Source organism: Rana temporaria, chromosome 7, assembly GCF_905171775.1.
Source record: "Rana temporaria chromosome 7, aRanTem1.1, whole genome shotgun sequence".
Classification (NCBI taxonomy): Eukaryota; Metazoa; Chordata; class Amphibia; order Anura; family Ranidae; genus Rana; species Rana temporaria.
This window is the reverse complement of record NC_053495.1, coordinates 102,309,995-102,549,663: the sequence shown is the minus strand read 5'-3', so window position 1 is coordinate 102,549,663 and position 239,669 is coordinate 102,309,995. Positions and strand designations below refer to the sequence as shown.

Here is a 239,669-nt window from a genome sequence, read left to right as displayed (position 1 = left end):
ATCATGCAGCTCAGTTCGTCAAAAAGCAGTACAAACATAAAAAGGAGGGGTGTGTGCTGTGTCCGTCCATGAACTCAGAGAAAAGGATTTTACGGTGAGTACAAAAATCCTATTTTCTCTTTCGTTCATGGACAGACACAGCAGCAATCTTGACAAAGTGGTACGTCCCAAAGCAGTGTAAAAAAAAAAACGAGGGGTGGGAACAGCATTAACCACTTGCTTACTGGGCACATATACCCCCCTCCTGCCCAGGCGAAATTTCAGCTTCCGGCACTGCATCGCTTTAATTTTTATTAATTTTTTTACTAGTAATGGCGGCGATCTGAGAATTTTTTATTGGGACTGCGACATTATGGCACCTTTGACACATTTTTGGGACCATTCACATTTATACAGCGATTAATGCTATAAATACGGACTAATTACTGTATAAATGTGACTGGCAGGGAAGGGGTTAACACTAGGGGGCGAGGAAGGAGTTAAATGTGTACCCTAGGTAAATAATGGAGAACCTGCGCTTAGGAGTGGCTTATTGTAAGACTGCAGCCCCCTATACTATGTTCCCCCTAAGAAGAGCATATAAGTAAAATAATGAAAAGAAAGGGTAGTGGCGCTGTCTCATCTTTCCCCTATCGCTAGGGTGTATTATCTGAGCTGACCACTTGCATGAGAAATACCAATATATACTACTAAGAGAGCTACTTCCAAGCTAGGGTCATGCAATAAGTGTAGCTGGTAGTTGTACCCGTAATATTATACACAAGGATAAGTGAATTATATATATATATATATATATATATATATATATATATATATATATATATATATATATATATATATATAAATATATATATAAATAAAACGCATAGATGTGCGTTTATTACAGTGTAAATGTGTGCAGAATTAGAAAATGCCCCAGGGGCTATTAATTAGCCAAATAATATATATAAGAACTATACATAGTAATCTTAAAATGTGAATGTGACTGCACAAACTATGCGCTGTTGAACTTTGATAGTAGGTGTAATACTTGTGTGTGTGTGTGAATCAGTGGCGGCTGGTGCTCAAAATTTTTGGGGGGGCGCAAACGAAAAAAAAAAAATTGCAGCCTCACTGTGCCCATCACATGCATCCACTGTGCCATCAAACGCAGCCACTGTGCCATGCCACCAAATGCAGCCACTGTGCCATGCAACACAGCAACTGTGCCATCAATTGCAGTCACTGTGCCATCAATTGTCACCACTGTGCCATGTCATCAAACAGCAACTGTGCCATCAATTGTCACCACTGTGCCATGCCATCAAACGGTGCCACTGTGCCATCAATTGTCACCACTGTGCCATGCAACACAGCAACTGTGCCATCAATTGTCACCACTGTGCCATGCCACCAAATGCAGCCACTGTGCCATCAATTGTCACCACTGTGCCATGCCATCAAACGCAGCCACTGTGCCATCAATTGTCACCACTGTGCCATGCAACACAGCAACTGTGCCATCAATTGTCACCACTGTGCCATGCCACCAAATGCAGCCACTGTGCCATCAATTGTCACCACTGTGCCATGCCATCAAACACAGCAACTGTGCCATCTATTGTAACCACTGTGCCATGCCATCAAATGCAGTCACTGTGCCATCAATTGTCACCACTGTGCCATGCAACACAGCAACTGTGCCATCAATTGTCACCACTGTGCCATGCCATCAAATGCAGTCACTGTGCCATCAATTGTCACCACTGTGCCATGCCATCAAACAGCAACTGTGCCATCAATTGTCACCACTGTGCCACGCAACACAGCAACTGTGCCATCAATTGTCACCACTGTGCCATGCCATCAAACGCAGCTACTGTGCCATCAATTGTCACCACTGTGCCATGCCATCAAATGCAGTCACTGTGCCATCAATTGTCACCACTGTGCCATGCCATCAAACGCAGCCACTGTGCCCCTCAATTGTTGCCACTGTGCCAATTGTCACCACTGTGCCACTGTGCCATCAATTGTGCCATCAATTGTGCCATCAATTGTAACCACTGTGCCATGCCATCAAATGCAGTCACTGTGCCATCAATTGTCACCACTGTGCCATGCAACACAGCAACTGTGCCATCAATTGTCACCACTGTGCCATGCCATCAAATGCAGTCACTGTGCCATCAATTGTCACCACTGTGCCATGCCATCAAACAGCAACTGTGCCATCAATTGTCACCACTGTGCCACGCAACACAGCAACTGTGCCATCAATTGTCACCACTGTGCCATGCCATCAAACGCAGCTACTGTGCCATCAATTGTCACCACTGTGCCATGCCATCAAATGCAGTCACTGTGCCATCAATTGTCACCACTGTGCCATGCCATCAAACGCAGCCACTGTGCCCCTCAATTGTTGCCACTGTGCCAATTGTCACCACTGTGTCCTTTAATTGTCACCACTGTGCCCCATGATGCCACTGTGCCCTATGATGCCACTGTGCCCATTGTCACCACTGTGCCCCATGATGCCACTGTGCCCATTGTCACTCACCACTGTGCCCCATGATGCCACTGTGCCAATTGTCACCTCTGTGCCCTTTGTCACCACTGTGCCCCATGATGCCACTGTGCCAATTGTCACCTCTGTGCCCTTTGTCACCACTGTGCCCCATGATGCCACTGTGCCCATTGTCACTCACCACTGTGCCCCATGATGCCACTGTGCCAATTGTCACCTCTGTGCCCTTTGTCACCACTGTGCCCCATGATGCCACTGTGCCAATTGTCACCTCTGTGCCAATTGTCACCTCTGTGCCAATTGTCACCACTGTGCCCCATGATGCCACTGTGCCCATTGTCACTCACCACTGTGCCCCATGATGCCACTGTGCCAATTGTCACCTCTGTGCCCTTTGTCACCACTGTGCCCCATGATGCCACTGTGCCAATTGTCACCTCTGTGCCCCATGATGTCACTGTGCCCCTTTCCCTGTAAAAAGCACTTACCTGAGGATTCCATGTCCTCCCTCGATGTCTTCTGCCGCTGTGGTGAAGCTTCAGCCAATCAGGTTCCTGATAACCAGAATCCAGGAACCTGATTGGCTGAAACGGCCGTTTGTCTTATGCAAGGAGCGCAGATTGCCTGCGCTCCGAGTATAGACATCTGAGAGCCGGAGAAAAGCCTATCAGAGCCGCTGGCTTTGATAGGCAGTTCCCCTCAGCCAACCAGCTGCCGCTATTCAGGTAACCCGCGTCCGGTTATATGAATAGACAAGGCAGCTGGCAACCAACCAATAACATACATTTGTGCATTTATGCACGAATGTGTGTTATTTGCGAGAGGGGGTGGCGCTGCAGCGCCCTCTATAGACGGCCGCCAGAACTGCGGTTAAAATGTCAAAATGACATTTTAGCCGAATAAAAGTTCTTAAAGGGCCCGCTTTTTTTTTGTTTGTTTTTTGTGACTGTGGGAGGGGGGGGGGGGGCGGCGCCTGTGCATCCCTATGGACGGGCCGCCACTGGTGTGAATACACAAAATACATAAAAAATATAATAAAATATAGATGTATCAACACAAGGTGTATCAATTACAAGTGTACCACCAATATAGAACAGGTAAACCTGTGAAATTATAAACATAGAATTCTAATCAAATTAAATAAACAAATAAAATTGCATATAGAATAGCATATATTAGCAACAGCATTGGGAATATAACAGTCCAAAGCCGCATATTTACTTATATGCTCTGGTCTGAAAGAGTGACTCCTCCCCAGGGCGAGAACTGAGCTCCAGTAGTAATCGGCGTGCGAATCCTAGCAGTAGGACGTACGGCTCCTGGAGTCAGACAGGCAGGGCTTCCACCCCCAGCCTTCAGCCTCTGTTCACCCCCTGTCACCGCTGTCTACTCTCCAGCTCTCCACCGCAGACTGACTACCTGGCTTCCCCCAGGCCTACCCTGATGCCCTCTGGCTCCCTCCTTCGTCCCCTCTCCAGGGCAGCCAACAGGTAAGCCTGTTCTCAGGGCCATCTACTGGATTCGCTGGCGGCAGTCCTTTTCAGGATAAGCCGCCGCAGAAGCCCGACTAGTACGGCTCTCCCCTTCTCTTCATTTTACAATACGATTTAGACTGTCTATTTATTACAGAAAGCTGGCTCACAGCCGACTGTAACACCATTCTCGGAGAACTGGTGCCTGAAAACTATCGTATAATAACCGAAAACAGAATAGGGCAAAGAGGAGGAGGCCTGGCAGTGATCCATAAGACTCACCTTGCAATCACTAAACCAGTCCTTCAAAACCCTCTTCCATTTATGGAAACCCTTACTCTTCAACTGCAAACAAATTCCCAGGAGACCGTCCGTATTCTACTCTGCTACAGACCACCTGGCCCAAAATCACAGCTTCTGTCATCATTAACGGAGTTTATCTCCACTTACACCCTTAACAGCAAACACCTTTTGCTGCTCGGGGATTTCAACCTTTGGGCCAACTCCGCACAGGATCCCGTTGCCGACGCCTGCATTGACCACCTGGAAGGATTAGGGCTACAGCAACTAGTATGTGGGCCCACACATGCTTCAGGTCACACACTCGATCTTATTTTCAGACAAGATCTGGAAATAAACGTCTTGGAAAATGAACCGTTGCCATGGACAGATCACCATGCAATTAAATTCATAATTTCCAAAATCCCCCCTTAACAAAAACATCAAAACCAGTGACAGCACACTGGACTAGATGTCAGAAGAAGCTCCACTCGGAACTCTTCAAAACCACATTAAGGGAAAAAATAAAAACAATCCAACCACACCAAACGGCCTCAGAAACACTGGATGCCATAAACACAGCCCTATTACAGTCAGCCGACTAAATAGCGCCGAAACATAAAACCTGCATCCGGAAAAACACCTCTAGCTGGTTTAACAACCAGCTATCGTTATTGAAGCAAGAGCGCAGAAGGGCGGAAGCCGCCTGGAAAAGAAGCGCTTCAGAAGAAAACCTCACTATCTACAAGGCAACAACAAGAAAATACCACAAAGAAATTTTCAAAGCCAAGAGAAATTATTTTTCCAAGGCTATCAACAGTTCCCTAAACCGCCCCCGCAAACTCTTCAAGATGGTCACCCAGACCATGAATCCCGTCTGTCTTGAAGCCCCCAATTCAGACACTCAAGAGTTCTGCAATGAATTGTCGGATTACTTCATTAATAAAATTGAGGGAAGGCATTTAACAAAACAATACCCCCCTCAACCCCCCCCGCAATTATTCACACAACACCCACAGAAATTCACCAGAATTAGGAAAGTTCACTCTAGAATACATCTCTATCGATGTCACTAAAAATATCATTGGTACTTTGCGAAACAGCACAGCGCCCAATGATATCATTCCCACTAAACTGCTGAAGGAATGCGCCGACATCATGGCACCTCCCATCACGCAGCTTATAAACCAGTCTTTCAAGGAAGGTATAGTGCCCTCCCAGTTGAAGGAGGGCATAATTCAACCCATCTTGAAGAAACCCACCCTAGACCCCAAGGACCCACTTAACCGCCGTCCCATAACAGGCCTAAATGTCCTCTCCAAGGTAATGGAGAAAGTAGTGGTAAAACAGCTGCAACAGCATCTAGATACCCATAACCTACTTGATCCATTTCAATCGGATTTCCGCCCCGGACACGGTACGGAAACAGCATTGCTCAAAATATGGGACGACGCTCTCGAGGCCGCAGACGAAGGAGAATCTTGTCTCCTGGTTCTGCTGGACCTAAGTGCTGCCTTCGACACTGTAGACCACAAACTGTTACTGACTCGGCTAGCTGACGTATCCAAAGTCACAGAAGGTGATTTACCTTGGTTCTCCTCTTTTTTGGAAAACCGATCACAAACAGTGAAATTGGGACCTTTTACTTCTGAGAAACGCACGGTATCATACGGAGTCCCTCAAGGATCGCCTCTGTCGCCGGTGCTGTTCAACATCTATCTTCGTCCTCTTTTTGAAATCATTAGCAGCCAAAAACTGCTTTATCACTCATATGCAGACGACACGCAACTGTATTTCCGCATTTGCAACAAAAAGGATCACCATCTCAATCTAGAGACATGCCTCTCTTCGATAGAGAACTGGATGACAAATAGTTATCTTAAACTCAATGGAGCGAAAACAGAACTTCTCCTGTTTCACGCCAACCAGCAACATTGTGGACACCCCCGCCCATTCTGGGCAAAATCATCGCCCCTAGCGCCAAAGTCAAAAGTCTCGGGGTCATCTTCGACTCCTACATGACAATGGACGCACAAATAGGGTCAGTGGTCAGCGGATCTCACCATCTGCTGCGCCTACTATGAAAACTCACTCCTTTTATTCCAAAAGAAGACAAAGCGGCCGTGGTGGGAGCGATTGTAAACTCCAGATTGGACTATGCAAACGCCCTTTACCTCGGTCTGCCAAAGTACCAAATCGCCCGTCTGCAAGTCGTTCAAAACACGGCCGCCAGACTAGTGACTGGGAAAAAACCATGGGAATCAATCTCACCTTCATTGAGATCCCTTCATTGGTTGCCAGTTAAAGACAGAATTGATTTTAAAGCAATCTGTCTAACGCATAGATGTATCCATGGGAATGCTCTCCATTATCTATGCGAAAAAATAAAAGCCCATAATCCCAATCGCATTCTGCGATCCACCAACCAAAATCTGCTCCAAATCTCAAAAGCCAATTTCAAGTCCAAAGGAGAAAGAAGATTTGCGGTCCAGGGTCCCAGACTATGAAACGCTTTACCAACCAGCATTCGGTTGGAGGAAAATCATCTAACGTTCAGGAGAAAGATCAAGACCCATCTCTTTTGATATCAAAGGAGACAGGAACAACAAGCGCCCAGAGGCGATTTGGTTCGCATGTGCCGCGCTATATAATTTTTTTTCATTCATTCATATACGATCCATCCAAACGGTTATCTTGGTGCAAAATATATCACAATATCCGTGACTGATGAGTGCTCAAAAAACGATCAATGGTGCTTCCACGCGTGATTCCAGTGCTCCCTCACCTAGGTCCCCACTCACCAGATATCACAACCCCTGCAGGGGTAGATAGTGTAGTATAATTTTTACTCTGGAGTCTGGGTGTCCTTTATCTCTCCTTCCAATCTCCTGAGATGTGCTGTTCAGGTCAGGTTATCCACAGCTGCCAGTAATCCGCACTCCTCAAATAAGACAAAAAGAGACAGGCTTCCATGGTATAGTAAAAAATATAAAAAGTTTTTATTTGCAATACCCCTGCTGCTCAGGGAAATGCAAGACAGAGTTGGCTTAACAAAAAATAGCCAGATAACACAATACTTAAAACAAATAAAATAAAATGAAATAAAATAAGGCTAGCATCCAACTTCCAGCTGACTTCCAGCACAGGCGTCTCAGCTGACTTCCTGGAAAGGATGCAGTAGCAAGTGTGAGTGCTACCCGCCTGACGTACGTTTTGGTTGACGTTTTCAAAGGCGGTAGCATGCACACCACAATACAATTCTTAAATACAGCAGCCAGCACGGGGTGCCTCCCATTTCTATGGCTTAATCCAATCGAGTGTAAGGATTAGAATTACATATCCCCAATTCGTGCGGTATATTTTGAGAGACCCTTGGCCCGCCTACCCACTACGTGGTGGTATATCTGTATTTAATAATATCTTTCAACAATAAAACCGTGACAAATCCTATAATCATATTTTACATATAGATGTATATCCCCGCGGATGCACAGCACCCGAACGGGCCACGTACATGATAGAAAACATTTGGTCAAGAATAATATTAATACTTATAAATAAAATCCATTGAATGAGAGTGGCCATTCATTTGAAAGTGTAGAATATATATAAACTAGATATAAGTATAATAAGTGTATTATGTGAAAGTCAGCAAACTAATAGTTAGCTCCTCGTAAGTTTATTAAAGGGAAGAGGGCATACATATAAGATAATTTTAAACTAAATGGGTATAATAAATATATTATGTGATTGGTCAGCGAACTATTAATTAACCCCTCGTAGGTTTATTAAAGGAGGAGATGCATACATGCATCCAAATTATGCATGAGTGCAATATATATATGTTTATGTTGGAGACCGGGAAAATGTAAAAATAGCCCCTCGTCTATTTATTATGATGAGATGCGCAAGAAAGCAACTGGTATGTAACCACATCAGTGAGTGGTATCTGTTAACCCGCTGGGACTGCCAATGCGCGACAATCGTAAGCAGGAGATAAGCCTATTAAGACTTATGGTAAAAGGAGAGGAATTATTACATTAGAAGTGATATACAGAGCATCAAAACAGATAATAACATGGCATAAGTTTGCACCACGTCTATCTGATGGTAAAGGAAAAACTGGTATGTAACCCTGTCAATGAGTGGTATCTGTTATCCTGCAGAGTCTGTCACTGTGCGGTGATCATATGCAGGAGGTGTACCTATTATTATATATAGCATAAAGGGGGGGGGATTATTACCTTGGGAGTGATAAAAGAGCATCAAACCAGGTAGCAATGTAACATTGGTTTGCACCTCATCTATCTGATGATAAAGGATGAGTCCTTATAAGAATGACCTGACATGTAACTAGGTAATAGAAGCCACCCATATCTATGTGCTAGCATCCAGCAAATAACATACACATAATCTAGGTTCCATACCCGCCAAGGGCATGCTGTGACCCCAACATTGTGCCGGCATAGAAAAATAGTGGAGGGCAGGATTACTAACAAATGATGTAGTAGCTCCTAATCATACAGATAGAATGAAAATATATCCCAGATAGGGTGGTTAAATGTGTAGGGAACGCTCCCTTACATTTAAAATAATATAGTTCCCCATCATGCCTGTCACTGAATAGTTCTCTAGACTGATGCGACCTATACAAAAACGAGTACAGAAACTAGTACATTAGGGGTTGGATAGGAAACAGTTGAGATCTATATCTACATTGAGTCCGTAAGGCTTAAAGGACTCCAGCCGGTATATCCAACTGGTCTCATTCTGGGAGATGGCTATGGTTTTATTACCCCCCCTCCAACTGTCTTTCACCATATCTATACCGAAAAAGATTAACCCCCTGGGGTCACGTTGATAGAATTCTTTAAAATGGCGGGACAGATTATGTTTGGGGAATCCTTTTCTGATGTTGTCAATATGTTCCCGGATACGGACATGGAGTGGTCTGGTAGTTCTACCCACATATTGCAGATGACACGGGCATTCGATTATGTAGGTGACATGGGTGGTCTGGCACGTGATAAGTTCTCTAATGTTGTACTCTCTATGGTCTGTTCTTGTCTTAAAGCTGTTTTTTCTCCTAGGTTGTTTCTTGCTAACTCTGCACGCTAAACATCTCTGGCATTTATAGAATCCCTTTAGCTCCGGGCAGAGGCTGATAGCTTTCGGTGGGTCTATAACATTGTGTACCAGATGATGTCGCAGTGATGGTGCACGCTTGTAGACAAAGATTGTTTCTTTTTGGCAATATGCTATTAAGGGCGGAGTCCTCTTTAAGAATAGGCCAGTATTTTTTAACTATATGTTCAAACTCCTTGAACTAGGTGTTAAAGCCAGTGACGAAGACCAATCCTTGTTTCTTCCTATTGGTTTTATCTTTCTGTTGTAGCAGAGTATTTCTATCCGTGTTACGTACTTCTGCTTTCATTTTGGCCAAGACTTCATCCTTATATCCCTTGTCTTTGAACCTGTTTATAATTACGTCAGCTTGGGTGTCAAAGTCCTCAGTTGTGTTACAATTTCTGCGCAGCCGCAGGAGTTTTCCTTTGGGTATGTTGGATTTCCATCTAGGATGATGGAAACTTGAGGTTGGAATATACCCATTCCTATCTGTGACTTTGAAAAATGTTTTAGTATGTAAGGATGAGCCATGTTTGAAAATCTCCAAATCTAGATTCTATATGTGTTGTATCACATTTTCCCGTAAATGTGAGTCCATATCTGTTACTATTTAGTTGTTGTAGAAACTGTTGGAATGTTGGAATGTATCGGCTGTACCGTCCCAAAGTATGAATAAGTCATCGATGTACCTACGGTACATTTTGATCTGGGGTACATTTCTGCTGTAGATGTACTCTTCCTCCCAGCAATCCATATGTCAGGAACGTTACTTACCGAGGCCGAGATGCCAAGGGCGGCTCACCTTTGCGACTAGATGCGATCCACCCGCTGGAGTTTGAGACAGAGGGAAGGACGCACCAAAAGGCACCGGGTCCAGTGGCAGGAGGGAATCCAAGGTGGACCGGGAACTGGATAGCCGAAGCTCACTGGAGGCTGTTCAGAAGCACACAGGAAATAGTCTAAACAGAAGGTGCCCACGGGAAACAAGGTTGAAGATAATACCAGGAACGAGCCGGGGTCAGGGGCTGAAGCAAGCAGAATATCCAAAGTCCAAAGCCAAAGGTCAGGGAATAAAGAGATCAGGTAGTCCAAGTCCGAGCCGGGGTCAAAGGGTTACAGAAAGCGACAATCCAAAAGCAGGCCAAGGGTCAGGTAAACAAGATATCCAAACAAGGTTTTCAGCAGCAAGGTAAATCCAGAAGCTGTAACGAACCAGCAATTTGCAAAGAGGAAGGGGCTGGCTTAAATAGGCCGCTCAGGCCACCGATTGGTCCAAAGTAGCACAAGTTCAGAACCAGGCTCCGACGGACAGCAAGAAGAATAACACTGAGCAGTGGCTCAGAGGCAAAGACCTGGACCAGCAATGGAGAGGTCCTGGGTTCAATTCCACCCAGAGCCAACTGGGGGACGACCACGCCTCGCTGTCTGTTTGGCACGGTAGAGATCCTGACACCATAAGGAGATTTGCAACACTGGGGGCATACCGAGCCCCCATGGCAACGCCTTTTGTTTGCACATAGTATGATTTATTGTACCAAAAATAATTACACTGCATCGCCATTTCTAATCCTTCTAGGATGAATTGAATCTGTTGCTGTTTTAGCCTGTTTTTTTTTCATGTAGTGCTTTTTCTACTCCTATTAGGCCATCTTGTTGGGCTATGCTGGTGTATAATGAGTTAACATCTCCTGTCGCCAACAGAAGATTTTCTGCTCCATCAACTAGTTGTAACTCATTGATGAGTTGTAAACTATCTCGAAGATAGGACTTCCCCTCTTTTACTATAGGTTTGAGAAATGTGTCCAGATATTCACCCAGCCGGGAAAAGATAGAATTAATTCCGCTGACGATCGGTCTGCCTGGAGGATTTTCCATCCTTTTATGTATTTTCGGGGTATAATAGATAACTGGTGTATTTGTCGAGTTTGCCTCTTTGGCATTCAAGATGCCCCGTTTCTTGAGTACCCTGCATAGTGTTTCTAACTGTGGGGGGAGGGGACTGACTGGGGGAGGTGACCGATCTGTGTCCCTATGTTAAGGTGACCAGATTTTTTAAATGAAATCCGGGGACATATTTTTTCTTTACTAGTAATTGCAACAATCAGCAACTCTCTGCCTATCGCCGCCTGCCTCACAGCCTGTCAAAACTTACTCTTCGGGCCCCGGCTACTACTGGATGGGGAGCAGAGGAAGATCACTCTGCCAGGGAAGGCAAGGAGATAGGCAGGTGGGTGGCCAGGATTTGAGCCAAGAAGAACATGCGAGCGAAGCTAAATGAGCATGCGCCCGAAACTGAAGAAATATTCCCTCCGTTCCGACCAGCACATGATCATCAGAAAGGGGCACAGATAATGGGAAAAATACAACCCCCCTATGCTAGTAGGCAAGGCGGAGCGGGGGTGTGTAATTCAAATGTTTTTATTTTAATTCTGCACTGACTTTCTTTGAAATTGCCCCTGCCCCCTATTAAATCCAATCTGGGGACAAAACCAGGGACAGATTTGGTCTGGGGACATTGTCCTCAATCAGGGGACTGTCCCCTGAAACTGGGGATGTCTGGTCACCCTACCCTATGTACAAGGGACACAGCATCAGTCTCCTCTCTCCCTGACAGGACGTGGATCTGTGTGTTTACACGCATCGGCATCTCAGTGATGCGACGGGCACATGCGCACACCGCCGGCGGCGCTCGCGCGCCCCCCAGTGGCCGGAGGAGCCGAGGACGTCTAAAGACGTCCTCCCGGCAATTGAGAGCCACCTTGTGGCTGTCATTTGTTAATAGACAGGATGCCAGGTGGTAAAAAAAAACTTCCCCCCAAAACAAAACAGAGCGCCTTAACAGAGGAGTTGCAAGTTTTAAACAGCCGCCCGCAAAAACCCTGCGGCCGAAGGAAGCATCCAAAGAAGCACTCACATCAATCATGTACAATTTCGAGAAAGAGAGAGCGGACGACCAGGTCACCGCCTAACACACCAGGGAAACAGACACTAGGTGTCGGAAAACCCAAAAGGCACCTATGGCCCTGGTTGACTGCGCCGTGATCGGAAAAGGGAGGCGCCCGCCCCTTATGGGCATAAGCCTGGATCATGACCTGCCTGATCCACCTAGAAATGGTAGCCGAAGGGGCGGACTGACAACTCATGTGGCCCCCGGGCAACAGGAGATCATGGGGCCCCCTGTATCCCTGCCCACACTTAAGCCACACCCACACACATCATGGGGGCACACAGCAGGGCATGGGGGCACGGAGCAGGGCATGGGGCAGACATTAGGGCAAGGGGGGCACGGAGCAGGGCATGGGGCAGACATCAGGGCATGAGGGCACAGAGCAGGGCATGGGGCAGACAGCAGGGCATGGGGAAGACAGCAGGGCATGGGGGCACACATCAGAGCATGGGGCAGAAAGCTGGGCATGGGGCACAGAGCAGGGTGTGGGGCACATATCAGGGCATGGGGGCACAGAGAAGGGCATGGGGCAGACATCAGGGCATGGGGCACACAGCAGGGCATGGGGGCACAGCAGGGCATAGGGTAGACGGCAGAGCAAGGGGGCACAGAGCATGGCATGGGGTAGACATCAGAGCATGGGGCAGACATCAGGGCATACAGCAGGGCATGGGGGCACACAGCAGGGAATAGGGTAGATAGCAGTGCATGGTGGCACAGAGCAGGGCAGGGGGGCACAGAATATGGCATGGGGTAGACATCAGAGCATGGGGAAGACATCAGGGCATGGGGCATAGAGCGGGGCATGAAGCAGACAGCAGGGCATGGGGGCACACATCAGAGCATGGGGGCAGACATTAGGGCATGAGGGCACAGAGCAGGGCATAGGGTAGACAGCAGGGCATGGGGGTAAAGAGCAGGGCATTGGGCAGACAGCAGAGCGTGGGGCAGACAGCAGGGCATGGGGGTTAAGAAAATATCACAGGGCCAAAAGGAGGGAATGGGGCACACAGTAGAGCACATCATAGGGCACACAGTAGGGCACATCACAGGGCACACAGTAGGTCATGGGACACATCACAGGGAACATCATGGGAACAGAAGAGCATGGGGGCAGGCAGCAGGGAATGGGGCACGGAGCAGGGCATGGGGGGCACACATCGGGGCATGGGGGCACAGAGCAGGGCAAGGGGGCAGACAGCAGGGCAAGGGGGCAGACAGCAGGGCATAGGGGCACATATCAGAGCATGAGCTCATACCAGAACATACCTCTCGTGATGCGCTCCTCCTCGCCGGCCCCTCCTCTCTTCTCGTCCATCCGAGGTGATAACAAATACAAGCACCTGGGGTGGACGGAAGGGAAGGAGGGGCCGGCGGGAGGCGCGCATCACGAGAGGTCTGTTTACACGGCAGTCTCTTAACAGGAAGCAGTGATTTGGGACCTGATCTACCCATCAGCTAGCTGTGATTGACGGTTAGATCGAAGGGGAAGCTGTCATGGGGCCCTCTACTGGTCACGGGCCCTCGGTCCGTGCCCGAAGTGCCCAATGGTCAGTCCGCCCCTGGCTGGCCGACGAGACCGCCAGGCCCTTCTTAGGACCAGCTACCGAGACAAAAAGTGAGTCTGACCTCCGGAACGGAGCAGTAGCAAACAAGTACACCCGCAGAGCCCGGACAACGTCCAAGGAATGCAACGTCGCGTCCTTATGACGCGACAGACGAGGACACCAGGATGGAAGTACAACGTCCTCATTAAGATGAAAAGCCAAAACGACCTTAGGAAGAAAAGAAGGCTGCGGACGCAGCACCACCGTATCTCCGTGGAAGACCAGATATAGAGCCTTGCAAGACAAGGCTGCCAGCTCAGAAACACTTCTAACTGACGTGAGAACCACCAGGAAGACCGCTTCCTGAGAAAGTGTCAGTGAGGGAATCCCCCTAAAGTTCTCAAAACGGTGGATTCTGAAGCAACGAGAGGACCAGGGTCAAGTCCCATGGATGAAGTGGAAGACGGACCGGAGGGGACACATGTTGAACCCCGGTACAAACATACTCACAAGCGAATGAGCCACCAAGGGTCTATGAAGGAAGACAGCCAAAGCAGAAATCTGCCCCTTAAACGTACTTAAGGCAAGCTTTTGGTCCACCCCACGCCGTAAGCACAGCAGGACCCTGGAAACCAAATTAGTACGCGGATGCCACTTCATCTCTTCACACATAGAGATGTGAGCCTTCCAGGTGCGATGGTAAATCTTTCCGAGAAGACGACATTCGTGCCCTTAGCATGGTAGAAATCACCGAAACCGACAAGTCACGGTCCCGGAACACCTGCCTTGCACCAGCCATGCTGTTAAAAACCAGCGACTGCAAAGCAGGATGAAGCATGGGACCTTGCGACAGAAGGTCCTCCCACAGTGGAAGACACCAGGGAACGTCTGCCACCAGACGCACTAAGTCAGCGCACCAGAGACGCCAAGGCCAATCCGGAGCAATCAGGATCATTGGGATCCCTTCGACCTCTGCTCTACGAAGCAGATGTGGAAAAAGTTTTAGAAGAGAAAGCCGATACCGACCCCCACGGTGCCACCAATGCATCTGTCGCGTCTGCCCAGGGGTCCTTGACCTGGCCACAAACCGCAATACCTTCCGATTGAGACGAGAAGCCATGATGTCCACGTCTGGTGTGCCCCATCTCTGGTGAATGAGATGAAAACAAATACGGGTGTAGAGACCATCCTCCTTGGTCCAGCATCTAGCGATTCAGGTACTCCACTTGCCAGTTTTCCAAGCTCGCTACGATTCTGGCCCTGCTGAAGCAACGTGGCTTCGCTATTGGGGACTAGTTGGACTATCTTCTTCGAAGGGCCACTCCAAACTCGGAGTCAGAGGGGGGTGTCTATAACCTGCCAGACCCTCCGAGACTATGGTTGGGTGTTGCACACCCTGAAGTCGGTTTTGGTACCGACTCAACGTCTGGGATTCCTGGGGGTAATTCTGGACTCCTTAGTGGTGAGGGTGTTTTCTCCTGGTGACTAAGCTACAGACTCTTCGGCCTGCGGTGCAGCAGTTGACAATCCAGGGACGATGGTCACTTGTCCCATCTGGACAGAGATTCCTTCTGCAACACTCGCGTGTGAAACTGAGCATATGATACTGCCTCAAAGGAGGCAACCATGAGGCCCAGAACCGCATGCAAAAACGGAGTGACAACCAACTCTGGGATGCCAACCGCCGCACCGCAGGCCGAAAAGTCTGTAGCTTAGTCACCAGGGGAAAACACCCTCGCCACTAAGGAGTCCAGAATCACCCCCAGGAATCCCAGACGTTGAGTCGGTACCAAAACCGACTTCAGGGTGTGCAACACCCAACCAGAGTCTCGGAGGGTCTGGCAGGTTATAGATACCCCCCTCTGACTCCGAGCTCGGAGCGGCCCTCCGAAGAAGATCCTCCAAGTAGTCCCCAATAGCGAAGCAACAGATTTTGGGAGCCATTGAGAGAGCAAAGCCACTGAATGTTCCAAAACTAAATTCCATTATTCACCTTCACCATCAGCTACCGACCTGGTAAGCAAGATGGCAATGCTGATGGGTTAGTTCCGGACATCCCCAAGTTGACCCGAAAAGGATCAAGCCGGGTCTGCCGGAGTGTCCCACAAGGAGAGAGCCATGTAACGGGAGTCCCTTTTTGGGCATAGGGTGACTGAGAACTGATATCTCGGATTACATGAGATGGGACATTAATGATAATTCATATATTGCAGGATATCTTGAGATGTTACAAGTTGGTTATTCTGACCCCACCAGGTCAGTGGAGTGTTTGTCTGAAGGGTCAGATGTCTCCTTTCAGGGGTAGGGAATTAGCATGTCAATTATGTTTAGTAAAGGAATGTGACTTGTCAAGCTGTAGTAATTACCTCCTCTAATTGCGGAGACGGGACGTCTGGGGGATGACTAATGATTAGCTCAACTGGATGTCATTATCTAAAAGAATGTGATTGAAGCCCCATTGTGTGATGTGTGGGTGGAGAGTTCATTGTCCCTGTAACTGCATAAAAAGCTGAGAGTGTACCATTAAAGTGCGTTCATACATTTTGAAACCAGTACCAGAGCTGTGTGAGTCTCGGTTATTCTGGGGAATGGAATGGATCGTGTCTGTTGGATGGTTGGAGTGTCAGATAATCTGTCGTGGCTGATGGAATGGGAATATCGTAAACGGTGGTGACCGTTACAGTACTCAATTCATGAGTTATCTTACTTTCAAAGTCTATTTCCCCTTCATCAGTCAAAGTTTCCTGGAAAACCTCTGCTCAGCAGAGTGCAGATTGATTCATGAGAAGTATAAGACGCAACGGAAAAACTTTATTTGTCTTTATTTGGATTGTGAAATTTTCTAAGCCTTTTTCATAGCGCAGTAAAGCGAAAGATAAAAAAAACGTTTTCACGGGTTATACTGTATCCTCTAGCTGACTATATAAACACAGCTTTGTTATTTCCTTGCCATCGGTGGACGTTTCTACCAATAAGCTAGCAAGGAGTACGACGCTGCCTTCAGAAAGGCAGCTTTGTTTAAAACGTTACCGGTTAAGATTGAGGCTGGTCCTTAAAACTGTGATCAGGCACATAATGAAGCACGTATTCCGGCAGCTGCCTTGGCGTCGCTTCCGATACGGCAGAGACATGGGCTAATGATTTCGGCCCAGAAACAGGGCGTCAAGTCAATCAAAGTTATTAACACCCTGGAGGAACTGAAATTGACTTCAGACTTTATGCTTGATACGTTAAGATATTCCACACGGGCACTACAGTATGCAGTTACCACCATGAAATATAGAAAAAGCCGGGGGACTTCCAGGTTGCCCTCTTAAACATGGGAAAACAGAAGGCCACATCTACTTCTCCAGTAAGTTAAAAGTCCTTTTAACGTCCCTTCCACCCGAAACGGTCCAGGAGAGCCCCATCTACTGGGTGGTACCTATGGTGGGGTGTTCACTCTGGTTTGGGTGAGGATCCTATGCAGTTCAATGGGTGACTTCTAAAATCCTCCACAGCCACTCCTGGAGTTTCAAGCACAGTTTACCCTATATTTTGTTTCTAACCCACCAAAATCCAGAGGAAAGACAGAAATTTATTATCCGGATTATACAAGAGTTGAAACATCAGAGGAAGGTATCATCGGCTTCAGAATCAAAAGGGATTTGGTGGCTTTGTTGCCCAATCCCTTGGAGTACCTTTTTAAAAGTAAACAGGTAGTTGAATTAGAGTTGAGTGCAGTTGGTTCTGGATCTAAGGCATTTGATTCATATCCATCGGGCCGGAACCTTGCAGGATGGAATTTCCAAAATACAGTAATCCTACCAATTCATCCAGAGGATTAGATCCTCCACCAAGGTTACAAAGGGCCTCTTACCGGATGGAATTGATCTCCAGATAATAAGAGATCACACACAGCATGATAAGAGGTACTGGGATGGTATCACATAGGCAGCCACAACAATGGAATCCTTATCAGAATATATCCTCATTTAGCCAGGAACTCCCATTAGAACATCCACAGGTATGCAAAAAACAGAAGGGCTCACATAGTGTAAAATCCTTTTTTAATCGTTCAAAGTAAATGAAATTGCACTTACATGAATTGTATTAAAAACGAGCACATAAAAGCCGGCCAGCTTAGGAAAACAGTCCGTATCCGGGTAGAAGGTACGCGGTGACGTCAGCACGCCGCCTCCCAACGTTTCGTCGCGATAGGACTTGATCACGGGATACGGGCGGCGCTCTGAGTCACCGCGTATATACAGAAACAGACGGATGCAGCCTCGATGTGGAAAGGCACCCAAGATCGAATCCGCCATCTTAGTTGCTGGAAAAAATCCTTACTGCTGCCAAAAGCACACACATTGTAAGGGCAACCAGACAGACATACATAACTACGCTGACGCGAAGGATGCAATTACCTGGTTCAAAATCACGTTGCAGGGACATCTGAACACATGCAATATATGTTAAATATATAAAAACCAAGTCGCTGACAGATGTCAAACCACTGCAGGACAACTGCCCGCAACGGCGCACTAACACTGCCAGACGACTGCCCTCAACGGCACACTAATGCACTGGGCTGTAAACAATATTTATAAAAGGTTGCATCAATCAAATCAAAAATTATTAATTATTCCACAGCCATATAGACTATGTAATATCTTACAATGTCTTTTAATTCATAGAGTGAATGTAAGAACCATAATAATTGATTATATAAGTAGCTTTAAAAAAACGGACAAAAACCTTTGTACCCGAAAGGTACTGCACCATAATGGTTGGGCATCAAACACATAAAGTTATTTCAAAAATTACTGGAAGGGGGCCATAAATTAAAAATGATGAATCCACTGTTCACTCATAAGCCACCTCATCGAGCTCACAACCATCTGTGTATTAATACAAACTAATTATAAAGGTTAAAAACATTTAACCTCCCTGGCGGTATGATTCTGTCTGGAATTACGTACCAAAAGCGGTACATTTTTTTTCATGGAAATTTGGTGATATGTATTATAGGCCTGCAATTCTTAGTAATTACTTACTTAAACCTGACCAAAACAAGACTCTAGTAGACATTCCAGATGTGATAAATTTGAAACACAAAACACATGAATTATAATTAATCAATAATATAATTTTATTCAACAAAGCAATGAAAAATAAAGAAATTAGTCAAAGAAAGAAATTCAATACACATCCATAGTGTGAAACACTTTGAAGCAAGGAAATAGACAAAGTCCGACATTGCAATCTGGACAATAGTACCTTGATTCTTTTCGGACTTTTTTCCCATTTTCATCCCTCTTGGCGCAGCAAACGACGCACATCCTGGTAGGCGCTAACTTTCGTGCGGTTGGCGGTACAGGTTCCAAAAAATGACGACCTGTCAGGCGCTCTGGATTCCCAACGTCAACAGAGCGTCGTCCGTGTCTGTTAGCAGACACTGATGCCGTCGGGTGATTGATAAAGATCTGCTCAGCCAACTTCCATATAAAGTCCGAATGAACAAGAGGTATGTTCGTGTTTTCTTTGTAAAGGATATAGGCGTTCCAAAGACATTGTTCAAGGAGATGCCTAAAAATCTTTTTATAGTACTTCTTTTGTTGTTTTCGCATCGCCGGGTAAAAAGTCATCGCCTGATCGGCTCGGTCGACACCTCCCATTGTGTGGTTATAGTCGATCACGACTTGTGGTTTCAGCACTTCGTTTCCGTATTTTGTGCGGACCATGGCAGTGGAGGTGCTGTGCACGGTGCTCATGAGACACACGTCCTTTTTGTCTCGCCAGCACATTGCCATCATTTTGCCCTTTTGAAAGGCAACCATCTCTCCTTTTTTTATTTTTTTATTGCCAAACGTAGATGGCATGTCACGCCGGTTTGGCCTCACGGTACCATACCCGTCCGTTTTATTGAGGAGCAAAACCTCATAAAGTTCTGGTGACGTGTAAAAATTGTCTGTTGTCACGCAGTATCCCTGGTTCAGCAATGGGTCCAGCAGTGACAGGACAGAAGACGTGGCCATCCCATAGCGGCTGTACCTGGGATTGAATTTGGTACCTTTCCCGGTGTAAATTACCGAATTCCATATATAGCCGGTGGATGATTCACATAGCATGTAAAATTTTATCCCAAAGCGCGCTCTTTTGGACGCAATATATTGGATCCAACTCAGGCGTCCCTTGTAGGCCATCAGACTTTCGTCCACACTTAAGTCCCTTTCTGGCACATAGGTCCGCTGAAAGTTGGCAACAATCATCTGGCACACCTCCCAGATTTTTTTCAGCTTTGGCGCAGGATGTGTGGCCTCGTCAAATTCTTCGTTGTTGGCGAAGTGCAGGTTTTTCATTATTAGTGAAAAGCGATACTCAGACATCACAGTGCCAAAAAACGGAGTGGCCAGCATCTTATTGGTGGTCCAGTACCACTTCTGGAGCGGTTTGCCCACCACCCCCTGAAGGATGATGAGTCCCAAAAAATTCCAAATGTCCTCCTCGGTGACCGGTTCCCATTTTCTGGACCTGGAAAATCTGCCACGCAGCGTAGCAGATTGCTGATCGTGGTAGCGATTGGTCTCCGTCACAATTTGTAAAATGACCTCCTCAGATAAAAAGAGTTTCAAATACGCCATAGGGTTGTCGGCCTCCACATTTACCTTCATCCCAGGAGATCCAGTAAATCGGAACCTCGGGGGCGCTGTCTGGTCCGCATCACTGTCTATAGGGCACCAAGTGCGCACATCACTCAGGTCAGGTGCGGGATCATCTGCGGCGTCACTTTCTATATCAGTGTCAGTGTCAGATCCAGATGATAAATCTCCATATGATTCACTGTCGCTCTGATCTGCGAGCAACTCCATGTCGCTGCCGCTATCGCTGTCGCTCAGCTGGTCCAAAAGCGCATTTGGAGGACAGCGCTTTTTTGATGCCATTTTTTATATGGTTTATAAGGTTTTATATGTCAGCAATGACAATGGCAAGGGGCAATGAAAGGGCACTGTGTCAGTTTTCAAAGTGATACAGTGTAATCCTCTCAGATTACATTGTATCACCACCTTTTTATGTGTTTGTGTTGGTGCAACATTTGAATTTCCCTCCCAGTTCCGTTCCCATGCACCATTGCGGTGCAGGGAACGGAACCAGGAAGTCAGATGACTGATGGACGGCGCGGTGTGTGTCTCGGCGGCGATCACAGCAATGATAGATCATCGCTGGATCGCCTGGACAAGGTAAGGAACACCGCTGCGCTCTCTGCACATTCACCCCGAGCGCGACTCGGACTAACCGATAGTAACATAAAAAAACAGCCCCGAGTTGCGCTCGGGTTTACCGTCAGGGGGGTTAATATACATTTTAAAATAATGCAAAAAAAGGAAGATGTGAGGAATAAACACTAATAAAAAAGTCAATCATGAGTTAGCTATAAAACAATTGACATCTACTTCGATGTTTAGGCCGAAAGGTGTATAGCATTTCAACCTATTAACCCACGACATCTCTAATTGAGAGATGGTTCTCACCAAATGGCTACCTCTCCAGTGGGGGCTAAATTTATCAATTCCCAGAAAGATGGTATTATTTGGGTTTCCATTGTGGGCTGTTAAATAATGTTTGGACACAGAGTGTTTAGTGTAACCTAATCGGATGTTATTGATATGTTCGTTAAGACGAACCTGTAGGGGTCTCTTGGTCCTGCCCACATACTGTAGCCCACATGGGCACTGGAGTAAATAGACTACCCCCGTTGTGGAGCATGTAATAAACAGCTTGATATCATGGCTGTTAGACAAACACGTGGAAGTAAAGGTTGTAGTTCTTCTAGAGTGACAGCCATACAAAGAACAGACCTGGCATTTGCCACATTTATAGTATCCCGTGAGGCCCGAAAAGAATTTTGATTCCATATTGGGGGGATTTAGGATGTTGGGAGCCAGTTTGTCTTTTAGGGAGGGCGCCCCTCTGAAGACCACCTGTGGCCTGTCTGGTAGTAGGCCCCCCAAGATTTTATCATTTTTTAAGATGTGCCAATGTTTACCCATTAAATGCTTCACATTTGCATGTTGGCATGAATAGTTGGTAATAAAGGGGTTACGAAACGTATTGTCTTGTTCTTTACTTTTAACGGTCAGCAGATCAAATCTATTTACATTTTGGACCAAAGACATAGTGTTGGACAAGAACTCTTTTGAATAGCCTTTTTCCAAGAAGCGTTGAGTAAGAACATCCTCTTGTTCAACAAATGTAGCATCCTCTGTACAGTTTCGCTTCAATCTTAAATATTGGCTTTTGGGTACCGACTTTAACCATGATGCATGGTGGCAACTATTCTTAGGAATAAAAGCATTCCTGTCGGTGGCCTTAAAGTAAGTTGATGTGACAAAAACGCCATCAACGACAGAAATGGTCAGGTCCAAGAAGTTAACCTTCTCTTGACTCACCTCATGGCTTAAATGAATGCCTCTGTCATTCATATTCAGAGAATCCAAAAATAACATTAAGTCAGACCTGGTTCCATCCCAAAGGAGGAGGATGTCGTCTATGTACCTAGCCCACAGAACAATCTGTGGCATGGCATCCACACAGACGACATCCTCCTCCCACTTGGCCATGAATAGGTTCGCCAGACTGGGGGCATATTTGGCCCCCATGGCGACACCCCTATCTTGTCTGAAAAACTGGCCATTGAACCAAAAAAAGTTGTGGGATGCTGCATATTCCAACAACTCCATGATGAATAAAACCTGCTTATTTGGCAACTCAGAGTCCCTTTTTAAAAAATGTAGGATTGCCTCCAAGCCTAATTCGTGTGGGATCACTGTATATAATGAGGTGACGTCAGCCGTAACCATCCACAGATTGGCAGAAGGAGTGAGGTCGTTAAGCAGGTTAATGACATGTCTGGTGTCTTTGACAAACGATGGCATATTCCGTACCAGGGGTTGTAAATAAAAATCAATGTACTTGCCCACCCGGGAGGTGATAGAATCTATCCCACTGACTATGGGCCTTCCCGGGGGGCAAGTAGGATTTTTATGAACCTTCGGGAGATAGTATATAATTGGAGTCCGAGGGGACTCGGGAATCAAAAAGGCCTTTTCTTTTTTATTTAAAATTTTAAGACCGAAACCCTTAGAGACAAGTTTAACCAGCCTCTTTTTGTATTTTTCACCTGGATCCAATGGTAGGGGGGTATAGGTGTTAGTATCCGCCAAGATACGACCCATCTCTTTCATGTAGTCCTCCTTGTTGAGGACCACAATCCCTCCTCCCTTATCCGCCGGGCGGATAACCACTTGCTTGTTAGCACACAGGTTTTTGATTGTGACGGTATTGGTATGATATCCCCGTCAAAGATTCCCTTCTTCCATAAGAACGTCACCCAATATTCCACTAGGAGGAATATTCCTGAGATCGCCCATTAAGCCACACATTAGTCCAGGCTTACTGCTAGAACAAGACAGACTTTAATGTTATAACACACAGCTTATATGTAATCTCCAAAACTGTTACAATGACAAATCTCCGCCCCCCTCACACTGGGGCTTCCATACAGATGATTAGGCAGACACGACGGAGCCGAGCCTGAAAACACATTTTCTTTAGATAATGACATCAGTGGAGTTAAATACTAGTTGTAACAGCCTGACCACAATGAAGCAATCAGAATAATTAACATACCACTTATCTAATCATTGTAAACAGTAAGGCCGGTCTCCTTCACACACACAATAAATCAATTACCATTTGAACTAGGGAGCTGGCTGGAGAAGGGTCATTAACATATCAATCAGCCTGTAACACATGAACCCTTTTTACCTCTAATACACACAATATAACTAAAACAAGCAGGGAGAATTACACTGAAGCATATGCTTCACAATGGCCCCCCTTTTTCTCCCTGCTCCGGCAAACCCGGTTGGACCTTCCCTGGTCCAGTAGGGTTGACGGGTTCAGAGCTTTTAGTCCGAGGTTAACTCCGTTTGGCGTGACTGACCTCCCTTGGCAACTGCTTCAGACTCAGGTATGTCACCGGGTCGTCAGATCACACGCCGGTCAGTCCCCAAGTCTCTGTGCGATCTACAGAGTCACCAGCAGTCAGTGTGAAGACGGCGAATGGGTCTGCGCGCCGCCGTCCAGGCGCCCCGCCACGGGAGGGGGCAGGTTATGGCTCTGAAGTGACAATCACAGGAGATTCACAAAAAGAAAAAGTTATATCTGCCGAAACGCTGCAGCACTGGTGCTCAGAGTCCGGGGGGGGGATCAGTGCCCCATAGGGTCAGCCACTCTCTGCTCCCTCCGCAGCCGCCGGTTCTCCTCTTTGAGCTTCTCCAGCTCCATCTCCAGTTCATGGAGCCTGGGGGGGTCAGCCTGCTGTGACCTCAGGTGGTTGTTCTCCTCCTCCATGCGGCTTATGCACTCCTCGAGCTCTATGTACTCACGGATCAGATCCTGCTTGCTCATGTCCTGCAGGCTCTCCACGTGGTCCTTCATCATCAGGAACTGGGTGGTGGTTTAAGGGACCACCGGTGGGCCCTTGGCGAACATCTCGGCCCGTATCTGGGACGCCCGCTGCGACTCCCTCTCCTCCAGTCGCTTCTTCTCCTCCCAGGTCAGCTTGTTATACGGCTTCCAGGACCTCTTCTTCTTGGAGGGTAGCTGGCGGTGCCTCTTTCTGCCCAGCTCCCTCCAGGGCCCCTCCGGCTCATGGCTGTCACTCATGACCAGCTGACAATGGTGTTCCCTGTTGTCCGTAATAACAGATTGTACCGTGAGGACTTCGTAAAGGGTGTCCAATGGTTCTTCCTGACCCAGCTCCTGGAGATCCCAAGCCGAGTCTACACAATGGGCTGCTGCTGGTGGGCGGTACCCAGGTTGAGACCAATTTGACCTGGTGTTGTCATTCATGTGGCAATTCTGCTTGAGGTGACCCAGCTGTTTGCACCGGAAGCAGCGTTGTTCGTTATCCTCCTGGCGTGGATAGCGAGGGCTAGATGTCATCGGTCTGTTAGGAGGTTGGTATCTATCGGCTGGTGGGTGTGAGGGCGCCGTTGGTCGTGGAGGTTGTACCCGTGGTGTGACCTGGTTTGTCTTGCGAGTATCCGCATATTCATCCGCCAACTTCGCGGCCTCTGGTAGAGTCATGGGCCTGCGATCTCTCACCCAATCTTTGACATCTGTCTGGATGTGATTGTAAAATTGCTCCAGGAGCATTAGTTGCAAAATGTCCTCTGCGGTGGTGGCCTGGCTGCTGTTAACCCAGTTAGAGGCCGACAGGGATAACTGGCATGCCCATTCCGCGTAAGAGTCTTTCGTGGTTTTGCGTGAGTCCCTGAACTTCTGTCGGTGGGACTCTGGGGTTACTGCATAACGAGCCAGGAGCACTTCTTTAACCCGAGTGTAGCTATGGATATCCTGATCTGGCACGGTCCGGAAAGCATCAGAAGCTTTGCCTGACAGTTTGCCTGACAATATTGCAACCCACTCTCCTCTAGCTATTCGGTGCAGGTTACATTGTCGCTCAAAGTCTGCCAGGTAGTTATCAATCTCACAGTCCTTTTCATCAAAAGCTTTAAAAGCGCTAAACCGAATCTTCCTTGCGTCTGCTGTGCTGTACTCACTGTTTGGAGAATGTGCGGCTGCTTGTTGGACTGCTGCCAGTTTTAACTGTAGTTCTGCGTCTCTTATTTGTTTATCCTTCTGTAGTTCTGCATCTCTTATTTCTTTAGCCTTCTGTAGTTCTGCGTCTCTTATTTCTTTAGCCTTCTGTAGTTCTGCGTCTCTTATTTCTTTAGCCTTCTGTAGCTCTGCGTTTACCAACAGGTCCATCACTTTCAGCACCACATCCGGCGTTGGGTTCGGGCCGAACCATGCTAGCTTCTCTCTCATTAGCTTGTTGGCTGGCGATTCCTCTTCCTGAATCACTGGTCTCTCCATCTCTTGTACTGCTGGCGTTGCTGCAATCCCGTCCTCCTGGTCTAGCTCCATTAATTCTACTATGATGACCCGCTTGGTTTTGTTGCTAGCAATCCTTCCACGAACTTCCAGTAGTTCTTCCAGTGTCTGCTTGGAATCCGGGTGTAAAGGAGAGTAGAAGGGAAAATCCCGCTGCTGCCAACCAATTGTGACGGTATTGGTATGATATCCCCGTCAAAGATTCCCTTCTTCCAAAAGAACGTCACCCAATATTCCACTAGGAGGAATATTCCTGAGATCGCCCATTAAGCCACACATTAGTCCAGGCTTACTGCTAGAACAAGACAGACTTTAATGTTATAACACACAGCTTATATGTAATCTCCAAAACTGTTACAATGACAAATCTCCGCCCCCCTCACACTGGGGCTTCCATACAGATGATTAGGCAGACACGACGGAGCCGAGTCTGAAAACACATTTTCTTTAGATAATGACATCAGTGGAGTTAAATACTAGTTGTAACAGCCTGACCACAATGAAGCAATCAGAATAATTAACATACCACTTATCTAATCATTGTAAACAGTAAGGCCGGTCTCCTTCACACACACAATAAATCAATTACCATTTGAACTAGGGAGCTGGCTGGAGAAGGGTCATTAACATATCAATCAGCCTGTAACACGTGAACCCTTTTTACCTCTAATACACACAATATAACTAAAACAAGCAGGGAGAATTACACTGAAGCATATGCTTCACAGATACCCAACTCTATATTTTGTTTATTCCTCACATTTTTTACCTGGATGTCATCAAGGTCCTTTAAAGTAAGATCTCTGAACACCTTAAGTGCAGGTGCTAGATGACTGGGGGGATTGTAGGTAGAGGCATTAGATAGGCCTGAATGGACATAGTTTTGAAGGACAGTTTGAGAGGGATTAAAAGGGTTAGAAGCTATGTAACGTTGGACATTCAACTTCCGGACATATTTATGTATGTCCATGTACGTAGCAAATTTGTTTAGATTTTTGGGAGGGGCGTACTTTAGACCTTTATCCAAAACTGCTAGTTCCGGGCCAGAAAGGGGATGGGCACTAAGATTGAAAATGCCCCCACCCACTATATTCTCGCTCTTTTGGGACTGAATACGCCACCCCCCTCTGGTCCCTCTTTTAGTTCTCCTAGCCTTTTTAGGCCTTGTCCCACACGGGGAAAACCCCATTGTGGTTGTCCCTGTCCATCTAACTGAATATCATCGAAAGAATAATGTCCTCCACTAGCACCATTGTCACCATAGGCTGCTACTGGATTTTGATAGACAGTTCCTTCCGAATCTGCAATATTTCCCAACGGTAGGAAACTATTGTGCGTTAACACATTATAGCTGGTGTCATAGTCTCCTGTATAATGGACAACGCCATTATCTCCATAGGGAGGTATTGCATGGTGTGAAGATGCTCTACTTTGTGCCTGACCTTGGTAATCTTGGCAATGATTACCCAGCTGGTTACCAGCTATATAATTGGTAGGCATTGGTGGACGAAACTGACCTCCTCTTCCACGAGCACCCGTACCTCCTGGACGCGGATAGGTCCCACCACGGGGCCTAAAACCGGGAGGAGGGTAGGGAATACCTCTTTGTCCCCCTCCAATATTGGCCACACTATTGGGATAGGCGACAAAAGGTCTTTTGCCTTTCTTCTGAGAACCACTTGGAGTGCCCCCTATTTTGGGTCGCCCCTGTGTCCCACTATTTACAGCCAGAGTACCTATCAGACAAGATAGGGGTGTCGCCATGGGGGCCAAATATGCCCCCAGTCTGGCGAACCTATTCATGGCCAAGTGGGAGGAGGATGTCGTCTGTGTGGATGCCATGCCACAGATTGTTCTGTGGGCTAGGTACATAGACGACATCCTCCTCCTTTGGGATGGCACCAGGTCTGACTTAATGTTATTTTTGGATTCTCTGAATATGAATGACAGAGGCATTCATTTAAGCCATGAGGTGAGTCAAGAGAAGGTTAACTTCTTGGACCTGACCATTTCTGTCGTTGATGGCGTTTTTGTCACATCAACTTACTTTAAGGCCACCGACAGGAATGCTTTTATTCCTAAGAATAGTTGCCACCATGCATCATGGTTAAAGTCGGTACCCAAAAGCCAATATTTAAGATTGAAGCGAAACTGTACAGAGGATGCTACATTTGTTGAACAAGCGGATGTTCTTACTCAACGCTTCTTGGAAAAAGGCTATTCAAAAGAGTTCTTGTCCAACACTATGTCTTTGGTCCAAAATGTAAATAGATTTGATCTGCTGACCGTTAAAAGTAAAGAACAAGACAATACGTTTCGTAACCCCTTTATTACCAACTATTCATGCCAACATGCAAATGTGAAGCATTTAATGGGTAAACATTGGCACATCTTAAAAAATGATAAAATCTTGGGGGGCCTACTACCAGACAGGCCACAGGTGGTCTTCAGAGGGGCGCCCTCCCTAAAAGACAAACTGGCTCCCAACATCCTAAATCCCCCCAATATGGAATCAAAATTCTTTTCGGGCCTCACGGGATACTATAAATGTGGCAAATGCCAGGTCTGTTCTTTGAATGGCTGTCACTCTAGAAGAACTACAACCTTTACTTCCACGTGTTTGTCTAACAGCCATGATATCAAGCCGTTTATTACATGCTCCACAACGGGGGTAGTCTATTTACTCCAGTGCCCATGTGGGCTACAGTATGTGGGCAGGACCAAGAGACCCCTACAGGTTCGTCTTAACAAACATATCAATAACATCCGATTAGGTTACACTAAACACTCTGTGTCCAAACATTATTTAACAGCCCACAATAGAAACCCAAATAATACCATCTTTCTGGGAATTGATAAATTTAGCCCCCACTGGAGAGGTAGCCTACACTAACAAGACGGTACACTATTCTTGCCTCATCACAATGAAGCATCCCAAACTCGCCTACAAAGGGTGGTGTACACTTTAGCATCTACAGATAGTCAGTAAACTACCCCAAAAAAAAGGGGGGGGGTCAGTTTTGCTAGTGCGGATTTTTTTTTTTCCTCTGAGCCTTGTTCGGTACCCCTAAGAGAGTGACGTCTCCCTCTACGGAGAAAATCCCTCTAATCATGGCTTAAATACAGTGACAAGCAGAATCATGTCAGCAGCAGAATGTCTGAATCTCCTGGGGTTATTCTCCTCCTGCATCTCAATAGTGCAGTGGGCACGGCAGCATCTCCGCATTTTTCAACAGGGACTTTCTCTTTATGAGAAAGAGAAAAATTCTTATCTCAGAAAACTCTGATTATGATGGAAGACAAGTCCTCACAACCTGTGGAGTCACTGCCAGCTTGGTTCCATCTTTTGGTTCACTCTTGCATCAGAGGACAAGATGGAGGTGTCCACTTCGGTATATTGGTTGTTCCAGGACAGGTGACAGTTCTGTACGGAGAGCTAGAAGTCCCAACATTGTGCAGTTAGGTGCAGCTTACATAGCAATGTCTCGCCTAGGCGTCTTCTTTGACAGGCGAATTCATCCCACTACAAATAATCAACAAGCCAGCCTTAACCTGTGTACAGAGCCAAGAAAAGGACACACATAACGGGTGATCGTCCAATGGATTAACCCTGTTAATACTCAGAGGTGGAAGGGGTTGCCCCAGCCTCAGAGCATCTTATAGTCCAATTCTCCAGAATTACCTGGCAGATCACCTTTCAAGGATTCAGCAACCCCAAAGCTACACAAGCTGGATATGACAAGGACTCTCAGACATTGCAGTAGTCCGACACAAGACTTCTCGTAAGATCATCAGGCTTCCTCTTGGATCCCTAAACAATATAAAAATATATAAACACGAAGGACAACTTTGGCATGTTGGATCAGTTATCTCATTCGGTGAACATATCAGGCTAGTGGTCCTTCTGGTCCAAAATCAATGAGTATTCACTCTACGCAGTGAATAGCTTTTTCCTGGGCAACTGTAGCGCATTTTTCCCCAGAAACTCTCTGTCAGGCGGCAAAATGGTTGTCTTTTACCTCATTCATGTTCTACTATGGTCTAATCCTGGGTACACTTGCTCCCCACGATATAAAAAAAAGAAAAAAAAAAGAGAAGCAGAGGGGCTTCATAAGCTATCTGATCTATAATCGAAAGTAAAAATATTTTGGCAGCTACCCTCCCTGTGAGCGAGTTATTAACCATATGTATGCTGCCATGGAAGGCACCAGGAAAACGGAAAATTGAATACTTACCTTTCCGTCATTTTCCTTTTCTGGTGCCTGACCATGGCAGCATACACCCTCCCTTGCCATAATCCTTAAATGTTTAAATCTAGTTACAAGAATAGTGTATGGGGGAGGCCGACACTCTTTTAAAGAGTTGTAATTGGTCCTGTGGGTTGGTTGGGGGCGGAGTAACCAACCATATGCATGCTGCCATGGTCAGGCACCAGGAAAGGAAAATTACGAAAAATTACATTTTGGCAAGATTGCTGCTGTGTCCCCTGTCCATCCATGAATGAAAGAGAAAACAAATTTACAAATCGCTGCCATTCATTAGTAATCTCGCACTACAAAAAATTGTTTTACTGATAAATTAATAGTGCACTTGTTCTCAACCTTCTGTGAATGAACCAACCAATTATGACACACCAAAAACAATCAAATGAGGGATAGCGATCATACACCACTCAACATCCATATCTTAATACCTGCCAGGATACAGTGTGGCAAGATAACACAGCAAATTGATATATAAAACAAATATATAAAATATATATATATATATATATATATATATATATATCCCAAATTGATTAAAAGTTAGAATTCATAAAAAATAAAGAGTGATAGTCCTATAATTAAAGAAGGTATTTTTTCCAGCCCCAAACTAACTTCTGCCCCAGTGTGTGCTCACAAAGTGCTTATTCCGTGATGGATAAACCTTCACCATCCACCCCAAGTGAACTGGCCGTTAACATTCAGGGTATGACCAGCTTAGGTCAAACAAATACTTTAGTTGGTTGCAGCTGTTCGTAAAACTCATTTTTTTTTCTAGTAAGTGTTTACTATACACATAGCAGTGCACAAGTACTTCATACACATACTTTATTTAATTTCTCTATTCCCACTTGAGCTGTAGCTATGGATATTTTTAAAGCAGAGTTCCACCCAAAAGTGGAAGCTCCACTTATCTGCTTCCTCCCCCCCTCTGGTGCCACATTTGGCACCCTTTACAGGGGGAGCAGATACCTGTCAGGTACCCACTTTCATGTAAGGGCTCCGAGATTACCTACGTCATTTTCGGCACCTCCTCCTTCCCCCCGCTGCCTTCTGGGAGACACACACAGGTCCCAGAAGACAGCGAGAACATTCAGAAAGCGCAACGCGACTCATGCATGCTCAGTAGAAAACAGGCTGTGAACCTGCAAGGCTTCACTTCCTGTTTCCCTTAGTAAGGATGTCGGCGCCTGTACCCAAAGCCGCTGGACAGATTGGCTTTAGGTGCCAACATCGCAGGCTCCCTGGACAGGTAAGTGTCCTTATATTAAAAGTCAGCAGCTACAGTATTTGTAGCTGCTGGCTTTTAATTTTCTTTAACACAGGCTGGACCTCCTTTTTAAGTTTATGGAGAATGGCACTGTAACGGTCACCACCGTTTACGACCTTCCATCAACCCACGACAGCTTATCCGACACACAGACAAACCAGCAGGCACGATCCATATCCATTCCCCAGAAAATGAGACTGACCACTCTATTTTCTGCTTCAAAATGTATGAACACTTTTAATGGTTAGCTCTCAAGTTTATATACAGTTTTCAAGGCATGTTTCAGTGATCACAGGAACAATCAAACTCTCCGCCCACCCATCACACCCTGGGGGGGCTTCAATACACCTTCAGATGGCTAATTGCTAAACATTCCAGACTTTTCGGTCTATAATTGACATGACCTAATCACTGCACCAGAGAAGTCACATTCCTTCATTAACAGAATTCAACAAAACACCATCACACAATGAATTCCCCTCAATCCACATCTTTAGACAGATGGTCTGTCTCTGCATACAGCTTGACAAGTTCCATTCCCCACACAAAAAAGTATTTAGCATACATAATGAGAGATCCTGGACCAGACTCAATTAGCATGTCAACAGTCTACACAGAGAGATGAGTCATAGAATATTCGTTGCAGACATTAAGGAATATATTGTAGATTACTGTCCATGCTAAAACAATCCAACATATGTCCCTTATCTCCTGGCTCAATCTGTGCCCAAAAGTCACTCCTGTTACAGGCACTATTAATTAAAATTATGTTTTCACTCAGAAAGATAATACTGATATAGAAGACAACACGTTTAGAAAATTCAGGCACCTGATGGAGAAAAATGTCAGCTTATGGTGGGACCTTGCCGTACATGAACAATATATTAAAGAAAATTTTGTACCGAGGAGACTGAGATGGGATGTTCCCATTAATGATGATCTGCTTGACAAAGATTCTATAGAAGAATGGTACAAGTTTTTAATAAAAAAAAGTCCTTCAGGTTCTGATTAAAAGAACAAATTGCAGAATGTAAGAAAAAATTAGACCCACACAAGGATTACACACAATTCACAACACTAACTAATCAATTGAATAGTATTCTTAATCGGCTGCAAAGGCTATGAATGTGGTTTTCAGTAGCACATGGCGCTCAATTCCCTGAAGAGATTATCCATACCAAATCACCTTTCAGATAGCTTACTCAGTCACAACTCACATGAAAGAAGATCTGGCGATGTTTATTCATCGTATGATCCGTAGAGTGTAAAGTTACAACAGGTAAAGGAACTAGGGCTGTTACTGATCAAAATTTTTGTGTTCGATTAATCTATTTTTTTTTAATCGATTAATCGACTAATTTCGATTAGTTATAATGCACATACAGATTCAACTACTTTTAGCTGATCTCCTCCTTGCAGGCTGATTCCCAATGCAGCTACCAACCACTGGAAAAATGGATAGCAGGATACAAAAAACACACAAAGGCAGCGCTCGATGGGAATAGCATTACAACTTTTATAGTCTATAAGTAGGTAACATAATAAATATTGCACTGGAGATAAAATCGATGTAGCTACATAAACTGTAAATATGGTGCGAGTAATACCAAACGGTAACAAAAGCAGTCATAAAAACATGTAGCTAAGTATGATACTGGTATAAAAATGTGTACAACGATGCCACTGCTGAATCCAGATGAGGAGAAGTTAACATCAGTCCGTCGGCATGTAGATGTCCCATGAAGGGAACAATCACAACTCCCAGTGGATGGTTGTAGAATCCCAGATTGATAGAGGGAAGTGTAACAGCCCTTGTGTGTGGCAGATAGTAAGGTCCCGCCGACATGCAGATATGAAGGCACAGCAAAGGAGCCCTTCAGATGGACACGGCAAGCCCTGCCGGTGGCCGTGACGTTACCGGATCTCCGACGGAACTCCCTGAAGCCGGCGGAGAGGTGAGTACAAATCAAAATAATTTTGATCGATCAAAAATTTTTTGATCGATCAAAAAAATTTTGGATCGATCAAAAAAATTAAAGATTAATCGATGAATTAAAAGTTAATTTCCACAGCCCTAAAAAGAACGATTCTACCATGCAGGTTTAGAAGATGCAACAGGTCACATAGAAAGTACAGCATAAAATGGCTGATACAGAGAAGAGGGGGAGGAGAAAACTCAGCAGCATGCAAACTACGGAGTGGCACAAGAGACAAACTAAGATGGACATTAAAGAGACAGTACATTATAATAAAACAATATCATGTAACATGACACTCCCCGCCTGAAATCTTTAGATTTCAAAGTCTATTACATATATAAAGATAAGTCCCAATGTCAAGAAGTCCAACTTAAACCTGTAGGGGAAGAAACATTGAAAGTAAAACTGGTGTGTAAACCATAGCTACGAGATACCCACAAACACAAGAAGGTATGCAGTAAATGAACAACGAAACATGAAGTCCAAAAATAGATGACTTAAGTCCTGTAGTCTACAGTTTATAGTCGTGGAACTTCAACAACAGCACAGTCAATAGTTATAGTGATATTCTCCCCTCCATAGCACGTACAGCCGATACTCCTGCATAAGTCACTCACTTGGGAAAAGAAGCACCAATTCCGTGATTGGTCGTGAGAAAGTCCGAGCAGAACCTCCTTTGGTTATCTTAATCTCAACCTTTCGAACCTTTCCGTCATCGCTGGGCATTACGCTTGTTACAAGACCCATAGGCCACTCATTGCGACAGACTTCTCTATCTTTCAGAAGAACAAGGGCACCTACTTTGAGGTTAGGCTTGGGAGTAAGGAGTGTGGTTGGGGTAAGAATCACTGGAGCATCAGAATCAGAAGATACTGGTACTAGAGGCCTTGCATTAATGATGGCGGATACTTCAGAGAGAAAGGTACTCAAAGTCTCATGAGTCTATAGTGAAGACTTGTGGTCCTGTAACATTGTAACACCTCTGCTGTTACTATGTGCAGAACGAGCGCAGCTGTACCTTATTCAAGCAGCTGCGCTCCGTTCTGTAAGACGTCTGCGTCACTTCCGGTTCTGGAACGCGGAAGCGCGACCCAGCGTTCTCCTCCTCTTTCCCCGCGAATTCGGGGCTATTTAAATCCCCCAGAGATGACGGCAGGGTGTTCCGTTATTTTGTCGGATGCCTGCCGTCACCTGGGAACCCTGACTGTGCACCCTGGAATCCACCAGCCACTGGAGATCTCGTTCCCCTGATCCTCCATCTGCCTCCGGACATCTCGTCCCCCTGATCCTCCATTCTGCAACCCTCCAGCTCTCTGCACCCTGTCAGACTCCAGGAAGGATCCACAGACACTGATTAACTGAGCCATACACGGAATCTCCAGAGTCCAGGACCCTGGGACTCTCCCACATGTTCCCTGCATCATCCAGACAGTGCACCACTGCACCCAGCAGAACCGCAAGTATCATGTTCTGATATATTACTAGCATTGATTACCTATACCCTGTCTGCATGCCAAAAGGGGAGATTGGAAGTCTGAGTCACCTCTCTCACTGAAAGGGTATCCCATACTCTTATGGACTGTGCCTAATAGTGTGAAGTAACATTATATAACTGCCATATACTAAGTACTCAGCCACATATAAACGTACCTCCTAAATACTGCCTAGCAAGTTTGCATACTTACGTCTCAACGTCTGAGAGAAATTATCAAGTAGTAATGAAAGTACACTTACCAAGGCCAAGATGCTGAGGGTGGCTCCCTTTGCGACCCGGCGCGGTCCGCCCCCTGGAGTGGGGACAGGGGAACAGACGCACCAGGAGGCACCGGTACCGATAGGAAGGTGAAGGTCAGGTGCGTGGAACAGGACCAACCAGGCAGAAGTCCGCTTTAAGCGCGGCGGGGAATTCCAGGAGGTCCGGGAAGCAGGATCAGTTGAAACAGAGGATAATCCAGGAAACAGACTGCGGTCAAGGAAGCACGGATAAACAGGGTAGTCCAAAGTTCAAGCCAAAAGGTCAATAAGTCCAATAAGTCCAATAAGCAAGCCAAGGTCAAGGTAGGAGAAAGCAGCAATCCGGTGGGTAGAGCCAAGGTCAGTTAAACAGGAACAAGACAGGATAAGTTTTTCCAAGATCCAGGAAACACTCCAAACGCTGTGACAAGCCAGCAACTAGCCACAGGAAGGGGGAGGTTTAAATAGCCCGCTTCAGGGCTCTGATTGGCCGGACGAACTACAGGTCTGTGTGCGCCCGCCCGCGCGCGCCAACACCACGCACGCGTGCGCGGCGCAAACAGCCGCAATTGCACCGTTCGGGGGGACAGGTAAGAATTGGTGCCCTGACAGTGCCCCCCCCCCTAGGGGCGGACTCCGGACGCCCAAACTGTCCATCAGTTCCGGATGGTCCCGGTGAAAAATTCGGATCAGGCGGGGAGCATGTAAATTTCTGGAAGGTTCCCATGAACTGTCTTCAGGCGGGTAACCCTTCCACTTGACAAGGTACTGGAGTTGCCTCCCTCTCTTCCAGCAACCTAAAATAGATTCGACCTCGAATTCTTTTTCACCTTCAATTTCCACTGGAGGAGGTGGAAGTTCCTCCCTTCCTGGAAAAGAGTCTGGGATAACGGGTTTGAGCAGAGATGCGTGGAATACAGGGTGGATCTTGTATGAATCTGGTAATGTTAGTTCAAAAGCCACAGGATTGATCACTCTTTTCATTTCGAATGGGCCTATGAACCTGGGACCTAGTTTCCGAGAAGGAATGGGTAACCTAAGGTTCGTGGCCGATAGCCATACCTTCTCCCCGACTTTAAAAGCTCGACACTCCTTCTTCCCCTTATCGTAGGACCTTTTGTAATTTTCCTGGGCTTGTCGCATGCCTTTTTGAAGTCTTTGAAAATTTTGTTGTAAAGAGACAGTGGGCCTGATTTACCAAGCCTTTACTCCATGACTCATGGAGTAAAAGCAGGAGTAGCAGCCGTTTGGCCATTTACTAAAGAAATACGCTGCTAGTGCAGTGTATTTCCCTAGTTACTAATGTGCTCCGTGCGCCCAGGAGAGGGTGCATTGTGCACCAGTACAGACCTGGCGCACGGCACATTGAAGTGTAAATTGCGGGGGTTTGGGCGGGAGTTTATTAGGGGGGGAGGTGGGGGGATGCAGGGGAAGTGAAGTGACATGTGTTTTAAAGTGTTTGGCAGGCCGAATTGAAAGGGAAAGTGTTTTTTGAAAACAGATCCCCGTACGCTTGCACAGTGCGCCTGAACCTCGGGAGGTTCATTTGCATACTGGGCATGCGCAGAGAGAAAAGTCAGGGATTCCCGTGCGCCTTGTCAGTACGCCGTGAAAATCTTGGTAAATACCAAGCGGCGTACCCGTGATTGCGCTGCGTGACGCGGCGCACGGGAATCTCCGAGCTGTTTTCAGCCCTGAAGGGGAACTCGGCGCCAAATTTCAAACTTGAAATCGGCGCGGGTCCCCCTTCAGGGCTACATTAGGCTCTTGGGCTTGGTCCGGAACGTGAGGGGTTAAACCCGCGCCGATTCGGCGCGGGGGTCCCCCCCAGATCCAAACCAAGCCCTCATCCCAAGCATGCAGTCTGGCCCGGACAGGAATGGGGGAGGGGACGAGCGAGCGCCCCCCCCCTCCTGAGCCGTACCAGACCGCATGCCCTCAACATGGGGGAGTGTGTGCTGTGGGGGAGGGGGGCACTGCCCCCCCACCCCACAGCACTCTTGCCCCCATGTCGATAGGGACAAGAGCCTCTTCCCGACAACCCTTGCCATTGGTTGTCGGGGTATGCGGGCGGGGCTAATCGGAATCTGCGAGCTCCCTTTAATAAGGGGGCCCCCAGATGCCGGCCCCCCACCCTATGTGAATGAGTATGGGGTACATCGTACCTCTACCCATTCACATGGGGGAAATGTAAAGTAAAAAAAACACACCACACAGAATAAAATATTTTATTAATCTGCTCCGGAGCCCCCCCTTTCTTCTTTAGCTCTCTTAGAAGGGGGGGTTTCTTCTCTCCCGATCTTCTGCCGTGACCCTGGGCTTCGGTGATTGCTGCCGGGGGAGGGCGCCATCCCTCGGTCCTCTCCGGAGCCTTCCGCCGGATGCCCCCACCCCATTTAAGCTCTTTTTCATTAGGGAGGGGCATCCGGACTTCGGGGTCTTCTGCCGGGGGATGGCGCCTATCCCCCGGTCTTTCCGGTGCCTTCCGCCAGGGTTCCGGTCTTCCTGGTCTTCTGCCGGGGGTGCGCCAACTCCCCGGTCTTTTCTCTTCTGTCTTCTCTGCTCCCTCTTCTGCCTGGCTCCACCGCGGAGCCAGGGCTTTCTTCCGTCTTCTTTCTTCTCTCTTCCTTCTTCTGCCTGTCTCCTCCGGGAGCACAGGGCTTGTCTCCGCTGTCTTCTTCCTTCTCTTCCATTGGATGTTGACACGACGAGGTCCGGCGCTGGAATGCCGTCTGAGCAGTGGGCATGGACTTATATAGGGCAATGCCACCATGTGACCTCAACCCATGTGACATCACATTCCCATCATGCCCAGGGAATGTGATGTCACATGGGTTGAGGTCACATGGTGGCATTACCCTATATAAGTCCATGCCCGCCGCTGACACGGCATGTCAGCGCGGAACCTCGTCGTGTCAACATCGAATGGAAGAGAAGGAAGAAGACAGCGGAGACAAGCCCTGGGCTCCCGGAGGAGACAGGCAGAAGAAGGAAGAGAGAAGAAAGAAGACGGAAGAAAGCCCTGGCTCCGCGGGGGAGCCAGGCAGAAGAGGGAGCAGAGAAGACAGAAGAGAAAAGACCGGGGAGTTGGCGCACCCCCGGCAGAAGACCAGGAAGACCGGAACCCTGGCGGAAGGCACCGGAAAGACCGGGGGATAGGCGCCATCCCCCGGCAGAAGACCCCGAAGTCCGGATGCCCCTCCCTAATGAAAAAGAGCTTAAATGGGGTGGGGGCATCCGGCGGAAGGCTCCGGAGAGGACCGAGGGATGGCGCCCTCCCCCGGCAGAAATCACCGAAGCCCAGGGTCCCGGCGGAAGATCGGGAGAGAAGAAACCCCCCCTTCTAAGAGAGCTAAAGAAGAAAGGGGGGGCTCCGGAGCAGATTAATAAAATATTTTATTCTGTGTGGTGTTTTTTTTTTACTTTACATTTCCCCCATGTGAATGGGTAGAGGTACGATGTACCCCATACTCATTCACATAGGGTGGGGGGCCGGAATCTGGGGACCCCTTTATTAAAGGGGTCTCTCAGATTCTGATAAGCTCTCCGCCCGCATACCCCGACAACCAACGGCCAGGGTTGTCGGGAAGAGGCTCTTGTCCCTATCGACATGGGGGCAAGAGTGCTTTGGGGTGGGGGGGCAGTGCCCCCCTCCCCCACAGCACACACTCCCCCATGTTGAGGGCATGTGGTCTGGTATGGCTCAGGAGGGAGGGGGGCGCTCGCTCGTCCCCACCCCCATTCCTGTCTGACCAGACTGCGTGCCTGGGATAAGGGCTTGGTTTGGATCTTGGGGGGGACCCCACGCTATTTTTTTGGGCCCCGGTTTAACCCCTTATGTTCCAGACCAAGCCTAAGAGCCTGGTATGCACCTGGAGGGAACCCACCTTATTTTTTTTTGGGGGGGTCTGGAGTTCCCCTTCATGAACAGCGATCTGTCATTTACACATGTCAGTCCCACCCCCCCTACAGTTAGAACACACCCAGGGAACATATTTAACCCCTCCCTCGCACCTAGTGTTAACCCCTTCCCTGCCAGTGGCATTTTTTGAGTAAGCAATGCATTTTTTACAGCACTGATCGCTAGAAAAATGCCAATGGTTCCAAAAAAGTGTTCGATGTGTCCACCATAATGTCGCAGTACCGATAAAAATCGCTGATCGCCCCAATAACTAGTTAAAACAACAAAAAAAAAAAATTTGTAGACGCTATAACTTTTGCAAAAACCAAACACTAAACGCTATTTGCGATTTTTTGGAACCAAAAAGATGTAGAATACGTATCGGCCTAAACTGAGGGTTTTTTTAGTTTTTTGAATATATATTTTTGGGGATATTTATTATAGCAAAAAGTAAAAATAATTTTTACATATGTGGGCGGGACTTACGCAAGTCCCGCCCACATATATAAACATCGTTCAAACCACACATGTGAGGTATTGACGCGTGCATTAGAGCGAGAGCAATACTTTTACCACTAGACCTTCTTTGTAACTATAAACTGGTAACCTGGAAAAAAAAGAAAAAGGTCGCCTATGGGGATATTCACGGAATTCATTTTGGCCCCATTGCAGGAGTGTTTCCAATAGTAAAGCGTGACATGTAAGGTATCTATTTACTCAGTGTAACATCATCTTTCACATTATCCCCAAAAATTGGGCTCACTTTTGTGTTTTGTTAATTTTTAACCACTTGAGCCCGGACCATATTTCTGGTCAATGACCGGGCAAGTTTTTGTGATTCGGCGCGGCGTCGCTTTAACTGACAATTGCGCAGTCGTGCGACGTGGCTCCCAAACAAAATTGGCAACCTTTTTTTTCCCACAAATAGATTATTAAATGTGCGTGTTTACTTCTGTCTTTAACACCTCCCCTTCAGGCTGGAAAGCATCAGATCAGGGGAAACCAAAAAAAAAAAGCTCTCATTCCATTGCAGCTTGGTTCCTACATGTGTGATGAACTGAGCATGCTCAAACACTTAGAAAAAAAATATCCTTTCTTTTTAAAAGGTGAAAAACACTCATTGGATGCTCATAGAGCGTGGTTTGGATTAATTGCAGGTGTGCCCAATTACAAGCTCACCCAAACTAGAGACTGCAATTTGTTCATGTGATTTTAATTGCTTCATTACTAGCACTGTTATAAAAAGCTTGGATCGATCAGTCCTCAGCTGCCCTCAGAAGGGGCAGGCTGGCAGAAATGCTGTTGCTAAACACAAATGTTGTTTGTTGCATGGGTTTTGTTTTATTTTGCCAATGGTTTTGGTTTATTTTTAAATGATGTTCACTTTGATGTATTTGTCTATGTGGCCTTATTTTATGAAAAATGTGTAAAGCTATGGTTAATTAGAATTTTGAAATGTATTTTTGTTTGTCTTTTTTTGCTTTCCTTGTTTTGTTGACCAATAAAAATTACTTTAAAATTGTTAAGTTTGTCTTTTGTTACTTTTTCATGCTACATATGTTGACAGCTGCAGCTGAACTAGGTTTGGGCCTAACAAATTATGTGTGATTTTTGTCTAAGCTTCTTTCCTGGTGTGTAATCATGAAATGTTTGCCATGTTTATTCTCCCTGACTTTAAAGACAAAAACTGGTAAGTATTTTATTTATTCTGCAGTGGTCCTCAGCCCTCAAGTACCCCCGACAGGACATGTTTTGGGGATTTCTCTTATCAAGAATTGCTGTCCAGACTATTTTAAAGCACATGTGCAAGATGAAGGAAAACCTGCAAACATGGCCTGTGGGGGGGGGGGTTTGCTATTGGTGGACAGGCTTGACGTGCTGATTTACAGCACTGTGCTTAAATCTAGCGCAAGGCAATCCTATTCAATTTTTGGGTGTTTGAGGGAAGCCAAGTGAGTGTTAGAACCCCTGCTTTGTGTTTTTTTATTTTTGTGTTGAGCTTTGTGTCCCTTTTCTTAAAATTGGCTTCACTTCCTGTCACACAGCTGAACAGGAAGTGAGGTTAAAACCCTACCAGTGTCATTTCTTGGGGACACCGGTCAATCTAACTAGTGTCCCCATTAAGCAAATTGCACTCCAGCACTGCTGTGTACACCCCAAATCATGGGTCTTCAAACTACGGCCCTCCAGTTGTTCAGGAACTACAATTCCCATCATGCCTAGTCATGTCTGTGAATGTCAGTGCATTACAAGGCCTCATGGGATGTGTAGTTCTACAACAGCTGGAGGGCCGTAGTTTGAGGATCCCTGCCCCAAATGATTATTTAGTTTGGGGTTTAGTAAAGGCAAAGCCACTCTGCAGTACAAGCATAGTTGCTGAAAATCAGAGAGGAAGCACTGATGGTTTTAACATCCAATCCTGTAGAAGCAAAGTTGTTTTGTTTTCTTCCTTGCTTTGCACTTGTAGGAGTGGATTTGCCTTTAGTAAATGGACCCCAAAGTCCAAGATCCCTAATAATTTGGGGTGTACACAGCAAAATGCTAGAGTGCAATTTACATAATGGGAAACTATTTAGATTGATCTCTGTGTCCACAAGAAAATATATTAGTAAGGTTTTACCCTCACTTCCTGTTTGGCTATGTGACAGGAAGTGAATGAATTAGAAAGGGTGAAGACACCTCACAAATGTTGTCACTATCAGGGGTGCAGACATCCCCAAAAAAATGAGCAGATAATACTTATTTGCAAATTAATAATTTTTTAGTTAACATTGGGTGGGGTGCTCTAACACACACATTCCTACATATTAGCAACGCTCTATCCTGGCCTATTGGCATGGTTATATTTTCTTAGGGCTCTCAATAAAACTCTATGAAATTTGTGCTTAAACTAGAACCAGGGGCGGACTGACAACTCATGGGGCCCCTGGGCAATAGAAGATTATGGGGCCCCTCTGGCTTACAGATGACCACCACGCCAGGAGGTAGTGCAGAGGCGGGCAGCTAAAATCTTGGGATATTCACATTAAAAGCATGTCATTTTCGGACATATCAGGGACAGATCTAAAAAAAACACAGATTTTTACATACTGTCCCTGGTTTTACTGAGCCTGGCAACCCGGATGGGGCCCCCTAGTGGCATGGGGCCCTCGGGCAGTGCCCGAGTGACTCAATGGTCAGTCCGCCCCTGACAAGAACTATAATCAACAAGTTTTATTTTCTTTCATTTTGGATAGAGTGAGGGAGGGTTATAGGCCCTGTCAGTTTATTTTGTATTATCTGTGTCCAATTGGGGAGATTTGCCTTCACTTCCTGCCCCATAGCCAAACAGGAAGTGAGAGAAAAACTATGCAAATTAACCACTTCCCGCCCAGCCTATGGCCGATTTACGTCCGGGAAGTGGTTACACAATCCTGACAGGACGTCCTGCAGGATTTCATGCCGCACGCGCCTGTGGGGGCACGCAGCGCGGCGATCGGTGATGCGGGGTGTCAGTCTGACACCCTGCATCTCCGATCTCGGTAAAGAGTCTCTCACGGAGACGGAGACTCTTTACCACGTGATCAGCCGTGTCCAATCACGGCTGATCACGATGTAAACAGGAAGAGCCATCGATGGCTCTTCCTCACTCGCGTCTTACAGACGCGAGTATAGGAGAGCCGATCGGCGGCTCTCCTGACAGGGGGCGTTCGCGCTGATTGTTTATCAGCGCAGCCCCCCCTCGGATCACCACACTGGACCACCAGGGATGCCCACCCTGGACCACCAGGGTGTGCAAAAACAAAAAAAATATAGAACAAAAAAACAAAAAGCATTAAAAAATAAGAAAAAATATGCCAATCAGTGCCCACAAATGGGCACTGACTGGGAAAATCAGTGCCACCCCACAGTGCCCATCCATGCACAGTGCCCACCTATCAGTGCCCACCTGTGCCACCCATAAGTATCCATCAGTGCCACCCATAAGTGCCGCCCATAAGTATCCATCAGTGCCACCCATAAGTGCCGCCCATCTGTGCCGCCCATGAGTGCCCATCAGTGCCGCCTATGAGTGCCCATCAGTGCCGCATAGCAGCGCCGCCAATCAATGCCACCTCATCTGTGCCGTCAGTACTACCTCATCGATGTCCATCAGTGCCATCTCATCGGGGCCCATCAGTGCCGCCATATCAGTGCCCGTAATTGAAAGAGAAAAACTTATTTACAAAAAAATTAACCTAAAAAAAGAAAAAGTTTTTTTTGTTTCAAAATTTGCAGTCTTTTTTTAGTTGTTGCGCAAAAAAAAAAACGCAGAGGTGATCAAATAACAACAAAAGAAAGCTCTATTTGTGGGGAAAAAAGGACGCCAATTTTGTTTGGGTACAGTGTTGTATGACCGCGCAATTGCCATTCAAAGTGCGACAGTGTTGAAAGCTGAAAATTGGCTTGGGCGGGAAGGTGCGTAAGTGCCTGGTATGGAAGTGGTTAAGGGAATCCAGTGCCCCCCCAGAACTAGTGTGTGGGTCCCCTGAAAATTACTGGGCGGGGTTATACAAAAACAGGTTGTGACCTTGACAGGAAGGGGTGGGTCATTTTTCTATTAGGAGGTGCAGATATGTAGTCAGGCCTAGGGCAGAACCAAACCTTAATATACTACTGCATATTAGGGCTTATTTAGACCGGAACCGATTTACAGCGTGTTTTTATATTGTGGGAGGAAACCCACGCAGGCACAGGGAGAACATGCAAACTCCATGCAGATGCTGTCACGGGCGGGATTCGAACCAACGACTCTTTTGCTGCTAGGTCAAAGTGCTATACACTACACCACTGTGGTGAACGAACATGATTGCAGCTGAAAGCATGAGATCTTTTTTTTTTTTTTTCAATACCATGCTTTCCAGCCTTATTGACCCCGCCTCTCTCCATAAAGAGGACCTGTCACACACTAGTCCTATTACAAGGGATGTTTACATTCCTTGTAATAGGAAGAAAACTGATCATTTTTTTTTTATTTTTTTATTTCAGTGTAAAACATTATAAAACTAAATAAAAATAAATAAGAAAACCCCAAAAAAATTTTTTAAAGCGCCCCGTCGCGACGAGCTCGCGCACAGAAGCAAACGCATACGCGAGTAGCGCCCGCATATGAAAACAGTATTCAAACCACACAAGTGAGGTATCGCCGCGATCGTTAGAGTGAGAGCAATAATTCTAGCCCTAGACCTACTCTGCAACTCAAAAAATGCAACCTGTAGAATTTTTTAAACGTCGCCTATCGAGTTTTTTAAAGGGTAAAAGTTTGACGCCATGCCACGAGCGGGCGCAATTTTTAAGCGTGACATGTTGGGTATCATTTTACTCGGCGTAACATTATCTTTCACAATATAGAAAAAAATTGGGCAAAATGTATTGTTGTCTTATTTTTTAATTCAAAAAAGTGATTTTTATCCAAAAAAAGTGCGCTTGTAAGACCGCTGCGCAAATACGGTGTGACAAAAAGTATTGCAATGACTGCCATTTTATTCCCTAGGATGTCTGCTAAAAAAAAATATATAATGTTTGGGGGTTCTGATTAATTTTCTAGCCAAAAAATTGTGATTTTCACATGAAGGAGAGAAGTGCCAGAATTAACCCGGTGGGCAAGTGGTTAAAGTACTCATGGCTATAAAGAATAGAGTCATTGCTCATTAAAAAAAAAAAAAAAAAAAAGGGGGTCCCTCCAAATTAAATTACCAGGCCCTTCAGGTCTGGAATGGATATTAAGGGGAACCCCGCCGTAAAAACCCAAAAAAAAAAAGACGTGCGGTTCCCGGCAAATATCCATTCCAGACCCTTCAGGTCTGGTGTGGATTTTAAGGGGAACTCCACCCCAAATTGAAAAAAAAAATGGCGTGGAGTCCCCCTAAAAATCCACACCAGACCCTTATCCGAGCACGTTGACCTGGCCGGCCGCAGAAAAGAGGGGGGGACAGAGTGCGGCCCCCCCCCTCTCCTGAACCGCACCAGGCCACATGCCCTCAACATGGGGAGGATGTCCCCATGTTGATGGGGACAAGGGTCTCATCCCCACAACCCTTGCCCGGTGGTTGTGGGGGTATGCGGGCGGGAGGTTTATCAGAATCTGGAAGACCCCTTTAACAAAGGGGACCCCCAGATCCTGACCCCCCCCCTGTGTGAAATGGTAATGGGGTACATTGTACCTCTACCATTTCACCCCAAAAAAAATGTCAAAGTGATAAAAATGACAGTAGCCGGTTTTTGACAAATCTTTTAATAAAATCTTCTTTTCTTCTTTCCTTCGGGTTTCTTCCGCTGCTTCTTTCTTCTAGTCCACATCTTGCCCGACGTCTTCTTCTATCTTCTCCGTCCGTCCTTCCGCCTTCTGGTCCCGCATCTTGCCCGTTGTCTTCTCCGTCCGCCTCCTCGTCCGCATCTTGGGTCTTCTGCGGTCTTCTTCTCGGTCCGCCGCCTTCTCGTCCCCTGCGTTTGAATTTGATTTGGCCGCCGTTTTCCCGCTCCTGGGACCCGCCCCCCTCTGACGCCACAAGTAAACTCCTTAGAAGGTCATGTGCGTCAGAGGGGGGCGGGGTCGCAGAGCGTCACACAGCGGGGGAATTCAATTTCAATCGCGCCGCCCGGAGAAGAAGTTCCCGCCGTGTCACACTCATGTGACCCCGCCCCCCTCTGACGCCACAAGTAAACTCCTTAGAAGGTCATGTGCGTCAGAGGGGGGCGGGGTCACATGAGTGTGACACGGCGGGAACTTCTTCTCCGGGCGGCGCGATTGAAATTGAATTCCCCCGCTGTGTGACGCTCTGCGACCCCGCCCCCCTCTGACGCACATGACCTTCTAAGGAGTTTACTTGTGGCGTCAGAGGGGGGCGGGTCCCAGGAGCGGGAAAACGGCGGCCAAATCAAATTCAAACGCAGGGGACGAGAAGGCGGCGGACCGAGAAGAAGACCGCAGAAGACCCAAGATGCGGACGAGGAGGCGGACGGAGAAGACAACGGGCAAGATGCGGGACCAGAAGGCGGAAGGACGGACGGAGAAGATAGAAGAAGACGTCGGGCAAGATGTGGACTAGAAGAAAGAAGCAGCGGAAGAAACCCGAAGGAAAGAAGAAAAGAAGATTTTATTAAAAGATTTGTCAAAAACCGGCTACTGTCATTTTTATCACTTTGACATTTTTTTTGGGGTGAAATGGTAGAGGTACAATGTACCCCATTACCATTTCACACAGGGGGGGGGTCAGGATCTGGGGGTCCCCTTTGTTAAAGGGGTCTTCCAGATTCTGATAAACCTCCCGCCCGCATACCCCCACAACCACCGGGCAAGGGTTGTGGGGATGAGACCCTTGTCCCCATCAACATGGGGACATCCTCCCCATGTTGAGGGCATGTGGCCTGGTGCGGTTCAGGAGAGGGGGGGGGCCGCACTCTGTCCCCCCCTCTTTTCTGCGGCCGGCCAGGTCAACGTGCTCGGATAAGGGTCTGGTGTGGATTTTTAGGGGGACTCCACGCCATTTTTTTTTTCAATTTGGGGTGGAGTTCCCCTTAAAATCCACACCAGACCTGAAGGGTCTGGAATGGATATTTGCCGGGAACCGCACGTCTTTTTTTTTTTTGGTTTTTACGGCGGGGTTCCCCTTAATATCCATTCCCGACCTGAAGGGCCTGGTAATTTAATTTGGGGGAACCCCTACACATTTTTTTGTTTGTTTTATGAATGAATCCCTTTAGAATTGTCAGAGCCGACAATTCATTATAGCCGCGTGTGAATTTTTAAATGACTTTTTTCCTTCAGAATGTCACTTTGTGCAGGGGGAGTTCTAAGTGCGGGAAAAATGCGCTATTTCACATGCTGACATTACACCCCCCCTAGGTACGAAATTTAAAGGAATATTTCACTTTTATTGTTTCACTTTAAGAATTATTAATTTCACTGCTCCCGAAAAAACGGCCGTTTTAAAAAATAAAAAAAGCATTGATACATGTTCCCTGGGGCAGGACTGAGGTCCCCAAACACTTTTTAGGACAAAACTTGCAGATTAGCCTTTAAAATGAACACTTTTGATTTCTCCCATAGACTTCTATAGGGAGTTCGGCGCGGCTTTACATATTAGTTTCAATGCGCCGGCTGCTACGCTGGTTCATGCGCCCAATTAAGCCTCCACCCGGAGTACTAATTAACGCATGAACCAGCGCAGCGCACAGAGCATAGTAAATCAGGCCCTATGTGTTCTTGAACAGCAGGTACAGGAATCTCGGGAATTGAACTTGGAAGGAAAGTAGGATGGTAACCATAGTTAGCCCAAAATGGAGTCTGGTTGGTGAATGAATGTAGAGAATTGTTATACGCAAATTCTGCGGATGGTAACAGGGACGACCAGTCATCTTGCAACGAGGAGCAGAAGCAACGGAGATACTGTTCCAACGTTTGGTTGGTCCTCTCCGTCTGGCCGTTGGACTGCGGGTGGTAAGCTGATGAAAGGCATGTTTTAATCTCCAGAGACTTACAAAGTTCTTTCCAGAATTTAGATGTAAATTGCACACCTCTATCCGAAACGATGCTCTTGGGTGTCCCATGGAGCTTCACGATCTCTTTGAAGAAAACTTTGGCGGTTTCTGCTGCAGAGGGTGTGCCAATCATGGGTACAAAGTGTGCGAATTTGGACAGCCGGTCGACCACTACTAGGATTGTGGTAAAGCCTCCGGAAGATGGTAAGTCTACAATAAAATCCATAGAAATGTCCGCCCAGGGGCGTTCACGAACAGGAAGGGGTCTAAGTAAACCCCAGGATTTGGTGTTTGGGCCTTTGTAACGCTGACACCGAGAACACGAAGTTACATAGTCCTTACAGTCCGACCTCCATTTTGGCCACCAGAAGGAGCGGCTAACTAACTCCGCGGTTTTCCGAGCTCCAAAGTGGCCTGCTAGTTTGTGGTCATGGAATATGCTCAATACTAGTTGTCTCGTTTGTTCAGGTACAAAAATTTTGCCTCGAGACCATAGCAAACCGTCTCGTTTTTCGAGAGAGAGTGAGGGTATGTTAGTGATTTGGCTGGAGGCCGTCTTCAAAGAGGAGAGTAGATCCAACTGAGAAATCAGAAAGAAATTTTGGGGCGTCAAGATGGTACTGGGTTCTGACTGGTCAGGGGTTTCGGTGAACATTCTGGATATGGCGTCAGCTTTTCCATTCTTAGATCCTGGTCTGAAGGTTATGTGAAAGTTGAAGCGGGCAAAGAACAAGGCCCAACGGGCTTGCCTAGGTCTCAGACGTTTGGCAGAGCGCAGGTATTCCAAGTTTTTATGATCTGTGAAGATCAAAATGTGGTGAAGAGCACCCTCTAGGAGGTACCTCCACTCCTCTAGGGCGAACTTAATGGCCAACAGTTCCCGGTCCCCAACATCATAGTTTTTTTCTGAGAGATTTAGTTTTCGTGAAGCGTAGGCTATGGGGTGCAGCAAGGATTTGGGTCCTTGCCTTTGTGACAGGATAGCACCGATGGCAGTTTCCGAAGCGTCGACCTCCAGAAAAAAAAGGGCAAGCTTGGATCTGGATGCCTAAGGATAGGGGCTGAAGAAAACAAGATTTTTAACTTTTTGAATGCTTCTTGAGCTTCCTGGGACCAATGGAAGCGATGACCTTGGTGAGTAAGACTGTTGATAGGAGCCACAATAGTTGAGAAGCCAACAATGAATCTTCGGTAAAAGTTGGCAAAGCCAATAAAACGCTGTACCCCTTTTTTGTCAACTGGCGCTGGCCAATCCTGAACTGCTTTGACCTTTTGCGGATCCATGGATATTCCGTCGGTCGAAATGATGAACCCCAAAAACTGAATTGTAGTCTTCTCAAATTCGCATTTTTCCGCTTTAAGATAAAGCTTGTGTTCTCTGAGGATAGTCAGGACCTTCTTAACATGGGTACGATGTAGTTCGAGTGATACTGAAAAAATGAGGATGTCGTCCAAGTAGACGACTAGAAAGTCATCCAGATATTGGCGAAAGATGTCATTTACCAGATGTTGGAAAGTGGCAGGGGCGTTGCAGAGGCCGAATGGCATTACTAGGTATTCGAAGTGCCCGAACCTTGATCTAAAAGCGGTCTTCCATTCGTCCCCGTGTCTGATCCGGATGAGGTTGTAGGCCCCGCAGAGATCGAGCTTAGAGAAAATCCGGGCTGATCGGAAGCGTTGAAAAAGTTCCGGAATGAGAGGCAGTGGATACCTATTTTTAACAGTGATTTTATTTAGCTCCCTGTAGTCAATACAGGGCCTGAGGGAACCATCTTTTTTTTCAACAAAAAAGATTCCAGCCCCGGCTGGGGAAGACGAAGGGCGGATGAATCTTTTTCCTAGATTTTCATCGATATAGGCCTTTAGGGCCACCAGTTCAGTCTCTGAGAGCGGGAAGATCCGACCAAAAGGGATTTTAGAACTGGGAAGTAAGTCAATGGGGCAATCGTATGGCCGATGTGGGGGAAGGCGGTCAGCTTGTTGCTTATCGAACACATCCTTAAAGTCTCAGTATGCAGCAGGAACGTGTTGAAGATCCGATGGTGCAGATATCAAGGTGGAGCAGGAGACTTTAAAGGGTGGAAGACAATGCTGAGAACAGAAAGCAGAAGGGAATGTGATGTCTTTTTTGAGCCAGTCTATAGAAGGCTGATGCGCTTGTAGCCAGGGTAAACCCAAAATAATAGGGAATAAAGGAGAAGGAATAAGGTCCAGGCACAGATACTCTCGATGGCCGGTGTCAGAGATGGCGTGAATAGGCAGAGTTTCCATGGTAACTAATCCAGAGCGGGGTAATGAGCCGTCTGCCAGATGGATCTGTAACTGAAAGTTCTTAGGCCGGTATGGGACATGCAGCTTCTGGGCCAGGGCAGAATCAAGGAAGCAGCTGCAAGCCCTGGAATCAACGATGGCTGGCAGCCGGATCGCCCCCTGCGGGAGCTGTAAAGAAAGAAAAAGTACAACATAAGTCTGTGGTAAGTTGGAAATATGGCAACTAAAAGAAGATGGTGGTCTTGACTTACTGGGTCTTATGGGACAGGTGCGAAGAAAATGTCCTGCAGCGCCACAATACAGGCAGAGGTTGGACTGCCGTCTACGTTGTCTCTCTTCAGTGGTGAGAAGTGCCCGGAGTAGACCGAGCTGCATTGGTTCTGGATCTGAAGGCGAAGCAACAGGTGGAACCGGGACAGGTGGAGGAGCTGGAGAGAATCTAGGCGGAATCCAATTAGGACGGGATGCCTGGAAGCGTCCCTGCCGACGTTCTCGAAGGCGTCGATCAAGCTGGGTGGCCGATTGGATTAGAGCTTCCAGAGTGGCAGGTGGGTCACCTCTAGCTAGCTCGTCCTTGAGGGATTCTGACAACCCTTGGCGAAACTGGTATTTCAGGGCAGTTTCATTCCACCCTGTATCAGCAGACCACTTACGGAAGTCAGCAACGTAGTCCTCTACGGGTCTCCTCCCCTGAGTTAGTTGATGAAGGGTAAGTTCCGCGGTGGCTGAACGGAGAGGGTCATCGTATAACTTAGATAAATGTTCAAAGAAAGTGTCAATAGTATCTAATATTGGGCTCCCTTGTTCCAACAAACTGTGGGCCAAAGCTTGTGGTTCGTCTGCAAAGAGGGAGATCACGAAACCAACCTTCACAGCTTCTGAACAGAAAGTCCTGGGTTGAAGAGTCAGATACAGGGAGCAAGCGTTTTTAAACGCCCGGAATTTCTTTCGGTCGCCAGCGAATCGCTCCGGAGTTGGCACACGTGGTTCAGAGTGAGTTACCAGCACTGGAGAAGCAGAAGAGGGTTGAGAAGTGGCAGGACCTGTAGCTAATGCCGCGGAGGCGGCCGAGGGTCCGGACGCGACATTCATCTGTGGCAAGCGACCGTCCATATGCAGATAGCCTTCCTGTAGCTTTTGTACCGCTTCGGTCAGGGCTGAGACCTATTGGCATAGCGTCTCAAAAGGCGAGCGCACCCTGTCGGCCTCGGACATCTGGCTGGCTTGTACTATCAAGTAGTAACGAAAGTACACTTACCAAGGCCAAGATGCTGAGGGTGGCTCCCTTTGCGACCCGGCGCGGTCCGCCCCCTGGAGTGGGGACAGGGGAACAGACGCACCAGGAGGCACCGGTACCGATAGGAAGGTGAAGGTCAGGTGCGTGGAACAGGACCAACCAGGCAGAAGTCCGCTTGAAGCGCGGCGGGGAATTCCAGGAGGTCCGGGAAGCAGGATCGGTTGAAACAGAGGATAATCCAGGAAACAGACTGCGGTCAAGGAAGCACGGATAAACAGGGTAGTCCAAAGTTCAAGCCAAAAGGTCAAGGGCAGGTGAGATCAGATAAGTCCAATAAGCAAGCCGAGGTCAAGGTAGGAGAAAGCAGCAATCCGGTGGGTAGAGCCAAGGTCAGGTAAACAGGAACAAGACAGGATAAGTTTTTCCAAGATCCAGGAAACACTCCAAACAAACGCTGTGACAAGCCAGCAACTAGCCACAGGAAGGGGGAGGTTTAAATAGCCCGCTTCAGGGCTCTGATTGGCCGGACGAACTACAGGTCTGTGCGCGCCCGTGCGCGCGCCCATGCACGCGCCCGTGCACGCCAACACCACGCACGCGCGCGCCAACACCACGCACACGCGCGCGGCGCAAACAGCCGCGATTGCACCGTTCGGGGGGACAGGTAAGAATTGGTGCCCTGACAGAAACTTTTATATTGTTTCCTTCAGTGGCCTCGCTTATGATGGAATAAGCTACCCCAAGCTTTATGTTGGTTATCAAATAGAGGTTGTGATGAGTTAACCCCAAAACTTTCTGATTGCATAGAGAGTGAACTGGTGGTTAGACCTGAGAAGCCTCTGCAGCTGAGATCCAACCATATTAATATATATTCACATAGCAGTGTCGTAACATAATAACGGAACCCATAACTAATGAAATGGATCCAGCAGAGCTTGCCAACCACCTAGTTGGACTATCACAAAGAGTGGATACCCTCACCGCCACTATCAACAATCTTCGTTTAGAAAATGACGCCCTACGCAACCAAAATTTTGCACAACCCAGGGAGAGACCTGAACCTAAGGTATGCCCCCCAGAACCCTTTTCAGGGGACCGAAAGCTTTTCCGCCAATTCATTAGTTCTTGCCGCCTCATGTTTGAATTGCGCCCCCGCACCTATTACTCTGACAGGGTCAGAATTCTCACCCTGATATTCTATCTTAAGGGAGAGTCTAGAGTCTGGGCTGATGCATACGTGGAAGAACATGGTGACTTACTGGGCGCATTTAATACTTTTCTGGATGAGATGTCACATCTCTATGAGGACCCTAATAAACAGCTTACAGCAGAGAACACCATTAGGAACCTCAAACAAGGGAAAAGACCTGTAGAGGACTATATTTCGGAATTTAAGTGTTGGAGCCGAGAGACCCAGTGGACGGATATTGCACTGCGTAATCAATTTCGACTAGGCCTATCAGAACCTATGAAGGATGAGATTGCTCGTGTAGAACTTCCTCCATCTCTAGAGGATCTTATGCACTTATCTCTCACCATTGACCAACGTCTCCGAGAAAGGAAGGCTGAACACTTACCTTCCTCCACCTTTCAGGAGGTCCAAGTCACCTCCTAAGGATGTTCCCATGGAACTCGGAGCTGTCGAAGGTCCTTTATCACCGGTCGAGAAACAACATCGCAGAGCTCATAACCTCTGTCTATACTGTTCCGCTCCAGACCACATTGTCTCCAGTTGTCCACTCCTCAAGAGGAACTCCAAAGGTAACATTTCTAACATATTTAAGACCAATCCACCTGGAACTACCACTAATCGCTTTGTCTTTATCACTCTTACCTTACAGTGGGATCAAGATAGAACTACCATTGTTGCGATGGTTGATACCGGTGCCTGCGGCAACTTTATTGATTTAGGAATTGTGAAATCTAATAAAATTCCATGTGTGGTTAAGCAAAATCCTCTGTCTGTCACTTCTATTGATGGCTCTAGTTTCACTTCTGGCCCAGTTTCCTCTCAAACCTCTCCCCTACTGGTCACTTGCGGGAACAGCCATACTAAGACCCTTGTCTTTGACATCATTCCTTCAAACCGTTTCATTGGGGTTACCACCTCCTTTAGGCAGTTACTCTCTCAGACTCTTTCCAGAGATCTCTCTTGCTTACCGAAAGATCTCATTAGGCAACCTGATGGCGTTTATACCTTCAACAACAGAATTTACGTTCCCCCCAATTTACAACTTTTACTTCTCAGACATCTTCATGACTCTCCCTTAGCCGGCCACCCTGGTATCAGCAAAACTATTCATCTTGTTAAAAGAGACTATTGGTGGCCCCATCTGGCTAAGACGATTCATGAGTACGTTAGTTCATGTGAAATTTGCGCCTGTAACAAGCATTCAAGGAAACCCCCTTTCGGTCTACTAGCCTCCATCCCAGTACCTAATAGACCCTGGGAGGTTGTCTCAATGGATTTTATAGTTGACCTCCCTAGGTCAAATACCATCATGGTCACGGTAGATCTCTTAACAAAAATGGCACACTTCATTCCCTTAAAGAAGTTGCCAACTTCTCTCGAGACAGCGAAGGCTTTCATTAACAACGTTCTCAAACTTCATGGAGTACCCTCCCAAATCATTTCGGATCGCGGATCTCAATTGATTTCTAGGTTTTGGAAAGCCCTATGTAATGCTTTACAAATTGACCACCGCATGTCCACTGCCTACCACCCTCAGATAAATGGACAGATAGAACGTGTCAACCAAATTCTCGAACAGTACCTACGGTGTTACTGCACACATCTTCAAGATGATTGGTTTCAATTGTTTCCCCCTGCTGAATTTGCCTATAACAACTCTACCAGTTCTTCATCCCGATTCACACCATTCTATGCCAACTATGGTTTCCACCCCAACAGTTTACCATCCACCTTCCTCCCAAAGAGTGTCCCAGCAGTTGATCATTATCTCTCTAATTTAAAAAACACACTGGGCATATTACGGTCCAACCTAGAAGTTGCTCAGCAAAGACAAAAACAATACTATGATGCTCACAGATCGGTACCTCCTGTATATAAGGTCGGGGACTTAGTTTGGCTTTCCACCCGAAATCTTCACCTTAAGATACCATCGAAAAAACTTGGCAGCCAATTCACTGGACCTTTCCCAATCTCGCATGTGATCAATCCTAACGCTGTTAAATTGCTTTTACCCCCAGATTGGAAAATACATCCCTCATTTCATTGTTTCACTCATTAAACCTTTCATTTCTAACCCATTTCCTAACAGGAAGCCATGCCCCCCTCCTCCTGTGGAGGTGCTTGGTGAAACTGAATACGAGGTTGAAAAGATCCTAGATTCCAGGAAGCGTGGTTCTACCCTTCAATACTTGATACGCTGGCAAGGTTATGATCAACTCGATGACTCCTGGGAAGATTCCTCAGACATACATGCCCCCCGCCTGATCAGACAATTTCATCGAAGGTACCCTAATCGGCCCTTTCTTACTGGGAGCACTGGAGGTGACCCCTTGAAGAGGGGAGTATGTAACACCTCTGCTGTTACTATGTGCAGAACGAGCGCAGCTGTACCTTATTCAAGCAGCTGCGCTCCGTTCTGTAAGACGTCCGCGTCACTTCCGGTGTGCGGACGTCTGCGCTCCACGCTGGAACGCGGAAGCGCGACCCAGCTTTCTCCTCCTCTTTCCCTGCGAATTCGGGGCTATTTAAATCCCCCAGAGATGACGGCAGGGTGTTCCGTTATTTTGTCGGATGCCTGCCGTCACCTGGGAACCCTGACTGTGCACCCTGGAATCCACCAGCCACTGGAGATCTCGTTCCCCTGATCCTCCATCTGCCTCCGGACATCTCGTCCCCTTGATCCTCCATGCTGCAACCCTCCAGCTCTCTGCAACCTGTCAGACTCCAGGAAGGATCCACAGACACTGATTAACTGATCCATACACGGAATCTCCAGCGTCCAGGACCCTGGGACTCTCCCACATGTTCCCTGCATCATCCAGACAGTGCACCACTGCACCCAGCAGAACCGCAAGTATCATGTTCTGATATATTACTAGCATTGATTATCTATACCCTGTCTGCATGCCAAAAGGGGAGATTGGAAGTCTGAGTCACCTCTCTCACTGAAAGGGTATCCCATACTCTTATGGACTGTGCCTGTATTACTATAGTGCCTAATAGTGTGAAGTAACATTATATAACTGCCATATACTAAGTACTCAGCCACATATAAACGTACCTCCTAAATACTGCCTAGTAAGTTTGCATACTTACGTTTCCACGTATCAGAGAGACTTTTATATTGTTTCCTTCAGTGGCCTCGCTTATGATGGAATAAGCTACCCCAAGCTTTATGTTGGTTATCAAATATAGGTTGTGATGAGTTAACCTCAAAACTTTCTGATTGCATAGAGAGTGAACTGGTGGTTAGACCTGAGAAGCCTCTGCAGCTGAGATCCAACCGTATTAATATATATTCACATAGCAGTGTCGTAACAAACATGGAATCGAGAATTCTTCTAGCGAATCCAATCATTGGCTCCCAGGATCCTCCCATATGTGAAGAATCAATTTTAATGTCCATTTCACTCTTTATGACTTTGGCTATTTCCACTGCTAGCACAGCTACACAAAGTTCAAGTCTGGGTATGGTGGGCCAGATTCACGTAGAGCGGGCGCAAGTTTACGTAACCGGTTTACGTTACACCGCAGCAATTTTTCCGATTTAGTGCCCGATCCACAGAGCACTTACCTGGAAATTTGCGGCGGTGTATCGTAAACAGGTCCGGCGCAAGGCAGCCCAATTCAAATGGGGCGGGTACCGGACATCCTGCGCATGCTCCCGTCGCAAATTTCCCGACGTGCTTTGTGCGAAATTACGACGTGCTGACGTTTTGTGAATCGCGACGTGAAAAAAGAGTTACGCCGGGAAAAGTAAAAAATTTAAAAATAATTCAAAAGCGACGCGGGAAAGACAGGCATACTTTAACATGGTGGAGTACTTTTACACAATGTTAAAGGTGCCCTATCTTTGCGACGAAAATCTAACACTCGCGACGACGTAACGACGGGAAAAAGCTTTGTGGATCGCCGTAACTCCTAATTTGCATACCCGACGCTGGTTTACGACACAAACTCCCCCCCAGCGGCGGCCGCGGTACTGCATCCTAAGATCCGACAGTGTAAGTCCATTACACCTGTCGGATCTTCTGCCTATCTATGCGTAACTGATTCTATGAATCAGTCGCATAGTTAGAAACAGAGATACGAGGGCGTATCAGGAGATACGCCGTCGTATCTCTTTTGTGAATCTGGCCCGGTATGTGCCATTTTTGGTGTTAGCTTTGTCTTGCCTAGAACAAAGTTGCAGTGTATGTCTCCGTTAACCCCTGAGGTCTTCAAATAGGCCACTGCAGCTATAGCTTCAACTGACCATCTGAGAAAATATGGATTTTCCTCTGGAGAGCGGCTGAGATGGAGACTGGGGCATAGCAACATGGAATTTTGAGCTGTTCTAGTGTCTTTAGAGAACCTCTCCATTTCTACCATCTTTGTTGTTTCTCAATAGGTAACAGAGTGTCCCAATCTATGTCATCAGTAGTAAGCTGTCTTAAAAGCATCTTACCTTGGGTGGTGCCTGGGGCTATAAATCCCAGTGGGTCGTAGATGCTGTTCACTATGGACAATACTCCTCTCTTGGTGAAGGGTTTGTCACAGGTTGACACTTGAAAGGTGAATGTGTCTTCTTTGATGTTCCACAGCAGACCTAGACTTCTCTGCATAGGGGGCGTGTCTGACCCAAGGTCAAGGTCTTTCACACTGGCAGCATAGTCCTCAGGGTGAAATACATTCATTAGCTCTTGGCTGTTAGATATAATTTTGTGAAGTCTCAAGTTTGCTACAGATAGGATCTCTTTTGTTTTTGTTCTGGTAAGAAGATCAATTGCTTCTTTAGCAGTAGGAAAGGATTTGAGCCCGTCGTCTACGTAAAAGTTCCTTTCAACAAATTGACGAGCGTCGGATCCATACTCAGCTTCTCCAAGCTGAGCTGTCTTTTTTAGTCCATAGATTGCTACAGCTGGGGAAGGGCTGTTCCCAAAGACATGCACCCTCATTCAGTAATCACCTTTATGTTGATGTCGTTGTCCATGTGCCATAGAAACCTGAGGTAGTTCCTGTTGTCTTCCTTGACGATGAAGCAGTGGAACGTTTGTTGAATGTCGGCCATCACTGCTACAGGTTCTTGTCTAAAGCGAATTAGGACTCCAATGAGGCTGTTGTTCAAGTTGGGCCCTGTGAGGAGCATGTTGTTAAGTGAGAAGCCTTCATGTTGGGCACTGGAGTCAAAGACAACTCTGATTTGGTCTGGCTTTCGTGGGTGATACACACCGAAGGAAGGGAGGTACCAGCATTCTTCTCCTTCTTTCAATGGGGGTGCGGGTTCTGCATGACCCCTATCAAAGATATTCTGTAAGTCCACAAAATGTCTTTCCATCTCTGGCTTCCTGCTTAAAGTGGTTGTAAACCCACTTTTTTGACTTTTACCTACAGGTAAGCCTATAACAAGGCTTACCTGTAGGTAGGGAGAATATCTCCTAAACCTGAACAGTTTAGGAGATATTCCCTTCGCAATGCACCACGGCGCATGCGCAGGGGGGATCTACGGCGAAAGGACCGGCAGCCGCCAGATCTTGCCAAGTTTTAAATCTCCCGCGCGCACGCGCGGGAGTGACGTCATCGCCGCTCCAGCCAATGACAGCGCTGGAGCTGCGATACCTGGAAGACACACCGAGGCAAGATGAAATCTCGCTCGGCGTGGACCTCGGCGTTTACTGCTACACACCTTGTTCCGAGGTAAGTATTTCATAATGAGCTAATATGCGGTGCATATTAGCTCATTATGACTTTTGCCTTACAGGAGAAAAAAAAATAAAAAATTTGATGCGGGTTTACAACCGCTTTAAGGTACACTTTAAGGAGAAGAATCTTTTAACGGCTTGATGTAGATTGTTCGGTAGCTTCTCTCTCGGGAGGCGAAAGGGTAGGGGTGCTACCCAGCTATTGGAATCTTCCTGAAAGAACTCATTGTCCATTACTTTAAGGAATTCTTTGGCTTCTGCTGAAGGAGCTAACATGTTGTCTTCACTGCTTACATTGAAAACTGTCGAACCAAAGCTGTTATCGTAGGTGCGGGAAAGGATTGTGTTGCAATGTTGCAGCTAGTTACCTTCTCTTTTACCCAGTAGTGATGTGGGCATGGCTCAAAGTGAGTATTGCGACCATTTGGCAATACATTTGTCTTGAATGAAGAAATGTTAGTAGGCCTTTTTATTTTGCCTATACTGACCCAGCCTAAGTCCAGGTACTGGGCGAATGGAGCCTCTGGAGGTCCGCTGACCTGCCTGTGCACCTTGTGGACCCTTAGAATATCTCTTCCCAGCAGAAGAAGGATTTTAGCATCTTTGTCAAGTGGTGGGATTTCACTTGCTATTGACTTTAGGTGAGGGTGGTAGAAGGCAACTTCTGGTGTAGGTATTTCTTCTTTGTTGGCTGGTATCTGGTTGCACTCTACAAGTGTAGGTAAGGATAATTGTTGGTGGAATTAGGTACCTGATCTGTGATCTTCCCGCTGTGATTCTGCCCAGGAGAAAGGTTTGCAGGTTGTGAAGGATTGGACTCAAGGGGATGGAGTGCTTGCATGTGGTCCTGGGAACCGCACTCTATGCACTTGATAGGGATTTTACATTCTTTGGCAAGGTGATCGGTGGAAGCACAGCATCTATAACATACCAAAAGTCTTTAGGAGTTCCTTTCGTTCTTGTAGGCGCTTTTTCCTGAAGCCGATAAATTTTTTGAGGGGATGAGGCTTCGTGTGGATAGGACATAATCGGTTTGGGTTTCCGATCTTGCCGCTCTTGTTTGAGGCAGGAGCTAAGGTGGGAGTGGGAATAATGTCTGTCTTCTTAACAGACACGGGACCTCTGCCGTTCCTGTAGCTAGTATGTAGGTTGTCACCTTTAGGTGAGGGAGTATTGAACTCACTGAATGCAAAACTAGGATCGTTCTTGGTGTCAGCAATGTTCCTGCCAAAATCGCAGAAGTAGGAGAACGGGGGAAAGGAAACCTTGTTTTCCCGTTTGTATGATGACCCAATTTGGATCCACTTTTCTCGTAGGCCATGCGGAAGCTTGTAAATGATAGGGTTAACTCCTCGAGCAGTGTCCAGGTAACTGAGGCCAGGTAGTTTAGGGTCGGTTTTGGCAAGCTGGACTTCGAGAAGAAGGTCACTGAGTCTCTGGAGCTCTTTATTGTCCTTACCGGATATCGATGGGAAATTTTCCAATTGTTTGAGCAATGCATTCTCTATGGCTTCAGCACTACCGTAACTCTGTTCTAGACGCTCCCATGCTGCGGTGAGACCTGCAGTTGGATTGTCGATGTAGACTGACCCGAGGCTCTTGACACATTCTGTAGATTGTGGGCCAAGCCATCTGATCAGCAGATCCAGCTCCTCAGTGGCAGTAATACAGAGACCGCCTATTGTAGTTTGAAAGCGGCTTTCCAGCTTCTGTAGTTTTCAGGATGGTTGTCGAAGCTTACTAGGCCTGACTTGGTGAGCTCACGTCAAAGTATGTACTTTACAAACTCTGCTGTATCGGTTGCCTCTGACTTTACATAGGAGGTTGCTGGTTGAATGTTGTGGATTGCGTTGTTTATGGTATTGTTGTAAAAAGACGTGGGAAGATATAGTGCAGCAAGGGCATTCAGATGAATTGTTGGGTTAAGGTCTGGAACGGTACTGTTAGCAGGAGGTTGATGACTTGCTTGCAGATTAGTGTGCCGTTCTGTGACATATGCAGGATCAGCATGACAGTCGGGAGATGCACTGGGGTGGTTTTGCATGTAGGAAGTGGCTGTATGTAAGGGCTTACCTTGAGTGGAGTCCATTTTGCAGATTTGTAAGCTCACCCTTGCAGGTACACACAGCCCACGGTAATACAGGTAAGACACTACCTGGGCTGTGAGTCTGTGCACGGGGGCTAGATAGAGATTAGCCCAGGATAGTCAAGTATAGCCGTGGCCCAGGATTCCAGAGAGAGTCAGGTAAGTACCGACGGAAAGTTCAGGGTTTGCAGACAGGAACCAAAGACAAGTCCGGAGCACAAGCCGTGGGTCAAGGGATGGAGAAGGCAGGGAAAGTCCAAAAGTACAAGCCGGGGTCAGAGGGCAGGAGACAGCAGCAATCCAGGGTACGTAGTGAGGCAGGGCTTTAAACCCTGGTTGATTAGGAAACCTGCCTCAGCTGGACCAGGATAAACAGGTGCAGATTGCAGGGAGATTCAAAGACAGGCAATCAGCACATAGTTCAGAACCAGGCTTTGATGGACAGCAAGCAGAATATGAAGTTGAGAAGTGGCTCAGAGGCAAAGACCTGGAGCAGCAATGGAGAAGTCCTGGGTTCAATCCCACCCAGAGCCACTTGGGGCGTGACCACGCCTCGCTGTCTGTTTGGCACGGTAGCGATCGTGACAGTTCCCCCCCCTTAAAAACACCCTCCGGGCGTTGGAAGGAGCTTCCTCATAGACACAGTCTGTAAAGTCCAAACCACCCTCTTCACTAGAGTAGTCAAACACATCGTCCGACAGGAGAGATATGTTGCCATAGGCATCCATGCCATCCAAACAGTTCTCGTCCAAACCATGGGGAAACAAAGCACCAACGAGAGAGTCCGAAGACTTTTTCTTTTTCTTTTTGGACTTCGTTGCTTTTGAAGTTCTGGTAGGGGGTGCACTCACTGCTTGTAAAGCTTGTTCAAACACTGCTAGATCCTGCTTACGGACCATAGTACCATTCGAGGCATATGTGCAGTCAGGTGGAAGAACTTCACTTGGGGACACCGGAGCTGGAACTTCAACCGGAGACACAGGAACTGGGGACACTGGAGACACAGGAACTGGAGACACTGAAACTGGAGACACTGAAACTGGAGACACTGGAGACACTGGAGCCGGAACTGGGGACACTGGAGCCGGAATTGGGGACGCTGGAACTGCAACTGGGAAGGTAGGTACAGCAAGCTGAAGAACAGGTGCATCGGACAGGACAGTAGTCACCGGAATGTCAGACTGGGGCAAAGGAACTTCAAGCTGCAAAGCAGGCAAAGATTCTGGGGTAGAGAAAAAACTCCCAATAGTACCCACCTGAAGAACCCTTGGCCGAGGTGGGCGAGTTGGGCAGAGAGATATAAGGTGCCCGCTAACACCACAATAAAAACAAAGTCCATAGCCTCTCCTCCGCTCTCTTTCTACCTTAGATAGGCTGGACCGGATGGTCCCGATCTGCATGGGTTCCTCATCCTCCAAGGTAGGCGTGTGTGCATCCACAGGAGCGTCAAGGCTATGTGGTGTTGGAGCTTCATGGCTGGGCACATACAGAGCTTCATACCTTGGCACATGCTGGGCTGGCTTGGTGTCATATCTGTACTGGGAATTCCTGTCCCTGGATACTCGTAGGCCACGTGAACCGAGAGCAGACTTGGGAACACTGGTTCTCTTGGAGACAGGAATGTATGAGTCCAGAGCAAACATGAAAGTTTCCCAGCTGTCCAAGACTGGACTCTTTTCCTGCAACAACTGATGAGCCCATGATTTGATTTGCCCTGTGAGCAGGTTGATGGAAGCGCGAACCTTAACAAAGTCTGTGGCATAGGTCTTAGGTTTAAGAGTAAACAACAGCTCACAATCCATCTTAAAGCATGAGAAGGATGCACGGCTACCGTCAAACCTCTCTGGCATCACAACAAATGGCTCAGGATATGCTGGTTCCGGGGGGCTGGGCGTACTGTCTCTTTAAGCAATAGAACTTCTTGCTGTAGTTCAAAAATGGTATGGCCCAGGCTGGAGACTTGCAAAGCCAGGGAGGTGAGCATTTTGTACAACTCTGCGGACTCCATGTTATTGGTCAGTTCATTATGTAAGGGCTTACCTTGAGTGGAGTCCATTTTGCAGATTTGTAAGCTCACCCTTGCAGGTACACACAGCCCACGGTAATACAGGTAAGACACTACCTGGGCTGTGAGTCTGTGCACGGGGGCTAGATAGAGATTAGCCCAGGATAGTCAAGTATAGCCGTGGCCCAGGATTCCAGAGAGAGTCAGGTAAGTACCGACGGAAAGTTCAGGGTTTGCAGACAGGAACCAAAGACAAGTCCGGAGCACAAGCCGTGGGTCAAGGGATGGAGAAGGCAGGGAAAGTCCAAAAGTACAAGCCGGGGTCAGAGGGCAGGAGACAGCAGCAATCCAGGGTACGTAAGCCAAAAGGGTCAGAAGCCGGGGTCAGTCTTGTAGGCTGAAGACAACTACAGGATCACAGGAACCGTTGGCTCAGACAGGACTATCAGAGAACAATGAACTGACACCTGCCTCATAGTGAGGCAGGGCTTTATACCCTGGTTGATTAGGAAACCTGCCTCAGCTGGACCAGGATAAACAGGTGCAGATTGCAGGGAGATTCAAAGACAGGCAATCAGCACATAGTTCAGAACCAGGCTTTGATGGACAGCAAGCAGAATATGAAGTTGAGAAGTGGCTCAGAGGCAAAGACCTGGAGCAGCAATGGAGAAGTCCTGGGTTCAATCCCACCCAGAGCCACTTGGGGCGTGACCACGCCTCGCTGTCTGTTTGGCACGGTAGCGATCGTGACACTGTAACAGCTTTTACCTGGTGGTGTGGTGAAGAGTGTTGTTCATCTTCCTTTAAAAAAGTAATTAGTTACAATTACAAGTTACTTGTCCGAAAAAGTAATTGAGTTAGTGACTCAGTTACTTTATTGGCAAAGTAACTAGTTACTCGGCAAAGTAACTGACTTTTTTTTTTCAGTACTGTATTGTAGCACTAGATGTCAGAATTGCTCAACTATCTGTACTGTACATGTGCAGGCGCACCTCCCAATATTCTTCTCCTTGGTACCCTATACTGACCTCTGATGTAAAATGATGAACAATCTCTGTATTGCAACTTTTGTACGATCCATTGTGAAATGTTCTACTTCTTTGTTCATTGTACAACTACATTTCTAAAACTTTAATAAAAAATGATTAAAACTGAAAACTGCTGTGTGTTGTCCCTAGGCTAGCATTCATATTGAAATCTGCACACAGCAGGCAGTTTGGATGTGAAGCTGCATAGAACATTTCTTAATAAAAGTGAAGCCAGCTTGTATGTTAACCCCCTTGCGCTTTGTGCTGGTTGCTCAGTTTGTGGACCAGGAGCTGCAGTTGAGTTGGAAAGTTTGTAGATCACACGCAGAACAGGTTAGACAAGACTTAAAGCAGACCTAGACTTTTCACATTCAGGGCAAACAGATTTTCTTTATCCCCCTCATTCTCAGCAGCATATACTTACCTTTCCTTCACTCCCCTACTAATCTGTTCCATGCCAGGAACTGAAGGAAATGCCCAGTACTTCCATGTATGGAGGGAGAGGTGACTCACTACATGTGACAGCTCTGGGCCAATCAGCGCTGTCCCCTGGGGAGGACATAGCTCTGTATGGTGTTTTAACTTATAGTTACCATTGCACAAAGCAAATAAGTAAAAACCAGTTTGTTATTTAAAAAGAAAAAAAGGGGCAGAGTGCTGCAGAGACGTAGCTGTCTCCCCAGCACAGGGTGACAAGCTGAGGCACGCCTGGAGTCGGTAAGCCTGTGTACAGCACACTTCACACTGGCATTCCTCTCAGCTGAGTGTAATACACCGCACTCCAACTTCACACAACTCTCCTCTCCAGCCATCCCCGCTCCCCTGAGGTAACGGAACACAGTGTGACAAATCTACACACTAATTATCAGGGAACTGAGAGTGAGTGCTTACCTTAGGTGTATCCCCGCTCACAGCAGCGCACTATAGTCCGGTGGAGTTGAGACTAGTCGACGGGGCAGAGTGCTGCAGTCGAGGGAACTTCCCCATCTCGTCTTCCCGGCTCCATACATCCACTCAGCCCTAGCAGCTGCCAGCTCTGTGTGTGACACGAGGAGGGAGGGAGGGGAGCAGTCTGACATGCTGGCGCTGTCCCTCGGTCGGCCGCCTCCCTCTGCTCCCAGTCTCTGCGTGTGACGTCACTGGTTGCTACACGCCAAGCGGGGCGGCCATAGCAACCAGTGAATTCCGAATTCATTCAGCTCCACATGACATGACCCCCTCTGCCCCCCCCGCACGCAGTAAAAGTAATTACGGTAACGCCGCCCAAGTAATGGGAACGGCGTTGCCGAGAGGGGAATAGTAATCTGGTAGATTACTAGTTACCCTCAAAAGGGGCTGCGTTAGGTAACAGCGTTTATTTAAACGCCGTTACTTACAACACTGGTGGTGAAGTCCTTGCCTTGCCGTGAAACGTGGAGGTAATTGAGTGTTCACTGCCGTGGTTTAGAACATAGTTCTTAGTGCGTTCGAAATTATCTTCCCTATCTGCCTTGACGCTGACCCTTTCGCTAGCGTTTTTATCTGCACCGATAGCTTGTTCCAAAACCCTTTGTCTTGCTGCAGCTGCCTCGTAGTTGCTCTGTTCCTTTAAAGCTTCAATTGCTGCCCTTTGACGTGCTGCCTCGGCTTCCATTTCTGCTCTCTTTTTTGCATATGCGGCCTGTACTTTGATAGCCTCTGCTTCGGCACAGGCATTTATAAGCTGTTCACTAAGCGTTGAGTGCCTTGAACTTCGGGATCTAGAGGAACTTTTAGAACGTCTGGTGGATACAGATCTGTGAGATACAGTGTCCTGTGGTAGCATTATTTTGCTTCTGCCTTTGCTTTAGTTCGCTGGATGAAGCTTTCTCTTTCCTCATTAAAGCGGGAGTTCACCCGTATAGAGCCGCACCGACGTTCGGCTTCTTTCGGCTACTCGTGACGCGCTGTATGCGACCGTCGGAAGCCTGTCAATCAAATAGGAACGCCCAGTCCTGCAGCCCATACCCGGATCGGCGGAGAACATCGCTCTCTAAAACGGTAAGTACTGCTTCGATTTAAAAAAAAACACCCGATTCTGCTTCCAAAACTGAGCCTCAATCTAATGTTAAAAATTGAGTTTTTGGGTGAACCTCTACTTTAAGAAGCTGGACATTGTTAAGTTGCTCTAAAGACTCCTCAGTGTTAATGTTTTGCAGAATAGTTATATATGTATTGCTTGTAGTCTGGTACAGTTCATATGAAGCGGAGAGATGCTTTATGGCGCCCTCTAGTTGCAGTACCTTATGGCTGGGACATGAAATCACATCAGTGTGAGTGAGGATTTTATCCCAAATCTGCTTCACTGGTTGCTAGTTCAGTTCTCATGGATTCATAGTTCTCTTTAACCTTACAAGTGGGTTTCACAGAGCGTTGGGTCAATGCAGTGGACTTTGGGTCCTCATCCTGGCTTTCTCTGTGTGGTGCATGCTGTGGTGTTTCATCACACACTGAGCCCTTTCCACTCATGATGGCCTGCAGTGCACAGGCTTGGCTGTAGCAGTGAAGAGTGTCTGTATACTGTGAGGAGCTGTAACAAGCTGTGCTGGGGTTGTGTGCAGAATTCTCATGCAATACACACAGTTACACTGCACTATGATCTGTCTTGTGACGCAGTTATCTCTGTGCAGGCTGCTGGATACGTTATTTTACTATTCTGAATCGGCTGCAAAGGCTATGAATGTGGTTTTCAGTAGCACATGGCGCTCAATGCCCTGAAGAGATTATCCATACCAAATCACGTTTCAGATAGCTTACTCAGTCACAACTCACATGAAAAAAGATCTGTCAATGTTTATTCATCGTATGATCCGTAGAATGTAAAGTTACAACAGGTAAAAGAACGATTCTTCCATGCAGGTTTAGAAGATGCAACAGGTCACATAGAAAGTACAGCATAAAATGGCTGATACAGAGAAGAGGGGGAGGAGAAAACTCAGCAGCATGCAAACTACGGAGAGGCACAAGAGACAAACTAAGATGGACATTAAAGAGACAGTACATTATAATAAAACAATATCATGTAACATGAAAAATAGGGTCTCAGAACAAAAGGACCTAGAAGTTAAACTGAAGAAAAATAAAAAAATATTTGAGAAACACCAATGATTATAAACAGGTCTGGGTTTTCAAATGGCAGCTAAAACTGATAGAAGGAAACCTCTCTTCTACTGAGACCCACACCAGAGAGGGAGGTACGTAAGTACATTGCCATATTAAAAGCCCCTGGTTTTACCATACTGCACTATGGTGGTCCCTTCTTGCTTACATAGGATCATACCTAGATGGAGTGGTGTGTCTGAATATTTTGTGCTGTGGGACAGCAAGGTGCTTCATGATCTCTGTGGGATCAGTGTCTCTGGTAAGGGGTTTACCTTACATGTGGTTGGTGTGATTTCCTGGCAACCTCTATTCCTTCTGCACTGAATGCTCTCCGTCTCACACTTTGAAGTGTGTCTTCTTTTTCTTTGGGATTTTCCATCTCAATTTTGGACTGTTTAACAGCATATTTATCCATCTGTATGGACATTTTGCAATTATTTTTACTTTAATCATCTTAATTATCTTTGTTTGCAATACTGAATAACATTTTTATTTATTTATAATTGCCCATCTGTATGTATATACACTGCTTTTTTTTCTAATTTTGAATGTTGAGTACTGGGTTATATCACATTCATCTTAAAGTTTAAGTATTTTTGACATTTAAGCATCTAGCTCAGGGGTCCTCAAACTACGGCCCGCGGGCCACATGCGGCCCTGCAGAGGACTCTAAACCGGCCCGCCCGACCCTGACAGGCAATGGCGGTTACACAGTGATCCCCGCTGTGTCACTGAGATCAGTTTGGGCGCGCTGTGATAAATGTCCCGCCCTCCTCCACCTAGACTAGCTTGTGTGATAGAGCCAGTGTGCTGTCTGTCACACAAGCTGGTCTAGGAGGAGGAGGGCGGGACATTTATCATAGCGTACCCAAACTGTTACCAACAACAGCGTGAGCACAGCGTGACAGAGCCAGACCATGACACAGCCCAACAGCACAGTAAGGAGAAGGCTGTGAGGGGGTTACAATGGTGAGTGAGGGAGGGGGGGGGGGTCTTGGCTTGCGATGGCGATTTTGTGATGATGGGGGGGGGTCTTGGCTTGCGATGGCGATTTTGTGATGATGGGGGGGGGGGTCTTGGCTTGCGATGGCGATTTTGTGATGATGGGGGGGGGTGATGATGGCTTGCGATGGCGATTTTGTGATGATGGGATGGGGGGGGGGTGATGATGGCTTGCGATGGCAATTTTGTGATGATGGGGGGGGGGTGATGATGGCTTGCGATGGCGATTTTGTGATGATGGGATGGGGGGGGGTGATGATGGCTTGCAATGGCAATTTTGTGATGATGGGGGGGGGGTGATGATGGCTTGCGATGGCGATTTTGTGATGATGATGATGACTTGCGATTTTGTGATGATGGAGATGATGATGATGGCTTGCGATTTTGTGATGATGGAGATGATGATGATGGCTTGCGATTTTGTGATGATGGAGATGATGATGATGGCTTGCGATTTGATGATGATGATGACTTGCGATATGATGATGATAATGACTTGCGATATGATGATGATGACGATGATGGCTTGCGATTTGATCATGGCTTGCGATTTGATGATGATGATGAATCATCATCATCATCAAATCGCAAGCCATCATCAACATCAAATCGCAAGCCATCATCATCATTGATGATGATGGCTTGCGATTTGATGATGATGGCTTGCGATTTGATGATGATGAATCATCATCATCAAATTGCAAGCCATCATCATCATCATCATTGATGATGATGATGATGGCTTGCGATTTGATGATGATGTTGGCTTGCGATTTGATGATGATGATGGCTTGCGATTTGATGATGGCTTGCGATTTGATGATGATGATGATGTTGGCTTGCGATTTGATGATGATGATGGCTTGCGATTTGATGATGGCTTGCGATTTGATGATGATGATGGCTTGCGATTTGATGATGGCTTGCGATTTGATGATGATGATGATGATGTTGGCTTGCGATTGATGATGGCTTGCGATTTGATGATGATGATGGCTTGCGATTCGATGATGGCTTGCGATTTGATGAGGATGATGGCTTGCGATTTGATGATGGCTTGCGATTTGATGATGGCTTGCGATTATTTTTTTTTTTTTTTTTTTTTTTCACCTCAGCTTTCACCAAATTCTAGAGACCAGCTCATGATTCGATGCATCTTACGTCTCTTATTTGTGGTTTGCATCATGCGTGGTATTTTTATATAGCCAAAATAGGGCACAGGTAGCCGTAACTTCCAATAAGCTTCAAAAAAAAGGTTTGTTTTTTTTTTTTTTTTTCCCTGTACAATATTTTCACATACAATAAGTATAAGTGTCGGCGTCCGGCAAGGGGCCAGGATCTTATCCATGCTCTTTTATTATTTTACATACCCTCTAGGGTATCGACACTTCACTGCCATATAAAGCGAACCCCCCCCCCCCCCCCCCCCCCCCCCCTCGTGGCGCCCAGGGATCTTTCCTTTTTCCATCGCTAAAATGTCTATGAAATTTTCCAAGAAAAGAAGAAAAAAGAGAAAAACAAATGCGTAAGATTTGAAAATAACAGTCACCACGGTCGGGCTTTGTTTCGGGGCCCATTATCCCCATATTCTCAGAATTCAAAGAATTAGCGTACTCTTAAACTCTCTACATAACTCCCTGTTTTTTTGTACTCCTTCCATTTTTCCCATTTTTTTTTAAAGTCGTTGTTTGTCTCTGATAGACTTTCCTTAAGCTCTTCTAGCCTATAAGTTTCCTCCACTGCGTCTATCCAATTCCACAGGAGTGGACTTTCCTTTTCCTGCCACCTTTTTGGTATGATTCTCTTCGCAGCATTTAACAGGTGTGGTAATAAGGATTGCTTATATTTTTTTATGCCCTCTTGACTCCCATGAAAGAGCACTACCCAGGGATCTTTCTTTATTTCTTTACCCGTAATCTCTTTTATTTGACTTATTATTGTGTCCCAATAAGTTTGGATTTTCGGGCATGTCCACCAAATATGTGCCATCGTTCCTCTCTCCGGGCATCCCCGCCAACACTCGGCGGACTGGTCAGATCTAACATTGTTAGCTTTATCAGGGGTAATGTACCAACCCGCAATGCACTTATAATTTGCCTCGGCGGTTCGTGTATCTATTGCGGAGGAATGTGTTAATTGCATGATTCTCTGAAAAGTGTTTGTCCCTCTCGTGATTTCTAGCTCCCTTTCCCATTTGTGTACGAATGGTGCTTCATCCCGTGCACCTATCTTGACCAGCATCCCATATAATTTAGTAATTGTGCCCTTAGAATTTTCTGATTGACATAGCTTCTCGAGTGGTGTCAACTCCGCCCCCGTCCGTAGAGGACGGGGGAGATGCCGCACAAAATGATGCAGCTGGGAGTAGTGCCACCTATCGAGATTCCAGTATTCTGTTCTAGCTTTCAATTCTTCATATGTCATTATCTCTCCATCTTTTGTGATGTCCCCTAAGTGTACCGTGTTATTCCTAATCCAGTTACCACCTATTTTTTTTTCACCAGGTGCAAAGTAAGCATTATCTTTTAATATCATTAGTGGCGAATTAAATTCCCTGTTCAGTAGTGTCTGAGTTCTATCCCACATTCGTAAAGTGTCCCGTGTTATGTCAAATGATTTGTGGCCTAGTGCTCTGTATTGTGCAGGAATCCAAATAATATTACTCAATTGTGACCTAGCTTGTGCCTTCTCAATTTGCACCCATCTTTTACCTTTTCTGTCCCGCGCCCATTCCACCGCACGAGATAGAACCGCCGCTTTGTAATAGCTTTTAATGTCAGGTACTGCCAGACCGCCCAGTAGCTTCCCCTGTTTTAGGATGGAGAGTGATATTCTATGCTTTTTGTTTTTCCAAACATAATTCATTAAAAGGGTATTAAGGATTCTTAGAAATTGCTGAGGTAGAGCAATAGGGATTAGTAAGAATTTATATAGTATTTTAGGGACCACCACCATCTTCAGCATATTAATGCGCCCAATCCACGATATAGGTTTGTTTACCGTTCTTTTTAATTCCTTTTTGATCTCGTTTAATAAAGGGATATAATTTATTTTATACATCTTCTGAACCGTGTTAGCCAATTTGATACCGAGATATTTTATTTCTTTACTCCATGGAAAGGCACAGATCTCTTTCACACGGCCTTGCTCACTTTTATTTAGATTTATGTTTAATATTTCAGATTTAGTTACGTTGATTTTGAAATTTGAAATATTACCATATTGTTGCAGGATCTTAGAAAGCTCGGGGATGGATTTACTCGGGTTAGTTAAATAGAATAAAATATCGTCGGCGAAGGCCGACAATTTATGTTCCTCCTCTTCGACTCTGACCCCGCTGATATCTGGGTCATTTCGAATCATGGACAGTAGAGGCTCCAGGGATAGGATGAATAGCAGGGGAGACAGAGGACACCCCTGTCTTGTCCCATTTTTCATCTCAAAAGACTCCGAAAGCGTACCGTTAATTTTGATTCTTGCAGTGGGATGGTAGTAGAGTGTGTTAATCCATCGGGATAACCTGTTGCCTATACCCATGGCTGTAAGTGTCTCCATCATAAGCCCCCAGTCTACCCTGTTGAATGCTTTTTCGGCATCCACCGACAGGAATAGACCTGGGGGCGCATTCAACCTTATGTTCTGAAGTAGGAGAATTGCTCTTATACTATTGTCTTTGCCCTCTCTATTGGGGACAAATCCAACCTGGTCGGGGTGCACCAAATAGTGCATGACCCCTTTCAGACGCTCAGCCAAAACTTTAGCAAAGAGCTTGATGTCTGTATTTAGCAAAGATATTGGTCTGTATCCCGAACAGAGTGAGCAATCTTTTCCTTCTTTCAAAATTAATGTAACCGATGCCGCTAACGCTTCCCTGCTAGTTTCGTATTCTAATCCTAGGCCGTTGAAGTATTTACATATCCTCGGTATTAAAACCTTACTGAATCTTTTATAATACCAGACAGAAAACCCGTCGGGGCCAGGGCTTTTTCCCACTGTCGTATTTTTCAAAGCATTTTTAATTTCTTCCTCAGTTATGGGACGGTCCATATTAACTCGATCAAACTCCTCTAATCTGGGAAGTCCCGCTTTTGCAAGGAAATCACGTATTTTAACCTTCTTTTCTCCTGTTTGCCACCCTACCTGCTTTATTGTGTATAATTCCTCATAATAATTTTTAAAGGTATCTGCGATTTCTCTAGTCGTATAGACCAGATTCCCATCTTTCCTTTTGATTTTTCCGATATTATTTCTGGTTTTCTTTTTTTGGGCCATTTTGGCCAAATGCTTACTGGGTTTATTACCCCATAGATACCTCTCTCTAGCTATGCAGTTAAGTTTTTTCCTCGCTTCTAAATCCATGATCTCCTTGAGCGCATCTCTTTTTAGAATTAAGTTGTGATAAGTCTCTTTTAGTCCCTGTTCTTTATGTTTACGTTCTAAAATTGCTATATCTTTGGTCAGGGTCTCAGCCTTTCTTTTCCTCTCTTTTTTTTCCCTGGCATTCTCAGCAATTAACATCCCTCTAATGTACGCTTTATGTGTCTCCCAAAGAGTTGCGCTTGATATCCCCTCTGTGTCATTTATGGTGAAAAATTGGTTGAGATCCGCTTCCACCCTACTAGCCACCTCTTCGTCTCGGATCAGATTATCATTTAATAGCCACCTCGGCCGTTCACTCTTTTGTAAGGATGATTTAATCTTCATGGTAATTGGAGCATGGTCTGAAATAGTCATAATTCCAATGTCCGTCTCAGTAATCAAGTCCAATAGCCTATGATCTACCAGTATGTGATCTATTCTGGTATACGTTCCGTGTGGAGGAGAGAAAAACGTGTAATCATGTGTGTTTGGGTGGAGTACCCTCCAGGCGTCCACTAGATGACTATCGTGGATCTTGTGTTTTATTTTTTGTAGTTGCACGTTCGTTGTCTCCTTCACCCGGGACGTACTGTCTTCTCTCGGATTCATGACGAAATTAAGGTCCCCCATCAGAATTATATACCCCTCGGCAAAATTTTTCAATTTGCCCAGGATTCTACTTAAATATTGGGTTGGATGTACATTCGGGGCGTAAATATTTGCAAGGGTATAGACAGTATTTCCCAGTTTTCCTTTTAAAAATAAATATCTGCCTTCCGGATCTGTCAGCCTTGCCTCCAAAATGAACCCGATCCCTCTCGCGAAACCTATAGCTACACCCCTAGCGCGTTTAGAAATGGCGTCCCCGTAGAACCAGGTAGGATACATGGGTGAGTACAACTTTACATTAGAATCTAGAGTCAAATGGGATTCCTGTATAAAAACTACGTCAGCTCTGTATTGTTAAAAATTGAGTTTTTGGGTGAACCTCTACTTTAAGAAGCTGGACATTGTTAAGTTGCTCTAAAGACTCCTCAGTGTTAATGTTTTGCAGAATAGTTATATATGTATTGCTTGTAGTCTGGTACAGTTCATATGAAGCGGAGAGATGCTTTATGGCGCCCTCTAGTTGCAGTACCTTATGGCTGGGACATGAAATCACATCAGTGTGAGTGAGGATTTTATCCCAAATCTGCTTCACTGGTTGCTAGTTCAGTTCTCATGGATTCATAGTTCTCTTTAACCTTACAAGTGGGTTTCACAGAGCGTTGGGTCAATGCAGTGGACTTTGGGTCCTCATCCTGGCTTTCTCCGTGTGGTGCATGCTGTGGTGTTTCATCACACACTGAGCCCTTTCCACTCATGATGGCCTGCAGTGCACAGGCTTGGCTGTAGCAGTGAAGAGTGTCTGTATACTGTGAGGAGCTGTAACAAGCTGTGCTGGGGTTGTGTGCAGAATTCTCATGCAATACACACAGTTACACTGCACTATGATCTGTCTTGTGACGCAGTTATCTCTGTGCAGGCTGCTGGATACGTTATTTTACTATTCTGAATCGGCTGCAAAGGCTATGAATGTGGTTTTCAGTAGCACATGGCGCTCAATGCCCTGAAGAGATTATCCATACCAAATCACGTTTCAGATAGCTTACTCAGTCACAACTCACATGAAAAAAGATCTGTCAATGTTTATTCATCGTATGATCCGTAGAATGTAAAGTTACAACAGGTAAAAGAACGATTCTTCCATGCAGGTTTAGAAGATGCAACAGGTCACATAGAAAGTACAGCATAAAATGGCTGATACAGAGAAGAGGGGGAGGAGAAAACTCAGCAGCATGCAAACTACGGAGAGGCACAAGAGACAAACTAAGATGGACATTAAAGAGACAGTACATTATAATAAAACAATATCATGTAACATGAAAAATAGGGTCTCAGAACAAAAGGACCTAGAAGTTAAACTGAAGAAAAATAAAAAAATATTTGAGAAACACCAATGATTATAAACAGGTCTGGGTTTTCAAATGGCAGCTAAAACTGATAGAAGGAAACCTCTCTTCTACTGAGACCCACACCAGAGAGGGAGGTACGTAAGTACATTGCCATATTAAAAGCCCCTGGTTTTACCATACTGCACTATGGTGGTCCCTTCTTGCTTACATAGGATCATACCTAGATGGAGTGGTGTGTCTGAATATTTTGTGCTGTGGGACAGCAAGGTGCTTCATGATCTCTGTGGGATCAGTGTCTCTGGTAAGGGGTTTACCTTACATGTGGTTGGTGTGATTTCCTGGCAACCTCTATTCCTTCTGCACTGAATGCTCTCCGTCTCACACTTTGAAGTGTGTCTTCTTTTTCTTTGGGATTTTCCATCTCAATTTTGGACTGTTTAACAGCATATTTATCCATCTGTATGGACATTTTGCAATTATTTTTACTGGCTTGCGATTTGATGAGGATGATGGCTTGCGATTTGATGATGGCTTGCGATTTGATGATGGCTTGCGATTATATGATGATGGCTTGCGATTATATGATGGCTTGCGATTTGATGATGATGGCTTGCGATTTGATGATGATGATGATGGCTTGCGATTTGACGATGATGATGATGATGGCTTGCGATTTGATGATGATGATGATGGCTTGCGATTTGATGATGGCTTGCGATTTGATGATGATGGCTTGCGATTTGATGATGGCTTGCGATTTGATGATGATGATGGCTTGCGATTTGATGATGGCTTGCGATTATATGATGATGGCTTGCGATTTGATGATGATGATGATGGCTTGCGATTTGACGATGATGATTATGATGGCTTGCGATTTGATGATGATGATGATGGCTTGCGATTTGATGATGATGATTATGATGGCTTGCGATTTGATGATGATGGCTTGCGATTTGATGATGATGATGAATCCCATGTTGTATTTTTCACTTCAAAATAACATATGTGCAGTGTGCATAGGAAATTGTTCATAGTTTTTTTATAGTCCGGCCCTCTAACGGTCTGAGGGACAGTGAACCGGCCCCCTGTTTAAAAAGTTTGAGGACCCCTGATCTAGCTTATCATTGTCTATATACACATTTGTCCATCTGTACAGATATACACTCTTTTTTTTTTTATTGGTTATTTTCCTAAATTAAAAAAATTACAATTAACCACTTCAATACAGGGCACTTAAACCCCCTTCTTAGGCTCCTTTCACACGGGGCGAATCAGTAATGATCCGCCTCCGTATGCTCCGTGGGGATCGCTCCGTTGATCCCCGCTGAGCTGGCGGATGACAGGGCGGTCCCCGCACACTGTGCAGGCACCACCCTGTCTTTTCTCCGCTCTCCCCTATGGGGGGATCGGATGAACACGGACCGTATGTCCGTGTTCATCCGATCCGCAGATGGAAGGAAAAATAGGGGTTTCTTCCGTCTGCAGAATCGGATCATTGCGGAGGCGGACGACATCGGGTGTCAGCGGATGTTCATCCGCGATCTCATAGGGACCAATGTATGTCCCTTTTTCATCCGCAAATGGATGGATGAAAAAGCGGACATACGGTCCGCACGTGTGAAAGGGGCCTTTCCCAGATCAATTTTCAGCTTTCGGTGCTCTCACACTTTGAATGACAATTAGTCATGCAACACTGTACCCAAATAAAATTTGCGTCCTTTTTTTCACACAAATAGAACTTTCTTTTGGTGGTATTTAATCACTAGTGGGTTTTTTATTTTTTGTGCTATACATAAAAAAGACCGTCCATTTTGTGAAAAAATAGGATTTTGTACTCACCATAAAATCAATTTCTCTGAGTTCATAGATGGACACAGCCTTATTTGACATTAGGGTTATGCTTCTTCCTACCAGGAGAGTTTAGGCAGAATTTAACAGCACTTAAAGTGTACAAACCAAGGAGGAGTGGGTGCTGTGTCCGTCTATGAACTCAGAGAAATGGATTTTACGGTGAGTACAAAAATCCTATTTTCTCTTCCGTTCATAGACGGACATAGCCTTCTTTGACATTAGGGACGTCCCCAAGTAGTGTAAAAAAAATTTGAGGGGTGGGAAAACAACACAGCAAACCCGGTTACACCCCAAACAAAAACCAGAGTTGCTCAACGGACAAACTCCAATCATAAACTGCCGCCCGTAACACCTGCGGCTGAAGGAGGCATCAAAAGATGCACCCACATCCACCTTGTAAGACTTTGAAAAAGCGTGGATTGACGACCAAGATGCATCCTAACACCGCTGTAACACAGAGGCATGATGCCGGAAAGCTCAAGAGGCCCCCGATCGCCCTGGTCGAATGCGCCATAACCCGAAAGGGGGGCGCACGCCCCTTTAGGGCATAGGCCTGAAGCACCATCCGTCGGAACCACCTAGGAACGGTGGCCGACGAGACTGCCAGGCCCTCTTGTAGGGCCAGCCACCGACACGAACAGTGAGTCCGACTTCCGGAACGGAACCGTAACATATAAGTACACTCGTAGGGCCCGAACCACATCCAGAGGATGCAAAGTGGCCTCTTCCTGGCATTTCGGCCGAGGACATAAGGATGGAAGCACAATGTCCCCATCAACGTGAAAAGCCGAAACGACCTTAGGGAGAAAAAAGGCTGCGGCCGCAGCACCACCTCATCCTTACAGATGACCAAGTAGGGAGCCTTGCAAGACAAGGCCGCCAGATCAGACAGACACCCGTCTGATCGAGGTAATCGCTACCCGAAATAAAACCACCATTTGTGACAATAACCAAAAAACCTCCCGAATGTCCTCAAAGGGAGCATCCCGAAGCACCGAAAGGACTAAATTCAAGTCCCATTGGGGTAATGGAGGGCGCACCGGAGGGGCCACCTTTCAGACCCCCTGACCCAACGTACGCACCCAGGAGTGCTACGCCAAGGGTCGCTGCAAGTAAAAACAGCCAGAGCAAAAATCTGGCTCCTAACCGTACTTAAGGCGAGAGCCCGAACCACTCCCTGCTGTAAAGACAGCAGAACCCTGTACACCACATATGTACGAGGGTGCCATTTCATCTCCTCACACGCAGAGATGTAGGCCTTCCATGTATGATGGTAAATCCAACGTGAGGTAGACTTCCGTGCAGGCAGCACGGTAGAGACCACTGAGCCCAATAGGCCTCGGTCCTTCAGCCCCTGGCTCTCAACAGCCACGCCGCTAAAGCCGTTGGCTGTGAAACAGGGTGGAAGATCGGACCCTGTAACAGAAGATCAACTCCCAGGGGAAGACGCTAGGGGGCGTCTGCCACCAGACGCACCAAGGTCCACGTGCCAGGAGCGACGCGGCCAATCTGGGGCAATCAGGATTGATAGAATCCCTACAGCTTCCACTCTGCGCAGCAGGCGAGGAAGAAGCTTCCGAGGAGGGAAGGTGTAAAGTAGACGATAGTGACCCCAAGGAGCCACCAACGCGCCTGACGCGTCCGCCCACGGGTCCTTAAACCCGGCCACGGACCGTGGCACCTACCTATAGAGACGGGAAGCTAGAAGGTCCACGTCCAGAGTGCCCCACTTTTTGGCACAGACCCCGAAACACCTGTGGGTGGAGAGACCACTCTCCTTGGCCCAGTGTAGTGCGACTTAGGAGGTCGGCTAGCCCATTCCGTACTCCCGGAATGTACCTGGCCGATAGAGACGGAACGGACCCTTTGGCCCACCGAAAGGATGTGCGCGACCCCCGTCGCTGCAACAGAACTCCGTGTGCCTCCCTGATGATCAACCTACGCCACGGCGTGGCGTCATCGGACAGGATCCCGACCTGTCGGCCCTGTAGATCCAGGGACCACCTGGCAAGGCAAAGCTTGATTGCTCAGAGCTCCAGAACGTTGATCAGTAGGCAGGACTCCACCTGAGTCCAGTGCCCCTGGGCTGACTGGGTGCCCCCTCCCCAACCGGAGAGGCTGGCATCTGTCGTGACCACTGTCCAGTGGCCTGCAGAAAAACGACTTTCCTGCCCGAAGCACCGGAAACGCCAGCCACCACACCAGGGGAGACATGAGCAGATGACTCAATTAAATCTGGTAATCCAGAGATGACGGAAGCTTGTCCCAACGTGACAGCAATTCCCACCGTAGTACCCTGGTGTGGAATTGGACATACGGAATCGCCTCGAAAGAGGCCACCAACGGACCCAGAACCTTCCTGCAGAATCGCAGAGATGACAGCTTCTGGGTCGGCAACTGCTGCACAGCAGATAGCAGAGTCTGAAGTTTTTCCGTTAGGAGAAAAACACTCCCGCCCCGGCGGAATCCAGGACTAGTCCCAGGTATTCCAGTCCCTGAGACGGAATCAACTCTGATTTCAGGACAATCCAGAAACCAGCCAAACACTCGGAGAGCCTGACACGTGATAGACACGGCTCCACCAATGCAGAGCTCAAAGAAGCTCGTAGGAGAATGTCGTCCAGACATCCCATGATAACAAACCCCCGCTGTCACAGCCGGGCCAGTATCGGGGACGAGCACCTTGGCGAAAACCCGCCGAATGTGAAGGACACCAATTGAAAATGGTCCCCCTCGACCGCAAAGCACAGAATCTACCGGTGGTTTGAGCATATGCGAACATGCAGGTACACGTTCATGACATCCAAGGATGCCAGAAAATCCCCGTGATGGAGTGCCACTATTACCAAGCGAATTGACACCACCTAAAAGTTTGCACCTTGACAAAACAAACGAGGGACTTGAGGCCCAGGATTGACCGGGCCCCATCCTCCGTGGGGACACAAACAGAATGGAGTAAAAACCCAGAGACCGTTCCAACGAGGGAACTGGCACAATCACTCCCCTGATCAGAAGATCCTGGACAGCCCCTGACAGAGCCAACTGGCGAACCAGAGGAGGCCAGAGGCCGGAGGGAAGAAAAACCTGTATGGCAGACAAGAGAGAAACTCAATCTTGTACCCCAAGGAAAACACTTCGCAATGCGAAGCCAGTCTGCCACCCGAGACACGGGCGGGAGCAGACCTTCAGGCGGAAGCAGGTATGTCCGCAGACTTGTTAGGCATGCGGTATCAGGTGCGCTGGTACCCCGCAGCGGGGATTCAAGCACCATGTAGACCTACCCCCACCGCACAGGGCGGGCGAAAAAAACGCTCGGAGGTAGGCAAGGAGGGTCCTTGCACAGGGCGAGGTCCCTAGCCCTTCCCAGACTGTGGGAACAGCATGCGCTTACCACCGGTGGCATCCTCAATGATGCCATTCAGGGAAGTCCCAAAAGGACCGTTCACCCTTAAAGGCCATCACCAAGGCCTCCTTAGAGGACTAGTCCGCAGACCAGCTCTTCAGCCACACAAGGCGACGCAGAACCACTGCATAGACGGAAGCCCCAGATCGTATCCATGGCCGCCTCGCAGAGAAAATTCTGACCCTGAACCAATTGTTCAGCCAGGTCCCTAGAGGATTCGGAAGCGTCCCCTTCTTCCAGCTCCTGCAGCAGGAGCTTCGCCCTTTTAGTCGGGGCCTGACCAGGGCCCCGGCCAGAGCCGGCCTCACCGCCGAACCCACCACTGTGAATAGGGAGTGGGCCACAGCCTCCACTCTCCTATCAGCGGGATCCTGAAATGCAGGAGCCCCTTCCACAGGCAAAGTGGTGGCCTTGCGCAGTCTGGACACTGGCTGAGGAGAGACCTACTTTTTTTTTTTTTTTTTTTTAAAGCCCCCCTCAAGGGGGTAACAGGTTGCAAAGTTTTTTGACAAACTTTTTGCGGTGCATCCCATTCCTTGTATAACATATTGTCCAAATAAGGAACACAAGGAAACACTTCAGCGGTGCATGGCGGTCTGCTGAACCCCAAAAGGTACTGACACGGAGGTGTCTCCGCCACATCCTCAATTTTTAGAGTCTCACGCACCGCAGAAACAAGAGCTCCAACAAATTCTTGCCAGCAACTGACTGCAGCAGAGTCATCCTCACTATCCATAAGGGTTAAGCACGCCTCTGACATAACAGAACCAGAAAAAACAGAGATTCTGTGTCAGAGACATCCCCAGAAGCAGGCTCAGGGAGGGGGCGCTTTTTACCCCCCATCTGGGCACTAGCTGCTTCAAACCTGGCAAGAAACCCAGGACAGCCAACATAACAGATGTGGCAGGGGAAGGGGCGTTAAGGGTTAACTCAGGCATAGCTGGAGAGGGAGACCTGGCTCAGGTTCCATAGTGTCAGCGCTGAGTCACCCACCCTGCAAGGCAGGACAAAAAAAAACACTGGTCACCTCCTTGCTGCTATTGCAGAGCATGGGGGCCCCTGGTATTCACCACCACACCCAGCTGCAGAGAGAGCTGAAAAACCTGAGGTGTGCTCTGATGTGCTGGCTGTGATGTGTCTGTCACCTCAGGGAAAAATCACAGCATTTCACAGCACTAAAACTGTTACAGCACTAAAACTGTTACAAGAGACCAGAGGCTGTGCTGTGTCTGTCACCTCAGGGAAGAATCACAGCGTTACCAAGGAGATTTTCAAGATGACCGCCGTCTGAGGTAAAAATCACCTCATAGAACACAGCAGCACCCCCCAGAGTAACAACACAGTCCCCCAACAACACACATGCCCCGGTGATAATAAAGAAAACCCAGGAGGCCCCCCTTCACAGCCACTACCCAGTCAGGGGAAGGAGGGAGAGGAAGGGGAGAGAGGAAAGCAGGGCGGACCCTCAGTCGACCTCCCCAGGGAAACATTCCAGCCAGACCACTTACCTGAGTAAGGGGCCACTACTTACCCGTCCTGCGACTACTCGGCTGGAGGTATCCCAGACAGAACCAACGTCCGTAAACGGCATGGCTGTTGGCCAGACACACTGTGACACAGCCATAGAGACCGGTCATATGTTTGCCCTAGAACCGAAGTTCCCCGGCCGCCCCTGGAGCAACGGGGCCTGTCGTGGACGTCCCAAAGCTGAGCTAAGGGCCGGCACACGCTCGATGGCCGAACATGGGGGGACTATGAGAGTCAAGACCCAGCCTGTCACCCAGTCGGCTGTTGATAGAAGAATCACAGGATTCAAAAATGCAGGAACAAAATAATAAAAGCGAGAAAAATCGCAAGAAAAAAACTCCAGAGTACAGGGACTCCAGAAGTGCCTGACTCCTCTCCTGTCGTTAGGCAGAAAAAGACTGAGGCTCCTAGAGCAGGGTGTGGGTTATGCCTGGGGGAGCCACGCCCCCTGGGAGGAGCGGCACGAAGGAAAGGTTTTAACACTTTAAGTGCTGTTAAATTCTGCCTAAACTCTCCTGGTAGGAAGAAGCATAAACATAATGTCAAAGAAGGCTGTGTCCGTCTATGAACGGAAGAGAAATTGCCCTTTTCTTTGTTTTTGTCACAAAATTTAGCAAATTAGTAATTTTTCTTCATAAATTTTGGCCAAAATTTATACTGCTACATATCTTTGATAAAAATAACCCAAATTGGTGTATATTATTTGGTCTTTGTGAAAGTTAGGGCTCTTTCACACGGGCAGCCCGTTCAGGTCCGCCTGCCAGTTTTTTAGGCGGACCTGAACGGGCGCTCCGTGCTCCTCTATGGAGCCGCGGATGTCAGCTGACATCCGACCCGCTCCGCCAAAGTGTGACGGAGGAAAAACCTACTTTTCCATCCGTCTGGCGGATCGGGTGAACACGGACAGACGGTCCGTGTTCATCTGATCCCCCCATAGGGGAGAGCGGAGAAAAGACAGGGCGGTCCCTGCACAGTGTGCGGGGGACCACCCTGTCATCCGCCGGCTCAGTGGGGATCAACAGAGCGATCCCTGCTGAGCAAGCGGAGGTTCGCGGGGGGGATCATTACTCATCCGCCCCGCGTGAAAGGGGCCTTAGAGTCTACAAACTATGGTGCCAATCCCTGAAAATTGATCAATCTGATCACACCTGAAGTACTGACGGCCAATCTAATTTCTTGAGATACTAACAAGTCAGAAAAGTACAAATACCCCCCAAATTACCCTTTAGAAAGTAGATATTCCAAGGTATTAAGTAAGTAGCATGGTGAGTTTTTTTAAGTTGTAATTTTTTCCCACAATTCTTTGTAAAATTAAGATTATTTTTTTACAAAATGGTCATATTAACTGGTTATTTCTCTCACAGAGCATACAACAAATTACACCCCAAAATACATTCTGCTACTCCTGAGCATGAGGATACCACATGTGTGGGACTTTTACACATCCTGGCCACATACAAAGGCCCAACATAGAAGTAGCACCATCAGGCGCTGGTAGGAATCCTCCTCCTGCACCTCCTATTGTAGTTGATGGTGAAGAACATTATGAGGTTGAAGAGATTCTAGAAAAAGAAGAGGACGCCTACAATATTTAATCAGATGAAAAGATTATGGTATACAAGAAGATTCTTGGGAAGAGGAAGTGCATGCACCTGAATTATGTAGTCAATTTCATTCTACATATCCTCATAACCCTTCAACCACTTAGGATCCCCAGAGGGTATCTCCTAAGAGGGGGGTACTGTAACAAGCGCCGCTGCGCTACTGCTTCTCTCTCTGTATGGGCACTTCAGCGCCGTAGTGTGTTCCACGGTGGAACGCATACGGCGCTCGTACAATGACGTCATCGGTCGGCACCGTGATGCGTTCCAGCCTGGAACGCGGAAGTGCGTCTTATACGGTGCTCTATTTTGAATCTGATTGCAGTGCGTTACACCTGATCTCCTGCCTATAAAGGCCTGCATAGGAGATACAGGTGGTGTTTTATTATTGCCAGCTGTATGTCAGTCGTGGAGCAGTGCTAGAGTGAGCTACAGCCTGTCAGCATGGAGGCCCTGTTACATCATCCGCTTCCTGAGCTCCCTATGCTGCAACACAGTTCCTGGAAACCACTACTCCTTTGCTGCTGATCTCTTCTCTGCAATACAGCTCTCTGCAAACCAACTACAGGACATTTGGCAACGATCCTCTTTCATGAGAACTTCTCTCCTATCCTTAGAAGCTACAAACGGATAAGTAACCCTTGCTACATTTATAGTCATATAGAAGATCTACTATTACTACATATGCCGTCTGCTTATCAACATGTTATATGGGAGATACTACTACGCTAAATCCTGCTTGCTAAATACTAACTTAAAGGCTCAGCAACCTACATGATACCAATGCTATGTATATCTAATATATGCAGCTATAAATACCTCATCTATGCATACTACATACCTGAGCTATACTGCCTGTCTCATGCAACTGATAATGAGCTATACTGCCTCTCTCAAGCATTACTAATGTCTCAATAGGAATTACTTCAAGTATGCTACTGTAATTACCTAAACTACTTTACTACGTATACGCAGGTGCTATTACATTACTATAGTACATGCAGTATACAAGTACCCAGTTGTTACTACAACTCTCAAATAATACAAGCTTGGCATAATACAAATGTCTTATATGCCTCAGCCTAATAGTTCGAACTTGTTCTCCTTAAAACTTTTGTTGGCTATGGGTTGATGCTATTTCGTGGCATCTCCCTTAGTAACCTAATACATCCCTGCATGCTGCAGGTGATATCAGGTAGAGAACCTCCAAACTCCTGTTGCTAGGAGCCACGCCTGGGGTTCCTTACTGTAATCACGCGCATGTAGAGGTGTATTGGAATATAATCCTTGAAGCTAAACTATATATTTTAATTGCTAAGGTCTGGTCGCATGTTGTAATGCTTCCATCCTTAGTAAATCAACGCCCTTCTATATGTGACAGGAAGATGATGTAGAGACCCCCCAAACTCCTGTTGCTAGGAGTGACGCTTGGGGCTAATACTGAGTTGTCGCATACAGAAGCGCATTGAGGTCCTTGTATCTGCAGTTGTGATTCACTTCTGTTTCTCCAGTGCTGTTACAAGCAGCTGAAGGCAGGGGAGAAACAGGATTTAGCTGGGGCAGAGTGATACATAGGGCATCGTTCTGCTGCCGAAATTACCCCCTTTCAGTGGCTCTCCTGGTCAGTATTCGCTCCATAAGACGCACACACATTTCCCCCCGTTTTTTTTTGGGGGGGGGGGGAGTGCATCTTATGGAGCGAAAAATACGGTATAGAATAAGGGAGATAATGGACAACCCTGTCGGGTCCCGTTTGAAATGTCTATATATTCTGATAACATTCCATTTGTTCTAATTTTGGCCTGTGAATTAGAATACAATGCGACAATCCTACTTAGCATTTTTGGGCCCATTCCTATCTGAACTAATGTTTCCTCCAAGAACTGCCATCCCACCCTATTGAACGCCTTTTCAGCATCAATAGATAGTAAACATGTTGGGATGGCAGTTCTCCGAGTATATTCTACCAATGTACAGGTTTTTATAATATTATCCCTTGTTTCTCATCCTTTTGTAAAGCCTGTTTGATCTAGGTCTATATATTCTGGTAATATAGGTGTTAATCTATTCAAGATGATCTTTGAATATAGTCTTATATCGATGCTTGTTAAGGAGATTGGTCGGTAGTTATTACATAATGTATGGTCTTTCTCAGGTTTTGGTATTAATACAATGTGAGCTTCCATGCTTTGTGATGTGAAAATTTGTGCTCTATATATAGAGTTATATATTTTCTTAAGAATAGGTATTATAATATCTTGAAATGATTTGTAAAATCTGGAAGTGCCAATTCAGAAATAGCATGTTGAATTTCCTCTATTAATTTTTTTTTCATCCAGTTCCTCCACTACTTCTTGTGGAAATCTTTGTAGGGCTGTATCTTTTATATATTTAAATTTCATCCTCTTTCTTATTTTTATCTTTATTTTCCCATTGAATATTCTAATTATATAAATTAGAATAATATGTATGGAAAGTTTTAAATATTTTGCTAGGGTCATATGCCAGTTCCCTGTTTGTTTTTAAGATTTTACCTATGGAAGTCGCGGGTTGTTGATTTATTTTATTTTTTTAGAGTTCTGGCTAATAATTTCCCTGTTTTGTTACCTTGTTGGTACCATTGTATTTTATTCTTATCCCTCACCTTTTTATTAAATTATCATTCAGTCTCCATGTCCCTATTGTTTTTTTTATATTCAACTATCCTAAGTTCCACATAAATCAGAGCGTGGTCTGACCAGGTAAAATTACCAATGTCTGATGAAGGGGTCATCATCAGGGCAGATTGGTTAATAAAGAAATAATCTATTCTATGGTATGAATTATGTATATTTGAGTAATATGTATAATTTTTTTCCATCTGGTGTTGAGACCTCCATATAGCTATCATTTGATGTCTTCGCAGTAAATGTTTAAATTCTTTTAGTTGACTGTTTTTCCTATGGGAATGAGTACTAGTTGTATCTATTGTTGAGTCCAATATAAAGTTAAAGGCCCAGATTCAGAAAGAAGTTACGCTGGCGTATCTATTGATACGCCGCGTAACTTCTAGGATGCGCCGGCGTATCTTTTTTCTGTATTCAGAAAACAAGATACGCTGGAATTTTGCTAAGATCCGACTGGCGTAAGCCTCTTACGTCGTCGTAGCATATTTACGCTGGCCGCTAGGTGGCGCTTCCGTAGATTTACGCAAGGAATATGCAAATTAGGTAGATACGCCGATTCACAAACGTACGTACGCCCGGCGTATTTTTTTACTTAGTTTACGTAAGGCTTTTTCCGGCGTAAAGTTACCCCTCATAAAGCAGGGGTAAGTCATGTTGGGTATGGATGTGGAAACGTACGAACAGCGTCGTATTTTACGTCGTTTGCGTAAGTCGTCCGTGAATGGGGCTGTAAGTAAGTTACATTCACGTCGAAAGCATTGACGATTTGCGATGTGATTTCGAGCATGCGCACTGGGATACGTCCACGGACGGCGCATGCGCCGTTCGAAAACCGCGTCAATTACGTGGGGTCATGATAGTTTAACATAAAACACGCCCACTACCAGCCAAATTTGAATTAGGCGGGCTTACGCCGACACATTTACACTACGCCGCCGTAACTTAGGGCGTAAGTTCTTTCTGAATACGGAACTTGCGCCTTAAGTTACGGCGGCGTAGTGTATCTGAGATACGCTATGCCCGCCGATAGATACGATAATGTATCTGAATCTGGCCCAAAGTCTCCGCCCAAAATTACTGTGCCTTCCACTTTTTCCATTGCTTCCACAACAGATTTTATTCCACACGTAGGGACAGATTCAGGTAGGAGATACGCCGTCGTATCTCTGAGTGTGCGGCGTCGTATCTATGCGCCTGATTCTTAGAATCAGTTACGCATAGATTTGACTAAGATCCGACCGGCATAAGTCTTACGCCGTCGTATCTTAGTTGCAATTTTACGCTGGCCGCTAGGTGGCGCTTCCGTATATTTACGCGTTGAATATGCAAATTAGGTAGATACGCCGATTCAGAAACGTACATCTGCCGGCGCATTTTTTACGTCGTTTACGTTAGCCTTTTTCCGGCGTAAAGTTACCCCTGCTATATGAGGCGTACCCTATGTTAAGTATAGACGTCGTGCCCTTATCGAATTTTGAAAATTTTACGTCGTTTGCGTAAGTCGTCCGTGAATGGGGCTGTGCATGACCCTTATAATAAGGGATCTTCTGTCTATGCCTTTCCAGCTTTGTATTATTTGGTGAGATATATGTTTGTGGAACGCAATAGACACTCCTCTTTCTTTAGAATAGGGGAATGTATCATGAATCCAGGTAACATAATTGCTATTATTTATTTTAGGAATGTGATCTGAATTAAAGTGTTTCTTGAAACAGAATAATACCAATTTTTTGTTTGTGAAATGAATTTAAAATTTGTGATCTTTAAAAGGGTGAATGAAGGCCACTTGCATTAAAGGAACAAAATTGTACCCCTACCATAATAAACAATACGGGGGGGGGGGGGGGGGGTAAACTAGTGTATCAAGGTGGAGAGGGCAGAAAGAAAAAGGGAAAGGGGTGGTGAGCCCCTTATGTACCCACACTCACTACACACGTACATCTATCTCACCAAACCCTCTAACTCTCTCGCTACTATTTGACTTTCTAAGTCTGTCTTACTATCGTAAGGTCCCTAACTAGGGGTAGACCAGGACCGCTTTACCTGATCCGCCGCTCTACGAGGTCCTGTATGCCGCATTCTTAAATTTTTTTCGAAAATTTCTTGAGTGGTTTAATTGTTTTATCTTTTATTTCTTTCAATTTTTATATATCGTGGATCATGATTTTAAATACCAGGGCATAAATATTCTCCATCTCCTCTTTCAAAAATGGGAGAGAAAAAAGAGAGGGAAAAAAGAAAAAAAAAAAATTAGGATTTTTGTACTCACCGTAAAATCCATTTCTCTGAGTTCATGGACGGACACAGCAGCAATTGACCTTAGGGTATTATCCTTCCTTCTAGGAGATTGACTAGGCAGAAAACAGCACTTTAAGTGTTAAAACACTTCTCACAGCACAGTACCTCCCAGGGGGCGGGTCCCCCGGGTACATCCCTCTCTCTGCCTCATGCAGCCTCAGTTCGTAAACAAGCAGTACAAACAAAGGAGGGGAGGGTGCTGTGTCGGTCCATGAACTCAGAGAAATGGATTTTACGGTGAGTACAAAAATCCTATTTTCTCTTCCGTTCATGGACGGACACAGCAACAATTGAAGCAGTATCAAAATTCGAGGGGTGGGAAAAACACAGCAAACCAAACTTCACCCCAAACAAAGCAGAGTTCCTCAATGGAGGAACTTCAACCTTAAACAGCCGCCTGTAAAACCTTGCGGCCAAAGGAGGCACCCGAAGATGCACTCACATCCACCTTGTAAAACTTTGAGAAGGTGGGGACTGACGACCAGGTCGCTGCCTTACACACCTGTAAAACAGACGCTTGATGGCGGAAAGCCCAAGAGGCACCAATCGCCCTGGTCGAATGCGCCTTAACCGGAAAGGGGGGCGCCGCCCATTTAGGGCATAGGCCTGAAGCACGACCGGTCGGATCCACCTAGAAATGGTGGCCGACGAGACCGCCAGACCCTTCTTCGGACCAGTCACCGCCACGAACAGTGAATCCGACCTCCGAAACTGAGCCGTAGCTGACAAGTACACCCGTAGGGCTAGAACCATGTCCAAGGAATGTAACGTGGCTTCCTTCAGGTTCTTCGGCCGAGGACATAAGGATGGAAGAACAATGTCCTCATTAATGTGAAAAGCCGAAACAACCTTAGGGAGGAAAGACGGCTGTGGCCGCAGCAGCAGCACCACCTTATCCCTGTGGATGACCAGGTAGGGAGCCTTGCAAGACAAGGCCGCTAGTTCAGAGACTTGTCTCACGGAAGTGATTGCCACCAGAAAAACCACCTTCTGGGACAGAGTCAACAAAGGAATATTCCGAATGTCCTCAAACTGAGACTCTTGAAGCACCGAGAGGACCAAATTAAAATCCCATGGAGGCAGTGGAGGACGCACAGGAGGGGCCACATGTCGAACCCCCTGCACAAACGTACGCACCAGAGAGTGCGCCGCCAAGGGTTGCTGAAAGTAAACAGCCAAGGCCGAAATCTGACCCTTAACCGTACTCAAGGCGAGAGCCCGATCCACTCCACGCTGTAAGAACAGCAGAATCCGGGACATCACGTATGTACGGGGGTGCCAATTCATCTCCTCACACAGAGAAGCAAGCCTTCCACGTGCGATGGTAAATCTTCCATGAAGTAGCCTTCCATGCTCGCAGCATGGTAGAAACCACGAGTCTGACAGGCCACGGTCCTTCAGCACCTGGCTCTCAACAGCCACTCTGTTAAAGCCAATGACTGTAAAGCAGGGTGAAAGATTGGACCCTGCGATAGCAGATCTTCTCGTAGAGGTAGACGCCAAGGAACGTCTGCCACCAGACGGACCAGATCCACGTACCAGGGGCGGCGCGGCCAATCCGGAGCGATCAGGATTGTTGGTATCCCTTCGGCTTCCACTGGGCGCAGCAGACGAGGAAGAAGCTATAGAGGAGGGAAGGCATAGATTAGGCGATAGTGACCCCCACGGCGCGTCCGACGCGTCCGCCCACGGGTCTCTTGACCTGGCCATGAACCGTGACACCTTCCGATTGAGACGGGACGCCAGAAGATCCACGTCTGGAGTGCACCATTTCCGACAGGTTCTGAAACACATCCGGGTGTAGCGACCATTCTCCTTGGTCTAGCGTTTGGCAACTTAAGTAGTCGGCCTGCCAGTTCTGTACCCCCTTGAATGTACACGGCCGACAGAGCCGGGACGTACCATTCAGCCCACCGGAGGATGTGAGCGGCCTCCGCCGCTGCAGCCGAGCTCCGTGTGCCCCCTTGATGATTGACATACGCCACTGCCGTGGCATTGTCGGACTGAATTCTGACCGGTCAGTCTTGCAGACCCAGAGACCACTTGGCGAGGCACTGCCTGATCGCCCAGGGTTCCAGGACATTGATCGGTAGGCGGGACTCCTCCTGAGTCCAGCGCCCCTGGGCTGACTGGACACCCCAGACACCCCCCCCCCCAGCCGGAGAGGCTGGCATCCATCGTGACCACCGTCCAATGGCACGGCAGAAACGATTTCCCAGTCCGAAGTACCAGAGACATCAGCCACCACACCAGGGAGGACCTGACCAGGCGACTCACCCGGATCTGGTAATCCAGAGATGAAGGGAGCTTGTTCCAACGCAACAGTATTTCTCTCTAACACTCGAGTGTGGAATTGAGCATAAGGAACCGCCTCGAAGGAGGCCACCATCAGACCCAGAACTCGCATGCAAAAGCGAAGGGACGACCACTTCTGGGTCGCCAACCGCTGCACTGCAGATTGCAGTGTCTGTAGTTTTTCCGTTGGGAGGAAAACTCTCGCCTCTGAGGAATCCAGGATCAACCCCAGGTATTCCAGACGCTGAGACGGTACCAACACTGACTTCTGGACATTCAGCAGCCAATTAAATTCCCGGAGGGTCTGGCAGGTGATAGACACATCCACCTCCAACTCTGAGCCTGAAGAAGCTCTCAGGAGAAGGTCGTCCAGGTACCCTACAATCGCGATCCCGCGCTACCTCAGCAGGGCCAGAATCGGAGCGAGCACTTTGGTGAAAACCCGTGGCCCCTGAAGCCAGGCCGAAAGGGAGAGCCACAAATTGAAAGTGGTCCTCTCCGACCGCAAAGCGCAGAAATCTCTGGTGCTTTGCGCATATGCAGGTACGCGTCCCTGATATCCAGTTGAGGGCCTTGAGGTCCAGGATTGGGCGGACCCCTTCCTTTTTGGGGACTACAAACAGATTGGAGTAAAACCCCTGAAACCGTTCCAGTAAAGGAACCGGCACAATCACTCCCCTGACCAGCAGATCCTGAACAGCCCCTGACAGGGCCTCCCGACGTTCCGGAGGAAGCTGGAGGTTGGAAGGAAAGAATCTGTTTCGCGGACAAGAGAGAAACTCTATCTTGTACCCCGAGGAAACTACTTCACAAACCCACCGGTCAGAAAGAAGAGACCTCCACCGAGCCGCGAATTTGCGAAGCCAGCCCCCCACCCAAGACACGGGCAGGGGCAGACCTTCATGCGGAAGCAGGCTTGCGGTACTAGGGGCGCTTCTGCCCTTCAGCGGGCGCCTTAGCGCCCTGGAAGCGTTTTCCTGACGCATCGGGCGGACAAAAAAAACGCTTGGGGGCGGTAAAGGAGGGCCCCTGCTTACGGGCGAGGCTCCTTACCTTTTCCCGATTGTGGGAGCAGAGTACTCTTACCTCCCTTGGCATCTTTTATGATGTCATCCAGAGACGCCCCAAAAAGCTGTTCACCCTTAAAGGGTAAGTCCACCAAGGCCTTTTTAGAAGACTGGTCCGCAGACCAACACTTCAGCCACACAAGGCGGCATTGCACCACTGCGTAGGTGGAGGCTCTGGAAAGCAGGGGAAGCGTATCCAGGGGCGACTCACAGACAAATTTTAGGCCCTGCACCAACTGGTCGGCCAGTTCCACACAGACCACAGAGGCATTATGCGCCTCCAGCTCCTGCAGCAACAACTTTGCCCTTTCGGTAAGTGTCCGACACTAGAGCCCCGGCCTCACCGCCGACCCCACCACTGTGAACATGGAGCGGGCCACAGCCTCAGCTCTCCTATCTGCGGGGTCCTTAAAAGCGGTAGCCCCTTCCACAGGCAACGTGGTCGCCTTGTTCAGTCTGGACACAGGGGGGTCCACTGACGGCGGAGAGGGCAACTTTTTTAGGAAATCCTCCTCAAACGGATAACGGACCGCAAAGCATTTAGGAACAGAAAACTTTCTGCGGCCGATCCCATTCCTTGTACAATATTTTGTCCAGATATGGAACACAAGGAAACACTTTTACGGTGCGGGCTGGCTTGCGGAACCCAAAAAGGACCGACGTCTCTGATGCCTCCGCCGAATCCTCAAGTTTTTGAGTATCCCGCACCGCAGTGATAAGAGCTCCAACAAGCACTTTATCATGCGCTGACCCTGATGCAGAGTCATCCTCACTGTCCATGTGGGCTAGGCCTGCATCGGAACCAGGGCCGGACGCAGTAGCAGGACCCGATTCCGTGTCAGAGACATCCCCAGAAGAAGGCGGGGGCACTTTTTACCCCCCTTCTGGCCACTCGCCGCTTCAATCCTGGCAACAAATGCCTCAAGGACTGCCGTCATGAACAGGGGCACTAAGGGTCAACTCCAGCATGTCAGGGGGAGAAGCCTCTGGTTCGGACGCCATGCTTACCCACTCCAATGCAACCCTTGTACTGCAAGGCAAGACCCACAGGCCACCCTCCCGGCCGCAACAGAGAGCAGGTAACCCCCCAGAGGACTCACCATCCGACCAGGCTGTAGTGCAAGCTAGAACGCTGTCCGTGCTGTGCCATCCCTCAGGAAGTGTGCTGGAGCCGTTTGCGCCCTTATTTCGGTCACTAGAGGGCAAAACCCCTTCCAAAATGGCCGCCGACATGCAAAAAAACAACTTGGGGGCTACAAGAAAATGGCGGCCGAGCATGTTTAAAACACACAGTGAAATAAAAACAGTAAAAAACGACAAAAACAACACAGGACACCCCCCGCACACACTGCAATAATAAAAAACACACAGCACCCCCGACAGCAGCCGCAGCCCCTAGCCACAGGACAGAGCCTCCCAGGCAGACCCCCCACCTCATGGCCGACCACCCAGAATGCGGGGAAGGAGGGAGAGGAAAGTAGGGCGGACCCCCGATCGACCTCCCCAGGAATGCACCAGCCGAACCACCATGCCAAGGCAAGGGGATGTTACTTACCCGTCCTGCGACCACCGGCTGGAGGCATCCCAGCCAGAACCAACGTCCACACAGTTACGGCATGGCTGTCGGCCCGGCACTCTGTGACAAAGCCATAGAGACCGGTCATGTGTGCCCTGGAGCGTATAGCACACCGGCCACCCCTGGAGCAACGGGATATGTCGTGGACGGCCCAGCGCATAGCTAAAGACCGGCACACGCTCGATGGCCGAATATGGGGGGACTACAAGGATCGAGGATCCAGCCTGTAACCCAGTCGGCAGTTGATTGTAGATCCCAGGATCCAAAAATGCAGGAAAAAATTCAACAAAAGCGAGAAATCACAAAAAAAAATTCCAGAGCACATGGGCCCAGAAGAGCCATGTCATCTGCTTTCGCTAGGCAGAAAAAAACTGGGGCTGCATGAGGCAGAGAGAGGGATGTACCCGAGGGACCCGCACCCTGGGAGGTACTGTGCTGTGAGAAGTGTTTTAACACTTAAAGTGCTGTTTTCTGCCTAGTCAATCTCCTAGAAGGAAGGATAATACCCTAAGGTCAATGAACGGAAGAGAAAAATTATATTTCCACTTTCTCTCCCCATTAATTAGGAATTGGGGGGGGGGGCAATAAATCATGCCATGGTGGAGAGGGGAGAATTTTTTTTTTAAAAATTAGTGATTGCCTCCACCTCTTAATTCTAGATTTAGTGTACATATAAGTGTATCAGTACGATTGTACTTAAGGGAACAAACAGTTAAATAAAAAAAATAAAAAAAGGGATATTTAAAAAAAACATCTCATTAGTATATTTATTAAGTGTGTTCCTATTTATGTGTTAGTGTAGAATTATATAAAAAATATGACAGGTTACAAAAAATAAACATTATTTTCCCTTGTTCTGTGTGTATATTATGTATTGTTGGTGAATATGTGACCCCTTATTTACCTACTTCAACAGTTCTTGTGATATTTGTGATGCTTGAAGTTGCTGAAAAAAAATCTTTAATATCTATTGTTTGAGCCCCTGTGGTGTTTTTTTTTCTTTTACGCTTTTGTGATTGAGGGTGTTCTATTACCCTTTTTGGGTGCCATAATAAAAAAAAAAAAAAAAAAAAAAAAAGGATAAGACGTTATCTCCCCTTATTCCCAAAAACAAACGTGCCGAAGTACACAAACGGTCTGTGTCAGAGGAGCGATACCATAATATCATAACCATGAGATAATTTCTCTATTAGTGTCTCTTCTATTCAATGGGTTTTCTTTACCATTTTTATTATGTTGATTCATCCCATCCACGAGTGTGTTACCTTTTCATATTTTTGTAAAAGTTTTATTACTTTTCGACTGTAGCATTATATTTCAATTCTTGTAGCTTATGCAAGTCTCTGAATATAAATTCCCAAATACTTAATAGCTACTTTTGGCATTTAAATGAAAAATCCTTTTGCAATAATAGTCATACTTTTTCTGTTAGTGATACATTTCAAATTTTTCATAATTAATTTTGGAATTACTCAATTCCCCAAATCGTTTAATTTTTTTTATTAAATTAGGTATTGTTATAACGGGGTTGGTCACATATATTAATAAATCATCTGCATAGACTGCGGTTTTATATTTTTTATCTTTAATACTAATACCTTGATTATCTTTGTTTTTCCTTATTGCGTGTATAAGATGCTGACAAAAGAGTGCAGCGCTCTGATACAACCAATTATAACACTAAAGTCCTAATATACATAAACACTATATGAATATAATAATTATACATGGGAGGGGGAAACCACCAAATAAATGAATATGAAAAAATAAAAAGTAAAAAAGGTAAAAAAAGAGAGTCTAAATGGGTGCTGAGTGATAGGAGAGTATCCCAAAGTCCTAAAAGACTCAAACTCAATATATAAATAAAACGGTGACTCCAAATCATGAATGAGTGTAAATGGAATTAAGGTTTCGAGTGTGAAGAGAAATCCCACCACCGATATGCAGGCTTACCAGAATGAGTGGACTCTGTGAAAAGTATATTTCCAGAGTCAAGCAGACTTGATAAAAAAACCTTGATGTAGAATCTCTTCAAAGTGGAGATTGCTATGGCAAATGGCGGTAAAGCCAGATTTCTGTAACCTGGAAACAGGCTGGAGGCTCGCTCACTCAGGTGATACAGGCAATAGACATCCGTATTTAGAAATCCCACATGGATGTAAAAAAGAGAAGAGGGGACGCCATAGTGTAACACCGTAAAAATCAGTTAAAATTTAATAGAAAATTGCATCTATATCGGTGGTGGGATTTCTCTTCACACTCGGAACCTTAATTCCATTTACACTCATTCATCATTTGGAGTCACCGTTTTATTTATATTTATTGAGTTTGAGTCTTTTCGGACTTTGGGATACTCTCCTATCACTCAGCACCCATTTGGACTCTCTTTTTTACTTTTTCATATTCATTTATGTGGTGGTTTCCCCCTCCATGTATAATTATTATATTCATATAGCGTTTATGTATATTATGACTTTAGTGTTATAATTGGTTGTATCAGAGCGCTGCAATTTTTTGTCCACATTTTGTTTGTTTGCTTCTCACTTTTCGGTTGCCGTGTTCAGCAGCTTGATACACACACATTTCTAGCAGCGCAGTAATTCACACCACACCATTCTTGTGTATAAGATGTTCCATCACTAGTATATATATAATAAAGGGACATAATGCACAACCCTGTCAGGTTCCGTTTAAAATTTCTATATATTCTGATAACATTCCATTTGTTCTAATTTTGGCCCGTGAATTAGAATACAATGAGACAATGCTACTAAGCATTTTTGGGCCCATTCCCATCTGATCACTCTTTTTTTATGTTGATCTGTATTTTGAGAGTAGAGTATTATGTTGTATTACACATGCTTTAATTCTTGAGTGCTTTTGACACCATTAAGCACACGGCACAATTTTATTTGTGTTTTATATTTAAAAAAAAAAAAAATACAAATAAAAGGTATAAAAAGAGATCCATAAATCTGGTAGCTTTTTTTTTTTCTTTGCGGTGGTGTGATTTGATTTAACATTTTCCACATAAGGAGAAAAGAGTGTGGAGGATTGGAAACTGGGCACTATTTTTGCATTTTAATCAGATTTTAATATTCATTCATGCACTTTATAGATGGACTTCTGCACTTTATATAATGCAATATTGATTTAATTTATTGATTTTTCACATGCATGTTTTAAGTTATTTAATTTTTTAAACACACCAATGTGCTATGGCCAGCACATCTTAATATACGTTTTTATAGTTCGTTATACACTGTACATCCTTACCCAGATAGATTGTGTGGTTGGGCACTCAATTTATTTATGAGGTAGGTGAATGAATTATATCACTTTTATATATATTTTTATTCATTTAATTAGTGAGCACACTAAAACATTTGTTTGTTTTCTCCACTGTTAGGCTGCTTTCACACTGAGGCGTGCAGCCGCGGTGACAGTATAGCCGCGCTATTTGTAGCGCAGCTATACCGTCGTATTTACTGTGATATTCGGGCGCTAGCGGTGAGGTTTTAACCCCCGCTAGCGGCCGAAAAAGGGTTAATACCGCCCACGTTGCTGCATGATTTTTCATGCGGTATAGCAGCGCTATTTTTAGCGCTGTACTGCATGAAAAACGCCCCAGTGTGCAAGGGGCCTTAGGGAAGTTCCAGCACCGAGCTGGAGTGTCATGCAAGGCCCTGCCCAAGCGTCCGTTAGCTTGAGCTTTTGCCGTGGCTCCCTTATTCTTGGTTTCTGCCATATGCTACAAGTCAGGGTACTTACTTATGGGGTGCTCATGAAGCAGGGTGTGAAATACAGGAGTAAGCATGTCTGGAAAGGTAGCATAACATGGTTTCAGACTTTCATGTACCAAAGTCCTCATGAAAAGAGCAAAAGGAGCTCCAACGTGCCTTACTTTAATAATGAATGTAGGCAGGATAGCGATCGAATGCATGACTTGTGGTATTATGCAATACTCGGTTATCCACCTGAGCCTTAGAGGTTACATTTTAGTTCCAAGTTCAATACATTTACACAGAATGTGAAATACATATCCAACATAACCTTGATTATTACAGTAGTCAGAAATACAGGGCAAACCTTTTTTTTACCTGTTCATGCGCCACTGGTCCATGTAAAGAGTGCAGACCCCATTCGTCATAGTAAGCATACCCCCAAAAGTGTCTTTAGGGCCTGGGCTCAGGACAAACAGAACACGGCCCTGTAAAGGACACTGCACAAAGTTTTTAAGGTGAGCACCCATGCAGGATCTAGTGCCCGAAGCAACATTACAGACCATCCCTATGGCTTGGGGTCCATATTTGGTTCCCAATAGTCTACCACAAGAGTATCCAGATGCAGTTTTTAATTTAATATATAAGACAGTAAGGAGTTGTTTGAAGAATCCAAAGATAAAATTATACAATAATAGAGCAAGAGCAATTTCACTGTATGGGAGTAAAATTCCATCACCTTAGGACACTAAGGCTTTTTTCTTGCTGTAAAAAAAACTATTTAGTCAACAGACAGCATGGATTCATGAAAGACAGAAGTTGGCAGACAAACCCCATTTATTTTTATCGCGTGGCGATGGACATGGTATACAGGTTTGGAAATATCAGTTTGTAAATGGGTAGAAAACTGGCTAAAAGACAGAATTCAGAGAGTAGTGGTTAATGATAACCTTAGACCATTCAGAGTAAGTATCAGTGGTGTACCTCAAGGTTCAGTGTTGGGACCAAGCTATGCAGTGGAACATCCTTACAGGATTTCTTCAATTTATAAGCCAACCTCAATGCTCTGTCTAATTGGGCGACTATGTGGCAAATGAGGTTTAATGTTGATAAATGTAGTTATGCACTTGGGGACTAAGAATATGAATGCATCATACATACTAGGGGGAGTACAACTGGGGGAATCCATAGTGGAGAAGGATCTGGGGGTTTTGGTAGATCATAAGCTCAATAATGGCATGAAATGCCAAGCTGCAGTTTCCAAAGCGAGCAAAGTCCTTTCTTGTATTGAGAGGTATAGGGGTGGGGGAGAGGGAGAGAGGGAGAGGGAGAATTTTTCCCCTGTTCAAATCATTAGTAAGACCTCATCTGGAATATGCACTTCAGTTTTTAACCACTACACTACTGGCCACCGTCAATTGACGGCAGCACGATAGTTCTATTGTTCTGGCAGGACGTCATATGACGTCCTTGTCTTTTACAGCCACTAGGGGGCACGCCGGGCACCCGAGATTGCCCAGTAACTGAGCAGGACCATGGATCTCTGTGTGTAAACACAGAGATCCACGACCTGTCATGGAGAGATCGATGCTGTGTCCCTTGTACATAGGGACACAGATCAGTCCCCTCCCCCCACAGTAAGAATCACTCCCAGGGTACACATTTAACCCCTTTCTCGCCCCCTAGTGTTAACCCCTTCCCCGCCAGTCACATTTATACAGTAATCAGTGCATATTTATAGCACTGTTCGCTGTATAAATGTGAATGGTGCCAAAAATGTATCAAAAGTGTCCACCGCAATGTAGCAGTCCCGATAAAAATCCCCGCCATTACTAGTAAAAAAATAAAAATAAAATAATAAAAAAAATGTCATAATTATGTCCCCTATTTTGTAGGCGCTATAACTTTTTTTTTTTGTGTGTGGAGTGTCGTGCTCGCCCCCTCCCTTGGACTACAGGAGAGTCAGGACGCCCACTAACACACAGCTCCTTTCTCCATCTGCAACGTAGAGAGCGTCCTGACTCTACTGTAGTCCAAGGGAGGGGGCGAGCACGACACTCCATACCAGGGAGAAAGCCTTGCATTACTGTGTGGAGTTACAGACAGAAGAACAGGAAGCGAGGATTTCTCAGAAGAAATAAGGACATTTAAAATCAGAATCGAAGGATGAGGTAAGCGAAGGAGGACTGCACTATGGTAAAGGAAGCTATTTAGGGGGAAAAAAAAATTGTACCTTTACAACCCCTTTAATAGCTATAGGGAAAAGCACAGCCCATTTTTACTGACTGACTGAACTGCTGCTCTCCCCAAGCTCATATTCTGAATCCAAATCAGATAGTCAAGCATTCCTCTTTGCTACTCATGATCAGAATCTGACACTGATTCTGGGCATACTGTGGGGATGATCAGAACACCGCTTCCGGCTTAATTGGCTCTGCTGACACGAGTGCCACTAGCGTTCAGAACAGTATTTGCTGGCTTCAATGGCTCTATTGACACCGGCATAGCAGTGATCAGGAACACAGGTTCTGGCACATACTGGTCCGGTGTCACTGATGAGGGTATGACTGGAATCAAGGACACTGGCTGGTGGCACTGATCTGGTGACTGTTTCTGGCTGCACTGGTGACACTGGGACACATGGCTGGCATCAGCAGATAGTTGGTGCAATGCAGGGCTCTTGCAGACTGTCAGTGTAAGCTGTGTCTACTTATACTGGCAGGCATTTACATACAAACAGGAAGCATCACTGAATAAAAAAACAAAACAAACGATCAGCACAAAAAGATGGGGGAAAAAAATGTTTTTTTTTTGTACACCACATTTTTTACCATACAATTTATTTAAGAACATTACAGTGATAGAAAAACGTTATATTACAGACATTACTGAAATTGACTTCTTAAGACATACAAAAAAAAAAAAAAAAAATTATATTGGCGGATTGCTGGATTTCATAAAATTAACTTACAAAAACCACCAAGGAATAAATATGCCATCTAAAACAGTGGAAAAGATGAATGGAAAAGAAACTTACGGCAAGTATTAGAGATTCTGAATACTTAAAACATACAGTAATGTAATGTTTAGATTGTAAAAGCCTTCAAAATAAACACTTTCAAATATAAAAAAAATCTTCAGTAATAACATTAGTTGTGCCTCTCATGGTTTGCTTACAAAAAGTAATAAAAAGGCAGTCTGAAAATATTTACTGTTTTGGCATTCCTGCACTTGATAATCAAAATATCAATCTTCAAATTTGAATAAGGCTTTTGAGCACATTCTGTACTAAGAAGAATACACAGAACACTCGCACAAACATTTAAAAACATTCCACCTTCTAGAAACTACTGATTGGAATTCTACAACTCAGTGCATTTTTTTTTTTTTTATATATTTACAGAAGACTGTGAAAAAATAAATCTCAATGATTTTGTCAATTCTTTTTGATGTAATGTTACAGTAAGCACAAAACTACTTAAAAAAAAATAAAATAAAAAAGAAGGTTCTCCAGTTACCTGCCTTACAAAATGTTCTATTCAGCCCCGGGTGTCAATGGACCAATGGAACGGTGTATAAAGCTCCGAGAGCCAGAGGGGAACATATAAGTCCCCCAGTACAGGTGCTACATGCACTGGGGTGTACTATATATGCATAGGCAGCGCATGCCAATTAATACATGCCTGTTTCAAAAGAACCTTTCAATGCGCATTCAAGCTAATTTACAAACAAAATATACAGTATGGAAACGCAATACGCTAACTCAATAGATCATCGTGACATTCTGAACTAAAATGTACGAGGGGTGATCAATAAGTTCACAGAATCACTGCTGGGTACTTGTGACATTGTTTATAGCCAAGTAAGATAAGCCATTTTTTTTAAACTGTATTCCAATACAGGCTGGTATTTTTTGGTCGCACATGGCTCGTTCAAACATGAGCATTATGGGAACACTAATTTTGAATGACATTTCATGGTATAAAAATGTCCGTTGTGATTTATTTTCATGCAATGAGATGCGTTGCAGCCCATTCATTTTGAATACACCACAGCACTTGGAAATGTGTGCATTGTTGTAACAGGCCCATAAGCTTCTGCACAAATTCATTTTGATAGGTACCCAAAATTATAGCAGAGCATAAGCAAATCTGACTGAATGTTCCATCATACTTTTGGCCCAATTTATATGGGACCTTTTATGCTTTAACATCGGATGATAGCTTTGTAGGGGAAATATTTTCTGATGACTTAAGTATTTGCTGCCAACGTCTGGCTGGAGCACTAAAATGACTTTCATTAACGGTGTGCCTTGGGGTGCTGCAAGGACAAATGCATTCAAAATTTAAGGGGACGTGGTCTAAAAAAAAAAAAAAAAAAAAAATGATGGGTTTTGTCATTCTATTTACTTTTTGGTCACCCCTCGTAAGGTAAAAAATTAAAAAATAATATCATCTACCAGGCTTTAGATCTGCACATTTTGGTGTATGAGCTCCATTCATTTATGCTAGTGTTATAAACTTCAATTGTATTCAAAAAATCATTTCCATCGAATCCACCAACAGCAAATATGTTGTTTCCTATAGCTAATAAACCAGAATTGCTTCTCGCAGAATTCATGCTTCCAATCATCTTCCACTCATTTTTCAAAGGGTCATATGATTCCACACAGCTTAGTGCACGAGAGCCATCAAAACCTCCTCCTACAAAAAGTTTACCTGTAAACAAATAAATAAGCTTTTCATCACAAGGTCAAGCAGAATGTCAATATGTCAAGAGAAAAATAATTTTGGAATGCAAACCCAAATTGACATCCAAATCTGTATTATCCACTTTTTAGTTTTTGGAATGGCTGATTAGATACATCTATCTAATCAAGCCATTCAGAACCCCTGCTCTCCTGTACCGGTAACATTTGATGTGTTCAGATGACAGTTCCTGCACACTGTCACTTCCGTGATCAGTTGTTGGTCCTGACTATGCCAGGCAGCTCTGCTTTCCCTCTCGCTACCCCCTCCAGTTTCCTCCTCTTGTGATGTATGCGTGTCACATGCTCGGTTGCACCCCAGTCTCTCAGCCAGCTCCTCCCCCACTCAGTCCTGCCTCATCTTGCCCTCCTTTCACTTTCCTTCTAATGAATGACAAGGATAGAAGAGAATGCACATGCCCCCCTGCCGCTCTGTGCTTGCAAGTGCATTAGGATTGTGGTCAGATGATGAGGAGCAATACAGTGGAACCTCGGATTACGAGCATAATCCATTCCAGTAGAATGCTTGTAGTCCAAAGTACTCGCATATCAAAGCGAGATTCCCCATAGAAGTCAATGGAAACTAAAATAATTAGTTCTGCATTGACTTCAATGGCATGCAATACCGCATGTGGCCAGAGGTGTGGGGGGGGGGCACCAGAGAGCCTCGAAAACACCCGGAAAGGCCAGAGGACAGCTCGGCTGAACTCTGAAAACTTGGGAACTGAGATATTCCGAGTTTTTCCAAGCATTTCAAAACGGCTCTGCTCCCGCGCCCCCCCCACCTCAAGCCAAACGTGGTACTGCACACAGCTTTGGCTTGAATCCTGCTCTTAGCAGGGACTAGCATACTAGATGAGGTAGGGTCGAGAGCTGCCAAAGACTACTTTTCCTATTAACAAGCTGGTGATTGGTTTCTAGGCGGTCCGAGCAACCACAGCTTGTTAATAGGAACATGGTAACTTTGGCAGCTCCCACTCCTCTGTCCAGTGCTGTGCTTCGCTGTAAGTCTCTTTGCATCCTAAATCAGTGAAAGTGGCATTCAATTGTTTTAATTTTTTAAATGCTATGGTTGATATAGCATTCAAATATTTACACCCCCCACGATGACAGGACGGGCTAAGTGGGTTCCGATCGGTCGGTCAGCACTGTCCTTGTGATCACGCTAATCACTGCTCATTGCTGCAGCCTCGCCGTGCCCAACATTACTGCAGCCTCGCCGTGCCCAACAGTGCAGACTTACTGTGTCCCCATTGGTGGCCGGATCATAAGGGGAAGAGGAGAGCCGCGGGTACAGCTTACATTGAAATTGCCTCTGCTCGCCGTCACACACAGCCCCGCCTCCTCCTGACCCCGCGCCTGTGATAGACAAAATGCGGATCCAATGCCTGGATGTGTTCTGTCCATCACAGGTCAGGAGGAGGTGGGACTGTGTGTGACAGCGAGCAGAGCGGAGGCAATTTCAATGTAAGCTATAACAGCAGGCTATACCGCGGCTCTCCTCTTCTTCCATGCTCTCTGCCATGGGGGAGATCGGCTCTCGATCAACCCCGCCCGCAGGCGGTGTTCACCCCCCCACTCCCAAGCCCTCATTTTCCACTCGCAAAATGCAAGTGGAAAATTTGAGGGCTGCTTTATGTTATTGTTGTAGTTAATTTTTGTAACTTAACCACTTCACGCCCAAGGCCGTCATATGAGGTCCTGGACTTTGAGTGGGGATACCTGAATGTGCCTACAGCTGCAGACATCATTTAGATATCATCTTTTTCAACCAGCAATTCTCTGCACTGCAAGAACAATCATAGCGGCTTGATAATTTTTACAGGTAGCGGAAGGGGACGTCGCCCCCTTCCCCTACCGGCTCGCTTGTGCAATTGGCGAGGCCGGAGAAGGAAACCGCCGGCGGCTGAAGTTCACCACAGAGAATACCGGTGACCAGATGGTCCCTGCCAGTCTATGATCTTAGGAGGCTTGAGCACAACCTAATTATGTCACATCCGGCCTGGCAGTTGTAAATACTGCCGTGTACTCGACTGAAAAGGCAGAGATACAGTGCCTTGCGAAAGTATTCGGCCCCCTTGAACTTTGCAAACTTTTGCCACATTTCAGGCTTCAAACAAAGATATAAAACTGTAATTTTTTTTTGAAGAATCAACAACAAGTGGGACACAATCATGAAGTGGAACGAAATTTATTGGATATTTCAAACTTATTTAACAAATAAAAAAATGCAAAATTATTCAGCCCCCTTAAGTTAATACTTTGTAGCGCCACCTTTTGCTGCGATTACAGCTGTAAGTCGCTTGGGGTATGTCTCTATCAGTTTTGCACATCGAGAGACTGAAATGTTTGCCCATTCCTCCTTGCAAAACCACTCGAGCTCAGTGAGGTTGGATGGAGAGCGTTTGTGAACAGCAGTTTTCAGTTCTTTCCACAGATTCTCGATTGGATTCAGGTCTGGACTTTGACTTGGCCATTCTAACACCTGGATATGTTTATTTGTGAACCATTCCATTGTAGATGTTGCTTTATGTTTTGGATCATTGTCTTGTTGGAAGACAAATCTCCATCCCAGTCTCAAGTCTTTTGCAGACTCCATCAGGCTTTCTTCCAGAATGGTCCTGTATTTGGCTCCATCCATCTTCCCATCAATTTTAACCATCTTCCTTGTCCCTGCTAAAGAAAAGCAGGCCCAAACCATGATGCTGCCACCACCATGTTTGACAGTGGGGATGGTGTGTTCAGGGTGATGAGCTGTGTTGCTTTTACACCAAACATAACGTTTTGCATTGTTGCCAAAAAGTTTGATTTTGGCTTCATCTGACCAGAGCACCTTCTTCCACATGTTTGGTGTGTCTCCCAGGTGGCTTGTGGCAAACTTTAAAGGACACTTTTTATGGATATCTTTAAGAAATGGCTTTCTTCTTGCCACTCTTCCATAAAGGCCAGATTTGTGCAGTATACGACTGATTGTTGTCCTATGGACAGAGTCTCCCACCTCAGCTGTAGATCTCTGCAGTTCATCCAGAGTGATCATGGGCCTCTTGGCTGCATCTCTGATCAGTCTTCTCCTTGTATGAGCTGAAAGTTTAGAGGGACGGCCAGGTCTTCGTAGATTTCCAGTGATCCGATACTCCTTCCATTTCAATATTATCGCTTGCACAGTGCTCCTTGGGATGTTTAAAGCTTGGGAAATCTTTTTGTATCCAAATCCGGCTTTAAACTTCTCCACAACAGTATCTCGGACCTGCCTGGTGTGTTCCTTGTTCTTCATGATGCTCTCTGCGCTTTAAACGGACCTCTAAAATTATCACAGTGCAAATGCATTTATACGGAGACTTGATTACACATTGGATTCTATTTACACATTGGATTCTATTTATCATCATTAGTCATTTAGGTCAACATTGGATCATTCAGAGATCCTCACTGAACTTCTGGAGAGAGTTTGCTGCACTGAAAGTAAAAGGGGCTGAATAATTTTGCACGCCCAATTTTTCAGTTTTTTATTTGTTAAAAAAAGTTTGAAATATCCAATAAATTTCGTTCCACTTCATGATTGTGTCCCACTTGTTGATTCTTCAAAAAAAAAAAAAAAAAAAATTACAGTTTTATATCTTTATGTTTGAAGCCTGAAATGTGGTAAAAGGTCGCAAAGTTCAAGGGGGCCAAATACTTTTGCAAGGCACTGTAGGTTTTTTTATTTTTTATCTCAGCCTTTTCTGATTAGAGGACAGATGACCTGTCATGCCCTATTCCTATTACAAGGAATGTTTACATCCCTTGTAATAGAAATAGAAAAAAAAAGGGAGGGAAGGTGTAAGGGCCAGTTCACACCACATGCAGTCCAGTTTGTTTTTGTTCTGCATCAGACGCATGGAAAGTAGGTTACAGGGTTTACAATTTCATAGTTCAAACCAGTGAACTGAATCGACACACAGAGCTGCTCCCTCAGCAAGCTGCTTGCTGTGGGGGCACTCAGTAGGAGGGATAGAGGGGCAAGAAGCACAGAAAAGGGACAGGAGAAGATGAGGATCCAGGCTGCTCTGCGCAAAATCACTGCACAGTCAATACTACACTATTTTGGATCTTGTTGCAATGTTTTTTATACACACACACACACACACACACACACACACACACACACCATAACTAAAGCCTGCCCTGAACAAAAATCATTTAAACCGATGTTTCCCTCATTGACATGACATGCTTACCTTGTCTGTCTAAACCCCAAAAACTGTTATGAGGTTTGCAGTAAAAAAACATTTAACTGCTCTGCTTTTTTTTTTAGTTTTTGCAAAACATGTTTACATACATCCAGTCACATCTTAGTACCTCTTTACTTGGTAAATATTATTTATAGCTACAGTCTGAAGCTAGTGATTGTAGAACTAGTAGACAGAATGTAGGGATTTTGACATACAGATTGGGTAGGGTGGAGTATTGCCCATCTACATTGCGCAATTTAACTCGCTTCCCGACCACTGCACGCACATGTACGTCGACACAATGGCACTCCTAGGAAAAAGGGCGTATATATACGTCACCTTTAAGGAAACGTCATTGTGCACGCGCCCGCCGCAAGCTCCGTGAACCTGACCGCAGGTCCCGTGGACTCGATCGCCGCGGGGATACCCGTGATCGTCTCACAGAGAGATGCTAATGTAAACAAGCATCTCCCCGCTCTGCCGCGTGACAATGACACTGATCTACGTTCCGTGTAATTCGTGTCTTGTCACATGTAGCCCACCCCCCCACAGTAAGAAACACTCACTAGGGCACACTTAACCCCTACAGCGCCACCTAGTGGTTAACCCCTTCACTGCTAGTGTAATTTTCACAGTAATCAGTGCATTTCTATAGCACCGATCGTTGTAAAAAGGACAATGTTCCGACATAATGTCGCAGTCACGATAAAAAGAGAAAAAAAAAACGTAAAAAAAAAATAATAAAAATGCCATAAAATGATCTCCTATTTTGTAGACGCTATAACTTTTGCGCAAACCAATCAATAAATGCTTATTGCGATTTTTTGTAGACTACATATCGGCCTAAACTGATGATTTTTTTTTTTTTATATATATATGTGTGTGTATATATATATATATATATATATATATATATATATATATTTTTTTTTTTTTGGGAGATATTTATTATAGCAAAAAGTATTGTTTTTTTTTTTTTTTTTCAAAATGGTCCCCCTTATTTTTGTTTATAGCGCAAAAACTAAAAACCGCAGAGGTGATCAAATACCACCAAAAGAAAGCTCTATTTGTGGGGGGAAAAAGGACGCCAATTTTGTTTGGGAGCCACGTTGCACAATTGTCAGTTAAAGTGGCGCAGTGCCGAATCACAAAAACTGGCCCGGTAATTTAGCAACAAAATGGTCCGGGGGCTTAAGTGGTTAATGGGATGTGCACGTTTGACCATATTCCTACCTTTTTGCTTTAGCATACAAAGGCTTACACACTGATCACCAGTTGCACTGGCAATGCTACCAAACCCCAGCTGGTTTAAGTTGTGTTTTTAAACCTATAAAACAGGTCTTACCATTATAAACTGCAACTCCAGCACCGCGACGAGCAACATTCATAGGCGCTACTAGGGTCCAAGTATCATTTTCAGGATTGTACCGCTCTACGGAATTTAAACAGTTCCATGATTCTGCACCTCCAATGATGTACATATGATTGTCCAGTTCACAAACTGCAGATTGGTGCCTTCCTGTAGTATTTGGAATAATAGAATATAAAAAAAAAAAAGCTTATTCTTTCTAATATTACCTCTTAGAATAATGATATAAAAATGCAACAGTTTACACAGTCAATTAGCACCAGCACACTGTATAAAGGCTACATTGGTTACTATAAACAATATGGCTGATCGTATATGCCATTGGTTCTAATGAAAACAAAACTATTTATAAAGAGGAAAAAAAAATGTCAAAGTTAGGGGTGCGGTGGGGGAATATAAAATATTTAACACATACGGATTTTAAGTTGAGCGCAGCCTGTCCATGACCTTGACAAAGGTTCGAACACATCACAATTTTTAAGTCCTTTTTGGCCATAAGGATCTGACCCTCCAATAATATATAACTTTCCATTGAGGGCACAAACACCTAAAAATAAAAAATAAAAATGTAGTAGGAGAAAGATAATATTTTACAATACAAATATGAAAAAAATGTATATAAATTAGGCATATTTTCCATACTGTGTTTTCCTACAGGATTTAAAACCAATAAAATTCTTAATTCATGTGCAGTCATGTCCAATGTAGAATCTTGGGGACAAATACTACCAGTTCCAACAGAAAGGACCCTGCAAACTCTGGGCTTTAATGTAAAAGGGATCAAGCTAGCTGTAAAGCCAAATAATCGCTTCTACAACTTGTTACATAGTTACATAGTTAGTCAGGTTGAAAAAAGACACAAGTCCCTTAAAATATGGTCTCCATGGATGGAATTTTTTCTCCCTCCTGACTTCGTAGCCACCTTCCCTATCCCATGATTGTTGTGATGTTCTTATGACTTGACACAAATGGCCCATTGGGGGCACACCCGTCCGCGCTGACACTCTCTTTCTTTCTCTTCTTTACTTTTTCCTCCTTTCCCCTTCTTTCCTTCCATCTCTCATTACTACGTCTCCCCTTCCCTGGTCCCCTAGGGCTCCCCCCCCCCCCCTTATGTCGAAACTTATTGTCTTATACACTAGGGTGATACGGTTACCCGTGACCCCCCATTAGCCTTCAGTTCTCTATCCTTAAATGTGCTGAGTACGGATTATTGTTCTATGCCACCTTATGGAATAGAAACGTGTGCTTTAAATTCCTAGGTTTATTTGTCTTTATCCCCTATGTTCCCACATAACCCTAGTATAATACCTTCTCTCACTGTGTTGCACTTATTCCCCTGTTGAGTAATCCTGGAAGGTTCTACCAGTATTGTATGTACACGTTAATATTATTATACACCATTGTATCTCCGTAATTGTTTTATGCGGAAAAGTTTATTTTCTTTCTACTCTGTACTCTTTATTTTTACAATAAAAAATTTGAACAGAAAAAAGACAAGTCCATCCAGTTCAACCACAAAAAAAATAAACAAACAAAATAAAAAACAAACACAGTACAATCCCATACACCCAACTCCATACCCACAGTTGATCCAGAGGAAGGCAAAAAACCCCAGCAGAGCATGATACAATTTGCTACAGCAGGGGAAAAAATTCCCTCCTGATCCCCCGAGAGGCAATCGGATTTACCCTGGATCAACTTTACCTACAAATCTTATTACTCAGTTATTTTATGTACATTTTTGAGTTTTGGGCACCAGTTCTCAAAAAGGATATCGGAGAACTGGAGAAAGTGCAGAGAAGGGCAACCAAACTGATAAGAGGCACGGAGGAGCTCAGCTATGAGGAAAGATTAGAAGAACTAAATCTATTCACTCTTGAGAAGAGGAGAATTAGGGGGGATATGATCAACATGTACAAATATATAAGAGGTCCATACAGTGGACTTGGTGTTGAGTTATTCACTTTACGGTCAACACTGAGGACAAGGGGGCACTCTTTACGTCTAGAGGAAAAGAGATTTCACCTCCAAATACGGAAAGGTTTTTTCACAGTAAGAGCTGTAAAAATGTGGAACAGACTCCCTCCAGAGGTGGTTCTGGCCAGCTCAGTAGATTGCTTTAAGAAAGGCCTGGATTCTTTCTTACATTGTTATAAATGTATAGACTGAAGCGCGGGATCCAAAGGCACATTACAAAACGTTTTATCGTGAAAACATTGTGATAATGCTCACTCACATATCTGTAGTCTGGGATGGGCAGAGATCATGAGAGGAAAGAAAAAAAGTACACAGCAGAGAGACTAACAGCCATGGCAGGCATGGATGGCTTTCAACCCATACTAGTTCCATGGAAAACTCGATGACTCAATTGTGCTTTGCATCAACCAAAGTATGCTTTTCCTGTGCGATGGTAGACCTTTTTGTATGTATACTTCCTAGCTTTATGTAGAATAGAAATATGAGTCCAAGAGCCCATGACCTTGACAAAGAGGGGAAGGCATAAATCGAACTCGACCAATCCCACCGAGTTACCAGGACATCTACCATTAAGGCCCATTTCACACTTATTTTAACAAAACAGTCAGTCATACGACTGTGGATCCGACTTTGCCCCACGACTTCAATTAGCAGGGACGCCGACTTTGATCCCCCAATAATTAGGGGGAACTCCACATCAATATTTAAAGAAAAACAAAACGTCATCGGTTCCCCCTTCATTGGCCTTCCGGGCCCACGGGCCCATCGGTCTGGTAAGGGTTTTAAGGGGAAACCCCCGCCGAAAAAGCAGCGTGGGGTCCCCCCCAAAATCCATACCAGACCCTTATCCAAACACTAGCCCAGCCGGTCAGGAAAGGGGGTTTCAGGGCCCCCAGATCCCAGCCCCCCACCCTATGTGAATGAGTATGGGGTACAGTCCCATCATTCCATTGGACTGACGTCCTATGGGGCTGGGTCACCCGGTGACCACGTCCCATGCTTATATAAATGGTTGCGCACCGCACACACGGCATTACAGCCGGAGGGAGCGTCGTGTCAACATTGGGACAAGAGAAGAGGGAAGAAGCCGACAGGGAAGACCGGGCCGCCGCTAGTAAAAGAGCTGCAAGAAGATAGCGTAGCCCGGCAGAAGACAGAAAGCACCGGAGAGCGCGGAGAAGGCACCGGAGAGTCGGAACAGACCCCTGGAGTCAGAAGACCCCCGAAGTTGCCTAATAAATGACTTTAAAAACCTGCGTAGTGTGTTTTTTCCCCCTTGACACTCCCCCCCCAGGTGAATGGGTAGGGGTTCGATGTACCCCATACTCATTCATAGGGTGGGGGGCCGGGATCTTGTGTGTGTTCAGGACAAAGCCCTAATACTCCAGGTAATGGGAGGGACTTGGCACTGGCTTCTGAAGATCCAGGATCCCTCCAAGGATCTGTAGAGCTTGCAATGCATCATCCGTTCATTGCCGACAAGGTCTCCTCTTTCTGCTCTTGAAGTAGAACAGCCAGATAGCCCACCAATGGGGGTCCCATGGGCTTGGTGGAGTACTAGGACAGGGAACAAGCATCCTGGTGAATACCAATGGTGGTGTGGACAAATCTTACAGAAGAGCCACAAATTGTTAGAGGAATTTGGGCTTGCCTGTAAAATGTATAGCTTGGACAGGACATATAACTAATTCATAGACCATAGGCTAATACCTTCAGGTGATTGGATACTGGTAAGCTTTTGAGCATATGCCCCCGGAACCGCCTCTATAACCGAGTCCTCAGGTGTGTTACAAGCAATGCAGCGTAATAAGGAGCTTTTAGGTAGGGTGGCCCGTGTCCTGTACTCCAAGACATTTAATTTACAGTTAAGTCAAAATTCATCTGATTCGAATTGTACAGTCGAGGGCATAGGCATCTTATTCATGCATCATGGGACATCCATAAGCAATGAATATAAGCGTGGCCAGCAACTCTGCAAACAAAACTGTGCCAACAGGCCCACCAATCTAGGCACAACCCTAGATTCAGGGTGTAGCTGGAACAATCTTGCAGGTGAAAGCTGCAGTCACAGAACACTGTCCTCAGTGAGACACTAACCACCTTTGAAAGAAAAGATGGTCTTGGACATAACACAGTCTTGACATGAAGTATGGGAGGAAAACTTAGAAACCAATCTGACAGGTGTTCTAGGCCAAAAAGGCTACTTTGCTGGCAAGCATCTTCAAGAGAATATCCCTGATGGGTTCATAATGTCCCAGGGAAACACAGTGCTGTAAACTGGACCTGATGCAAGAAACAAGTCAGATAAAAATTTTAACAAGGCATTGCAAAGCAAAAGGCGTTTGAAATAGGCTACACGAAGGCCAATACCTGCTCTTTCAAAGTGCTAAGAGCCAGATACTGGTCAAGACATGATTGAAGGAAGACCAGAATGCAAGGCACAGAATAATGTTTGGGACTGGATTAACTACACTCTCACCAGTCAAAGTAAGATTTCCATGTATGAGAATAAATCTGCCTTGAAGTAGCTTTTGAACCACTGACTGCTCTTTACTAGTGTAATGGTGCCCTTCAAAAGAAGCTGCTCTGTTCCCTGCAGGAAGGTGGCTCTTCTGGCTGCCTCTGAGGCCACATTGGAGGTCATAAGTAAGGAGGAAGCAAGGGACGAAACTCCAAGTTGTAGCTCCTGGACACAATATGCTGGGACCCACAGGTCCAAAATGTTCTGTGTATGAATAGCTGAAAAGAAGTTCAATGACCCCACTTGAAGTGGAGATGTCCCTTTATTGGGTGAAGGGCTCAACGTGGTTGTAAATGTTCAAGGTTTTTTACATGCATGAAGTGAAGCAGCCCCCCCTCCAATACATACCTGAGCCGGATCTTCCTCCAACGATGTGCACAAGAGCCTTAGCTCTCTGGGGACTCTCCTTCCTCATTGGCTGAGACAGCCAGTGAGCCAATGAGGAGAGCGAGGGGGCAGCGCCGAGCTGCGGCTGTGTGTGAATGGACATTAACGAGCTGCTTGCTCTGGGGGCATTCGGCAGGAGGGAGGGACGAGGAGTGCTGGTACGGGAATGAATAAAGGAGGATCAGGGCTGCAAAAACCACTGCACAGAGCAGATAACCACTTGCCAACCGCCCTATAGCAGTTTTACCTGCTAAAGGGCAGTGGCTGTGCGCACGATAACATTATATATTATATATATGTATATATATATACACACACACACTTCCAGTTAGCGGGCGCAAATGCGTGTCACGGCGGGCTTGCTTGCATAATCACAGCGGGTACCGCTGTCTCCATGTCTACCAGCACCCACCGATCATTTATTACACAGGCAGAACGGCAGTCTGCCTATGTAAACAAGGAAGATTGTCTTTTTGTCAGTACAGAAGGCATGGATCTTGTGTTCCTGCAAAGCAGTGACCTGGATCCATGCTTCCCCCTGGTAAAAGCACCTCCCACAAAGTACACAAACACGGGCTAGGCACAAAGTTAACACTTTGATTGCCCCTGATGTTAAAGTGATTGTAAATGCTTTTTTTTTTGGGGTTTAAAATAACAGACATGTTATACTTGCCTGCCTTGTGCAGTGGATTTGTACAGAGCAGCCTGGATCCTCCTCTTCCGCTCTCCTCGTCCCTCCCTCCTGACGAGTGCCCCCACAACAAGGCTTGCTATGGGGGCACTCAAGGCTGCTCGGTGTATCCATTCAGACACAGAGCTGTGGCTTGTCCCCACCACCTTTCTCTTCTCATTGGCTGAGTGACTAATTGACAGCAGCGGGAGCCAATAGCGCTGCGTTGCTGTTTCAGCCAATGAGGAGAGGGAGTCCTGAGCAGCCAAGACAATCCTACAACAACGCAGGACAGAGATGGACTCAGAGGGGCTGATACACACAGTTCTTTTTTACTACTTTAACCCCTTCCCAGCCAGTGTCATTAAAATCTCTGATCGCTGCCATTACCAGTAAAAATAAAGAAAAATTCCAAATATTTCCTAGTTTGTAGACGCTATAAAAAACGTTTGCGCAAACCAATATACAAGTAGGATTTTTTTTTTTAAACAAAAATACGTAGTAGAATACATATTGGCCTAAATTGATAAAGAAAGCTAAGCAGGGGAAATAACTTCTCCGCAGGATGTGGAAGCCTTGCAAGAACTACATGGCAAATGAGGTTTAATGTAGAAAAATATAAAATAATGCATTTGGGTGGCAAAAATATGAATGCAATCTATACACTGGGGGGACGGTGACGTAAAACAGTACGATGTGCTGAAAAAAATGAAGTTCAATGCTTCCGAGCATGCGTCGACTTGATTCTGAGCATGCGTGGATTTTTGATCGATGGACTTCCACACATCGTTTTTTCTATCGTTTTTTTATCCATATGAAAAATTTAAAACATGTCCTTTTTTTTTCCACAGATGGAAAACAAACCGATGGGGCCCACACACGATCGGTTTGTCCGATGAACAGTCCACCGCCCTGTTTTCATCGGACAAACCGATCGTGTGTACGGGGCTTTACAGACCACTTTAACCTACAGGCAAGCCTAAATTAGTGCTTACCTGAAGGTACAACAAATATCTCCTAAACCTACATGATTTAAAAGATATTTGCAAAAGAAAGGCACCGATGCCTACGGCACACTGAGCGTGCCGTTACGAACGGCGATCATGCCGTTAATGGCGCCATTGCGGTTTCGGACAGTCACAGCGCCGAAGCCGCGATATGTGGAAGTCACTAGTGGAAAGATGGTGCCAACGGAGGTGACCGAGCACCGCTGCGGGGGCTTCGATCTCAGGTAAGTACTTTATAATGAGCTAGTATGCTATGCATCCTAGCTCATTATGCCTTTGCCTTGTAGGGTGTTTTTTTTTTTTAAAGAGGGTTTACTTCCTCTAACTCCAGACATAAAGCGATAATTCTCCCACTCTATAAGACTTTGGTCTGGCTGCACCTGGCGTATGCTGTCCAGTTCTGGGCATCAGTGCTCAGGAAGGATGTACTGGAAATGGAGCAAGTAACAAAGAAGGGCAACAAAACTAATAAAGGGTCTGGAGCATATTAGCTATGAATAAAGGTTGCGAGCACTGAACTTATTCTCTCTGAAAAAAGGACACATAGAATATGATTTCCATTTACAAATACCATACTGGTGACCCCACAATAGGGATAAAACTTGTTTGCAGAAGAGATAATAGTACACGTGGCCACTCACTAAAATTAAAAAGAAAGGAGGTTTAACCTTAAACTACGTAGACGGTCCTTTACTGAAAGAGCGCAAGGATGTAGAATTCCCTTCCACAGGCGGTGGTCTCCGCAGGGAGCATCGATAGTTTCAAAAAGCTATTGGATAAGCACCTGAACGACTGCTTCATACAGGGATATACAAGGTAATACTGACATAATTGCACACATAGGTTAGACTTGATGGACTTGTTTTTTTTTTTTTCAACCTCACCTACTATGCAACTAAAATTAGATTTTTTTACATTTTTTTAATTGGACGTTTTATAATAGAAAGTAAAATAAAAAAAAGGTTTTATTTATTTTTTCAAAAAATTTTCAGTATTTTTGTTTATAGCGCCAGAAAATATTGTCAGTTAAAGCAACGGTAGATCTGTAGCGATTTTCTGAAGTGTGAGTTGAAGTGGATGAGTAAAAGATCCCTTTCACACTTGGGCGCTTTAGCACTAAAAATAGGATTCATTTCTCTGAGTTCATGGACGGACACAGCAGCAATTGACCTTAGGGTTATTTACCTTCCTTTCAGGAGATGACTAGGCAGAAAAAACAGCACTTCAAGTGTTAAAACACTTCTCAGTATAGCACCTCCCAGGGGGCGGGTTCCCCGGGTACATCCCTTTCTCTGCATCATGCAGCCCCAGTACAGGCAGTACAAAAGGAGGGGAGGGTGCTGTGTGCGTCCATGAACTCAGAGAAATAGATTTTACGGTGAGTACAACAATCCTATTTTCTCTTCCGTTCATGGACGGACACAGCAGCAAATTGCAATTGACCTTAGGGACGTCCCCAAGCAGTGTCAAAAATTTTGAGGGGTGGGAAAAACACAGCAAACCAAACTTCACCCCAAACAAACCGGAGTTTCTCAACGGAGGAACTCCACCTTAAACAGCCGCCTGTAAAACCTTGTGGCCAAAGGAGGCACCCGAAGATGCACTCACATCCACCTTGTAAAACTTTGAGAAGGTGTGGACTGACGACCAGGTCGCTGCCTTACACACCTGTAAAACAGACGCTTGATGGCGGAAAGCCCAAGAGGCACCAATCGCCCTGGTCGAATGCGCCGTAACCTGAAAGGGAGGCGCCCGCCCCTTTAGGGCATAGGCCTGAAGCACGACCTGTTGGATCCACCTAGAAATGGTGGACGACGAGACCGCCAGACCCTTTTTAGGACCAGTCACCGACACGACCAGTGAATCCGACCTCCGAAACTGAGCCGTAGCAGACAAGTACAACCGTAGGGCTCGAACCATGTCCAAGGAATGTAACGTGGCTTCCTTCGGGTTCTTCGGCCGAGGACATAAAGATGGAAGAACAATGTCCTCATTGATGTGAAAAGCCGAAACAACCTTTGGAAGGAATGACGGCTGCAGCCGCAGCACCACCTTGTCCTTGTGGATGACCTAAAAAGGAACCTTGCAAGACAAGGCCGCCAGATCAGAAACCTGTCTGACCGAAGTAATTGCCACCAGAAAAACCACCTTCTGGGACAGAGTCAACAAGGGAATCTTTCGAATGTCCTCAAACGGAGAGTCTTAAAGCACCGAGAGGATGAAGTTCAAGTCCCATGGAGGCAGTGGAGGACGCACAGGAGGGGCCACATGCCGAACCCCCTGTACAAACGTACGCACCAGGGAGTGCGCCGCTAATGGTCGCTGAAAGTAAACAGCCAAGGCCGAGATCTGACCCTTAACTGTACTTAAAGTGGTTGTAAAGGAAATTTTTTTTTTTTCATAATAAGCATCCTTTATCTGCAGACATTCCTCTTTTCACTTCCTCATTGTTCGTTTTTGCTCAGAAGTTGCTCTATTTCTTCTCTGTTCACTTCCTGCTTGTCTGATTTTACTGACCACTGTGAAGGGAGGCTTCACATCTTCACATCTGTGTGGCAGGACGCTCTCTACGTGTTAGAGACTTCAAGGAGGTGTGAATTACTGGGCGTGCCGCAATTCATACTGGGAAATTTAGTTCTTACATGAACGAGCGCCGCAAACCAGGAAGTGAATGAGAGAACAGAAACTAGAATACCGGAGGTGATATAGATGAAGGAATTTAATAGGTATTTACTTGTTTTTTTACAAAATCATTACACTATTCTGTCTGTCTACCTTGCAGACATTAATTTTAGGCAAAAAAATGTTTTCCTTTACAACTCCTTTAAGGCGAAAGCCTGATCCACTCCACGCTGTAAGAACAGCAGAATTCGGGACCTCGCGTATGTACGGGGGTGCCAACTCATCTCCTCACACATGGAGATGTAGGCCTTCCACGTACGATGGTAAATCTTCCGTGAAGTAGACTTCCGTGCACGGAGCATGGTAGAAATCACTGAGTCTGACAGGCCTCTGTCCTTCAGCACCTGGCTCTCAACAGCCACGCTGTTAAAGCCAGCGACTGTAAAGCAGGGTAAAAAATAGGACCCTGCGACAGAAGGTCTTCTCTCAGGGGTAGACGCCAAGGGACGTCTGCCACCAGACGCACCAGGTCCGCGTACCAGGGACGGCGCGGCCAATCCGGGGCGATCAGGATTGTTGGTATCCCCTTGGCTTCCACTCTGCGCAGCAGGTGGTGAAGAAGCTTCAGAGGAGGGAAGGCGTAGATTAGGCGATAGTGACCCCATGGCGCCACCAACGTGTCTGCCCACGGGTCTCTTGACCTGGCCACGAACCGTGATACCTTTCTGATTGAGACGGGACGCTAGAAAATCCACATCTGGAGTGCCCCATTTTTGGCACAGACTCTGAAACACTTCCGGGTGTAGCGACCATTCTCCTTGGTCTAGCGTCTGGCGACTTAGGTAGTCGGAATGCCAGTTCTGCACCCCCGGATTGTACACGGAACGCATCTTTAGGCCCACCGGAGTGCGTGTCTTCCGTCCGTGTGCCCCCCTGATGATTGACGTACGCCACGGCCGTGGCGTTGTCGGACTGGAACCTGACCGGTCGGTCCTGCAGACCCAAAGACCACTTGGAGAGGCACAGCTTGATCGAACGAGGCCACCATCAGCCCCAGAACTCGTATGCAAAAGTGAAGCGATGACCACTCCTGGGTCGCCAACCGCTGCACCGCAAATTGTAGCGTCTGTAATTCTTCCCTCGGAAGAAAAACCCTCGCCTCGCAGGTATTCCAACCACTGAGACGGTACTAGAACCGACTGATATTTTGCACAATCTACCCAAAGCACATGTCTTTACACTTGCTTGATGCTAGAGATGCCTTTTACAGTGCAAACTGGATGACAAGAGTAGCTACATGAGCACTTTCTGGACTCCTTGGGGCAGAAAGAGATGGCTCAAACTAACTTGGATATCCAAGGACGCCAGAAAATCCCCCTGATGTAGCGCCGCCACTACCGTGCGAATCGACTCCATCCTGAACTTTTGCACTTTGACAAAACAATTGAGGGCCTTGAGGTCCAGAATTGGACGGACCCCTTCCTTCTTGGGGACTACAAACAGATTGGAGTAAAACCCCTGGAACCGTTCCACTGAGGGAACCGGTACAATCACTCCCCTGACCAGCATGTCCTGAACAGCCCCTGACAGGGCCACCCGGCGTTTCGGAGGAAGCTGGAGGTTGGAAGGAAAAAATCTGTTTGGTACCAGGTGCGCTTTTGTCATTCAGCGGGCGCCTTAACACCCTGCAAACCTTTTCCTGCCGCACCGGGGGGGCGGAAAAAACAATTGGGGGTAGTAAAGGAGGGCCCTTGCTTACGGCGAGGCTCCTTACGCTTTCCAGATTGCGGGAGCAGAGTGCTCTTACCTCCAATGGCATCTTTTATGATGTCATCCAGAGACGCCCCGAAAAGCCGTTCACTCATAAAGGGCAAATCCACCAAGGCCTTTTTAGAAGACTGGTCCTCCAAAGATGCTGCTTTTTGGAGTTTTTTTTAATGCCCTGTCAGCGCATCGCATCAGTGTGAAGGCACTCAGACTTTCACACTGAGACACCAGGGGAGCCGTTTTTAAATCGCTTTATGGGCGCTGTTTTTAGACCAAAAGCGCCTCAGTGTGAAAGGGGTCTTAAGGGGTTTGGGAACCTTCCACTACCCCAGCGCCGTGACATCTGGTTGCTGTAATTTTAGGTTCTCTCACACTACATTCGTTAGCACCACCCCCCCCCCCCCCCCCCGCAGCTCTAAGGACCTGACTAATGACAGGTTATTCTCTTGGGATGAGTCTTCTAAAGATACTACTTATTCCATTGACCCCCCTCTTCTGAAGCCTGTGGGGTGAAGAAAAAAAGAATGGAAGCAAAAAATCAGGGACCTGGAATGTTTGCAACACTTGCGTCTCATAATTGCCCAGATATCAGATAGGAACGGCTCCAGAACACTACTAGACAGTGCAGCTGTAAAATCTTTAAAATCTTACCTAGAAACAAATATGAAGACAGAAGTACCCTGAATAAGAAACCCCGCTGACCAGGACTCCTGGGTGCCAGGAAAGGAACCAATTCTTATAGGGGCACTACTCCAAAACGAACAGCAGTATGTTCTACATTTTTTTAAATGGGTTTAGATCCTGAATATTCGTGCAGCACAAAAAAACACATTCATACCTGCATTACAGCGGTTTGTTCTCAGCTCCGGAACAGGTGTCCATACACTTGCTTTAGGGTCATATTTCTCTCCACAGCTTAGATCATCAGATTGACCATTTGATCCACCGACAACATAAAGTTCATCCTAACAAGTGTAAAAAGCACATTTTACGCAACACTCATGGAAAGATGTTTAACATAGAAAGATATTTTATTAGGATTCAGCTGCCTGCAGAGACATAGAAAGGAGAAGGGGAATTCATACAGCCTAAACTTATTTACTCATCTGTAGGGTTGTCCTGATACCACTTTAAGACAGAGTGCAAGTACCGATACTTCCCTCCCCCCAAGTACTCACTGATATGAATCCTTTTTTGTAGGTCATGTGACAGTTTTCAAAGCACAATACAGATTGGGTGGCACTGACTGATGTCTGCCACTTATGGCTGGGCACTGACTGATGGCACGTAGCTGGCAGTTATGGGCAGCATTTATGGGCACTGAAGTTCAGCCAGGAATAAATGACATGAGGGGAAAGGCTGCCTGTGACGACCATCTTGGCACTTCTTGCACTCCTTACAAGTACTCATGCAAATTCTCGGTCAATACCGATACTAGTATTCGTATCAGGACAACCCGACTTGGCTGCATGAATATCAATACAAAATAATAAACAGATGGTGTTACTTGTAAAAGAAATGTTCAAATAACTGACACATACCATTAAAACTGCCATTTGAAACCGAGCTCTAGGAGTTTTCATTGGAGGCAGAAAAGTCCAGGTGTCACTTTCTGGGTCATAGCATTCAACTGTACGCAGACACTCTTCTCTGTTGTAGCCACCTGTATAAAAAACAAAGCAAAACTACAAATAAGACACAGAAGACAAAGAAACCTACGGTTATACCCCTTTCACACTGAGGCGGTTTGCAGGCGCTATAGTGATAAAAATAGAGCCTGCAAAGCGCCCTGAAAATGCGGCTCCATTCACTCCAGTGTGAAAGCCTGAGGGGTCCTCTGTCCTGCTCAACAGGGATACAAGTGATTTAAGTGTAAAAAAATAAATAAAAAAAATGAAACATTTTTTTTAAAGCGCCCTGTCCCCGACGAGCTTGCGCGCAGCAACAAAACGCATACGTGAGTAGCACCCGCATATGAAAACGGTGTTCAAACCACACAAGTGAGGTATCACCGCAATCGTTAGAGCGAAAGCAATAATTCTAGCCCTAGACCTCCTCTGTAGCTCAAAAGATGCAACCTTTAGAATTTTTTAAACTTCGCCTATGGAGATTTTTAAAGTTTGACGCCATTCCACGGGTGGGCGCAATTTTGAAGCGTGACATGTTGGGTATCATTTTACTCGGCATAACATTATCTTTCACAATATATTACAAATTGGGCTAACTTTACTGTTGTCTTATTTTTTATTTCAAAAAAGTGAATTTTTTCCAAAAAAAAGTGCGCTTGTAAGACCGCTGCGCAAATACGGTGTGACAAAAAGTATTGCAATGACCGCCATTTTATTCTCTAGGGTGTTAGAAAAAATATATATACTATATATATATATATATATATATATATATATATATACACACATACACACATATATATATTTGGGGGTTTTAAGTAATTTTCTAGCAAAAAAACCCGGTTTTAATCTTGTAAACGCCAAATCTGAAAAACAGCCAAGGTCCTCAAGTGGGTAAAAAGGCACACATTAATTTTGGTAGTATAATTAGTAATGTGGAAAGCATATGCCTTCCTAAAAGAAAATTATTTTTCTAGCAAGTTATGGGTAAATTTGCACTTTAACATTCATGTTCTTGTTAAACACTTTAACCACTTAAACCCCCAGACCATATTGCTGGTCAAAGACCAGAGCACTTTTTGCGATTCGGCACTGCGTCGCTTTAACTGACAATTGCGCGGTCGTGCGACGTGGCTCCCAAACAAAATTGGCGTCCTTTTTTTCCCCATAAATAGAGCTTTTATTTGGTGGTATTTGATCACCTCTGCGTTTTTTAGTTTTTGCGAAAAAACAAAAATAGAGCGACAATTTTGAAAAAAAAAAAAATATATATATTTTTTACTTTTTGCTTTAATAAATACATTTTTCTCTCAGTTTAGGCTGATACGTATTCTTCTACATATTTTTCGCAAAAAAAAATAAAAAATCACAATAAGCGTTTATCGATTGGTTTGCCCAAAAGTTATAGCGTTTACAACATATTTTTTTTTACTAGTAATGGCGGCGACTAGCATTGAATTACTATAAAAATGCCACTGGCAGTGAAAGGGTAAACACTAGGGGGCGGGTTAACACTAGCCGGCGGCTGGTCGGCACGTAGTTAAAGAAGAGAAGGGGGTGATTTCTTTGAAATATTTAACCACTTCCATACAGGGCACTTACGCACCTTCCCGCCCAAGCCAATTTTCAGCTTTCAGCACTGTCGCACTTTGAATGGCAATTGCGCGGTCATGCTACACTGTACCCAAACAAAATTGGCGTCCTTTTTTCCCCACAAATAGAGCTTTCTTTTGGTGGTATTTGATCACCTCTGCGTTTTTTTTGGCGCAACAACTAAAAAAAGACTGAAAATTTTGAAAAAAAAAATACGTTTTTATTTTTTTCTGTAATTTTTTTTGTAAATAAGTAAGTTTTCTCTTTCAATTACGGGCACTGATATGGCAGCACTGATGGGCACCGATGAGATGGCACTGATGGACATCGATGAGGTAGTACTGACGGGCACAGATGAGGTGGCACTGATTGGCGGCGCTGGTATGTGGCACTGATGGGCACACATGGGCGGCACTGATGGGCACACATGGGCGGCACAGATGGGCACTCATGGGCGGCACAGATGGGCACTCATGGGCGGCACAGATGGACACTCATGGGCGGCACAGATGGACACTCATGGGCGGCACAGATGGACACTCATGGGCGGCACAGATGGACACTCATGGGCGGCACAGATGGACACTCATGGGCGGCACAGATGGACACTCATGGGCGGCACAGATGGACACTCATGGGCGGCACAGATGGACACTCATGGGCGGCACAGATGGACACTCATGGGCGGCACAGATGGACACTCATGGGCGGCACAGATGGACACTCATGGGCGGCACAGATGGACACTCATGGGCGGCACAGATGGACACTCATGGGCGGCACTTATGGGTGGCACTGATGGATACTTATGGGTGGCACAGATGGGCACTGGGCATGGATGGGCACTGTGGTGTGGTACTGATTTACCCATATTGCCAGTCAGTGCCCATTTGTGGGCACTGATTGGCATCTTTTTTTTTTTTTCCCCCAGATTTTATTTTTTTTGCCCTTCCCTGGTCCAGGGTGGGCTTCCCTGGTGGTCCAGTGTGCCGATCCGAGGGGGGGCTGCGCTGATAAACAATCAGCACGAACCCCCGCTGTCAGGAAAGCCGCCGATCGGCTCTCCTCTACTCGCGTCTGTCAGACGCGAGTGAGGAAGAGCCATCAACGGCTCTTCCTGTTTACATCGTGATCAGCCGTGGTTGGGCACGGCTGATCACATGGTAAAGAGTCTCCGTGAGAGACTCTTTACCGAGATCGGTGTAGTGGGGTGTCAGACTGACACCCTGCAACAACGATCGCCGCGATTCGCGCCCCCGGGGGCGCGCAGCGGCTCAGAATCCTGAGGACGTCATATGACGTCCAGTCAGGATTCTACAACCACTTTGCCGACGTCAATATGTCATTGGCGGGCGGCAAGTGGTTAAAGCGGTGGTTCACCCTGATTTTACACTTTCTGTCTATGCAACTGCTAGGCATAGACAGTAATCAAAGTGCTCCTTACCCCTTTTCAGCAGCCGTTTCTGAGCTGTCACTCAAAATCCCCCGCGGGGAATGGGGGTGTAAGTCCATTCTCCCCCGTCCTGTCAATCCAGTCCTGACACTCCCAGGAGACGCGCTGTGCTCTAGAAGTCTGAACAACGGGGCGTGAGCTTGTTACGCCGTCCGTTGTTATGGCAACCATGTAGTGTTGACGGCGACGCTCGCTGTCAACACTGCACATGCGCGGGATCGAGCGGTGAATGCTGGGAGGCCAGCATTCACCGTATCCCGGAAGAAGACCCTGTCGGCTTCACAGTGCCCACAGGTAAAATGGAAACGTCCATCGGCTGATAATATAAAATATCCTTTTCACAATTACAGCGATTACGCCGGCTAAAGGAGTGGGACACCCTGGTAGTGCGGTAGTACAGGTAAGCCCTGAGGATTACTGGAAAAAAAAAAAAAAATGATATCCTGCGGAACCCCCGCTTTAAAGTGGTTGTAAGGATAGAAGGTTTTGTTTACCTTAAGGGCCAGTTCACACCAGATGCAGTTCCGTGCAGTTACATTTTTCTTCACCAATACTGTCAGTTTCTGCACTGGAAACTGACTGCATGGTGTGAACCAGAGCCATTGGAATACATAGAAAACACTGTGCATGCATTTTTAGTGCAGAAAAAATGCACACAGAACTGCGTCTGCATGATCTGCATTAAAGGGGTTGTAAAGGTTTGTTTTTTTTATTTTCTACATAGGTTCCTTTAAGCTAGTGCATTGTTGGTTCACAAACCCTTTAGAAGGGAAATCGAAGGAAAAGGTAAGTGAACCAACAATGCACTAGCTTAAAGGAACCTAGTTAGAAAATAAAAAACAAACCTTTACAACCCCTTTAAATACTTAAGGACCGCCCAACACCAATATACGTTGTCAGAATGGCACGGCTGGGCACAGGCACGCACCTGTACGTCGCCTTTAAGAGCCCAGCCGTGGGTCGCGCGAGACCTGGTCAGAAGCTCCGTGACCGCGGACCCGATCGCCACCGATGATCCGGGCACAGGAGCTGATGAACGGGGAGAGGTGTGTGTAAACACACCGTCCCCGTTCTTCTGTGTGGCAGTGACACGGATCGTCGTTCCCTATATCAGGGAACAGACTATCAGTGACGTTATGCCTACAGCCACGCCCCCCCCCCCTACAGTAAGAATCACTCCCTTAGGGCACGCTTAACCCCCTTAGCGCCACCTAGTGGTTAACCCCCTCACCATCATTTTCACAGTAATCAGTGCATTTTTATAGCACTTTTCGCTGTGAAAGTGACAATGGTCCCAAAAATGTGTCAAAAGTGTCCGCCATGTCGTCGCAGTCACGAAAAAAAAAGAGATTTTTAATACAGCTTACCTGTAAAATCTTTTTCTTGGAGTACATCACGGGACACAGAGCGGCATTCATTACTATATGGGTTATATGGAGTACCTTCAGGTGTAGACACTGGCAATCTCAAACAGGAAATGCCCCTCCCTATATAACCCCCTCCCATAGGAGGAGTACCTCAGTTTTGTAGCAAGCAGTATGCCTCCCAAAATGGTCCTCAAAAAAGAGGGGTGGGAGCTCTGTGTCCCGTGATGTACTCCAAGAAAAAGATTTTACAGGTAAGCTGTATTAAAAATCTCTTTTTCTTTATCGTACATCACGGGACACAGAGCGGCATTCATTACTATATGGGATGTCCCAAAGCAATGCTTACAATGAGGGGAGGGAGAACATCTCCAAGACAAAAGGATTTAATTTAGAGATATACTCAAATCATAATAAATCCAACTTAGTTGAGAAAAATAAAATTTTTAAATTTAACTCGAACAAGAGGAGCCCCCGGAATCCGAGGGTCTCAAACTGCAGCCTGCAGCACTGCCTGCCCGAAGGCAGTATCAGTATTCCTTCTTACGTCCAACTTGTAGAATTTTGTAAACGTGTGGACAGAAGACCAGGTTGCCGCCTTGCAAACTTGAGCCATAGAGATCTGGTGGTGTGCTGCCCAGGAGGCGCCCATGGCTCTAGTAGAATGAGCCTTTAATGATACTGGAGGAGGCAATCCTTTCAAGCCGTAGGCCTGAGTGATTAATTGCTTAATCCACCTAGAAATGGTGGACTTTGCAGCTGCCTGCCCCTTCTTGGGCCCATCCGGTAGAATGAACAGCACATCTGTCTTCCGGATCTTCTTTGTAGCTTTAAGATAGGCCTTCATGGCCCTGACAATATCCAAGGTATGCAGCAACCCTTCCTTTCTGGAAGTAGGTTTAGGGAAGAAGGATGGTAATACCAAATCCTGGTTCAAATGAAAACTGGATATGACCTTCGGAAGGAAGGAAGGATGAGGGCGGAGAACGACCCTGTCCTTATGAAAAACAAGATATGGTTCCTTACAGGATAAGGCTGCCAGCTCCGAAACTCTTCTTGCGGAAACTATGGCAACCAAAAATACTAACTTCCTTGTCAGTAGAACCAAAGGAATATCAGCCAACGGCTCAAACGGTTGTTTCTGTAAACTTGACAGAACAAGATTTAAATCCCACGGACAAAGCGGGGATTTAACTGGAGGTCTAATACGTAAGACCCCTTGAAGGAAGGTCTTAACCAGCGAGTGGGTGGCCAGCGGCCGCTGAAACCACACTGACAGAGCAGAAATCTGTCCTTTGATTGTGCTTAATGCCAATCCTTTATCCACTCCTAGCTGGAGAAAACTTAATACTCTATCGATGGTAAATTTGCGAGAAAGCCATCGCTTGGACTCACACCAGCCTACATAGGCCTTCCAGACCCTGAAATAAATCACCCTAGAGACCGGTTTCCTGGCTCTGATTAGGGTAGAGATTACTTTCTGAGACAGACCTCTACCCCTGAGAATCAGGGATTCAGCTTCCAGGCCGTCAAATTTAGATGCCGTAAGGCAGGGTGGAGGATCGGACCTTGCGATAGCAGGTCTGGCCGTAGAGGAAGAGTCCAAGGGTCTCCCACTACCATCCTTAAGATTAGTGAGTACCATGCCCTTCTGGGCCATGCTGGAGCTACCAGGATGACTGGTATGTGCTCCCCCCGGATCCTGCGCAGCAGGCGGGGTAGTAACTGGAGCGGGGGAAACGCATAAAGAAGTTTGAACTGATGCCAAGGGCAAACCAACGCATCGGTTCCGCAGGCCATCGGATCCCTTGAGCGGGACATGAACCTGTCTAGTTTCTTGTTGAGTCTCGATGCCATGATATCCACGTCCGGCACTCCCCATCTTTGGCAGAGTGCTTGAAAGACTAGTGGATGCAGAGACCATTCCCCCGGCCATAGAGTCTGGCGGCTTAAGAAGTCCGCCTGAAAGTTGTCCACTCCTGGAATGAATATTGCCGATATGCAGGGCACATGAGCCTCTGCCCATAGAAGAATCAAGCTCACCTCTCTCTGAGCGGCTTGACTCCTGGTTCCCCCTTGGTGATTTATGTGTGCCACGGCCGTGGCATTGTCTGATTGAATTCTCACCGGGAACCCCTGCAATTTTGACGTCCAAGCCCTGAGGGCTAGTCGAGCAGCTCTGAGCTCCAAGATGTTGATGGGCAACTGCTTCTCTGGCTTTGCCCAAGTACCTTGGCGAGTGCAACCATCCAAAATTGCTCCCCAGCCCGTCAGGCTGGCGTCTGTGGTCACTATCTTCCAAGCCACTGGGCTGAAAGACCTCCCCTTCAGTAGATTCTGAGGGTCTAACCACCAACACAGACTTTGTCGGACTCTTGATGAGAGCGGCAACGGGATATCCAAGGCCTGTGGCCTTCTGCTCCATGCTGACAGGATGGCTGCCTGTAGGATGCGAGTGTGGCTCTGGGCGTATGGTACCGCCTCGAATGTGGCCACCATCTTGCCTAGTAACCTCATACATAGGCGAATAGTCGGTTCTTTCTTGCTTAGAACCAGTAGGATTAATTCCTTGATGGCTTTTACCTTCCTCAGAGGTAGGAACACTCCTTGTTGTTCTGTGTCTAATCTCATGCCGAGATATTCCAACTGCTTTGTGGGCTGGAAAGCTGACTTTTCTCGATTTAGGACCCAGCCGAACCTCTCGAGGTATTGGACCGTGAGGGCCACTGCTCGCTCCAAGCCGGGAGACGAGTGATCTATGACTAGGAGGTCGTCCAGGTATGCTAGGATCGTGACCCCTTGGATCCTTAGTTTGGCTAGGATTGGAGCTAGGACCTTCGTGAACACCCGGGGGGCCGTAGCCAACCCGAAGGGAAGCGCCACGAATTGGAAGTGACGCGAAGCCACCATGAAGCGTAGATATCTTTGATGTGGCTGATAAATTGGAACATGAAGGTAGGCATCCTTTATGTCTATGGACGCCATGAAGTCGTCCTTCTGGAGTGTGGCAGCTGCTGACCGCACGGATTCCATCCGAAATGAGCGGATCTTTAGATATGCATTTACCATCTTTAGGTCCAAAATTGGCCTGACATCTCCATTGGATTTTGGGATGATGAATAGGTTGGAGTAGAAACCCAGCCCCTGTTCCAGGACTGGTACCTCTACTATTACTTCCTGGGAAAGTAGATGATCTAATGCCGATCTTAATGCGGCTCCCTTTTCCGGATCGTTTGGAATCCTCGACTTCTGGAAATGAGGAGGAGGAAACCTTAGGAAATCTAATTTGTAGCCTGTGGCCACGGAAGACCGTACCCACTCGTCGGGAATGCTGGCTTCCCAAATCTCTGAAAAGAGTCGCAGCCTTCCCCCCACCTTCGTGGGTGGGGGCGCCCCTTCATAAGGTTGGCTTGGGGGCTGGTTTTGCTGGTTTGCGAAACCACTGCCTTTTGCCTCTAACAGCCTGTCCTTGTGATCTGCTGTTGAAGCCGAAGTTTGCTTTTGCAGGAGGCCGTCGATACTGCTTGGCATTAGAGGGCCCCTGCCCAGGGGAATACTGTCGTTTAAACGCAGGTCCCTGAACCTTCTTCTTAGTTGGCAAGAGAGTACTCTTGCCGTTTGAAATGGTCTGAATGTATTTATCTAGGTCTTCTCCGAAGAGTCGTCCTCCATGGAAGGGGAACCCTACCAGGAGCTTCTTGCATGGGGGCTCAGCCTCCCAGCTTTTTAACCATAAGAGTCTTCTCATATGGATAACGATAAACGTGACGCTTGCTGGATAGAATCCTTGATTGCGTCTACCGTAAAACATATGGACATCCGAAAATTTTTCTGCCTGCTGGGCCGGAATAAGTTTAAGCATCTGCTTAAATTGATCCGATAATGCTTGAGCGACCCCAATCGCAGCCACAGCTGGCTGTACTACTGCCCCTGCAGTAGTGAAGGAGTTCTTAAGTAGTGCTTCCAAGCGCTTATCAACTGGATCCTTGAACACCTGTATGTTTTCTACAGGGCATGTTAACGATCTGTTAACACATGAGATGGCTGCGTCCACTGCAGGAGTAGCCCATCTTTTGGAAAAATTTTCTTCCATAGGATATAGGACAGAGAACCTTTTAGGTGGTAAGAAGATCTTATCTGGCTTGTTCCAATCTTGGAACAAAATTCCCTCTAATAGAGGATGGATCGGAAACACAGCATTGCTTTGAGGCGCCCTCAGTGAGCCCAAAGCTGAAACCGTCGATACCTGGAGATCTGGTACTGGCAAGTTGAATGTCCTATGGACCAAGTCCGACAATCCTTGAATCCACCAGCTCTCCCTCAGGGAGACTGCCCCAGACTCCTCTGTATCCGGGTCTTCGATCCCTGAACCTACTTGGTCCGTGTCCAAGAGGTCGTCCAATTCCCCTGAGGAAAGGACCTCCTCTTCTGAGGGTCCGCGCTCGGGCGACGGAGATCTATTCCGCTTACTGCCCCGCATAGCTGCGGATATCATTTTTCCCATGCTTTTCTGCATCTCTTTTAAAGAGGTGAGTAATACCTCCTCCGTGACCATCTTAGGGTTGGACTGACCCGCGTCAGCTCCAGCCCCAGATCCCGATGGCCCCAAGGCTCCCTGTAGGGAAAACAGCGGCATACCATGGTACAATACCGAGGTACACCTGCTACCTATTGGTATTTGGAACTATAAAAGTTAATTGTCCAAACACCTGTTTGGGGGATAAAAAAATGCTTCCTCTCCCCTAGATGACTTTTTTTTTTTTTTTTTTTTTCGTTTTTGTTTCAAATCCAGGAAAGAAAAAACATTCTGTCCCCCTGAGTAGTATTGCAAAGAAAAACTATGAGATGGAAAAGAAACAGCCTATTTCTAGGCTTGACAAAACAGTCCTCTGAAGACTGCAATATCCTTTCTGGCCACTGTGTGTCCTCGGCGCCCCGTGCTGCCGCTCTGGTCTTTCTCCTCAGTTCCAAAGTATTGATGGAACAAACAAGGAAGGGCCGCCCCTTCCTTTAAGCCACTGACCCGCCCTTCCCCCCCAGCAACCTCAAACAGGAAATGCCCCTCCCGACAGGGGGAGGGGGGGGGGGATTTTGGGAGGAAGGGACCTCTCTGTTCCAGCAAACTGCAGCCTGCAGCCTGGAACCATGAGGAGGTCAGCGTTTTGCCTGCTTGCAGGCTCTGAGGAGGAAGACTGAATGGAGCATCGCCTGGAGGCCTGCAGGTAAGCAAAGCTCTCTGACACACACATATATTTTTATATAACACAGGCCCCACTCAATGCTTTTCCAACACTACAAGGGAGGTCACATCTTATGGGGAATAATACATAGAGAGCCATCCTATCTTTATGATATGTGACTAGTTTGCCAGATGCAGTGCATAACTTTAGGCATGTCCCCTGTGACCCCCCAGAAAAAAACCTGCTAAGAACCAAGTTCCGCAAGTTTTCCCCTCACTTACCTGCTCCATGCCGCAGGACTTTGCCAAGCAAGAGGCCCAATCTTCCCCCATCTCCGTGGGGATGTCTAGACCTTCAGGCCCTGGGTTCCTATGAAGGATCCACTGTCCTGGGCCCATATAGCACCCTGGCAACAGAAAACTTTAGGTACCCAAAGGTTTCTAAGTTCTGGGCCCAGGGTCCAGCTCTCTAAAAAGAAAAGCATTATGGGCTATACCCCAAGGGTTTGGGGTCCGGTTACTGACCACTTTAGCGCTGAGGCTTTTTTGGACAGAACCGGTAGCTCACCTAATCCCAAGGATGCGGAGGCAAGCTAAACCATGACTAACACCTAAGACACTGGCGTAAAAACTGAGGTACTCCTCCTATGGGAGGGGGTTATATAGGGAGGGGCATTTCCTGTTTGAGATTGCCAGTGTCTACACCTGAAGGTACTCCATATAACCCATATAGTAATGAATGCCGCTCTGTGTCCCGTGATGTACGATAAAGAAATAAACGCCGATCGCAGCCATTAGTAGTAAAAAAAAATTATTAATAAAAATGCCATAAAAACTATCCCCCATTTTGTAAACGCTATAACGTTTGCGCAAACCAATCTATAAAACGCTAAAACGAAGTATATGTTTCGGCCTAAACTGAGGATTTTTTTTTATATATATATATTTGTGGGGATATTTATTATAGCAAAAAGTAAAAAAATATTAAAATTTTTTTTTCAAAATTGTCACTCTATTTTTGTTTCTAGCGCAAAAAATAAAACCTGCAGAGGTGATCAAATACTACCAAAAGAAAGCTCTATTTGTGGGATAAAAAAGGATGACAATTTTGTTTGGGAGCCATGTCGCACGTGCAATTGCCAGTTAAAGCGACGCATTTCAAAATCGCAAAAAGATGCAAGGTCCTTAACCTGCATAATGGTCCGGGTCTTAAGTGGTTAAAGTTATAAAAAACAAACACACACACACACAATCAGCCTGTGAGCAGCCCCCCCTATACTTACCTGAGTCCAGTCTCAATTCAGGATTGTGTTCGAGAGCAGTGAGCCTCTCCGCTTCTCTTTCCTCACAGGGCAGATTGATAGTAGTGGGAGTCATTGGCTCCTACTGCTGTCAAAATCCCTGACAAGGGATTGGATGTGGTGCTGAGCCACACTGTCTTTGTTAATGAACAAAGCTTGGCATAAAGCCCGAAGGTGTGGCGGAATAGAAAAGCGATTTCCTAAGGTGGCTTACTTGGAGAAGGAGCCAAGAGCACCAGCAGAGGACACGAGGAACCTCGGGGCTTATCTGTGCAAAACCACTGCACAAAGCAGGGGAGTATAACATGTTTGTTTGTTATTTAAAAAGGTTTCCTGGCACCACTTTAAAAAGTTTGTGCAAGGGTGGCCCGAACAAACTGTTACTTTTACTTTTTTAGGGATGTGGCTGCTAGGCACCTTGTATCCTACTGTATACAGAATCAGCTACATACAGGATGCAAGTCCCGAAGAGTCTTGGGAGACTTCCAGTCTGCTGTTGTAACAAAAGCAAGTTGGGCCGAGTGCTTCTCAGCCATTTAGCAGAAGCCTTGTATTTTTCTAGTCCTGATTGGAAGTGGCACACAAATGACAACAGTCTCCACCTTAGCAAAAAGAACCCATGTATTTCCTGATAAAAAATTCAAGTTTTCCTAATGATTTTGTCCGAGTAGCAGACTGAAAGCTTCCCGAGATGCTGTTAAACGCACTACAGCATTCTGTATGTAGTTCATGCTACATACAGTAGGATACAACATCCAAAAGCCGCATTACTTCGTAAAGGAAATACTTTGTTGAGCCAGCTTGGCCGAAACAAACAAAATGTACTAAAGTGGAGGTTCACCCAAAAAATAAATTTTTAACATTACATTCAGCCGAGTTGTCCTAATGACAATCGGCTGTTTTTTTTTTTTCCCGTACATACCTTATTTTCACTGCCGCTTCTGGGTATGTCTTCTGCGGGACTGGGCGTTCCTATCTGATTGACAGGCTTCCGACCGTCGCATACTACGCGTCACGAGTTGCCGAAAGAAGCCGAACGTCGATGCGCAGGCGCCGTATAGAGCCGCACCGACGTTCGGCTTCTTTCGGCAACTCGTGACGTGTAGTATGCGACAGTCGGAAGCCTGTCAATCAGATAGGAACGCCCAGTCCCGGAGAAGAAATACCCGGAAGTGGTGGTGAAATACAGTATGTACGGGAAAAAACAAACAAAAAACAGCCGATTGTCATTAGGACAGTTGAGCAAAGATACACACGGTCTGACACCCCTTGTCCCAGCCCTGAATATAGCCCAGAATTTTGGAAATCAAAATTCCACCTAAATAATGTAAAAGACAATTGTTAGTTCCCGATAATGGATAGGAGATATGAAATCTGTCATTTATGAAATGAGAAAGAATGTAAAAAATCTATCTCAGTGCCGGTTCACATTTGTGCGCTCTGCAATATCGCATGTGATTCGCACTGCAAATCACATGTGATGTCGGCGTGATGCGATTTCAGCCAAACAGATTGTATGGCTGCTATTGCATTGCATTCGGACCAGACTCGCACAGGACCCTTTTTGTGGTCCGCACCAGAATCCGATCACACCCATGTGAACCGTTAATGTCCGAACTGTCAGTTTGTATTGGCACTTTCCACAGATCGCATAGGACAGTGTGAACTGCTGTGCCAGTCGAGTGCGATGCGGGAACCCGCAGTGGATTCGCAGGGCTTCCGTATCGCACAAGTGTGAACCAAGCCCGAATCAAATACCGGTATATATACGGTAAATGCTGAGTGACAGAAATATTACACAGTCTCAAGCACCATTATATAAAGGGCGAGTGCCGGTTCAGATTTGTGCAATGCTGGAACCCTGCGAATCCACGGTGGGTTCCCGCATTGCACTCGACTCGTACAGCAGTTCCCACTGTCCTATGCGATCTGTGGGTAGTGTCAATACAAATTTAATGACACCCCCATTTTTTTTCCCTGAAACTTCCCTCCTAAAATAAAGGTAAATACGGTAAATTGGACAAAGATCTATACTCCAAAAAATGTATTAAAATTGCCTAGGCTCAATGGACTACTTGATCCTTTCTGTCATTGCTCTTCTAGATTTCTGTACTTACCTGCTGCAATTAGTTTGCCATTCATTTCTGCTGTTCCCAGACCAGAACGAGCATAATGCATTGGTGACATGATTTTGTCATTTGAGTCATCTGGAGGTATTTCAAGGCTTAAACTTTTCATTAGACGCGGAGTATTTAACGGGGAGCTCAATGGGGTGTTGCGGCCATGCAAGAAGATAACGCTTAACGTGCTGTTAAGAACCGCAAGACAAAGGTAGGATTTATCTGCAAAAAAATTAAATAAAATAAATTACTTTTCGGCATTGGTATACATTACAACCGGCTTCATAAATCAATGACACACATCCCCAATAATAGTGCACAAAAATCAATTATATGCTGGAACATTACAGGTGCTAAACAATTCAACACACATTTTCACTCTTTAAAAAACAAAAACAAGCAGTCTTGGCAAAGACATTCCAAGCCAGGGAAACCAGAATTCCTTGTCGCTTTAACGGACAATTGCGCGGTCGTGCACTGTACCCAAACACAATCTATGCCATTCTTTCCCCACAAATAGAGCTTTAGTTTGGCTGTATTTGATCACCTCTGCAGTTTTTATTTTTTGCGCTATAAGCAAAAAAAAATAAAAAAAAAATATACACAATATTTTGTACTTTTTGCTATAATACATATCCCAAAAAAATCTTTATTTTTTTAATAGTTTCTTCATCAGTTTAGGCCGATATATATATATATGCGACGTATTTTTGGTAAAAAATAAATAACAAAAATCACAATAATTGTATATTGATTGGTTTGCGCAAAAAAGTCATAGCGTCTACAAAATAGGGGATAGATTTATGTAGTTTGTATTTATTTTTACTAGTAATTACGGCGATCTGCGATTTTTACCGGACTGCGACATTGCAGTGGACAGATAGAACACCTTTGACACTATTTTGGGACCATTGACATTTATACAGCGATCAGAGCCAAAAATAGCCACTGATAACTGTAGAAATGTCACTGGCAGGGGTTAACACTAGGGGGCGATCAAGGTGTTAACCGTGTTCCTTAGGTGTGTTCTAATTCTAGGGGGGGGTGGGACTGAACACACGATCAGTCTCCTCTCCCGAGAGAACCGGGATTTGTGTGTTTACAGACACAGATGCCCGGTTCTCACTCTGTCACAAGCAATCGCAGGTGCCCGGCGGGCATCGTGCCTGCCAGGCACACGCATTGGCTCCAGGTACACGCTGCTGGAGGGCGCCTGATGTGACATACAGCTACGGCAATTTGCGCAGCCGTGCCAACCTGCGCAGCATAACTGTGGCGGCTGGTCGACTAGCGGTTAAAAATAAATAAATGAATTTTGGAATTCTTGGTAGTTTCCAGTTTTCAGCAGAGAGTTGTATATCAGGACAATTGCTCATCAGCAATGTACCTTTCTGTGCTTAACTACAAATGTAGAAAAATTGTGCAGCCAATACTCTACTTACGTGACTTTTTTGCTGTTGCAATAACTTTCCATTCGTGTTTGGGGTTTGGGGCAGCAAAACTTGAAGGTGAGGGAATCCCAGAACTACTGCTCATGTGCTTGTCACTTTCACGAGGAGATTTCTTCTGTAAAAGCAATCAAATAATTAATAAAGAAAAAGATGAAATGACTGAATTTCTACCTTGGAGCTGAGCAGCATTTTCCAAATAGGCCTTTAGCGCCCATTTAAAACTCATTTGTTTAGGAGCTGTTATAGTGCGTTTTTTGTGCATTTTTCATTGTACCAAACATGAAAGATACATGTGACGAAAATGTACAAAATAACAGTAAAACACTTGAATGCAAAAAATTTGCCTTAGGCCCCTTTCAGATGTGCGGACCGTATGTCCGCTTTTTCATCCATCCGTTTGCGGATGAAAAAGGGACATACATTGGTCCCTATGTGATTGCGGGTGTCATCGGATAAATCCGCTGACACCCGTAATCATCCGCCTCAGCAAACATCCGATTTTGCAGACGTAAGAAAACCCTATTTTTTCTTCCGTTTGCGAATCGGATCAGATGAACACGGACACACGGTCCGTGTTCATCCGATCCCCCATAGGGGAGAGCGGAGAAAAGACAGGGCGGTCCCTGCACAGTGTGCAGAGACCGCCCTGTCATCCGACGGCTCAGCTGGGATTTACGGAGTGATCCCCGCTGAGCTTACGGACACACGGAGGCGGATCATTACGGATCCGCCCTGTGTGAAAGGGCCCTTAGTTTGGAATAGACACCGACTTATTACACCCCATTTATAAAAGAGGAAAACAAACAGGAGTGATGAATGTCCAAAGTTCTTAAACTTTTCTGGACTCTGATGCAGGCATCCTTTTGTTTTTTTTAAGAGCAGACTGTTGGCTCTCTTGCCAAAAGTAATCCTAGTGACTAATTAGCCATTGGAATTCTTTTTCAAGCAGCAGCAGGTGGTGACGTCCACACCCCCTATGGCTTTCTCTAGCTCTCCCGTCCTGCTGGGACACCCGAGCAACCAGCAATTGCTTCTGGATTAACTTTGCTCAACTCTGGTATGGTAACCCCAAAATGATGACCTGACCACTTTCGATTTACTCGGATGTCAACGGATGTCTATTGCGGTAACAAGGAGGTTTACATTCCTTGTGACAGCAATAAAAGCGTAAAAAGAAATAGTAGTAAAATTATTATTTTTTTCATTTTAAAGTGCCCATGTCCCCCTACGCAAAAGCCAACGCACACACCCACAAATAGCGATCATCGGTCCCACACAAATAGCAATTGTCCCACACATGAGGTATCACCGTGAACATCAGATCATGGGCAGTAATTATAGCACTAGACCTCCTCTTTAAACCTAAAGTGGTAACTAATTAAAGCATTGCCTATGGATAGTAAAATGTATATACATTTTCGCCATCACACAAGCGAAATTTTAAAGCATGACATTTTTTTTTAAAGTTCAAAAGAAGTGTATAAAAAAAAATAAAGACTTTGCGTTTTAAAAATTGCTGCGCAAATGTCGTGTGACATAAAAATTCACAAAACCCACCAATTTATTCTAGGGCCCCTGCTTTAAAAAAAATACATATAAATGGTTGAGGGCTCCAAGTAATTTTCTAGCAAAAAATACGTATTGTAAAAAAAAAAAAATATATATGTGTCAGAAAAGGCCTGGTCTGGAAGAGGTTAAAGATGAATTCTAGGCATCATATTTTTACAAAATTACACTGATCCAGCGTTTTGATTGGACGGGGTAAGAAAGCGTCACCGCCATCCCGCCTCTACCCCTTGTCCAAATCAGAGAACGCTTTGCATTCATTCAGAAAATGTAAAGCATTCTCAGAATTATGACTGTGCTGAGCATCTGATGACCTGTGTTCACAATAGATCAGGCCAACCGATCAGCCCAGGACACGCAAGCAAGTCTAGATCACTGGGAGTAGCGGTGTCTACTTCAAGGATTTTCAGCTTCCAGGGGCATCAGCCAGGTATGGTCTATACATTGTTACATTGATCTGAGCTGTAAAAATATACCAATGCTTTAGCAGCGACACATAAAATGTGTTTGCGTGACTTTTTAATGCCTCTAGAAAATGTGATATCAGGATTACAAGGGCTTTTCTGCTAGACTGGCAATATGATTGAAAAAAAAGAAAACACCAGACAAAACAGTTCTCTTGCTCAAAAATAGTATCACCACCCCCCCCCCCCCCCCAATTCCTAAAGGTAACATATTGGATTTATACGTGTCTACCTTTATTGTGACCAGGGCTGGATCTGACCAACTTGATGTGGGGGTGCAGAGGATGGGAGGTCAGCAGGGCATAGGGCCTGTACTTGGGCTACTGTTTTTTAGGGCAGTGGTCAGCAGTGCAGTGTACAAGAAATCAGCAGGGCAAAGGAAGGAAGGTCAGCAAGGGATTGTACATGAATTGGTAGAGCAATATACAGGAGGTAATTCGGGCAAAGGACAGGGGTCACCGCTGGCTGGGCACTTGGCAGAGCTCCTTTGCCATCCCAACACAGCTGAAATCACATTCCTTCACACACAGCCACAATCTGCAGTGTATAGCTGGCTGCTATGTTGCAGTTCTGCCCTGTGACATTTCCTGGTCGGAACAGCAGTGTACCTGCAGTAGCCAGATAAACACTGTGCAGATTGTGACTGTGTGTGATCTAAGCTGTGTATGGTGGAGAGGAACTATGCTTGGATGTAAAGGGAGCTCACCCCAGCATCCACCTAGATCCAGGCATAATTGTGACCAGGACTGAAACCGTTTAGGATATTGTCCATTTAGTCAAATTTAAAATATAGCTTACTTTGTATTCCTTTTAACTAGATCTAAAATTTGTCAGCTTCAGCAGCGGCTGGCAAATATTCAATCCATATACTGTACAGCGGCAAAAATGAGTTTATCCTCTGCAGATTTTGTAAGCGTGTCCACTTGCAAAGAAATTAAGGTTCTATAATTTTTATCATAGGTAGATTTTAAAATGATAGAGACAGAATATCAACCAAAAATCCAGAAAAAACACACAATACAAATGTTATAAATTGAGTTGCAGTTCAGTGAGTAAAATAAGTATTTGATCCCCTACCAAACAAAAATATTTCTGGCTCCCACAGAAGATGGTGCTCTGGACGACAACTCATTAAGTGTATAAAAGATGCCTGTCCACAGAATCTTTCTTCCATTCAAACCTCACCATCATGGACACCAAAAAGCCGTCAAAAGACATCAGGGACAAGATTGTAGATCTGCACAAGACAGGAATGGGCTACAAGACAAATCAGCAAGAAGCTTGGTGAGAAGGAGACAACTGTTGGAACGATTATTAGCAAATGGGGGAAAAAAAAAAATGTAATTGCCGTCAGTCTGGAGCTCCATGCAAGATTTTGCTTTATGTGGCAAGGATGATCATGAGAAAAGTGAGAGATCAGACCAAAACGACACAGGAGGAGCTTGCGAATGATCTCAAGGCCGTTGGGAACAGATTGGACTAGTAACAATACGCCGCCATCGATTGAAATCCTGCAGTGCCCGCAAGGTCCCCCTCCTCAAGAAGGCACATGTACAGGCCTGTCTGACGTTTGCCAATGAACATCTAATAATTCAGAGAAGGATTGGGAGAAAGTACTGTGGTCAGAAAAGACCAAAATTGAGCTCTTGGCATTAACTAGTCTCACCGTGTTTTGAGGAAGAAAAAAAGCTGACTATGACCCTAAGAAAATCATCCCTACAGTCAAACACAGAGGTAGAAATATTATGCTTTGGGGCTGTTTCTCTGCTAAAGGGTACAGGCCAACGTTGCCACACTGAGGGGTTGAGTATTGTAAAATCTTGGATGAGACCCTTCTTCCCTCAGCCAGAACACTGAAAATGAGTGGCATAGTCTGTTTCCAGACCTTAATTCAATAGAGAAAATTTGGGGGGGGGGGGGGGGGGAGCTAAAAATTTGAGTTGCCAAGCAACAGCCAAGAAACCTTAAGGATTTAGAGAAGATCTGTATAGAAGAGTGGACCAAAATCCCCCCTGAGGTGTGCAAACCTAGTAATCAACTACAACATCTTCCCTCTGTGCTTGCCAACAAGGGTTTTGCCACCAAGTCATGTTTTTCTTGGGGATCAAATGCTTATTTTACTCACTGAACTGCAACTCAATTTATAATATTTGTATCATGTTTATTAATGGATTTGTGGTTGATATTCTCTCTAGCATTTAAAATACACCTATGATAAAAATGAGAACTCGTTTCTTTGAAAGTGGGAAAACTTACAAAATCTGCAGGGGATCAAATAATTTTTTTTTCCACTGTATAGGCTGGCTGGCTGGTTGTACACAAGTCGTTCTATCGATCGACTTGTGTACAACCAGCCTGTCCATTTTATTTTATTTTTTTAACGATCAGCCAGCAACACTGATTTTGCAGAACACAATAGTGCTGCGGGTAGGATCCCCCCCCATTAGCACCGAGTGTGTTGACTGGGGAATCAGAACTTTTTTTGTTCAACCCACTGGTTTAACGAAAAATAAAAGTTGATGCATAATGTATGGCCTGCCTTAGAATCTTTTACACATAGCCGGATGTTTACAAGGCTCAAAAAATAATAATAAAAAAAAAATACAAAAAAAACTAAGTTTACGAACACTTGCCAGAGGGTTTTGGCTGAGCTAAGGGGCCAACTAAAGAGAAGATTTCGGCTGCTGTTTTTTTTTTAGTCAACTGGTGCCCTAAAATCATTGCAGTCTATGAAATATTTGTAAAACACACAGCTAAAGCTGTGCTGAACTGGCGGGGACACCTGTGCCAATAAACTTTCCTGCAAGAGGTACCTTATACCCCACTTGGGGTTCTATGGCTGTGGCTTATAATTCAAAGCCACCTTGAATATGAGAAAGCCCTGGATACATAACAAGGCTCCATCTATATATATATATATATATATATATATATATATATATATATATATATATATATATATATATATATATATATATATATATATATATATATATATATATATATTAATATAATGATTGGGCCGATATTCGGGTGGACCCATCAAGGCAATAATTGTGCCTTCCCCTTCAGGGGTGATTATACAATTTTTTTTTTTGTTAGAAACAAAGTTAATTTCTTGTGATGGAAAGAGGTTATCCACATACATTTCAAGGACCAGTGTGGTTAGTTAGTGCAACATCCATACCTACTTAATTTAACACTGAATAGTAGGATGCAAGTACAGAAAACCAAAGAACAGGTTTTCTAAAACAGAAGAGATGTTTGGCTGTTTAAAACACAGGCTAAGGAAAAATACTGAGAAACACACACTACGCCTGTTTTATATTAGGAAGGAAAGACTACTAAACTTGCTTTAATCTAGTATAAAGATTAGAAAACTTGTTTATGTTAGAGCCAAGTGATTATACCATTTGTATATCAATGGTGATGTCTGATAGAACAATTTTCTTCTTACCTAGATCAATCCACCCTCCCCCATCAATAGAATTACCAGCGACCATGGTTATATTAGGAGGTGAGATTTTCTCCTCCTCATGCCAAGTGTCACGAATAATTGGTCTATTCTTTACCTTTGCCAATTCATTCGGCAGAAAGGATTGTTCCTGGTGCTAAAACTTGTTTTGTGTGTTGTCCCCCTGTACCTGGTCTTGAGGTTCATCAGCACCTACCCAGTATTGTCCTGAGGAAGCTATTGTGAAAATTGTGAATTGTGTTGACAAGAAAGCATGGAAAAGTCTATGGGTGCTACCCATTGAGATTTAAATATAGTAATTTGTGTCCATTATGGCAATTACCAATTTAAGATCCATACTTCCATATCTATCCTATTGGGTATCTGTTGACCCTGTCAGTTAGTAGGGTGTCTTTGTCTGTTGAATGTCATTTTAATCATTTTGTAAAAAAGACTATATTTTATAAATTATTGCCTCATGTTATATCCACAAAGTCTGCCTCATTTCGATAGAGTTGTCATAACTCATTCAATCCTTTTCTATAATCATTGGAAGTTGGCATAGTGGGGGGTCTTTCCTTTATTCTTCTGTTTTTTAGCGAACTGGTGCTCTAAAAATATTTGTAAAACACACAGCTAAAACGCAGTTTCAATTACTAAAAAAAATCTAAATCATTATCTTCCTTTATTACCTCCTCTGCTGCATCCCCCCAGTTTACATATTCTTAAATAAAATTGCAAAGTATCAGGGTGTTAAAGTGAAAACATGCTGTAATTATTGTGGGTGTTGGTGCACAATAAGCAGAAGTAGCCGTAGGGTCACGATAACCCAATAAGTTTGTCTAGCTATATTTTGGGTCCCTGTTGACAGATGCCCTCCCAATAGATGTATCAATGCATCGCCTAGCACAAAACCTTTACTAAAAATTATATTATATTACCTCTCTATCGGCTAGGACCAGAGAACTCAGTTGATTGATATGAATTTTAACATTCTACAAGACTACCACAAAGGCAGCACCAAAAAATAATTGATAGCAGAACTGCCAGGCCTAATAAAATTTACTAGGCTTAAAAAATAAATAAAATAATTCATGTAGCATGAAAAATGTTTTTGTACCTGAACCAACTGTATACAATCTTCTTCACCAGCAAACATATCATTATGTTGGTCCAGGACATATCCATCAAGCAACTTGTGATCCGCGGAGTAATACAACGTCTGTACCTGTAAAAGAGTGAACAAATAGCCATATGGATACTAGCCCCATAAAAATGAATTCAGAAATTCCAACTCTGGTTGGAAAGCATTTTTAGTTTCCATTTTGGAGGTTAAAACTACTGTACGGCATCAATTCTTCTAAAAACTAAAAGGAGTCTTCGCATGAAAATCTTCCTTTTCCAGAAAGTAGGAGACGGCTGAAGAGTTGCCACTGTTAGGTAACATTCAAGTGGAAATTGTGCAGAACGTACGCAATAAAATATATACACAGAGTAAACAAATTCAAGAAGTGTACAAATGAATGAAGCCCATTGCTTCTAAAATCATAATTATAAAACCAGCATTAAAAGGGTTGTCTGTAAGCAAAACGGAGACCAATATTCAATAAATGAGCTAAAATAAAAAGCACATGATCCCCCATAAGAGACAATGCTTGTATACTGGTGCATAAAATTATAAAAATTATAAAGCATCACAAAAATCGCCAATTTAGGAAATACAATGTTTGGGAAAATATAAAAACACACATACATAATGCTTTTGTAAAGCAATTTTTTTTACAAAGGTTTTCAAATGCTGACTACAAGCTTAACAAGTTATTTATCTGCAAAATGCAAAGACTGCAGCAGAAGAAATGGTTTGGAATGTTGTGAAATGGGCTTAAAAATTTATGGCAGCCATAAAAAAAAAAAATCTCAGGACAAACCCACTGCTAGGTTTAGTTGTATGATAAAATAAAATTTACGCCAACCATATGAACACTTACATGGGACAAATACAAATGTCCACTCGATTAAATCAGAAGTGCTTGATAGGGCTTTCCACTGTACAAATTCAGAAAAAAAGGCCGCTAAAGCAAGCTCAAGGTGGAGGGCATAAAATGCATATAAAATCCCAAGAATTCCACAGACTTTTATACTCCATAGATATAAAATTATGTTTGAGCCCAGCGACGCCTCATTAAATATTCTGTGTATAACTATATAATAATAATAAAAAAAAGAAGATAAATAAGCTCATCAGAACACGACCAAGAGGCAAAAAAAATTGGTCACAACTGTATTTATCCCATTTAGAAGAAAATTGTAAAAAGGTAGAGTTCAATGAAAACCTTAAGTTTGTATATAAAGCATATCATGGTTAGACCTGAAATTCAATGATCAGAGGATACACATTTCTGAAAATATTCCTTTAATCCTGTGTATTGCCCTCATTCTGGCAATACAAGATAGACTATTTTTGAGAGACTTATGTAATGTCTGTGGAATCTTTGGCATCATACATACAGTTCTGCAAGTTTGTGAACCCTTAGAATTCTTTGTTTTGTATATCTGTATGAGTGGTTTTAAAAATAGGTTTGTCGTTGGATAAATTATCATTGAAGATTGCCGACTACATAAATTCCTTATCAAAAAATCATATAGAGCACAATAAGTCATCTGTAACCTTGTAACTTGCGCAGTTTTCAGATAAATGGCCCATTTTCATTAGTTTGTCCGCAATAGCTGTAGATTTACACTAGAATTGCCTTGTACCCAAAATTATCCTTACTGAGAATACCATTTCTTCTATGATCTAATACTATTTGCTATGATCTTGCAGAAAATGCACTTAAGCTGAACAACTTGAACAGCTATCCTATTTTATAGTCCAAATAACTGCTTTCACACTTGGGATATATAAACTGGCCACATTTGGTTAGAACAAGCCTTAAAAAAATAGGCCCTTTTACATAGGGCTAGGTTTAATAAATCATTGGCTTAAACAATCCAGATTACTAATGGTATTAATACTATGTGCACCTTGTGTTTATTAACCACTTAAGGACCGGACCAATATGCTGCTACATGACCCAAGGGGTTTTTACAATTCGGCACTGCGTTGCTTTAACAGACAATTGCGCGGTCGTGCGACGTGGCTCCCAAACAAAATTGGCGTCTTTTTTTTCCCCACAAATAGACCTTTCTTTTGGTGGTATTTGATCACCTCTGCGGTTTTTATTTTTTGCGCCATAAACAAAAATAGAGTGACAATTTTGAAAAAAATTCAATATTTTTTACTTTTTGCTATAATAAATATCCCCCAAAAACATATATAATTTTTATTTTTTCCTCAGTTTAGGCCGATACGTATTCTTCTACCTATTTTTGGTAAAAAAAAAAAAATAAATCCCAATAAGCGTTTATCGATTGGTTTGCGCAAAATTTATAGCCTTTACAAAATAGGGGATAGTTTTATTGCATTTTTATTAATTATTTTTTTTTACTACTAATGGCGGCGATCAGCGATTTTTTTCGTGACTGCGACATTATGGTGGACACTTCGGACAATTTTGACACATTTTTGGGACCATTGTCATTTTCACAGCAAAAAATGCATTTAAATTGCATTGTTTATTGTGAAAATGACAGTTGCAGTTTGGGAGTTAACCACAGGGGGCGCTGTAGGATTTAGTGTTCACCTAGTGTGTGTTTACAACTGTAGGGGGGTGTGGCTGTAGGAATGACGTCATCGATCGAGTCTCCCTAAATAAGGGATCACTCGATCGATGCAGCACCATAGTGAAGCACGGGGAAGCCGTGTTTACATACGGCTCTCCCCGCTCTTCAGCTCCGGGGAGCGATCGCGACGGAGCGGCTATAAACGAATAGCCGCGCCGTCGTCCCGGATCGCTCCCCAAGGGAATCCGACCGCCGCATGTAGCGGGGGGGGGGGGGTCCCGAGCGGACCCCCCACCCGCTAGAAGGCAGGGACGTACAGGTACGCCAATGTGCCTGTACGTGCCATTCTGCCGACGTATATATACATGCGGCGGTCGGGAAGGGGTTAACTAAAATAATATCTCTCATTAGCAGTTAAGTCCAAGCTGAAAGGTTCCTATAGCTTAAAATGGATGTAAACCCAATTTTTTGTTGTTTTTTTTGTTGATGTCACAATGTAGAGAATATGATTTCCTATCATCTGTGCCCAGTCTTGCCACACAGAGTGTATCCAGCGCTGAGCAATCCTCTTTTTATTATTCAGGGAAATAAAACAGACTTCCAGATAAAGACCAAAGTCCTTGCTTGAGTGACAGGTTATTTACATATCTCGTGCACTAGCTTGCAGACATGCACAGCTTCTGTAAAGTGCACAATTCACACCCCCCCTCCTCTCCCGTCCAGCTCTCCCAGGATTGGCTGTCTTTCCTGTGTTTTGATTAAATGTTTTCAAAATATGGGGTGATCCACAGTTCAGTGTAAACAGCCATCAGAATATACATAGACATGCCTGCAAGCTAGTGCACAAGATATGTAAATAACCTGTCACTCAAGCAAGGACTTTGGTCTTTATCTGGAAGTCTGTTTTATTTCCCTGAATAATAAAAAGAGAATTGCTCAGCGCTGGATTAACTCTGTGTGGCAAGACTGGGCACAGATGATAGGAAATCGTATTCTCTACATTGTGACATCAACAAAACAAAAAAATGTTCTAAACACGTATTCATTATTGACAAAATTGGTTTTTAAACTGAATAGGTCTTCTACATCATAATAAAACCATTCATGCAGAAAATCCCTAAGGGTTCAAAATTCACTATTTTTTATGGGCATCCATTCGAGCCTCCTTTAAGCTTAGCCCTCTTTCCTCTGTTTAAAGCTTTGTGAACATGACCACAAAGCCTAAAATACATGTAATTTGAGCTTATAATGTGTTACTTGTATTGAAGGTGTTTCAGGTATCCTGGTGACACGATTGGAAATCGTACATTTGCATGAAAGAAAGGCGATATATAAATCATAAAACATTTAAAATAAGTGTATCCTACATTAAAGTGTCCTCAAGTAAAATTTTAAAAACATAAAATAACCCCTTAAAACATTTGTGAAGTGTGAATTTATAATGAAGTCTAGGACTCTGCAAGATTTGTTTTCATAAAGCATTCCTAATGATAATGTTTAGATGCACACAGATCCTGTAAAAGGAGCAAATACTATTAAATCATCATCATGGCTCTCTGCCCACAGCGGATTTTTTCTTAGAAGGCTAGGGCAGACTGGTGCTTCATAGCGATTCAATTAACCTTGAGGTATCTTCATTGATCTTCAGTTTCAGGAATCCTACTTTTGTAAAATAACCTACGGAAAGATAATCAACGGGGAGGAAAAACTGTTAGGCTTCATCGTAAAACGGTAATTTGAAGCATAAACCTGTAAGAAAATCTGAATGACTGCAGTGATTTTCAAGACAAAATAAATATTCCTTAGCACTTACAAAAACTGGGGGGAAAAAAAGGATTAAAATATTTATTGGGAAATAAGAATTAATCTCACCTTTAAACCTACCAGATTTCAACTGAAAACAGAAATTCTTTATTTTGGGCTCTGATTATTATAAAAGGACAATATGAATTAGTTTTGTGCTGCTATTTGACCATATCAATCCTTCGAAACACTAACCTCATCCATTAGAGTCTCCAAGCTTTCTCCATGTTCCCATATACTGTGCTGAACCCAGCTGATTACCTTTGTGTACAACTTCCCATTACTTGGAAGGGAGATATTTTCCTCTAGCATTATTTCCAGCTTAAAAAGAAGAAGAAGAAAAAAAAAATTGTTAGATCTGTGCTTTGCATTATTTGTGGACATTGTATTTCAATTAATTTGTGGCTAGAAAAACATAATATAGCACATTAAAACATATATGTATTCTATAAATTAGACTTATGGGTGAAGGAATGTATTTTTGCACAAACTTTGTTCAGTATAAAAAAAATGCTTTAACCACTTAAGGACCGCCTCCAGCAGATGTAAGTCGGCAGAATGGCACGGCTGGGCACAAGCGCGTACCTGTACATCCTCTTTAAAGGGGAGTTCCACCCACAATTTCACTTTTTAAATATAAATACCCCTGTAATACACAAGCTTAATGTATTCTAGTAAAGTTAGTCTGTAAACTAAGGTCCGTTTTGTTAGGTTGTTACAGCATTTAGATAGTTTATAATCTAGAAATAGACTGTGGCCATCTTAAGTGTGGGCATCATGAAGCCAGACTGTATGACTTCCTGGATTTCAGCTTTGCATATCTCGCACATGCTCAGTGCACAAGCAATGTAATAGGTTTCAGTCAGGTTTGCAAGGACTACTGGGAAACATGATGCCTATCCCAGAAACCCTTGCAAATAGCCTAGGCAAATAAGGAGGAGGAAGTAATGAAGGACTACAAAATAAAGGTATTTACAAGCAACAAATTAAATAAAAATTGTCCATTCTGAACACTATGAGATTAGAGCATGCAGCACAGACAAACATAAAAAAATGGGTGGAACTCCACTTTAACCACTTAAGGACAGAAGGTGTTTTTCAGATTCGGCGTTTAAAGACTAAAACATTTTTTTTGCTAGAAAATTACTTAAAACCCCCAAACATTATATATTTTTTTTCTAACACCCTAGAGAATAAAATGGCGGTCATTGCAATACTTTTTGTCACACCGTACAAGTGCACTTTTTTTGGAAAAATTTCACTTTTTTGAATTAAAAAATAAGACAACAATAAATTTGGCCCAATTTTTTTATATATTGTGAAAGATAATGTTACGCCGAGTAAAATGATACCCAACATGTCACGCTTAAAAATTGCGCCCGCTCATGGCATGGCGTCAAAATTTTACCCTTAAAAATCTTGATAGGCGACGTTTAAAAAATTCTATAAATTGAATTTTTTGAGCTACAGAGTAGGTCTAGGGCTAGAATTATTGCTCTCTCTCTAATGATCGCGGCGATACCTCACTTGTGTGGTTTGAACACCGTTTTCATATGCGGGCGCTACTCGCGTATGCGTTCGCTTCTGCGCGCGAGCTCGTCGGGACGGGGCGCTTTAAAAAAAATGTTTTTGTTTTCTTATTTATTTTTATTGATTTTATAATTTTTTACACTGGAATAAAAAAAAAATCTATCACTTTTATTCCTATTACAAGGAATGTAAACATCCCTTGTAATAGAAAAAAGCATGACAGGTCCTCTTAAATATGAGATCTGGCGTCAAAAAGACCTCAGATCTCATATTTAGACTTAAATGCAAAAAAAAAAAAAAATGGAAAATGTGTCATTTAAAAAAATTACAACAAAAAAATTGCCTCTTTAAGACGCTGGGCGGAACTGACGTTTTGATGTCACTTCCGCCCAGCAAAGCTATGAGGACGGGTGGGGGCCATCTTGCCCTCACTCGAGTCCTCACTGATCAGGCAGCAGCACCCGATCGCCTCCGCCGCTACGGTAAGCGGCGGAGGGTGCGGGAGCCCTCTCCCGCCACCGATAACGGCCATCTTGCCGCGGAGACCGCCGTTATCGTTTACACGCCCGCCCACTGAAGAGATGGATATCTCGGTTGTGGCAGCAGCTGCTGCCGTTACCGAGATATTCATCTATAAAAACAGGACGTGTGTATATATACAGTGGGCGGGCGTTAACCAGTTAAGTGCCCAGCCGTGGGTCACGGGCCCGCGCGCGCCCGCGATCGGTCCCCGGAGCTGAAGAACGGGGAGAGCTGTGTGTAAACACGGCTTCCCTGTTCTTCACTGTGGCGCTGTCATTGATCGTGTGTTCCCTAATATAGGGAAACACGATCAATGACGTCACACGTCCAGCCCCCCTACAGTTAGAGACACAGATGAGGTCACACTTAACCCCTTCAGCGCCCCCTAGTGGTTAACTCCCAAACTGCAATTGTCATTTTCATCAGTAAACAGTGCATTTTTAACGCATTTTTTGCTGTGAAAATGACAATGGTCCCAAAAATGTGTCAAAATTGTCCGATGTGTCCGCCAGGTCGCAGTCACGAAAAAAATCGCTGATCGTCGCCATTAGTAGTAAAAAAAAAAAAAATAATAAAAAAAAAATAATAAAAAAAATGCACTAAAACTATCCCCTGTTTTGTAAAAACTATAAATTTTGCGCAAACCAAATCGATAAACGCTTATTGCATTTTTTTTTTTACCAAAAATTAGTGGTTAAAGGGCAAGTCCAATTTTTTTTTTACCAAGAAAACACAAAAAAAAAAAAAAAAAAAAAAAAAAAAAAAAAAGAAAGAAGAAGAAGAAGGAGACGTACAACCTAAGCTTTTTAAGCTGGGCTTCTCCTCTGGGTTACAGGAGAGCAATTTGTTTTGCACTCCTGTGACCCGTTTTCAGTGGTGAGCAGTCTGAAGACCGCTCTCCGCTGACGTCACTGCCATCAGTCGAGGCATTGCGTCATTCCGACTTCCAAGTCTGGATCCGCCAGCTGTTTTGATTGATGGCAGTTCTAAGCAAGCCGATGAGACGGCCGCTCCTTGCCCCTCCACAGCTCAGTGCTCCAATGAGCACAGAGAAGTAGAGCAGAAGTGCTGACAGTCAGCATCGCTCTGCTCGGGGAGTAGTGAGAACTGAGTCATCGGCGGTGTTTGGTGGCTTGGTTCTCATTGCAGAGATGCCGGGATATCATAAGCTAAAAAAAACAAAAAAAAAAAAAACACAACAACTTCTCTTAACCACTTAAGCCCTGGACCATTTTGTTGCTAAATGACACTTTTTGCAATTCGGCACTGCGTTGCTTTAACTGACAATTGCGTGGTCGTGGAACGTGGCTCCCAAACAAAATTTATGTCCTTTTTTTTCTCAGTTTAGACTGATACGCATTCTTCTACATATTTTTGGTAAAGTAAAGTAAATAAAAATAAAAAAATCACAATAAGCGTTTATTGATTGGTTTGCGCAAAAGTTATAGCGTCTACAAAATAGGGGATAGTTTTATGGCATTTTTATTAATATTTTTTTTTTACTAGTAATGGCGTGGCGATCAGCGATTTTTATTGTGACTGTGACATTATGGCGGACACATCGGACACTTTTGACACATTTTTGGGACCAGTCATTTTTTACAGCGATCAGTGCTATAAAAATGCACCGATTACTGTGAAAATTACACTGGCAGTGAAAGGGTTAACAACTAGGTGGCGCTGTACGGGTGCCCTAGTGCGTGTTTCTTACTGTAGGTGGGATGGGCTGTGTGTGACATGACACTGATCTCCGCTCTGATTACACAGAGCGGAGATCAGTGTCATTGTCACTAGGCAGAGCGGGGAGATGCTTGTTTACATTAGAATCTCTCTGTGAGACAATCGCGGGTATCCCCACAGCGATAGAGTCCGCAGGACCCGCAGTTGGGTTCACGGAGGGCACGCGCACTGCCGGTGCGTGCACAACGGCGCTTCCTTAAAGGGGACGTATATATACATCCTTCTGCCCAGGAGTGCCATTGTGTCGATGTATATGTGCGTGCGGCCTTTGGGAATCGGTTAAATTGTGCAATGTTCATGATGTTTACCACTACTGCATAAAACAAATTGCCATTAAAAGTACATTTGTCCAAAAAAGAGGCACAGGAATAATGTGGGGTTATGCTGCTGTCTTCAAGAATTAGACATTATAAAACAACAAAAAAAATCTTTACGCCAGCCCAGGATAACCACTTCTAAACATGCCTCAGTTTGTAGCAAGCAGTACCAAGAGCAAGATTAGTAAGAGCAAGGACTTTTGCGCCACAAGAAACAAATAGTGAGAGTACAAAAATGCCATCATCTTTTTTGTCAATTGAGGGACAGAGAAAGTTACACTATAGGGATACAAAAATAGTCCAAGTAAAGGGTGGGCAACAGCAAACCACCACTTACAAGCCCAAAAGTTAAATAATAAAAAAAAAATAAAAAAAACAGGGATTGCAGTCAACTCAAGAGTCACCCAGGGACCCACTGCCGAAGCTGGTACCTGAGGAGGCTGAACACACTACCTTGCAAGAAAGGATCAAGACCAGGTGGCAAGTTAGTAAAATTAAGCCTAAAACCAAAAGAGGGTTGGTAGGAGGGACCCCTAAATCACCGACCATAAACTACCTGATCCAATAAGAAGAGTGGAACAAAAAAAATGTATTCTGCTGAGACTTATCAGCAATAACTCATCCTAATTGACTGCACAGGTCAGTGGTTCTAAGGCTCCATTCACGCTAATGCGTTTTTTGGTGCATTTTGCAGAAATGAAGGGAAATTTTTTAATATGAGTTCCTATGAAACATGTTCACATCAATGCATTTTTGTGCCTCTGCGTTTTTGGAAAGGGTCAGGGACTTTTTTTCCCTGCAAAAAGCAGCGTTTTGCATGTAATAGAATTCAATGGACCCGCAGCGTAGCGTATCACATATACGGTACGCCGCTGTAACTTAGGGCGCAAGTTTCGTATGCAGAAAGAACTTGCGCCCTTAGTTACGGCGGCGTAAGCCCGCCTAATTCAAATGGGGATGATGTGGGCGTGTTTTATGTAAATTCACTGTGACCCCACGTATTTGATGCATTTTACGAACGCCGCATGCGCCGTTAGTGAAAAAATCCCAGTGCGCATGCTGAAAATTACGCCGCAAGTCGTCATTGCTTTAGACGTGAACGTAACTTATGTACAGCCCTATTCGCGAACGACTTGCGCAAACTACATAAAATTTTCAAAACTCGACGTGGGAACGACGTCCATACTTAACATTAGCTACGCCTCATATAGCAGGGGTAACTTTACGCCGGAAAAAGCCTAACGTAAACGACGTAAAAAAATGCGCCGGCCGGACGTACGTTTCTGAATCGGCGTATTTACCCAATTAGCATATTCATTGCGCAACTATACAGAAGCGCCACCTAGCGGCCAGCGTAAATATGCAGCCTAAGATACGACGGTGTAAGACACTTACGCATAGATTTCCCTAAGATCCGACCAGCGTAACTGATTCTCTGAATCAGTCGCATAGTTACGACCACGCACACTCAGAGATACGACGGCGTATCCGGAGATTCACCGTCGTATCTCCTTTCTGAATCCGGCCCCCAGTTCGTAAACAAGCAGTACAAACAAAGGAGGGGTGGGTGCTGTGTACGTCCATGAACTCAGAGAAATGGATTTTACGGTGAGTACAAAAATCCTATTTTCTCTTCCATTCATGGACGGACACAGCAGGGTCAAAAATTTCGAGGGGTGGGAAAAACACAGCAAACCAGGCTTCACCCCAAACAAACCAGAGTTCCTCAACGGAGGAACTTTAACCTTAAACTGCCGCCTGTAAAACCTTGCGGCCAAAGGAGGCATCCGAAGATGCACTCACATCCACCTTATAAAATTTTGAGAAGGTGTGGATTGACGACCAGGTCGCCGCCTTACAAATCTGTAAGACAGACGCTTGATGACGAAAAGCCCAAGAGGCACCAATCGCCCTGGTCGAATGCGCCGTGACCTGAAAGGGAGGCGCCCGCCCCTTTAGGGCATAGGACTGGAGCACGACTTGTCTGATCCATCTAGAAATTGTGGCCAACGAGACCTCCAGACCTTTTTTAGGACCAGTCACTGACACGAACAGTGAGTCCGACCTCCGAAACTGAGCCGTAGCAGACAAGTACACCCGTAGGGCTCGAACCACGTCCAAGGAATGTAAAGTGGTCTCCTTCGGGTTCTTCGGCTGAGGGCATAAGGATGGAAGAACAATGTCCTCATTAATGTGAAAGGCCGAAACAACCTTTGGAAGGAATGATGGCTGCGGTCTCAGATACTCGTCTGACCGAAGTAATCGCCACCAGGAAAACCACCTTCTGAGACAGAGTCAACGAGGGGATCTTCCGAATGTCCTCAAAACGGAGCTTCTTGAAGCGCCGAAAACTAAATTCAAGTCCCATGGAGGTAGCGGAGGATGCACAGGAGGGGCCACATGCCGGACCCCCTGCACAAACGTACGCACCAAAGAGTGCGACGCCAAGGGTCGCTGAAAGTAGACAGCTAGAGCCGAGATCTGACTCTTCACCGTACTCAAGGCTAGAGCCTGATCCACTCCACGCTGTAAAAACAGCAAAATTCGCGCCACTTCATCTCTTCACACATATAGATGTAGGCCCTCCATGTACGATGGTAAATCTTTCGTGAAGTGGACTTCCGTGCCCGTAGCATGGTAGAAATCACCGGGCCCGACAGGCCTCGGTCCTTCAACACCTGGCTCTCAACAGTCACGCCTTCAAAGCCAGCGACTGTAAAGCAGGTTGAAAAGGATAGGACCTTGTGACAGCAGGTCTTCTCTCAGGGGTAGATGCCAAGGAACATCTGCCACCAGCTGCACCAGGTCCGCGTACCAGGGACGGCGCGGCCAATCCGGGGCGATCAGGATTGTTGGTATCCCCCTCGGCTTCCACCCTGCGTAGCAGGCGAGGAAGAAGCTGCAGGGGAGGGAAGGCGTATATCAGGCGGTAGTGACCCCAAGGCGCTACCAGCGCATCTGACGCGTCCGCCCACGGATCCCTCGATCTGGTCACAAATCGTGACACCTTCCGATTGAGATGGGACGCTAGAAGGTCCACGTCTGGAGTGCCCCATTTCTGACACAGAGTCTGAAACACCTCTGGGTGTAGCGACCATTCTCCTTGGTCCAGCTTTTGGCGACTTAGATAGTCGGCTTGCCAATCCAGCACCCCCGGAATGTACACCGCCGACAGAGCTGGAACGTAGCTTTCGGCCCACCGGAGGATGTGCGCGACTTCCGTCGCGGCAGCCAAGCTTAGTGTGCCCCCCCTGATGATTGAGGTATGCCACGGCCGTGGCGTTGTCGAACTGGATTCTCACCGGTCGGCCTTGTAGGCCAAGAGACTACTTGGAGAGACACAGCTTGATCGCTTGGAGCTCCAGTACATTGATCGGAAGACGGGACTCCTCCTGAGTCCAACACTCCTGGGCTGACTGGACACCCCAGACGCCCCCTGAGCCGGAGAGGCTGGCATCCGTTGTGATCACTGTCCAGCAACACGGCAGGAACGATTTCCCGTTCCTGAGTACCGGAGATGTTAGCCACCACACTAGGGAGGACTTGGCCAGTCGACTCACCCGAATCTGGTAATCCAGAGACGAAGGAAGCTTGTTCCATCGTGACAGAACCTCCTTCTGTAACACTCGAGTGTGGAATTGGGCATACGGGACTGCCTCGAAAGACGCCACCATCAGACCCAGTACTCTCATGCAAAAGCGAAGCGACGCCCATTTCTGGGTCACCAACCGCTGCACCGCAGAGTTCAGAGTCTGCAGCTTCTCTGCTGGGAGGAAAACTTTTGCCTCCGAAGAATCCAGGACCAACCCCAGATACTCCAGCCGCCGAGACGGTACTAGAACTGACTTTTGTATATTCAGTAGCCAACCGAATTCCCGAAGGGTCTGACAGGTGATTGACACGTCCTCTTCTAACTCAGAGCTTGAGGAAGTTCTCAGAAGAAGGTCATCCAGGTATCCCACGATAGCGATCCCGCGCTGCCGCAGCAGGGCCAGGATCGGGGCGAGCACCTTGGTAAAAACCTGCGGTGCCGAGGCCAGGCCGAACGGGAGGGCCACAAATTGAAAGTGGTCCTCTCCGATCGCAAAACGCAGAAATCTCTGGTGTTTTGCAGGTACGCGTCCTTGATGTCCAAGGACGCTAGGAAATCCCCCTGATGGAGCGCTGCTATTACTGAGCGCATCGACTCCATCCTGAACTTTTGTACTTTGACAAAGCAATTGAGGGCCTTGAGGTCCAGGACTGGACGGACCCCGTCCTTCTTGGGGATTACAAACAGATTGGAGTAAAACCCCTGAAAGCGTTCCTGTGAGGGAACCGGCACAATCACTCCTCTGACCAGCAGATCCTAGACAGCCCCTGACAGATCCTTCAGGCGACCCGGAGGAAAAAAAATCAGTTTGGTGGACAAGAGAGAAATTCTATCTTGTACCCTGAAGAAACTACTTTGCAAACCCAACGGTTGGAAAGAAGAGACCTCCACCGAGCCGCGAATTCGCCAAGCTGGCCCCCCACCCGCGTTGTGGGCGGGGGCAAACCTTCAGGCGGAGGCAGGCTTGTTGGGCTTGCGGAACCAGGTGCGCTTTGTCCTTCAGGGTGCCAAGACGTCCGCTGAAAACGTTTTCCTGTCGCACTTGGCGAGCGAAAAGACCTCTTGGGGGTAGTAAATGAGGGCCCTTGCCTACGGCGAGGCTCCTTTTCCTTCCCAGACTGCGGGAGCAGAGTGCTCTTACCACCTGTGGCATCCTTTATGATGTCATCCAGGGAAGCCCCAAAAAAACGTTCACCCTTAAAAGGGTAAGTCCACCAGGGACTTCTTAGAGGACTGGTCCGCAGACCAACACTTCAGCCACACAAGGCGGCGTAGTACCACCGCGTAGGCGGAGGCCCTGGAAAGCAAGGGAAGCGTATCCAGGGCTGACTCGCAGACAAATTTTAGACTTTGGACCAACTGGTCGGCCAGGTCAACGCAGGTCTCAGAAGCATTTTGCGCCTCCAGCTCCAGCACCAGGGACTTGGCCCGTTCGGTAAGAGTCTGACACCAGAGCCCCGGCCAAAACCCGTCTCACTGCCGACCGCACCACTGTGAATAACGAGCGGGCCACAGCCTCAGCTCTCCTGTCTGCGGGGTCCTTAAAGGCGGGAGCCCCTTCCACAGACAACGTGGTAGCTTTGTTCAGCCTGGACACAGGGGGGTCCACTGACGGAGGAGATACTCTTTTGGGGAGGATTTCCAAAAAAAGTGGGTAACGGACCGCAAAGTATTTTGGTACAGTAAAAGCTTTCTGCGGCCGATCCCATTCCTTGTATAACAAGTCGTCCAGATACGGAACACAAGGAAACACTTTTGCGGTGCGGGGTGGCTTGCGGAACCAAAAAGGGACCGGCATGTCTGATGCCTCCGCCAAATCCTCAAGTTTTAGAGTATCCCGCACCGCAGTGATAAGAGCTCCAACAAATTCCTTATCCTGCTTTGACCCTGAAGCAGAATCATCCTCACTGTACGCGTGGGTTAAGTCTGCATCCTCTGACATGACAGAAGTGTGGTCAAAAACAGAAGCAGTACCGGATTCTGCGTCAGACATCCCCAGAAGCAGGCTCAGGGAGGGGGCGCTTTTTACCCCCCTTCTGGGCACTAGCCGCTTCAAACCTAGCTAGAAAAGACTCCAGGACAGCCGACATTGCCTCAACAGATGTGGCAGGGGGAGGGGCGTCAAGGGTCAACTCAGGCATTGCTGGAGAAGAAGTCCCTGGTTCAGGCTCCATAATGCCCCAGCGCTGTTTCACCCTTACTGCAAGGCAGGAAAAAAACCCACTGGTCATCTCCTGGCTGCTACTACAGAGTATGGGGGCCCCTGGGAACTCACCACCCCTCCCAGTGCAGTGCGATCTGAGAGAAGCCCAAGGTGTGCTGAGAAGCCGGCTGCGCTGCGTCTGTCCCCTCAGGCAGATTCGCGGTCTTTTTTGCAGCGCTAAAACGGCCACACGAGGCCAAACGAATTCCAAGATGGCCGCCGAATGTGTGAAAAACAGCACAGGACCACAAGAAAATGGCAGCCGAGCTATATAAATAGCGACTCCGGCAAAATGGCGGCCGTTGCGCATTTAAAAAGACAGTGACACAGCAAAACAGCACAGCACAAAATTCACACCATAGCACACAAAAGGCCCTGTAGTGAACACACACAGCCCCCTGCAGTGAACACACTCAGCCCCCGCTACGCACACAGGTCCAGGTGTACAAGAGACCCCAGAAAACCCCCCCTCACAGCCGCTACCCAAATGGGAAAGGAGGGAGAGGAAAGCAGGGTGAACCCTCAGTCGACCTCCCAGGGGAAAATACCAGCCATACCACCTTACCTGAGCAAGGGGCCACTACTTACCCGTCCTGTGACCACCAGACAGAACCAACGTCCACTAACGGCATGGCTGTCGGCCAGACACACTGTGACAAAGCCATAGAGACCGGTCATATGTGTGCCCTGGAACATGAAGTTCCCCGGCCGCCCCTGGAGCAATGGGGCCTGTCGTGGACGAACCAAAGCCGAGCTGAGGGCCGGCACACGCTCGATGGCCGAACATGGGGGAACTGGGTGACTGCGATATTGTGTCAATCTCGCTCCCTTTCTCGGCGAGATTGACCACCTACGAGCCCCATCGCAGGAGCCAGCGCTGAGCTGGCCGCGATGGAGACAAAGCCGTCATAGAAGCGACGGGAGATCCGACTTGGATTCCCGCCAATTCTAGGTGCGGCATTTGGTATTCATTCCTGAGGGAGAACTTCACGCCAATTTTTAAATAAAAAACCGACATGAGTTCCCCCCCCCCAGGAGCATACCAGGCCCTTAGGTCTGGGTTGTAAGGAGACCCCCCCTACGCCGAAAAACGACATAGGGGGTCCCCCTACAATCCATACCAGACCCGTATCCAAAGCACGCTACCTGGCCGGCCAGGAAGGGAGTGGGGACAAGCGAGCCCCCCCCTCCTGAGCCGTACCAGGCTGCATGCCCTCAACATGGGGGGGTCAGGTGCTCTGGGGCAGGGGGGGCGCACTGCGGGGCCCCCCCACCCCAGAGCACCCTGTCCCCATGTTGATAAGGACAGGGCCTCTTCCCGACAACCCTGACCGTTGGTTGTCAGGGTCTGCGGGCTTATCGGAATCTGGGAGCCCCCTCAAATAAGGGGGCCCCCAGATACCGGCCCCCCACCCTAAGTGAATGGATATGGGGTACATCGTACCCCTACCCATTCACCTGGAGGCAAAGTGTTAAAGTTAATAAAAACACGACACAGGGTTTTAAAAATAATTTATTAGTCTGCTCCGGAGGCCCACCCGGTCTTCTTTAGCTCTTTCACTAGGGGGGGGGCTTCTTCTTTCGCTCTCCGGGGGGTCTTCTGCTCTCCGGGGGGGTCTTCTTCTATCTTCTCCGCTCTCCGGTGTTAACTCAGCGCACCCCGGTTCTTCTCCCGATGTCCGGTGCCTTCTCCTTCAGCGCTGGCCGCCCGCTATCTTCGTGTGTTAGCTCAATTACTAGCAGGCGGCCAGCACGCTCTTCTGTGGACGTCATCTTCTTCACTTCTCTTCTCCCTTCTTCCGATGTTGACCCGGCGCCTGGGTAGGTGGGTAGGTACCGGAGCATGATGGGACTGTGAGGCCTATATAAATCAGATGCAAGCCGCGCACCCGTCATTGCAGCGAGAGGAGGCGTCGGGTCAACATCGGAAGAAGGGAGAAGAGAAGTGAAGAAGATGACGTCACAGAAGCCCGGGCTTTACCAGTGACGTACGAGGGTGCGTCAGAGGGGGCGGGGTCACGTGATGGGTGGCCGCTTCCCCTATATAAGAAATGTCAAAGCTCCAGCGCGTCATTCCGCTGGGCTGTGTCCAGCGGAGAGAGGAGCTTGCCTGCTGCGCTCTGGACGGATGGATCTCATCATCGTTGGACCGGACCGCTGGAGAGATCATCCGTCGCTGGATAGAAGACAACGTTGGAGCAGGGAGCCACATCAAGAGTGGATTACCACCGCTGGATTTTTTTTTTTATTATTAATAAAGGAATTTTTTCAATGGTGTCTGTGTGTTTTTTTTTTTTAACTATTTACACTTCCTTCGTGAAATGGTAGAGGTACAGTGTACAGGCATACCCCGCTTTAAGTACACTCACTTTACATACACTCGCAAGTAAGGGCATACCTGCGAGTGTATGTAAAGTGCCTTACAAGTACTGTACGGACATTTTGCAGCCGCAGTAGAAGGAGCTGAAGCTCCGAGAGCATATCCCACCCTGTTCCAGTGTGCCCCTGACACCCCCACTACAGCCCCTGAGACCTCAACTACAGATCTTGACACCGCCACTACAGTCCCTGACCCCCCACTACACCCTAGAAGTGAAAAAGGGTATTGTTTCACTTTAAGTACATTTTCGTTTTACATACATGCTCTGGTCCCGTTGTGTACTTAAAAGTGGGGTATGCCTGTACCCCATTACCAATTCACATAGGGGGGGCAGGATCTGTGGGTCCCCTTTGTTAAAGGGGTCTTCCAGATTCTGATAAGCCCCCCGCCCACAGACCCCCACAACCACCGGGCAAGGGTTGTGGGAATGAGGCCCTTGTCCCCATCAACATGGGGACATGCTCCCCATGTTGAGGGCATGTGGCCTGGTGCGGTTCAGGAGAGGGGGGGCGCACTCTGTCCCCCCCTCTTTTTTGCGACCGGTCAGGTTAACGTGCTCGGATAAGGGTCTGGTGTGGATTTTTGGGGGAACAACACGCCATTTTTTTTTTTTAAATTGACGGCGGGGTTCCCCTTAATATCCATATCAGACCTGAAGGGCCTGTTAATGGAATTTGGGGGGACCCCCACGCTTTTATTTTTTATGAATGAATCATCTCTGAATTTCCAGATCCGACAATTCATTAGAGCCACAAAGCCGGTTGTAAATGCCTTTTTTTCTTTTCAGAAATGACACTTTGTGCTGGGACAGTTCTATGTACGGGAAACTCGAAGCTCATCCCTACTTGATAGAAGAATCACAGGATTCAAAAATGCAGGAACAAAACAATAAAAAGTGAAAAAAAATCTCCAGAGTACAGGACTCTAGAGGGCCTGTCCTCTTCTTGACGTTAGGCAGAGAAAAACTGAGGCTGCTAAAGCAGGGTGTGGGTTATACCCGGGGAACCACGCCCCCTGGGAGGAGCTGCACTGAGGAAAGTGTTTAAGGTCAAAGGCTGCTGTGTCCGTCCATGAACGGAAGAGAAATATGGACATTTACGTGTCCAGCACGCCCGCGATCCCGGCACCCGAGGCCGAACAATGTCTCGGTCCTCGGATGCTGCCGCCCGCCATCTTCGCTAAGGGAATCAGGAAATTAAGCCTTGTGGCATCACTTCCCGGTTCCCTACTGCACATGCGCAATTCAAACGCTCCCTCCCGTCTTTTTTCCAGAAGACCGCGGGGGGGGGGGGGACAGTAAGTAGTGTTGATTATCCACAGATTCTGTGGATATCTATGCCTGGAAGTGGGTGCAAATACCTGTCTTAGACAGGTATCTGCACCCTCCCCCCCCCTGAAAGGTGCCAAATGTGACACAAGAGGGGGGTTCCGAAAAGCAGAGGTTCACTTTCTGTTTTGCAGGGTGGAGAATTCAAAGCTTCCTTCTATTCTGAGCCCGTATAAAAAGGAGCTAAACAAGGTGTCCATGGTTCTAAAATAGAACCTGGGCAACGGCACATGGGAAGATACATAGACACTTCAGTAGGAGGACAATATGTACTTACTTTAAGTCGAGGCAGCTTAAGAAAATCATCTTGTTCAGAAATTTCAAGAAGATGCTCCTGAATGTACATGTCTATTTTGCCTAAAAGACGCCAATCTCCCATTGCATTTGCAAAGTTACGGTACGAGATGCAGCTCTGTACATCCATCGTGGATAATAAATATTCACCACACACCTTTAAAAGAAAAAATAAATTACATTTATGAAGACATAACAAACCTTTGCAGTATGTGCAGAGTGACTAAGTAAACATTACTAAATATATTTCAGTGACAGCAAATTCTTATTTTAATTGCAGTTGTAGCTTTGACACATACACACATTTATATATATATATATATATATATATATATATATATATTAGGGTTGTGCAAATTAACTTTTAATCGATTGATCTTTAATTTTTTTGATCGATTACAATTCTTTTGATTGGTACTCACCTCTCCGCTGGCTTCTGGACCTTCAGGGAGTTCCGTCGGAGATCCAGTAACGTCACGGACACCGGCGGGGCTTGCCGTGTCCATCTGAAGGGCTCCTTTGCTGTGCCTTCATATCTGCATGTCGGCAGGACCTTACTATCTGCCACATGCAAGGGCTGTTACACTTCCCTCTATCAACCTGGGATTCTACAGCCATCCACTTGGAGTTGTGATAGTTCCCTTCATGGGACATCTACATGCCGACTGACTGATGTTAACCTCTCCTCATCTGGATTCAGCAGTGGTATCGTTGTACACATTTTTATACCAGTATCATACTTGGCTACATGTTTTTATGACTGCTTTGGTACCGTTTGGTATTACTCGCACCATTTTTACAGTTTATGTAGCTACATCGATTTTATCTCCAGTGCAATATTTATTTAGTTACCTACTTGAAAACTATAAAAGTTTCAATGCTATTCCCATCGAGCGCTGCCTTTGTGTGTTTTTTGTATCCTGCTATCCATTTTACCAGTTGTTGGTAGCTGCACTGGGAATCAGCCTGCAAGGAGATCAGCTAAAAAGAGTTGGATCTGTATGTGCGTTATAATTAAATCGAAATTAGTCGATTAATCGATAAAAAAAAACAAAAAAAAAAAAAACGATTAATCGAACAGAAAAAATTTGATCAGTAACAGCCCTAATATATATATATAGAAGGGGTATTTATGAGGGAGGCGCCATTTTTCCTGGTCTTCTTCACATGTGGCGCCCACCTTTAGGGTAGCCATACCACGGCACCCCGGCGTGCCGTGGTATGGACCGTTTCCAGGCTGAAACATCAGCCAGGAACCTGTCAGCCGGAGGACACAGAGGTGCCACTTTTAGCGGAGATGAGGCTGCAGCGCTCCCCTCCCTCTCTCTCCCTTGTTTTGTGTATTCGCACGGAGCTGCCTGGGTCTGTGTTCAGCGCACGGTGTAACAAGGTCCCGCCCCCCTAGACAGCTTGTGTGATAGCATCAGTGTTACGCCTATGGAACTAGTCGTCTAGGGGGGCAGGACCTTGTTACACCGCGTGATGAACACAGACCCAGGCAGCTCCGTGCCACACAGCGGGACATCCCCGCTACGTGTGTGATCCATCCTGGGGAGTCTGTATAGATGATGGGTCAGTCAAGCTGCATCTATGGGTCACAGTCAGGCTGCATCGATGGGTCACAGTCAGGCTGCCCTCCAAGGCACAGAGAGCCTGCATTGATGGGCACAGTGAGGCTGCATTTGATGGGTACTGATATGCTTTATGTTAATATTGTTAAAGTGGTTGTTATTTATTTTTGGAACTTAATTCGACTTTAAACATTTAACAGTGTAATTTCATGAGATAATTTACAAGGGCGTTTTTTAGGGGCAGACTTAGGGGTGGGGCAACAGTTGGCAAGTAACTCTTAAGGCCTGGCTAGTGGCTCAAGACTTGAAATTTTGAGGCATGTATGCATGCATGCATATATATATATATATATATATATATATATATATATATGTGTGTGTGTGTGTGTGTGTGTGTGTGTGTGTGTGTGTGTGTGTGTGTGTGTGTGTATGTGTGTATGTGTGTATGTGTATGTGTATGTGTATGTGTATATATATATATATATATATATATATATATATATATATGGCTGTGGAGTCGGTAGATAAAAGTTCAGACTCCTCAGCTTTATGTACTTCCGACTCCTCTGTATTAATATGCGAATGTATTTTATACATTCCTTGAGGGAAAGAAACGCAACCTACCACAGGACTACTGGCTGGATTTTTTATTAATCAATCAAGTGGCTGGATAGTAGCAGCAGGCATAAACATCAGGAACAGGATCTTTACCAGTTCAAAAATACAAACCACATTATTTGGTTGTTTTAGAACAAAAACAAAGCTTATCTATAATGAACCAAAAACAAAATCTGTAAAACCTAGAAATGGTTTATATTAATCTTGAAATGTAGTTATAGGCTTAGCAAATGCAAATCAATTCAATGTAGAGTTCTAAGGAAGAGAATTGCCTCTGCCAGATTTCATAGAGGCTCTCAAGTCAGACTTTATTATTTTTAGGGCTGAAAATAATCTTAGAGAGGTAGTTGGGCTGCTGCTTTCTCCTTTGTGTGCTTATCTGCTGCTGAAGATAGGGCAGTGGGAGCATCCAGGAAGGGGCATTTATTCTAAAACATGATTTTCCTAGGAGAATCCCATAGTCATGTTTAAAGTTTAAGCTAACAATCGGAGTTTACACGTTTTTATAGCCTTAGCTAAATGACAGCAGTTTTTCCAATGGTTTACAGCTTCAGTCTTGAACTATTGGCCCTCCATTCCCTTCACTTATACAAGTGTCTCACTCTCTAGTCCTGCAAAAAAACATATTTATTGAATCCCTTATCAGTGAGAGGCTAGGTTACCCATGGACGCTGCGTTCCCTGTAAAAGCAGAACACAACACTATGGAAAGTATAAGTATTGCAGCTCCTAATTGTGCGTTGCGTGCCATATAGTGAAGCACATGAAAAGCATGCTTCTTCACGGTCACTTAACGTGTTCGTTTTGCGGTTACGTGAGGCACTGCATGCATTGGTCTTTATTCTTACAGTAGAGGAGTCATTAATTATAACTTTTTGTGAATTGGGACATTTAAACTTGCTTTTTTTTTTTTTTTATTCCAATCTAAATTTAGTAGGAGTCGGAGCATTGTTTGCCGACTCCGACTCCAGGTACCCAAAATTTCCCCCGACTCCGACTCCTCGACTCCGAAGCCCTGATAGATAGAGATATATATATATATATAAAAAGAAGAGAGAAGTTTAACTGGATATGGACTACACAAACAATACCCTCCAATGATACTTGCCCCTTTCCTCAGTTGTCATCGATACCTGTCAGAAGAAAAGGTTACCATGGACAGACGAGTAGGATGAAGTCAGTGCTTCAGTTTAGACAAACACTGGGCCACAATTCCAAAAATTCATTAAAAAAAAGGGCAATCTATCCAAACCTTGCATTACTTGGCAAACAAAAATCACTGCCCACCACCCTTGGAAACGCTACCTGCTTTACACGATCGATTTTAAGCTTTTTTGCTGCAGAGTAAACATCTTTTACCAACTCAGTCTCAGCTTTCAGCCTATAAGAGAAAAATATAAGTGAATGTATAGTACACCAATAAAATGTTAAAGTATATTAAAGTCTACTATTAATTTGCTCACTTTGAAAGTGCGCTGTATAAAAGGGCGCAAAAATCACTTGTTTATTGTGCAACTTCATGTGTTCTCTGTCTAAGCACAAGGAGAGGTTATGGAGGTAAGGAGAGATCTGGGTTTCTTTGTAATGCATGAGAAAAATAGGATTTTTGTACTCACCGTAAAATCCATTTCTCTGAGTTCATGGACGGACACAGCAGTAATTGACCTTAGGGTATTATATCCTTCCTTCCAGGAGAGACTAGGCAGAAAAAAACAGCACTTCAAGTGTTAAAACACTTTTCAGTACAGCTCCTTCCAGGGGGCGTGGTCCCCCGGGTATAACCCACTCTCTGATTCAGCAGCTCCAGTTCGTAACAAGCAGTACAAACAAAAAAGGAGGGGTTGGTGCTGTGTCCGTCCATGAACTCAGAGAAATGGATTTTACGGCGAGTACAAAAATCCTATTTTCTCTTCCGTTCATGGACGGACACAGCAGCAATTGACCTTAGGGACGTCCCCAAGCAGTGTTAAAAAATTTGAGGGGTGGGGAAAAAAACACAGCAATTAAGCTTCACCCAAAACAAACTAGAGTTCCTCAATAGAGGAACTTTAACCTGAAACAGCCGCCTGCAAAACCTTGCGGCCAAAGGAGGTATGCGCAGATGCACTCACATCCACCTTGTACAACTTGAAAAGGTGTGGATTGATGACCAGATCGCTGTCTAACACACCTGTAAAACAGACGTCTGATGGCGGAAAACCCAAGAGGAATCAACCGCCCTGGTCAAATGCGCCGTAACCAGAAAGGGAGGCGCCCGCCCCTTTAGGGCATAGGCCAGGAGCACAACCTGTCTGATCCACCTGAAAATGGAGGCCGACGAGACCGCCAGACCTTTCTCAGGACCATTCACTGACATGAACAGCGAGTCCGATCTCCAGAACGGAGCCGTAGCAGACAAGTACGCCCGTAAAACTCGCACCACGTCCAAGGGAAGTAACATAGCCTCCTTCGAGTTGTTTGGCTGAGGACATAAGGATAGTAAAATGGGACAGAGAGAAAGAGGAATCTCCCGAATGTCCTCAAACGGAGCCCTTTTGAAGCACCGAGAGGACCGAATTCAAGACCCACGGAGGCAGTGGAGGACACACAGGAAGGTCACAAGCCTGACCCCCTGTACAAACGCACGCACCATGGAGTGCGTCGCCAACGGACGCTGAAAATAAACAGCCATGGCCGAAATCTAAGAAAAGAAAAAAAGCAAGGAGAGAGGCGCCTCTGGGTGTAGTAGATTAAAAACAATTTAATTATAAAAACATGATCATCTCACTCACATTTAGGTAGTGTAAAATAGGCATGTAGAATTTTTTCCTTTTGGAAGGTGAACTGTCATCTGGGAGTAGATTCCTTCTTCAGTCTGTGGGAGCGCTGTGCGGGGGGATGTCACTTCATCATAGAGCGATGAATGTCCACTAAGATGGAGGATCCTCAGCCCGAGGTGTGGAACGCAGGTGGAGAGCAGGCGAGGAGTGATGACGTCACCGCTGATGCAACGCATTTCCGAGTTTAAAGCAGCGAGTGGATTGGCTGCTACACTCCTTTCTCAAGCATATCAGAGGAGGGGAGGGAGAGCTAGTGATAAATGGTCAGGAGGTGGTGGAGATGGGGCGGAACAAGGCATGCATAATACAATGAAGGATGCGGAGGGGCGTGAAAAAAGGAGGACAAGGGGAGTGGCGATATGATAATGTAAACTGTATAACGAACTGGATTGGTTAAAAGGAGGAATAGATGTATATGGATGGGAAAAAGAAAAAAGAATGTATTTAAATGGCGAGGGGGGCAGTGGGTAGGACGAGACTGTATAATTAATTGGATTGATTAAAAAGATGCATCTAAACGGGAAGAAGAAAAATGAATGTATTTAAAAACGCGAGGGGGGCAGTTGGTAGGACGGGACACTTTGAACAGATTATAGGAGGGGATTATTATGAACAGATAAAAATGGATTAGAGGGGCAGTGAGCAATAAAGCAAAGTAGTAAAAGAAGGGGGAGGGGGGGAATGTTTTGCTCAAATAATTATATAGTTTAACCATAAGAATAAAGATGGGGGTGGGAAATGTATATATTAGACTAAATAGGGAGGGGAGGGGGGGGGGTTTATGTATTAGTGGGAAAACATAAAACCCCTCCCCCCTCCCTATTTAGTCTAATATATACATTTCCCACCCCCATCTTTATTCTTATGGTTAAACTATATAATTATTTGATCATAACATTCCCCCCCCCCCCTTTACTACTTTGCTTTATTGCTCACTGCCCCTCTAATCCATTTTTATCTGTTCATAATAATTTCTAATAATCCCCTCCTATAATCTGTTCATAGTGTCCCGTCCTACCAACTGCCCCCCCCCCCGCGTTTTAAATACATTAATTTTTCTTCTTCCCGTTTAGATGCATCTTTTTAATCAATCCAATTCATTATACAGTCTCGTCCTACCCACTGCCCCCCTCGCCGTTTAAATACATTATTTTTTCTTTTTCCCGTCTATATACATCTATTCCTCCTTTTAACCAATCCTCCGCATCCTTCATTGTATTATGCATGCCTTGTTCCGCCCCATCTCCGCCCATCTCCACCCCCTCCTGACCATTTATCACTAGCTCTCCCTCCCCTCCTCTGATATGCTTGAGAAAGGAGTGTAGCAGCCAATCCACTCGCTGCTTTAAACTCGGAAACGCGTCGCATCAGCGGTGACGTCATCACTCCTCGTCTGCTCTCCACATCTCGGGCTGAGGATCCTCCATCTTAGTGGACATTCATCGCTCTATGATGAAGGGACATCCCCCCGCACAGCGCTCCCACAGACTGAAGAAGGAATCTACTCCCAGATGACAGTTTACCTTCCAAAAGGAAAAAATTCTACATGCCTATTTTACACTACCTAAATGTGAGTGAGATGATCATGTTTTTATAATTAAATTGTTTTTAATCTAATCTACTACACCCAGAGGCGCCTCTCTCCTTGCTTTTTTTCTTTTCTTAGAATTGGAACATGGTCTCTGTTCCCCTTTGATGGCAGCCCTGAAAGTGTGTACCCACACCAAACAAACCACAGACTTGATTGGTTTACACTAACCATCATTTATTGACTTTGCTCATCTCCCTTGTTTCCATACTAATATGTGCTGTTCTGACACTTGAGACTTTGTGTATCTTTTGCGCATTATTTACTTGGTTTATGGCCGAAATCTGACCTATAACCGTACTTAAGGCGAGAGCTTGACCCACTCCCCACTGTAGGAACAGCAGCATCTGGGACAGCACGTATGTGCGGGGGTGTCCTTTCATCTTTGCACACGAAGAGATGTAGGCCTTCCACATACGATGGCAAATGCTACGTGAAGTAGACTTCCGTGCAAGTAGCATGGTAGAGATCACCGAGTCCGACGGACCTCGGACCTCCAGCTCCTGGCTCCCAACCGCCATGCCGTTAAAGCCAGCGACTGTAAAGCAGGGTGAGGACAAAAATCGGACCCTGCGACAGAAGATCTACTCTTAGGGGTAGAACCCAAGGGACGTCTGCCACCAGACGCACCAGGTCCGCGTACCAGGAAAGGCGCGGCCAAGGATTGTTGGCATCCCCTCCACTTCCACTCTGCGCAACAGGTGAGGGAGAAGCTTCAGAGGAGGGAAAGCGTAGATTTACGCGATAGTGACCCCACGGTGCCACCAACGCGTCTGACCCGTCCACCCAAGGGTCTCTTGACCTGGCCACGAAACGTGACACCTTACGATTGAGACGGGACGCCCAAAGGTCCACGCCTGGCGTGCCCCATTTTTGGCACAACTCTGAAAACACTTCCTGGAGCAACGATCATTCTCCCTGGTCCAGTGTTTGGCGACTTAGGTAGTCGGCTTGCCAACTCTGCACCCCCGGAATGTACGCGGCTGCCGGAGCGTACCTTGTGGCTCAACGGAGGATGTGTGCAACCTCCACCACCGCGGCCGAGCTCCGCGTGCCCCCTTGATGGTAGACATACGCCACGGCCGTGGTGTTGTCGGACTGGATCCTGACCGAACGGTCCTGCATATCCAGAAACCACTTGGGGAGACGCAGCCTGATAGCCCGGAAATCCAGGACATTGACTGGCAGACGGGACTCCAGTCAGCCCAGGGCGCTGGACTCAGGTGGACACTCCAGAACGCCCTCAGCCGGAGAGGCTGGCATACGTCGTGACCACTGTTTGATAGCACGGCAAAAATAATTTCCCGGTCCGAAGTACCGGAGATGTCAGCCACCACACTAGGGAGGACCTGACCAGGCGACTTCACCCAAATCTGGTAATCCAGAGGCGAAGGGAGCTTGTTCCAACGTGACAGAATCTCTTTCTGTAACACTCGAGTGTGGAATTGGGCATACGGAACCGCTTCGAAAGAGGCTACCATGGGACCCAGAATTCTCTTGCAAAGGCGAAGCGACGACCACTGCTGGGTCGCAAACCGCTGCACCGCAGATTTCAGTGTCTGGAGTTCTTCCGTCGGGAGAAAAAAAACTTGCTTCTGAGGAATCCAGGACCAACCCCAGGTATTCCAGTCGCTAGGACGGAACCAACATTGGACTCCTGGGCATTCAGTAGCCACCCGAATCTTTTGGAGGGGCTGGCAGGTGATGAACCCATCCTCTCCTACGTCTGAGCTTAAAGGAGCTCTCAGGAGAAAGGTCGTCCAGGTATCCCACAATAGTGATTCCGCGCTGCGTTAGCAGGGCCAGAATCGGAGCGAGCACCGAAGGGGAGGGCCACAAACTGAAAATGGTCCTCTTCGACCGTAAAACGCAGAAACCTCTGGTGTTTCGCCCGTATGGGAATATGCTGGTATGCGCCTTGTGTACCAAAGGACGCCATAATTCCCCGAGGGAGAGCCGCCACTACAGAGCGAACAATTCCATCCTGAATCTTTGCACTTTGACAAAAGAGTTAAGGGCCTTGAGGTCCAGGATTGAACGGACCCCCTCCTTTTTTGGGGACTACAAAAAGATTGGAGTAAAAACCCCTGAAACCATTCCCTTGAAGGAACCGGTATAATCACCTCCCCCTGACCAGCAGATCCTGACCAGCTCCTGACAGGGCCACCCGGCGTACCGGAGGAAGCTGGAAGGAAAAATCTGTTTGGTGGACAAGAGAGAAACTCTATCTTGTACCCCGAGGAAATTACCTCACAAACCCAGCGGTCGGAAAGAGGGATCTCCACCGAGCCACGCATCTGCAAAGTCGGCCCCCCACCTGAGTGTCCGGCGGGGGCAGACCTACATGCAGAAGCAGGCTTGTCCACAGGCTCGTTGGGCTTGCGGTACCAGGTGCGCTTTTTGATCTACAGCGGGCACCTTAGCACCCTGGAAAACGTTTTCCTGCCGCACCTGGGGGCGAAAAAAAAAAAATCGCTTGAGGGGGTTAAAGGAGGGACCCTGCTTATGACGAGTCTCCTTACCCTTCCCAGATTGCGGGAGCAGAGTGCTCTTACCCCCTGTAGCATCTATAATGATGTCATCCAGGGACCCCCCAAAAGGCCATACACCCTTCAAGGGTAAGTCCTCCCAAGTACCTTTTAGAGGTTTGGTCTGCAGACCAACACTTTAGCCACACAAGGTGGCATAGTACCACCGCGGAGGCCCTGGAGAGCAAGAGGAGCGTATCCAGGGCCAATTCAGACAAACTGCAGGCCCTGCACCAACTGGTCAGCCAGGCCCACACGGAGCGCAGGAGCATTATGCACCTCCAGCTCCTGCAGCAGGGACTTTGCCCGCTCGGTAATTGTCTGTGACACTAGAGCTCCGGCCAAAACCGGTCTCACTGCCGACCCCACTACTGTGAACATGGAGCGGGCCACAGCCTCAGCTCTCCTATCTGCGGGGTCCATAAAGGCGGGAGCCCCTTCCAAAGGTAACGTGGTAGACTTGTTCAGTCTGGACACAGGGGGGTCCAGTGACGGAGTCTTCCTCAAGAGGATAACGGACCGCAAAGTATTTTGGTACATCAAAAACTTTCTGCGGCCGATCCCATTCCTTGTATAATATTTTGTCCATGTAAGGAACACAAGGAAATACTTTGGCGGTGTGGGGCGGCGTGCGGAACCCAAAAGGGATCGGCATCTCTGATGTCTCCGCCGTCCTCAAGTTTTTGAGTACCCGGCACCGCAGTGATAAAAGCTCCAACAAAACGCCTTATCAAGTGCTGACCCTGAAGCAGAGTCATCCTCACTGACCGTGTGGGCTAAGCCTGCAACATCTGACATGACAGAACCAGAGCCAGCAGCAGGGTCTGGTTCCGTGTCAGAGCCGTCCCCAGAAGCAGGCGCAGGGAGGGGGGTTTTTACCCCCCTTCTGGCTGCTTGTCACTTCAATCCTGGCGATAAATGCCTAAGGGATTGCCGTATGGGCTCTACAGAGACCGCAGGTTAACTCAGGCATGGTTGGGGTAGAAGCCTCTGTTCAGACTCCATGTTGACCCACCGCTATGCCGCCCTAGTACTGCAAGGCAGAGACCCACAGGTCACCCTCCCGGCCGCAAAACAGAGAGCAGGGGACCCCCAGGTAACTCATCACCCAGCCAGGCTGTAGTGCTGCTGAAGCGTTGAGAGTGCTGTCCGCTCTGCGCCGTCCCTCAGGAAGCAATTTACGGGCTGCAAAATAGCGGCCATTCACGTGTTTAAAGCAACAGTGACAGCAGAAAACACAGCCCAGCACACACAGCAACTCAAGTACAACAAATTAATAAGAAGGGAAAAGCTTCTGCTCCAGGTGAGCACACCTGAGTAATCAATGTCCTCTCAAACAGGTGGGTGCCTGCAATGCATGAGGCAAAAACTTGAAGGCAGGGTATGGACAGTCGCACACCAATGAATCTTAAAAAAGTAAGCCTTTAATGGTGAAAAAGGAAAGGCACTACAAAAAATTAATAGAAGCACACAGCAGCACAGCCCCCGTAATGACAGAGCCCCAGGCGGAACCCCCCCCCCCCCCTTACAGCCGCCACACAGCATGGGGAAGGAGGGAGAGGAAGGGAGAGAGGAAAGCAGGGCGGACCCTCATTCGACCTCCCCAGGAAAGCACCACTACTTAGCCGTCCTGCGACCACCGGCTGGAGGCATTCCGGACAGAACCAACGTCGCTAAACGACATGGCTGTCGGCCAGACACACTGACAAAGCCATAGAGACCAGTCATATGTGTGCCCTGGAACATGTAGTTCCTCGGCCACCCCTGGAGCAACGGGGCATGTCGTGGACGACCCAGAGCTGAGCTAAGGGTTGGCACACGCTCGATGGCCGAGCATAGGGGGACTACAAGGATCTAGATCCAGCCTGTCACCCAGTTGGCAGTTGATAGTAGAATCTCAGGATTCAAAAATGCAGGAACAAAACAAAATAAAAAGCGAAAGAAAAAAAAAAAAATTCCAGAGTACATGGACTCCAGAAGGCCATGTCTACTCCTGACGCTAGGCAGAAAAAAACTGGAGCTGCCAAGTCAGAGTGGGTTATACCCGGGGGACCATGCCCCCTGGGAGGAGCTGTACTGAAAAGTGTTTTAACGCTTGAAGTGCTGTTTTTTCTGCCTAGTCTCTCCTGGAAGGAAGGATATAATACCCCAAGGTCAATTGCTGTTGTGTCTGTCCATGAACGGAAGAGAAATAAAGTAGGCAGGAATTCAAAATCCATAAGATATACTGTTAAGGGGTTGTAAAGTTACATTTTTTTTTCATAAATGTCCTTATTTCTTCTGAGAAATCCTCACTTCCTGTTCTTCTGTCTGTAACTCCACACAATAATGCAAGGCTTTCTCCCTGGTGTGGAGTGTCGTGCTCGCCCCCTCCCTTGGACTACTGGAGAGTCAGGACGCCCACTAACACACAGCTCCTTTATCTGCAACGTAGAGAGCGTCCTCACTCTCCTGTAGTCCAAGAGAGGGGGCGAGCACAACACTCCACACCAGCCTTGCATTACTGTGTGGTGTTAGACAGAAGAACAGGAAGTGAGGATTTCTCAGAAGAAATAAGGACATTTAAAAGCAAAATCGAGGGATGAGGTATTTGAAGGACTGCACACTACATATTAGGGGGTCTGCTTTATAGTAACTTGTTACAGCCTACATACAGTAAAAGGTAAAGTTATCCTGTGTGTTGGATTTGCTCTTAAAATTCTGGATACAAAGAATACTGAAAAGGACTGAACTACCCGAAGTCCATCCGCGCAATAGACACATGACCAGAACTCTCTAGGACCCAGCAGCCAGGTAGTTACTACTACGCTCTACTATAATGCAAGTAAATACGAACAATTCTTTGTTTTTACATACATTGGCAAGATAGTGAACAAGTACAGGCTAACCCCTTCACAACCATGTAACACATATATGCAGCGTCCAGCAAATGGGCTTTAATCCTGGGCGCTGCATATATGTGTTCCACTGTTTGTGCTGGAAGCACGCTCCAAGTACTGAGACAGGATAGTCAGACACACCACCTCCTGGTCTCCTACTAGTGATCGGGACCCAGGGGGAACAAGATCCCAATCACATGACTGCTGTGATAGCCTTGATTTGCCATCACAGCCTACCAATGGTGTTCTGCCTCTGAAGAGGAGAAACCGACTTCTCTACAGGCGAGAAGAAAGATTTGTCCTACTCATTACAGTCTTTAAAAGTGGTAGTAAATGCCTTTTATTTATGTTTTACCTACAGGTAACTCTATAAGAAGGCTTACCTGTAGGTACTGTAAAGTTCTCCTAAACATGCACCATGTTGGAAATATTTACGTGTGATGCCGCTGGTGACTACACCGGTACATGCTCTCTAACTGGACATGTGAACAGTGTCTCCCACATGGATGCACAGGAAAGATTTTATCGAGGATCTTGCATTTAAAAAGGACCGGAAGCCAGCAAACAAAAAAAAGGAAGACAGGGTGAAGATGGATACCCTGTCAGCGGTGACAGCAAGCTGCTGGCGGGCATTGTTTTTAGATACGTTTCACATAATGTGCTAGTATGTGATGCATACAAACTGTTTGTAACATTGCCTTGCAAGAGAATTTTTTTTTTTTTTTTTTTAACTACTGCTTTAACCATTAATATCATGCAAAAGCCCAGACTCATCAGTGTTTTTACTTTTACATATAAAACATTCATGAATTTATTACCCTAATGGATCTCTTTGACACAGAATGACAAAACACTACTAAATACATTTCCCTTTCCAGTACTTAACTTCATAAAACAGATATAGCAAATAGATAGAACTTACTGTGAAGTGTATGCATAGTTTAACAGAACTTCTACTGCTTCTGGATTCAAGTCCTCAAACTTAACATGAGATATTCCATGAGACTCGGTGTCATTATTGAAAATTTCAAACAAGTAAGGACTACAGCATGCAAGAACTGCCCTGTGTGCCAACATTTCATGGCCACAAACCTTGAAAAGACAAATAGAAAAGCATTAGAAAATGCATATTTTGAACACTCACACGTTTATAGATCAGGGTGAGAGATGTCCTAAAGCAGGGGTCTCAAACTGCCGGCCCTCCAGCTGTTGCGAAACTACATGTCCCATCATGCCTCTGCCTGTGGGAGACATGCTAGTAACTGTCAGCCTTGCAATGCATCGTGGGACTTGTAGTTTTGCAACACCCGGAGGGCCGCCAGTTTGAGACCCCTGTCCTAAAGCCCTAATCACACTTGTGAATGGTGTCATTACCAAATACATGCAGGTGGCAGGCTGCAGAGGGAGGTTGACAGCCTTTGAAACTAGTCAGATGGATAGATTACATGCAAGGATTGGTCCTAGACACAGACTATCTGCATTCCAGGGTCGTTGATTGCAGGCAATTGCTCCATGATTATATTTGCGAGCAGTCACGATTAGCTGTGGGAGCAGGCAGCCTCTTATTGCTTTTATTGGGGCCCACAGCCCCAATAATTGCAGGGAATCCTCGCCGGGTTAGTTATCTGTAATTAGCAATAGTCCCATTCACATGAGTGACAGAAATAAGATTTTACCCACCACAGATAAAGCCCCACACACTCACCCTTGCACTGAATACAAAAAGAAGTAAACAGCAATAAAAGACAAGAAAAACAAAAAATATACTGTAGGTATCTCCAGCTTAATCACCTGCCAAAATTTGTGAGTAATACAAAATAAATGTTCAAGACCAGCTCAATGTTCTGCCAATAAGCAAAGGCTGCAATATAATAATCCTGACTTTAATGCACATTGTTCCAACACATTCCTAAACAAATCAAGAAAGAAAGGGGGCGGTAATGCTATAGTAGATCCTTAAAGTGGATATCAACCTGATTCATTAAATTTGAGCTGGGCACATATATTTGCAGTGTTTTCTCATCTCTCTTCAAAGCTCTATGCCCCATAGCACTCTCCTGTTCTGTTCTTCTGTTAGCCTGATAACTTCTGACAAATTCTCCAACGCGTGATAAAAGCAGCTGGAGTTTTGTGTTGGGGAGGACGCTATAAATAGATTAGCAGAGCCCTGAACTATTCAAAGAACAGAGCTGAAAGTCTCTACCTATGAGGAGAGGGGATGTGTGCGTGCCTTTCCTCCAATCAGCTGTCTTGGCTGTATGCCCAGGCTTCACTGCCATGTTATACAGGAAGAGAAAATCCAACACAGAGCACTTTCTAAAGAATATATACAGCTGAAGACAGCAGATATACATGTAAAACTTATGCAGGGAGATTTGTTACATCTCTGTGCATCATATGTTCCTGTTTACTTAACTGGGTTTATATGTGAGGGTTTACATCCACTTTAAAAGCTGACAAAACCCAACTCCATACCCAATCATAATGGCCCTTAATTTTCCTTTAAAAGCATTTCCAAAAGTACCAAAATGTACCGAAGAATGCTAGGTTTAAAACAAAGGGATCAGATAAATAAGGTCTTCTAGGCAGGCTTCCCAGCCATAAGCGCCAATATTGTCGGCAACCTCGTCTGTCAGAGACGTGTACTCCTAGCTGCTTGGGGGGAAATTTAGATTAAAGTGGTTGTAACTTAATTGCTCTGTGCAATGAAATTCAACAGAGCAGCCCCAAACCTCCTCTTCTCGAGTCCCCACCGGGGCTCCTGGCACCTCCTCTCTGTCCGGGGCACTCATGAAAAAGCCGCTTCCCATGGGGATACTGATGCCTAATGCATTAAGGTAAAAAACATTTAGGCTTTGGAACTACTTTAAGGTTGGCTCAGTACAGTGCAGTCTCAAGATTACAGATTTTGCATTTACGGTTCAGTTTAAGCGAGAGTGAACAAAATCATAGTCCGGAAGATTGCCTGGGGAGAACTGATTACTTTTGACCAAAGTAACTGTATGAATCAGACTGCTTTTCATTTTCAGTACTATGATCAATGACATCTTGCAGCCCATAACATCTTACCCCATCGATCAATATGATGCAACATTACTAAAAAAATTAAAAAAAAGTGTAGGACAACTACCTGAAGTTTGACATCACAAAATTGGCCACTTTTCCGCAAGGCATTTAGTTTGGCAACGGATGATTCAATAAATTGTTCATCCTCAAAACTAAGAAATCCGTTTGGAACCATTTTTTCTATATGTAGCTGTAACGAAAATAAATAAATGGCATCATTGCAAATGTAGCTAACCAATGTCATATTATGCAACAAACTCTAAAAGAAAACAAAATGGCATGAACACACTCAATCGGTTAAAGCGGGGGTTCCGCGGGTATTTTTATTTTTTTCTAGATCGTTCGGCCGCTCTTACCTGTAGTAATCTGCTCCTCATGTGTCCCAATGTCTTAGCCGCCATGATTATCTTTGTCCCGCAAAAGATATTTTAGATAATTCCTAGATGGACGTTTCCATCTTGATTGTGGGCACTCTGAAGCCCACCAGGAGTTCCTTCCGGGATACGGTGAATGCTGACGTCCAAGCATTCACCGCTCTATCCCGCGCATGTGCAGTGTTGACGGCGAGCGTACCGAGGTTGCCATCACAACGGCCGGCGTACTGAGGTCACGCCCCGTTGTGACGACATCCCCCTTTTCTATCAGCTCTAGCGAGTCACATGACCCACGAGATATCGCATGATTACAGTACAGCATGTGTCCTGGGATTCTCATCACTCACTCCCAGGAGACATAGCGCTTGTCGGGGAAAAGCTAATAAACCCCCACTCCCACGGGAAAAGGCTGATGACACAACACTGATTTCTGCATTAGAAAGGGAAGAGATTCTGAATTTAAAAAAAATAACAACGGATTGTGTATAGTGGTTTCATTAAGAGAAAGTTGTAATTTAGGGTGAACCTCCGCTTTAAGTACCAGCTATCACTTCCAAGTGCCTCCAGTGGTGGCACATAAGCCACGTTTATGCGTTGTCTGCAGAGTCCCAGTGGACATACACTATATTGTCAAAAGTATTGGGACTGACCGATTAGTTGGCCGATTATTGTTTCGATTAATCGACTAATCGGATAATCTTAAAGTGTGGTGTACAATTTAGTTAATATGTAAATAAAAAAGCAATTCTTAAATATCTATATGCAGTGGTAAATATAAATAACAAACTACAGTAATTGTAATGCCTTCTATTACCTCCACGTTCTCTGGGTTCAGATGCTGATCTTCCCTGCAGTCTTTAAAGTGATTTTTTTTTTTTACACAAACTTGTCATATTACCTGCTCTGTGTAATGGTTTTGCACAGAGCAGCCCAGATCCTCCACTTCTGGGGTCCCTCACCAATGCTTCTGGCTCCTCCTGCCTTCAGAGTGCCTCAATAGCAAGCTGCAAAGTATAGTATAGAGCGCCCGCTATAGCAAGGTAAAAAAAAAACTTCTGCCTTTAGAACCACTCACTTCCTGCCCAGGACTACATGTCCCATGAGGCATTGCTCCTCACACTTTCACAAATTCTCAGGCACTTAGTGACATGTATGGATGGTGTACTGAACTGTATGTGTGCTGCACTGTATTTCCTGATATGTAAACAAATAATGCATTCTATATGCAGGCCAACTAATCAACTGGCCGATTAATCGATTATGAAAATAGTTGACAACTATTTTCATAATCGATTAGTTGTCGATCGATTCGTTGTTTCGGTCCTACTGTACAGACATTATATATTCTGCACACAAAAGTTTTTTTTTTTTAGCTTAAAGCGGTTGTATAGTCCCGAATTATTATTTTTTTTTTATTTGTCACTCGTAATACAAAAGGCATAATGAGCCAGTATGCACTGCATACTAGCTCATTATGAAATACCCAAGAACGAGGCATCGGTCACTCACCTGGTCCATGCCGAGGTAGCGGACATGTTGCCTCGGCGTGTCTTCCGGGTATCGCGGCTCCAGCACTGTGAGTGGCTGGAGCCGCAATGTCGTCACTCCCGCGCAAGGTCTAAGAAGTGTAAAAATGGACTATACAACCACTTTAATGTAGTGATGGCCCCGTGGGGTTTCTACGTGTTACGGCATCCACACATTTCACCCTGCTGCCAGACAGCCATTAGGCACACTTCTTAGTCAATGTACAGTCTCTTGCTTGTTTTTTATTAGGGGATTGAACGTGGTTGGGGAAAAGGAACAGGGGATGCCCATAGGATAAATTAGTGCTTTCTAGAATAAAAGTAACTGTCACACTTTTTAGTAATACAACATGACTGATCCTAAACTTAACAGTCTTGCCTCAGAACACTTCTTCCTCCAGCACACTACTTTACTGTCCAAGCTTAATAATCCCGTCATGCCATTAGAACATGACTAGGCCTCACTCTGAATAAGTCCCAGTGTATTAACTTGATTGCCCTTTGTAGGCCGGGGCCTGCAGTACCCCTTTGTGGCACCAATTGATTTACTGGAGAAGAATAAATGGTGATGGACTACTGATCCCAGCAAGTCCAACTTGCAAATCCTGCCTGCCCTCATGGCTGTATCGATTTAACACAACTCCCAGTCTCTCCCTCTGGCTCTACATCCAGCTCCCCCTGGCATGTCTCTTCCAGATCTCTCCACATCTCACCGACATCTGTCCTGGATCCTTCCTGAATGACTTTACTCCAGACATGCGGGGACCAACTGTCTCCTCCAGCTCCTGTTTTAGGACAACTCTCTATGACTGACTAAGAAAAAAAGGCTCCCTCCCAACTGCACCTGAGGTACACCCCCCCCCCCCCAAGAAAGGGGTTCCCTCAGGCACGACAGTCTAACGCTACATAACCTAGCCAACATCTACTCCCCCAGCAGGCTGACTATGGGTATACGTGGGAGGCCTGCCCCCTGCCAATTCTAGTTGGGGATTGGTCAGAGCTCCTTACATGCACCCCCTGTCACTCCAGCTCTCTGCCCTGCCACTTTTCCAGCACCTTCTCCCTGGAAACAGAGGAGGCACCCAAGAGCTGAAGTACAGGTCAGTCACATACTGCTACACTAAACCACTCCCCTGCCCCCAGATAAAAACAAACAGGCCTAGCTCACAGCATAGGCCTGCTTAAATGTATCTGCACTGGCAGCTTACACAAAAACCCTTACACTTAGCACATACCTAAGGTAGAGGGTGCTACACATAGAATGCATTAAGATAAAAAAACCTTGTGCCTTTGCAACTAACTCAGTTTATATAGTTTCTATATGTGAATGTAGATTTGGTGCAGAACATATACCACAAGTACCTTATATGCAGGACAGGTGTGGAGCATTGATTTGCTTGTACATTTTTATAAGATGTATAAAGGGACTTTACACTTACACTTGTTTTTGTCGTTCTTAGATAGACATTAGTGTAGTTCTATGTCCCTATTCACCAAGACATCTTCCTGTTCTGGGTCACTTAGCACCTAATGCATGCAATACCATCCTATCTGTGTTAGATTCCAATGTTGTACAAACCGTCCAGCTGCATTGTGAGCTCTCCGAGTATGGGTTGGATCCAACTAGTGTTTAGTTATCACTTGCACCAGCATTAGAGACCCAAAGATTTTGTGGCATATGCAATTTCTTCACAGGTGATGTCAGCTATGCACTACAGACAGAGCTCATGAATAAAACATGTGCAGTGCCATGCTGAACACTTCATGTTTTTACATGAACTTCTGACACAGAAATGTGAGGATTTGCACTACTATAGGCTGTGCATAGAGAGCAACTGTGAAGGACTTTTTACCTATATGCTTCAGTTTAATCCTCCCTGCTTGTTTAAGGCTGTTAATGGTATTTACCCTTCTGCAGCCAGTCCTGTTTCAAATGTTAATTGTCCTAGCCCTGTGTTTACTGGTTACTGTGATTAGATAAGTGGCTCATGTTAATTATGCTGATTGCTTCATTGTGGTAATTATCTCTTTATATGCGGTGCCGAACCGGCTAGATACTGATTAGTTCAAAGAAATATCTTTATTTCAAAGGAGCTGTATTGAAGACCCCCCACTGTGTAAGAGGGGGGCGGAGATTTGTCATTGTAACAGTTTTGGAAATGACATATAAGCTGTGTGATATAACATTAAACTCTGTCTTGTTCTAGCAGTAAGCCTGGACTAATGTGTGGCTTAATGGGCGATCACAAAAATATTCCTCCTAGTGGAATATTGGGTGACGTTCTTACGGAAGAAGGGAATCTTTGACGGGGATATCATACCAATACCGTCACAGCAACAAATGAAGATATGATGAACAGTTTATGCAGGTAAAACACAAGGTGCAGTTAGGAAAGTTTACACTGTCTTCAAAGTAGTATTAAACCCAAAAGAAAACACACTGTATCTTACAAATTCTTAGATGTGATAGCTGCATTAGTTTTCCTTTTTAGGCTTTATTTTCTTTTCACCTGGTGAACCAGCCAGTAAGTCTGTTTTTCAAAAGAACAAGCTATTTTGCAGATGCATCAATTACAGGGAGGGGACAAACCATTTAACACTGACAGGGGTGCTTACAATGATCGTTATTTATGTAAAATCTTTATCTCAAAAAGTAAAAAAAATGTGCTGCAACTACTTATAAAAAATTAGCTGGAGTTCAGCTTCAGTTTGTTAGTGTATTTAAAGTGGTTGTAAAGGCAGGTGGTTTATGCCCCCTCCTCCCTTTAATACAGACATGAGCCCAATTTCGATCCAGCGATGTGCACAAGAGCAGAGACACTCCCCTACTAATTGCCAAAGAAACATCAGAAGGAGTCATTAGCTCCTGCTCTCAATCACAATCAGTGATGAGGGAGCAGGGGTGGGGCAAACCCCCGCTCGTTGTGTCTTATGGAGTGCCATTGGGGGATCCGAGGAAGATAGTGTCTGCTCTGTGCAAAATCACTGCACAGAGAGGGCAAGTATAACATGTTTTATATTTTAACCACTTAAAGTGGAGGTTCACCCAAAAAATCTATTTTTAACATTACATTCAGCCGAGTTGTCCTAATGACAATCGGCTGTTTTTTTTCCAGTACATACCTTATTTTCACCGCCGCTTCCGGGTTTGTCTTCTGCGGGACTGGGCGTTCCTATCCGATTGACAGGCTTCCGACCGTCGCATACAGCGTGTCACGAGTTGTCGAAAGAAGCTTGAACGTCGGTGCGCAGGCGCCGTATAGAGCCGCACCGACGTTCGGCTTCTTTCGGCAACTCGTGATGCGCGGTTTGCGATGGTCGGAAGCCTGTCAATCAGGTAGGAACGCCCAGTCCCGAAGAAGACATACCCGGAAGCGGCGGTGAAAATAAAAAAAACACAGCCGATTGTCATTAGGACAACTCAGCTGAATGTAATGTTAAAAATAGATTTTTGGGTGAACCCCCGCTTTAAAGGACAGAAGGTGTTTTTCAGATTTGGTGTTTACAAGATTAAAAGTTTTTTTTTGCTAGAAAATTACTTAAAACCCCAAAACATTATATATAATTTTTTCTCTAACACCCTAGAGAATAAAATGGCGGTCATTGCAATACTTTTTGTCTCACCGTATTTGCGCAGCGGTCTTACAAGCGCACTTTTTTTTGAAAAAAATTCACTTTTTTTAATTAAAAAATAAGACATCAATAAATTTGGCCCAATTTTTTTATATATTGTGAAAGATAATGTTACGCCGAGTAAAATGATACCAAACATGTCACGCTTAAAAATTGCGCCCGCTCGTGGCATCAAACTTTTACCCTTAAAAATCTCGATAGGCGACGTTTAAAAAAAATTCTATAGGTTGCATTTTTTGAGCTACAGAGGAGATCTAGCGCTAGAATTATTGCTCTCGCTCTAACGATCGCAGTGATACCTCACTTGCGTGGTTTGAACACCGTTTTCATATGCGGGCGCTACTCACGTATGCGTTCGCTTCTGCGCGCGAGCTCGTCGGGACGGGGCGCTTTAAAAAAATGGTTTTTTGTTTTCTTTTTTTTTTTCTTGAAGATTTTATTGAAAAAGACAAGTTTTTACAAGCATCTTCAACATCATCAACAGTAATAAGTCAGTACATACCGACCAAGAAGCTTCAATTGCATGTAGGACATAGGTACATTTAGTGCATTTCAAATAACTCCAATCAGGACTTGCATTAAATAGCATGAACATCAGCAACATATGTAACATAGGAGTTAGGTACCCTACCCAATAATGAGACTTATGCGAGTGTAGGTTGGCTCCAACGGTTTTCGTCCCAGTATGGTAGATCAATGAGTCCACCATACCCATCGTAAATCCTCTCTACGTTATAGCTACTCTCTCTGAAACGACCCAAACTCCAAAAAAAAAAAAAAAAAAAAAAAAAAAAAAAATATATAAATAAAATAAAAGTAAAAAAAATAAATATAAACATGGGGGGGGGGGGGAGGTTTTTTGTTTTCTTATTTATTTTTATTTTATAATTTTTAACACTGAAATAAAAAAAAAATATATTTTTTTATCACTTTTATTCCTATTACAAGGAATGTAAACATCCCTTGTAATAGAAAAAAGCATGACAGGTCCTCTTAAATATGAGATCTGGGGTCAAAGACCTCAGATCTCATATTTAGACTTAAATGCAAAAAAATAAAATAAATAATGGAAATCTTGTCATTTAAAAAAATGACAACAAAAAAATGTCTCTTTAAGACGCATGGGCCTGGACTGACGTTTTGACATCACTTCCGCCCAGCAATGCTATGGGGACGGGTGGGGGCCATCTTGCCCTCACTCGCATCCCCACACAGCAGGCAGCAGGACCCAATCGCCTCCGCCGCTACCGACGGCTTCGGTAAGCGGCGGAGGGCGCGGGAGGTGGGGGCCCCTCTCCCGCCACCGATAACGGCGATCTCGTGGCGAATCCGCCGTTATCGTTTACAGGACCGCTCACACTAAAGATGGATATCTCGGTTGTGGCAGCAGCTGCTGCCATTACCGAGATATCCATCTTTAAAAACAGGACGTATATATACAGTGGGCGGTCGTTAAGTGGTTAATTAAAAAAGAATTATTTGCTAGTGCATCCAACACTCTCCTGCCACCAGACTGACAATGCTGTAGTCCGAAGGTACTCTTTCATCCAGGAGTAGGGCACTAATACAGGTTACATGCGCAGGAGCCCCCCCTACGTGTGTTTACAGTCATACATGCATACATGGAGGGCCTCAAATCTTTTGGGCGGGGGTTTTATTTACCTGGGGTGTAACTTTTTTTTTCTCTATTGAACAAAATTTAAAGTGATGATTTTTTGGTGACAGGTTCTCATTAACCACTTCAGCCCCAGATCATTAGGCTGCCTAAAAGACCAGAGGATTTTTGCGATTCGGCACTGCGCTGCTTTAACTGGTAATTGCGCGGTCATGCAATGTTGTATCCAAAACTAAATGCGTGTCCTTTTTTTCCCCCACAAATAGAGCTTTATTTTAATGATGATATTTGATTGCCTCTGCGATTTTTATTTTTTGCAATATAAAAACGGAAGACCGAAAATTAAAAAACAAAATATATATCATCATATCTATATCTCTCTCTATATCTATCTATATATATTTGTTATTAGAAAAATCCAATAAACTCAATTTTAGTCATACATTTAGGCTAAAATGTATTCAGCCACATGTCTTTGGTAAAAAAAAAAAAATAATGCAAAAAAAAAAATATATGACAATAAGCGTATATTTATTGGTTTGCGCAAAAGTTATAGTGTCTACAATTTAGGGTACATTTTTTGGAATTTACACAGCTTTTAGTTTAGGACCGATTTCTTGAGGTGCTAAAAGGCAGTACAAAACCCCCCAAATGACCCCATTTTGGAAAGTAGACACCCCAAGGAAATTGCTAAGAGGCATGTTGAGCCCATTGAATATTACATTTTTTTTGTCCCAAGTGATTGAATAATGACACTAAATGATATATTGCTCACGCATGCCATGGGCATATGTGGAATTGCACCCCAAAATACATTCTGCTGCTTCTCCGGAGTACGGGGATACCACATTTGTGGGACTTTTTGGGAGCCTAACCGCATAGTGGCCCCCGAAAAACCAAGCACCGCCTTCAGGATCTTCAGGGTGCACATTTTTTATTTCACTCCTCACTACCTATCACAGTTTGGAAGGCCATAAAAAGCCTAAATGGCACGAAAAAAAAAAAAAAAAGTAGACACCCCAAGCTATTGGCTGGGAGGCATGGTGAGCATTTTGCAGCTCTCATTTGTTTTTGAAAATGAAGGAGAGATCATTTTTATTTTTTCAAAACTTTGTGACAAAAACCTGAGATCTGCAAAATACTCACCATACCTCTCAGCAAATAGCTTGGGTTGTCTGCTTTCCAAAATGGGGTCATTTGGGGGGGGTTGTGCCATCTGGGCATTTCATGGCCTCCGAAACCGTGATAGGCAGTGAGGAGTGAAATCAAAAATTTACACCCTTAGAAAGCCTGAAGGCGGTGCTTGGATTTCGGGGTCCCGTACGCGGCTAGGCTCCCAAAAAGTCTCACACATGTGGTATCTCCGTACTCAGAAGCAGCAGAATGTATTTTGGGGTGCAATTCCACATATGCCCATGGCATGTTTGAGCAATATATCAAAGTGACAACTTTGTGCAAAATATAAAATATTCCATGGACTCGACATGCCTCTTCGCAAATAGCTTGGGGTGTCTACTTTCCAAAATGGGGTCATTTGGGGGGTTTTGAACTGTCCTGGCATTTTATGCACAACATTTAGAAGCTTATATCACACATCACCCACTCTTCTAACCACTTGAAGACAAAGCCATTCTGACACTTTTGGCAAGAAAATTATGTTAAACCCCCAAACATTATATATTTTTTTAAAGCAAAGGCCCAACAGATTAAAATGGTGGGTGTTGCATTTTTTTTCCACACAGTATTTGTGCAGCGATAAAAAAAAAAAAAAACCACACTTTTTTCTTTTAATGCACGAAAACACACTATATTGCCCAAATGTTTGATGAAATAAAAAAATGATGATCTTAGGCCGAGTACATGGATACCAAACACGACATGCTTTAAAATTGCGCACAAATGCGCAGTGGCGACAAACTACATACATTTTTAAAGGCCTTTAAAAACCTTTACAGGTTACCACTTTAGATTTACAGAGGAGGTCTACTGCTAAAATTACTACCCTCAATCTGCCCTTTGCAGCGATACCTCACATGCATGGTACAATTGCTGTTTACATATGACGCCAGACCAATGCTTGCGTTCGCCTTTGGGCGAGTAGGGGGGGGGGGGTATGTGTTGGAAGAGGTGCTTTTTTTTTTCTTAATTTATTTTGCTTTTTTATATTTTTAAACTGTTCCTTCCATTTTTTTCTATAATTTTTATTGTTATCTCAAGGAATGTAAATATCCCCTATGATAGCAATAGGTAGTGACAGGTACTCTTTTTTTTTTTAAAAAAATGAGGTCCCTAGATCTTTCCTCTGCCCTCAAAGCATCTGACCACACCAAGATCGGTGTGATAAAATGCTTTCCCAATGGCGCAGTTTATATCCATCGAAATCTAAGTCATGAAATGCTCATAGCTTCCAGTTTCTTAGGCCATAGAGATGATTGGAGCCGTTCTGGTCTCTGATAAGCTCTATGGTTAGCTGGCGGAACCATCGGCTGCATTCTCAGGTTCCCTGTTGGGACAGGAGAGCCGGAGAAAACTAGAGGCTAATTGCTTTTGAAATTTGACCGCTGGCTGAAAAGAATGATACCAACATTATACCCAAACCCGCAGGCATCATTATGGTATAACCACTTAATGTCCTTGTTGAGCATATTTTGTAATTCCCCCCCCCCCCCCCCTGAACGAAAAAAATAAAAAGATTGATCGATGGGTATGCCCATCCTTAGAATACCTCCCTTCATCCACCCACTTCTAATGATGGGCATACATGCACCATTTATATATGCTGAAGCATGGGGGCATCCTCCCGCAAAAGTAAGGAGCAAATCGCTCCTCTGCCCCTGCTGCCCCCCCATGCTTCTGCATATATGCTCTTTTTTTTTTTTTTTAAACTGTGGTGGTGAAATCACCTCCTACAGCACTGGAGTCACGGCTTTATGTATCGTGGAAGAAAACGCTGTTGCTGTCAAGATAAATAAATCCGCACTGCAGCTGAATGGCGTACCTGAAAACCAAAACACACAGTAAAGTATAAAAAAAAAAAATTACATACCTAAAAAGCAAGCATGATAAAACATAACAATAACACATTGCAGAATAGAATACAGTAAATAAAAAAAAATAAGAAAAAAGAGAAGAGAAAGAGAGAATGACAAAGAAAGATTTTTAGAAAGGTTCCAGGTTCGGGTCTCTCAAAATGCCATGGCATCTTCGGAGACCCTGTGTAAGTGTGTCCTATTCTGTGAAATGCTGTACCCTATGCCAATACTTCACTAGTTTTTGGTAGCGTTCAAAACATTCACCAATGCAAAGACCAGGATTGTCAGGACAGCTTGGACAATAACAGGTGTCATGCCTAAATCCACGCTTGCTACAGACACGACATCTTCTTTGGGGCGCTCGTTGGGTAGGGGTACTAGGGAGGACATACGGAAAATGCCTCTCATGCAGCCGGCTTACTGCATTTGGTTGGGGATGGAGAGGTGAAGCACCGCCCAGATACAGGAGGGCTCCGACGATATCTTCCTGGAATTTAAGGAAAGATGCAGTCCATCCTAAAGCTCTGTATAGCACATGAGCGTTCAGCAAAGCCAATTGCAATAAATATGCAGACATACCAGCGTACCAGCGTCTGGCCTTACGGGCAACTGGTAACCGAGGTCCACCCCTCCCATATTTTGGTTATATTTGTGGACACAGAGGGGTTTCTCCACAACACCAGTCGCTGTAAGAATTTGGACAGTCGTGTCTGCGTGAAGGGAGGACAGAACGAAAACATTCTTATTATCCCTCCACTTCTCAGTGAGCAAATTATTACACTTGGAGCAGGCTCTCTCCCCCAGCCTAAGATGGGAATCTACAAGTGATTAGGTCGCACGGTGCCACATGCGCCAATCTGATGGTCAAACAAGTGACTGAAAAGTGGCACGCTTGTGTAATAATTTTCCACAAATTGTACCCCTTTCCGAATAAGGGTAACAACAAGTTCCACACCATTTTGCCAGCGCGCCCTATGTAATCTGGGCAGTTCTCTGTCTCTACGTCACTATCTCTTCCCTCATAAACCATAAAACTACATGTATAGCCTGTGGCCCTGTCACAGAGTTTATACATCTTGACCCCGTATCTGGCACGCTTGCTGGAAAGGTACGGTTTGATAGACAAGCAGACAAAAAATTTAATCAGGGACTCATCAACGCAGACAACTTGATGGGGAGTATACAAGGCTGCAAAAAGTTTGTGGAAGTAGTTTTACGAGGGGTCGAATTTTTTAGAGATGATCGAATTCAGGGTCTCCATGAGGACGACGTTTATTGTTGTTAAAGTGCATGAACCGCAAGATCTGCTCGTATCATGCCCTGGCCATGGAGGCAGAGAACACAGGCAAATAGTAAAGTGGGTCAATGGACCAATATGACCACTGCTCACTAAATTTAACTATGCCCATGTCGAGGGATAGGCCCAGAAAGGTCTTAAATTCAGAAACCGTAATTGGTTTCCATTCTCTGGCAAGGGAGGACTGGGGATTAGCAGCAATGTATTGACCAGCATACAAATAACTTTGGTCCACAATAAATCTATTGAGATCTTCCGTGAAAAACAGCGAAAAAAAATCAAGTGCCGTAAAATCAACTATTTCCACCTGAATTCCGGGCTGGCCAGTGAATGGGGGAAGTACGGGTGCTGAAGAAGTGGCTCCCACAATTAGGATTGTCGAATTCTGCAGAAAAGGACACTATGGGCCCGTCTTTATCTTCTTTTTGCAGGACACTACTTGTGCTTCCCACCTCGCCAGCTTAAACTGCACTTATGGGACTCGCCACGTCACCAAGTGTTACTGCAATGCTGGATGGATGACCAGGGTGTACTAGGCCGCTGGTGCTTGCCAGTTCACCAGAAGGATGAGCCGCAATAGTACTTTTCTGCTGCCCTGCGGTTCTTGCACCTCAACGACAGCAGAAGAATGGTGTCGGGTACGCCTGACCTTGGCAGGGACCTCAACTTCATCGTCAGTGCTATCTGTCATGGAGCCTTCGTCGCCTACAGGATCGTATCCTGAGCCCAACTGACAGATGAGTGACTAACTCCTCACTATCTGTCATGCTCAGAAACATGTAGGCCTCTTCACTAGTGTACCTTCGATTTGCCATTTTGGGCTCTAAATTTACTGGTACAACTAGTGAGAGTCACAGGTAAACAACAAAAAAAAAGCACCTAGGCTGTCAGCAACGGAGTCAAACACTACCAATAAAAACGTGACTCTGCAATTGCTGCAGTTATGTGTTTTGTAAGCGGCAGTGATCGATCAATACTGCACTTAGGTGGGCTGGGCGGAGGGGCAATAACGCTTACAATGCGTTTTTGGGAACCCTAAACTGCTGGGGATGCTAGTATAGATCTGATCAGATCTTCATCTGTTCAGATACTATACCACTCAGGGAGGTGTATGCCGCATGCGTGGGAGTTAGCGCTACTGCCACTAATCTGACGCTGCCTGGGGCGACGCAGACCCTAAAAACTAACTGATATCACCCGCCGGGCGATCAGGGGGTTAAACCTTTATTGGGTAATAAATGGCGGGTGCCCTCACGCTATAAAACAAAATAACCAACCAGCGTCACCCGTAACACTTATACGGTTGATCACTGGTGAAAGGATTAACTAGGGGGCAATCAGGGGGTTAAAACCTTTATTATTAGGTAGTATATGGGGGTACCTGGCACTATAAAAACCTGACATGAACCTAAATAGCTAACAGGCTAACTAGTGTGGTGGAAGGTTTGAATTTCATATTTATACCAGGGGAACCAGTGCAAAGATGAATGTATATGTTTTACTGGACTGGTTCAATTTTATCTCTCTCCCTCTCTTCTCTCTCCCTCCATCTAATTTTGCCTAAGAGTATATTAGGAGTCTGTGGATGTCCATTGTACCCATATCTGAGTTGGGCCTTAGTTATCCTTGTAATCTGGCAACATTATACCTGTAACATCACCTAGGGACATTTGGTAATTTCTAATCATTACTTTTCTTCATCTCTGTCATTTTTCCTTTCCTACAACTGGTTTTATAGGTGGTATCTGTTATGTTAATAGTCACGAATATTGGAGTAATACAAGTTTCCTCTCTGTATCAATAAACATAATCCTTTTCTCTTTTTCGCACCGCTGTTCTTTGTTTTAATTTTTATATAGACAGAAAGGTTTTATTTGCTTTGTGGTATAAATATTTCCATGACACTAGTGTCACCCGCGACACCAATAGGGCGATCAGGAAAAAGATTGCTTAGTGACACTGGTGACAGGGGGTGAAAGGGTTACCTGGGGGATGATCAAGGGGTAAACCTTTATTAGGGGGTACCCTACACCTAAAGGGGCCTACCACTAACTGCCCTAACACTTTTTACAGTCACAAATGACACCAAATGCTGTGATCAGTAAATTAAACACAGCAAACGGTGACACTGACTGGGGGTACAAGGGGTGAAAAGTGTGCCTACGTGTACTAGTGCCAGTGTACTGTTGGTGCATCTTACTGTGAGATGTCTTCTCTCCTCGGCGTTGGACCAAAAAAACGCCACGAGGAGAGAGACAGTTACTGTGTTTACAGTTATAGAAGCAGAGGAAGCATTCCATTGGTCAGGAGCGCTCGTGAGGGAGTGGCCAGGAATTAGGACGGATCATTCCTGTAACGATACCGTCACTCGGGCACCGGGGGGGGGGGGGGCTGTGGGGGCACTCAGCAGAGGTAAGGAGCCAGTAGCACCAGTGAGGGACCCCGAGAAGAGGAGGAGGATCAGGGCTGCGTTGTGTAAAACCCCTGCGCAGAGAAGTATAACATGTTTTTTTTTTAAATAACAGAGGATAGAAAAAAAAAGCACTTACCAATTCTCTAGCACAGAGGTGGTTCGTACGTTTAAAGCTTACTTGCTTAATAGTCAATTTGCCAGTCAAACTAAGCCAATCCCTTTACAGACTACTCGTGTTTGCCTGCAAATAAAATGATACATCATAAAACTTCGATGGAGATTTGCAGAATCTCAGTTTAACAATGAATAATATAAAACGCTCATTGGTCATCAGAAACATTTTATACTGGCAATTTCTTACTAGGTATTTTTTTTTTTAAAGTCAGTAGCTACAAACACTGTAGCTGCTGACTTTTAATAAGGACACTTGCCGGTCCAGGGAGCCTGTGATGTCAGCCCCCCGGGGCTGATCCGTCAATCGTAACGTGTGCCGACACCGCCAGCCTTTAAGAAATCGTCATTGGCCAATTTTTGTGCAAATTCGGCTGATTACCTCACTTCCCCACACTCCACTGACAGTTTCACACACTGAGCGGCTCTGTGCTCAGTGTGTAAAACTCAATGCAGAGAGGAGCTGTCAGAATTCAGCGTGATGTCGGGGGGTGGGCAGGACCTGCCCTGCCCACTTTCTTAAGCAGCCCAATCATTATCTGGTGTTAGCTGCAGGGCCCTGCCCACCCCCGACATCATGCTGAATTCTGACAGCGGTTCTCTGCATTTAGTTACATATAGTGTAACCGAAACTGACAAATCAGCTCAGTGTGAAACCTGCCAGTGGCAAAAAAAAAAAAAAAAAAAAAAAAAAAACGGCTTAAAATATCGGCATCATATAATCGGCAGGAATCGGCCAGAGAAAAACCCATATCGGTCGACCTCTAATCCTAACTAAGGGAAACAGGCAGTGGCGCCTTGCGGCGTCACTGTCCGTTTCCTACTGCGCATGCGTGAGTCGCACGGCACTTTGTGAATGGCCGGCTGTCTGAGAGACACACACAGGTCCCAGAAGACAGCAAGCCCCATTACCCAGAACACCACACGAGAGAGGAAAAAAAAGAATAGCTCCGCGGTATATGAAGTGGAAGATTAGGAAGACTGGCGTTTCTGGTAAGTAAAAAAAAAATCAAATGTTTTTTTATTTTTTTTTCAATTTTTTTGGAGAGTGTTAATGCAATTTTTTATTTTAGGGTGGACCTCTGCTCTAATTCACAGACATATGCAAATAAGAGAACTCTGATCTACCACTGCAGCAGACAGCTTGTAATTCTCAATGAACCCAAAGAGTGCTGATCAAACACACTTGTAGCTCATTTAGGTTTCATGTACACTGCTGCTAGTAAACTAACGATTAGGAACAGTTGAGCTGCAAAAAACAGTGTATTATTTTTCCCAAAAAGGAGAACCTGGCCTTTAAAACTGGCCATGCACAGACAGATATTTCTTGCAGCTTGCAGGCATCTTTACAGCAAACTATTTCACATCAGATATTAAAAACTTGAGAGAAAAACATTGCTCTCTCAATATTTTTAATATAATATAATTATATATTACGTATTTCTAACCACTTCAGGCACGGACCAATTCTGACACTTCGCTCCTACATGTAACATCATTTTTTTTTGCTAGAAAACTACATAGAACCCCCAAACACTATATATGTTTTTTTTAGCAGAGACCCTAGAGAATACAATGGCGGTCATTGCAACTTTTTATCTCGCACGGTAACGGTATTTGTGCAGCAATTTTTCAAACATTTTTTTTTGGGGGGGGGGGGGGAACAGTTTCAAACGTAAAAAAAAAAAAACAGGAAAGTTAGCCCAATTTTTTACATAATGTGAAAGATGAAGTTACGCCAAGTAAATAGATACCCAACATGTCACGCTTCAAAATTGCACATGATCGTGGAATGGCGCCAAACTTTGGTACTTAGAAATCCCCATAGGCGAGATTTTAATTTTGTTTACTGGTTACACGTTTTGAGTTACAGAGGAGGTCTAGGGCTAGAATTATTGCGCTCGCTCCAACGTTCGCGGCGACACCTCACATGTGTAGTTTTAACACCGTTTTCATACGTGGGCGAACTTACGTATGTGAGCACACGGGGACAGGGGTACTTAAAGCGGGAGTTCACCCATTTGTAAAAAAAAAAAATTTCTCCCCTTAGCTTCCTGCTCGTTCGGTCTAGGGGAATCGGCTATTTGTATTAAAATATGAGCAGTACTTACCCGTTTTCGAGCTGCATCTTCTTCCGTCGCTTCCGGGTATGGGTCTTCGGGAGCGGGCGTTCCTTCTTGATTGACAGCCTTCCGAGAGGCTTCTGACGGTCGCATCCATCGCGTCACTCGTAGCCGAAAGAAGCCGAACGTCGGTGCGGCTCTATACTGCGCCTGCGCACCGACGTTCGGCTTCTTTCGGAAAATCGTGACGCGATGGATGCGACCGTCGGAAGCCTCTCGGAAGCCTGTCAATCAAGAAGGAACGCCCATTCCCGCAGCCCATACCCGGAAGCGACGGAGAGGATGCATCTCGTAAACGGGTAAGTACTGCACATATTTTAAAATAAATAGCCGATTCCCCTAGTAAAAACGAGCAGGAATCTAAGGGGGAAAAGTGCCCTCTAAGGGTGAACCCCCGCTTTAAAAAAATTAAAAATATGTTATTGTTAAGTTTACTTAATTTTTTTTTATTTTGACAAATAAGTTCAGAAATCAAGTTATTTGTAACAAAGTGCAATGACACAGGGAAAAAAGTATTGCACACATGAAGAAAGGGAGGTGCAAAAAGGCATGGAAATCCAAGACAAGCTAAAAGCTATCAGTAATTAGAAAGCAATCCGTGTCAGTGCAAGTTTTAACTGATGGCCTATAAAAAGGTCTTTCATTACCAAGGTGTCACACAAGAAACATTTCATGATGGGTAAAAGCAAAGAGCGCTCTCAAGACCTTTGCAACCTTATTGTTGAAAAACATACTGATGGCATTGGTTACTGAAGGATTTCTAAACTTCCGAATGTTCCAGTGAGCACTGATGGGGCCATAATCTGGAAGTGGAAAGAACATTTCAATATAAACCAGCCATGACCAGGTGCTCTTCACAACATTTCTGACAGAGTAGTAAAAAAAGAGCCAAGGAACACTCGTGGAGAGCTTCAGAAAGACCTGGAAATCCTAAGTTCTATTGTTGTTACAAAGTAAACAAGTAACGCAATCAACTGCCATGGCCTATATGCACGCTCACCACGCAAGACTCCATTGCTGAAGAAAAAGCGTGTTGAAGCTAATTAAGGCCCGATTCACACCTATGCAGTTTTAGTGCTTTTTGCAGATTTGCACTACAGTCCATTTAACATGGTTTCCTATGGAACACGTTCTGTAGTGTAAATATGCAAAATGCATAGGTGTGAATTCAGCCTTAAAAAGTTTGCTGCACAACATTTACAAAAGCCTGTGAAATAGTGGAAGAATATAGTCTGGTCAGATGAGATCAAAATTAAACTTTTTTGAATGCCATAATACACACCATGTTTGAGAGGTCAAATAGCACTGCACGTGACCCTAAAAACACCCTCATACCAACAGGGAAGTTTGGAGGTGGGAACATCATGGTGTGGGTCCGTTTTTTAGCATACGGTACTGGTAAACTTAGTTTAATTGAAGGAAGAAGAAATAAAAAAAAAAAAAATGTACCAAGATGAAGAAGATGAAACGAGGGTGGACATTTTAGCAAGACAATGATCCCAAACACAAAGCCAAGGAAACTTTCAATTGGTTTCAAAGAAAGAAAATAAAGCTGCTAGAATGGCCCAGCCAATCACCTGACTTGAATACAATAGAAAATCTATGGAAAGAAATAAAGATCAGAATTCATAGAGGCCCATGCAATCTTCAGGCTGAGTTCACACTGCTTTGCAGAGCGGCTCACAGCAGGGGTCCGGTGCTATAAAAAAATACACTGATTACTGTGTAAAGGTCACTGGCAGGAAAGGGGTTAACACTAGGGGGTGATCAGGGGTCAACTGTGTTCACTAGTGTGAGTTCTAACTGTAGGGGGATGGGACTAGGTAGAGGAGATGACAGATCATTGTTCGTAGCTAGTAGGAAATCACGATCAGACTCTCCTCACAGAGCAGGGATTTGTGTGTTATATATATACACACACACACACGCACACACACACACACACACACACGCACACACACACACGCACCCCCTGTTCTGGCTCTCGTGAACGCTGGCCACGCGCATTGGCACCCCCCGCAATGCAGCGACTATCCCACTTAAAAGGAGCAGACGTACAGATACGACCATTCGCGGAATCGTGCCGACCTGCCGCAGGATAATGATGGCGGCTGGTCGGCAAGCAGTTATATAAAATTTAACATGCTAACTGAAATTTATGTAATATATATATAATCACACACACACACACAGTATCTCAGAAACGTAGTTAATTGTACAGCTTGTATAACAGTGGAAATTTGCTCTCTCCTCAAAATAACTCAACAGCGATTAATGTCTAAACCTCAGGGAGTACACTCCTAAGTGAAAATGTCCAAATTGGGCCCAAAGTGTCAATATTTTGCGTGGCCACCATTATTTTCCAGAATTGCCCCAACCCTCTTGGGCATGGAGCTCACCAGAGCTTCACAGGTTGCCACTGAATTCCTCTTCCACTCCTCCATGGCAACATCACGGAGCTGGTGGATGTTATAGACCTTGCGCTCCTCCACCTTCCGTTTGAGGATGCCCCACAGATACTCAATAGGGTTTAGGTTTGGAGACATGCTTGGCCAGTCCATCACCTTTACCCTCAGCTTCATTAACAAGGCAGTGGTCATCTTGGAGGTGTTTGGGGTCGTTCTGTTGGAATACTACCCTGCAGGTCGGTCTACGAAGGGAGGGGATCATGCTCTCCTTCAGTATGTCACAGTACATGTTGGCATTCATGGTTCCCTCAATGAACTATAGCCCCCCAGTGCTGCTGTTCCATCAATATGTGCCCTCCATCAAAAAGTGTCTGCGCATGTGCAGGGTGGAGCCGCACTCACGGACACTATTAAAAGCTATTCACAGAGTGGAGGGAAACTAGTTCTCATATTGTGCCTTGCTGTGGGGCAGGGTTTCAGTCTGTTCAAGGTCACCTTTTGTCAGTGTTGCACAGCGGCTTTAGTGTCTTGATCAGCGCCTGTTTCCTGTGTCTACAGGTGGCAACAGACAAAAATCCACCCCTCAACACATCCACAAGCTGCCCTGCAACAGCAAGGCATAATGTAACAACCACGGTGTCCCCCTGTCCGCCCTGTGAATAGCTTTCAATTGTGTCTGTGAAATTCCCTCTCTGATGTGCGCATGCGCCATGGTCACATCACTCCAGCTGATCTGAAAATCAGCTGGAGTATGGCTTCGTCCTGCGTGGGCACTTTTCAACAGAGGGCACATATAGATAGAACACCAGCAGCACTTATGCAGCCCCAGACCATGACATTTGTGGGGGAAAAAAAATGACAATTTTGTTTAGGTACAGCATCGCACGACCGCATAATTGTCCGTTAAAGTGACGCAGAGCCTAATCGCAAAAAAAATGTCCTGTCATTAAGGGGGAAATCTTCCAGGCCTTAAGTGGTTAAAAGGAGAATAGTTTGATTACACTCTTCCTTTCTTCAGCATAATAGTTAAGAGACAGGGCTTAACTAGTTTGTGCTAGTAACGATTAAATCTTTGTATGCACTTAAAACTATCTATTAAGCCTGGGCCTGGTTTTCAGGTATAAAGCTGTTCTGAATCAACATTATTTCATCATGAATAGCTTTATAGTTTAACAAAGACTGTTTACAGTGGTGTGAAGGTCAAATTCAACACAAAGCACTTGACAACTAAAGATTTCTTTATATACATGAGAAAGATTAAACAGGCAGGTTACAGAACAAGATCGGTTCTGGAGCTTTGTTCTCAAGTTGAATTTGTATACAAGTTGGAACAGGTAAACAAAATTTAAGTGCAACTCCAGCCAAAAAAATAATAATTTCTACTTTTTTGGATAGCATAGGGAAGAGTTATTATTTCCCCGTAAGGTTTGTTTTGCTGTCTGTACCCCCATGTTCAGAAGATTTCACCTCACTTTCTAGTCCTGTGGCAACTCTGGATTTTGAAAACGTTAAAAATTGTTGTGGAAACAAAGATAGGATTGATGATAAAGCTTCAGCGGAGACACTTTTTCCCCCCCACGAAAACTCTAAAGCCAGGTACACACCATTTTAAAAAAAAATTTTTTTCATTCAACCCTATGGGGGTCTGAACCGCTGTACTAACCATGCAAGGTTAGTCCCTACAATCTCCCATAGCGTGCTGTTACGTTCCGACAGGAACAGCCCCCCCGCCAGAACACTCTGATCAGCACGCTCTGCCATTGGCTAGGAGCGCCGATCGGGAGTCGGCTGGCTGCTGGTTTTCCAACATGCACGTCTGAAGATGGCCAAACAGCCAGCTTCTGTCGGACAGACCAACATACACGTGGGCTGTATGTTGGCCATTTTTTTTTTTTTTTTTTTAAACTGCCCGCTGTCTTGACTTTCAGCCTGTGTACCCGGGAGTGGGAAAAATAACTGTTTTCACGTGAGGACATATTGATGTACCTGTCCCACGTAATTTTGTGGTACAGGTACATCAATGATGTCCTACTTCTTTGGTCTGGCACCAAGGCCGACCTGACATAATTGCATCAATTTTTTGAACCTTAACCACTTGCCGCCCACCAATGACATATTGACGTCGGCAAAGTGGTTGTAGAATCCTGACTGGACGTCATATGACGTCCTCAGGATTCTGAGCCGGGGCGCGCATCGCGGCGATCGTTGTTGCAGGGTGTCAGTCTGACACCCCACAACACCGATCAAGGTAAAGAGTCTCTCACAGAGACTCTTTACCACGTGATCAGCCGTGTCCAATCACGGCTGATCACGATCACCGATTGGCAGGCATTGTTTGGCACTGATTGGCATCCATTAGTACAACACATACAATAGTGCCGCAAAAAACGACAAGGATATGGACAGCCGCACTCCAGTAACTTAAAAGACGTGCCCTTTATTGGGTACAGGAAAAAATACACTACAGGTATCAGCACACAGTGGGATAAACAGCTGACGCGTTTCGCATTGAGTGTCAATGCTTAATCATAGCTATCCATGCCGCCTATCAGTGCCCATCAATGCCACCTCATCGGTGCCCAGTGCCTCCTTATCACTGCCCGTCAGTGCAGTACCATCTGTGAAAGAGAAAACGTACTTACAATGTTTTATAACAGAAACAAAAAAAACGATTTTTTTCAAAATTTTCGGTCATTTTTTTTGCAGAAAATAAATATTCCAGAGGTGATCAAATACCAGCAAAAGAAAGCTCTATTTGTGGGTACAAAATGATAAAAATTTAGTTGGGGTACAGTGTAGCATGACCGCGCAATTGTCATTCAAAGTGCAACAGTGCTGAAAGCTAAAAATTGGTCTGGGCGGGAAGGTGTATAAGTGCCCTGTATGGAAGTGGTTAATATAGCTATTGATAAAGATGGTTTTCTCTACTCTTCCTTGTATTGTAAACCCTCATTTGGGAACACCATTCTTCATGCATTCAGTGGACATCCCCAATCACTCATAAAAGAGTATTCCATACAGTCAGTATGTTGGATTGAAAAGAAATTGTGCTTGAAACGATGACTATGAAAAAGCAGCAAAAGGCCTATGCGCCAGATTAAAGGAAAGGGGCTAGTCAGACCAGGGGTGTCGAACTTAATTTCATCGTGGGCCGCATCAGCATTATGATTGCACTCAAAAGGGCCGGTTTTATCTGCAAGATTAGATGTCCAGCGCATCCCCTCTCCTTAGGCTGCTTTCACATTGCAGCGTGGAGCCGCGGTGATGGTATAGCCACGCTATTTGTAGCGCGGCTATACCGTTGTATTTACAGCGATATTCGGGCGCGGTATAGGAGCGGTGAACACACGGCTCCTATACCGCGGTAAAGATGCGGCTAGCAGGACTTTTGGTGCGCTCCTGCTAGCGCACCGCTTCAATGTGAAAGCCTTCGGGCTTTCACATTGAACACTGCAGGGCATGATTTTTCATGCGGTATAGCAGCGCTATTTTTAGCGCTGTACCGCATGAAAAACGCCACAGTGTGCAAGGGGCCTTACATTAGATGTCAAGAGCAACCCCACCATCAGAAGTTGAGTCCCCCACTCTCCCTTTCATTACAGTGCACCCCCCTTTCCTTATGCTGCGAAGAAGCTGGATGCATTCCTTGAAAGCAAAAAGTAAGGAAGAGTACTAGAGGAGGGCCATATGAAATGGCCTGGAGGGCCGGATTCGGCCCGAGGGCCTTATGTTTGACACCTGTGTCATAGACTATTGAAAAGAGCCTATAATAAGGCTTCTCAATGTGACAGAAAGGAAATAACCTTTGCCACAAAAACTCAAACTACGTTACAACCTGTCCTGATTATTACACAGTACTCTTGACCCAATTTTGGCCTCTATTGTTGGCGGACGGTTCTGCTTAAAAATACATAAAACAACTACCTGACATTACCTATGGGCATGCCCCCTCCCTCGGCGATACACTGGTTCGTAGCCATTTTAGCCCTGGGAGTGGTGAACATGCCTCACAAACAGGCATCTTTTCCTCTAATAAATGCAACATATGTAGTTTTTTTTTTTAAATGGCCATACTCGTTCTCTCCAGCAGTCTCGTGTCAAACAATTGGAGTAATTTGAGGCAAATATGATCAAATTCACAGCTCTCGAGCATGTACCGGCATATGCAAGAGGCGGAGGAATTGATTGTATACTTTTACAGCTTGAGACAAAATGGATCCATAAATTAAAGGTCATTTGTTACACTGGCCTCAATGAATATATGCTTTTTTGGGGGGGGGTTTAAATCAGAGCCTTTATTTTTATATACAAACAACTTACTCGTGGAATTCCTTAGGGAGTATGTAGGTTTTTCAAAAAGAATGATCCTATTGAGATCTAAAATCCATTCAAACACCATCGGTGGGTAGGGAGAGGACCACTTAAGACCCAGACCAAAATGCAGGTAAAGGACCAGGCCACTTTTTGCGATTCGGCACTGCGTCGCTTTAACTGACAATTGCACGGTCGTGCGACGTGGCTCCCAAACAAAATTGGCGTCCTTTTTTCCCCCACAAATAGAGCTTTCGTTTGGTGGTATTTGATCACCTCTGCGGTTTTTATTTTTTGCACTATAAACAAAAATAGAGCGACAATTTTAATACAAATGCAATATCTTTTACTTTTTGCTATAATAAATATCCCCCAAAAACATATATAAAAAAGTTTAGGCCGATACGTATTCTTCTACCTATTTTTGGTAAAAAAAAAAAAAAAAAAAAAAAAAAATGTATAGCGTTTACAAAATAGGGGATAGTTTTATAGCATTTTTATTAATTATTTTACTACTAATGGCAGCGATCAGCAATTTTTTTCATGACTGCGACATTATGGCGGACACATCGGACAATTTTGACACATTTTTGGGACCATTGTCATTTTCACAGCAAATTTTTTTTATAAAAATGCATTGTTTACTGTGAAAATGACAATTGCAGTTTGGGAGTTAAAGTGGAGTTTCCATCCCCAAATTTTTTTTTTCATTATTGTGCTCATTAGACCTAAAAAAGAATACAAAAAAAAATGTTTTACCCATCTGGAAATCTGCCTTTGGAATCACCTAGGATTCGGACATCATCTCCCTCTAATGCTCCTGGGAAATGTGTGTCATTTCCCAGGATGCAGTGCGCTACCCAATTATCACTCCTCATCCAAGACTTCCAGGAAGTACCGTATTTATCGGCGTATATCGCGCACTATTTTCCCCTTAAAATAAGGGAAAAATCGTGGGTGCGCTATATACGCCGATAGCCGCGCTCAGTTTGAAATCGGCTTTGCTCGTGCTCACGCATAAACATCACAGAGCGTGAGCGCGAGCGAAGCCGAGACTTGCCGAATGTACCCGAGTGTACTGCACTCGGTATATGTCGGCGGAGGCGTTCGAACTGAGCGCGGGAAGCGGGGACTCGACTTGAGGCGCGCGCTGGAGAAGCCGGGAGGACACCATCGAGGCCGCAGACGGACGCCGGACCGGACGATGGACGCTGGGAAGACACCAAAACTGTAAGTAATAAAATCATATAACATTTTTTTTACAGGAATTTCGGGGGCAACTTTAGGGGTGCGCGGTATACGCGGGAGCGCGTTAAATACGGTAAGTGCTTGGGGGCTTCACAATGCCCACAAGCAAAATGACAACGGTGTGGACATAGTTTTATAAACTATCTTTTTTGAATAACTATGCGGAGCGGCGGCGGATTGTAAAATAGTAAGTGACCAGATTTATAATTGTAAAAACACATGATGAAAGCACATACATTTAAAAAATGCTAATTGTGGTTGGAACCCCAATTTAACCACTAGGGGCGCTGAAGGGGTTAAGTGTGACCTCATATGTGTTTCTAACTGTAGGGCTGGACGTGTGATGTCATTGATCGCCTTTCCCTACATCAGGGAACAGACGATCAATGACAGCACCACAACGAAGAAGAGGGAAGGTGTGTTTACACACACACACACACACACACACACACACACACACACACACACCTCTCCCCGTTCTTCAGCTCCGGGGACCGATCGCAGGACTCCGGTGGCGATCGGGTCCGCGGGTCCTGCGGAGCTTCGGACCAGGTCATGGGCGCGCGCCCCAAGGCTGGGCTTTTAACAATCACGTACAGGTACGTGATTGTGCCCAGCCGCGCCATTCTGCCGACGTATATCGGCGTTAGGCGGTCCTTAAGTGGTTAAGCGCAATCTGTCTACAGGCAACAAAAAGCACGCATCTTATAGTGTTACCAATAGAGGAGGTATAAATAGACGTATCCCAATAGACATAGGAGTGGTTCAACCGGAATATTAGTATCCAATAGCCTGTTTAGGGTACCAATCACCTCCCACCTGGTATCTTTGAAGTTTCGGACACCGCCACAAAAGATGTATTAGGCTTAATTTCCACTGACGTTTTTACAGCCACTTTTCTGAGCGTTTTTTACAAGTTAAAAATGCCTGTCCATGTTATTCTATGGCATCATGCCCACATAGGCATTTTTAAGCTGCAAATGGCATAGGCGTTTTTGAGCTGTAAAAAAAACGCAGGACCAGGGCGTTCTGAAGCTCCAGAGTAGAGCTGTAAAAACGCCAGACGTTAAAAAACTCTAAAAACCACGCGAAAACGCTCAAAAACGCTACCGCGGCATTTTTAAAGCTCCAGCTCACAAAAATAAACATGGACAGGCGTTTTTAAGCTGTAAAAAAGGCCAACAACAGTGGCTGTAAAAACGCCAGTGGAAATGAAGCCTAATGCCGCATACAGACGATCGTTTTTTGTGATGAAAAAAAATGACGTTTTTGAAAACGTCATTTAAAATGATAGTGTGTGGGGAAAATGTCGTTTTATGTCTTCAGAAAAACGACCAAAAAAAAATTCGAACATGCTCGAATTTTTTGTGTCGTTTTTCAAAATGTCATTTTTTGTGTCAATGAAAATGATAGTGTGTGGGGAAAACGACGTTTTTAAACCCGCACATGCCCAGAAGCAAGTTTTGAGACGGGAGGTAAAACTACCATTCATAATGGAGTAAGCACATTCATCACGCTTTAACAGACAAAAAAGCACGAATCATCTTTTACTAACAAGTAACCAGCTAAAAGCAGCCTCAAGGCGAATAGAACTTCCCCTTTAGAGTGCCGTCACTTTGTTCATCATTTTTCAAAATGATGGTGTGTATGCTCCGTCGTTTTTGAAAATGAAGTTTCAAAAATGTCGTTTTTTTTCATCACTTCAAACGTCATTTTTTTTTCATCACAAAAAACGACCGTCTGTATGGGGCATTAGCGTACCTGTATTACCACATCCAGCACAGGCTGGCTCAGATTTCAATCCAATTGCATACAGCAATTAGGAAGTTCTATAGACTCTATGGAGAATATGTTTATCACTTTCCTGTGATTATAAAATAATAAAGATAAACAATTTTTATCCCTTATCCACTTCGGCTGCATTCACACCTCCGCGACAAGATACGCCGCGTACGCGGCGTATTTTGCCGCGAGTGTGTAACTTTTAACAAAGCCTTCCCATTGCTTTGTATGGCCGAACACCAATGCCGCCTGAAAAAAAGGGTCCGGGACTTTTTTTCAGGCAACAGGCGTACGGCGTCTATGAGATGTGAACCATCTCATAGACAGCAATGGGAATTCTCCCCTCCAGCGGCACGAGCGTCCGGCGTTTTGACGCGGAGGTGTGAATGGGGTCTTAACACTAGTATTTACTCTGTTTCATCCCTCTATCTTTACTGTTATTAACCTTAAAGGGGTTGTAAAGGTAAATGTTTTTTCACCTTAATGCATCCTAATCCGACGGTACCGCCCTTCCCCCCGAACACCAGTTTTACTTACCTCACCCCTCGAAAGTCCTGCGCGCGTCCCCGTGATACTCTTCGGTTCCCAGCCTGGCCGTTGATTGGCTAGGCTGGACGGATTGATAGCAGCGCTGTCAATCACATCCGATGACGCGGTGCGCCGGGGGCAGGGCCGAGTGATACAGTCGGCGGCTATGCCCACCACATCACGGGAGCGCGCTCGCAATAGCTTTCCACCATGCAAGCTTGCTCGCATGAAGGTGGAAAGCTCTTGCGAGGAGGAGCCGAGACAGCCGCCGAGGGACCCCAGAAGACAGGGTTCGGGGACACTGTGCAAAACGAGCTGCACAGTGGAGGCAAGTATAACCTGTTTGTTATTTTACAAAAAAAAAAAATTTACTTTAGTGTTCCTTTAACTATTTTTCTTGTTCTAAAAATGAAACACCTTCCTTTACATCTCCGCAAGGACGGTTTTTGTTTTGTTGACATATGGGCCACCTCTTTTTCTTCTCTCTACTCATCCCTTTCTTCCTCTTGCCTCTTTCTTATTATATTGCTCTTGTATGTTTATTTGTATTTTTCCTCTGCTTTAGAAAAAATCAATTATTTATTTATACAATATATATTTTGGAGGTCCTATTTTTGTTTGATAGTACTGTGATTTACTGTATTTATCTTTTAATATTTGTTTTTTTCATTGTGTGTTGTGCCTTGTCCTGCTGTGGCTCTCGATTGGGGGCACTTCATGCCCCACTTATTCCCCCTTTTTTCTTGTGCACCCCTATTTAAGGTTCATCATTGGGGCCTCTCACACTTGAAGCCTGACACATGCCTTCGCTTCAAGTGCTTTCCTTTGTCACCACTTGCCTGCTATCTATCAGCCCTGCCTCCATTTTTCCCCCGGACTGTGCTGGCTGTGGTGCCATTGGCTCGCTCATCAACTGACCACGCCCCGAGCGATGCCATCTGATGCCTTGCTGGGCTAAGCTGCGCTGATGTCACGGTGACCGCTTTCCCTGCAACCAACAGTCTTGGGGATTGTAGGCATGGCGGCGCGGCACACTGGTGAATGCGCAATAGGCATCTCCTTGTCTGCGTTCGCTCAGTGACATCGCAGGTCCAAGCGAGCGGGGGGATATAAAAAATGCCAGCTTTCTGCCAGCAAACACCTGGCTGGAACTTGGAGGCGATATTGCCGTGCATATCCTTGATTCAAGTACACAAAAACTTAACTATATCTATAATTGTGATACTGTTTAATCCCTTGATCAATTATTTTTTGGGCAACTTTATTAGACGTCTGTGTATGTGGCAAAACAAAATTTTTTTCTTTATTATAATACAACTGGATTTTTTAATTTGATCAGATATTTATATCATATGTTGAGCGTTTAGCCCCTGCTTTTTCTTTGATTTTGTAGTCCAAATGCCCATACACTTGACTCCTTAGCCATTTTTGTCTAAGTCCTGTATCCCCTGCCCCCATATCAGGCTGCTTGGGATTATGGATAGCTTCAATATCTTTTCCACCATTAATTCCTTCCCTCTGGTTTGTTTCCCAATTGGGGTGTTCAATACCCTGCATTACATCATACTATATCTCTTTATTATTCTTTCAGTGTGCATTGTCCTGAGAAATTTTCTTTGGACCGCTTGCTTTGCCACCCTGGTAACGTCTTTTTCGGATCGCCTCCAAACTTTTCTCCATTTTGTTGCGAGCATAGTAAGTTGTGTGCTGAGCTACATCGGCCTTAATTGCCGGTTTAACATATCTGCATAGCTTTAATTTATGCCCTTTACTTCTTTCAGCCTGGTCGCTTTATATCCCTTGTGGCCTGGCACGGCTTTTTCACTTCACCCTGATCTTTGTATTGCTTTAAAAACACACTTTTTGTGGGGTACCGCCTGCTATTTCCCTGCGTCGGAGCTTGTCAGATGTGAGTACTTGGTGTTCTCCCTCGCGAGCCACAGCGGGACATATGCATTAAAACAAAGTTGCTTTGGTAGCGTTTGTACATTTTTATGCAGTCTCTAATGTTTACCATTGTGTCTTTATGTTATATGTTAAAGCTGGGTTACGGACTGGTGGTCCAGATAAAATCCCCCGATGAAGCCTGAAACGGCGAGACATGCAGGGATGAAACATTCTCATGTGACCACCACTTTATGAAATTGGAAAAACCAGTGACCCACGATATTTTTAATTTGCTATGATTTTTTTTAATGTGAACCCTTTTCTGTATATACATGTGTTAATAAAATAAGTATTTTATTCTTATGGACAGCGTTTACATTGTTTATACATTTTCATATGTTTCTAGCACCGCTATAACCAGGGCTGTGGAGTCGGAGTCGAGGAGTCGGAGGAAATTTTGGGTTCATGGAGTCGGAGTGGCAAACAATGCACCGACACCGACTCCGACTCCTACTAAATTTAGATTGGAATTAAAAAAAAAAAAAAGCAAGTTTAAATGTCCCAATTCACAAAAAGTTATAGTTAATGACTTCTCTACTGTAAGAATAAAGACCAATGCCTCACGTAACCGCAAAACGAACACGTTAAGTGACCGTGAAGAAGCATGCTTTTCAAGTGCTTCACTGTATGGCACGCAACGCACAATTCGGAGCTGCAATACTTATACTTTCCATAGTGTTGTGTTCTGCTTTTACAGGGAACGCAGCGTCCATGTGTAACCTAGCCTCTCACTGATAAGGGATTAAATAAATATGTTTTTTGCAGGACTAGAGAGTGAGACACTTGTATAAGTGAAGGGAATGGAGGGCCAATAGTTCAAGACTGAAGCTGTAAACCATTGGAAAAACTGCTGTCATTTAGCTAAGGCTATAAAAACTTGTAAACTCCGATTGTTAGCTTAAACTTTAAACATGACTATGGGGAGAAAAAAAAAAAAAAAAACGTTGTTTTCATTGTGTTTGTCTTTTGCTTAAACTGTGCAATACAGTAGACTGTTGGCTTCCCAGCCAGTAGTCCTGTGGTAGGTTGCGTTTCTTTCCCTCAAGGAATGTATAAAATACATTCGCATATTAATACAGAGGAGTCGGAGTCGGGGAGTCGGAGGTACATAAAACTGAGGAGTCGGAACATTTATCTACCGACTCCACAGCCCTGGCTATAACCCCACTAATCTCTCCTGCCCGTGTGTACCCAGGTGTACAGAAGTGACTTTCCCTTCCTAGGAGGTAAATTTCCTCTCACTGCCAGTTGTCTTCTCTTCGTTTGTAAGTACGAGTCATATGCAAGGCCGATGTGTGTAACCCAGGGACTGCCTGTAATAAGTAGGGTTGTCCCGATGCCACTTTTTTAGGACCGAGTACAAGTACCGATACTTTTTTCCCATGTACTCGCCGATACCGAATACCGATACTTTTTTCTTAAAATGCAGCCACGTGTCCCCAAATGCAGCCTTGTGTCCCTTAAGACAAAGCCAAGTCAACCCCCCCCCCCCCCTCTGACATCTAGTTACTATGCGCTGGGGGAACACAACAGCTGTCATTTGCATTTGAATAGATGTGTGTTCCCCCGCCGCACTGTCATGTATAGCCCCTCCCCCTTGCCCAGAAACTTTGGACAGGTGACCTGTCTATCAAAGTGCCCGGGCAAGGGGGAGGGGCTATACATGACGGCGCGGCGGGGGAACACACAGCTATTCAAATGCAAATGACAGCTGTTGTGTTCCCCCAGCACATAGTAACTAGATGTCGGCAGCGGCGGGAATTGACTTGGCTTTGTCTAAGGCGGCAGCAGCTCTCCTCTCCCCCATACGAGGACTGCTCTGCTCCGCCCCCTCTCCATCCGCACTCGGGGAAAAAAAATAAAATAATTATATCAGGCATCGGGAGTATTTGCACGAGTACAACCACTAGCGCAAATACTCGGTATCGGTACAACCCTAGTAATAAGTCTCATCAATGTACTAACAAGTGCTCCCCGTTTCTTGAATTGGAATGCTATAGTGCAAAAAATAAATAAAAAATGCTAGCAATATTTAAATTAGGGCTGAAACAACTGAGGGCTGACAAGTCCACCTATCTAGCGAATTTTGGCCAGCTCATCGGGAACCTGGCAAAATTTGCAGAGTATGGCCAGCTTAAAGTGGAGGTTCACCCAAAAACTTAAATTTTAACATTAGATTGATGCTCATTTTGTCAAGGGGAATCGGGTGTTTTTTTTTTTAAATCGAAGCCGTACTTACCGTTTTAGAGATATTCTCCGCCGCTTCCGGGTATGCGGGACTGGGCGTTCCTATTTGATTGACAGGCTTCCGACGGTCGCATCTATCGCGTCACGATTTTCCGAAAGTAGCCGAACGTCGGTGCGCAGGCGCCGTATAGAGCCGCACTGACGTTCGGCTTCTTTCGGCTACTCGTGACGCGATGTATGCGACCGTCGGAAGGCTGTCAATCAAATAGGAACGCCCAGTCCCGCAGCGGAGAAGATCTCTCTCTAAAACGGTAAGTATTGCTTCGATTAAAAAAAATAAAAAAATAAAAAAAACACCCGATTCCCCTTGACAAAATGAGCATCAATCTAATGTTAAAAAAAATTTTTTTCGGATGAACTCCCGCTTTAAAGTAACAGAGTTTCCTGGAGGATCAACAAGATATTTTTATGTACCTACTGCATAAAAAGGTTGGTAAAATATCCATGTATAATATAGTTACAGTTACTGTCTGAAAAGACATCTGTACCAACTAGCAAACACTATGATATTTATACCATTGTTGCAAATATTCAAAGACTTCCTTATGGTGTTATTTGTCTGCCACAGCAGGAGGAAAAGTAGTACTTTGAACACTAGGTACACAGCATTGCCAATAAATTATCTACCACTGCATTGTTGACAGAATGTGGGACTATTATCTGTCTGAGAAGTCGATTGTCAGTAAATATTGAGTGCTTTGAAGCAAAGAACTTTTGCACAGTAAACAAGCACTCAAGGTCACCTTGCAAAGATCCAGGCTACTGCTTAGCCTAAAGCTGGGTATACACATATTGAAATTAGGCTGGCCTGGTTTAGCAGGAACCAGATGAATTTCAATCTGTGTGAAAACTTGTCTGCTCAACAGAAGCCGATTATTAGACCAGTTTCCGCTGAAGCGTTCTGCTAGAAACCCAACATTTGATCAGCCGCTGCAGCACTGATCAGTGTGTTCTGATGGGAAGGGGGAAAGAGAAGGAATCTTCACAAAGACCAAATCCAAGTTTGTCTGGCATACAGGGACTAGAATTCTGATTCTCAAGCTAATGCAAAGTTAGTTCCTAAAATGTTCCTACATACTTAGAATTTTTATTCTTTTTTTTTTTTAAAAAGGACGCCTTTATGCCAGCCTGCACGCCTAAACATATGCATGTAGGTTAACCACTCGACACCCGTGCCTATTTTGGCACTTTTCTTGTTCATGTAAAAATCTACATTTTTTGCTAGAAAATTAATCAGAACCCCCAAACATATTTTCTTTTAGCAGACACCCTAGGAAATAAAATGGTGGTCATTGCAACTTTTTTTCTCACACAGTATTTGCGCAATAATTTTTCAAACGCCTTTTTTTGGTTGGTGTGAACAGGGTACAAGGGGGGAAACAATTGCTTTCTATGTGCCTTTGCATTAAAGTGATAACGTTTTTTTTTAAACAAACCTACTTACCTACTGAGCAGCCCAGATCCTCCTCTTCTCGGGACCCACTTATACACTCCTGGCCCCTCCCTCCTGTTGAGTGCCCCCACAGTAAGCAGCTTGCTATGGGGGGTGACCCAAACCGAGTCATAGCTCCCTGTGTCCATTCAGACATGGAGCCACAGCCCGAACACACCCCCTTGCTCTCCTCATTGGCTCACTGACTGAATGACAGCAGCGAGAGCCAATTGTGCTGTGTTGCTGTCTCCGCCAATGAGGGAAGTCCTGGACAATCAAGTATTTTGTGCAACATTGCTGGATCTAGATGGGGCTCAAGAGGGTTGAGGGGAGCTGCTGCACAACAGGGTGGTGTAAAAAAAATAATAATAACACACATACACACACGCCACACAGATTTTCTTTGATTTTTATTGAGTTTTAAATGAAATGCTTTTGGAATAAAATCTATCCAAAAGATAGTTTTCCATTTAAGATACATTAATAGTACATTTAGTTTATTCAGCATGAAAATGGAGCTTAGTTATGTAGAGTGAGGCGGTATATTCTGCAATATTTACATTTTTGGTAAACTCACTCAATGAATCCAAGTGCTGCAAGCCTATATAACATGCATAAATGAAAGTAAAAATAAAAATAAATGCAAGCAGCATCTTTGAATCGGTGAGAAGAGCGGTATGTATATCGCTCCTTCCCATTTAAAAACAGGCGGAGGCGCATTGCGGGCAGTATTAACCCCCGCTATCGGCCGATAGCGGGGGTTAATACCGCACCGCTAGCGGCCAAATTCCAACGGTATGGCGCGGCTATTTTTAGCGGCGCTATACCGCCACTGCGCCTCCCGCCCCAGTGTGAAAGGGGCATAACAGTAATCAGTCACTGTGAAGCCTGACCGTCTTTTTACCTTGCTATAGGGCAGTGTTTCTCAATTCCAGTCCTCAGGCCCCCCCAACAGGTCAGGTTTTCAGGATTTCCATTATTTTGCACAGGTGATTTGATCAGTTTCACTGCCTTAGTAATTACCACAGCCTTTTCATCTGAGGGAAATCCTGAAAACCTGACCTGTTGGGGGGGCCTGAGGACTGGAATTGAGAAACACTGCTATAGGGGCACTACATACTATATTTTGTAGCTTGTTATAGGTGCACTCTGAAGGCAGGAGGAGCCAGAAGTGTTGGTGGGGGAGTCCAGAAAATGTAATTTTTTTTTGTGATGTAAAAAATAAAATTTCAGAACTTTTTTCACCTTTAACCACTTAAAGCGGTGGTTCCCCTAAAAATAAAATGTTGACATCGCATTTAGCAAATAAATTACAGTTAGAATCGGCTTGTTTTATTTAAAAAATACCTCCGTACGTATCGTTTCCATTATTCGGTCCCACCGCCACTTACGGGTACGATGCAGGCGGTGGGCGTTCCTAATTGATTGACAGGCATCCGAACGACGCATCCATCGCGTCACGAGATGCCGGAAAAAGCCGAACGTCGGTGCGCATGCGCCGTATAGAGCCGCACCGACGTTCGGCTTTTTTCGGCATCTCGTGACGCGATGGATGCGTCGTTCGGATGCCTGTCAATCAATTAGGAACGCCCACCGCCTGCATCGTACCCGTAAGTGGCGGTGGGACCGAATAATGGAAACGATACGTACGGAGGTATTTTTTAAATAAAACAAGCCGATTCTAACTGTAATTTATTTGCTAAATGCGATGTCAACATTTTATTTTTAGGGGAACCACCGCTTTAAGGACCGCCTCCTGCAGATATACGTCGGCAGAATGGCACGGCTGGGCACAAGCACGTACCTGTATGTCCTCTTTAAGTGCCCAGCCGTGGGTTGCGCGCCCGCGACCCAGTGCGAAGCTCCGTGTCCGTGGGACCCGATCGCCGCCGGAGTCCCGCGAACGGTCCCCGGAGCTGAAGAACGGGGAGAGCTGTGTGTAAAGCCGTTCTTCACAGTGGTAGCTTCATTGATCGTGTGTTCCCTAATATAGGGAAACACAATCAATGACATCACACGTCCAGCCCCGCCCCCCTACAGTTAGATAAACACATGAGGTCACACAACCCCTACAGCGCCCCCTAGTGGTTAACTCCTAAACTGCAGTGTAATTTTCACAGTAAACAATGCATTTTTATAGCATTTTTTGCTGTGAAAAAAAGGATTTTTGTACTCGCCGTAAAATCCATTTCTCTGAGTTCATAGACGGACACAGCCTTCTTTGACATTAGGGTTATGCTTCTTCCTACCAGGAGAGTTCTAAGTTTGTGGATTTGGGGTTTTCATGAGCTGTAAGCCATAATCATCACAATTAATGACAAATCATGGCTTGAACTATCTTGCTTTGCATGTAATGAGTCTATCTCATATATATTAGTTTCACCTTTTAAGTGGCATTAGCAAAATAAATGAACTTTTGCACGATATGCTAGTTTTTTTGACTTTCACCTGTATTATATTAACCCCCCCACCCGGATGGACAAAGCTACTGTCTGCCGTGCCTCCTGTGTTCAATCACCCAAAGTTGTGTTCCACTAATACAGGAGGTGTGTTACTGGCCACCAGGCGAAAATAGAGGAAAAAAGCCACAGAAAACTGATGCAGCTCCACATCTAATGAGTGTTAAGCTGCAATATAATAAAGTTTTGGGTTTAAAACTGCCTTAATTAGTTCTTGGTTAAATTGGCCCTAGTATGTGCGTGTATGTATGAATGTGATTTAGGGAGCTCAGACTGTAAGCTCGTTGAGGGTAGCTGGTAGCACAATTTCATTCCCGCTATCAGTGTGAACCTAGGCCACAACAATGATAATAGTATACTCAGGGATCTTCAAAATACGGCCCCTCCAGCTGTTGTGGAACTACACATCCCATGAGGCATTGTAAAACTGACATTCAGAGACATGACAAGGCATGGTGGGAATTGTAGTTACTGAACATAGTTTGAAGACCCCTGCTATACGCTGTCACTGTACTAACACTGGCTGGGAAGGGGTTAACATCTAGGGCGATCACAGGGTTAACTGTGTGTCTAACAAAGTGTTATGTGTGTACCGTTTTTACTCTGCTTTGCAGGGGGAGGGGAAAAAAATAAATAAAAAAACACACACACACGTGTCACATTGCCGCCGGCTTTGGGGAGCCCTCTTTTCTGTTATTTGCTCAGCTGGTTCTGGCCAAAAATCATTGGCCAGGACCTGCTGATTGGCATATGATGGAAACTAATGGCAGCACAGCGGGTGCCCCCTCCTCTGGAAAGCTGGATCACATACAAGTTGGCAACCATCAATCTGCAAGGATTAACCCCATAATTACACTGCAGCAGGTTGGCACAGCTGCACGAGCTACGGCGGCTCTGTAAGACGCTGTAGCAGGCGCACGCCCGTGTGTCCCCAGAGCCGATGCGCGTGCGACCTCCGAGCACCCTCTTGCGACAGAGCGATATCCGCGATCTGCGAGTATAAACAATGATCTCTCTCCTCCTCTAGTGAGCCACATTCCCCCCACAGTTAGAAACACACATAGGGAACACAGTTAACCCTCTCCCTGCCAGTGACATTTATACAGTAATCAGTGGCTATTTATAGCACTGAAAGTTGTATAAATGTCACCGGTCCCCAAAAAAAAAGTGTCAAAAGTGTGATCTGTCAGCCGCAATGTCTCAGTCCCGATAAAAATCAGATCGGCGCCATTACTAGTATAAAAATTATATATATATATATATATATATATATATATATATATATATATATATATATATATATATATATATATATATATATATATATATATATATATATATATATATATATATATATATATATATATATATATATATATATATATAATAGATTTATGGCATTTTTTATTATTGTGTATGTATGTATATATATATATATATATATATATATATACACACATACACACACACACTAATAAAAAATGCCATAAATCTATCCCCATTTATATATATATATATATATATATATATATATATATATATATATATATAAATGGGGATAGATTTATGGCATTTTTTATTAGTGTGTGTGTATATATATATATATATATATATATATATATATATATATATATATATATATATATATATATATACATACATACACAATAATAAAAAATGCCATAAATCTATTATATATATATATATATATATATATATATATATATACACACACACACACACACACATACATACACACAATAATAAAAAATGCCATAAATCTATCCCCATTTTGTAAACGCTATAACTTTTGTGTAAACCAATCAATATACGCGTATTGCAATTTTTTACCAGAAATATGTAAAAATACATATTGGCCTAAACCAGGGGTGCCCAACCTTTTGAAGAGCGAGGGCCACTTAAGCGACTTGGTAACTGGTTGCGGGCCACAATGAGCGGAGCGGGCGGAAGGCAGGTCCATGTCTGCTCTGTATATGCAGAGCAGACACAGCCCACTATACCCTTCTTTTTTTGCGGATTGGATTGGAGGTAGGACACAAGTCGGTTTACATCCGCTATTCTTTAGAGGTAAATGGAGGGTCCAATTGGGTCAGACTGACCGTGTGAAAGGGGCCCAAGGCTGCTTTCACACTGATGCTCTGCAGTTTACCCACACCGCTGATGCAACGCAGTGTACCTTTGGCTTTCCTGCACTTTGCAATTGACTTCTATTATATTATGCAGGTTTGGTGCACTTTCACAAAGCTCACAGGTAATAACAGAAGTCTATGGCTCAGTGCAGGTAACCCGCAGGTGCGCTGCTCTGCATCTGCGGGTCAGTTTGAAAGCAGCCCAGTAACCACTGCAGAACAGATATGCCCATATATACACTGATTTTATTAATAAAACTGACCTTTAACAACAACAGTAGTCTATTCTATCCCAGAGCAGGAGGTCGCGAGCCACATCAGAGGGCTCAGCGGGCCACTGGTTGGGCACCCCTAGCCTAAACTTATGAAGAAATATTTTTTTTTTAAATTGGGATATTTATTATAGGAAAAAGTACAAAATATTGTGGGGGTTTTTTCAAAAATGTACGCTTATTTTGCTTATAGCACAAAAATAAAAAACCGCAGAGATGATTAAATACCAACAAAAGAAAGCTATATTTGTGGGGGAGGGAAAAGAACATACATTTTGTTTGGGTACAGCATCACACGACCGCGCAAATGTCAAAGTTAAAGCAATGCAGTGCCGTATCGCAAAAAAAATGGCCCGTTAGGGAAGTGGTTAAGGGTTTGTGTTGTTTTCCCTTAATGTATTCTATGCATTTAGGTGAAAAAAACACCTGCAAACACCCAGCCCCCCCCCCCCCCCCGTTTTACTTACCTGAGCCCATTCACCTGCTGTGCGCGTCCCCCGGCGTCCTCTTCTCCACGGAGTCGCTGCGTTGGTTGGATAGATTGATAGCAGCACAGCCATTGGATCCAGCTGGGAGCCAATGGCTCGGGGCCGAGTGCATGACACAGGAGAAAGCCCACAAGGTAACCCCTCGGGAGAGAGCTTCCCAGAGGGGGTTAGCTATTGCGGGGAGCAGCAAGAGCTGCCGTGGGACCCCAGAAGAAGACGATCGGGGCCACTTTGCGCAAAACGAGTAAGTATGACATGTTTGTTATAAAAAAAAAAATGCAACACAAAGATTTAGTATCACTTTAAGCACAGGAGTGTGAAAAGCGTCTGATAACCCTCCGTGGGTTGTGTGTGATGTCTCTCATTTCTATTTTTGCACAATAAATAGAGCCGTTTTTATGTTCTTGAAGTGCTACCATCGCTTTATTTTCTACCATCTATCTGCGGTAGATCGCACACCGCATAGAGTGCGTAATAAAGGTTTGTTCTGGGATTTAACACTGCTTTAACCCACCAGCATTTCTTTGGAGTGTCAGAGGAAACCTGCACAAACTCCATGCAGGTAGTGTCTTGCTTAGGATTAGAACCACCCACCCTAGTGCTTCCAGATGCATTCACACTTCTAATAAAAGTGTACTGGGAACAGAACAACCATCAGGTGCCATCACTAAATCCATGTCGTGTTCTGCATAGGTTCCTGGTCACGTGCGTGGGCAATGTGGCGCCTCAGACTTCCAGCTCCTCATGGAGGAAGTACGCCACATCTGAGTGCGGCCTCACAATGTTCCGCCATTCACACGTACAGTACTCATATTATCCAACCAGACACGGTTCCGCGCTGGCTGGAAGAACACATGGACCACCTGAGAGTGAAGCCCGCCACCCGTCCACAAGGAAGACGCTATAGTCCCTCACCCAGCCACCACCTACTCTTATCCCGTCACATAGTTCCCCCCCATACGCCTCTCCACCGACCTTGTCCGCTTTCAGCTGATGCTAGGCGACAAGCGAGTCCTGAACACGCCACTTCATGGTTAGGTGGCCTAGAAGGATTCAGGAAATAATGGCGCCAACGACCTCGCACACTGACTGACACCACGGCTGCCCAGCAACGATTGGCGTCACTGGCTCGCCCATAATGAGAAGCAGTGATTGGAGAGAGGAGGAGGAGAGCAGCCGGGAGAAGCCAATCAACTATGGAAGCATTTGTGTCTTCACAGCTCTGTCATTTTCTAGAAGCCGTGTTGGAGTTGAAGGTGTCTCAGCCGCTGGAAATATGGCGGAGTCGGGTTCCTATTTAGTCGCCAGCTCGCTCCAGAGTTCCGAATCCGAAGGCAGAGGAAGACTGGAGGAGTGTCCGTGTCTGACATGACTGGAGGAGTGTCCGTGTCTGACATGCCTGGTCTCGTTTGTGACTGCGTCATGGTGTTCCTGCTGGCGGCTTACAGATACAGGAGCTGGCCGACCTCCATAGGATAGAAAGAACTGACATCCCACCACAAACTGAATGTGTTAGAGTGGAGGTAAACTTCCATCACTAACTTTTACCTATAGATAAGCCTATAATTAGGCTAACCTATAGGTAGTGTAAATGTCTCCTAAGTGTGCACCGTGGAGATATTTACTGTACTTGTAGCCAGTAACATCATGGTGCATGCGCTCTGAAGGAAAGGCCATTTCTTCAGAGCCCTACTCTGTAAACGGCGGCGAACATGTGTGGGAATAATATCCTCGCAGCTCCGGCCAGTCACAGAGCCGGTGTATTGTCACAGTTTGCTGCCTATCCTAGAATGCTCCGGAAGTCACGTGGCGGCCAACTGCGCATGCGCGATGCGTTCCAAACGCAAATGCGATGCGTTCCAATGGATTCACCACAGTGCACACCCGTGAAACCTCGGTCGGCATCCAGGCTCTTTCCTTAAAGCGGAGGTTCACCCATAGCGCACACTTTTTAGCCTTAGATTCCTGCTCGTTTTGTCTAGGGGAATCGGCTATGTGTTTTAAAATATGATCCGTACTTACCCGTTTACGAGATGCATCCTCTCCGTCGCTTCCGGGTATGGGCTGCGGGAATGGGCGTTCCTTCTTGATTGACAGTCTTCTGAGAGGCTTCCGACGGTCGCATCCATCGCGTCACGATTTTCCGAAAGAAGCCGAACGTCGGTGCGCAGTATAGAGCCGCACCGACTTTCGGCTACGAGTGACGCGATGGATGCGACCGTCGGAAGCCTCTCGGAAGACTGTCAATCAAGAAGGAACGCCCGCTCCCGAAGACCCATACCCGGAAGCGACGAAAGAAGATGCATCTCGAAAACGATAAGTACTGCTCATATTTTAAAACAAATAGCCGATTCCCCTAGACCAAACGAGCAGGAATCTAAGGGGAAAAGGGCACAAATTAAATAAATGGGTGAACTCCCGCTTTAACATCCCCGTGGATTGGAGGATGTTAAAAAAAGAGCCAGGAGGCCGAGCGAGCGGGAAAATACTGAGATCTGCTGTTCCTAGTGATCAGGAATCTCTGTGTTGTCCACACAAGCCCACACAGAACACACTCAGGAAACACAATTAACCCCCTTGATTGTCCCCTAGTGTTAACCCCTTTCCTTGCCAGTATCATTTATACATTGATCAGTGCATTTTGTTTAGCACTGATCACTGTAAAAATGTCACTGGGGTAGATTCAGAGAACAATTACGCCGGCGTATCCATAGATGCGCCGCGTAATTGCTAAGCTGCGCCGGCGTATCTACTTTCTGTATTTAGAAAGCAAGATACGCCGACTTTAGCCTAAGATACGACTGGCATAATTCTCTTACGCCGTTGTATCTTAGGGTGCATTCTGACGCTGGCAGCTAGGGGCACTTCCGTTGTTGTCGGCGTAGAATATGCTAATTTCCTAGATACGCCGATTCACAAACGTACGTGCGCCCGGCGTTTGTTTTTTACGTCGTTTGCGTTAAGGCTTTTTCGGCGTAAAGTTGTTCCTGCTATTAGGAGGCAAAGCCAATGTTAAGTATGTACGTCGTTCCCGCTTCGAAATTTTAATTTTTTACGTCGTTTGCGTAAGTCGTTCGCTAATAGGACGTAATTTACATTCATGTCGAAACCAATACGTTGTTGCGCTGTACTTGGAAGCAAGGCACACTGGGATATGTACACGGACGGCGCATGCGCCGTCCGTACAAAACGTCAATCACGTCAGGTCATCATAAATTTACATAAAACATGCCCCCTTCCACATTTGAATTACGCACGCTTACGCCGGCCCCTTTTACGCTACGCCGCCGCGACTTACGGAGCAAGTGCTTTGTGAATACAGCACTTGCTCCTGTAAGTTATGGCGGCGTAGCGTAAATACGATACGCTGCGCCGCCATATCATTGCGTGTCCGTACGTGAATCTACCCCACTGGTCCTGGTCACTTGGAGTAAGATTTGTCTGATGCAATGTTGCAGTCCTGCTAAAGTTCGCTGATTGTCGCCATTACCAGTAAAAAAAATAAAAGTTCATAAATCTATCCAATAGTTTGTAGAGGCTATAACTTTTGAGTAAACCAATCAATATATGCTTATTGTAATTTATTTTTTTACCAAAAATATATAGAAGAATACATATTGGCATATACTCATGTATACATTTTTTTATATATATATATATATATATATATATATATATATATATATATATATATATATATTTGGAAGTAAAAAAAAAAATTATATATATATATATATATATATATTTTTTTTTTTTTTTTTAAATGTACGGTCTCTTTTTGAGGTGATCAAATATCACCAAAAGAAAGCTTTTGCATGACCGCGCAATTGTCAGTTAAAGAAACGCAGTGCCGTATCGCAAAAAGAAGCCTGGTCATTAAGGGGGTAAAACCTTTCCGGGGTTGAAGTGGTTAAGACAGTGTGGAGAGTCTTTCCTGGGGCAGGGTTAAGAAGGAGTCAATTGAAGAGGGTAGGTACTTCCCTTCAGATCTGCTTATTGCCAGCTGGGCTGAAAGTGTCAGGGTGGAGTTGTGTGTGTTTGAAGAGAGAGACAGCAGTATGCTGTGTCAGAGGATCCATTGCTGTATTGTGGCCTGATGGGTGAGCTAAACTATATAAAAGACTTGCTCTGGTTAGAGCTGTGTACTGTGCAGAGACTGAACTTTTTTTCTATATGTACACCTGTATTGCAAGACAAGCCTGTAGTTTCTTCTGTTTTGAAGTTTTGCTGAATAAAGCCATTTTTGTTGTACTGGACTCTCTGACCTGGCTGTTCACCCCTCTGATCCCTTACAAATTGGTGGAGAATGCAGGCAGTTTGAGGGGTACAAGCCAATCCCATGTCCTGGGTGAAAGATGCACAGGCTGTAAAGTCTTCAGAACAAGCCATGGAGGAGTTGCTCCTCCGCTTTTCGGAACCCTCTCCCTCCTCCGGTGTCACGTTTGGCACCTTTAAAGGGGTGCAGATACCAGTTTAATACAGGTATTTGCACCCACTTCCGGGAATAGACTCCCACGGGAGTCACGCCCCTTCCCGTCTTCTGGGAAACACACTGGTCCCAGGAGACAGTGATGAAGGGCTGCACTGCTCGCGCAGTGGGGAACCGGGCAGTGAAGCCGCAACCCTTCACTTCCTGATTCCCTTACCAAGGATGGCAGCGGGGGCAGCCGAGAGACAATCAGTTGCTGGGCTTCGGCTGCCGACATCGCGGGAGCGCTGGACAGGTAAGTGTCCATTTAATAAAAGTCAGCATCTGCAGTATTTGTAGCTGCTGGCTTTGAATATTTTTTTTTTTCGTGGGACCTCCGCTTTAAACAATTGGCAATGGCTAATGCCCAGGCAGACGCTGTGTAACAAGCGACAACCCGCTTACTGGTTGAACAGCTAGCAGCAATGCAAAAGGCGTTGACCCAGCAGGCTGAAATGATGAAAGGCGATCCCGCTGTAAAGAGTGACATCTGGAAGGCAGTACAGTGTACTATGCAAAATATGACGGCCACAGATAATGTGGAAGCTTATATGGCAATGTTTGAAAGGATTGCAACAAGGGAAGGTCTCCCTGAGAAAAACTGGGCAGATGTGCTGGTCTTTCCTGATTGCAGATCCTCAACAGACCTATTGTGATTTGGCCTCTGAATCAGTACGGAACTATAAACTGCTAAAGGCAGAAATCCTAGCTAGGCTGGTAGTGACTGTGGCTTTAAGGGCAAACCATGTTCATGGCTAGCGATTTGACAGAGCTAAGCCTGCCCGTGCGCAACTGTATCGTCTAATGCACCTGTTCCAGGATTGGCTGAAACCAGAGGAGAAGACCACTTAGATCGTAGAGCGAGTTGCACTAGATCGCTTTTTGCATGGTCTTCGTAAGGAGCTGCACCGATGGGTGGCTCTGTCCCTGGATGAGATGGCTGCTGCTGGTCGAGCTCTACAGTTGTGCAGAAAGTGTCCAGGAGAGTCCCTCTATTACCAGAGTGCTGGCCCATTCTAAGGAAGTGTGTTCCAGTGCCAAGATGGCACCAGTTGAATGCATGGTGTCTGCTTGGATGCCTGCCAATCCCACAAGGAGCACCATAGCGGCAAACCCAGTTAGCTGGGAGAACTGTAACTCTGTGAGGTTCGCTGATGGTCCTGCCAACAACTGGGTCATATGGCGGTCCAAGGCGGGAGGAGCCAATGGAATGTGACATTGCTCGACATGGCTCTGTTTGCTTTTGCCACTGATCCCATGATCTAAGCCTGCTTGAGAGTGTGGTACGGGTTAATGGGTAGGAGGTTGTGGCACTTCTTGACTCTGGGAGTGTGGTTACCCTTCTCTGCTTGGTCAGGTTTCAGAGAAAGCTGATACCCAGGAAAAAGATTGGAGTGGTCTCTGTACATGGGTTGTCAAGGACTCTCCAATGGCCTATGTAACCCTGTCCACAACCGCAGGAACTGCTACATTGAGAGTTGGGGGGGATCCCAGGGTTACCTCATGATTTGCTAATTGGGCGAGACTGCCCCCTATTTTGGGACTTGTGTGAACAAAGGTTCAGGAGCCTCCCCTAAAAAGGAGAAACCCCCATGTGAAGTGTTTAACCTTTTGCCGACCTCGCCATAGCAGAAATACTGCTACAGCGCGGTCGAGTTGTTCTGGGAGGACGTCCTCGTGCACTTCCGTGTTTTGCGAGCGCCCTGCGGCACGCTCGCGGGAGTGTGCGTGCTCGCCGGGTCCAGGAGACCTGGCGCAACACAGATCACGTTGAAGAGCCAATGATAGCGGCTCTTCACCACCTGATCGCTCCCTCCAATGAGGGAGCGATCACAAAGTGAACAAATGCAGGTCATCCAAAGGTCTCCTTCTCTTCTCTCCTCACACCGTTAGAGTGTGAGGAAAGAAGACATTTTAAAAGCGAGTGTCATTTTTTCTTGTGCCTAGCAGTGCCACACAGTACCCATCTGTGCCACACAGTACCCATCTGTGCCCCTACAGTCCCCATGAGTGCCACCTCTGCCACTTCAGTGCTCATTGGTGCTGCTAGTGTCCATCAGTGCCACACCAGTGCCACTACAGTGCTCATCAGTGCCGCCAGTGTCCGTCAGTGCCACTACCGTGCCCAGTGCCACTACAGTGCTCATCGGTGCTGCCAGTGTCCATCAGTGCCACACCAGTGCCCAGTGCCAATCAGTGCACCACCAGTGCCACTACAGTGCTCCATCAGTGCCACTATCGTACCCAGTGCCACTACAGTGCTCATCTGTGCCGCCAGTGTCTGTCAGTGCCCACCAGTGTCCGTCAGTGCACCATCAGTGCCACTACAGTGCCCATTTGTGCCACCAGTGCTCCGTCAGTGCCACTACTGTGCCCAGTGTCCCTACAGTGCCCATCGGTGCCCAGTGCCACATTAGTGCCATCAGTACCACATCAGCGCCACTATAGTGCTCATCTGCACCACTACAGCGCTCATCAGTGCCACTAGAGTGCCCAATAGTGCCCATAAGTGAGTGCTCATCAGTGGATCCTCATCACTGCCGCCTTATCAGTGCATATCAGTGGCAGATAATCAGTGCACCCTCATCAGTTCCCATCAGTGCACCCTCAGTACTCATCAGTGCACACTCATTAGACCAGCCTCATCTCATCAGCACCCATCAGTGCAGCCATATCTGTTCCAGTTTCCCTACCATAGTTTGTCACCACAGCCCACAGTCACCAGTATGGCAAAAAAGTTTTTTACCGCTCAGCAGGCATACGAACATATGTGCTTGACCGACGAGAGCAGCGGGGAGCTCTCTGATTCAGAATATGAACCGGTTGGAAGCAGTGGGTCTTCTACAGATTCAGAGGAAGAGCAAAGTGTGCCCATGAAACAAAGGCGTTCTGACATGGGGCAGCAGGCTACCACAAGTAGCGCTGTGGCATCAACCAGCAGCTCGCGGCCATCCACCAGAAATACAGTGGCATCAACTAGCAGCTCAGTACCATCCAGGAGAAATGAAGTACCACTGCAGCAAAGGCCAAGAACTAGCAGAGTGTCATCTCAGCCCCAAAGGGTTAGGACCCATGCCAGCCTTCCCTATGCCCTTGAAAACCCTACGTGGCTTCCCCCCAATTCCGGAGCAGCAAACATCCCCCCTTTCACCGCCCAGCCAGGTGTTCAGGCGAACACAGAGAACTTTGCCCCTATTGATTTTTTTTTATTTAGTTTTTACCCAAGACCTATTATCCTCCATCGTGGCCCAGTGCAACCTCTATGCACAGCAATTCATAAGAGACAACCCTGATTCAAGTTAAGCCCGTCCCTATGAATGGAAAGCATTGACAGTGGAGGAATTTAAATTATTTTTAGGCCTAACGTTCAACATGGGGCTCTCAAAAAAAAAAATGAATCATACGCATGTTGGTCCAAAAAACCCATCCACCACATGCCAGTCTTTTCATCCACTATGTCAAGAACCAGATACCACATGATAATGCGTTTCCTCCATTACAATGACAACGCCCAGTGCCCTCCCCGAAATGACCCATCACATGACAAATTATTTAAAATTCGGCCACTTCTAAATTTTTTCTCAGAGAAATTTCCCCAGTTATTTGTCCCCGACCAAAATATTTCCGTGGATGAGTCATTGGTCCACTTCACAGGCAGGCTTGGCATCAAGCAGTATATCCCAAACAAAAGGGCCTGATATGGGGTTAAGCTCTACAAGCTATGTAACCGGGTCACGGGGTACGTCTACGCCTTCCGGGTGTACGAAGGGAAGGACACCCAACTGCATCCCCCTGAATGTCCAGAATATATCGGAGCCAGCGGAAAGATTGTTTGGGAGCTTGTATATCCACTCCTTGGAAAGGGTTACCACCTTTATGTGGATAATTTCTATACAAGCTTGCCCCTCTTCCGCAACCTTCACCGGATGGGCACTCCAGCGTGTGGTACAGTGCGACCCAATAGGAAGGGTTTCCCGCAAAGGCTCGTTATGGAAAGACTGCGAAAAGGGGAGACGGCGTCTTTGCGGAATGAAGAAGTTTTGGCTCTCCGGTGGAAGGACAAACGAAACGTACACATGCTCTCAACGATACATAATGACACCTACGTGGAAATCCCCAGAAGAAACGGCCCTGTCCAAAAAACAGAATGTGTTCAAGACTATAATTTGTTCATGGGGGGAGTCGATTTCAATGATCAGATGCTCGAACCATACCTTCCCACAAGAAAAAGCCGCTATTGGTACAAAAAGGTCTCCATATATCTTTTCAGTTTGGCCATTTACAACACTTATGTCGTTTACCGTAAATCTACAAGGACCCCCTTATCTTATCTTTATTACCAAGAAGAAATTATCTCCTCCCTTTTGTACCCTGAAGACTGACCAGATGGCATTCGCTCTGATTGCGTGAGCAGACTCCATGAATGACACTTTATTGAGAAAATCCCCCCCCATGCATCAGGCCGAAAACGTCAGAAGAGATGCCGGGTGTGCACCAAAGAAGGAACTAGAAAAGACACTACATATTATTGCCCTGATTGTCCTTCCCAACCAGGACTTTGTTTGAGTCAATGTTTCCGCCGTTACCATATTTTTCTACATTATTAGGAAAGTATGGTAAACGTAATTGTCATTTACCGCCACACCTCTTCTGCCACTGTACCTACTTCTGCCTGCTCCGGAACCGACCCTGGCTTGTTATTCGACTACTCTTCTGCCCAACGCTAAACTGTACCTACCTCTGCCTGCTCTGGAACTGACCCTGGCCTGTTATACGACTATGCTTCTGCCTAACGCTAAACTGTACCTACTTCTGCCCGCTCTGGAACTGACCCTGGACTGTTTGACCATGCTTTTTGCCTGCCTCTTGGATTGATCTTTTACCCTGCTATGCTAGTGGGAACACAGGGGTCTTGCATATGTGAGGGGCCCCAGAATTGTTTTTCTAGATGAAAAAAATTGTTTTTTAGTTTTCTCATTCCCGGATTAGGGTCTGGTTGCCCGGAGGCTTCAAAGAGATTTGGGTGGGAGAAGCCTCTACCCCTGTCCCCATTCTTTCCTGGCCTGCTACTTGGACCATGTTCCTGCTTACTACCAGGACCAATATTTTGGCACTGCTGGCAATGTCTCTACTTGCACTGACCCTGGACTGTAACCCTGCCAGTACTGACTATGGACAATATTTCTGCCTGCTGCCTGGACAATTCCATTCACCGACGCTGACCACGTCCCTGCTTTCTGCCTGGATCAGGGCTCTCCTCCTGTGGACAACTGCACTACTAAAACCACAGGTAATATTTTGATTACCCATTACTCAGCAAAATGTATGTTAGGCTGTAATTTTTGGTATGTATATGCTAGAAATATGAAGGGCTTTCAAAAATGGGATAGATTGTAAGGATTGTAAGGATTGTACAATGTTGTATGACTGAGTAATTGTCATTCAAAATGTGAGCGCACCGAAAGCTGAAAATTCGTCTGGTTAGGAAGGGGGTTTAAGTGCCCAGTGGTCAAGAGGTTAAATACTGTGTTACAGGAGGTAAACCGTAAACAAGTCTGTCAGATGTGTGAACCTGCATGAGCTGACCTAGATCCCCTGGAGGTGTTTTTAGGATTGGAGGTGGAGAGTTCTCCCTCTGGGCCTGACTTGTCATATCTTGGGGCTCCCGAGGTGATTTCTTTGGTGCTCAGAGGAAGGACTCCCCTTTAACCACTTCAGCCTTGGATCATTTGGCTGGCCAAAGACCAGAGCACTTTTTGCGATTCAGCACTGCGTCGCTTTAACTGACAGTTGTGCGACGTGGCTCCCAAACAAAATTGGCGTCCTTTCCCCCCCCCCCCCACAAATGGAGCTTTCTTTTGGTGGTATTTGATCACCACCTGCGGTTTTTATTTTTTGCTCTATAAAAAAAAATAGAGCGACAATTTTGGGTAAAAAAAAGCAATATACCCCCCCTCACCTTCCAGGACAGCCACTTGAGAGATGATTTGCTCCGCCCTCTACAGGAAACACAAATCGGATACAATTTAAAAGGCCCCTCCCTTTCCTCTGACCCTCAGTTGTTTTGTGTTTCCAGACCCTCCAGGAGCACCGACTCGTTTTTTGTTTTTCCTAGGTCTGGTAACTGTGATTGGCTGACCCCCCGCTCTGGCAACATCCAGTACTGGTTGTGGCCAAGTCCTGGGTGTGTTCAGTCTCTGTTTTTTTGGCCAGAAGGGTTCCCTATTGTTGGAGGTACTTGCTTACCTGTGTAGGTGGTGGCAACTTCCTTCAGGTTTTTCCCCAGCTGGTGGAAGCCTTGTCTTCCTCGGCTTCACCGAGGTGTACCAAAATGGCGTTGGAGGTGATGCGGAAAAAAGATGGCGCTGTCACGTGACGCACTTTCAAACGCCGTGTTCATAAGGAACACGGCAGAGTACACTGAGGACATGCTGCCTGGGACAGCAGCCTATTTTCCCCGGCCGATCTCCACTCACCAATGGAGCTTGAGGACAGGCCTGAGGAGGGAGCACCCATTTGGATGGAACCAGCGGCAGCCTCCGGTTCCCATACTGCCCCCAAGGTAAGCCCTTGTCTGTGATTATGCAACAGGGGACCTTTTTTGTATGGGCCTTCTTTTCTTATGGCTCTTGTTTTCTGGGGGTTTTTCTAGGGTAGACTGATGAAACAGAAATGCGGAAACTGTAGAGCCAGGCTGTCTGATGGATATAAAAGGCTTTTTTGTGAAGATTGTATTCCATCTAGGGCTAGTTCAGAGACTACCTCTTTTGAAGAGTTAATGTCTTCTATGAAGGAGGTGGTAGCCTACTTCCGGTCTTTTAATGACAGGGCAGCAGGTCTGGGGCCTTCCTGCTCTGGTCCCAGAACTCAAGAGCCTTCCACTTCAGTTAGACCCCATCCAAGATCAGTGATTTACACTATACCTCAGATATGGAAGAAGGGGAGAACCTGAGCTCCTCATCTGATGGGGATTCCGCATCAGTGGGGGAGGCGGGTAACCCTACGTTTTTTTTTTTTTTTTTTTTCCCCAGCAGAGGATATTGATGAACTTTTAAAATCAATGTATGCCTCTGAATAGATTGAGATGCCACAGCAAATCCAATCTGTGCAGGATAGAATGTATAGGGGTCTTCAGGGGTCAAGGACTTTCCCGGTTCATCAGTCACTTAAAGATATGATTCTTTCAGAATGGAAAGAACTTGAAAGGAGGTTGTTCCAGTCTAAAGGGCACAAAAGAAGATTTACTTTTCAATCTGAAATTGAAGAGACTTTCTTTAAATGTCCTAAACTAGATGTCACAGGTTTCTAAAAAATCAGACCTGTCTTTTGAAGACTCAGGGGGCCTTAAGGAGCAAATGGACAGGAAGGCTGACTCTTTGAGTAATGCCTGGGATGCTTTAGCTTTGTCCTTGAGTCCAGCTGTAGCATCCACCTGTGTGGCTAGGAATTTGGATGTATGGGTTCAGCGTCTGGATGATCTCCTTTCATCCGACACCCCCAAAGAGGAAATTAGGGAGTCCCTCTCACTCATTGCCAAGTCAGTATCGTTCTTGGCTGATGGAGCTGTAGCCTCTGTACAAGCTGCAGCTAGGTCTATTCTGCTCTCATTAATTCAGCCAGGCGAGCAATCTGGCTTAAAACTTGGGAAGGGGGACCTTCTCTCCAAGAACAAGCTCTGCGGCATTCCCTTTAAAGGCAAGCTCTTATTCAGTTCCTCCTTGGAGGAGGTCCTAGTTCGTTCCTCTGAGAACAGTAAACGGTTCCCTTCTTCTCAAAGGAATAAAAAGCCTTTTCGCGGTTTCCAAAACAAAGTTAATTTTGGAATCAACAGGCGAAGAAAAAGTGGTCTTTTAACAAAGATGGGCAGAAGAAGGGGACTCTCTTTACTCCTTGAGCCCCTTCCAAAAATCCCCTGTGACGCCAGGATAGGGGTAGGGTGAAGGCTGTCCCATTTCGTCAAAGAATGGGCAAAGATTTCCGCCAATTCCTTTATCCTTCAAACGTTGGAAAGGGGTTACAGGTTGGAATTCAAAAGTCTCTCCCCCTAGAGATTTTTTTCTTACTCATCTGCCGAGAAACCAATAAAGACGGCAAGCCATGTTTAATCTAGTCTCCATGTAGGAAACAGAAGGGGTCATATTCCCTGTTCCGGAAAATCAAAAATTCCGGAGATTTTATTCCCTTGTCTTTCTGGTTCAGAAAGCCGGCGGCGGCGGCTTTCGGATGGCCATCAATTTAAGCATCCTGAACAAATATATTCTCTACAGACATTTCTGGATGGAAAACATTTATTCTGTAAGGAATCTATTGTGGCCAGAGGTATTCATGGTTACCCTGGATCTTCAGGACGCTTATCTTCATGTTCCAATCTGCCAGAACCACAAAGGTTCCTCAGATTTGCGATTCTTATGGATAACGGGCCGAGTCATTGGCAGTTCAATGCCCTTCCTTTCGGTCTCTCGGCAGTGCCCAGAATTTTTACAAAGATCATGGCCAAAGTCATGGCCTTTTTTTGGATACAGAGTGTATCAATCGTCCCATATCTGGACGATTTTCTGATCTTTGCCCGAGACAGAGTCCCTTATCCAGGATCTACAGTTGGTTTTGCGGACCTTTCAGAATCTGGGGTGGAAAGTCAACCAACGGAAGTCTTGTTTGGTACCCTCCCAGAGCATACTTTTTCTGGGTTATCTAATAGACTCTGTTGCTCAGAAGATTTTTCTTCCCAAGGAGAAAATTGTGAAACTTCTTCTCGCCGTGCAGGCCTTCAAATTGCTCCCACAGACCTCGCTTTGGCAGATCATGCTGTTATTGGGTTTAATGACTGCAGCCATCCCAGGGGTGCCCTGGGCCCAATTACACTCCAGGACCCTTCAGGTGTTTCTCTTGCGCCATTGGGATCGCAGGAAGGATTCTCTAGATCAGCTAGTTCAGCTGCCAAGAGGATTTTCTCAATCTCTCCTGGTGGGAGCAGCGGGAACACCTACAGGGAGGGAAGAACTGGGCGCAACATGCTCCAGTAAAGGTTACTACAGACGCGAGTCTGTGGGGCTGGGGTGTGCACTCTCAGGGCTGGCAGGCCCAGGGAGCTTGGTAACCAGGGGTGGCAGGCTGCGCCTCAAATTTCAGGGAACTGCTAGCTGTAGGGAAAGCTCTCTTGGCTCTGCAAGAGAGGCTCGGTTCGAAAGTTTTTTTTTTTCAGACAATGCCACTACGGTAACATACCTGAACAAGCAAGGGGGCACTCGTTCAGAGCTAAAAAAGAAAAAAACAGTGCAGCGCTAATAAGTGATAATGTGCTTCATATAAATTAATAATTAAGCATAAAGTTCATTCTGGAGTAAATTGAGAAGCCAGAATAGTAAAGAAAATGAAAAAATTAGTGTATTGAAGAAAAAGTCCTTGGAAGCCGTGAAGTGAAAGTTCAAGTGACTTTATCCAACATTCTTTCTTGTGTGAGAGAGAGTAGTTATGCAAACAGTGTGAAAACTCTTGATTGCTGTGAGATAAGCTGTCACCAATGCACCCGTGAAGTAGGATAAGATTGCCTGCTTACCAGATGAAAAGACTGTTTTACATCAGTCTCATAGGGCCTGTGGGAAGTCTGGTCTCCCAGTACCTTAGCTGTCAAGATGATCACAATGGAGCTCAGCATACAATCCAGAGAATCGTATAACTCGTTCAGAGCTGTCACAGCAGATTATGTCCTGGGCAGAAATCGATGTCACCTCAATCAGAGCAGTCCACATCAGGGGTTCAGAGAATACGCTGGCGGACTGAGCAGAGTGAGCATCGGTTCCAGCTGTTGGGAGTTACATCAAGGCACGTTTCAGGATATTGTGCTAAGATGGGGCCTTCCTGCAGTGGATCTTTTTGCCTCCAATCTCAACAGAAAGCTGCCGGCATTTTTCTCACTGAGAGAAAGTGTCCTTGGGGACGGATGCTCTCTCCTTCTCGTGGGATTTCGCTCTGGCTTACGCCTTCTCTCCTTTTCCCCTTCTACCTCTGGTAGTTCGGAAATTATTCAGGATCGGGCAGAAGTGGTTGATTGCCCCCTGGTGGCCCAGGAGGAGTTGGTTTTCCTCTCTGAAGACCCTCTCTGTGGATATTCCCTGGCCCCTAGCAGCTCGGATGGATCTTCTCCATCAGGGACCAGTATTGCATTCAAACCCTCAGACCTTCCATTTAACGGCCTGGAGTCTGAGCGGCACATCTTACAGTTGAGAGGGAGTTCAGAGAAAGTTATTCAAACTATCCTGGACAGCTGCAAATTGGTAACTAGAAGAATCTATGGGAAAGTTTGGAAAACTTTTAATTCCTGGCAAAGGAAATCCAATTTAGATTCTTTTTCCACTCCCTGTATATTGGATTTTTTTGTACAAGGGAGTGAAGAAGGGTCTATCTGTCAGCACTCTTAGGCTTCAGGTTGCGGCCCTGTCTGTGTTTTCAGACAAGAGGCTAGCGGAAGATCCTTTAGTCAGGAGATTTCTTTCAGCCAGATCTAGACATGCTCCCAGGATCGTCAAACATGTGCCTCCTTGGGATCTATCATTGGTGTTAAATGCTTTAACAAGGGCTCCTTTTGAGCCTTTGCATGAAGCTTCCCTGAAATGTATTTCTTTTTAAAGATTTCCTTCCTTCTCCCTGACCTAATAGCTAAAAGGATTTCTGATTTGCAGTCCCTTTCCTGTAAAGATCCCTTCCTGAGGTTTCTAGAGGACAGGGTAGCGATTAGACCTGATCCTTTCTATTTACCCAAAGTATCTTCTAACTTTCATAGGTCCCAGAAAGTAGTCTTGCCTCCTTTCTGTACCTCCCCCAAAAATGCGGAGGAGGAAAGATTTAGTTTCTCCCAAGCGTCTTCCAGGACAGCCCATGAGACCTAGGGCTCCTCCCACCAGGACAGGAAGCACATTATTCTTTTTCTCCTGCACGGGGTGTAATGGATCGTATGTTGCAGAAAATTCACAGGGTCGTTTGTTCTCTTGCAGGCCAAGACTCAGGACAAGGCCCAAGCGCATCCACCAAAAAAGAAATGTACAGTGTGCGGAAGTATACTGAGCTCCTCATGGAGTAAACCAGTTTGCCGCTCCTGTTTTTCAGGCCTAGTAAAAGAAGACCCGGTAGCCTCATGTCAGAAAATATTGACTTCAGTTAGTGATGAGCTTAAATCTACTTTTAGCACTTTCAAAACTCTAATTGATAGACGTGGATAACTTATTAATGGCTATTTATACAACTCTTGAAATGGAAGAGGAGGAGGTACAATTGTCTAAGCATGACCTTATGAACAAAGGTGTCATGATCTGTGTCATGGCTTTGGTCACCTGCTGGTGGCACTGTTTCTCCCAGTAACAGGGGTGCAGTTCTGGTGTCCACCAGCGGGTATCTCCCATGGGATGACTCCTCTCAATTAAGGTGAACTGCTACAGGTATATAATCCCGCCCTTCACTACAGGTCAGGGCTTCAGTATTTTGCTTGTCAGCCTGTTCCCTGCCTGATCTGATAGCTGTAGCCAACCTGTTCCTGATTTGCTCCCTGCCCTGGACTCTGGTTCTCCCCTTTGTCGCTTATTGACCCCGGCTTGTACTTTTGGACTTTGCTGCTCTCTCCTATCCTGGACCCCCGGCTTGAACCTTGGACTTGCTTGTGTCTCATCCCTGCATTACCTGCTAGTTACGCTCTGATTTCTGGTATATATTCATTCACTAGTTCTGGTGGTTTATAGTTTGCTGTGTCATGCTTGCTTGTCTTGGGGGTTTTTCTATGATTGTTTTGCACGTGTGCTTAACCTTTAATAAACATATATTTTTCACTATCTTGGTGCCTATTTCCGTTAGTGCAGCCCATTGACCTGTTACCCAGTACTCAGATGCCTGCGTAGGCATCCCCTGACATAATACTGAAGCCCTATAAACAGGTCGGCTGCGCTTGGGAAATTGGCTTTGGGCATTTGCTTTTATAAAATGCATCTGGAAGATATTTTGTACCTGTCACTCCTGGCAACAGATGACAGAGATTTCTGCTATCGGGAATTAAGTGAATACACTAGTGAGCAGTTGTTGGAATGTATCCGTATGGCTCATGTTTTTGATCAGGGCAGTTTTTTGTTTGATGATGTGCAGCCATTGATTCGGATCTGCACAGAGTTGGCTCAGTCTGATGTTGCTACTGGGCGTGACGATTAGGTAGAGTCTTTGGTGTGGCTGTTGGAGGATGATTCAGCCTTTTTTCATGAGCAGTACTCAGCTTGTCCTCAACAGGTGATTGCAGCATGCATTGATTCTGTGCAGTCTCTGGTCAGACAAGCTGTGTGCAAACCTGATTTTGTGCAACCATTATTACAAGCTTGGTCTAGTTTGTTGTACTCTGCCCCTGTCAGCTCCCAACCATCCATTTCTAGTTACCAACCTGCTGGGATGTCTTTTTCTTTACCCCCAATTCCCACTTTTGCTGAACAATACACTCTGCTAACAGCAAAGTACCAGTCCTCTGTTTCCTCCTGCTGCACTTACCCTGCCTTTAACCCTTTTGCTGCTTCTCAACTGCCTCCGTTTGTTCCACCAAAATCCTCTTCAAGGTTGGGACCCTCTGTTTCACCACCCCTCCGCTCTTCACCCCTACCAGCTGTATCCATTACCTCCAACCCTATACCCATATACAAATCCTCAGTGGTGAAACCAAAGAAGAAGAAAAAGTTTTTTCCAACCCACTCGATCCTGCCACTAACCCAATCTGCATCCACTTCAGCCAACCTGCTTCAGCCTGTTCCAGTGCCAGTCGCTCAGCTTGTAGCACCTGCTGTTCTGTCTGATGTGCCAGTGTCTGTGCCCGTTGTCCAGTCCAGAGTTCCAGTACCTTCTGTCCAGTTTAAAGTTCCAGTGCCTGCTATCCAGTCCGAAGCACCTGCTGTTCTGTTTGATGTGCCAGTGCCTGTGCCCGTTGCCCAGTCTACAGTTCCAGTACCTGCTGCCCAGTTTAAAGTTCCAGTACCTGCTATCCAGTCCGATGCACCTGCTGTTCTTCCTGTTGTGCCAGCACCTGCTGTTCTGTCTGATGTGCCAGTGCCTGTGCCCGTTGCCCAGTCTACAGTTCCAGTACCTTCTGTCCAGTTTAAAGTTCCAGTGCCTGCTATCCAGTCCGAAGCACCTGCTGTTCTGTCTGATGTGCCAGTGTCTGTGCCCGTTGCCCAGTCTACAGTTCCAGTACCTTCTGCCCAGTTTAAAGTTCCAGTGCCTGCTATCCAGTCCGATGCACCTGCTGTTCTGTTTGATGTGCCAGTGTCTGTGCCCGTTGCCCAGTCTAAAGTTCCAGTACCTGCTGCCCGGTTTGAAATTCCAGTACCTGTTATCCAGTCCAATACACCTGCTGTTCTTCCTGTTGAGCCACCGTCTGCTGCCCAGCCTGATCTGCCACCGTCTGCTGCCCAGCCTGATCTGCCACCGTCTGCTGCCCAGCCTGATCTGCCACCGTCTGCTGCCCAGCCTGATCTGCCACCGTCTGCTGCCCAGCCTGATCTGCCACCGTCTGCTGCCCAGCCTGATCTGCCACCGTCTGCTGCCCAGCCTGATTTGCCACCGTCTGCTGCCCAGCCTGATTTGCCACCGTCTGCTGCCCAGCCTGATTTGCCACTGTCTGCTGCCCAGCCTGATTTGCCACTGTCTGCTGCCCAGCCTGATTTGCCACTGTCTGCTGCCCAGCCTGATTTGCCACCGTCTGCTGCCCAGCCTGATTTGCCACCGTCTGCTGCCCAGCCTGGCGGCCCGGTTCCTGCCTTTCAGCCTGATGTGTCACCTTCCCAGCCTGATGTCTCGGAGCTCGCTACCCAGCCTTATGATCCGGTGCCCTCCGCCCAGCCTGATGTCTTGGTACCTGTTAAACCAGTTCCGGATGCTCAGCTTGCCGCTGATTCTTCCCTGTCCTATCATCAGTCTGATTATGATGCTCTCGTGTTGTCGGCCCCCGAGAGGTTTATACATGTTGCCCTGCCTGTTTTCACCGCTAGATCCAAACTTCCAGACCCTGGTGGTGGTAGGATGCATGCTCTGTTTTCGGACTCGGGGGGCTTGTCTCCCAATGGGTTAAGAGACTTTGACCAGAAGACTTTTTGGGACCTTTCCGCATCTACATGCACTACCAGGGCAAGGGCAGAATCCAGAGGCCACTCCTTGGGGGGGGAACTGTCATGATCTGTGTCATGGCTTTGGTCACCTGCTGGTGGCACTGTTTCTCCCAGTAACAGGGGTGCAGTTCTGGTGTCCACCAGCGGGTGTCTCCCATGGGATGACTCCTCTCAATTAAGGTGAACTGCTACAGGTATATAATCCCGCCCTTCACTACAGGTCAGGGCTTCAGTATTTTGCTTGTCAGCCTGTTCCCTGCCTGATCTGATAGCTGTAGCCAACCTGTTCCTGATTTGCTCCCTGCCCTGGACTCTGGTTCTCCCCTTTGTCGCTTATTGACCCCGGCTTGTACTTTTGGACTTTGCTGCTCTCTCCTATCCTGGACCCCCGGCTTGAACCTTGGACTTGCTTGTGTCTCATCCCTGCATTACCTGCTAGTTACGCTCTGATTTCTGGTATATATTCATTCACTAGTTCTGGTGGTTTATAGTTTGCTGTGTCATGCTTGCATGTCTTGGGGGTTTTTCTATGATTGTTTTGCACGTGTGCTTAACCTTTAATAAACATATATTTTTCACTATCTTGGTGCCTATTTCCGTTAGTGCAGCCCATTGACCTGTTACCCAGTACTCAGATGCCTGCGTAGGCATCCCCTGACAAAAGGTTTGCACAAGAAGAAATCTAAAGTCTTTCCAGTGCACAGTTCCCTCCTTGATACTATCAAGCTGGAGTGGGAAAATCCAGAGAGAAAACCTTTCTTTTCTTGTAACCTAAAAAGAAGGTTTCCATTTGATGAGGATGCAGCGCAGCCGTGGAACAAAAATTCAAAGTTAGACGCACCTCTTTCAAAAGTTTCAAAAAATTCGGACCTGGCGTTTGATGGGCACGCTTAAGGACCTGATGGACAAAAGAGGAGATATTCTTCTTTACAGAGCCTGGGATTCAGCTATGGGGAATCTCAAATCGGCTCTGGCCTCCACTTGTGTAGCCAGAAACCTGGAAGAATGGCTCACACAGATACAAACCCATCTGTTGGCAGGTATCTCTAGGGAGGAGATTCTAAAATCCTTTCCTATCCTTTTTAGTGCTGTGGGCATTTTTTAGCTGATTCTTTCGCAGCGTCGGTAAGAATGACAGCCAGGACGTCGGCCTTAGTGAATTCAGCCAGGAGAAGCCTTTGGCTTAAAACCTGGTCAGGTGATGCAGCCTCTAAATTGCGCCTATGTGGGCTTCCCCTAAGAGGGGATCATCTTTTTGGCCCAGGTCTGCAGGAAGCACTGGAACATACAGCCGATAGAAAAAGCCTTTCCAGAAAACAAGAAAAAGCAGACGGCAGATTTCGTGGCCAAAACAGGCAGCAAAGTCCTAGAGAAAAAGACAACAGGCCCAAGAAACATTGGACCGGGCACAAGGGCAGATGTAGAGGGGGTGTTTTGTTTAACACACCTCAACAGCCCACCAAGCCACAGTGACCAGCATCATCCTGTGGGAGGAAGATTGAGGGCCTTTCTCCCACAGTGGGCAGCAGTCACCTCAAGTCCCTTCATCCTAGATCTAGTAGCAAATGGGTACAGGCTGGAATTCTCCTGCCAACCACCAGAGCGACTATTGATCAACTCCCCTCCCAAAGATTGGGAAAAAGCGAGGGCTCTGGGTCTCCAAATAGGAGATTTGTTAGACCAGAAAGTCCTGATTCCTGTTCCCCGCTCAGATCAGAGCAAATGTCAGGGACTTACCCTCCAATCACGTCCATCCACTATTCTGAGGAAACAGCAGTGTCCCTCTGTGCTCTGTGTTGGTGTGCGCGCGCGCACAGTAAGCGGGAGCGCGCGCGTGCACGTTTGGCGCATAACCCACTTTAAAAACCCATTGCTGTGCTCAGCACATTGCTGCCTGATCTGCAGTTTGTGAGTGACTTTACCTGAGATCTGATAATCTGCCTGAACTTCTGATTTGAACTTTTGACCTGGCTTGCTGACCACCCATACCTCTCCAACCCTTGACCCGGCTTTGCTTGACTACTCTCCTGATTGATCCACCGCTGCCAGACCTACCTGCCTGCATCACGACTACGTTTCAGCATTTGTTCACCTGAACATACGTTCTGACCCGGCCTGCCTGACTCTGCTACCTTCAGTATATACTAACCTGCTTACCTCATCAGCTTGTGCCGCTGTATCCGCAGCTCCAGTTAGGGTCGCTGACCCAATCCTCTGTTCCAGTGTCTTCAGCACCTTTACATCAGAGAGACCTTTCCGCCTGCATCTACTCTCCACTACCCCGGCACTCCTACCCCGCTGTGCTCCGAGCCCGCTGTTCCCACTCCAACGGCTCGCAAACCAGAGCCGTAAGAGAGGCCCTCCTGCATCCAGACTCTAGTAACCAGGTACGTAACCTCAAGGGGTTTTACTCCCATATTTTTGTTATCAGAAAGCCGTCGGGAAAGTATCGGATTATTCTGAACCTTCGGTCTCGAAACCGATCGATCAGGTACAAGCACTTCCCTATGGAGACAGTGTTCACAATCAAAAGCCTGCTTTACCCAAACTGCTTCATGGCCACTTTGGACTTAAGGGATGTTTATCTGCATGTCCCGATCCATCCAGCATTCCAAAGATTTTTGAGAATAGCAGTGAAAATGGGAACAAAAATTTGGCACTTTCAGTTTCAAGCCTTCCCCTTCAGTCTGTCCTCAGCCCCACGCATTTTCACAAAAGTGTTGGGGGAGGCGCTGGCTCCACTAAGGTTAAAGGCGATAACTATTATCCCTTACCTGGATGACCTCCTAATAGTGGCAGAGTCTTACCAAAAATTGCTAACAGATCTCCAGACTGTACAGGACTTCCTTCAATCTCTAGGCTGGTTGATAAACAGAGTCTTCCCTAAATCCAGCCCAGAAGGTGAAGTATCTGGGCTACGATTTTTGCTCAGTAGACCAAAATGTTTTTCTCCCAGAGGAGAAGGTCTCAACGATGGTGCAAGCAGTTTCAGCCTTACAGACCAATCAGTTGGTCTCGCTGAGGGAAGTTTCAAGGACAGTAGGTCTGATGACCTTGTGTTTCCCTGCAGTGCCATGGGCAAGATTCCATCAAAGACCATTCCATGTATGTGGCAGAAGTCCACCTTGCAGGAAGGCTAAGAAGAATGTCAAGAAGCGTAAAGAATTTACAGCAACCGCTACTGGGAAAAAACTACAAAATTAAGGACCTCATTACTTGTGACACCATAGGGATAGTCTACACACTACAATGCAAACTTCAGTATGTGGGAAGAACGTCCAGACCTTTACATGTGAGGATTGGTGAACATGTAACCAATATTAAAAAGGGACTTGTCACCCACAATGTGTCTAAACATTTTAGATTGCACCATGACCGCAACCCGGCAGGATTGCAGTTCACTGGCGAGTCATGTGACCGATCGTGGTCACGTGACGTATGGAGGACGCTGCGGTTCATGGAGACTTTGTTTTGCTTCCCATCTCAGCTTCACTGACTGGCATCGCTCTGCAGTAGGTACAGTTGTATTCAAAATTATTCAACCCCCACTGAAATTGATTGTTTTGCCAAGTTTGACATTGATTTTGATCATCCTGTCATCCTGCTTACAATTAAATCAAAGAGGCACGTGTAGGTCAGACAAATATAACATAACATTTATAATGAAATAACCACAAATGTCTTTTCTGTGCTCACATCATTATCAGTTTTATTCAACCCCCAATTGACATTCAATCTTAGTACTTAGTACAACATCCTTTTAGGCCGAGTACTCACGGCAGGACATGTCCGATGAAAACGGTCTGCAGACCGTTTCCATCGGACATGTCTGGCCGGGGACTGCCCGGGGACTTCTGTTCGATGGCTATACACACCATCGAACAGAAGACCGCGCGTAAACAATACGCGGGGCGTGTCCGCGGTGTCGCCGCGTCGATGACGCGGTGTCGCCGCGACAATGACGCGCCGGCGTGGGCGGCCTGCCTTGAAAATGCTTCCACGCATGCGTCGAAGTCATTCGACGCATGCGAGGGATGGCGGGCGGCAGGACATGTACGGTAGGTCTGTACAGACGACCGTACATGTCCGGGCGGACAGGTTTCCAGCGGACTGTTTTAAAGCAAGTCCGGGAAACAGTTGTCTGCTCAGAAACGGTCTGTCAGACAATTGTTTGCTGGAATCCTGTCCGCGCGGCTGTACACACGACGGAACATGTCTGCTGAAATTGGTCTGCGGACCAGTTTCAGCAGACATGTTTGGTCGTGAGTACGGGGCCTTACAGTTATAACAGCTTTTAAACTTGAAGCATAGCTTGACACAAGTGTCTTGCAGCGATCTACGGGTATCTTCGCCCATTCGTCATGGGCAAAAGCCTCCAGTTCAGTCACATTCTTAGGCTTGCGCACTGCAACTGCTTTCTTTAAGTCCCACCAGAGGTTCTCAATCGGATTTAAGTCTGGTGACTGCGATGGCCACTCCAAAATGTTCCAGCCTTTAATCTGCAACCATGCTCTAGTGGACTTGGAGGTATGCTTGGGATCATTGTCCTGTTGAAAGGTCCAACGTCTCCCAAGCCTCAGGTTTGTGACGGACTGCATCACATTGTTATCCACTATCTCCTGGTACTGAAGAGAATTCATGGTACCTTGCACCCGCTGAAGCTTCCCTGTACCTGCTGAAGCAAAACAGCCCCAAAGCATTATTGACCCCCCACCATGCTTCACAGTAGGCAAGGTGTTCTTTTCATCATAGGCCTTGTTCTTCCTCCTCCAAACATAGCGTTGATCCATGGGCCCAAACACTTCTAATTTTGTTTCATCAGTCCACAGAACACAATCCCAAAACTTCTGTGGTTTGTCCACATGATTTTTGCATACTGCAGTCGACTCTTCTTATTCTTTGGAGACAGCAAGGGGGTGCGCCTGGGAGTTCTGGCATGGAGGCCTTCATTACGCAGTGTGCGCCGTATTGTCTGAGCAGAAACTTCAGTACCCACATCTGACAAATCTTTTGTCAGTTCCTCAGCAGTCACAAGGGGACTTTTCTCCATTCTACGCTTCAGGTAGCGCTCAGCAGTCGAAGTCGGCATCTTCTTTCTGCCACGACCAGGTAGCGTTTCAACAGTGCCCTTTGGCTTGAATTTGCGAATGATGCTTCCTATGGTGTCTCTTGGTATGTTTAACATCTTTGCAATCTTCTTATAGCCATTGCCCTTCCTGTGAAGAGTAATCACCTCTTCTCTTGTCTTCCCGGACCATTCTCTTGACTTCACCATGTTTGTAACCACACCAGTAAATGTCTAGAAGTAGCTGAGTATCAGTCATTTTAAAGCTGCCTGATTGGTGCTGATTAGGCTTTATTGCTGCTCCCTGACATCCACAGGTGTTTTCAATACCTGATTGAAAACACTTCAATGAACCTCTGTTCTTCAGAGTGGTAGTCTTGAAGGGGTTGAATAATTGTGTAAATGAAGAATTCACAAAATAAACATTTACTACTGTATTACAAAACCAATTGATGTCATTTTAGTTGCATATGGTTCTTTAAGAAGTCCTTGTAGGATTTCATTCTGAATACAATTACAAATGTAGACTAAATTCCCTAAAACCCTGTACAGCATTGGGGGGTTGAATAATTTTGAACACAACTGTACATATTGTCTACCTGTAATCTTACCAATCTCCTATATGTAGTGTATGGAGATTGTGCTCTAGAGCTGCTGCGATCTTCACTTATTTAAGGGCTGCGTGTGTACATTTGATCATTGGTGTCTGCTTACAGTTGTATGATATTTTTTTGTGGTCAATCTGTTTGTACATCATAGCTGTGGAAGTTTTCGCTTTTCTGTTCTGTTTTTAAACACCTTCAGATGGGTGTTTCCTTACCTTGGGGGGCGGGGTTTTTTCTAATTGGCCTAATTAGGTCCTGGTGCTATATATTGAATCCTGACACAGTAGCCCCTTCTCCGCTGAAGAAGTCCTGTACCTTTTGGACGATACGTGTGCGGGGGGCTTTCATTTGATGTCAGGACAGCCACCTACCTGGTCTTTTTATTGTTATATGCGTATGTTCCATGCACTAGGACATAGTGCTTTATTTGTGAGTACCTTATCTTTTTTTTTTTTTTTTTTCATATTTAATTCTTTTTCTTTATTTTAAATAATCAAGGTTACAGAAAATTTCACATAACATATATCTTATATGCATTAACATATTACTATCAATCATACAGTCTGAAGGAGACCATCAGGCAAGCAGGCCGGAAAAAATAAAGAAGAGAGGGAGAACTCGGATTTATACCATCTCGGTTCCCCTCCCCTATTCTTCTATTAACTAACTTCCTATCCGAAGCCTGTTTTCCCATCTCCTCCAGGCCACTGTATTACTTATTACATACTCTGTTCCCTTAACCTTCCTTATTCCCTACCTAACTCCCCTTTAGTCTAATAAACAAAGCAAACCTCCCAGGAGAAAAAAAAAAAAAAAAACCTAAAAAACAAACCCCCCCCTCCCCCCTCCCTTCTCCTCCCCCCCCTCCCCGCCGGAGATGGATATATCCTCTCATTTCTCCTCTTCAACTCCTCTCAGTCTACTCCCGTCCTAACAGATTCTGCTCTTTCTCTATTCCTCTAACATCCTCTTCCCTTCTTCCGTTTTCATGTACTGATTCCACCCTGTCCATGTTTCTACGTATTGTTCCTTTTTATTCCTAGCTGAGAGTATTAAGTCTTCTATAGCTCCAGTCTCTCTCACTCTGTTAAGCCATCTCGCAATAGATGGTGGTATGCTATCTCTCCACTGTAATGTTATCCCTTGCTTGGCCGTATTTATCAGGTGACATATCACCGATTTTTTATATTCTCAGATTGGGATTTGTGAGCAATGGAGCAGGAAAAAGGCCGGATCATCCGGAATCTGGTGCTCCGTAAATTTTTGAACGATTCTCTGGACTTCTTTCCAGTAATCTCTTACTTTTACACATGACCAGAAAATGTGTAGTAAAGTTCCCTGCTCCAGCCCACATCTCCAACAATACTCAGAATTTTCCTTGCTAAATCTATGCAGCTTTTCTGGTGTATAGTACCATTGGGTCAGTAGTTTGTAGTTGGATTCCTGTATACGTGTGGATATTGAGGAATGTAATGCTAAATGTATTATGTGTTTACGCTGGGTCTGTGAAAAATTTCTCCCCAGATCTCTCTCCCATTTTCCCAATCCCGGCAACTCAAAGTCTTCTTGAGGGGAGTTCAATATTCTATACATCTTTGAACTTACTCTTTGTATTGGTTCCTCCTCATCGCAATATTGTTCAAACTTAGTTAATTGTCGCCGAAAATTAGATGGTTGTCCCAAGGATCTTAGGAAGTAACTTAATTGAAGTGCTTGCCAAGCACTTAACTCATAGTTCCCCCCTCTCCTCGTCAAATCCTCTATTGATGGCCATACTACACCAGCTGTGTTTATTTGTAAAAAGTGATACCTGCACCTTGCCCCTTTCTTTTAATTTGTTAAAAACTATTCCTCCTGTGCCTGGTAAAAATCCTGGGTTCCCCAATATGGGAAATAGGGGGGAGCATTTTGTAGAAAATTTTGGATTTTTGCATATTTTAGCTGCAATTAACAGCGTTGGACCAATTGTGGGATGTTTCTTCATCTTACTTGGTAGTGTTTTATAACACCAAGGGGCCCTACTTAGTGCCATTGAGCAAGACTGCTGTTCAACTTCTACCCACCTTTTATAGTGTCCGTTTCTACACCAATCTATTAATCTCGTCAGGTGTGCCGCCTGGTAATATTTGGCGATATCTGGAACTGCCATCCCACCAAAGCACCTGGGTACCCTCATCACCTCTTTTTTTATCCTTGCCTTTTTCCCCGCCCAAATAAATCTCATCAAAAGAGACTCCATTTGTCGGAGAAAGGCCTGCGGTATATTCGTTGGCAGAGTTTGAAACAAATATGTAATTTTTGGCAGGATATTCATTTTAATTATGTTGTTTCTACCGAACCATGAGTGAAATCCGTGTTGCCACTTCTCAAGTAATGTTCTTACTGAGTTATAAAGCGGTGGAAAATTTATTTTAAAAACTTCTTTTAAGTTTGCTGGGATCAGGGTACCCAAGTATTTAAGTTCGGTCCTCCATTTAAAACCAAAATTTTGTTGTATAATCTCCCGTTTCTGAGATGTCATCGACACGCTCATTGCTTCAGATTTTGCTTGGTTTATTTTTAAGTTAGAGAACTCTCCAAATTTGGTTATTTCTTTGACGAGATTGGGAAGAGAAACATGTGGGTTTGATACTGTGAACAGCATGTCGTCTGCAAAAGCTGTTACTTTATGTCTCCCCTCCCCTATCTGGATACCCTGTATATCTGGGTTTTGGCGTATTTTGCTTAATAAGGGCTCCAGAGATAGCACAAATAGTAGCGGCGACAGGGGACATCCCTGGCGCGTTCCATTTGTAATTTGAAAATTTTTGGAAAATATCCCATTTATTCTCACTGCCGCACGTATGTCTGTGTATACACTCCCAATCCAGCTTAACATATTTTCCCCCATCCCAACATGTCTCAGCACTGAGAACAGGAACTTCCAACTCACTCTATCGAAGGCCTTCTCGGCGTCGGTATTTAGGAACACGCAAGGGATATCCCCGTCAACCGCCCCATGCACCAAGTTGAGGACCCTTATTGTGCCATCTCTTGCCTCCCTTGTGGGAACAAACCCTACTTGATCCCTATCAACTAGCTCGGGTAGCCATACCTGAATTCGTCTTGCTAATACTTTCGTGAAAAGTTTTAAATCGGAGTTTAGTAGCGAGATCGGCCTATAGCTACTACACTCCGCCGGGTCCTTCCCCTCTTTATGGATAACTGTAATATGGGCCAATAATGAGTCCGGCGGGAAAGCAGCCGTCTGGCCCACTTCATTAAAGAGCTTTGTTAACTGCCCTCCCAGTAATGTTCCAAATTCTTTATAGTATCTTATTGTGTAGCCATCTGGGCCCGGGGCTTTCCCGTCCGCCATCGTTTTTAGTGCGGCCTCTAATTCTTCTGTCGAAATCGGGGTTTCTAAACTGTCCCGGGCAATTGGTGACAGCCTAGCTAATTCAGTTACTGAGAGATATTCTTCTATTTTTGATGGCTCTACTGATGACTGTTTCAGATTATATAGAGAGGAGTAATATCTACCAAACTCTTCCACTATGTCTTTTGGTTTCCGTTTTAATTGACCCTCCTTCCCCTTGATTTGTGGGACATATGTCTGTTGGCTCCTCTCTTTCAGTTTCCCAGCTAGCAATTTACTGCACTTATCTCCAAATTCATAGTTTATTTTCCTTCCTCTTTGTATGCTTGCTTTGGCTTTATAACGTAAGATATCTGTAATCTGTCTTCTCAGGTGGCTCAGTTCCTTGCCTATCTGGGGGGGGGGGTGATTTTTTATGTTGGAGTTCCAGTTCCTGAATTTCTGCTAGTATATTTTTAACCTGTTGTTCTCGCTTCCTTTTTAAATTTGTTCCATGTCTAATCAGGACCCCTCTAATCACCGCCTTATGCGCTTCCCATACCATCCCTGGATTGCTCCCGGGGGTATCATTTATTTGGAAATATTCTGTAATTTCCCGAGCGACGTCTTCCCTCACTTCCTTGTTCTGCAGAAGGCTTTCATTTAGTCGCCACCTTCTCTCCTGGATGGGCCCTGTATTAAACAATATGATACGTAAACTGACCGGAGCATGGTCCGACCATGTTATACTACCAATAGATACCTCTACCACAGAGGAGATCAGATAGTGGGGGATCATGAACAGATCTATTCTAGAATACACCTGATGTGGGTTGGAGTAAAAAGTGTAATCCCTTTCCTCTCCGTTCATCGTCCTCCATGCGTCCACCAATTGAGCTTCGTAAAGACTGCGCAAGACCCCCCGTCTGACCCCCTCTGTGGTAGACGAGGTTCCCTTCGAGGTGTCCATTTTTGGGTTCAGGGGGATATTAAAATCTCCCCCCAAGATTAACTTCCCTTCTGAAAATTCCATCAGCTCTTTCAAGATTTTCCTCGTAAAGGTATCTTGATGCACATTAGGTAGATAGACCGTAGCTAGGGTTACTTTAATTCCTCCTATCGTCCCTTTCAGGAAGAGGTATCTTCCTTTTGGGTCTTGGTGTCTATCTTCCAAAGTCCAGGGGATTCTATTTGATATCAATATAGAGACCCCTTTGGATTTTGCTTCCTGGTTTCCTGCGTGGTAAGCTAATGGGAAGAACCTGTTTTGCAATAGGGGATACCCCTCCGTTCTAAAATGCGTCTCCTGAATATAGGCTATGCCTGTCCCTGCTATCCGTAGGTCATTCATCAACATCCTGCGTTTTTCAGGGACGTTAAGTCCCTTAACGTTCATGGAGGTTATTTTTAATCCCTCCATCTCCGGCGTTGAAGGAAGGAGGAGGGGAAAGGAAGGACCAAAAAACCCAGTAAAAAAAAAAAAAAAGGGATCCCCGCCCCTTAACCCCACCCTCCTACTCTACTTTTCCTTACCCACCCGTTCCCCCCTCCCCACTTCTAATTCCCCCCTAGGGAAGTTGCCCACTTTAAACCTCCCCCTCAATAGTTCGGTGGGCAATAACCTAATCTGGGGACTGGTCCAATCGGGTGGCTCGGCACAAACAAAAAAAAAAAAGGAGAAAGGGAAAAAAAAAGACCACTTAAACATACAACATAAAGAAAAGAAAAATAAAAAAAGAAATAAGACACCCCAGTCTGCTCCTCTCCCTCCCCCCACCCCCCGACCATCTTTGTTACCCTACAGTCTTCTTTTCTACCAGCTTTGAAGGATTTCCGCTTTTTCTCTTACTCCTTCCTTCCTTCCCCTTACATTAACTCTCATGTGCTACATTGTCCCTGAATTTTCTT

The 239,669-nt window shown here is 45.5% G+C and overlaps 1 protein-coding gene across 1 annotated transcript; it reads right to left on the bottom strand.

Moving 5' to 3' along the window:
- Positions 1-98,188: 98,188 nt before the first annotated feature.
- LOC120945553 (influenza virus NS1A binding protein) lies at positions 98,189-211,287 on the bottom strand. Its single transcript, XM_040359806.1, has 15 exons — positions 211,139-211,287; positions 186,734-186,838; positions 172,772-172,897; positions 170,564-170,733; positions 161,133-161,208; positions 157,623-157,796; positions 143,930-144,055; positions 139,389-139,496; positions 132,776-132,899; positions 131,331-131,555; positions 118,237-118,358; positions 117,534-117,660; positions 106,157-106,288; positions 105,718-105,891; positions 98,189-100,132 (listed from the first exon to the last, which is right to left on the bottom strand). Exons 3-15 carry the CDS (start codon positions 172,880-172,882, stop codon positions 99,870-99,872), a joined length of 1,932 nt encoding a protein of 643 aa, XP_040215740.1. The 5' UTR covers positions 172,883-172,897; positions 186,734-186,838; positions 211,139-211,287; the 3' UTR covers positions 98,189-99,869.
- Positions 211,288-239,669: the final 28,382 nt, after the last annotated feature.

Bases quoted from the DNA above. Each gene is read 5' to 3' on its own strand.
- LOC120945553 (XM_040359806.1), bottom strand. From the start codon at position 172,882: ATGGTTCCAAACGGATTTCTTAGTTTTGAGGATGAACAATTTATTGAA. The intron at 117,661-118,236 runs GTATGTGTCAGT...TACACTTGTTAG, and splicing joins TTCAAATGGCAGTTTTAATG to GATGAACTTTATGTTGTCGG. The intron at 105,892-106,156 runs GTATGTGTTAAA...CAAATACTACAG, and splicing joins CTGCGCTCAACTTAAAATCC to GAAGGCACCAATCTGCAGTT.